General features: G+C 31.8%; 34 protein-coding genes and 4 non-coding genes across 77 annotated transcripts in view; 15 read left to right on the forward strand and 23 right to left on the reverse strand.

Moving 5' to 3' along the window:
* Positions 1-2,608, forward strand: part of LOC113854706 (putative leucine-rich repeat-containing protein DDB_G0290503) — a 5,241-nt gene extending 2,633 nt beyond the window's left edge. Inside the window, exons 6-9 of the mRNA XM_027485872.1 lie at positions 1-1,247; positions 1,437-1,574; positions 1,869-1,936; positions 2,037-2,608. The exon at positions 1-1,247 is cut by the window's left edge and continues 1,015 nt beyond it. Of these exons, the coding sequence (XP_027341673.1) occupies positions 1-1,247; positions 1,437-1,574; positions 1,869-1,936; positions 2,037-2,271 (1,688 nt within the window). The 3' untranslated portion in view covers positions 2,272-2,608. The remainder of the gene's footprint in view (positions 1,248-1,436; positions 1,575-1,868; positions 1,937-2,036) is intronic.
* A 3,358-nt stretch (positions 2,609-5,966) lies between these two features.
* LOC113856710 lies at positions 5,967-6,072 on the reverse strand. Its single transcript, XR_003502943.1, has one exon. It is a non-coding gene; the product is annotated as a small nucleolar RNA R71 (small nucleolar RNA).
* Positions 6,073-20,910: 14,838 nt separating this feature from the next.
* On the reverse strand, positions 20,911-22,029 carry LOC113856256 (protein LURP-one-related 4-like). Its single transcript, XM_027488000.1, has 3 exons — positions 21,767-22,029; positions 21,424-21,645; positions 20,911-21,302 (listed from the first exon to the last, which is right to left on the reverse strand). Exons 1-3 carry the CDS (start codon positions 21,989-21,991, stop codon positions 21,168-21,170), a joined length of 582 nt encoding a protein of 193 aa, XP_027343801.1. The 5' UTR covers positions 21,992-22,029; the 3' UTR covers positions 20,911-21,167.
* A 7,573-nt stretch (positions 22,030-29,602) lies between these two features.
* Positions 29,603-31,049, reverse strand: LOC113855742. The gene is made up of 3 exons (XM_027487372.1): positions 30,947-31,049; positions 30,612-30,820; positions 29,603-29,719 (listed from the first exon to the last, which is right to left on the reverse strand). The coding sequence occupies exons 1-3, from the start codon at positions 31,047-31,049 to the stop codon at positions 29,603-29,605; spliced, it is 429 nt and encodes a 142-aa protein (XP_027343173.1).
* Positions 31,050-40,468: 9,419 nt separating this feature from the next.
* On the forward strand, positions 40,469-44,930 carry LOC113855089 (probable LRR receptor-like serine/threonine-protein kinase At1g63430). 2 transcript variants are annotated; one of them, XM_027486557.1, is made up of 13 exons: positions 40,469-41,057; positions 41,358-41,496; positions 41,599-41,670; positions 41,800-41,943; positions 42,038-42,187; positions 42,278-42,394; positions 42,472-42,536; positions 42,813-43,067; positions 43,159-43,364; positions 43,455-43,590; positions 43,680-43,837; positions 43,983-44,198; positions 44,489-44,930. In XM_027486557.1, exons 1-13 carry the CDS (start codon positions 40,973-40,975, stop codon positions 44,732-44,734), a joined length of 1,989 nt encoding a protein of 662 aa, XP_027342358.1. In that variant the 5' UTR covers positions 40,469-40,972; the 3' UTR covers positions 44,735-44,930. The 2 variants fall into 2 exon arrangements, with proteins under 2 accessions (XP_027342358.1, XP_027342359.1); XM_027486558.1 differs by having other exon boundaries at positions 42,038-42,178; positions 43,455-43,587.
* A 2,150-nt stretch (positions 44,931-47,080) lies between these two features.
* Positions 47,081-50,713, reverse strand: LOC113854772. Its single transcript, XM_027485984.1, has 5 exons — positions 50,263-50,713; positions 49,011-50,145; positions 48,631-48,799; positions 47,638-47,757; positions 47,081-47,495 (listed from the first exon to the last, which is right to left on the reverse strand). Exons 1-5 carry the CDS (start codon positions 50,597-50,599, stop codon positions 47,346-47,348), a joined length of 1,911 nt encoding a protein of 636 aa, XP_027341785.1. The 5' UTR covers positions 50,600-50,713; the 3' UTR covers positions 47,081-47,345.
* Positions 50,714-52,231: 1,518 nt separating this feature from the next.
* On the reverse strand, positions 52,232-53,289 carry LOC113855042 (actin-depolymerizing factor 12-like). Its single transcript, XM_027486489.1, has 2 exons — positions 53,024-53,289; positions 52,232-52,382 (listed from the first exon to the last, which is right to left on the reverse strand). The coding sequence occupies exons 1-2, from the start codon at positions 53,263-53,265 to the stop codon at positions 52,232-52,234; spliced, it is 393 nt and encodes a 130-aa protein (XP_027342290.1). The 5' UTR covers positions 53,266-53,289.
* A 1,408-nt stretch (positions 53,290-54,697) lies between these two features.
* On the reverse strand, positions 54,698-57,691 carry LOC113855383 (serine racemase). Of its 3 annotated transcripts, XM_027487007.1 has the most exons (8): positions 57,620-57,689; positions 57,436-57,523; positions 56,757-56,932; positions 56,510-56,596; positions 56,200-56,430; positions 55,741-55,814; positions 55,453-55,639; positions 54,698-55,104 (listed from the first exon to the last, which is right to left on the reverse strand). In XM_027487007.1, the coding sequence occupies exons 3-8, from the start codon at positions 56,930-56,932 to the stop codon at positions 54,858-54,860; spliced, it is 1,002 nt and encodes a 333-aa protein (XP_027342808.1). In that variant the 5' UTR covers positions 57,436-57,523; positions 57,620-57,689; the 3' UTR covers positions 54,698-54,857. The 3 variants fall into 3 exon arrangements, with proteins under 3 accessions (XP_027342808.1, XP_027342807.1, XP_027342809.1); XM_027487006.1 differs by lacking the exon at positions 57,436-57,523 and having other exon boundaries at positions 54,775-55,104; positions 57,620-57,691; XM_027487008.1 differs by lacking the exons at positions 57,436-57,523; positions 57,620-57,689 and having other exon boundaries at positions 54,858-55,104; positions 56,510-56,648; positions 56,757-56,927.
* Positions 57,692-62,440: 4,749 nt separating this feature from the next.
* Positions 62,441-69,283, forward strand: LOC113856547 (probable copper-transporting ATPase HMA5). The gene is made up of 6 exons (XM_027488402.1): positions 62,441-62,719; positions 64,708-66,102; positions 66,224-66,478; positions 67,159-67,281; positions 67,578-68,054; positions 68,867-69,283. The coding sequence occupies exons 1-6, from the start codon at positions 62,441-62,443 to the stop codon at positions 69,281-69,283; spliced, it is 2,946 nt and encodes a 981-aa protein (XP_027344203.1).
* A 671-nt stretch (positions 69,284-69,954) lies between these two features.
* On the reverse strand, positions 69,955-73,040 carry LOC113855251 (glutathione S-transferase T1-like). 2 transcript variants are annotated; one of them, XM_027486810.1, is made up of 7 exons: positions 72,858-73,040; positions 72,705-72,778; positions 72,410-72,470; positions 71,735-71,788; positions 71,254-71,333; positions 70,547-70,752; positions 69,955-70,384 (listed from the first exon to the last, which is right to left on the reverse strand). In XM_027486810.1, exons 1-7 carry the CDS (start codon positions 72,926-72,928, stop codon positions 70,187-70,189), a joined length of 744 nt encoding a protein of 247 aa, XP_027342611.1. In that variant the 5' UTR covers positions 72,929-73,040; the 3' UTR covers positions 69,955-70,186. The 2 variants fall into 2 exon arrangements, with proteins under 2 accessions (XP_027342611.1, XP_027342610.1); XM_027486809.1 differs by having other exon boundaries at positions 69,955-70,399.
* A 768-nt stretch (positions 73,041-73,808) lies between these two features.
* On the reverse strand, positions 73,809-77,530 carry LOC113853682 (glutathione S-transferase T1-like). The gene is made up of 7 exons (XM_027484200.1): positions 77,322-77,530; positions 77,170-77,243; positions 76,886-76,946; positions 76,728-76,781; positions 76,030-76,109; positions 75,246-75,451; positions 73,809-74,509 (listed from the first exon to the last, which is right to left on the reverse strand). Exons 1-7 carry the CDS (start codon positions 77,384-77,386, stop codon positions 74,297-74,299), a joined length of 753 nt encoding a protein of 250 aa, XP_027340001.1. The 5' UTR covers positions 77,387-77,530; the 3' UTR covers positions 73,809-74,296.
* Positions 77,531-78,568: 1,038 nt separating this feature from the next.
* On the forward strand, positions 78,569-81,613 carry LOC113853683 (probable phospholipid hydroperoxide glutathione peroxidase). Its single transcript, XM_027484201.1, has 6 exons — positions 78,569-78,835; positions 78,935-79,011; positions 79,710-79,771; positions 80,127-80,245; positions 81,118-81,285; positions 81,376-81,613. The coding sequence occupies exons 1-6, from the start codon at positions 78,596-78,598 to the stop codon at positions 81,403-81,405; spliced, it is 696 nt and encodes a 231-aa protein (XP_027340002.1). The 5' UTR covers positions 78,569-78,595; the 3' UTR covers positions 81,406-81,613.
* A 924-nt stretch (positions 81,614-82,537) lies between these two features.
* LOC113854252 (probable glutathione peroxidase 8) lies at positions 82,538-85,561 on the forward strand. Its single transcript, XM_027485155.1, has 6 exons — positions 82,538-82,659; positions 83,178-83,254; positions 83,334-83,395; positions 83,594-83,712; positions 84,334-84,501; positions 84,592-85,561. Exons 1-6 carry the CDS (start codon positions 82,606-82,608, stop codon positions 84,622-84,624), a joined length of 513 nt encoding a protein of 170 aa, XP_027340956.1. The 5' UTR covers positions 82,538-82,605; the 3' UTR covers positions 84,625-85,561.
* On the reverse strand, positions 85,290-89,425 carry LOC113856619 (AT-hook motif nuclear-localized protein 5-like). Its single transcript, XM_027488523.1, has 5 exons — positions 88,179-89,425; positions 87,328-87,395; positions 86,565-86,696; positions 86,322-86,480; positions 85,290-85,981 (listed from the first exon to the last, which is right to left on the reverse strand). Exons 1-5 carry the CDS (start codon positions 88,645-88,647, stop codon positions 85,751-85,753), a joined length of 1,059 nt encoding a protein of 352 aa, XP_027344324.1. The 5' UTR covers positions 88,648-89,425; the 3' UTR covers positions 85,290-85,750.
* Positions 89,426-96,326: 6,901 nt separating this feature from the next.
* On the forward strand, positions 96,327-106,331 carry LOC113853648 (serine/threonine-protein kinase BSK7-like). 2 transcript variants are annotated; one of them, XM_027484139.1, is made up of 12 exons: positions 96,327-96,411; positions 96,614-96,679; positions 97,100-97,187; positions 97,271-97,491; positions 99,169-99,304; positions 99,616-99,749; positions 100,336-100,441; positions 101,511-101,596; positions 102,002-102,190; positions 103,230-103,382; positions 105,102-105,215; positions 105,581-106,331. In XM_027484139.1, the coding sequence occupies exons 3-12, from the start codon at positions 97,106-97,108 to the stop codon at positions 105,821-105,823; spliced, it is 1,464 nt and encodes a 487-aa protein (XP_027339940.1). In that variant the 5' UTR covers positions 96,327-96,411; positions 96,614-96,679; positions 97,100-97,105; the 3' UTR covers positions 105,824-106,331. The 2 variants fall into 2 exon arrangements, with proteins under 2 accessions (XP_027339940.1, XP_027339941.1); XM_027484140.1 differs by having other exon boundaries at positions 96,345-96,411; positions 97,092-97,187; positions 105,581-106,330.
* A 574-nt stretch (positions 106,332-106,905) lies between these two features.
* Positions 106,906-106,977, forward strand: TRNAE-UUC. Its single transcript has one exon. It is a non-coding gene; the product is annotated as a tRNA-Glu (tRNA).
* A 76-nt stretch (positions 106,978-107,053) lies between these two features.
* Positions 107,054-107,125, reverse strand: TRNAC-GCA. Its single transcript has one exon. It is a non-coding gene; the product is annotated as a tRNA-Cys (tRNA).
* A 351-nt stretch (positions 107,126-107,476) lies between these two features.
* LOC113853649 (tubulin beta-1 chain) lies at positions 107,477-110,388 on the reverse strand. The gene is made up of 3 exons (XM_027484141.1): positions 109,957-110,388; positions 108,992-109,261; positions 107,477-108,379 (listed from the first exon to the last, which is right to left on the reverse strand). The coding sequence occupies exons 1-3, from the start codon at positions 110,348-110,350 to the stop codon at positions 107,700-107,702; spliced, it is 1,344 nt and encodes a 447-aa protein (XP_027339942.1). The 5' UTR covers positions 110,351-110,388; the 3' UTR covers positions 107,477-107,699.
* A 1,996-nt stretch (positions 110,389-112,384) lies between these two features.
* On the reverse strand, positions 112,385-120,056 carry LOC113854610 (glutamate--cysteine ligase, chloroplastic). The gene is made up of 16 exons (XM_027485721.1): positions 119,860-120,056; positions 119,480-119,780; positions 118,414-118,564; positions 118,150-118,257; positions 117,800-117,892; positions 117,005-117,088; positions 116,798-116,866; positions 116,640-116,710; positions 116,486-116,554; positions 115,477-115,570; positions 115,241-115,330; positions 115,058-115,138; positions 114,572-114,664; positions 113,867-113,947; positions 113,725-113,794; positions 112,385-112,765 (listed from the first exon to the last, which is right to left on the reverse strand). The coding sequence occupies exons 2-16, from the start codon at positions 119,770-119,772 to the stop codon at positions 112,677-112,679; spliced, it is 1,536 nt and encodes a 511-aa protein (XP_027341522.1). The 5' UTR covers positions 119,773-119,780; positions 119,860-120,056; the 3' UTR covers positions 112,385-112,676.
* A 7,582-nt stretch (positions 120,057-127,638) lies between these two features.
* LOC113854820 (5-amino-6-(5-phospho-D-ribitylamino)uracil phosphatase, chloroplastic) lies at positions 127,639-129,573 on the reverse strand. Its single transcript, XM_027486067.1, has 2 exons — positions 129,398-129,573; positions 127,639-129,252 (listed from the first exon to the last, which is right to left on the reverse strand). Exon 2 carries the CDS (start codon positions 129,003-129,005, stop codon positions 127,878-127,880), a length of 1,128 nt encoding a protein of 375 aa, XP_027341868.1. The 5' UTR covers positions 129,006-129,252; positions 129,398-129,573; the 3' UTR covers positions 127,639-127,877.
* Positions 129,574-134,604: 5,031 nt separating this feature from the next.
* LOC113853819 (DNA topoisomerase 1) lies at positions 134,605-140,158 on the forward strand. 2 transcript variants are annotated; one of them, XM_027484468.1, is made up of 8 exons: positions 134,605-135,154; positions 135,522-135,584; positions 136,018-136,761; positions 136,894-137,028; positions 137,949-138,032; positions 139,211-139,270; positions 139,366-139,452; positions 139,532-140,158. In XM_027484468.1, exons 1-8 carry the CDS (start codon positions 134,822-134,824, stop codon positions 139,817-139,819), a joined length of 1,794 nt encoding a protein of 597 aa, XP_027340269.1. In that variant the 5' UTR covers positions 134,605-134,821; the 3' UTR covers positions 139,820-140,158. The 2 variants fall into 2 exon arrangements, with proteins under 2 accessions (XP_027340269.1, XP_027340270.1); XM_027484469.1 differs by having other exon boundaries at positions 134,710-135,154; positions 136,018-136,752; positions 136,903-137,028; positions 139,532-139,976.
* LOC113853818 lies at positions 139,998-146,172 on the forward strand. Its single transcript, XM_027484467.1, has 3 exons — positions 139,998-141,622; positions 142,378-144,304; positions 145,310-146,172. Exons 2-3 carry the CDS (start codon positions 142,394-142,396, stop codon positions 145,634-145,636), a joined length of 2,238 nt encoding a protein of 745 aa, XP_027340268.1. The 5' UTR covers positions 139,998-141,622; positions 142,378-142,393; the 3' UTR covers positions 145,637-146,172.
* Positions 146,173-148,019: 1,847 nt separating this feature from the next.
* LOC113855191 lies at positions 148,020-152,400 on the reverse strand. Of its 3 annotated transcripts, XM_027486725.1 has the most exons (11): positions 152,268-152,400; positions 152,088-152,188; positions 151,321-151,798; positions 150,543-151,236; positions 150,308-150,426; positions 149,941-150,065; positions 149,517-149,616; positions 149,107-149,172; positions 148,932-149,015; positions 148,535-148,620; positions 148,020-148,374 (listed from the first exon to the last, which is right to left on the reverse strand). In XM_027486725.1, exons 3-11 carry the CDS (start codon positions 151,729-151,731, stop codon positions 148,197-148,199), a joined length of 1,863 nt encoding a protein of 620 aa, XP_027342526.1. In that variant the 5' UTR covers positions 151,732-151,798; positions 152,088-152,188; positions 152,268-152,400; the 3' UTR covers positions 148,020-148,196. The 3 variants fall into 3 exon arrangements, 2 of the variants coding, with proteins under 2 accessions (XP_027342526.1, XP_027342525.1); XM_027486724.1 differs by having other exon boundaries at positions 150,543-151,798; XR_003502838.1 differs by lacking the exon at positions 148,020-148,374 and having other exon boundaries at positions 148,537-148,620; positions 148,932-149,011; positions 150,543-151,798.
* Positions 152,401-152,568: 168 nt separating this feature from the next.
* Positions 152,569-152,642, reverse strand: TRNAV-CAC. The gene has a single exon. It is a non-coding gene; the product is annotated as a tRNA-Val (tRNA).
* A 1,195-nt stretch (positions 152,643-153,837) lies between these two features.
* LOC113853765 (kinesin-like protein KIN-14J) lies at positions 153,838-160,488 on the reverse strand. The gene is made up of 20 exons (XM_027484366.1): positions 160,459-160,488; positions 160,185-160,283; positions 159,588-159,783; positions 159,264-159,388; positions 159,042-159,125; positions 158,840-158,917; positions 158,650-158,742; positions 158,513-158,542; positions 157,695-158,048; positions 157,535-157,616; positions 157,342-157,437; positions 157,055-157,234; positions 156,836-156,942; positions 156,588-156,753; positions 156,194-156,395; positions 155,858-156,111; positions 155,562-155,725; positions 154,461-155,017; positions 154,212-154,318; positions 153,838-154,085 (listed from the first exon to the last, which is right to left on the reverse strand). The coding sequence occupies exons 3-20, from the start codon at positions 159,775-159,777 to the stop codon at positions 154,024-154,026; spliced, it is 2,931 nt and encodes a 976-aa protein (XP_027340167.1). The 5' UTR covers positions 159,778-159,783; positions 160,185-160,283; positions 160,459-160,488; the 3' UTR covers positions 153,838-154,023.
* A 5,605-nt stretch (positions 160,489-166,093) lies between these two features.
* LOC113854905 lies at positions 166,094-168,448 on the forward strand. Of its 4 annotated transcripts, XM_027486230.1 has the most exons (6): positions 166,114-166,486; positions 166,559-166,607; positions 166,720-166,764; positions 167,267-167,363; positions 167,499-167,517; positions 167,644-168,136. In XM_027486230.1, exons 1-4 carry the CDS (start codon positions 166,270-166,272, stop codon positions 167,331-167,333), a joined length of 378 nt encoding a protein of 125 aa, XP_027342031.1. In that variant the 5' UTR covers positions 166,114-166,269; the 3' UTR covers positions 167,334-167,363; positions 167,499-167,517; positions 167,644-168,136. The 4 variants fall into 4 exon arrangements, with proteins under 4 accessions (XP_027342029.1, XP_027342031.1, XP_027342030.1 ...); XM_027486228.1 differs by having other exon boundaries at positions 166,094-166,486; positions 167,267-167,359; positions 167,491-168,392; XM_027486229.1 differs by having other exon boundaries at positions 167,267-167,359; positions 167,434-168,448.
* A 5,062-nt stretch (positions 168,449-173,510) lies between these two features.
* Positions 173,511-174,539, forward strand: LOC113855743. Its single transcript, XM_027487373.1, has one exon. It carries the CDS (start codon positions 173,511-173,513, stop codon positions 174,537-174,539), a length of 1,029 nt encoding a protein of 342 aa, XP_027343174.1.
* An 8,335-nt stretch (positions 174,540-182,874) lies between these two features.
* LOC113854698 (transcription factor EGL1-like) lies at positions 182,875-186,873 on the forward strand. Its single transcript, XM_027485858.1, has 8 exons — positions 182,875-183,279; positions 183,647-183,901; positions 184,112-184,208; positions 184,356-184,370; positions 184,823-184,879; positions 184,956-185,810; positions 185,885-186,325; positions 186,500-186,873. The coding sequence occupies exons 1-8, from the start codon at positions 183,182-183,184 to the stop codon at positions 186,569-186,571; spliced, it is 1,890 nt and encodes a 629-aa protein (XP_027341659.1). The 5' UTR covers positions 182,875-183,181; the 3' UTR covers positions 186,572-186,873.
* A 10,420-nt stretch (positions 186,874-197,293) lies between these two features.
* On the reverse strand, positions 197,294-212,312 carry LOC113853707 (GMP synthase [glutamine-hydrolyzing]). Of its 3 annotated transcripts, none has more exons than XM_027484255.1 (6): positions 199,809-200,407; positions 198,877-199,503; positions 198,635-198,766; positions 198,379-198,554; positions 197,550-197,704; positions 197,327-197,452 (listed from the first exon to the last, which is right to left on the reverse strand). In XM_027484255.1, the coding sequence occupies exons 1-5, from the start codon at positions 200,352-200,354 to the stop codon at positions 197,581-197,583; spliced, it is 1,605 nt and encodes a 534-aa protein (XP_027340056.1). In that variant the 5' UTR covers positions 200,355-200,407; the 3' UTR covers positions 197,327-197,452; positions 197,550-197,580. The 3 variants fall into 3 exon arrangements, with proteins under 3 accessions (XP_027340054.1, XP_027340056.1, XP_027340055.1); XM_027484254.1 differs by adding an exon at positions 212,308-212,312 and having other exon boundaries at positions 197,333-197,704; positions 199,809-200,381; XM_027484253.1 differs by having other exon boundaries at positions 197,294-197,704.
* LOC113853706 lies at positions 201,451-216,574 on the reverse strand. 2 transcript variants are annotated; one of them, XM_027484251.1, is made up of 7 exons: positions 206,486-206,551; positions 205,645-205,867; positions 205,262-205,329; positions 203,232-204,492; positions 203,079-203,152; positions 202,460-202,622; positions 201,451-202,175 (listed from the first exon to the last, which is right to left on the reverse strand). In XM_027484251.1, exons 2-7 carry the CDS (start codon positions 205,787-205,789, stop codon positions 201,595-201,597), a joined length of 2,292 nt encoding a protein of 763 aa, XP_027340052.1. In that variant the 5' UTR covers positions 205,790-205,867; positions 206,486-206,551; the 3' UTR covers positions 201,451-201,594. The 2 variants fall into 2 exon arrangements, with proteins under 2 accessions (XP_027340052.1, XP_027340053.1); XM_027484252.1 differs by lacking the exons at positions 205,645-205,867; positions 206,486-206,551 and adding an exon at positions 216,562-216,574.
* LOC113853705 (UDP-N-acetylmuramoyl-L-alanyl-D-glutamate--2,6-diaminopimelate ligase MurE homolog, chloroplastic) lies at positions 207,875-211,976 on the forward strand. Of its 2 annotated transcripts, XM_027484249.1 has the most exons (5): positions 207,875-209,733; positions 209,908-210,024; positions 210,123-210,298; positions 211,122-211,267; positions 211,444-211,976. In XM_027484249.1, exons 1-5 carry the CDS (start codon positions 207,894-207,896, stop codon positions 211,460-211,462), a joined length of 2,298 nt encoding a protein of 765 aa, XP_027340050.1. In that variant the 5' UTR covers positions 207,875-207,893; the 3' UTR covers positions 211,463-211,976. The 2 variants fall into 2 exon arrangements, with proteins under 2 accessions (XP_027340050.1, XP_027340051.1); XM_027484250.1 differs by lacking the exon at positions 209,908-210,024 and having other exon boundaries at positions 211,444-211,794.
* A 3,248-nt stretch (positions 216,575-219,822) lies between the features above and the next one.
* Positions 219,823-221,490, forward strand: LOC113856378 (probable aquaporin PIP1-2). The gene is made up of 4 exons (XM_027488172.1): positions 219,823-220,222; positions 220,498-220,796; positions 220,990-221,130; positions 221,225-221,490. Exons 1-4 carry the CDS (start codon positions 219,898-219,900, stop codon positions 221,318-221,320), a joined length of 861 nt encoding a protein of 286 aa, XP_027343973.1. The 5' UTR covers positions 219,823-219,897; the 3' UTR covers positions 221,321-221,490.
* Positions 221,491-222,557: 1,067 nt separating this feature from the next.
* On the forward strand, positions 222,558-225,351 carry LOC113854090 (short-chain dehydrogenase TIC 32, chloroplastic). Of its 2 annotated transcripts, none has more exons than XM_027484936.1 (8): positions 222,558-222,737; positions 223,216-223,447; positions 223,785-223,864; positions 223,978-224,131; positions 224,285-224,363; positions 224,491-224,575; positions 224,789-224,835; positions 224,977-225,351. In XM_027484936.1, exons 1-8 carry the CDS (start codon positions 222,632-222,634, stop codon positions 225,139-225,141), a joined length of 948 nt encoding a protein of 315 aa, XP_027340737.1. In that variant the 5' UTR covers positions 222,558-222,631; the 3' UTR covers positions 225,142-225,351. The 2 variants fall into 2 exon arrangements, with proteins under 2 accessions (XP_027340737.1, XP_027340738.1); XM_027484937.1 differs by having other exon boundaries at positions 222,713-222,797; positions 223,205-223,447; positions 224,977-225,337.
* Positions 225,352-225,630: 279 nt separating this feature from the next.
* On the reverse strand, positions 225,631-232,990 carry LOC113853947 (mitogen-activated protein kinase kinase kinase YODA). 5 transcript variants are annotated; one of them, XM_027484686.1, is made up of 13 exons: positions 232,831-232,934; positions 232,504-232,573; positions 230,882-231,657; positions 230,055-230,780; positions 229,553-229,640; positions 229,383-229,445; positions 228,908-229,068; positions 228,742-228,817; positions 227,761-227,820; positions 227,564-227,671; positions 227,159-227,392; positions 226,939-227,030; positions 225,780-226,540 (listed from the first exon to the last, which is right to left on the reverse strand). In XM_027484686.1, the coding sequence occupies exons 3-13, from the start codon at positions 231,421-231,423 to the stop codon at positions 226,015-226,017; spliced, it is 2,676 nt and encodes an 891-aa protein (XP_027340487.1). In that variant the 5' UTR covers positions 231,424-231,657; positions 232,504-232,573; positions 232,831-232,934; the 3' UTR covers positions 225,780-226,014. The 5 variants fall into 5 exon arrangements, with proteins under 5 accessions (XP_027340486.1, XP_027340489.1, XP_027340488.1 ...); XM_027484684.1 differs by having other exon boundaries at positions 232,504-232,579; positions 232,831-232,877; XM_027484685.1 differs by lacking the exon at positions 232,504-232,573 and having other exon boundaries at positions 225,631-226,540; positions 232,831-232,975.
* Positions 232,991-236,671: 3,681 nt separating this feature from the next.
* Positions 236,672-238,963, reverse strand: LOC113854210 (cytochrome P450 86A22). Of its 3 annotated transcripts, none has more exons than XM_027485099.1 (2): positions 238,910-238,940; positions 236,672-238,626 (listed from the first exon to the last, which is right to left on the reverse strand). In XM_027485099.1, the coding sequence occupies exon 2, from the start codon at positions 238,465-238,467 to the stop codon at positions 236,908-236,910; it is 1,560 nt and encodes a 519-aa protein (XP_027340900.1). In that variant the 5' UTR covers positions 238,468-238,626; positions 238,910-238,940; the 3' UTR covers positions 236,672-236,907. The 3 variants fall into 3 exon arrangements, with proteins under 3 accessions (XP_027340900.1, XP_027340901.1, XP_027340902.1); XM_027485100.1 differs by having other exon boundaries at positions 236,782-238,569; positions 238,910-238,963; XM_027485101.1 differs by having other exon boundaries at positions 236,782-238,572; positions 238,910-238,963.
* Positions 238,964-258,853: 19,890 nt separating this feature from the next.
* LOC113855237 (BTB/POZ domain-containing protein At5g41330) lies at positions 258,854-260,928 on the reverse strand. The gene has a single exon (XM_027486789.1). It carries the CDS (start codon positions 260,640-260,642, stop codon positions 259,263-259,265), a length of 1,380 nt encoding a protein of 459 aa, XP_027342590.1. The 5' UTR covers positions 260,643-260,928; the 3' UTR covers positions 258,854-259,262.
* Positions 260,929-262,683: 1,755 nt separating this feature from the next.
* LOC113855027 lies at positions 262,684-265,823 on the reverse strand. The gene is made up of 2 exons (XM_027486460.1): positions 265,432-265,823; positions 262,684-264,401 (listed from the first exon to the last, which is right to left on the reverse strand). Exons 1-2 carry the CDS (start codon positions 265,546-265,548, stop codon positions 263,142-263,144), a joined length of 1,377 nt encoding a protein of 458 aa, XP_027342261.1. The 5' UTR covers positions 265,549-265,823; the 3' UTR covers positions 262,684-263,141.
* A 9,324-nt stretch (positions 265,824-275,147) lies between these two features.
* The window catches only part of LOC113853787 (puromycin-sensitive aminopeptidase), a 10,478-nt gene continuing 2,331 nt past the window's right edge, over positions 275,148-283,294 (reverse strand). For 9 of the 18 annotated variants that reach the window (XM_027484408.1, XM_027484401.1, XM_027484399.1 and 6 more), the window contains 26 exons: positions 283,183-283,294; positions 282,977-283,051; positions 282,775-282,882; positions 282,476-282,688; positions 282,293-282,354; positions 282,122-282,149; positions 281,952-282,038; positions 281,814-281,839; positions 281,518-281,581; positions 281,343-281,423; positions 281,113-281,160; positions 280,981-280,999; positions 280,814-280,818; positions 280,699-280,710; positions 280,563-280,619; positions 280,355-280,464; positions 280,199-280,279; positions 279,892-280,075; positions 278,777-278,925; positions 278,552-278,690; positions 278,290-278,436; positions 278,121-278,202; positions 277,872-278,047; positions 277,202-277,429; positions 277,023-277,094; positions 276,510-276,922 (listed from right to left, as the gene is read on the reverse strand). The exon at positions 283,183-283,294 is cut by the window's right edge and continues 2 nt beyond it. In XM_027484408.1, coding sequence (XP_027340209.1) covers positions 276,842-276,922; positions 277,023-277,094; positions 277,202-277,429; positions 277,872-278,047; positions 278,121-278,202; positions 278,290-278,436; positions 278,552-278,690; positions 278,777-278,925; positions 279,892-280,075; positions 280,199-280,279; positions 280,355-280,464; positions 280,563-280,619; positions 280,699-280,710; positions 280,814-280,818; positions 280,981-280,999; positions 281,113-281,160; positions 281,343-281,423; positions 281,518-281,581; positions 281,814-281,839; positions 281,952-282,038; positions 282,122-282,149; positions 282,293-282,354; positions 282,476-282,688; positions 282,775-282,882; positions 282,977-283,051; positions 283,183-283,294 — 2,446 coding nt within the window. In that variant the 3' untranslated portion in view covers positions 276,510-276,841. Of the gene's footprint in view, positions 275,446-276,021; positions 276,923-277,022; positions 277,095-277,201; positions 277,430-277,871; positions 278,048-278,120; positions 278,203-278,289; positions 278,437-278,551; positions 278,691-278,776; positions 278,926-279,891; positions 280,076-280,198; positions 280,280-280,354; positions 280,465-280,562; positions 280,620-280,698; positions 280,711-280,813; positions 280,819-280,980; positions 281,000-281,112; positions 281,161-281,342; positions 281,424-281,517; positions 281,582-281,813; positions 281,840-281,951; positions 282,039-282,121; positions 282,150-282,292; positions 282,355-282,475; positions 282,689-282,774; positions 282,883-282,976; positions 283,052-283,182 lie in introns of those variants that run through there. The other 9 variants (XR_003502700.1, XR_003502701.1, XR_003502699.1 and 6 more) reach the window with 6 other exon arrangements.

Raw genomic sequence — 283,294 nt, forward strand, 5'->3', positions numbered from 1 at the left:
AGATATTGAAACAGGAAAACCATGACATTGCATATAAGCTTGAACAAAGCCAACTGCAAGAACAGTTAAAATTGCAGTATGAGTGCTCTTCTCCTCCTGCGGTTGATGACCTTGAAACTCATATTCGGAGTCTGGAAAATCAACTCAAGGAACAATCGGAAGAATTCTCAAATTCTCTGGCTACCACCAAGGCACTTGAAACTGAAATCAGCAGATTAGAGGAGGAAATGGAGAAACAAGCACAAGGATTTGAAGCTGATCTGGATGCTGTGACACGTGACAAAATTGAGCAGGAGCAAAGAGCCATCCGTGCAGAGGAAGCTTTGAGAAATACCAGAGTTAAAAATGCCAATACTGCAGAGAGGCTTCAAGAAGAATTTAGAAGGCTCTCGATGCAAATGGCCTCAACATTTGATGCAAATGAGAAGGCTACCATGAGGGCATTAACAGAAGCAAGTGAACTTCGGGTGCAGAAAAGACTATGTGAAGAAATGCTGCACAAAGTCAAAGATGAGCTTCGGTCAGTCAAAGCTGATTATGAGGTAAAACTTACTGAAATTTCCAACAAAATAGACATGATGAGTGCTCAGAAACAACAGATATTGTTGGAAATTGAGGACAAGTCCAAACAGCTTGAAAATCAGAAAAAGCATGAGGAACAAGTTAGTAGGGATTTCTCTGAAGAGATTCAGATGCTAAAAGCTGAGAATGAAAAGCTTAAAGTGGATATTTCATGCTTCTCTGAGCAACTTGAACAAAAAGAAATCTTAAGAAATGACTTGAAACTTACGAAGAAATCACTTGAGGAATCGGAGAATTGTTTACATAATAGAATGGTGGAAAGAAATGAGCTGGTGAGTACAATTGCTTTATTGAAGAAGGAAGCAGAAAGGTCACTCAATGAGCTAAATAGGATGAAGCATCTCAAGGATGAAGAAGAGACAGCAGGTAGACTCTTGCATTTGGAGTTAGAAGCACTTAGAGCTCAATATAGTGACTTAAAATGTTCTCTTACTGAGGATGAGACTGAGAAAGAAAGACTAAGAAAGCAAGTTTCCCAGCTAAATGGCGAACTCAGGAAGAAGGATGAAGCATTGATCAACATTGAGAAGAGGTTCAAGGATAGCAATGGACGCACACAACTTTCTGATGGAACTAAAACCAATTTGACGAACAAGAAAGGTGTTTCAATTCCTCAGAATTCAAAAGAAATGTCAAATCTGAGAGAGAAAATAAAAATGCTTGAGGTAAGTTTATAAATCCCAGTGGTTAGAAGAGATAGGTCCTTTGGAAAAAAATGCTTGATCCTGAAATACTAATTCTTCTATTGATATTTTCTTCTACTATGCATCATTTTTTCACTCTGCAGTTTTTTAGACTAATTTACCTCTGGCAATTGAGGGGGGTATATTAACAGAGAGAGTTTTTTGTGGCAGGGCCTGATAAAGTCAAAGGAAACTGCCTTGGAAACATCAACTTCCTCATTTTCAGAGAAGGAAAGGGAACTCCAATCCAAAATTGAGGAACTGGAGAACAAAGTGGAGGAATTCAATCAGAGCATTGCCTTGCAAAAGGTATACCCAATTAATATAGATCAAAGCTCAAGCAATTTGCCAACTTCAATGGAAAAATTTGAGCTTTGTGTCACTTGGCATATCCATTAAAATGCGCTGATGAATGATTGAAATAAGAAAATTTCGACTATTTTTTTTATTTGATTAGCTTTTTGGTCCTATACAATTTAAATTACGAAGCAAATCTTGCTTGCCTTTGGTATCTGGATTAAGCTGTTATCATTGCATTGTTGGTTTATGAGGTTATTGAATGATGCATCAGCAATAAAAATACATTGGCTTGTCTTCAAACAGGTTGAGAATCTCAATGATACTACACACATGTCCCAAGAAAATGGTGCTGCAGTGTCATTGTTCAAGAGGTGACTATCTACTTTTTCCATGCTACCTTTATTACTTGTAAAATTTTTGCACTAAAGCAATTCAATTGTTTCATCATTGATCATTTTCTGGCATTGGTAGTGATGTATATTCGTTGGAGAAAGAAGCCGAAATATCCACTAAGGATGACAACCTTTGTGACATTTTGACTGAACTATCCATGTTGAAGGAAAAAAATAACTCAATGGAAACCGAACTGAAAGAGATACAACAAAGATACTCAGAAATGAGTCTCAAATTTGCAGAGGTAGAAGGTGAAAGACAAAAGCTTGTTATGACTGTGAGAAACCTCAAGAATAACCGGAGGGGCCAATGACTTCTTCATGATATTATCATGGGAACTGCTGTGTGTAGTTGCAACAGTGGAAACAGTATAAATGAATAAATTAATGTGTACAATGGCAAGATATATATGCATTTTCTTCCTCTTTTCTTAGCCTTTTCTCAACTTTTGAACCGTAAATGTGTGCCATAGTAAGGGTACCATTTTACATAGTTTATCCTTTCAGTTTGCACTGTTTAAGTGTTTTTAAGTTGCCAATAGCGCTCATCAGTTCTTTGATTGTATCATTTTTCTTATGCGTTTTATATACATATTCTTTTATTGTATCCTTTAACTGATATATGATATAATACAAATGAGCATTTTTTTTATTTAATATAATGTGTACACAAATTGTTATTTTTATTTTGCATTTATGCAATTATGTTCAGATTCTTTTATTGCATTCCGGTGTTATGATGAAACTGGCATATTCCCTAACAGTGGTCACTCATAATAAATGTGGACTGTGGTTTCAAGTTAATTTTACCTATAATGTCAATAATTCGAATTTGGAAGTTGGTATATTAAAGAAATATTTATTTAATTACTACTACTGATTTGATGGATAGTCTCACAATTATGGGTAAATGTGATACAACCAAATTATAAGAAAATCAACTACAGTTTTTCTCAGAGAGTGACTAGGGATGAGAGAATATTATAGCTAAGATTAAGGGTGTGTTTGAAAATATAGCTTAAATAATTACTTATTCAATAAACTTTCTTACATGAGAATGTATACTATAAATTTGACTTTTTTTTAAAAATAATTTGAAAAAAGTTTATTTTAATAAATTATAGTGAAAAACTTATTAGAATAAATTAAAAAAAAGTTTTTAAACATGATTAACTATTTCTACAAGCTTTTTTTTTTTCAAACTCCTACTAATTAACATTAATAGATATAACTAAGTTAAGCACTTAAAATTTATGTTTGACTAGAAAAAAAATCTCTGAACTTATTATTTACTTAATTTAAAAATTAATTATTCTTTTAAAATATCTCTTCAAAGAACAATATATTTTTTATAGATTAAATATATAAATTTTTTAATAAGTGATACATACATTTGAGATATTCACAAATTTCTAATAATAAAAATTTAGAGATAAATAATCTTTTAGTCTTTGTACAAGACTTATTTTATAATTTAATTTCTATAAGTAAAAAAATAAAATTCATATCAAGCCTTATATAATTTTTTAAAATTTTTTGTCTATGTTGTTACAGTAAATTATAACACATTAACTTTCTCTATTACGTGACATATTTAAATTATTTTTAATCTTTATATTAAGATTTTATTTTTGTAATTTAGTCTTTATAGATAAAAAAATTATATATCAATCTCTATACAAAAATTTCTTTTCAATTTTGTCTCTATTATTACAATGACATTTCATATTAGTGTCAAAGTGACATTTTTCTAATTTTTTAGAGGAGATTTTAAATTCTTTAAAAAAACTTCATATTCTGTTTTATTCATTTTTAATTCAGGATGTTGAATTTTGTTATAAAAGCTAACGCCTCTTTGCTTTAAATATGTGCAAGAATCATCTTGAGATGAGAAGATTTCATGTCTTGATTCATCTTTATATGAGCATCACTTCCAATATTTTCATCTCAAATATCATTATTTGTTTGAATCAAATTCTCACAATAATTCCCATTTCTTCTCCTGTTATCTAATAAATGCTTTCTATACTCTGTCCTACATTGTAATTCATGAATGATAATTGAGACTTTTGAACTATTCATTGAGAGAATTTACTATTATTAAGTTCATTTTTATTCATATTTCAGGAAAAAGATAAAGAAGTGAAAGCTTAAAAGATGTTCAGAATTGAAGGAAGAAAAGAAGTAGAGATATACACGGGCATGTACACGCTCGTGTATATACGCGTGTATATCACTGGATGCATAAATCAAGCATACATTCAAGCCAGAGATATACACGGGCAGGTACACGCTCGTGTATATGAACGTGTATATCACTAGTAGAGTCAATTGGAAGGCATCACCTAAACCAGAGATGTACATGGTCAAAGTACATGACCGTGTACATGGGTGTGTACTTTTTAGAAAAGATTTGAAGGGCAATTGTTGGAAATCAGAGATATACACGTTCGTGTACTTGAGCGTGTACTTTCAACTTACGTAAAAATTCAAATTGTGCGCAAAGATAAACCCTTGGACGACTGATATAAAAGGGAACTTGACACAGAAACCGGAGGAGGCAGTTTTGGGAAAGACGAAGTCGGTGACGGCTGGAGAATGAAATCAAGTCTTTAATTCATCTCTTTTGTAATTTTAGTTTCAAGATGTTTAGGTTCTAATTTTCCTTTGAGTATCTAGGCGTAATGAATCCTATGTGACCAAACCTTCTGGAATTCTTCTTAATTCTATTTCATATTTTCTTCTCTTAAGTTTAATTAAGTAATATCAATTGTCTTCCACCTTGTTTTCTTGTTTGAATTTGAGTAAAATTTCTGCATGAAATTAACATTACTCAATTAAAAGGACTTGAATGTGTTTCTAGAGATAGAAAGACGTAAGTTTTCTATATTAGGATTAACCCTAATTATGGAATTCATAATGAACTTAATGCAACCTAGGGGTATTAATTAAGGAAGAGATTTTGATTGCTCAACCGAGAGTTAGGAATTATTATCCTTGAGAAAAGTGTTGGTTTAATTCAGAATTTCCTGTAGCGATAAGGGCTAGGAACTAAGTAGTTGAAGAAGAATTTTAGTTATTTGGACACTGAGGAGGATTTACAGTCTAAATACTTGCCTATTTCCCTTGAATACCTTTAATCATACTTTTCTATAATTTATTTTTATAAGAAATTTGTTCCTTTTAAATTATTATTCTTCTATTTTCAGTAATTTTATCAACAAAAAAATTATTTCTCATATTCATTAATAATTACGCAATTAAGGAAGTAATTCTTAATAAAAGTCCATGTGGATAGGACACTTGGTACTCTATTTTTCATAATATTACTCTGACAACGGGTACACTTGCCTAGTAATCAATTTTTACACACCAAGTTTTTGGCGTCGTTGTCGGAGACTGATTAATTAGGATCTCCTTGATTACGTATTAACTAATTTTTTTTATTTCTTCAGTCTCGAATTAACTTTTCTATTTTGCTTTCATTTTTTTTAGGAGCTAATTTTTCTGGTGTATGACCAGAACCTGTTCTGCTGCACTGTTTGAAGAACTTTGCAAAAAATTCGGAAAGAGAGGCGACTACTAGTGCAGAGGGAAAACGCACAAACTCACATGGAAGGAATGACAAATAATGAAGAGCAATCAAGGACCATGTCCGATTATGTTTGTCCATCATTAACTAGGACAAAATCTAGCATTGTCCGTCCGGATGTGCAGGAAAATTTTGAAATAAAGTCCAATGTTATTTAGATAGTTTAGCAGTTTGTTCAATTTAATGGGTTGCAAGATGAAGACCCCAACGCTTACATCGCTAATTTTCTGGAGATCTGAGATACATTCAAGATAAATGGAGCTACTGATGATGCAATCCGCTTGAGACTATTTCCATTCTCTCTCAGGAGTAAAGCAAAACAGTGGTTAAACTCTCTCCCGCGAGGATCTATCACTTCATGGGAGGCCATAGCAAAAATGTTCTTAGCAAAATATTTATCTCCTGCAAAAACTGCCAAGATGCAGAATGGTATCTCTTCTTTTTACCAGTTGGAGTCAGAGACTTTATATGATACGTGAGAAAGGTTTAAGGAATTGCTGCGGAAGTGGCCACATCATGGGATTCTGGACTGGCTTCAAGTGCAAACCTTCTACAATGGGTTGAACCCAGCCACAAGACAAATGATAGATGCTGCAGTTGGGGGCACTTTGAATAGCAAGACACCAAAGGCTACACAAGAACTGTTAGAAGAAATGACAATGAACAACTATCAATGAAGCTCCACTCGATCCAAACCTGCGAAATCTGTTGGGATCTATAGTTTTGATGCAGTAACATCCTTGACAATGCAAGTTGAAGCCTTAGGGAAGAAGATTGATGGTCTATCTGTTAACCATCAAGTTGCTCTAGTAATGAGATGTGATATTTGCGGAGGAGGCCACCCTAATCATGAGTGCCAAGCTACTCAAGAAGAACATGTCAATGTAATAGGTAATAGACCACCTTACCAAAATTATAATGGCATGAATAATCTGGGCTAGAGGAATTATGCCAATCCACCATGAAACAACAACCAACAGCCAATGCGGAACAACACACTCCCAGGATTTCAACAAACTTCACATCCACCACCACCTCCAGTTGAAAAGAAATCAAACCTTGAGGAGTTGATGACTAAATTCATTCAAACTTCAGAATCTCGGTTCCAATCCACCGAGATAGTACTAAGAAATCAACAAACCTCTATCCATAATCTAGAGAATCAGTGGAGTCAAATCTTTAGACTTCTCTCAGAAAGACCCCAAGGGAGCTTGCCTAGCAATACTGAGACTAATCCTAAGGAGCAGGTCAAGACAGTAACATTAAGGAGTGGCAAAACATTACAAGAGAAGGGGAAACAAGAAGTAAAGAAAGCTGCAGTTGAAGAGGAGGATAAAGGTCGAGAGGAGACTGGGGAAAAGCCCCCTACTGTGAAAGAGTTCATACCTCCACTCCCCTACGCAGCAAGATTAAAGAAGGACAAGGATGATAAACAATTTGGTAAATTTCTTTCCTTATTTCGTCAACTTCATATCAATTTACCGTTTGTTGATGTTTTGACACAGATGTCCAAATACGCAAAATTTCTGAAGGATCTACTGTCCAACAAGAAGAAGCTGGAGGAGTTGGCCACTGTAACTCTAAATGAAGAATGCTCAGCAATCCTGCAAAACAAGATGCCAGAAAATTTGAAGGATTCAGGGAGTTTTACTCTTCCTTGTCTCATTGGTAGATTGATAGTTGATAGGGCTTTGGTTGATCTAGGTGCTAGCATTAATTTGATGCCATATTCTGTTTTTAAGAAATTAGGTTTGGGAGAATCTAGGCCAACTAGGATGAATATTCAATTAGTTGATAGGTCAGTTAAATATCCTAGGGGTATTATTGAAGACATGCTTGTAAAAGTAGACAAATTTATTTTTCCTGTTGATTTTGTAATTCTTGATATGGATGATGATACTGAAGTCCCCTTGATCTTAGGTCGTCCTTTTTTAGCTACTGCGAAAGTCATAATTGATGTGAGTGACGGAAAGTTAATTTTAAGAATGAAGAATGAAAAAGTCACTTTCAAAATTCCTGAATTAATGAAAAAGTCCTTAAAATAAGATGATTCTTGTTTCTTCCTTAATGTAATTGATGACTTTGTTTCTAACTGTGCACATGAATTCTTGATGTCAGACCCATTAGAAAGGAGCTTAGTTCATGAAGAAGGAAAAGATAACATGAGCATGATAACTCGAGAACAATGGTGTCATTTAGAATCCACTGTGCCCTTATTGAGAAAAAAGAACTTTGAAGTTCTAGAGTGGAATTCAGAGAAGCAACTCAACCCATCCACTGATGAATCACCAGATATAGAATTGAAAATCCTACCCGAACATCTGGAGTACACCTTTTTGGAAGATGGTTGCAAGTTACCGGTTATCATTGCTTCAGATTTAAAACAAGAGCAAAGAGCTCAGCTGCTAAATGTACTTTGGGAACACAAGAAAGTAATAGCGTGAAAGATCTTTGACATAAGAGGGATTAGCCTTTCTTTATGCACTCACAAAATTTTGATGGAGTCTGATTTTAAGGCTGTCGTGCAACCACAAAGAAGGCTAAACCCAAACATGAAGGAAGTGGTGAAAGCGGAAGTGATCAAGTTGCTTGATGTTGGCATGATCTATCCTATCTCAAATAGTCCTTGGGTGAGGCAAGTCGTTCCAAAGAAAGGGGGAATGACTGTGGTGCTCAATGAAAAGAATGAGTTGGTGTCTACTAGGACTGTTACTGGATGGAGAGTTTGTATTGACTACCGAAAACTGAATGATTTAACAAGGAAAGACTACTTCCCTCTCCCATTCATTGACCAAATGCTGGAGCGTCTTTCAGGCCATATGTTTTACTGTTTCTTGAATGGACTCTCAGGATACTTCCAAATTCCAATAGCACCGAAAGATCAAGAGAAAACCACCTTCACATGCCCATATGGAACATTTACTTACCGCCGGATGCCGTTTAGGTTATGCAATGCACCGACAACTTTTCAATGGTGTAGAATGGCCATTTTTGATGAGATGGTAGAAGATATCATGGAGATATTCATGGACGACTTCTCAGTCGTCGGTGACTCATTCTCTCATTGCCTAAAGAATTTGTCAAGAGTTCTCCAAAGATGTGAAGAAACTAATTTGGTGCTTAATTGGGAGAAGTGCTACTTTATGGTGCAAGAGGGCATTGTACTTGGTCATAAAATTTCCTGTAAGGGAATTGAGGTGGATAAGGCAAAGATTGACACAATTGAAAACCTACCGCCTCCCACTTCTGTCAAGGCAGTTCAGAGCTTCTTAGGCCACGCGGGATTCTACAGGAAATTTATCAAGGATTTCTCCAAGATCACCAAACCTCTGACCAAACTTTTAGAAAAGGAAAATTCCTTTGTTTTTGATGAAGAGTGTTTGATTGCTTTTGAGTTACTAAATGGAAAACTGACCCAAGCTCCTATTTTATGTGGTCTGGATTGGAACTATCCATTTGAATTGATGTGCGATGCAAGCGGCTATGCTATGGGAGCTGTACTTGGCCAGAGAGAAGACAAGCATTTCCAGCCTATTTATTATGCTAGCAAGACCCTAACAAGTGCCCAAGAGAATTACACTACAACAGAGAAAGAATTATTGGCTGTGGTATTTGTGTTTGATAAATTTTGCCAATATTTATTTCTTTCTAAAGTGATAGTGTATACTGATCACTCTGCATTACGTTATTTGCTAACCAAAAGTGATGCAAAGCCTAGACTAATGAGATGAGTCTTGTTACTGCAAGAATTCGACCTGGAAATCAAGGATAAAAAGGGTTCAAAAAATTTGGCTGCTGATCACTTGTCAAGGTTGGAGAATCCCAGCATGGAAGAATTGGACGAAAAGAGCATTCATAACAAATTTCCAGAAGAACATATGTACAATGTGGTAACTGCTTCTTATTTTTATTTACCATGGTTTGTAGATTTTGCTAACTATTTGGTTGCTAAGGTTTTACCATAAGAGTTTTCAAATCAACAAAAGAAGAAATTCTTTTCCAATTTGAAATACTACTTTTGGGAGGGCCCATATTTGTTTCAAATTTGTGCAGATTAGGTTATTAGAAAATGTGTGTCACACTTTGAAAGGTGAAAAATTCTAAGACATTGTCATACTGGCCCTGCAAGAGGACATCATTCTAGGAGTAAGACAACTAAAAAGGTGCTAGAATCTAGATTTTATTGGCCTTCTATCTTTAAAGACGCTCACAGATATGTTGAGTTGTGTGATAATTGTTAGAGGTTAGGTAATATCTCTCAAAGAAATGAAATGCCCCAAAATTACATCCTAACTTGTGAAATTTTTTATGTTTGGGGGATAGATTTTATGGGACCCTTTCCTGGTTCAAAAGGGAATAAATACATTTTAGTGGCTATTGATTATTTGTCCAAATGGGTAGAGGCATAAGCTTTACCTACTAATGATGCAAGGGTGGCACACCAAGAGCTTTAATTAGTGATAGAGGTACACATTTTTGCAATACACAACTTAAAAAAGTTTTGAATAAGTATGGAGTCACCCATAGAATTGCTACCCCATATCACCCTCAAACGAGTGGCCAAGTTGAAGTAGCTAATAGGGAGTTGAAAAAAGTATTAGAAAAGACAGTGGAAAAGAATAGGAAAGATTGGGCTGATAAATTAGATGATGCCTTGTGGGCTATCAGGGCAGCTTTTAAAACTCCCTTAGGCACTACACCATATAAACTTATGTTTGGTAAAGCCTATCATCTCCCAGTTGAATTAGAACATAAGGCATTTTGGGCAATTAAATCCCTGAATATGGATCTTGATCATACAGGTAACAAGCGGTTGATGCAATTGAATGAATTGGAAGAATGACGCATGGAAGCCTATGAAAATTTCAGGATATACAAAGAGAGGATGAAAGTCTACCATGATAAGAAAATCAAGGGAGATAAACTATTTCAAAAAGGTGATTTAGTACTGTTATATAACTCTTGCCTTAAATTATTCCTAGGTAAACTCAAATCTCGTTGGTCTGGATCGTTTACTGTGCACGAAGTGTTTCCTTATGATACAATTGAATTAACTCATCCAGAAAAAGGAAACTTTAAGGTAAATGGACATAGGCTAAAACTATACCAGGGGGTCAAATTCAAACTTTTAAGAATGAGGAGCTCAAGCTCCTCTATGTTGAATGATAAATTACTGTGCATAGTCTAGGTTAGGTAGGTTTAGTTTGTTTTAATTTGGTTAATTATTTGCTTAGGTTAGATAGTTTTAGTTTATTACAATTGAGTTATTCATTGGCTCATTTATTTTCATTTATTCATAATCATAATTATAATAAAAATAAAAAAAATAGAGAGAGAAGACAGTGATATACATGGCCATTTACATGGCCGTGTACTTTTGTTTCATGGTATTTCTGCTAGGCAGGGATGTACACGGCCAAATACAAGGCCGTGTACCTTCATTGTGCTTAGACGAGGTTTGGGCAGGGATGTACACGTCTAGTTACACACCCATGTAGTTTTATTTTCTGTTGTCCAGAGATGTACACGGTCAGATTCACAGCCGTGTATCCAACCGTGCACATGCCCTGTTCTTGTTTTGTTTTAAAACTCTATGGGCTGTAATTTACATGCCCAGATACACAGCTATGTATCTAGCGCAACGAATTTAAAATGCCCCCTCCCCTATTTCTAATCCCGCGCTGTACCTTCTATTTCTATAAACCCCTCCCCTTTCTCTGATTCTTCTTCACCCTCTCCACTCTCCCAAAACCTCAAATTTCTATCACCTCCCCACGCTTCCCCTTTCTCTTTTCTTTCTACGCAGAAAAACTCTGCAACACCTTTCAATCCCTCCCCACACCTAGTTTTCATCTCTACAACCACTATGGCTGATGGGTTGTCTTCCAGAGCACCCAGAAGGGGCAAGGAACCAGTGAGGAAGCGCCCTCGCTCTTAGCATGAACGCCTACCACAACCCCCCTCATCCCAGCTGCTCCACTTCAACGCCCTTGCTCATCTCAGAAGGTATGACAAACTGAAACACAGGGTTTGGGGTGAGAGCAAATTTATTGAATGGGACATTTAACAACATTATAATTTGGTTGATGAAGTAAAGGAATTGATAGGAGTAAGGCATTAGGAAATTCTGTTTTCTATTATTGAGCCTACCTATAGAGAACTCACATTAGAATTCCTCACCACCCTAGTTGTTGAAAAGAAATTTTTTGGTTTGGATTCTGAAGACTCCATTCAATTTCGGATGATGAACAATATGTACAAGATCAGTTACTCTGAATTTTCTTTCTGGATGGGGTTTTACACCTCTGATTTTGTACTCACTGAAGAATACCGAAACCTAGCCCATATCTCCCTTTTAGGTTGCTCTAATAAGGATTTTTGAAAAAGGATTAGCGCTGTCGATAAGGATTGGAATCCTACTCGATCCAAGACATCCACATTGAAGAAATCGGCTTAGAGATATGTACATGCTCTGTTAGCCCACACTCTTACTGGGAGAGGTCACAACTTTGGGGTTGTGGGTATAAAGGACTTAGAATACTTGTGTAGCATGATTGATAAGATCCCCATCCACCTCGGTATTTGTCTGGCCAAATTTTTGTTCTTTGAAGCCAAGGATGATCGGGTTGGGAGTATTTGTGCGGGTCCATATGTCATTCACTTGGCTAAGGGATTAGGAATTCTGAACGATGTTTCTAGTTTAACACTGGTTAATTACATGGCCCCCATCCTGCACGACACAATGAAGGCCATGCACTTTGAACCAGTAGCCAATACCCCCACTGATGCCCTTTTGATGAGCTACCCTCTCACCCATCCAGGGTCGACAGTCCCCCTGCACCTACTGAAGATCCCAGTCTCATTCACCATCAGCTGCAGCAGATCGTTGTATCCCAACGGTCTTTGAGAAGCAGCCACTGAGAGTGCATTCACTGTTTGGCTAGACTGGAATCCACAGTCGAAGCCAACTTTGCTGCTCTGTTCACATATTTTGGTATCTCAGCACCGACAGTCCTCCATCCAACCCCATCTCCTTCTGACCACTTCCTGAGTACAGATGATGAAGACTCAAGTGATGCTAGTATAGCAGTTTAGTTGAAATTAGGCTAGTTTTAGTTGTTAGACATCTCTTACTTATGTTATCATCAGATTTTACATTGCTTCTGTTTTTTATTGGTTTTGTTTCTTTATTATGTTATTTTGATAGTTCTATTCCTCTTGTCACTTTGAACTAAGTTAAATTTCCTTATACATCAATTTTGATCAGGTTTCTTCTTGAATTGAATCTCAGATTAGCTTTGCCTCTCACGACTCTTTGCTTTTCAGGGAAGTTCAGTTGCACTTTAATTCTTATATTTGATTGAGGACAATGCAAATCTTATAATGTAGGGTGAATAATTATAGATGTTTTAACTGAATTGTTGTTTTATCCTTGAGCAATATTTAGTCAATTTTACTGTTGCTTTAGAGATGATGTTCCTGAATAATCTATTGAATATATATATATATATATATATATATATATATATATATATAAAATAAATAAAGATCATATGCAGTATTCTGATTATTTGAATTGTGTTTTTGATTGTTTATCGATTGAAGTATCAGTAAACTTTTCTGAAATGAGGACCTTGAATCTATGCCAAATTGTTTAAAAATATTTACAATTAATAGAATCAAGAAAATCTAAAAAAAATTGGGGCTCTGCTCAAATATAAAAAGAGCATGCCATAGAAGCATATCTAGTTGAATGTGGATTGCAGGCAATGTTCGGATACCACATCCTAGAACCCCGAAATTGTTTGAGGTACCGATGTGGAAAGCAATGGATAGAATTTCCATTAATACCTTGTGCTAACTGGGATGGAGCATAAATTGCACCTTGTTGGTCGATCATGACTCAAAGTGAAGAAAATTAAATAGCACCCTATGAAATAATTCAAAGTTTTGAGTTGATTTTTTAAGAGCTAATGATAGAGAGGTCCTTATTCAATTCTGTCTGAAGTTACAAAGGTTGAGAGCAAAAGAAGCACAATTTGATGTTTAAGAATTACTGTCCCTCTAAAATTTTGAAAAATAAAATAACAAATGACAATAATAAAAATTCAGGAATTTGATTCTTTGTTGTCAAGGGTAAAATTGATCCATTTCTTTGCTTAGGGACAAACAATCATTCAAGTTTGGGAGAATTTGATAAATGCTTTCTATACTTGGTCCTACATTGTAATTCATGAATGATAATTGAGACTTTTAAACTCTTCATTGAAAAAATTTACTATTATTAGGTTCATTTTTATTCATATTTCAGGAAAAGGATCAAGAAGTGAAAGCTTAAAAGATGTTACGAATTGAAGGAAGAAAGGAAGCAGAGATATACACGGGCATGTACACGACCGTGTATATACGCGTGTATATCACTGGATGTATAAATCAAGCATACATTCAAGTCAGAGATATACACGGGTAGGTACACGCCCGTGTATATGAGCGTGTATATCACTGGTAGCGTCAATTGGAAGGCATCACCTAAACCAGAGATGTACACGGTCAAAGTACATGACTGTGTACATGGGCGTGTATTTTTTAGAAAAGCTTTGAAGGGCAATTGTTGGAAATCAAAGATGTACACGTCCAAAGTACACGGCTGTGTACTTAAGCGTATACTTTTAACTTGCATAAAAATTTAAATTGTGAGCGAAGATAAACCCTTGGACGACTGATATAAAAGGGAACTTGACATAGAAACCAGAGGAGGCAGTTCTGGGAAAGACGGAAGTCGGTGACGGCTGGAGTATGGAATCAAGTCTTTAGTTTATCTCTTTTGTAATTTTAGTTTCAAGATGTTTAAGTTCTAATTTTCCTTTGAGTATCTAGGCGTAATGAATCCTATGTGACCAAACCTTCTGGAATTCTTCTTAATGCTATTTCATGTTTTCTTCTCTTAGGTTTAATTGAGTAGTATCAATTGTCTTCCACCTTGTTTTCTTGTTTGAATTTGAGTAAAATTCCTGCATGAAATTAACATTATTCAATTAAAAGGACATAAATGTGTTTCTAGAGATAGAAAGACGTAAGTTTTTTGTATTATGATTAACCCTAATTATGAAATTCATAATAAATTTAATGCAACGTAGGGATATTAATTAAGGAAGAGATTTCGATTGATCAACCGAGGGTTAGGAATCATTATCCTTGAGAAAGGTATTGGTTTAATTCAAAATTTCCTGTAGCGATAAGGGCTAGGAACTAAGTAGTTGAAGAAGAATTTTAGTTATTTGGACACTGAGGAGGATTTATAGTCTAAATACTCGCCTATTTCCCTTGAATACCTGTAGTCATACTTTTCTATAATTTATTTTTATAAGAAATTTGTTCCTTTTAATTTATTATTCTTCTATTTTCAGTAATTTTATCAACAAAAAATTTATTTCTCATATTCATTAATAATTGCGCAATTAAGGAAGTAATTCTTAATAAAAGTCCCTATGAATACGACACTTGGTACTCTATTTTTCATAATATTACTCTGACAACGAGTACACTTGCCCAATAATCAATTTTTACACACCATTATCCTTATTCTAATGATATTATTTTAAAATAATTAATTTGCGGTTGTAGAAATAAATAAAGAATGATTCTGATTTTCTTACAAATGTAACAAGAAAGAATGTTCTTGACTTTAAACTCGATTTAAGAGAACAGGACCCAGATTCAAGATATTATGATAAAGATGATAGAAGAAAGAATAAAAATTATGATGATATATGATAAAATACATAAGTAGTGATATTGAAAATGAAAATGTTTGAAATAATACTTATGTAAAGACAAATTAAGATATAAAGTTAGATATGAAAAATATAGAATAGAATGTAAGACTTATTTTAGAATTTTAAATTCTGTTTTAAAGATAATGTGAAAACATCACATCACACTTATATAAAATTATTACAATAATAATAAAGATAAATTGAAAATAAATTTTTATATAGAAACTAATATATAAAATTTTTTACAAGAGTCTTGTATGAAGACTAAAAGACAATTTAAATATATTTATTTGTCGTATAAGATAAAGAATTAATATCATTATAATATATTATAACGATAAAGATAAAATTAAAAATAAACTTTCAGGGATTAATATATAAATTTTTTACTTATAAAAATTAAATTATAAAAAAAATCTTATATAGAGACTAAAAAATAATTTTTTATAAAAATTTAAAAAGTTTAAGTTCAATTCACTTATGTAATTTAGTTTAAATTTAAGCTTGAATTTATTTAGTTAGTTAAATAAGTGAATTTACTTAATTACTTAATATATTAAATTTAAATAATTTGTGAGTAATTTTATTTATTTAAACTCCTATATTCATGTACAAATAATAAGCGAAGCTAATACTTTAGCCTATGAATTATTAAACAACTCATAATATGTTTAAAAATAGAGAAATTTTACATTTGTAACTCTTTTCTATGGTTGTTTTTACATCTAGAAGAGAGATTGGAAAAAGAGAAAAGCATGGAATTATATAATTAACATTCTAACAAAAGATAAATTATAAAGAGATATAATAAAAAATGTGTATAAAAATAATATAACTCTTAAAAATATGCAAAACGTTTCAATTTTGAAAAAACAAACGTGCATTTGAATGTGTACAATGTATATCTATCTGTAGAAGCATGGTTGAATGCAGAGTCATATTGGACAGAAGCTATGAATATTTGACTTGTTAATTTCTCGTTTCTCATTTGTAGAGAATGTATAGTGTGAATTCGTATATCCATGAAGCCAATGTGTATATTGTGCAGAGCATGAAAGATACGTATCTCTAACTGAAAATGGATGAAAGGAAAGTTTTATGGCATTCTTTTTCACTCAATATATGAAATTGAATTAGTGAATCTTTTTTATGAGATGTCCCTATACTTTTTGGAGGGTCAAGGGTGGTACCACAGGCTCATCCCTTTCTGCCAAAACTTCTCTTTGTTCTCACCTTAACCATATCTTAAATAACTTGTCACATTTAATGACATATTTGACTTAGCTCCATTTCAAGTCATCGAATACTAAGATTCCTCCTCTTATTTGCAGAGGCCCTAATCTTTTTGAGGTTTAAACTATTTTAATCTAATTTTTCTTTTGAGGTTTTAAATTTTATTTTCACTAGACACGAGTCATATAGGTATATTTTTTTAACCGTGTGACTTTTTATATAATTTTTAATTGTTTTACAGTAAAAAATTAAGGCCTAGTTTAAAATTTCAAGAAAAAAATATTAATATAATTTTTTTTTATAAATTAAAAATAACTTATGCTTCGTTACATTTTTTAAAAAATGTTTAACTTTTTAAAATTTTAAAAAGATAAAATAATTTTTAACTTAAAAAAATATTTATTTTTATATAAATTTTTTTATGAAGACTTTTTTTTATAAATTTATTCAAATTGGACCTAAATGCAAAATCTATACACTATTTTTTACCACAAAAAAAACTAATAAACAGTTTCTTAGCTTAAGTAAATTTTTTTAGCTTAAACGAATCTTGCGTATTTTCTTTCAATTTTTTATTCTCCTTTTTTTTATGCCTAATACTCTTTTTTTAACTTCTATATTCAATCTTCTTTAACTTTCATATTTAACATTTTTTCTTTTCTTATACCTAACTCTTCTGTTTTTCTCTCAATTCTCTCTTCTCTCCACTTCATGTCCAACTTCTCTCTTCTTCTTCTCACTCTCACCTTACCTCATACCTATATCTCCCTTTTTATTCTGTACCCAACTCTTCACTCTCCTCTCCTTCTACCATCACCCCTATACTACCGCTCTCCTTATCTCTATTTATTCTCAGTTTTCTCTTCTTCTCACATCTAGCTTTTATATTTTCAAATGCTCAAAATTTGTTTAAACTAACATAATTTGCTTAAACAAATCTGCAAAATTCGCTTAAACTAATTTTATATAAATTATTTTTGTCATTTTTTACATTTTCATTTAAGCGAGTCTACTTTTGCTTAAGCGAAAATGAAACTGGCCATCACGTTCTCACGTTAAATATATAATGTGTGAATATTTTCTTGCTAATTATCAATTTCATACATTGAACAAAAATATTACTAAGTTTGATACAAATTTATTTATTTGATGTGTGGATTCTCGATCTGCCCCTTCATTTTAGTTCTTTCCTAAGCTTGAAATTTTGCCATACAAGAAGTCTATGAATTGTTTAAATCATGCATATGTTTATCCTTCTTGAAATACCCTTTATTGTGAGTGAACTATCGATTATTAAATAATTGTTATAGGAATCTGCTGACAAAATTCAACGATGATGGATGGGTTTCCACCGAAAATGGAAGAAACATTATCTGGACATACACACGTTTATGCTTATGTATGCATTAACAATACGGTCAATTAGAAAGGGGAAATTATTACAACTGCTGTGTTGATATAATTCTTTGAAGCATTATGTGTCACATGCTGTCCGTTACCGTGTTCTGCGGAAAACAAATGACAAAATATCGTTAAAAAAAAAAAATCTAATTAATGAGGTGATCTTATACGACATTAACTAAGGTTTTATTGTAATGTACATGTTTAATGTTAAGATTTAGGCTTGTTTTTTTGTTGTTGGGAATTTTTTATATAACGAAAAGAATCATTTTCTTTACAATGAGTTGAAGAAGGATATATACATATATAACTTCTTTTAATTTTTTGCATAAAAACTCTCACGTTTAGTGTATGATCAGATAATTTAATACCCAAATGACCCAAACGAAACATTCTAAACCAAAAAAATGGGATGAAGGAGACTCGATCACTGGATCAACAACAATATTTTTGTGCACAGCATACTAACAATGACTGTGGAATATAGAAATTGATGAATGATGATCATTGAAGCATGTGGGTCCACGTGTATGTCTTGCTACCATGCTCCTGCATATTCAGCTTAATATCAAGAAGGGAAATGCAGCTGTTGTGGACTGAAAACGATTGCACACCTGTCCAGTGGTTAGGGTTCATCAAGATGTTAAATTCAACTTTCGTGTTTATATCGTACCAGTAAATTGGTACACTTACAACATGAAACATTTGTATGTTGCTGAAAATTTTGGGCACCGAATGAGCAAGGTTAACTCAATATCGTTACAAATAAAATTATTCAATTAAAGTATGTTGAATTTGAGTCATTGAGCTAAAATTTGTATTTAAATAACAATAATAATAATCCTCTCCCTTTATTATATTCGCCGTTTCAATTTAATCAAATTAAAATATCAAAGATAGGAATAAAATACAAAATTTCGTTAATATTATTAAGTTTTATGAAATAATAATAATTTAAAACAAACTAATTAAACATCTGAAATGATAACTATTTTAAAATGGGAAGAGTATACCGTAACATGAAGCTTACGTTGTTGACCAAGGACTTGCTCTTCGTCTTATGTTGATAGATTTAATTTATATATGACTAATTTAATGTTTGAAATTAGTATAAAATTTGAGGACTTTTACATATTAGTTTACCTTGAAACGTGGACAAAATAAATATTGAAATAAATCTATTTCCTTCTAACATAATTGACCTAAACTAATATAAAGCTAAGAGTTACGAAGATTTTGAATTCGTGGCATTGCTAGAACCCCATAAAAATTTTGGCGATGCCACATATCACGGCAAATAATCATTCATCCAGAAAGCTTAAATTTTTTTACCATATTAACGGTGAATTTTATTTAAATTTGGCATGATATATAAGAGGTGGCTATTTAATGATATGATAAATTTAATCAAACAATAATTATAAAATTTAACAATAAAACAGTCAAACGTAATCCCATTTCTTTTACCAAAATTTAAATGCAATTCGTTGTATAATGAAAATTAATTTAAATACAATTATTACAAAAAGAATTTGTACGTTAATTTAAAAAATGTTAGTTATTAAGATTGTCTGTATCGGTTTTTGTATCATAAAATTAAATTTTTTTAACTTAATTAAATATTTAGTATTTACAGAAATTACTTAATTTATTAATTTTAATAAAATATTTTATTAGAATATAGTTCTTACTTTTTATGAATTGTTATTTTTAATTCTTCTAATTAACGTAATCTAATCAAGTTGACATTTAATTTAATAGTATCTCGATGTGGATTATGTCATGGATATACATTAACATAATAATGTATATATTATGCTAATAATTCATTATAAATGTGCATCGCTGATGCTTTAAATTTAGGGATGACAATCAAAATCAAATTTATGAATACCTACTTATCCAACCCTACTTGACTTTTACATGAAAACCATGCTTTGACTTGAATTTGGGTTTATTTGATTTGCAAAAGTGAGAGTAATTTCAGGCTGTGATGTAAACATCTTGCCCTCGCTTCAAATCCAAACTTTTCCCAGTAGTTATAAAATTACACACACTTTTTTTTAAAAGTAGATGCATTTATTCTCACATTTTCATTTTTCATAAATATTAATTAATAAAAAAATCATATTAATTATTATAATCATCAAATAATTTAAATTGTAATAATAGTTAAATAATAAAATTGAACTCATATTTTAGTAAAAATATGATTATTTAGTTTTTAAGTTTCTCCATTTAGTAATTTTGTTGGTTTATTTTTATATATTACTTTAATTTAGAATGTAAATGATACATGTGTATGTAAAGTGAATAAAATTAAGAGATAAAAAAAGCAAGTGCAAGTTTCTTGTGGATTTTTTTGATCCTGATTGAAATGGATTCAATGTCATTTTTTCACCCCTACTTCCTTTCAAACCCACCCCAAACTTTTACATCCATCCTCTGTGGGGGCGTGAAGAACAAAAGAACACTCCCACCCCATCTTGCCTTGCCTTGTTGCCATGTCTAATCATGTTGGTATGGAGGCCTTGGTGATGACCTTGGCTGTTCAAGCGTGGGGTTCATGGGAGAGGTAGAAATTGATGGTTGGCATATTTGTGAAGATTGGGTTTGTGGGTCTCTAGTTTCGGTTCTTTGTTTTGTTGATATACTCTTTGTATAATGGAGATTAAATTATTAATAAAGATATTATAGACCTGCATTAGCAACGTATGATACATCACATTAGCAGTACGATGTACGGACATGATTTGTCAAATTTATACATTATACATCATATAAATTAGTATAGACGCATATTGTCTTTTCTAAAGTTCAAATTTCATTAGATAAAGATTACTAAGTTTAACTATTAACATATTTTTCTGTTAGTAGATGATAGTCTTTTTAAAAATAATTAAGCTTATCATTTGCATCACACTTTTGGTAAATTATCGAAGATCGAATGTGGGTATAATGTATCATGTTTCTTCTATAAACAATATGTGTACATAGATATATCCCTAACTCTATGATCCTGCTGGAGCTCATGATCTTTACACAAACTAGGCAAAATTCTGATTACAAAACTTGTCACTAAGAAAATTTACAAAAGTGAAAGAGGGAAACAACATAATAATCAGTCACAGGCGAACCAAGGCATCCTGAATCAGAGCCTCCGAATAAATTTGTGTATGTCGTAAGGAATGGACCAACTGGGTATTATTTACATCATACCGCATATCAATCCGTACACAGTGACTAAAGCCATTATAAGAGAATGATCTGTGCCCGCAGCCAAATCCAAAGTTAGAACATCATTACTCAGAACAACCCCTGAGGGTGAGTGCTTTTGCTTTGCCTGCAAAATTTAGCAAAATTAACCTTAGCATCAGTACCAAACTAAAAATTTAATTAATTACCCATGTGATCATAATGATTATAAAATCACATATTATTATTAACTAAAGATGAATTATTACCTCAGCAACTATTTGTCCATCTATGTTTACTATCCGAAATGCTGCTTCTTTGCCACTAATTCTTACTATGCAATACTTTTGGCACCCTACTGTAATCTGACATGCTACTTTCCCTTTGATCATTTGGTTGCATCTTTTAACTTGAAACCATGGTTGTTCCTGGCTTATCCAATTAGAACTGCTACATCTGTGGCCTTCCCAACATCCAAAAGCTAGTAATCTCTACAAAACATGGTAAAAAAGGACAAGTTAAAATCATTTGATCTAGTCATATATACAACAATTTAAAAGGCCAAAATACAAAAATGGCTTGGTGAGAGTCATGTAGCTAGTAAATTAGTACCTTTTTTATGGTGCAAAGAACTTTGCCTCTTAGATCCATCAGGTTAACTTCTCTTCTACCCTTTCTGTCATAGTTATCAACTCGATAAACTATGTCTCCATTTGAATCATAGACAGTGCAACCATTAGAGTGGAAGACAAGTGATTTCATCCATAGAGTGTATGTTTCTCTTTGAGATGTTGGGCACGGAGAAGATGTGAGTTCCTGAGGGTGAACCTTGGCCATTGTGGTGTTTGAGAGAATAAAGAGGTTCTGTTGTGTGCTGCTGTGAAATGAATGGTCTTGAGTAGCTTATTTATATGCCTATCTGGCCCTACTATGTTGGCTGTTTCTTTGAAACCCCTTTTCGGAATAATTCAAATTTTAATATAATGGCACTCGTGGAAGGGCTACTTATAATTAATTAATGGCTGAAAAAAATGATGTGGATTAAACCCCCGGATTTATTACTACTATATTATTTATATCTTAATTTGCTTGTTACAATCATGCTATATGTGGATCTTGCACTAATCTTGTCTTTCTAGGATTAAATTTAATCAAACCTAAAGGAAAAACGAAACAGTAATCGTAAAACACATATGAACGCATGATATTACTTTGTCATGACACTGTGTTAAAGTTGAAAAACTTTTCATTCCACTCATAACATTGTTAATGAGAAGTCACCTGTCCTCTTAAACTTTTAATTTAATATGATTTTCCTAATGAACGGGTCAAAAATACGTTTTCTGGTTTTAATTATTTTAAACAATAACCATTCAAATATTAATATATTTTAAATGCCATATATATTTGTTTAACAAATATTATACAATTTTATTTCTTTAATATCAATGTCATGACAACCGTCGTTAACATTAACCAACTTGATATAACGTGCGCTGCCCCATTTTTCTGAGGTGAATCAAAGTGACTGGTGTCCAAATTCGGTAAAGTGGAGTTAGCTTAAGGACGAGCGTGTATGGAAAATTAAACTTTTCCACGTGTATTTATATATATAAACAAATTTTAACTATTTGATTTTATGACAATTAGAATTAGAATATATAATTTATGTAATATTTAAAAAAAACGATACTGTTTTTAAAATTGATCATGTAATTATAATAAATTTTAAAAAATATTTATTTATAATTGTACAATTTTTAAATTCATTCTTTTTTTATTTAATATAAAAATATAATTATTAATAAATATACAATATAAATTTTTAATTTATATAATATTATATTTAATAATAATTTTTAATGAGAAATTAGATACTAATATGTAGGTTGTAATATAAACATGAGGAGGGAGAGAGTACTTGGGAGGCGCGCACATCAAGAAATGGAGAGTCGTCATATCCCAATAAAGCACGTTTTAGGCATTGGATTGGGCGTGGATAACACAAATGAGTTTATAAGTTAATTAATCACGGAGCAGCCAACACGGCTTAATTATTCATATGATTTTTAGTTTATCTTCTGACTTTCATTGAAAATTTTATAGTTAAACAAGCACTTATCATAAAGACTTCCCCTTTCGTGGCATTAGCTGAAAACTTTGAAGGAAAAAGTTAAGGATAGGATTAAAAACTAAAAACAACTTTTAACGTAGTTCATTTCCAATTATAATGAGTGGCCTTTGATGTCATTGTAGTGCAGACAAGTGCTTTGCATTGCTTGTGCATTTATCTGCTAAATTAATGGTCGGCTGTGGCAGTTGATGTCATCAACATAAGTGATATACCCTTGTTTATTGTATACTTATCTACTACTGCATAATTAATCATTATCTTGTCTCTCTTTGCTTTGGAACTAAGTGGGTGTTATTAGGTAAACGTAATGCATTATGATAATTAGCACTGAACCAAAAGGCACTGCTTGCATAATCAATGTACCTTGAATTGGCTTAATTTAGGTCTTGGTCAACCTAGCTTGATAGCGGTACTAAAGGGAATCGGAAGAAGGAAGGGGATTTGACTTCTTTTTTTTCTGAAGGTAGAGTGCATCATCATATACTATATGTATAAAATTACAATTATATTGATTAAATAATTAATGATTGAAATTTTAATAATTTTATACTTATATATGCTTATGTATTTTATTCCAATCTTAAATTATTAGTCACTATTTCACTTTTGAAAATAAAATTAAGGAAGAAAGAAGTAAAACCAAAATTTGTTAAGGAGTATAGGTGTGGGATAAAAACTAGTTATTAGCTTGATTTCTAAATAATTATTATGGGTGTATTTGGTAAATAGATATTTAATAAAAAATATTAAATAAAAGCTTGTGTTATTATAAATGTTTAAGATAATAAGTAAAATTGTTGTAATTGAAAAAAGATACTAAAATAAATTTATTCTAAATTATCCAAATAAGCTTCAACATATAGCTTATTAAGATAATCTTTATCGTAAATTTATTAGAACAACTAAAAAACATTTAACATGTATGATGATCATGAATCAGTTTCATAAATTCAATCAAGCATGTGTCATTTTGAGCTTGCGTTCTAAAATAATAAGTCTAGCTAAGTTATGTACAATCTAAATGTTTTTCACATTAATGATGATTTCCTTTTGCTCTGACTCATTTCGATCATTACAACAACAAAAAAAAGGCTAATGTCATTGAGTTTACTCACATAATAGTTTTTCATTAGGGTTTAATATCATTTTTTTGGAGGGGGTACGATATAGATTATTATTATACATTTCACATGTTTCTTTTTAAATATATGTCCTTTTTTTCTGGTTTATTAATGCGAGTCATTTGTATGCGAACTGCATAACTTAGTCAATGCATAAAACATGCACATGTGATATGTCCCAACATGTAATTTGAGTATGGTACGTAGACAAACATATTCGACCAAATCAATCAAAATATGTCTACATATGTATTGCTTTGCTAACGAATCAATTAATTGAAAGGAAGCTCAAATATCGCGATTCGATACCAAGATTATTAGGTGGCAATGACATGCATTCAGACAAGCAACACACCTGCAAAAAATATTCAATAGGGGATATATACATACCTTAGATATACTTGATTTTTTTGCCAAAACTGTGTCTTGAAATAGTAACAGCGAGCTATGAACTTGAGGAATAATAAGGATATCGATTTGGGTAGATATACAATGGATGTGTATAAATATATAAAAATACGGTCAATAGAAGCAAACAAGAAATTAAAGTCTTTCACAATAAATAATTAAATTAATTAAGCGATATGCATAATAAACTTAAATTAATTGATGATAATTCCATTATTCCCATGTTTAATTGGGGAAGGGCCCCTAGTAATAGACATTATTTCTATCGGGTACCCTAAAGACAATGATATGCCAAATCATTCGATAAGGATTACGTGGAAAACCAATTGAAACAGAGAATCATATGTGACGAACTGGTGAAAGTGGACAGACACAGAAACGTGTTATGTAATTGTGTTCTTATAATAATAATTAATAACCTGGCCTGCTGATACGCCGTCGACAGTTCAAAAACGTTTTTATGGAAAATTCAACTCACCTTTCACTTATCTGCATGTTATGTTTTATGACTTTATACATAAAGTGGGGTGGATTATCGTACCAGAGGACTAGAAAATGTTGTGCACTACATTACAATAAATTGAATCAATTAACTGCAGCTTCGTTGTACAATTTCGTTAATAAAATCTAATGCAAATTTCTATACTCACGTATGGTCAAATGTCCATTAATCTATAATTCATAAATCATGCTTTTTTTAAGCAAACTTATATTTTTGAGTATTTAATACAATTGCCTATACTCAAATTTAAAATTACAGATTAAATTAAAATAACCTTTTGTTCGTTGACTCACATTTGTTTATAAATTAAATTATTTATTTATAAAATTAATTTAAATATCTCAATTGTTAATTTAATCATAAATTATATCAGAAAATAATTAATTTTTATTTCTATAATAATTTAATATATAAATTATACTTATGATATATTTTAATTTTTTAATATTATAAAAAATTGTACATTGATAATGTATCAAAATGATTTTTTTTATTCATTGTTGTTATTACATTTTAGATTAATTACTATTTTCTTTTTATTGATAGATGACATTTTTGTTTGTATTTCGGGAATCTCTGATCGAATGCGCAGCCATTCAAATCTCCAAGTTCAGAAATATTTTGGTGCAGAGACGGTATCAAAAACTTCCCGAAACAGATTTCTTACTCGATTTTGTGTTATTATTTGTAATAATATTTGTTTACACACTTATAATTTTGTAAACATACAAGTAATCAAATATATTTATTTTATCACATCATGCAATTTTTATTAAGAGATAAAAAATATTTTCTTGTAAGATATAAATTTTTTTTATAATTGTTATTCTGTGCTTTTATAATTTTTTTTATTGACTCAATATGAAATATATTTCATACTTTTTTTAATAATACAAAATTATTTTTTCCTTTTATTTTTTATTATGATTTAAATCATTTTTATTATAAATTAATTATTTAATAAAACAAAATGAAACTATTAAAAGCTGATAAATATTTGGCTTGCATTTTGTGTTACTATATTATAAAAATAAATTATCATTTATTAATAAATAAAATTTGTCAATAGTAACATTCATCCATACAACTTTTGTCAAAATCCTTAGATGTAAATTAAATAAAAAATTTAAGTATAACGTTAAAATTATTAGTTTCAATATAATAAATATTAATTTATTTTATAATAGATAAATAATCAATAAAAGCGATACATCATAAAATAAATAAATAAAATAACATTAAAGACAAAATAAGAATACAGTAATTTTAATAACATCTGATAATAAATAATTAAACATATAATTTAAAAATATAATAATATTAGAAAAAATAAAATCATAAATATTTTTTATATGAATATAAGTTAGATAATAATTTAATAATATAATTTAAATTTATTGACACTTCATTATATTTAACCGGCAACGATTAATTAACATATACTTTAGATTAAGGGTGTGTTTGTCAAAATCAGCGGATAGGTTACCAAAAGTTACAAGCTTAAAGTTAAAAATTTAATTGATTGAATTGAAAGTATTGAATAAAATTAGCTATTAAATGATCTGATAAATAAAAAATATAATTACTTTTTAATTCAAAATTTGAAATTTAGTAATTATATATTTTTAAGTAATTATAAAATTCTCACTTTACTCGCATTTAAAAATATTTTTATCAAATAAAATAAAATAATATGAATTAATATATTTTTTAAATGTTAATATTAAATAATTTAGTTATATATCAACAAGATTTAGTAACAAAAGTGATATAAAAAAGTTAAAAATAAAAACAGCTAAAGTGATAAGATTTTAAAAATTTTAAATATTAAAAAAATATAATAATTAATTCTTTAAAAATATTTTATAAAATATCAGTAACTATTTATTTTAAAAGATTTTATTAACTTAAGTTCTTAAGATTGAAAATAAGTAACTAATAATAATAAAATTTTATTAAAAAAATTATTTATTATATTTTTATAATTTTAATATAATAAATATATGTTTTTTTATAAAAAAAATTATTTATAAATGTTTAAACTCAATTCTAAAATTAAAGTTAATAAAATTATTATTTTAATCTGTTTTATCAAATAATTTTTTTTTTAAAATATCTTTTACTGGCATAGTGAGCCTGAAACGTGTACTCGGCCTTAGTCATGTTGGACTAGCTTGGGTATCTTACTACTACCACCACCCACTGGATTGGGCCTGAATCTATTTTACCCATAACACATATAAAAATATTCACAATCAAACATTTTAATAAAATGGTACGTATGAAAGTACCCAAAAAAAAAAAAAAAATTACAGATAGAGAGTGTTTTTAGTTTGAATAAGCCTTTAAATATAAATAAATTTTATTATAAAATAAAAAATTTCTCTTGTAAATAAAAATATATATAATTCTTGAATTTAAAAAAAATTAAACAAGAGAAAAACATAAGTTGATTTAAATTTATAAAAAATAGTTTAATTTACTATTTTTTTATTGCTATAATTATTTATTGAAAACTGAAATATAATTTATAAGTTATATAAGATATGTCAACAGTAGACAAAACAATGCTGAGCATTAATATTTTTTATTTTCATGTTTTTTCTTGACTGTTTATAGTAAAAGCATTAATTATGTGATAGACATGTGGACTAGCTGCATGCTGACTATTAACATCAGAAAACAAAAGCAGTCTCTGAAAATGTTTTCTTCATTGAAACATGAACATGTTAAATTAGGTCGACACCTGAACCATTACAAGGATATTCAAATAGACAAATATTATATATTTTTCTCATAAAATAAAAATAATTTATAATAAGCCAACAATAACTTGGGAGGATGATAATGCTTCATCAGAAAATGAAAATGGTACAGAGGCCTTGCTAACTCCGGCCTGCTTCTTAATTATAAAGCTTGGTATGATTTATTAATATATTTTATTAGCTTCAGTTTTTAAAATTAAGGTTAATATTATTTTTTTATTTCTTTACTGTATTGAAGAGGTCGAATACAAACTCAAATATCAACATCAGTCGACCGGTAACCCTATCAACACAAACATAGTATTATATATATTAATAAATGGATCAATTATGGAGTGTAATAAGTTTTTATAAAAATTTGAAGCATAATCTATTTAATTATCTATATTTTTTTAAATAAATCTGACTTTTGCATTAAGCAGGACAAACTAGACTTAGTCTAAAGTAGATGAAGCCATAAGATTTCCATCAGTTTACTAACCTACTTGGCTGCTTTTATCTCTTGGTTACAATGGATGTATATATATATATATATATTATTTTTCTTTTCATATATACAATTATAGTATATAAGTAAATTTTTTTTTATAGGCAAAATATATATTATTAGAGAGAGTTTAAGGAAAATTCAAAATCTATATACATAGAGAAAAAAATAAAAAGATAGAAACATACTTATACAAAGATAAAACAGATGCAATTTTGTGGGTTCAGATACTAATAAACTAACAGAATAACTTATTCTTTACTAACAAGTGATAACAATTTTCAGGGTCTCAGAATAATAGAATTTAAGACTTCTCTCTTATTCAAAATACCATTAGAAAATATTATTCTATTTCTATGTAACTACAAAGACCACACTATACTTATCGAAACAATTAATAAACATATATTTTTTCTTTTACTACAACCAACACCAACTCAACCAAGCAAGTGGATCGATAAATCTGAAGGCAAGGCTAGCGAGGATCCAAGCCAACGCGTAGTAAAGTACCAAATTTGAAATGAAATTGAGTACGTTAAAAACAAATGACTTGAAATTTTCTCCAAACCATGACAAAAGCAACAAGTTATATCATCAATTTGAACCCCACGATTAATTAGCAGACCTTTACAAGGAAGTACATTCAACAACAATTGCCAAGAAAATAATAGACACTTAAGAGGGACTTTCCCTCTTCATAGCCTTTGCAAGGCGTCCGTCATATACTGATCTATACTATTAGGACCACTAAAAAATTCAAATAGTAATGAATACGTAGATTACATTGAATAACAACTTGAAGAATCCACAAGCTCGAATAAAAGATTAAAAATTGAAATCTCATGTTGAAAGAGTCTTATTTGCCAACTAACATCCTAAATCCACCTTGTGCCATCATAAAAATCATTCTCCAATACATAAGATTCAACATTCTTTGCCACCGCAAACAATCACACCCCGCTTACTCACTTATCTCTCCAAAAAAAGGTGTGCAATCTTGCACCCACACTCCTATCTAACTTCTCATCCAGTCATGAATTTCCTTGATGAATAACCTCTAACAAATCACGCCATGACAAAGAACATCTGTTGTGAACTGATAAACGTTGAATAGAAGAAGCTAATCTGTTATATCTAGCTTCCAACACCTGCACCCACAATGAATTAGAACAATTAACATCTCACCACAACTATATACCAAGAAGCGCCCAGTTAAACCACTGTACACTCTTAATGCTTAAGCCACCATTCTTTCGCGGTCTACAAACTGTTTTTCATTTCACGCAGAGGATTTTAGATTCATCCTAAACACCTTTTCATAAAAAATTCAGCTGGATAGTGATAATCTCCTTTATCACCGACTTCAACGCCTTAAAAAAGGATAACGAGTGCAATGACATAAAATTAAGAACAACATTAATCAAAGTCACCTTATCTCCAATCGATAAATATCTATGTTTCTATGACGTCAACCTCTTTTTAAGAGTCTTTAACACACCCTTACATGCACTAGGCTTCCTCAGGTTAACACCTAACTGTAACCAAAGATACTTTAATGTGAAGTTACCAATCTTACAATGTAGGAACTCTACAACTAAGTTTTTAAAGTCATCGCCAGTATTAATCCCCAATACACAGCTTCTATAAAAATTAATTTTCATACCTAACATTAACTCAAAGCTAAAGCAATACTACTTTTAAAGTCCACAAGTTCTGAAGTGAAGCCTCTCCCACAATCAATGTGTCATCAGCAAATTGCAGTAAAGAAATATCCAGTCCTATAACCCTAATCTTCACACCAGAGAACAACCCACAGGTCACTGCCTTTCGTATAAAAACTCCTAACTCTTCCACTGCCACAAAAAAAAAGGGCAAGAGGATCCCTCTATTTTAGGCCCATCCAATATGAACCTCCAATATAGGACAACCATTAACCAAAGTTGACAAACTACCCCCATACACACAAGCTTCCATGCAACTGACTCATTTTTCTAAGAATCCAAAGTTATGTAACATAAACAAAAGATATCATCACTCTACCGAATCATAAGTCTTCTCATAATCAAGCTTTAATACAAAACACTTATGGTTATGCCTCCGCACATAATCAACTGCCTCATTAACCATAAGCACAATATCTAACATGTTCCTTTCTGGGATAAAAGCTGATTGTTGTTCCGAGATTATTGAATCCAGAACCCCTTTCAACCTATTTGTCAAAAGTTTGGAAACAATCTTATAAAGGTAACCTAGCAATAAGATAGGCCGAAAATCAGAGATCTGTTATGGGCAATACACTTTTGGCACAAGTGCTACAAAGTAGGATAACAAAGACTTAGGTAGTTTTTCATTTTTAAATAATTCCGCAAGCATACCCATCACTTCTCCCTTGATCACTTCCCAAAACCTCTTAAGGAACACAAAATTAAAACCATCAGGCCCCGAGCTTTTATTCCCTTCACACTCCAAAATCATCATCCTCACTTCTTCTTTCAAAAAAGCATTAACAAGCCCTTCATTTTGTAGAACCGAGACTCTCAGTAAATCATTAACAATAATAGTAGGTCGAAACCAACCTTTACTACTAGAATAATCCATAAAATAAGATACCGTACCCGCTTTGATCTCATCAACCTTTTTGACACTTTTCTCTCTAATTTGAAGTGCATATATATTATTTCGTTGTCTCTTCCTGTTAACACACAGATGAAAAAACTTTGTATCTAAATCACCCTTCTTCCCCCATATCACACGAGTTTTTTGAGCTATGAGACTCTCTCTATTCTTCCTAATCTTTCAAATATCACCCACCAATATCTGTTGACGTTCCTTCTTCACATCGAAAAGTTCCATCACATAATTTTTATCATCAATTAAGCTCAACTTAGTTGTCAAATCAGAAAGCACTTTATCAACATTTTCAAACAACTCAATGTTCTATTTTTTCAATACAATCTTAACATTTCTCAACCTCTAGTTAGCTCTCTGGGCAGCACATAGAATAGTAATATCTCTTTTTCACGCTTCCTCCACCACCTCCACAACTTGCTTATGAGTCAGCCAACAATTGTTAAATCGAAATAGTTTCAGACTCCAGTTAATCACTTTGTGCTTTAGAATAATGAGACCATGATCAGACACATCTTCCTTAGAACCTGAATAAAATCATCTCTCCAGTAATCAAGCCAGGAACCAGAAAAAAGAACTATATCCAACCTGCCCATCATAGAAGCATCCCCTTTATTCATGTAAATTTTCTACCCACAAGTAGAAGATCCACAAGCTTCATTTCCTGAATGAAAGAATTGAAGTCATTCATTTCAAAGATACTATGGTCTGCAGTATATTTTGCACCACATGTGAATTAGTAAAATTTATCTTATTTATAATAATTAATAAGGAAATTATTATTAAAAAACAATGTTATTGGTAATTAATTTTTAAAAATTAAATTAATAAATTATAAATTTAATTAAAATATATTAATACTATAAATATTTTTATGTTCTCATTTAATAAGGCATTATTGTATCACTAAAAATTATTAATCTTTATTTATTTCAAATTTTATAGCTTAATTGATTAATAGTATAAAAATTATATTAATAATATAAAAGTACTCACAAATTATTTGATATTTAATTTTTTAAAATAGTCATAAAAGTATATTAATTATTAATAAGAAATATACTTAAAGTGTTTAAAAGATATATTTTTTGTTTCCTAAAAAATTTAATAAAACTAATTTATCATTTAAAAATATTATTTTAAAATTAAAATAAAAAATATCAAGAGATGGATACTTTTGTTCATAAATAGTTTAATTATAATTGTGATAAAAAGTCTTAATTATTTTTATAATTTTAAATTAAATATATATATATATATCATGTTACAAAAATATATTTATTTAATATTATTAATATTTATATTATATTTTTTATTCTCTATAATATATTAATTATATTAAAGTAATATATAATAAAAAATTTATTAATAATTTTTATATTATAATAATAACTTTATTATATTTTGAATAAATATTTAATTATGTATCATAGCTAAATAATATATTATAAACATTCTCAGTGTTTCCAAGTGGAAGATATCTTAGAAAAGGAAACACAATTGTGGCATAGACAATTTAACCATCTCAACTTCAAAGGACTTAATACACTCGCACAGAAGCAAATGATGATCGGGCTACCCTCACTGAAAATTTCCACAACTGTATGTACTACATGTCTTATTGGTAAACAACACCATGATACCATACCAAAGTTAAGTTCTTGGCGCGCATCAACTAAATTACAGTTAGTTCATGCTGATGTATGTGGTCCCATCTCACCTGCTTCAAACAGCCGCAAAAGGTACATATTGAGTTTTGTTGATGATTATTCCCGTAAAACGTGGATTTATTTTTTGCATGAAAAATTTGAAACCTTCAATACATTCAAGAGCTTCAAAGCATGTGTTGAAAAGGAAGCTGGAACTCATATTACTTGTCTGAGAACTGATAAGGGAAGGGAATTCGCATCCAAGGAGTTTTCAAATTTCTGCACTCATTAAGGTATTTCCAGGCAACTGACAGCTGCTTACACCCCTCAACAGAATCGAGATGTAGAGCGCAAAAATCGCACCATCATGAATGTAGTACGAGTTGTGCTTCATGAAAAGCAAGTCCCAAAGTCCTTCTGGCCTGAGGTAGGGAGATGGTGTGTTCATGTTCAAAATTGAAGTCCTATTACTGCAGTAGATCATGGAACTCCAGAAGAGGTATAGAGTGGAATAAAACCTCGTGTTGATTACTTCTGGACATTTGGATGTGTTGCACACGTTCATATTCCAGATCAAAGAAGAAGCAAATTAGATGACAAGAGTCACATATGTGTTCTCTTGGGGGTGAGTGATGAAGCGAAAGCTTACAAACTCTTTGATCCCATTTCAAAGAAGGTAATTGTAAGTAAGGATGTGGTATTTGAAGAAGACAAAGACTGGAGTTGGCACAAGGGTATAGCCGAGAGTACACCTCCTTCTCTCGATATGGAGGGTCAAGACGAAGAAGGGAGTGACAATGTTGATTCTACACCTCAACTTGTTGCAGCTAGAGGTAGCAATTTAGATTCAGAACCGCTTGAATTAGCTTCTGATTCTGAATCTACTGATCCTCCAGTTGAAAGGAGGGCAACAAGGATTCGGAGACAACCCGTGTGGATGACAGATTATGAAACCAATCTGTTTGTAGACGAGAAGAGCTTGCTAGCAATGCTGACGACCGATTCTGAGGATTCTCAAACCTTTGAGAAAGCTAGTAAGAGTTAGAAATGGAAGGAGGCCATGGACACTGAGATGAAAGCAATTGAAAGAAATAATACATAGGATCTAGTTGACCCACCTGAAGACGTGGTACCCATAGGTGTGAAATGGGTTTTCAAAACAAAGCTCAATGAAAGAGGACAGGTAGAAAAATATAAAGCCCGATTAGTGGCAAAAGGGTATGCTCAGAAATATGGAATCAACTACACAAAAGTCTTTGCTCCCGTTGCTAGAATTGATACAGTGAGAGCGTTGTTAGCTGTGGCTGCTCAGAATGCATGGGAAATGTTTCAGCTTGACGTGAAGAGTGCTTTCTTGCATGGTGAAATTCAAGAAGAAATCTATGTTCACCAACTTGCTGGTTTTATCAAGAAAGGCAGAAAAGGACAAGTATACAAGCTAAGGAAGACGCTATACAGGCTCAAGCAGGCTCTACGAGCCTGGTATAGTAAAATTGAAGCATACTTTGCTAAAGAAATGTTTGCACGTTGCTCCAGTAAACACACTTTGTTCACAAAACATATTAAAGGCAATATTTTAATAGTTAGCTTGTATGTGGATGATCTAATCTTTACTGAAAATAGCAAAGCTATATGCGAAGAGTTTAAACACCAAATGCAGTTGGAGTTTGACATGACAGATCTGGGCAAAATGAGACATTTTATGGGAATAGAAGTAATATAGAAGAAGCAGGCATTTTCATCTGCCAAAGGCGATATGCGCGTGAGATCCTAACACGTTTTAATATGTTGAATAGTAACTCAGTACGAAATCCCATGGTACCAGGAACCATTTTATCCACGGATGATGCAGAAATTCCAGTAGATGCTACACAGTTTAAACAAGCTGTTGGTAGTCTCATGTACTTGACAGTCACACGACCATATTTGATGTTTGGAGTCAGTTTAATCAGTAGATACATGGCCAATCCCAAGAAGTCCCATTGGGCAGCAACAAAACGGCTTTTCAGGTATCTACAAGGCACTATTGAACACGGTCTCTTCTATCAAAAGGGAAGGAAGATGAGTTTCACAGCTTATAGTGACAGTAACTATGCAGGGGATTCAGATGATAGGAGAAGCACTACTAGATCAGTGTTCATGATTGGAACTGCAGCTATATCCTGGGCTTAAAAAAAAACAGCCTATGGTAAGCCTATCTACCACTGAGGCTGAATATATTGCTGCAGCATATTGTGCATGTCAATATATTTGGCTCAAACGAATTCTAGAGCATCTTGGAGTAGAAGGAAAAGAAGCTACTAAGATTTTCTATGACAATAGTTCTACCATACAACTGTCCAAGAATTCTGTTTTTCATGGCAGGAGTAAGCATATTGCAGTAAGGTTCCACTTTCTTAGAGATTTAGTTAATGATCAAATTATCACACCGAAGTACTACAATAAAAATGAGCAAGTGACTAACATTATGAAAAAAGCTTTGAAGCTTGATCAATTTGAAAAACTTAGACTTATGCTTAGAGTACTTGCAGTTAATGAAATAAGCTAAAGCTTAAGGGAGGGATTGTTAGTTATTTTAGCGTGCCAATAAACAGTCCTATTTTATAGGACTGACTGGGTCTAGTTAGTTGCTTAGTTTACGCCTAGATTGCTGCCATGCAGTTTTATGGTTTTTGTTTTTATTGTTTTTCTTTTTTGAGAGTCAAGTCTGTAAGGCTTATAAAGCCATTTTCAGATGATTGAATAAGGTGTGCAATTTCTTCATATATTCGGTCTGTTATTCGTGTATATTCATTAAGTTTTAACATATAGAACCCTCAGTGTCTCCTTATGTTAAGTATTTGGAACTATTCAAAATTTGGGACCTTCAGCAAAATCATCTTCGTGACCTAAAAGGCCCACCACAACACTGGCTGCCATGATGTTATTTTTAGAGAATTTATCTTATAATATAAAATTTGAAGATTTCAAAAACTTCTTAAGGTACAAATGTACAATAGATTCTTTTAGACAAGTTTAGGCGAACTTGAGATGTAATTTTCTTAAAAATATTTTTAAAAATTTGCATTTTAGGAGTTATCTTGTATTTTTTATATTTCACGAGTACTAAAAAAAATCTTGATGTAAAAAAGAAGAAGAAAAAAATGCACATTAACAATTCTAAAATGATAGTTATAGCTAAATATTATTAGCTAAAAGATAATTGAACGTTAAACAAATACAATTAAACAAGTTCAAATGTTAAATAAATAGTATTTTTTAAAAGAAAATTATGTCAAAATTTATTATCATTTTTATATGATCAAGATAAATTAAAAATTTTAAAAAATTTAGTAAGAATAAAATGTTACAAAGTCTATTATCTTGAATACAAGAGCATTGTTAACTTTACTTTCTTAAAAACTTAAAAGACTCCTAAAATATATCAATTCACACAACAATAGCTAAAAGGCATACTTAAGCGTGAAGTTTATTATCATTATCAACTATAATTCTCTTTGGCTGTTTGTAAAATTTTGACAATTTATACACAAGTCGAAGCAAATGTGATTATTGAAAGTAAAAGAGACGATAATTTGACTTTAAGACCTGAAAATCATTGTTGTAAGCTACTTTAATGGTGGTGTTCTTTCTTTCCTAAATCTAGCCAATAATATACCAAACATACGTGACAAACCAAACTCCAAATTTCTTGCTCTTCAATCAATTTTGATTACAAAGTAGACAGATAAACTAACTCGCAATGTGAAAAGCCTTAAATTGTTCATCAGACCAAAACAATAGAACAAAGCAAAAATATTGGTCTCACAATTGCACCACTCCCAACACATTATGTTGTCTCACATACCATAATGTTTGGAAAACATTATAATGTGGCATAAAAAGATATTGAATTTGTAGATTGAAAACAAAATTTACAAGGTGCAAGAATTATATGAGTACGGCCAACATTTAAATCAATTTCCTCTCTATATACTCTTTAATTACTGCCATGAGGGCAACTTGAAAAATTCTTGGATTGCAAAAAAGTAAAGCAAAGACGATAAAGAGGGCATTGATGAGACTACAGTAAGTGGTAACCGATTAAATGAAGAAACCTAACATAGAACAGAGAAAGTACGTAGAGAGGAATTTCTCTTTCTTATGCAAGAGAGTATATTTGAATAAAGAAATGCATGTGGGGGCACTTATCAAAGCATGCACATGGGTGATTCTTCATGCAAGGTGAAAGGAAGCCTCATGCCATGGAACTTTGATACAAAAGCTAAAACAAAAACCATATCAGATTATAAAAGTTATTGCCATAGAGGACCCAACCTGTCTTCATGCTACTTCTCAAATACTTGATAGCTAATTAATTAGCTGACTTCAAATGCAAATATGCAATTAAAAAAATAAATGTACAGCATTAAATTCATGTTTTTTCTATAGTTTTTTTTAACATATTGTGCTTGAAAATTGTTTTTCTATTATTTGGTCATCTTCCTAAGCTTAACTGGGTTTTGAAGGCGTCTTGTTGTGCAATCTGGTTCAAGATCATTAGGTTCCTTCTTCCTTTAAATATACTCCAACCTTTTAAGAGGGTCTTGCTTGGAACCAGTAGCAATGTCAATAAGGGCCCTTCCACATAAACAATATATATTTCCATTTGTCTTGTGTTAACCCTATCATATAAAGAAAGACTTTTGATATCCCGGTAATAAAAATACGGTAAAAAGTAAATACAAACTAAGTTACTAATTAAAAAATTAATTAATATAATTTTAATATTTTTTATCATTTTTTTAACATGTACAAAATTGAACAACACAGGAAGTTATATATAATAATTTTTAAAAATTTATAATTAAATGCATTGACACTATTAAATGTAATAATTTTCAATAAAAAATTGTTATATATACTTTCTTATGCAGTGTAATATTACATAGGTTAATTTTGTTATTAGTAAAAAGACCTTAAAAATAACACTTTTTTAAAAAACATTGATTAAAATATTAATAAACAAATAATTTATTAAAAAAATATTAAAATTATGATAAAAATGACAATATTTTCTTACACTAGTATAAATCTAAAAACTCTTATACTTAATTTAAGTTATTTATTTAATTTATATCTTACGTGCTATAATTTATTACTTCAATGATTATTAGATGTAAGTTAAATAAAAAGTTTAAAGTGAGTGTAAAAATTTTTAAACTTATATTAGTGTAAAAAGTCTTTCCCATAATAAAAATATATGAAAAATATTTTTAATATAAATATTAGCTTTTTTAACTAAAAGACATTAATCAATACTCGTCTAAAAATAATGAAATGGTCTTTATATATATTTGATAGATTTAGCCTTTAATGTAATGAATGAAAGACTAAAACAAGCTAAGTATAGACATAAACATGGAGACAATGGGAGAGAGTATTAATAAGATAAATTCACCCACAAATGCTTGACAACAACAGGTATTAATAATAGTTTATTAAAATTCAAAAACAGAATTTAGAAAGAAACGTAGGGTAGGGGCAGAGATTGTTATAAATCAACACCAAAAAGATATTGGACGCGTGATATTAGCTTTAATAATGGTTTTGGATGGAAAACAACTGTGAAACGTGGAATTTTGGAAGGATTTCCTTCCTTTTTTCAAAAAGCACTTTTGCTTAGCTAATATATCACCTAACTAACCATCAACCATACAATTATAATTATTAATTTTTAGTTAATAGTACTATTTTTTATAAACAAATATATATTCACAGTATTGTTCTACAAGCAGCACAACTGTTGTTAATTAATACTTTGACTTTGACTAACTAAGAAATAGTTATTTTAAAGGATTAAAAAAATTTATAACATTTTTAACAAGGCATGATTTTCTTTTATATATGATAAATTTATATAACAAAATTGTTCTTACATTTCATAAAAAAAATGTTTCCTCAAAATAATAGTTTTGGTCAAAATATAAATGATTTAAATGTTATCATTCTACTTCTTTCTATTAAAGAAAAACATATTTATTGAAAAATATTTTTTTAATGATACATATTTCTTTTGTCATTATATTTATTATTTTGATAAATGTGATTGAGATTTAACAACGGAGCTCTGATTTGCGGAGTAAATTAACACTATGCCAAAAGTCAAGTTAAGGCATTTTATTTTTCGCGATATCTATCACGATAACTCGAGAGTTTGGCAACAAATCGTCAAACTTGTCGTCCACTTTTATTGTTTACAACATCTAACCAGTAAGTTGCATCAATAGTTTATTATAATTTTTGTTTATTTTACGTATCATTTTTATTATTTTAAATTTTAAGCATATAAAAGTGTCATTTTTGAATTACAAAACTAAAATATATATTTAATTTATCAAAAAATTATGGTATCCTAAATTATAAAATAAAATTTCAAATATAATAAAATTTATCATGTGTAAGGACATGTGTACCTATTTTTAACTGATTATAGATTTAGTTTTCATGGAATTAAACATAAAAGTTATGCAGTCTTTTAAATTGGAGTTGTTTGTCTAGAATTCAAATTTGAATTGGCACTGTCATGTTAGATATTTGAATTCTGCTGTTGCCTGAGTAGCATTAATTTGTATGTTACATGCAGTATTTTTTGCAGAATATGTCATCTCCATTTTTGAGAATTGCTGAATGTTACCATAGAATCAAGGATGTTATGCCATATAATTCGTGAACACATTCCTAAATTTCACAGTATATTTAAATAATTTAAATGTGAATTTAATATTACAAGTTATAACTTTTATATTAAAATATATTTTAATGTAATTAGATTATTATGTAAAATAACATAATATACTAATAAATTTTTTATTATTAATTTTAATTTTTAAATGTTTTTTAATAAATACACATCAAACTTTTATAGCATAATATATAATTAATTTGTAATTTTGTTAATTTTAGTCCTTAAAGTGAAGTATAAGTATTTACAAATAAATTCTTTACATAATTATTGTATTAAAATTATAAAAATATAATAAATATTTCTCTTTTTAATAAAATTTTATTATTATTAGCTGTTTATTCTCAGTCTTTAAAATTGAAATTAACAAAAAAAAATTATTGATACACATGCTTGATAATATAATAAAATCAAATGTTAAGATGAAATAATTTGTAATTATTAATACACATGCTTGATAATAAATATTTATTTTATTTAATTATATAACATTATATTTTAATAATGTTAAAACAATAACTTTACTATTGTATTAACATTTTAAAATAATATTAATATTATATTATAATACTTTTTAAAGGTTATTCTTGTTTATTTTTTTAATGATTTAAAAAATGGTTAAATTTAATTTTATTAAACTGTACAATTAATACTAAATTAAATGTTGAGGGTAATATGAGTTGGATCAAGCTTTGACTGAAGAGGAAAAAAGGGGAGTACCAAATTATCGTGTAAGATAATTAAGGAGATACAATAATATATCGTATTGGCGTAGCAATGAGCAGCATCGCCATCACCGATTGCTCCCTGCAACTGCAATCATTAGTACAAAACTTCAAACGCCAACTAATCACTTCAATTCCAATGCAATGCAATTACTTTCATGTTTGAAGCAAAGAAGAAAATTAATAATTTTTTATTATCCACATACCACCATTTTTAACACAATTCAAAATTAAAAGACCCTTCTTTTTCAGCTTAACTAAGTGCTATCAAAATCCGATCTTGGATAAACTCTCTTTGAATCCAAGCTTCTTCCTCTTCTGGGTTGCCTTCAAACTTGAGTCTAGTGCAGTGTCAGTGTCACCATTTGCTTCTTCTCTCTTCCTCATTCCAGTGCCACTTTTCAATTCTCGGATTTATAGCTCCTTTCTTTCACCACTTCTATACATACACACTATATCAGTATTCAGTAGTGTGCATATATTAGAACCTTTGAACTTGGCTTAGTTTGTTATTTTTTGTAAGTCCCAGCAAGTTCTGTGAAATTTAGTTTATGCTATCTTTTTATTCTATTGTTGTTGGGAAGTGCTTCTTGGACTTTATTGGTTAGATATCATAGAAGGTGGTGGTTAACAAGGAAGAAGAAACAAAAGAGTGTAGAAAGTTTTGGGAGAAAAATGAAGTTATGTACTTCATTGTTGTTACTAGGTTTGTTTTCCACGCTCTCTTTTGTGGCTTCTGATATGGTGCCCTCAAATGAAGGTAGAGTTATGGCTGAGTATTTACTTTCTCTCTCAGATCTGATATCCTTTTTGTTCTTCTTAGTCAGTGATTTCTTCTGAGTTATAATGTGATTTGTATATTAGTGTCATCATATAGCAAAGTTTGCCTTTTCTGTTTCTTGTGTGAACTTGGAAGTTTTTAGATCGTTTAATTGCTTTTCATTCTCATTGTACTTTTGTCTTGGCTAACTACGGTACTCTCTCAGCATTCACAGTAATGAAGCATTTGCATTGCCTCTTTTTTAACTGTAGATTTCTTTTTTTTTTCTTTTTTGCACAGTTTGGGCTCTCACGACTTTCAAGGAAGCTGTGTTTGAAGATCCACACATGGTTTTGTCCAATTGGAATACTCTGGATTCAGATCCTTGTGGTTGGGGTGGTATTTCTTGCACTGCTACTCGAGATCATGTCATCAAGCTGTAAGATATCATGGATCCATTTAGTACATTTCCTCTTGCTACTTGATATGCCTTTCATGGCTGAGATGGTCAATTAATGACATGCATTTTCCTTCTTTGCAGCAACATATCAGGGTCATCGTTAAGGGGGTTTCTTGCTCCAGAATTTTGGAAAATCACCTACTTAGAAGAACTGTGTGTTCCTTATCTCTCCTATCCACACATCATTCTGAAAACGTTACTTATTTAATTAGTGATGCAGTGACATTACCTTAGTACTGGAATATCTTGGTTGTTACTAATTTTTGGCTCTTATTGTTGTAGGATCTTGCATGGAAACAATCTCATTGGAATAATACCTAAAGAATTGGGCATGTTAAAATCTCTTAAGGTGTTGGATTTGGGAATGAATCAGTTATCAGGACCAATTCCTCCAGAGATTGCAAATTTGACCCAAGTTGTAAAAATGTAAAAGGAATTCCATATGCTCTGCCAAAATTATTGACTCTTAAATTTCATTTCACGGACTCGTGTGTGTTCAACTTTATTTGCATTTTTGTAGAAATCTGCAGTCCAACGGGTTGGCTGGTAGACTACCTCCAGAGCTAGGAAATTTGAAATACCTGCAAGAACTTAGGCTGGATAGGAATAAGCTTCAAGGACCTGTTCCTGCAGGTGGCACTTCAAATTTTTCTTCAAATATGCATGGCATGTGAGTAAAATTTTTGAAATTTGATAAAGTGGAGTTTGTTTAGGGATTCGTTATTCTCATCTGGTTGATAAAACTCTTCTTTCTCTTCAGGTATGCCTCAAAAGCTAATTTGACTGGCTTCTGTCGTTCGTCTCAGTTAAAAGTTGCGGATTTTTCATATAACTTTTTTGTTGGTAGCATACCCAAATGCTTGGAGTATCTTCCAAGGTATTATTTTGATCTTCTTGTCATGTTGGAATTCTAGTCAGCCTCCTTTCTTAGGTAACATAAACTCTGTCGTGCAGATCAAGCTTTCAAGGGAATTGCCTCCACACCAAAGGCGTAAAACAGCGGACTTCTCTGCAATGTGGTATGTAGGACATGATGTTTTTATCGTTTAAAATATAAGGCATGAACTTGGGTGTATCTTGCTCAACTTGCCATAAATTTGGTTCATACAGAGGAGATGGAATGAGCTTAATCTAGGCTTCATTGTAAAGTAGCTTTCACTTGATTCCCTTAACAAATTTAATACAAACTTTTGTGAACCCAGTAAATATTTGATCCATTTACTATGACATACTCTTTCTTTATGATTGATTTTCATTGCTTGTTTGACATCTAATAATGAACTGTTACATAATAGCTGGTGCTTCACCTGCCCAAGGCCGTTCAGTAATGAATCCAAAAAATCAACCTGTGACTAAACATTTGTCCAAGGATCATGGAGCATCAAAACCTACTTGGCTTTTAGCTCTAGAAATAGTGACAGGAACCATGGTGGGTTCTCTCTTTCTGATAGCCATTCTAACTGCATTCCAGAGGTGTAACAACAAATCATCTATCATTATTCCATGGAAAAAATCTGCAAGCGAAAAAGATCATACTGCAATATATATAGGTTCGGTTTCTCTGCTTTTTAATGTGTATATATTTACTTATTAATATTTTGTGTAGCTGTTTTCTTCATATTCAGCATTATCACTGTGCAGACTCTGAGATGTTGAAGGATGTGATGCGGTATAGTAGACAAGAGCTTGAAGTGGCCTGTGAAGATTTCAGCAACATAATTGGGTCCTCACCAGATAGTGTGGTCTACAAGGGTACAATGAAAGGTGGGCCTGAGATTGCTGTAATTTCCCTCTGCATCAAGGAAGAGAATTGGACAGGATACCTTGATCTCTATTTTCAGAGAGAGGTAAATGAAACATTCCAATGCCTACAGTGTGCAAGATTTGACAAATAATTAAACAATTCTGTAAATTTTTCTGCTATTGATGCAATTCAGGTGGCAGACTTGGCAAGGTTAAATCACGATAATACGGGAAAGCTTCTAGGATATTGTAGAGAGAGCACTCCATTTACAAGAATGCTGGTTTTTGAGTATGCGTCAAATGGGACACTTTATGAACACCTACATTGTTGTAAGTCACATTTCTTAGCTCAGGTATCTTGGCATATGTATCTTATTGTGTTTCAGTTTCTTGAAACATGAATAAAATCACGGGTGCAGATGGAGAAGGGTGCCAGTTGTCTTGGACACGGCGTATGAAAATTATCATTGGCATTGCACGTGGACTCAAGTATTTGCACACTGAAATTGAGCCGCCATTCACTATCTCAGAGTTGAATTCCAATGCTGTATACCTTACAGAAGATTTTTCCCCTAAGGTGTGCATGCTACCTAGTTTAAGTTTTCTCTAACATGCCTATTATGATTGTGTTGAGTATCATATTGCAGCGAAGAATGAGGATAAGAGTCATTTAACATGCAACTGTATGTTATTTTCTCATTGTAATGAACCTTAAATTGCAGCTGGTTGATTTTGAAAGTTGGAAGACAATTCTTGAAAGATCAGAAAAAAATTCTGGTTCTGTTAGCAGCCAAGGTGCTGTTTGTCTTCTACCAAACTCCCTTGAAGCACGCCATCTTGATACCAAAGGAAACATTTATGCCTTTGCAATACTACTACTGGAGATTATCAGTGGCAGACCTCCATACTGCAAGGAAAAAGGGTACTTGGTGGATTGGGTAAGAAATTTCCTGAAATTTTGGATAGTTTTTTTTTTTTCCCCATTTTTATTAACATCAATCCTTAAAGCGTAATTTAACCAACTATAAATGGATAGTTTTCTTAGGAAATGCACCGCCACTTATTATGTCAGAGATACAAAAGCATAAAAATGATTTCTTTCTCAAGAAAAATCTTTCATTTTTAAATGCTTAAAATTAACTTTGAAGGTTGATGTAAAAAAGTCATATTTTTTTAAGGCATCATTGAAGCATCAAGTCTTTTAATGTTAAACTCCCATGTGCTGCAGGCCAGGGAGTATCTTGAAATGCCAGAAGTAATGTCATATGTGGTGGATCCTGAGTTGAAACATTTTAGATATGAAGACCTCAAAGTAATATGTGAGGTGATAACTCTTTGTATCAGTCCCGATCCCTCTGCGTGTCCATCAATGCGAGAATTATGCAGCATGCTTGAGAGCAGAATAGTCACATCCATTAGCGTGGAGCTCAAGGCATCATCTTTGGCTTGGGCTGAACTAGCACTTTCATCATAATTGAATCAATATTATACTAACTAACACACACAACACACACTACTGAAGCAGACCTATAGCCAAGAATATTTTACTGACTACTTTACTTTTACCCTTTGATTTGCTTTTCATCTTTTTCTATTTAATTTTATTTTTCACCTGTATATGATTGTTCGAAAAAAGGGTTTGATGCATTATTAAGGTATCCTTGTATAGCGGTGGCTGACAAGTCCAAGTCCAGAAATTGATAAATGAATGGAAGAAGATTGAGGTGGACAACCGTCTTTCCTTTTATTTTTTCTTTTTGTATATATTTAGCTTTTTCTGTCTTTCCTTTTATTTTTTTCTTTTTGTAAATATTTAGCTTTTGGTGATTCCTCCTCTTGGGCCCTTCACACATTCAGAGCTTTACTTTTTGGCTAAGCACAAACTTGCTCTAATTCTCTACTATTCTCCATATTCATGTCCACATATGAAAAGGACAGTTATATGGACAATGGGCAATGCATGATTAAGCTAGTTAGATGGGCATTGCCATGATCAGACACGTTGCCTCCAAACACTTCAATAATGGTTTTTGGACGCTTCGAAAACGTCCCTTTGCGGCTGTTCCAATCTTTTATTTTAGTTGTATGTTTTCTAGTAAAAGCAGCATGACTCTAGCCAATGCGTATGATCTATGTTAATGGAAAAAATATTCTTTTTAATATTGCCCAAATAGTTTTTTTTCCAACAAATTAATTGTTTTTATGTGAAGAATCAATTTAACAAAAACGTAAACCGGGCTAGGTCTCAATCGAGGTAAAGATATAAGAATTAGTATGTACAGAGAAAAGCTTAAAGAATGTCTCATGCAACTAACTGCGTGACATATAATGGAATTTGGTGATGGAGACCTTGCCGTTGACGCAAGGATTCTGTAGAAACAAAGAAATCGTCGGTGGCACTTGAATTTGAACGTCTAGATCCATCCTACGCTTGCTTCCGTGAAGAGGACCACAGTAGCCTAGATTAATGCAAATAATTCACATCATAATCGTAGTATTAATTTGCGAATGTTGACTCAGCGGTTGGGACATTTCAACTTTGCATGTACACCAGATTTTAGACCACTACTGTTTGATTCACGGATTTGAAAACAGTAGCAGACAAAAGATAAATTATTTATGTACAGTATGGTTCTACAATTTTTCTTTTAAAAAAAGAAAATAAAAGGTGAAATAAACGATTGAAAGAAATAGAAAAAAATCATAAAAATATCTCTATTACAAATTTTTTATCACTTCCCAACTTAAACTATCTATCATTTTTACAAATTTTAATTCATTATAAAATAAAGTTAATTTTAATATATTATCAATGTATATATCGACGCTATCAACTAGAAAGATAAACACTCTAAATATATATAATAATTAATAAATTTAATAACTTCACAATTAATGATTAAATGATCATAATTTTTTTTTACATTAATATACTTTAATTAAATTTATAAATATTTTTTATTTTAAAAAAATTAATTATTTTTGTTAACACTTTTATTCTTTAATATTTCACTTAAGCTTTATTTGAGAGTTTGGAAGAGAAAGGAAAGAGATTAAACTCCTCGATTGTTTAGATATTTAATAATGAGAGAGAAGGATGAGAGAAGGTTTAATTATATAAATGATATTATTATATTTTACATCTTTTATTTATATTTTTTATTTAAAAAATAAAAAAGTATATTTTTTTTCTAAAAATTAATATTTTATTTTTATAATTTTTTTATAAAAATTATACTTGAAAAACTATCATTTTAAAAAAATAAAATTCTAATCGTGAAAGAGTAAGAAAAAACAAAAAAAAAAAAGCTTCCATAAAACTCTCACTCGGAGAATTCAAAAAATTATTTCAAATTCCTTTTCTTTTAATTTAGTAACTCTCAAGAAAGATTATTTTATCATAAGAGTTGATAGAATTAATAATCATCTAAAAACATGTGTATAAAAATAATTTAAAATGAAAGACACATTTTAATAGAAAAGAGCGAAACGCTATTAAATGAATGTGTGCCCATTACTCTTTTTCATAAATAGTAACTAACCATAGCCGTAAGTCTAAAGTCCTAACTTGTTTTCTTTTTATCTATTTTGAAAAACAACACAATAAAATTTATAATTATTTTCTCCCATTTATAATATGTATATAAAATATTTAAAAATTAAACGCAAATAAAGACAAGATTAAGAAAGAATTATAATGTTGGCTTAAACTAATAAGTAGTTAAATAAAAAACAAAATTTCATTTATAAGCAAACAAATAAAAAGAAAGAACGAGTAATTCCTGCTTTTATGGAATGGCACAACAATCAGCAAAAGTTCAAAATTAATGCTGCCTTCATATAGCACTACTTGGCAAATGATATCCAAAAGTTACTTTTGAGCGTTCCATTCTCATGAAATTAAATCATCCACTCTTCCATATATCACATAAACTAATCGGGATAGTCAGATATCTAGAGACAATAAGACACGCTTTTAATCAAGTTTTTTACAACTTAAGCAAAATTTCCTGGTAACTTTCAAAGTCAAGCAATAAAAACAAAATTGTGGGGAAATAAAAGCCAATCAAACTTTTGGAGATCCACTACTTATGCTTTGAGCGTGAGAAGTGATTGTCATTTGGATTTCTCTTCCCACTGAACACCGCCAATGCTTTCCTTATAGGAGGCTGGAAAGGAGCTTTCTTATCTGTGTGGTGGCAAAATACATGATCTGGTGTAAAGAAGTCATCATCCTACAAAGTGTAATTAAGTAAGCTCAAGTTAGTGCGAAACTAATTGAATTGATTGAGAGACCAAAAAGAACGAACATAATGTTCCCATGGAAAATGAATCAACTAGCTATATATAAGTAGTTTAAGCACACAGACGTACAACCTGCTTGTTGGATTTCTTCTTTGTTTTAGGGTAAAGTACCCTTTGAGGAAGTTGATCTTCACGGAGAATGAGGTTCTTTGTGACTGCATCCCTTCCACTTTGGGGTAAAGGCAATGAAAACTGCACATAGAGTCATATTAAAATGCAAGAACTAAGTGATAAAAAAAAAATAAATGTGTATATCAGGGTTCAGGGATATTATATACATCATCCCATCTTGTGAATGGCAATATGCCACTAGACTTTTTTTACTTATAAAATGATTATTGAGTTACATTATTAATACAAAATAAAATCAACATCTGTCAATTAGAATTTGTTGAATAAAATTTCCATTAAGTCTTATAAATCTCCAGGAAATGTATCATATGCAATGTGCTCACAGGTCGGGTATACCCAAGCAACGAAACCCAAGACAAAATGAACAGGTTGATTTAGGTTTTTGGGTAAAATCAGCTAGCAAAAATGTTAACCGATCAATTCAGGCTGGCATCAGATTGTCATCCTTCACTCCAATCCAATGGACCCAGTGACAACGATGACAATTATTATTATTATTTTGATTCACAAAAAATCACATACAAATACAGTTACATGTGTGCATGACACACAATAAACAATTTCATGTGTAGGATTCTTTTATTGTTGGTTTTCTAAGACCCAACTACTCAACTCAGTCCAATCCATTCTTCTCAGGGTTAGTTCAATTCGGGTTGCAAACCAAATTAACTAAACCCAACCCATTCTATTTCAATTGGTTTGGGTTTTTTCCCCCCTAAACTCAATCCAAACTGACCAATTAAAAGTCCTAAAATGCATCATATTTTGATTCCAATTTCCAAACCTATAATTTATTACTTAAGTGTTCATTATTCAACAATTCTTAAAAGAAAATGACTCAAAACTTGTACATCACAATGACTGCAATAACAACACACACCTAGCACACTAAAAGGTATGAGAAAAACGAATTGATCTCATATATATACTCACCTTTGTGCCACGTAATGTAACTCGTGGTCGACGGGCTGCTAATACTATACCATTTTCATTAACAGTGACGGCGACCTTCCTTAAGGTGCCACCATTTCCACATTTAGGGCAGAAAATCCTCCCAATTTCAGCAGTAACAGTATAACAGGCATGACACTTGAGTATCCATCTGGAATGCAAATAATTAAAAGATAAGCACATATAATACAATTGTTATATCATGCCACACAGAACGGAAATATGGAATCATATAGATTAGAAGCAACAGGTAGATGTCAATAAACGATAATGATTGCATGCATTCAAAAATTATCTTCACATAACAAAGATGTGTAATATGTAATAACATAGTGAATATCAAAGAAACTTCTGACAGTTACCTGTGCAGTTGGTGTATTTGCGTTCCTCCAGGTGCCAGCAAGCGCAAACCCATTTGGAGGAGAACATTTTGCATTGCAAAGTCACCCGTTACACAGGCTACACTTGATTCAGACAAAGATCTAAGCATCCAACTTTGCTCACTGCCATCCTCGTCTGCGTACGAAAAATCAGTAGGTTCACTAGCCTGGCTTGCAATCTCCGAGTGATTCAATTGGTTATTGACTGTATCTTCATCACATGGCTTAGTGGCCATAGTTGCATTGCAATCAGATGCAGTTTCCAGCAAACTAGCATTGTTTGCCTGGAGTTCTTCAGGAGACAAACTTAGTCTCTGTTCTTCGTCTAGAACCTCAGGTGAACCTTCTTCCAGCCTCATTTGCTTCAAAACTGCAGAGAGACATTCATTATCTTTGTTCCCTTCTGTCATCTGATCATCCTCTAAAACAATATTTTCAACATCCTTTCCTTCATCCCTTTGATGAACAAGCTCATCTGAAGCTCTAGCATCTTCACCAACACTATCATCAATGTTTTCTCCCAAATCCTGCTGATCTTGATTACTAGATAATGACTCATAGTACTCACGTCTAGCTTTCCTTCTTAGATACCTCCTATGAGTACTTCGACTAACAGCAGGCATCCAATCACCAGCAGCGTCATCAACCTGTCCTTGAGATGCATCAATTCCATCAGCCACCATCGTCTTCCCTTCAATGTTTATCTCCTTTTTCTTAGGCAGATATCTCCTAGGCTTCGTCGAACCACGCTCACCACCCTCTTGAATTCCCAAAGGAGTTTCACTCTCCCGCTCCACAGAACCATCAACGGAATTGTCATCTTGAGAAACAATGTTCAAGTTCAAGTCCTGCAGAGGAAGAATCCTGGAATTGGAATTCCCCTCAATTTCGTGTTCTAACGCTTCCCACTCCTGCAAATTAGGCACATTGTTACCCCATCCTGGCATGTCCTTCTCAGGCAACCTCTTCACATTTAGCATTTGCACAGGAGGTGGGGTGTCCCTGAGATGTTTCGTTCCATGAATCTGAGCCTCCAATGTATAAGTCAAAGCAATGAGCTTGATATCAACATCAGAAAGAGTTTGTAGGTCACCAGTAGCCCTAGCAAATTTGATAACTACAATGTCCCATTGATTAATTAAAAAAATAATTTCAAGTTAGAATTAATTCTAATAAAAAATTTCAAGAGATGTTAGATACCACAATAATTAAGAGTTTGGAAAATTGGGGATACCTTTGTTGATGGATTCAGGAGAGGGTTCCATGGTTTGTATAGAGAATGGAAGGAAGGAGAGTTTGTGGCGCGAAACAGGGTCGCGGATTTCTTCCATGACTTCATGGACGGAGACGAACTTGTCAGCGAGGCCGTGAAGCTTTTCGCCGGATTCAATGACGGCGTTGGCATCGACGACGGCGAGTGAGATAGAATTGGTGGATTTGCAGGTCTCCTCCAAGACTCGGTCGGCGTGAAGGGGCTCTTGAGGAGGTGGTTGCTTCTTCACGACGTTGCTCCAGCATGATGATGATGGTGATGCTGTTTCTGAAACTGAAATTGGAGGTTCCTCCATCATTCACATGCGATGTGTGTGTGTGAGTGAGAGAGAGAGAGAGGCGCTAGCACAACAGTATGTGTGTATTGATCGTTAAACCCTAGACAAGGAAGGGGTGCACTGCAAATTACCGCTATTTTTAAAACCTTTTTTTTTCTATGTAAAAGTATATATAATAAATAATAAGCATTAAAAATTACAATATTTAATAGTATTAATTTATTGATTTAATTTAGATTTAATTATATAATTTTTATAAAAAAAATATTATATATAAATTCTTATTATTTATAATAGTATATAGATTGAAAAAATAATATAAAAACTAAAACTAAAAATAATGAGAAGAAAATAATAATGAGTCTTCTACCTTAGTTAAAATATTAATATATGTTTTTTTATTAAAACTTAAGTTAAAACTTATATTTAAAATTAAGAAATATATTAACAAAATTTTAAATTTTAAACTTTTAATCATTGCTGTTAAAGTATTAATTAATATTTGTCTATAATAATTATAATTTCGTTAAATGCAATTTAGTGTTTGAGATTATTTTATTTTTTCAAATTTTTAAAATAAAAAAAATTCCACCAAATTTGTTTAGATAATCATTAAAAAAAGTAAAAAAAAAATTATACTTAAAAAATTAATTTATACGTAAGAAAGTTTACCATACCAAAAAATATATATCTGTGAGTAATTTATAATTTCTTTGCCCACCCCAAAAATATAAGTGGGAGTTCAAATCTCATTTAATAAATCATACAAATTTTGTTAATAAATAAATGTGTTTGACAATTCTTTTAACTCATTTAACAAAAGAAAAATTGAAATCATTGAAATTTCTTTTAAAATCTATGCTTAAATTGTATTTAAAAAAAAATCTTTTTACAATTATGTCAACTATTTATATAACCGTCTATGTTATGGGAGTGCACATTCTTATATCAAAAGTGTTTTTATATATCAATTTTATAAAAACAAATACTTTTAAGACATATACATAGAAAATAAATAAATGTAATCATATATAATATCTTATGCAATATTATATATTTAATATTTAAATAATAAAATTATTTACAGTTAGTTTTGTATTAGTTATGTTGATTTTAGCACTCTTAAAATCCAATTTTGTCATCCGACAGATGGAGTGAGATATTGATATATTAGTATGGTGTTCTTATAAAATGATTACAGTTAAAATATTCCCATCAAACACTATATTCTGATGTTAATAAAATCATTTAAGCACCATTTACTTTAAAAAAAGTAATATAAAAAAACAGAGACATTAATCACGTAGAAGAATGTAGGGACATTAGGCATATATCAGTGTGATCATTCTTTGAGTAGCTAGGGAGCTGCATGAAAACCACCCTTAAATGAAAATCAAGTGATCAAATTGGGAACTTGGTAGAGAACCAACCTTTATATAATAGATGTTACTAAATTTGAACCCATCATTACAGATGGCCCTTCAAACAAGCCATGAATCCAAGATTACTAGAAAATTGAACTAGGATTGAATACAAGGTAGAGTATATGGCATTTTGGATTCTGGTTTTTGAATCAAAGCTACAATAGGCAAAACAATACTTAGGAATTAATCCATAACAGAGAAAGAGAGCTAATATAACAATAAAAGGGGCTTAGAGAGCTCGCTCTTTCACAATGTCCAGGCTCATCTCACTTGGGTCTGTTGCTTGCAGTTCAACTTGGATTCCATCCAATTCTCTCTTGAATCTATCCTTGGAACTTGCATACACCATCTTCATCCTCACCTTTGATGCATCTGGTGCCCTGCACTCCACATATCATTTACACAACAATCAAATCCTTCATTTAAAGATAACTGCTAGTCAATATATTATCTCTGATTAATCTATTTTTTAAAATAATTCTGCTAATTTTAATCTTATTTTTCAATATATACAAGATAAAAAAATTATATATAATAATTAATTATTAAAATTTACAAAAGATAATATAATTCAATGCATTGATATGACTAAATGTTACAATTTTTAATAAAAAAAATATTATATCACATACGATATTATTTAGGTTAACAAATTATTTTAATATTAAAGAATGAGTTTAAACATAAAAAATAATATTTCTAAATAAAAATAAAGTAGTAATTATAAAACATTTACCACTTTTAAATGCTTAAATTCTTTAAAGTTAAGGATAACAAAATTATTTTTAAAATATTAAGTATGTGACTAATAAATTGATTTGTTTCTGAAAAATATTTTGATTTTTAAAAATATGACCAACCACAGAAAGAGTTGCTAACGTTGTTCTTGATTTAAATTGTCTTGTATCATTGTAAAAACATATAAATTTGAATTAAAATAAATAATTTGTAAGGTTACATATTGTGGTGAGTACGTAGTTCAACCAAAACAATGTTTAGTGTATGCATGTAAATTAAGTACCATGCGATGAAGAAGATCTTGCTTTTATTGCAATTCTCATCAGTTGTGAAATCAAAATCATAGACGGCATAGCGACACTCATTAGGTGGAAAACTGGCCATAAAGTTGTCATAATTTTCCATGGGATCCCCTAATTTCTCAACCACCACTTGTTGTTCTTCAATTTTGAATATAATGAACCTGTAGCTCCTCTTTGCTTTAAGTTCTTGAAACCTCAGCTTGCATTCATCATGCACAGCCATTCCGGATGCTGCATTTGCCTGCCCCAAAATTTAATGTCATGAACTTAAGATTTCAATCACTAAGCTAATAAATTGTTGTGCAATGACATACACTTTCCAATTATAATGATAGCTGAAAAAGTGATTTAAACGCAAATGCTAGAATAACATGTTGAGTTTGAAGAGCCATGCAACCTCTAAAATAGCGAAATTTCATAGAATAGATTTTTAAGATCTCTGAAGCCTGAATTTATTCTCCATCTAAAACCATTCTAATTTATGAAATGTGAATTTTCAGTAGTTACACAAGAATGTTCTTTTAAAGATGTTGCATCAAAAGTTATATACTACTATAGTCTATTTTTATTTAATTTTTCCCTAGAAGTTGGAAAAGTAAGAAGAGGGCTTCTCTTCAAGATTATTCATAAAACCAAGAACAAGTATACAAGAAGGGAAAGAGAGAAAGCATACCATTTTGGCAACAACGAGAGAAAAACACCTTGGGAAAATGTAATTGAAGGAAAGCGAGGAGAGCAATAAAGATTGAAAAATGAGAGTAACAGACTTAATGAAAACTATATGAGAGAAAATAACGAATGAAGATCCTTGTTTTTTGGAGCACGAGAGGTGGAACTTGGAGAAGACTAAGATAGTAGATGAAGATTAGAACTTGGAGGAGAAATTAATGGATGGGTCTGTTGCAATTTGTTTTGATTCCTTTCCATGTATCCACAAGTTTATTTTGTGCTTTCAATTTAATTTTCTTTCTTTCTTTTTTTTATCTATTTATTTATAAACATCAATGTATTTGTTTCAAATTCATACTTTCTTTGTATATGTTTTAATTTTAAAATTTACTGACAAACAATTCCATTACATGATAAAAATATATATATCAATTTGAATAATAATAATAATAATAATAATAATAATAACAACTTCTCATGGTGATTGTTTAATTAATTGTTTTATTAAGAAAGAGCAATCACCCTGGGAATGAGCACTTCCAAGGACCAGGGGAATAGAAACTACACAGATGAGATTTCTTCACATCCTATTCCATGTTAATTTTCGCTGACTTGTTCCAAAATAGAAATTTTTCTGGTGGAGGGATATAAGTATGTGAATGGAGAACTTTATATAAAAAGGAAAAAAATTTGCTGAAGGGCCAGCCCTGAACTTGTAAATTTAATTTACTTTTTTGTAAATTATATAATGTCACTTCTAAAAGATAATAAAAACTTCTTATCACAAGTGAAATATATTAACTAATTGAATGGTGTAAAATTTATAACTTTTTTATGGAAACAAAATATAAAATTGTAAAAAAAAATTCTAAATAGGAATATTAAGCTGCCATGAATTGAAGCACACTACTCATTCCCTTGTTTGCTTCCACTATACACTGATTAAGTTAATATCAGCTTTATTAGTAACTTAAAATATGAAAAAAAAAAAAGGTTTAAATAATTCTTGACAATTAAGGATTTCAACCCAACAAGTTAACTAGAGCAGTGGAATAATCTTATCCACATGAATTAGATCCTTTAATCAAATAACATTCATATTAAAAGCAATGAAGGTTCGCATAAGCAAAATAAAAGAAGACAGTTTCATTTGTTCAAAGAATCCCAAAGCATGGCGAGATCAACATTGCCTCCTGAAACAACTATTCCTATATGGTTGCAATCCTTCCAAGCAGGATTTTTCTGGAAAGTATCGGATAGAATAGCAGCAAGGCCAATTGCTCCACTTGGTTCTACAACAACCTTAAGAATTTCAAAACACAGTTTCATGGCTTTTATTATTTCACTGTCTTCCACAGTTATAATGTCCTCAACAAGATCTCTTACTACAGGCCTGCTCCATTATAACATGGTGAATAAGTAAAATTGACAAATCAATAGAAGGATAAACTCATAAAAGTAAATGTGACAAGAGGAATGTTAAAAAAGTTTATTATCAACCACTTAGAAATCATGTTAGATATGATTTAATTTATCACAAAAAATTTGGCGATTTTAATTATATAACAATCTATAATTGAATGATAGTATAAAAAACTTTTATTGCCACTGTATTTCAATTAAATTTATGTTAAAAACCGACCCCTTAAGAAAATAATGATAAATAGAAGAAAAGAACAAAAAAATAGCAAAAACTTCATTTTTAGTTCATCATACTGTTGCATACTAGAGATTTTGTTACCATGTGAAATCTCCAAGAAATGCTCGAAGTCCATCAGCTATGGTATTGGTCTCAGGCAATGTGATTATCCTCCCAGCTGCTTTAGATTGTGCTGCATCATCCGCTCCTTTAGGTTCAGCAGCAAAAATCCGAATAGCTGGGTTGATGGACTTGGCAGCCAGTGCTACTCCTGATATCAAACCACCACCTGCAATTTTCATTTGTTGGAAAATCAGGAAGCAGATACTGAGACTATTGAAAACTTTTAAACATTTTGGCTGACAACTTTATAACAAAAAGTGAACAAACCACTTATGGGTACCACTAGTGTATCTATTTTTGGGGCTTGTTCCAAAAGCTCCAAGGATATGGTACCCTGGCCACTGCAAGAACAATCAAACATGTTTAAAGTGCAATTGTGTGCAAGTCACCAATTTGCATAGCATTAGCCTATGTAACATGTCAAGTTTTTCAAGTTGAACGTAACAAACAATGACATGATATCATGGATCTTACAGCTCAGCAATCAATTCAGAATTGAGAAACAAAGATTGAAGAGTAGTAGTCTAATAGAAGATATAGATGTTAGATGCATGAGTGTTAATGAATTATAGCAAGGTGCATAAAAATAAATAAACAGAGCGATGCTAATTGAAGGAGCTTCTACTTTTAAGAAGAAAAGCCAAAACAGCCAAATGCTACCTTCTACACTACATGATCTAATTGGTAAATTGCCATGAAAAAAAAATGAATCTATCAACATTTCACCTCAATATGCGCCCATCATTATACGGATGTACAAAGATAGCACCAGTTTCTTGCCACACTTTGTTTGCAATTTCTTCCCTCGATTGAATAGAGGTCTCAGACCAAATAACTTGACCCCCATACCGCTTTACATTCTCAATTTTGCAGGCTGGTGCATTTTTTGGAATAACAATATATGCAGGGATCCCTCTAAGTTTTGCTGCCAAGGCCAATGCTGCAGCATGGTTTCCACTGAATTTGTATAACACAATCAGAAGAGCTTTACAGAATCTGATTAAAAAAAGTTCTATAATTACAGCGCATAGCAAACCTGCTGTGTGTTACAACCCCTTTGGAAGCATCTTCATCATTAAGAGAGAAGACAGCATTGCAGGCACCTCTAAATTTAAAAGCTCCACTGATGGCCATAGAATACAGAATGAAGTGTATTATCATCTTTTCTTTATTTTCTACACAAGTGTGATACAATGTAAAGTACAACAATAGCTCAAAAAAAGAAAAAAGATGAAACATACCATCCTAAATTTTGTGCAAGTCATAAAATATGAATTTCTCACCCCTTTTGGAAACATTCACATTTAAAGTAGAGCTGCCTTCCTGATATAGCATTCAGAGAGCTGGAGGACAGAACTGGAGTTTTAAGAACCATAGATTTTATTCGGGCATGCGCTTCTTTTATGGAGGAAATATTCGCAGCATATTTTCCTTTTGTTGTTTGGCTCTCTTCTTCCATCTAAATAATTGGTCATGGAAGTGAATGAAGACAGATAAAATAATTTTAGTAATGTGTCCCATGATTACCAAACAACATACTTTCCATATATTAAATATGTACATGTTGTAGCTAACTAAAAATAATAAACTCCATACTGAGGATGCTTCGTGGTATAAAAGTGATTCTTATTTAAGAAGTATTTATATGATAAGAAAATAAAGAGGTAAAACAAATTAAACTTCAATCATAAACTAAAATTAACTTATACATCTTAAGTTTAATGTATTTCTTATGTTACTTATCGAGAAGGTAATACAAACTATATCTAAGTTTGCTAAACTACAACCAACTTGGCAATCATTGAATTGCATGCTGGGTATCTCAAAAAGATCAAACTGTAAAGTACAAGCAGCATCTTCCAAGTCAAATTTAAGGAAACCCAATCAGGAAATCCATAAGCTGAGCTATCTCTATTGTCTGAATTTGTATTACAATAAAACAGAGTTTTTATCTATACTAACACTCAATTCTTTTAAAATGGCATAAGGAGCATGTTGTTTATAAAGTCAACTTCTAGAAGTTTGACAGATTGGGAGTAAACAAATATTCCTGAAATTGAAATCAAAAGAAAGTATCCGAATCAATTAAGTAATCATTACAACTTTAATAACTGCAAAGAAAATATACGAAAGATCCGAAACATACCACTTAAGTTGAAAAAGGGTGCAGATTGCTAGCAGCTTTGGTTAGTGGTTGGTGGCTATCCTCCTCACTCTCACTCTCATTTCCACTTTCTATCCTTTTATATATCCACTTAAGTGGACCCTCCCTCGTGTTGGAATTGCAAACTACAATAAACATGAAGGCCTTATTTGTTGTTATATGGGTTAGAAGATTAATTTTATATTTTTAATAAAAATATTTGTTTTAATATAAATAATTGATTTAGAAAAATTTGTGTATACCCTTTAATCATATTTGATAACTTGAAATAAATTTATAGTGAGATTATTTTATTTATTTTTAAATTAAATGAACGCAAAATTATTTATAAACACAGAAGTTGGAGATAATTTATAGTATATATAAAGGATTCATTTTTATATATCCACACAAAGTAACATACATTTATTTTTTGTATTGTTCATTAATTTTTCTCACTTTGAACTCTAGTAGAGGAGACTTGACGATGGATGGTGCTGCTTGTAGTGTACATAAATAGTGGTTGTGATAAGTGACCTATTTGGATCATTTATTAAAATATAAACATATTTATGACTATAAATGATCTTGTGTTTGATATTTCATTTTTTCAGTTGCCCTCAAAGAAGTGAACTAGCAAGACGAGCTCATATAAGATCCATAAAGCCCAAATATATGTACAATGGGGCTTTATTGGGCAAGGGTAGTTGCCCATGTTGATAGGCTTTTATAGCAATCTACTACCTCTCGAATTCATTTTTTATGCTCTCACTTCAAAATTGACTTTTTTAATTAAAAAAAAAACATTTCAATAAAATATATAATTCAGTGCAATTTTACATGTTTTAATTGTATTTAATAATTTTTAAATGATTTTATCATATTCAATGAACGTAGTCATTTTACGTTTGAATCATGAATGTGGAATTAATTAATGATAAACTACGTCACATTTTATAATTTAAATTTTTTACAATTGTGTGTATGTTCGTGATGACGTTACATAGCAATCAGCGATTATAAAACATTAAAAAATCTCTTTAGTCAGAGACTGATTTACATCACACTACTTTTTATTTTTCACAGCTAACTTTGTTATTTCTCCATTTTGTCTGTTCTTTTCGACCTTTTCGTGAAATTAATCTATCATCAAGTCAAAGAAATTTCATGGCCCACATCTACGTTTTATTTCAAAGACATAAAATAATATTATTGTTTTAATGATTAAAAATTCCGACAAGTTACTATTAATCTCAATTAATAATTTTTATAACCAATAATTATAAGTTTATTATAGTATTTAAAGTGTATTTCCTTCTTTAAAGAAGTCAAATTTATGGATATAATATAAATTATATGCAAAAGTGTTTTAATTCTTTCACATCAATGAAGTATTTTTTATTTATTTCGTTTAAACTGTTATTATATGTTCATTTAAAAATTATAATATATTTAACACTAATACTATTATTTTATATTGTTATTTGTTTTAGAATAAATACTACATTATTTTATACTTTTTTTATGATAATGTATTGTTTATATTATTTTATAACAATATAAATAAGTTATTATTATTATATCGACTTAAATTTTCATTAATTATTTTTTTATTAATTAAAATTTATTAATATATCTATTTATCAAACTAATAAAAATTTTATATCAGTATGTATAATTTTGTATAATTTTGACTTAAGTATATATAAATTTTTAAGTCCTTTAAAATTTTACAATTTTTTATTTCACATATAATTTTTAATAAATTTATCAATTTTTTTATTTTTAGAATTTAGACTTTACATAAATAAATATATTATATTTAATAATTTTAAAGCATGAATTTGACTTAATATCTATCATAATTTTGTATTAAATTTAGTTTAACATTTTTAAAAATTTGATTTAGAGTATTTTTAATTATCTTTTATATTGAGACATTTAACAGTTATTATAATTTTTTATAAATAAATTATTAAACTATTTAAATAGACATAATTCTGTAGAGATTAAATGTTTATATTTAAATAAGTCATAAAAAAAAGTTTCATACTTTTAATATTTATAATAAAATAAATTTTTATTTATCACTTTCAAACTATATATTTAATTTAAATAAGTAAATTATTAATCATACAACCAACACAATTGAATGAATATTAATCTATAAATTATTAAGTTAATTTAATAGCATAAGTTTCACAGTTTAAATTAATAAACATGCACAATATAATTAAATAAGTTTTAAACTTAAAATTAATAAATATAACAAAAAAATCTAAAATATATAAATAACCATATCATTCTAAAATAAAATATAAGATTATTAATAAAAAAAATACATCAAATAACAGTAAAATAAAATATTACAATGAGCAATTTCTTTCTTAGAGGCACGTATAGGAACATTCTAACTTTAACAAAAAAATATTAGTATTTCTATTAATTTATTTAATATAACGTTATATTATAATTTTTGCATAAAAATATTTAATATATTTTATAAATTTTAAATAGATCAATCTATTAGTTTTAATAACCTTTTCAATAAGTTCAACTATAATTTATTTAATAATTTAAATTAAATTTATTACTTAAACAAGGTAAAGTTCTATAGACTATGTAAATAGAGTCACCTATTTTTGTCTCCATAGGCAGCATTCTTCTATGAATTAATTCATATATTTTTTTAAAAAACTTACGTTTTAGTAGTGTTTTGTTATGTTTTGATTTATATTCTTAACAATGTTGGAACAATAAAAAAAGTATTTTGATTTTTTTAAAACATAAAAACTAACTTATAAATAAGTATTAATTATAATAACAAAATTGTATATATATATATATATATATATATATATATATATATATATGAAATACAAGTAATGTTAATGGTGAAAAGAAATGTTTAAGCTTCTTTTGTTTTTTTTACAAGTAAACAAATTTTAAAAAGGCTAAAGTCTTAATTTTATAATAATAGATAAATCACTAAAAAAAAAACTAATCCCATAATATAAAAATCATTAAGAAAAGTGAATTAAGGTTTCCAATCAATATTCATCTTGATTGTCTACAAATATATAAATGAGACAAGCTTCATAATCATAATTATAAGTCAACAAATTATAAAATATTTTGATAGATAATTAAAGTATATAGGTGAGTACTTACTAATATTTAATTTATCTAAAATCTTATACGCATAATTATTATAACAACTATATTTGTTAATTTTGTACTATTATAAATGATTAACTAGTTAAGTATCCCCAACTTACTCGTGCAATCAACAAATTATCCCTCTTAAATGAAATTTAAATATGGTACACAATAATATAAAATTTAACTGTGAAAATATTTATTGTTATATATTAGGTTAAAATATTATTAAGGGAAATATGATATCTTAATTTAATTTTAAATAATGACTTATTTGATCTTTAATTTTGTAGAAAAATCATTTTGAATTGATTGTGTGTATATTTTATAATTCTATTTATATTATGTTATTTATAAACTTATTTTTTCTTGTTATTTTATTTAACTTATTTTCTAAAAAAATGTTTATAATTGTTTAAAAAGTGTCTTAAAAAAAAACTCATTCCAGTCATATTTCATCTACATCGAATTATGCTAAATCAATACAATTATTATGCTATAATATCTTTTTGAATCAATATTGAAATTATAATGTTTTAAGTATAAAACAGAAAGAAGGACAGAAGAGATATACTTTTCAGATGTGTTACAATGCATTCGGATATTTTTACAATAACAAAACATAAATCACTATCTCCTACGTATGCTAACAATCCTAACTACTGCAACAAAAAAATAAAAAATAAAAAACTAACTAATTAAGAAAACAAATCACAATAATATAAGAAAATATTATAACTAGTTTCTAAGAGATAATGGGAAAATAAGAAAAATAATTGCAGAAGATAAATTAAGATATGATAAAATTAAATGAAATAATTTTAGATATTTTAATGTATTCTAATATTTCTCCTCAGGTTAACAACTTCTAAATTTGGAGCAAAAAAAAAGGTACAGCAAACACTTTAAAACAAAATAATATAATGATGATAGTAAGATACTATTTGAATACATTAAAAACAACAGTGGCTAAAATGAAAAAAAAATGCAATTGGAATGAAAAATACAACCAAAAAGATTATTGAATTTGTAAGAAAATGATATGAAGATATTGGAGGGTTGACAAAGCACGAAAAATAATAAAAATAAAATAAACTTCATATTTTAAAGAGTGTGAGAGTAACTAAACGATACGGTATGTAAAAAAAAAGGGGGTGTTTTGATATCATATTAAATTTATGAATATTAAAAAGTGACAAGTGACATCAGAACATAAGTCACTATCTCATTTATTATACTAAGAATTATAACAAATCAGTAAACTTTTTGTAAATTATAGAAGTATTATTAAATTAATATAATTTATAAAATTAGAATTACACTATATCGTTTTTTTTTTCAAAAATAAGTAAAAGAATAAAGATTAGATATTAAAAAAATGCCAATACAATGCAAAAAAATTACGTAAAATTATAAAAATAATTCTTAAGCAGGTGAAATTTTTTTTTAAAAAAAGATGCAACAGAAAATGTGATAAAAAATTGTAATCGATAATAAAGATAAAAGCAAACAATAAAAGATAAAAGAATAAAAAAGAAATAAATTTATATATTTCTATGTATTGTAACATAACGGAAATGGTAAAAAGAGGCGTAAAAGGGTGGAAGTCGTTTTCTATAAGAGGCTTAGCGGTGGTATTGTTGTTGAGTGTTAATGGAGTTGAAGATGGGAACCAAGTTTTTAGCGTTTGGTTGCTTGCGAAATGTGGCATCGCCGCGACCTCACTACCCTTCCATGCCGAGGTACCCCAGAGGCGTCACTGTAGAAGAAGCCAACACCGATATGGTTATGGCAAAAGCACTCTTCTCCGTCACCGGAATGACCTGCTCCGCCTGCGCTGCCTCGGTCGAGAAAGCCGTTAAGCGCCTTCCCGGAATTCACGAAGCCCTCGTTGATGCTCTCAACAACCGAGCCCAAGTCCTCTTCTACCCTTCCTTCGTTAACGTAAGTATGCTATCCATGACACTGTTACATACCATACCATCATTCTCCATCATGCATCTTATGTATCTTCTTTTTTTGGAAAATTTTTTATTTTGATTCTTATTGGAATTTCAACTTTCAAAAGTGATACTCTTTTATTTTTTTTAAATATTTATTATATTCGTTAATTTCATCTGATAAATATATATATATATATATATATATATATATTTCAATAATAACTCGTTAGTTTTAGGTATTTAAACCTATTTTTAAAGGGTGGGTTCAACAATTTTTTTTATAATTTATTTTATGAAATAAATTAATTTTTTACCTCTGAAATTTTCGAAAGTAAAAATACATTTGAATATACAATTTAATTAAATGTTTATTTAATAAGTATTTTTAAATAAAAATTTATATAATTTTTAACTATAAATTGTATTAAAATAATTTATGTTGTTAAGCTATGTTGATTTTATTAAAGAACGTTAAAAAGAATTTATGAGAATCAAAAAATTATTTTTATAGACAAATTTTAAACTCTTTAAAATGCTCCCTAATTAAATACTAACAATTTATTTTATAAAAGCTAATTTTAAAAACAGCAACATTTATGAAGATAAAAAGAAACTTATTTAAGGGTTGCTTTTTAAGAGCCGTATATACTACTGCTTCCATTGTCACAAGTTTGAGTCTCCTTCATTTCGGGTGGGTTTCTGCGTGAAATGCTTGTTTTGATTTCGTGTATGGCGAGCGGTGGAGTGGTGTTAGTTAGGTATACAATATATGGTGTCACTTTCTGGTTCAATTTTACGTTTCGACTCTTTTCATTTATTAGTTCATTGTATTCAAAGCTTTGCTATTATTTTGTTTCTAAATGCAATATAATTAATTGCGTATTACATAAGTTCTTCGCATTTTTACCCTATCAAAGATTCTTCTCCTTTTTAAAAAATTTGTCATTTTTTTTTATCATTACTTGATTCTCACTTCTCAACGTTTAGTTCTAAATTTTCTGTTGATTGTTAATTTATATTCACTGTGGTAAAATTTTTGTTGGACACGCATAGAAACCGTAGCGTGTAACGTTCCATAACTAAGAAAAGTGAGTTTTTAATTATTATTACTATTATTTGTTTGTTTCAATAAAAAGAACAACTTTGATTTATAAGCATTCAACTAGTATCAATATACATTTAGCACTCTTTATCTTTCCTTATTTCTCTCTTTTTATTATATCACATTATTTATTTTATATATATATATATATATATATATATATATATATATATATATTTTATTTATTTATTTTTATTCATACATATAAAGGGTATAAAGACTTTAAGAGGTCTCTATAAGATATTTTCTTAAAAATAAAGAGCACAAATAAAGATGCTCTGAGAATAAACATTTTTCCTTTTGTGTCTTAAACCTAAACAAATCATATCACTTTACCTTTATTACACAAAACCAGTAAATCAATTTTTCGGATGATATCCATTTGTGTAATCAAACAGATAATATTCATTGTAAGTAAATTGACGCAAGCTTTTTAATCAAACAAGGTTACAAAATAACTTTTTTTAATTTGATCACGCAACGTGCCGGGTTACGTGTAGTTAGATTTAAATTCTTAAACTTTTCTCACTTATATTATCTTGACTTTTTAGTTAAGGCATCATAAATTTCTCGCATGAATACTCTGTTAAACATGTTGTCTCACCTTATATATATGGCTTCTCTTCATTTTTAACTATCAGAAATTGCGCTTTTGCTTACTCATAGTTTCTCCTGCTCTTGTATCGTTAGATTTAGTGCATGTTTAGAAACGGTTAAATTTAGAAAAATAGTGGCATATTTTTTAAAAGCTCTATCAGTAAGGTGACAAAAATAAGTTAACTCATTATGGGTTTCATTTCACTATGTTTGTTGACTTTAGAAGACTAATTTTCACTGATTTACTTGGCTCTCTTGGTTCTTGATGTCTCAATGTTATTCTTAATCAGGAGGAGACCATTCGTGAGGCCATTGAAGATGCGGGATTTGAAGCGACATTAGTCACAAATGACACAAATGAGACATCTGTTCAGGCATGCCGCTTAAGAATCCAAGGAATGACATGCACCTCATGTTCCTCAAGTGTTGAATCTGCTTTGCAATCTATTCAAGGAGTGGTCAAAGCCCAAGTGGCTCTAGCAACTGAGGAAGCTGAAGTTCACTACACTCCAAATGTTGTTAGCTACAATCAAATATTGGAAGCAATACAAGACGCTGGTTTTGAAGCCACACTCATTAGCACAGGTGAAGACATGAGCAAAATACACCTTCAGATTGAAGGTGTAAGAACTGGTCATTCCATGAGAATCATTGAAAATTCTCTCCATGCCCTTCCAGGGGTCCAAGGTGTAGAAACAAGTCCTGAATTGAACAAAGTATCTCTTTCTTATAAACCTGACATGATTGGACCAAGAAATTTCATTAATGTGATTCAAGAAACCGGGTCTAGGCGTTTCAGGGCCAAAATTTTCCCTGAAGAAGGAGGAAGAAGAAATAGTCATAGGAGGGAGGAAATTAAGCAATACTATAGATCCTTCTTATGGAGTTTGGTTTTTACTGTGCCTGTGTTTCTAACCTCTATGGTGCTTATGTATATCCCCGGAATAAAGCATGGACTTGATGCCAAAGTTGTGAACATGCTTACAGTGGGGGAAGTTTTAAGATGGGTGCTTGCTACACCAGTGCAATTTATTATAGGCAAGAGATTTTACTCTGGTTCTTTTAAAGCATTGCGCAATGGTTCTCCTAACATGGATGTTTTGATTGCTCTGGGGACAAATGCAGCATATTTCTATTCAGTATATTCAGTCCTGAGAGCTGCTACAGCACAAGATTTCAAGGGTACTGATTTTTTTGAGACTAGTGCTATGCTTATTTCTTTTATTTTGTTGGGGAAGTACCTTGAAGTTTTGGCCAAGGGGAAGACATCCGATGCAATTGCCAAGCTCATGAACTTGACACCTGATACTGCTATATTGTTGACACTGGACAGTGAAGGAAATGTTGTTGGGGAAGAAGAAATTGATAGCAGGTTGATTCAAAAGAATGATGTGATTAAAGTTGTTCCCGGTGCAAAAGTAGCTTCTGATGGACTTGTTATTTGGGGTCAAAGCCACGTGAATGAGAGCATGATAACTGGTGAAGCACGTCCTGTGGCAAAGAGGAAAGGCGACACTGTTATTGGAGGAACTGTGAATGAGAATGGAGTGTTGCATTTTAAGGCTACATGGGTTGGATCAGAGAGTGCTCTTTCTCAGATTGTTAGACTTGTTGAGTCAGCGCAGATGGCCAAGGCTCCTGTGCAGAAATTTGCTGATCGCATTTCCAAATACTTCGTGCCTCTGGTAGTTAGTTATATATTATATGAAATTTTACAAGTTATTTTTCTGATAACTTTTTTTTTAATTAAATCCTTATGTTTATATAGTACACTACTATTCACATTCAAAGGATTTCTTTTTGTAGGTTATTTTAATCTCTTTATCAACGTGGCTTGCTTGGTATCTAGCTGGAAGATTTCATGCTTACCCCAAGTCTTGGATACCATCGTCCATGGACAGTTTTCAGCTTGCTTTGCAGTTTGGAATTTCTGTCATGGTCATAGCTTGCCCATGTGCCTTAGGTTTAGCAACACCAACTGCTGTTATGGTTGGCACTGGAGTAGGTGCATCTCAGGGTGTACTGATTAAAGGAGGTCAAGCATTAGAAAATGCTCATAAGGTTAGCATTTCCCATTAGACAATAACATAGCTACTCAAATTCAAGATTTGCTTTGTCAATGGAGGTGGAAGTAACATGAAATGACTTCTGGTAGAGCTATTAACATGTTTCTAGGCTCACAGCACATTCTACATAATTCACTGTACGGTTTTAATTTTTTAAAGTCTTGTATACAGTAAATTTATTTTGGCTAATCTTTAATATATAAAAAAAGTAGATTAATATTAAAGGTGAATTAGCTTATTTTTTTAGAGAATCATTAATAAATATTATACTATCTTTTAGTAAAAGACATATTTTTGTTTATCATTTTTATTAAATTATTTTTTAAAATTAATAAAAAAATTATATTTTAAATATAAAAAATATATTTAAAAAATAAAAAAATTTACTAATTAAAATTTAAATTTGTAAATATTTATTTTTAACTAAGTTCACGAGTTACTTTTTTTACCTTCATAAATTTTAATAATATTAAATATAATATTTACTATTTTCATGATGATAGTATTACATTTATTTTTTAATATATTAAATTTATTTAAATAAATAATTTTAAATATTTTCATAATAGATGACTTAATAAATAATTACATTTATGAATTTTATTTTTATTTTTATTCTAAAAATTATATATATATACTTACAACGTATGAATCTGTTTATGGTTTGTCTTGTAGGTGAACTGTGTTGTATTTGACAAGACAGGTACTCTCACTATTGGGAAGCCTGTGGTAGTAAATACAAAATTGTTGATAAATATGTTACTCCAGGAATTCTATGAACTTGTGGCTGCAGCTGAGGTAGGCATTCTATTATTATCAAAATTCTTTTAACTAAATTAATCTTTTAAAATATAAAATTATTATCAAATTCATATTTTTTGTTATTTTAATTTGTCATGTATACGAATTTGATGATAAATTTATAAATTTGAATAACTAAATTAGTGACAAAATTATATCGATGGTTGATTGATTATAAAAGGCTTTGCCTCTTTATAAATCAGGGTTGATTACATAACATGGACTCTAGAGTTTCACATGCTTATTCTTGAATAATTGCAAATAACTTTACATTGTATAATTGGCTTTGTCAGGTTAACAGTGAGCATCCACTGGCGAAGGCCATAGTTGAGTATGCAAAAAAATTGAGAGATGAAGAGAACCCAACTTGGCCAGAAGCAAGCGATTTTGTGTCCATAGCTGGACATGGAGTGAAGGCCACTGTTCGGAACAAGGAAATAATTGTGGGTAACAAGACCTTGTTAGGGGACCACAATATTGCACTTCCTGTTGAGGCTGAAGAGATGCTGACAGAAGCAGAAGGAATGGCTCAAACTGGAATATTAGTATGTATAAATAAGGAAGTAGTTGGAGTTGTAGCAGTATCTGATCCACTGAAACCAAGTGCCCAAGAAGTCATTTCCATTCTAAAGTCTATGAAAATAAGGAGCATTATGGTGACGGGGGACAATTGGGGTACTGCAAATTCTATAGCAAAGGAAGTTGGAATTGAAACTGTTATTGCCGAGGCCAAACCGGAGCAGAAGGCAGAGCAAGTGAAGAACTTGCAGGTATGTTTTCTCAATTTGGAGTCTAGATATAGCTTTAAGCTATAATGACACATAATTGCACTTGTCTACCTACCTAGTGCGTTTATTCAACTTTTAATTAGAAGAATGAAAAACAAGAGTGACTAAGATCAAACTCTAGATTAATTGGTTACTGAGTTGAGAATTGAATACCATATCATGAAACTTTCTCTCGTAGTTCTACTATCCAACAATAGATAGAAAGAGACATGTTCGTCTTTTCTCTGACAGTGCAATTGGTTGAAGAGGATGTAGGCCTTGTCATGAATAAGGCCGACGCAACATCTACCCAAGTCTGAATCAAACTTTAAGATGAAACTTCTTTAAACTAAAAAAAGAAATTTTTATAATTTCATTTATAATCTATCCTTCAGTTTATGTAAAATGAAAAATTATTTATTAAATTATTAAAATAAATTTTGTTTAGCATTATTTTAACCCTAAATTAAAAGGGGCAAAATTTTTATTCAATAAAAAAAAGAGAAAGAAAAGAAAATACAAATGTAGATAGTATGAGAGGAAAAAAAAAGAAATGGAGTTAATTAGTGAAAAAAATTACGAAAAAATAAAAATTTTCTTATGAAAAGAGAAAATCCTAATAGGTAGAACAAGGGTTTTCCTAAAAAAGTATATTTAATAGGCTAATATTCAATAAAATATTTTTTGGAGTCTAAATCGAGGGCTTTTAAGGCTTTTACTATTGGATAAAGATAGATGAATGGTTTTTATGCTGCATAGCACCTCAAAATATCCTACGTGCTGTTAACATATTGAGTGCATTTCTGGTTGTTTAGGGTGGTGGATACACAGTGGCTATGGTGGGAGATGGTATTAATGATTCTCCAGCACTTGTGGCGGCAGATGTAGGAATGGCAATAGGTGCTGGCACAGACATAGCTATTGAGGCTGCTGATATTGTCCTGATGAAGAGCAACTTAGAGGATGTCATAACTGCCATTCACCTTTCTAGAAAAACCTTTTCTCGTATCCGCCTTAACTACATTTGGGCTTTGGGCTATAATCTCCTTGGCATTCCAATTGCTGCTGGTGCTCTTTTCCCTTCTACACGTTTTCGTTTGCCACCATGGATTGCTGGTGCTGCCATGGCTGCCTCTTCTGTCAGTGTTGTTTGCTGTTCTCTACTGTTGAAGTATTATAGGAGACCCAAGGGGCTAGACAACCTTGAGATACGGGGCATAAGCATTCAGTGATGTCAAATATGGCGCACGACTATTCAGGGTCTAGTGACAATGAAGTTGTAAATATTGTTTGGAAGACATTATGTTTTGCACGTACATCCTTCAAAGTTGTAAATAAGTTTTTCTGATGTTGGAATAATGTACAAAAAGAAAATCCTTCAAGTCGTACATATTTTTCCCCTTAAATGATGATATTTTACTTCGAAAAATTTACATTATTTCTTATATAATATTTGTAAAACTAAAAAAAAGGAGTAATCTCAACCTTAAAAATAAGTTTCAACAATTAATTATATTAATATTTTATTAAAAAATATTTATTTTACTTTTATAATTCTAATAACATAAATGTATTTTTTCTGTAAAAAAAAATTATTATTTTTAGATGCTTAAAGTCAACTCTTGGAGTTAAAGTTAACAAAACCTATAATATAATATGAAAAGTACATATTTCAATATAATATAGAAAGTATAAAAATGATGTAAGGTTTTTGGTGTAAATAGAATTTTGTTAATTTTCATAATTGTAGCCTCTTCTATCTGTGTTGTCTACCTCTTGTTCAAAGTTACCTAATTTCAAATACACTTGATCAATGTTCCACAAAATAAAATTAAGTAGTTGAATCTTTTTTTAAAATGTGATTAATAAAATTACAGAATGAATGTACACAATTATTTGGCCATTTGGTTAAGAGTGAAGATAGAAGCAGAATATGCAGTTGCCATGTACAGCCATATTACTTCACTGCCAAAACCTTCTTATGGGTGTGTGAATATTTTTGTCTTAATAGGAAGAACAAGCCATACAGCTATTCAGGTCAACAAAGCACAGCCAGAAACGCAAGGCTCAAGCCTACTGAAAGAAAAGGCTATGATTATGTTGTCAATCTTCCAACAAAGATGAAGGCATGGCTTTCACATCTTTGAATGGCTCCCCATCTTGTTTCTAGGCTCAGTCCCACTTTCAGCTACCTTTGAACGCTGCTGTTCAAATTTCTTCTTAGCTCTATAAAGGATACTATGCACGTCTTCAAAGTAAGGATTTGTTGCAGTTCTTGTATTCTCAATCCACTGAAGAACTTTCTTGTATGGGGATAATATCCGACTGCGATCCTTCTCTTCCAAAACCTAAGTTTATTCATAGTATAGTTTTATAAATTCATGTAAAAAACAATTATACTACTAACCACCATTCTGATTCAATTGGAAATTTCAAGACACTGAGCCAATTTGGATGGATGCAGTATAAATAATTAACAAGTCACATCTAGTTACCTCAAGTTGCATTAGTTCACAAACCAGGCTGAGATCTGCTATAGATGGCTGAGAGCCACCAAGCAAGAAGCGTCCATCTCCATTGAGCCAAACATCCTCTAGTTTTGATAAAGAAGATAATAAAACTCTCTCTGCTTCAGCAGCTGCTTTTGAATTCAGTGGACGGCCTGTTGCTGGTCCCAGAACAGTATCTAATACATAGTTCACTGCAAACGGTGGTGGGCTTCTGCTAGTTAGTTGTATTTTACAAGGACGTGCTCTTTCTATATAAAAGAAAAAAAATAGGAGAAAAAAAGATGTTCTCTAGCTACAAACATGTGATTTAACCCATTGCTTGCAGCATGGTAACGTCTATTCTATGGTTTTAAATCACAGTCAATAGTTGCATAATTTCCAGAACTAACTTAATGACATGAAGCTCTACACAAGTGAGCAATTATTTAATCCAAGTTTGATCCATGTAAATAATTATTAAAGATCTTGCCAACTTGCAGTCAAGTATTCATATTTCAGACAACAAACTTTACTGCTCATAGTGAGAATGCAGAAGATAATAACTGTGTGATAGAATTTTCTTTTAGTAGTTAGTAAGTCTGTAGATGTTACAATCCCTAACAAGTATACAAGTTTAACAAACTCAACTGCTTGCAGCAAATTACATCACTCAAAGTGGTTAGAAGATGTCTGGATTTAGTTGTGTAAAGCACCTGCTCCATGTCGTAAATTAGAGTGGTGCCAATCCAATACTGAGTTAATTTTGGCTCTCGTGAAAAGATCACTTGGATACCTGATAGATCAAGAGGGAAAGCTGTCGTAACTAAACTAATAATTATAAATTTTGGATGCAAAATTTTTACACTTCTATACACAATGCATGGTAACTAGGATGTAATTTACATTGTGGAAAATGTATATGTTGGAAGCACAAAATTGGACTTGGAATGAATACATGCTTTAAAAATATTTATATTCTGTTTCATCCTAATATGTTCTTTCAAATAAACATCCAAAAGTGAGGAACAAGAGCATTAGAAATGGACAAGGAACTCTGATCATGATTAAGCCCTTTCTGGATCATATTCGACTACTGCATAGTGGAAAAGTTCAGCTCTGATATTTTGAAGTATTTCTTTAAAACAACCAAGCAGTTCAGGATTTCAGAAGCAAGAGAAGTAGTTCCCTACTAACCAATGGTCAGCAACTCCCGGAAAAGTAGAAGCAATATACACTAGGATTGCATGGCTGCCAAAAGAAAACGAGGTTAATTAAGAATATATAACAAAATCAAAAGGTAAAATAATTCCTAACAAGGAAATTCAAACTTATAACATTACAGGATTTACAGAGATTACAAAAAAAAAAATTTGATTGCACAATATGGACGTATGGTTCATTCACTTTCCTAAGTCATGATGCACATAGCCCATAAGAAAGCACAAACTTAATTTAAACCAAAAAAATAATATTTTCTCAACAAAGGAGCACTCACATTGATCATTTCTGATACCACTCTGCATTTGACATATATAAACCATCCAATCATTCGAATAAGAGATTGTTTACAAATAAAGTGAAATTAATTTCATAAGCAACTGATAATTCTTAGTAAATCAATATCACAACCCACCCGGCAGTAACCAAGATTTAGATTACATGGCATAAAATAATATTATTAACATATACAACTAGGTCAAAGAGATTGAAGTTACAAGACCTAACAAGTCTTTGATACGCATCCCCACAAAAGTCATCGACATAATAAGAACTCTATATTCCTCTCCAATAACAAGGGCAATAGAGTACAACAATAATCATGAATATCATAGAGGTGGGTTAAAAGACACGGCCATTATCAATAATTACCTCTCTGAGAGATTAAAGTTTCCATGAACAATAGCCGGAACTTTCTGCAGAGGGTTTACTTCTGCAATAAATGACAGGGGGCATTCAAAGATATTAACAAGATAACATTTTTGGAACCAATCATAAATGGATACATGCTATTAAATTTTCAATCTACTACTTAGTGAGTGCCAGGACAAAATACTATAATATTATTAATATCTAATTATCTTACCTTCTTAAGTAAAGAATCGTTAGTGAATACTTACAACGTGCATAAGCTTCTTCTTTTTTTTTTTTTATCTTAGATAGATACCTTTGAATTCAGGAGAGAGATGATGACGTTTGGAAATGTCTACCTTAATCTCCTCAAAGTCAATTCCGTTAAACCTTTCGAACACACGCAAGATGTTAGTGTTTTCAATTAATCATGATACTAACAGATCAATACTGAAGAAATAATTATTACCGGCAGAATATGAGAACTGCTCGAGATGGCTGGGACATACGATCCGCATACACCTTCAGATTTGCCATCATCTTTCCAAACTTAGAACCGATACTAAACTCCAAGCTTGGTAAACACACCAATCAGCAAAGCAACGCGGTTGCTTTGACTTTACTCTCTTATCAACTTGTATCGGTTCATGTGCCTTACCAAGATACAGTATAACAATCAATTTTTATATTCTTAAACTAATAATATTTCAGGATTTATGATAAGAAACATTTTTTTTTCCATTATGTAGAAACGTATAAAAAATAAATAAAAACAAAGACACAGTCTGTTAGAAGGGAATTTCAATTTTTCATGCAGACACTGCAATGAAAAAAAAAATTACACATTCCTATCTCTTTAAATTGTAATAATAATTATAATTGTATAAGATATTATTATGGTTAGCAAGGACCGAAACGCCTAATTATTTCAAAAAATTCAATTTTGGGACGTTATCAATGTTAACATCATCTAACATTAGGTTGTAATATACCAATGTCTCCCTTTGTGGGAAGCGTCTGATGTAAGAAGAAGATATACTTGAAAACGATGAAAGGACTTGATCGTAGAATCAAATTACGTACGGCCATCAAGGGTAGACTACAAATATATCAGGAAGGCTAAAACAAACTATAACGATCGCTGGTGAGAGCTAAGGATTATGGTTTGCAACAAGGCTTGAGCTTTTTTTAGTAACAAAAATTATCTTCATCAGCTATGTCAATATTTTTAATTCGATAGCAGTAATTTTAGGCATTACACAAGTATTTTTAAATTCAAGAAAAAAAAAACATAATAAAATTATTCAATATAAAAATACATAATTAAAAAATTAAAACTACTGAGATACATATTTTTTTAAATTATAAACAATAAATGCATAATCAAAGAAAAAATAAATATAAAATTAAAATGGAGATAAATTAAGAAAGAAAATTTATCAGCGAGGGAAATTAATATAAAATTGAAGTAAGAAATATAACTAATCTACGGAAAGTAAACTCTAATTTAGTATACAGAGATGAATTGTATCAACCATTCTGATACAATGTTAGCATAACTATCATCCAATGATCTGTTCCCACATCATTGGATGCAGCATACGAGTTTGTGTTACCCAATTCTCCATGGACAAATACTACAGTACTACACAGCTCCTCGACAATATTTTCATGGCAAATTTTTAAAGGACAGACAAGACTAACATATATGATGTCCAATCAGCACTTAGGAGGACTACATTGAATCTTCAAATGGCAATCACATTTATTATCTGCCCAGCTTAGTAGTCCGATTAAGGGTCACAATACAGACATAAACTTCATCTTCGATGTTTCAAGCCAGATAATTGCAACCAACAAATATATCAAGAAAGTTGTCACAAGTACGTTCCTGACATGATTGTATGGTCACATCTTTGAAGTTAGTTGCGCTTTAGTCCTAGGTTCCATCCCGCCATGTGCCTGATTAGATTGCTGCATGGAAAGCTTCATTTTGAGCTTATAAAGGACATTATGAACTTCGTCAAAATGAGGCCTCGTTGCATTTCTGGTGCTCTCAATCCACTGCTGAACTTTCTTGTGTGGGCCAAGAATACGATCACGATCCTTCTCATCTAAAAGCTGCATCCAAATCCAAAATAAGTAAATAAATCACTATCGTGATTCCCCTTGAGGAGAGGATCAGCATTCTGTCCTGCATGAAACATTTCTAGGTAAACAGTTTTTTAATTAGACCAATATAAAGGGTAAGTTAGGTTTCCTTCCCTTGGCCAAACCAAACATGCCAGACCATGTGTGTATTTTCAGAACTTTTCAATCACACAAACTGTTAGGGACCAGATATTAGACTGCAGAATTAATTGAAAAAAAAGTCTAGAAATGGTTATATTATTTAATATAAAGGAAAGCAAAACAGGAGGAAATAAACAACCCCACTGCCACAGAGCACCGCTCATACAGAGAGACTACAGCTCCCTGCCCATAACAGAATTTCCCTATCCAAAAAGTGATCTTTCTCTCCCCTCTTCATTCCTTATATTCCCCCAAATCTTCATTCCCCCTTGTTTGGCAATTCTGTTACAACTTCTGCCACATCATCTTTTCTATTCTTAGCCCGATTTCTCCTAACATACACCCTCCATGCCTTGGGCCTTTCCTCATGACCCAAGCCCACATGTCCACTCCTATCACAAACACAACACAAACTGAAGCAGAAAGCTGTCTACAATTTTATTTTTTCAAACTCATAAGATAAAATATTAATTAAAAAATAGAATCATCCCCACTCTCCTGCAAGCCATGACATTAAGATAACTCTTATGTGTGTGTGTACATATATATGAACTTCCCCATTTACCTCTAATTGCATAATTTCGCAAACCAGACTGAGATCTGCTATGGATGGTCGTAAGCCACCGAGCAAGTACCGTCCATCCCCATTAAGCCAAATGTTCTCTATTTTTGACAGAGATGAAATCAAAATTTTCTCAGCTTCAGCAGCAGCTTGTTGGTTTAGTGGTAGACCCAATAGTGGTGCTAGTACAGTGTTTAGAACAAATGTGGCTGAAACAAAATCAAGAAGATTATGACATTAAATGAGAGGAAGCAGGAAAATTTTGCATGCAAAACAAAAACAGCATCTTCACCCGTGCTCAAAGGAAATTACTCAGCAGAAATTAAAGCAAAGCATAGCATTAACATATATATGAACAAGAACAATGCCAGTCAACCTTAAAATGCACAGCAATACCCAAATTAAAAAACTAATGCAAATTAGTTCACAATTGATAGGAAACCTCAAAGAAAGGCTTATTACATGTATACTGTTATCTACAACCAATTAAATTGTCCAGAGTACAGTGTTTGAACATATTTTTTGAAGCTTAACTACATTATCTTCAAGCTATGATATTAACTTGATTCAACTTCATACTTTGCAAGTGGAAAAGCAAACTCCTTAAAAGTCCAAGAATATAAAAATTTCCAATCCAGCTAGCAAGCAAAAGACGACATTAATCCCTGATTTCTTTACATTGAGATTCATGAAAGGAGGCCAACTTAACTAAGAACTCATGAACTACACAAATTTCAGAGTAGTTTCATTTCCACGACAACAAAGAACTTTTTGAGCTATGATGCACCTGCCCCACGACGCAAATTCTGGTGATGCCAATCTAACACAGAGTGAATTCTTGCTCTCCTGGAAAGATCAGCCGGGTACCTAAAGGGATGAATGGAACAGATAATGTTAAAAAAAAGGCAACAGGAGTGTATGCAATGAACTAAATAAGGGATCTATATAGACACAACAGAAAGAATCCTGCAGTATATAATAAGTAACATACTCAAAGGTAAATCTTGCAGTAGGATATCTGCATGTCTATCCTTTAAGTTTAGGAACAGAAGCATCATTTGTTCATATTTCATGATTTTGGTTCCTACTAAATTAAGGTGAATCTCATGCTATGGCAAGATTGCACATAAACTATCAAAATAACATTAGTTGCCAAAGAACTCCACTAACTGAGGTTGCTTTGTTAAGAAACAAAGCAATTAAAGCATTAAGCATTTAACCAACAAAGCATGAACACAACCCAACACCTCTATTGGATTGTTCATTCACATGTCATGATTTTGTAGAGAGTAATGCAATTAAGAGAGAACACACACTAGTACATTTTTATTATTTACTAAAGTTTATTAAAAATTAAAAAAATTATGTCAATTTCACTTCTAATTTAATAAATCTCACTCGTGTTTTTTTCAATTAACTAATAACTCATAGTATGTTTCTATCACTCCCATGCACTTAAATTTGTAAAAAGGGGAAAATACTAACCAATGGTCTGCGACTCCCGGAAAAGCAGAAGCAAGATAGATAAGAATTGCATGACTGCAGAAAAGAAAAGAACACGTACATCAATATCAAAGAAGATAATTCCACATAACCCCACAAACTCATGGGAATCACAAAAGATGAAATGAAATTTGAAGCACCTCTCAAATAGCTTGAACCTTCCATCAACAATAGCAGGGACTTTCCTTAAAGGGTTAACGGCTGAAAGAAAATTCCAAAAAAGTCAAAATTGAGTGAGTATACAATTATAAGAATTTAAATTCACGGTGGATTTAAATTCAAATAATTTCAAAATATAACTAACATTAAATAAAATATAAATAAATACTATTTTTTCAGTTTACCTGGCTATGGAAGAACCAAAGTCGAAGTTTAGATAGTGTTTTCGATGGGAAAAAAATTCACAAGTGGAAATAATAATTACCTCGGAACTCGGGAGATAATTGCTGGCGTTTGGATAGTTCGACTTTGATTTCCTCAAAATCAATTCCATTTACTCTATGCAGAAACCAAATTCAAATTGCGAAGGAAAAAGCAAAAAATAAATAAAAAAAAAAGTTAAAAGGGGGAAAATACTTGCAGAAGATGAGAACCGCACGGGATGGCTGAGACATACGATCCGCATACACTTTCAGCTTCATCTTTCCTCCTTCAGTCTTCACCCACTCCACACCGTTCCCTGGTTTTTTTATTCATCAACTAGTTGGGCCTTCTTGGGCTGTTGGGCTTCAAGCCTTGTATTGACAAAAGCTGTGTTCATTCTCCTCTCTTTCTTTGTTTTCAGACACACCTCTTTTTATTTTATTTGTTTCTAGTTAAATGGAGTCACATGCTTCTCTTTAATACGTATTCTTCCTTTCTTGAAATGGTAATTACCATTTTATTAGTTATATTCCAGAATGAGCTAATTATTTTTTATTCATATAAAACTATTCTTACAAATGTTGTGTCTTAGAAAAATATCTATGCTGATTATTTTTTAAACCATATCATATATTGTTTCTTTGTAAAAAATGAAAATAGCCACTTGAATTTTTGTACAATTAATTCGCGAGAATAAAATTTTTATAACTATAACGTTTAACGAAAAAACCATTTAGAGTTCATCAATTCAAAAAATGGTAAAAAAAGCACTTTATGATCTTAACTTGTTAGTTTTATACATAAAATTAAATACAATATATATTTTATTCTATTATTTGTCATAAGTTATTTATTAAATTTAACTTAATTATTTACTTATTAATTTTTTAATAATATATTTCATATTAAAATCTTTAATAAACTATTAGATTTTTTTCTAAGTAAAACTATCAGAGAATCCTTATTTACTTACTTAATACATGGTTTTCACTTGTTAAAAAATTAATTTGTCATTATGTTATTTAGATCTTCTATCTTTACTGTTAAAAACTAGGGCATGTAAAAAATATTAAAAAAACTAATAATAAAATATTTTGTCTTTTGGAATATACCTTTTAGTAAAATACTATGAAAACAGCATATTCCATCAAAAGATATAAACTATAATGTTTGTAATAAATTAGAGCATATTAAACGTAATTTTATATACAAAATATTAAAAAAAACGTAATTAAACTAATAAATTAAGGAAGAAAAATGTTTTTTATCAAAAAGAAAATATAATAATTTGACAGTCGACATGTTTTTTTTTTACGAGTTATAATCGAATAACAATGATGACGTAAGCCATGATGCGGATGAAACATGACACATGACACGTGAGACGTGTCGACGTATGAACGTGTTCCTTTTCCAGAATCAAATAAGGGTGTCGCTGTATGCTGAGAAACAACGCTATAAATAAAATAAAACAAAAACTATCGCAAATGCTAAGCCTTTGTAATTCAAGTCGCATATTGTTCCGCACGGCAAAAACTCCTATTAGATTAGTTCATCCTCTTTCATCTCTTCCCTTGTTATCCAATCCCAACCCTACCCTCCTCCTTCCCCGTTATTCTCATACTTCATTTATCACTCTGCCATTCAAACCACTTCTTTCCACTCCATCCACTTTCACAACATATTGCACTATGGCCACCCAATCAATCTATGATTTCACCGTTAAAGTATGATTTCTTATTTTCACCCCTTTCTTCGCATATCTATTTAAATTTCAGAACTGGAAGATTAACCCCCTTTTTCTTTTTCGTTTTTTACTTTTGCAGGATGCCAAGGGAAATGATGTTAATCTTGGTGACTACAAAGGGAAGGCCCTTTTGATTGTCAACGTTGCCTCCCAATGGTACTCCCAATTTCTCATCTTTCTCTATCCCCAATTTCTTTACATAACAAAGTACAATTAGGTCTCCAATTGTGATGTTGTAAATTTGTGTTTTAATAATTTCACTCGAAGGTGCAAGCTTTATTTTTTATATGGTTATAGTTAATCATGTGGGTTTAGAAATTGGAGAGCTTTTTCCCTTAGTTTTGTCCAGGGTTGTCAATTATTTGAACCGAATGATAATGAATGGGTAAAATATAACTATTAATATATAATTTTTTCCATTAAAAATGTGTTAAAAGTCCAATTTATATATAATTTATTTAATAAAAATATATCCAACTCATCCATTAACCATTTTTTGTAGATGGATATCTGGCGCATACATTTAAAATATATAATATTTTATTTTTTAAAAACATTTTTATAAAATAAAGTTTACTATTTGTACTAATACAACACTATAAAACGTAAGATCTATACTCAACTAATAGACTTTGAAATAATCTAATGGACTATAAAATGTTGTAGATAGTTCATTATTATTGATTGGTGATCCAATCCAATCATTTATTGTTATTTTTATAATTGGATGAGTTGATTGGATTTATGCATGAATGGATTGGATGGTTAATGGATAAATGAATTAAATTTTCACTCCTAATTTTCTCCCAAACTATATCCTTATGATATTCTTTGATGTTCGTTCTATGTTGCAGTGGCTTGACTAATTCAAACTACACAGAGCTGAGTCAGTTGTATGACAAATACAAACAGAAAGGTCTGTTTTCTCTTCTGTTCTCATGTTGTTGCCATTGCTTTCCTTCTCATCTGGTTCTTTCTTGTTGTCCCTTTCACTGCTTTGTTAATTGTTGTTACCTTATTATTCCTCATGGAAGTGTCAAATGTCAATGCTCATATACTGACTTGAATATTAATATGACACAATACTTGTTGAGAGGCCTTCAAATTGGCCTAAGTTTACCCTTTGTAAATAATTATTGGTTATAGACTAATTGGACTACTTTGCTCTACATGTGACACTTGAATAACCATCATGTCATTTTAAGGTTCAAGCAACAAACTTACTGTGGAGTCCCTTTGTCTTTCTAAGAGACTTGGTTTTCTTTATTCAGGTCTGGAAATTCTGGCATTTCCATGCAATCAGTTTGGGGCGCAGGAGCCTGGAAGTAATGAACAGATACAAGAATTTGTGTGTACTCGTTTCAAAGCTGAGTTTCCTGTTTTTGACAAGGTAAAACCTATGCTTATTCTCATTTCTCACTGCCTGTGATTTCATTCCAAAATCAACTCCGTGCCATGTCCACATTCTTGAAAGAAGAAATGCTGTGATCATGTCATTGACTCCTTGAATACAAATTTTTTTGGGTGTTTCTCAATTCTTGTGTGTGAGTCACATATGGTTCCTGTTATCCACTAATCTTCACTTAGGTTTCCCTGAGCATTATTCTGAATGGGCTTTTGTAATCAACTTTGCATGAAAAACTGGAGATTAATAGAAGAGCAGTTGACTCCTCCTTCCCACACTTTCAGTCTCGGCTGTGTAATGCATTAATGCATGAACCATTAAATCAGAGATTAATAAATTGGCTTCAAGACTTTTTAATCTTGCTTGACGCAGTGTTAATTTTCCTTCATTGCATTAAACCAGTTCCAGGCTTCAGCTTATATTTTAGTGGTTCTTTTTTAATATGTCTTGTCTTTAGATCCCAGTTCCCTGACCAAAGGCTTGGATGAACCCCCAAGGAATGATCAAGGTTCCAACCTTGAGAAGACAACTGTTGGGAGGGCTTCTTAGTCTTTACATTATCTCAGGAATAATCTCACAGTGATGTCTTTGAGGAGTTAGAGTGTGTGTGTGTGTCTGGTGAATACTGGATTTTGAAATATGAGAGGTCAGTTGGAAGTTGGAACATTTTATCGAGGTAACCTACCTCCAAATGACTAAGCAAATAAGATAAATCTCGGATTTGGGAAACCAATTCTCATATAGCTTTGAACGTGGTCCAGTTAGAACAAATATTTCACTTTCCTCTATTTGTCCAAGATTTTACTTAACTGTTAAATGTTGTGAATGGTTGATCATGTTATTTGTATTTAATATAGGTTGATGTGAATGGTGACAATGCTGCTCCGCTTTACAAGTTTCTAAAATCAAGCAAAGGTGGACTCTTCGGAGATAGTATCAAATGGAACTTCTCCAAGTTCCTTGTTGATAAAGAGGGGAATGTTGTCGAACGTTATGCACCCACAACTTCTCCTCTGAGCATTGAGGTAAGACAATTTGTTACATGGCACCAATGATCTTGCCTAAATATGCTAGAAATTTATACACTAAGAATGTTTGTTTTACTGATGCTGCAGAAGGACTTACTGAAGTTGTTGGATGCATGAAGCCATGAATGATTGGAGCTTCCAACAAACGAGTAGTGATTAGAATATTACCATGAATAAGAAATGTATTGCAGATGTTGGTGCAATTTCCTTTCTTTAATGTACCGAAACAGTTGCTTCTGAACCTTCGATGTTAGTTTATAGTCATGAGGTTGTGTACTTATTACTGCTGTGTGAGTGTAAATGTTTGCTTATTTCATTGTTTGCTTCTGTCTTATGATTTCTGAAATGTCCTCCTTTCAACATTCTCCATATGTAAAGAATAGTTTTTTCCAAAAAAAAAAATAGATAAAAATAATGTCAAAATTAACTCTAATCCACTAGCTTATAAAGTGAGAATTGTAAGTATTTGTAAGCTCCTGTTTAGTTATGCTCTTGCTCATAACAATTACACCAAATTAACTTTATGTTTCTGTTGAGAGGTTGTTTGTTCCAGTGAAAAGATGTGAACATGAAAATATTTGGTAGTAAACTATACAAATACACGTACAAAATCAAAGGAGTGTATAATTTTTTATTTTATTTAATAATTTATTAAAATAAGTCATTTTAATTTATTTAATAAACTTATGATCAATTATGGTATAATTTTATGACAAGTTTTAACCAAAGGATATATCAATAAATGCTTTCTAAATATTATCTAAATGCATCTAAAGTTTAGACTAATTTATTTACTTTAAAAATGTATTTAAATAGTTTTTAAAAATATTAATTATCTCTCAATTTAATATTTTAATTTATAATAATTTTGAATACAAAATGAGAATCTAAAACATTGAAGTAAAAAGTAAGAATAAAAAAACGTAATTATAATGATATAAAATTTTAATATGTTAAAAGATTAAAATCAAACATCAATTGCAGTCGAGAAGCTAAAGTAAATAAGTCTAATTTTTATTATAAAATAAATATCCATTTGTCATGCGATCTATTAAAAATTTTTAATTTTTTAATAAAATATATTATTTTAAATTTAAAAGCATGAGAGAGCCAAATTCATTTTCATGAGACTATATTATTGAATATGTAAATTAATCCTGATATTAAAATATAATAATGTAATTATTGTTCAGTACCCCACATCCACAACGACAACAGAAGCACTTGTGTTTGATTCGATTCGATTCGATTCCAACTTCAACTCAGCTTCTAGCTCTGACTCTAACTCTACCTTGTCTTCCCTTGTTGCTCTCCGCCATGACCACCCAATCCTCTACGGATCCAAAGTCCATCTATGATTTTGCTGTCAAGGTCTCTCTCTTTCTCTCCTTTGATTTATTTCGATAAACTAGGCCGTTTGTTACCTTAAATTCCAACTTTTTCTTCTATTGCAATGTTTTTTTCCATCAGGTTTTTTAAGGTGTGTCTAAGTTACTCAACAGGTACCGAATAAAAGTTTAGTGTATTAATGATATTAAATAATAACTTTTTTTATAAAATAAAAATATATTATTCGCTGAAACATGTCAAGAACCTGTCGTTTTTATCATCGATCACGTAGACAAACTAGTGTGAGGCTCTTCCAACTGATTTATCTAGTTGCGTTAAATACTAGGAATAAAAACAAGGTTGTCTAATGCATTGTCACTTATGGATCTTTACTGGAACAAGATTGTCTTGATCGAAGGATAGATGTGGTTTAGAAAATAAAATTTACTAAGCCAGCCATATGAAGTGAGCAGTAGCCTATATAAGCTCATGAAGATGAAGGTGTTTAACTGTTTATTTATGTGAATAATAATGCTTAAATGCTTTCCGTTGACTTGCAGGATGCTAAGGGCCATGATGTGGATCTTACCACTTATAAAGGAAAAGTCCTGCTGATTGTTAATGTTGCTTCCAAATGGTATCCCTATCAATAACTATTCCAGAAATTGTCATCAACATGACAACTTTAAAGTTTTTGTTTTTTTGGATTGAGGCAGTGGCATGACCAACTCAAATTATGTGGAGTTGAATCAGCTATATGAGAATTACAAAGACAAAGGTTTGAAATTATTACATGTTTTATAATTTGTGTTTGTTGTTTCAAGCTTGTGTTACTCATCTTTATTTTATTTTTTTTAACTTAAAAAGGAGGAACCTGCTTTTGTATATTGATATTGCCTCTTACTCTATGAAGCACCGTGTTTCTTTTTATTATTTCCAAATATATTTTTAATATTACACTTGATGGCTTCATTAGGCCTTGAGATTCTGGCATTTCCATGTAATCAATTTGGTGAGGAAGAACCCGGAAGCAATGATCAAATAGTGGAGTTCGTCTGCACTCGCTTTAAATCTGAATTCCCCATCTTTGATAAGGTACTTGAACATATAAGGTTTGAAAGATTACTTCTAATCTCTATTTTTGCGCACTCCCAAGTGCCAAAATTTTAGTTAGATGTTCTATTCCAAGTTCCAATTTTTTATACTCCTATCTGAACCTTGTATACTAGAGATTTAATTCGTGCCTTTGCATTATGTCTAATGATTGTCATTGCCCTGGGTGAGTTGTGTGTTTGCAGTGGCATGAGATCTATTTTGCTTTGTTATTGTCGATCCTAAGCCCTTCCATGTGTATGGAAAAGAATATCCAATCAATGGTTTTCATAAAATAGATTATTTTATCTGTCTTTTGGAAGACAGCACACAAAATAAGAAATGTAATTAATATCTTTATTTATATTAAAATTATTTCGAACTTCTTTATATAACCACCATTGTCATTTCTCTCTCATGTATAACAATTGTGTGAAATATTTAAGAATTAGGTAAAAATATAATAATTAACGTTGTCTTGAATTTTATAAAAGATAGATAAATAATAAAAGAATTTTCTTCTAAACCCGGAAACAGTACATGATTATTGCTGCTGTTGTGTAGTTAACTTATTCTAAATTCTTTGAAGAAATGTGACATGCACTTCTCTTCTGTTATTGTTAGATTGAAGTGAATGGAGACAATTCTGCTCCTTTGTATAAATTCTTAAAATCAGGTAAGTGGGGAATTTTTGGTGATGATATTCAATGGAACTTTGCTAAGTTTCTTGTTGACAAGGATGGGCAAGTGGTAGATCGCTATTATCCCACCACATCTCCTCTTAGCCTTGAGGTAAAGACAGTACTGTGTATGTCACTATTATTCTAGAAATTCATATAACCTATGCTAATTCTTATGCCATTTTTTATAATTGTTCTGTAGCATGACATCCGTAAGCTACTTGCTGTTGTATGAATGCAATGATTTAGCTGGAAAGAGAGAATGGTGTGAATGTCAAAGTATCTTGTCTTTGAGGCTTGACTTTTATTATGTTCCCTTTGTGAAGCCATAATGTTGTACATACAGGTTTTTGACTAACTGAACAAGACATGCTTATACTCATGATGCCTGGTTGATAATGCTCTGTTTTATTGTGATTATGAGAGAATAAATATTTGAACATACTGTCATATGCGAATCATTGACATAAAAAAAATATTTAAAGGTCACGTGGAAAAATATATCCCGTAATTTTAAATTCAATTTTAATCATTTATGTATTTTTAATTATATAGCCTTGATAAAAGAGTAAGTGACCCCCTAAATCAGTAGTGGCAATGGTGGTGAACGTATTTGTGAGGAAAGGTGATTGAAGCTCAAATTGACCGTTATTAGCACTAGGAAAATCTAAAAGGACACAAAGCAAACTACATGTTATATTTTATACATATATTTCAATTTTTTTTAAAAACATTGTCTCAAATCGAATGAAAGTTTATTCGTGTGAGAAGTTTAATGGTGTTTAGTTTGTGAGGTGCACGCCAAATTTAGGGGTTGGATTCTCGCGTTTAACTACAGATTGTTACAATTAAATTTGATGACATTCCGTGACTTGAAAAAGTGATGGGTGGTCTTGGTTTATTCGGCATTTATGCTTATAATGCCACTAAAATTAACATTCCTGTAATAGGTAATTAAAAAGCCAGCTTGCACGCCGGGGCTTGAATAAGCAACTAGGAAATTAGAACGTGTACTAGCACCAAAACAAACGGATTACTGTTGCAGTTAAGCACCATAAGTCTGCATATTTTGTGGAGGAATCAACCAAATCAACTATGACCAAGAATGAAGTAGTTTAATGGCCCCCAGTCTCAGGCAAATAATTGAGCTTATAGTCCTCTAGGTAACTCAACTCCAGTCATTTTTGGATATGCCAAGAATCACCACTTAACCCTGAATAATTCATCTGTTTCAGCATGTGTTAGTGCAAACCTTGCCAACCAACAACGGGAATAACAAGCAGAGTCACAAATGCTCACAAGCTCAGGTTCATTTACAACAGGTATATACAAAACTGCAATGTCTCTTCCAAGATAAATTTTCATCCGCGAGTCAAGTCAATGCCGGTATGTGTGTGCGCACTTTTCAGGTCTCCCGGTCGTGATACAGGCCAAATGTTTGTTGCAGAAGGGATGTAGTTTTGAATAGGAGGGGCACTGGCTGGAGAAGCTAACTTATCACTGTCCTGAGGCTCAGAACTTTCATCATTGTTAGCTGTCACTTGTTTAGTCTTGGTCTTTGAGCCACCATACACAAAACTGCACAATACTACCTGCAGCAAGCAAAGCCTTCAATGTCTAACTACTTTTGGGTTTTTCAGTTATTGATATTGTTTTGCTTTGCATGTGAAGCATCCAATGATGCAGAAAAAACGTGAAGCATTTAGCATATAGAACATCCCTACACATGCTGAAGCGGGAAAACTAAAGAACGATGAACGGGCCTAAGCTACATTGAAACTATATTAGCATTCGTATATGGCTATCTCCAATTTGATTTTAACATATTGTTCCAGCACTAAGTGCATGAATAAACAACTAAGCATGCAAAGTTAAGAATAACCACTACTTTAAGGCTACAGTAGTCAGTAGATTTTATAGCGATCAATATACCTGCACTGGGCTTCCAGCAATAAGTACAGCAACGCCTCCACCAATAACATGACCATCAGGGCTAGAAAGTGAAACACTAATGCCACCAGTTCTATTGGGGGGTCCACCATCTTCAGCAACCAAGTAAGAACCAGACAAGCATAATATTTGGAATCGTCCCTGTAAAAGCAAAAAAATAAAGTTTTTAAATATACCATAAGATCCATCCTTAAGCAGAACTTATTAGTGCCTTAACGGTTTAACCTCATAAGTTACACTCGCATTGGTAGAAGCAGGCTGTCGCAGAGTAACGGAAGAAACTGTCCCAGTGCCTGACAAGATGCACAGAGCCCTTGGTCTCTGCTGTGATAAGGACAACAACTTAGCCACAATGTCCTGAAACAATGAAAATTGATCATTCCAGGAAACACTGAATTAATTTGCATTGATAAGAATAAAATAATTATGCTTTTTATTTGAAAACAGAAATTAAAAATAGATGTTTATATCAAGTAGTCTCTCATCAGCATTTAATTCTTCACCAATTTACACTCCTGTCCTGTTGACAAACCCAGTCAGTGACAACTCCATCCATGTGTGCATTCAACAATTTCCAGTTATATAAACCATTCATGAGGATTGTATGTCATGATTGGTAAATTAAATTGTTGGGTAAAATCCTGAATAAAAATGAAGAAGCATATTTATTTTGGTAAAAAAAGAGTCCCTCATTGTCACTTTTCTGAAAATCTTTCAGATCTGTGTGAAGTATGGACTATTTGACCACAACTCTTCAAGTCACCGTAGGTAAATTGTCTAAACTGAGCAAATCAATTTTTCCTATGCTGACATCAACAGTGATTTAAGTGCCACACAAGAGTAATGGGCCAATAAAATTTGACCATAATAGCAAACACAAACCTATGGACAATTTTATCCTCTTTAGAGTATACAGTTCCCTCAACATCTTCACATTCAAGATTAATAAGAAAACCATACTGCTTATGAACAGACAGAGTTTAACTACCTCTCCAACTCCAATGGTGACAACATGAGGTGAAAAGGCCAATCCTGCTGAACTATTCATCCATTCACCTGGGAAGTGATAAACAAAGATGTTAAAAGTCCAGAGACTTTCAAGAACATAAATGAAGAAATATAACTTGTTCTACCATTAATTACGAACCAAAAATAAAAGTTGCATGAGAAGGGAAAGTGAAAATTCTAGCATCTAATTTTTCATTTATTTTAAATCCAGAAATATGAACCTGGACTGCCAAGCTATTAATGCAGTCAGTACACAAGCTTAACATCAAAGATCATATCAATAATTGCTACCACATGCCTGGGTTCAACCAGTCCTATAATCTCCAGGAAATCTATTTATATCATTTGTATTTCTTTCAGGGATTTTGTAGTAAAATTTATGACTAACAAGTAATCATATGAAAAGAAACCAAATTATAGAATGTCAATCAACTGGCATGGGCTGAACACCAAAATAGAACAAAATAATGGCAAAGAATAAGAAAAACAAGGAATATAAAATCAAAAGAAAAAGGAAACAGAATTTAAGACTGAGAGTACAAGGCGTCCAGAAATAGAAAACAATAGCAACACAAAAAATGCATTTTAAAATACATTTTAGCATCATGAAAACACGGAGTCATCATCCACCTCCTATTCCTAAGTTGATAATAATGACAATAAAATGGAGCTTTCACAGTATAAAGCTTAACAACAGGATATTTATCAGAAACATAGATACCATCTTCTACTGAAGAGCAAATTTCCATATAAAACACACTATATATAGAAATCATTAACACATTGCAAACACAATAACCAATAAATGATATCATCCTAACACAAGCACACCTAAAGCAGCCAGCTGTTGCTTCCTTCCAGATCCTGGTGGGCGCCCTCTACCGCGCCTCTGAGAAGGTGTGGTTGAACCCTGTGCAGAATTAGGAGGGGCAGACATTGGAGACAGTCTCAAAGAAACTGGTCCATCAGGACCATATTTTCGAGGTCTCCCTCTTTTCTTTTTCACAGGCTCACTTGAGGTTGCCCCTGGAGGGGCACCAATGCCAATGCCATGATTAAAATTGGCATGAGCCTGAGGAGGCTCCACTGGAAATGTGGAACTGGAACCTACAGAACCACCCTGAGCCCTAGCATTGGACTGAACTGGAATGCCAGCATTTGACAAAGCTCTGAACCCAGGTGAAGCTTGGAACCCCCCTCCCCCAGCCTGTGTTCCAGAACCAGACCCTACAACGTCTCCTCTATGCATGTAATATGAAGCTGGGCCACCAGAGAACGCCATAGCTTCTCTCCCATCCATGCATTTACTGATTAACTACACAAACTTTCTACTACCTGTGCAACTATGTTAGAAGTTAAACTCCGCCAAAACCAACTTGCTAAGCTAACAAAGAAGTGAGGATGCTAAAACAGGTTTTGCCCTAGTGGGCAAAAAGCAAAAGACACAAAAAATGATGAAAAAATTTAAGATTTTTAACCCAAAAGCAACTAAAAAAGAAAGTTATCTAAAAGCACCATAGCTCTATAGATATTCATGAACAAGCTCGAAGACATTGGTAAGTGTATGCCGAAACAAAGGTTTTGCTTCACTTAAAATAACCCTTGCAAAAGATCAAATACAGCTACCCAGCAGAAAGGAAGTAGTTTTTATGACTCAAAAAGTATCATCATTGATGGCAAGGGTCACTGGGAACTATGATGTTTTACAAAACAAATGCAGGAACATGAGAAGCTCGGATTGCAGACAAAAAACTCAGACTTGCAAGCTGGCAGTTCCTAAAATCATGTCTGAAAACAAAATCCCAGATGTGAAATCTAGGGTTTTGACAGAAGAATGGAAGAGGGGGGAGTGAAAAAAGACAGAGTGAGAGTTGAAGGGGAAAAATGAATAAAAATAAGAGCTTTTTGAATTAAAGAGGGTTAGTGAAGTGTGTGTAACAAATGGAAGTAAAAGAGGGTTTGTTTTAGTAATTGAATTGTGTGGTTAATGGTAATGAGTGATGAGATTGAGCATCTGAAGAAGAATAAAAAAGAGAAACATAACAACAAAAGAAGACTAACAGGGACGGCAGAATTGTGGGCATTGGAGGGAAAGTGTGGCCTACCAAAGTACCCAAACCTATGTCCTTTCTCTGGCTCCTATTCATTCTTAGCCTTAGGGTAGTCTGTGTCACCCTTTCCTTCAGATGCAATGCAATGCAGTGGAGTTGGAGGGACTACATTAAAATCTTTAACTTCCAATTTATATAAAGTCATCTAATTATCTGAGGGTTTGTTATTGAGAAAATAATTTTTGGTTGTTAACTTGTTGTGTTATGCTGATTATCACCTTTTATATAGCACTAATTTTTAAATAACATTATTTAAAAATTATTATTAAATAATGTATATTTTAAGAATATTCTAAAATGAGAGTATTTTTATAAATTATTTCTTTTATTAAGTGATTTTTTATGTTGTTTATTTATTTTTAAATTTAATATTTATTTGAATTTAAAGTTTTAATAATTTATTTTAAATTTTATTTAATATAATAATTTTTATTATTAATAAATATAATATAAAAGTTTAAAATTTTTATCATATAATATACTTTTAATTATTTATTCAAAAAGTTAATTTCATTTAACGAATTGTACATAAGAAAATAGTAATAATGATTTGTTATATGTAATTGAAGATATAAAATAAATGTTCATATATACAATTTATTAAAAACTATAAAATCTAATAGTTGATAATTGTATAGTTTTTTAAAATATTATTATTTAATAATCTTTTATTATGTGTTTATTGAAATATTTTTCATGTATAATATGGTATAATATGGTATAATTTGTAACACGGTACATTATACAAGGTTTCTTAAAAAGATATATAATTCGATCTGAGTTTATATGTTTATTATGAAGTATTGTTGTAAATTCTAAATTAGATTGTTGTGTTATAATTTAACAATTTTGAATAATTTCAGGAAAGGAGGTTTGACCGTGTGAAAGAGAAGAAATAAGGAGGAAGAGAGCTTTTACTTTTGGAATCTACATAAAAAAATTAAACAAAAAAATTGGGACAATAGTGTGGATTTTTCAACTATAAAATATTATTTATATAATATACATTATTTAAAAGTAATATTTAAAAACATTATGATACAGTTAATTATTTCTGATTAATTAAATATTATGGTTATTTCAAATATAATTAAAAAAAAAATTACTTATTTAAATAAACAGAAATTTTTAATACTTTCCACATTCAACCACACCCTTGAATAAAATTTTAAATGCGCCTTTATTAAGGATATATATATATATATAAAGAATAATTATGTGTTGCTAAAATAATTATTTTATTTTCATCTATGATAATTTATTTTATTTTATATTTAAGGACAGGTACCTACATAGATGTCAGTACAGCGTCGTTTCACAGCGCAGACCAGTGTGAACAGTGATCACTGTCATTCTGCAGCCTGTTGCAATTTCTCTCTGAGTTTCATTTAAGGGTAATTATTTATTTTTGGATATGTACATGTAATAAAAGAATTGACCCATAAACATTATTTCAGTAGATATTGTTGTTTAATAAATAAATAAATAAATTTTATAATTTCGTTTAATTTAATTCTCACATAAAGATTTGAGATAAAAAAATATTTCATTTTTTATTGATAAAATATTATTTATATTATTTAATGAAATATATTATATTTAAAATATCTTATGATATTGAATAATGTATTAATGTATATTTTTTATTTAGTACATGTAATAAAAATTTTATACTTCACTAAAATTATTAAATTTTTATATCCTTTTTAAAAAATAATTAAAAATTAACGCATTTAAAAAAAAAGAAATAGAAAACAAACGATCTAGTAATATATAAATAAAAAAATTAAAATCTAATAAAATAAATAAAGTAATAACTTTATAAAATTAAAAATGAAAAAATACTGTGTGAGTTGTAATTTAAGAAATTATAACTAAATAATTTTTTTATAATAATTATAATATTTTTATTAAATAAAATGTTCTCAAAATAACAATTTTCTCGTGTTATTGAATATTGTATTAATATGTGTTTTTATTTTTTTTACTTAACCTTTGTAATAAGAAATTTATACTTTTTTGAAAAATATTACACTTTTTATAGTATTGTTTCTTGAGAATTAAAAAATAAAATATTAAAATAAAAAGTAACGTATAAATAAAAATAATAAGTAAAGTAATTTTAGTAAAAACAAATATAGTGTACCACAGGAACGAAAAAAACTTTCTAGAGCAAGTGTCATCTGACGTTACAACACATTCAACTTTGTAATTATCTTACAAAAATATTTTGAATTACAAGTATTAAGCATCTTTTAAAATTGTTTAAAAGTAATAGAGGTTTTATTTTAATTTAATATTTTTCTGTTACACGCTTTTATTTCTTTTAAAAATTATAATTAAATTTGTGAGGTACCTATTCATTAATATAATATTAACAAATTTAATTATTAAATAATTATATATTATTTTTATAATTATATATATATATATATATATATTAAATTTAACCTCATTTTAAAAAAAAATATTTAAGATAATTTTAACTGCATTGCTTATGTCAATGGTAATATTAATTTAAACAAAAAATATTACTCACCGCGTTACAAATACATAAAAGCTATACAGTGAGCATGGTATATTAATTAGGTATAACAACACGTAAATTACATAACGGGTACACATAAAATTTACATTGCACACAATAAGATATTTACCTACTAATGAGTATAACATAAATTTTAATAAGAATCAGTGAATATATATAGGTAATTAAATATATATATATATATATAAATAAAAAGTTAAAAAAAATAATGGATTATGTGTTTATACTCTTCATTATCATTGAATACTTCAATTTTTTTACTTTAACCTTACTCTTATTTTTAGTATTTGCATCGTTCAAATTAGTTATAACTATAAATTATTGTTACTAGAGCTACCACAAGAGGTTATCCAGTGTGAAAAATTTCACACAAGTGTAGAACAATTTTGTTATTGTTCAGATAAGTGCCATTAGATCTTATGCGAGACTTGATCATTATTAATCAATTTAATTTCGTCGTTACTCATCCCCCATTTTGATAAAGCACGCGTGACAAGAAATTTTTCATTGTATATTAGCTTTTACTAACCCATTATAAGTGTTTTTGTTTTTGTAGACAAACGTAAGTATGAGTATGTTGGTATCTAGATGATACAAGTATGATAATTAAATTTATTACTCACACCGATATAAAATTGGATATAAGTATTTTTTGTAAAACACAAATACAATTATAGATACTACCGTACCCATGGATGAAAATATGTTAAATTTTATATAAATATGCATGACTTGTTTAATAATTTTGAAGCATAAGTTTAACTTATTATTTGTCATAAACCTTTTATTAAGCATAGTTTAACTATTTTAAATGTCTGATTTGGCTTATTAGCCTGTTTAATGAATATTAAGACATTAAATAAGTTATTAAACTTCTTTATAAATAGACTATTAAACCATCTAAATAAGTATATCTTTTAAAAGTCATAAGATTTGTATCTAAATAAATTATTAAAAAAATAATTCAATACATTGAATATATATAATAAAATTACATATTCTTATTTATCACTTTCAAATTACATATCAAATTTAAATAAGTAAATCACTACACATACAAAAAACACAATAAAATAAACATAAATTTATAAATCATTAAATCTAGTAACATAAAGTCTTATACATTAAATCAACAAATACATTATAAATAAATAAGTTTTAAACCTAAAATTAACAAATGCAACAAATAAAAATTTAAAATATACAAATAACAATATTTTTTCATACATAATATGCAAAAGATTCCAAATAACATAGTTTTATCTTCTATAGGGTATATAGGATAGACATTTTTCAATTATAAATAAAATAATTAAGATTTTTAATTTAATATTTTATTATTTTAAATTTTAATTAATTTAATATATTATTATATTATTTTTATATAAAATTATTTAATATACTATTCTAAATTTTATGAATTTGAAATAAGTCATTTTAATATGTCTAATAATTTTTTTTCAAGCTTATGTTTGACCTATTTAATTAATTAAATTTTTTTAAAAATTTAAATTAAGCCTATTAATTAAATATGTTGAGCTGGACTATACTTTAAAAATGTTAGACCTAAGTTATTGTCAGACAGATTAACCTATTTTCATCTCAAAGAGTATCTTACCTGTTGCTGTTTATAATATAAAATGAGTATTACCAAATTAGTACCTAAAATCCTCGTCAATCAATTCTTAAAATTTATTATTATATATGCATATATATACATAATTATTTAACACAAGTAAAAAAAATATTAAAAATTATATAAAAATAATAAAATAACTTTCTTAGTAACGTATTCATAATTTTTCAGTAAGAAATTTCAATAAAGAGAAAATAAAAAATTATATTTTATTATTGAATTTCTTCCATTAAAAAAACCTTATGTCATTTTATTCACAATTTTTAATTTTTTTAATTTTATATAGACTAAATTTTTAAGTACTAAATAAATAGATAAATTTTAATTAAAGTATTTTTTATAAATAAAGTATAAATATTTAATAATATCAAAATAGATATATTAAAGTATTTTTTAATTTTAAAATATCAAAAGAAGTGATTGCTACGGTATTTATAAACTTAAAAAAATATTGTATATCCATCGTAATTAACAATTATAATTTATTTAATATATTAAATATTTTTAATATTTATGATCTATCAAACTTTATTTTCAATTATATATATTTAATATAAAATTAATGATAATAATTATATTATATATTCTTAATTTTAAAACACAATCAAAATTACCATAAAAGATATTATGCATGAAAGTTAACAGTTTAATTAAAATATATAAATATTTTTTAATTTATAAAATATTAAAAAATTAAAATTATTAATTTAAAAATTGATATAAAATATATTTTCAAGTTTAGTTGTAAGAATCATGTTATACAATGTTCTTACTGTTGTATGGCTGTTACTTGTCAACAATGCTTATTGTATAACCGTCTCTCTCGTGTCAGTAACGCTTATTATATTACTGTCACACGTTAATAGTACAGAGAGAGACACTATCTTGTAACATAAATAAAACACATAAATGTTTAAAAATTCACATAAGATTTTGTAGTTGCTCGAATATTTCCCACACTTTAGGTTCCATTGCCTCTTGCTTTTATTTTTCACTGCCATTCCCCATTGACTCGTAAAAGATTATAATACCACCGAATATTGATACTTTTTGTTAGAGAATACACCATTTCTTTCACTCTCGGTTTGTCCAATTCAAATGTATCCCAATGAATCTTCAAATATAGGATTTTATATTTCTTTTATGGCATCAAAAGAACCATTTTGTTGGGTAAAAGATATATATAAACACGAATAATAATTTAAATTTCATAAAAAAGTACTCTTTAATCCAAGAAATATATTGTATTGGATTATTTTCCTTGCATTTATGTTATGGATTGTGAGGGGGTGGGTGGACAAATTGGAATGGGGTTTGAGTTGTGAACGGGTTTTTAAAAAGGACGATGTCGGTGGAAACAGCGTAGATGTGGAGGACAGTGATACATTTAACAAATAAATACAATTATATATATTTTTGTCATATTTATACATTAAATTTATTTCTGATTATTGCATATATTATCCAATCTTATTGTTATAACATCCAAATTCTAATTAGAATTTTCTACGTCCCACATCCAAATTATAACGCACTTTTGCTATTGAAACACTTGTTTTTATTCATTGTGGTTAGATTTGTTTCTTAATGGTAACATAATACAATTAGGATATGCTTTTTGTTAATAACTCGTTTGTCACATCACTACTTAATGGAAATTTTCTAACGAAGAAAAGATATTTCAATAAAATCATAAAATATATTTTTGTACAAAAAAATTTAAATAAAATTAACATTTTTTAAAGATAAAAAAACACATTCAAATTACGATTTACTAGGCATAAAAATACTTAAAAAGTGATGGCTAACGATGAAATAGGTTAAAGTCTCGCATTAAACATATCTCTACTCAAATCTAATTTTTAAATAAATTAAATTAAGTTTTCTTTTCAAAGGTTATTCAATTAAGAGTGATACTTTAGTATAAACAGACCTACTAAAATTAGATATAATAAAATATTATTATATTAATTATTTAATATCTTGTTTTATTATTATATATTTATTGATTTATTTAAAGGTTTAAATTCATTGTTTTATATATAAATTTAGATCTATTAACTTACTTATAAATATTTGTTAGTTATTTTAAAAGTTATAAATATGATTTTAAACTAATAATCTTTAAATAATAAAATGAAGTCTTTGTCAAAGGTTATTTTTTAATTATTTTAATTAAAAATTTCAAATTTTATACCAGCATTATTATGTTTTGTATGATAATAAAAGTTATTAGAATAAATTTTATATTTGTAAACGATATTATAATAATAATTTTTTTTTGAAAATATAAAGATTAGTTTGTAAAAAGGTGTCAATAGAGATTTAATATATATTTTGACTTAAAAAATTAAATTTAATCTTAAAAATGAATAAACTAAAACTAAAAATAAGATTTAGATATAATAATATATTTTTAAAAAATTAAGTTTCAATTAAAATATAATTTCTATGACCGACTATTAAGGAAAATCTTTATTTAAATAAAAAAAATACTAGACTTGTTTTTACTTTGGAAAACATCTTTGGATTTTTACCTTGCACTCCAGGGTAGCGATGACTTTGAAGGAGACTCCACTTACGTTTACGAGGGACTAACATAACATTTATATTATTTAATTGATGTGTGAGCTTATTTATGAGACCGAATAAAAATAATATAAAATGACAGTATATATAAGGTGTGAAAAATCAGAACCAGCAACCAAAGTCCTTTCACTTTCCCTGTCTTTTAGTTTTGACTGTTTCGAAATCCCTGCGCTTCTTGAGGTGCTTCGTCAATGCTTCTTATCGCTTTTCTTCTTCAATTTCCCTTTCAATTCCTCTTCAAACTTTTCTCTGATCCCCGATTTTGCATAAGCTATCTTTTCTTCATTGTTTGTTACCTTTAATTTCGTGTTCTTCTATTGCATTTTTAATTTTTCGGAGCTCATTTTTTTTTCTTTTTGCTGATTTGATTGCTGTGTGCTAGTAATTTGAGGAGGCATCGTTGAAGTGGATTGACCCAGCACTGCACAGATTCGCTGCTGAAAAAAAGGTTTATTTTTTATCTGAATATTCATTATTGTTATGCTTACTTTCGGTAATTGCTTTATAGTGTAGTTGCTATTGTTTTTCTTTTTTCTTTTTTGTTAACTATTATGTGGTTCTCACCACATAGCTTAAACATGCTTCCCTGAGACATTCAATGGTGAATTATTGATGAGCTCCGTGCAGAACCACCTTTTTGTGGGGTTTTTGTTTGCTTGATGTAAAAAGGGTTTTGGGTGTTTAAAAAAATCCAATTTTAGTAAGTGAAGCCTTACAAAACCTGTTTTAATGTAATTCCTTGAGTGGTGGGGTGTGTTCAGTTGAAGGTTGTGCTAATTTGAGAGGCTATTGTGGTTTTTAGCGTAAGGGATTTTGGGGTAAATTTGAAAGCGTTTTGACTAACTAGAATATGCCAAAAGAGTTACAGGTTGGGATGGGTTGTGACTTTTCTAAGTACTCGGCATGCTGCTGGGGTACACAGCAAAATGGTCCAGTTCCTCAGGCTCATGTTGATGGTAAGTGTTTGACATGTACCTACTTTCTGTTTTTGCTTCCGTGAGAGTGATTGTTATTTCTGTTGTTTATGCTTCTTGTTCAGAAAATGCAGACAACATTGAGGGCTTTGACCTGCCGTGGTTTCATGAATTTACAATCGATCAGCTTAGGAGGGCTACATCTGGATTTGCAGTTGAAAATATAGTTTCTGAGCATGGAGAAAAGGCTCCAAATGTGGTCTATAAAGGTAGACTTGATAATCAGATGCGAATTGCTGTCAAACGGTTCAACAAGAATGCTTGGCCAGATGCTCAACCATTTTTGGTAAGCATGCACTGTTTTATGTGCCAACACCATGGAGATTTGTTATTTTATATGGTTGTTATAACTGTTCATTACTGGCTTTCTTGTACGTTTATGCTTTTTCAACGGTGCAATCTCTTGTTGGCTTTAATGAACTTTTGTCGGTTTTAATGGCTGAATCAATTATTATTTGTTTTGTGCACGTGTGTGCGCTATTTATTTTATTGGTTTTTCCTACTGAAGACACGCGGAGATCCTATTGGGATTGAGGGAACAGCTGAATCATTGATTAGTTTGTTTTATACACGTGTGTCTTTTTACTTTGTGCATTTGCATTTCTCTATCTGGGATAAGTAAATATAACAGTCTGACTTAAGTGTGTTTTACATGGTTGGATTGCTGTCAAACAGTTCAACAGACCAGCCAGGCCAGATGTCCAGCGATTTTTGGTAATCATGCATGTGCCAACCCCATGTAGATTTGTTATTTGAAATGTTCATTTTAAGTGTCATATACTGGCTTTCTTGTGCGTTTCTGCTTCTGCCTTTTAATAATGTTGTAATCTGGTTGGATTAACCTAGTTTTCCCTGCTCCAGTTTTTATGGCTTAATTATTTTTTTGTTCATCTCACCACACCTTGTCTCAACAAGGATGCACAGAAATCTTATTGGGATCAGCTGAATCACGTGTTAGTTTGTTTTATACATGTATGTTTGATGTTTTCACATATTGGTGTTCCCTTATCTAGGATAAATAAATATAAGAAAGTCCAAATTATGTGTTTTACATGGTTTAATTACTTTCAAACAGTTCAACAGATCAGCCTGGCCAGATATCCAGCAATTGATGAGCATGTGTGTGCCAACTCTATAGATTTGTTGATTTAAATGCTCATTATAAGTGTCCATTATAGGCTTTCTTGTACGCTTCTAAAATTTAATAACATTGCAATTATTTTTGTTGTTTTAACGGTTGAATTAATTACTATTTTACTTTGTGCACACGTGTATGCTATTTTTTTTTTCTTTTTGTTTTATTTGCAATTGTATTTTTGTTGGCTTTATTTTACCTCACTCTTGTCTGGCTGGCTGCTGAGGACAACATGCTAAGATCCTACATGTTTTGGGAGAAAAGCTGTATCAAATATTATTTTGTTTAATACACGTGTCTGTTGTTTTCACACATTTGCATTTCTTATCTAAGTTGGAACTTAAGTGTGTTTACATGGTTTAATGCCTCCAAAAGTCATTCACAGCTGATGATGTCTATATTTCTAGTTGCCATTGAATATTTTCTATTGGCATGCAAAATTTTCATATTTTATATGAAAAGTGCAAGATCTAACATTATAATTAACTTGTGCTAAAATTTTGGCATGAAATTTATATTTAGTTTCACTTGCCAAAGACAGTTGGCTCAATTAATAGTATTGAACAATGTTGCCAAAAAGGTCTTGGCTTTGATACCTGCTTGTGGTCCTTCATTGGTAAGTTTCTTTTGAAGTTTAAGCTTCAAACATCTTGGTGATGGATTTTTGGCCTTGTGGATTTTCCTTTTTCATGTAGCGCCAGTTGAAAAATTTCCACCATTTTGATATTTTTTTTCAATGCGATTGGCAATGTAGTTTCTTCTTTAACTCAAATGTGCTTTTCATTATTATCTTGTTAAAGAAGCATATTCTCCCCCCCTCTCTTACAGGAGGAGGCCAGGGCTGTTGGTCACCTGAGGAACCAAAGATTGGCAAATCTGATAGGATGTTGCTGTGAAGGTGAAGAGAGGTTACTCGTTGCTGAATATATGCCCAATGATACTTTGGCAAAGCATTTGTTCCATTGTAAGTACATATCAGTTTCCTTGCATTAGCTTTAGCATTTACTTGCTTGTATTCTAAATAAAACTCTTAACCAAGCAGTGACTAAAAACATTCTGGTGTTATTAGGAAAATCCCTTTTTCAGATGACTTTTTTTTTAAAAATTTGCTAGGCAGTTTATTATGAATGAAATTCATTGCCATCACTCTCTTTTATTTATGCAATTTTACATGGTGAACTGTAGCTATGATTTTTTGTTGCCACTACTTGTTTTCATTCTTGTAAATATGGTGTGGTGACTTATCTTTTAACACTTTTTTACACAATTATTTAGGGGAAACTCAGCCCATGAAATGGGCAATGCGAATGAGAGTTGCTTTGCACCTTGCTGAAGCTCTAGAGTACTGTACCATCAAAGGACGTGCACTATATCATGATCTAAATGCTTACAGAGTTCTTTATGATGATGTAAGTTCATTTCCTTTATCTGTGATGATGTGATCATTATTACTCAAGGTTAAGGTATTGTTGGATGGTGCTCAAAAGTCAAAAGATGCAGATATGTGAATTGTCTTTTATGTTTGTGAAGTGGTATCCAGCTCACAATATAATTGGTGTAACCCTGGAAAGCTTGATTACAATTGATAAACAACATTGTATACAATTGAATTGCATAAAGCTTAATTAATATATTTAATATTGATAACTCACTTCCCTTAAGAAGTGAACAAGTTGATAGTTAAAATTATTAATTTGCAAATAATTGGAAAGGAGGCCGACGAACACTGGAGAGTAAATTATATAGATATATTATTTGTGTAGAATTGGAAATGATGTTGGAAGTTTATGAGAATGAAGATATGGGGTTGCCCATTTTTCAGTATTTCATTGCCTTTAGAGCGGGAAAACTAGGGTGGAGAGTAAGGGACTTTACTTGATTAAGACTTAAGAGGTGATGAAAGAGCAATGCTAGTGGATGCAACTGCCATGAATTTCTGTGTTTTTAGCTTGAATAATAAGTATTGACTATTCACTATCCTTGTTTTTTTTTCAGGACTACAATCCTAGACTTTCTTGCTTCGGTCTGATGAAAAATAGTCGAGATGGGAAAAGTTATAGTACGAATTTGGCATTTACTCCACCTGAGTATCTGAGGACAGGTACTCCCTCAAAACAAGATATATCATTCATCACAAAATTATTTTACTCAATCTTCTATGTCTGTTCTTGGTGATCAAACTTTAGTAGTATGCTTATTATGAGTTTTCAGAAATAATAATTGACTTCTCTCATAACAGTTATTCTTTTCCTCTATTTTCATGTAGTTTTTGCCAACTTAAAGGGTATTGAGCTATGAAATTGAGAAAAATAGACTGTAGTATATTGGTAGAAAAGTTTATGGATATTAGGGTATGGCTTTCTTGTTAGCCTGTTTAACCAGCTATTCTTGCTTGCTTATGGCTTAAAGTTTCCTGTGGAAAATTCCTAGAGATGCAAAGTAAGCTTCAGTTTTCATTGCTTTCACCTTTATTTGGCTGCTCTACTTGGCTCAAAACCCTTGTTTATAGATTTGAAGGGTTCTTTTTCAATAGCTTGTGGTTAACTTTTGCAAACGAAAATTGTATAGGTTAGAATGATTAGAATCCTGCATGTGAATAGTAGTTTCTCTTTGGGAGCTTAAGTCATTAATACCTATTGTGATGATGATGATATTATTATTATCTCTAGGAGCTAAGATGTTTTCACATGGTGCCTCCAGCAATTTTACTCCTGGAGTATTGTTGTTTTTGTTAATTTTTTCTTAATCTCTGTTAAGAAGAACTCACTAGTTCGTGAAACTAAATTCATGGACCGGCTCTCGTGCAAAATTTGTTCTCAGATCACTTTTATGTTTTCTTGTTTCTTTGTAAGCTTATAATCCAATGGTTGACTTATTTCTGTGGATATTCTTCTTCATATCAATGTTGATGATATTTGAACATGTTTGAGTGGAACTAATGGTGTCATTCATGGCCATAATTTTCCTTATTATCTTAAACAGGTTGATATAATCTGTTATGCTATTTGAAACTTAATGTGATTGAAGTGGATAATATAATTCCTATCCCCTCCCCCAAATAAAAAAAATTAGTTGATTAAATTATTATATTCGTTTTATATTGTATCTTGTGTCATAATCATAAATATATGATGGCAATGTGTCTGTCCTCCTTTTCCCTGGACATGCAGGCAGAGTTACTCCAGAGAGTGTAACTTATAGCTTTGGTACCCTCTTGCTTGACCTTCTCAGTGGAAAACATATTCCTCCAAGCCATGTAAGTTTCTTTACATGATAAAAAGTTGTGCAAACCAAGCTTTGTGTGTCTGATAATGATATCTATCTTCTGGCTGTAATTGAGTTCTTTCTTTTGATCAATTTCTTCTTCCCCTTCATCTAGCTAAATTAAGTAGGTACCCTGTTGAAACTTTTAATATGTCTCCTTTTTTCTGGACAAACATGAGGCTTTTGTGATTGAATATAGTGATTTTTGTTTGCTTGAGGACTGAGCATTCTGCATTAGTTTTGATTTTATTGTAATCTAACATGTAATGCGCGCTTAATTGAATTTATTTTGAGGAAAGACTTGCTTATTTTTGTCAGTCTTTTTGAGAGAGCTTTTGAGAAAAAAATTATTCCCCCAAATATCACTTCCAAAACATGCACTCCATAATTTCTGCAGGCCCTTGACCTGATTAGAGACAAGAACCTTCAGACGCTATCAGACTCTTGTTTAGAAGGACAATTTTCAAATGATGAGGGAACTGAGTTAGTGCGCCTAGCCTCACGATGTTTGCAATCCGAACCCCGAGAGCGTCCTAATCCGAAGTCACTGGTCACTGCTCTAATACCTCTACAGAAGGATTCTGAGGTTAGCTGGTTTGAAAGTGGTTCAGCATAATTTATTGTATGAGACACAAGGATAGCTGGACTTAATACTTTAAAAAAGAAGATAAACTATTGAAGAATGCTTGAAGACTCGTTTTTCTATGACTCTAGAGCTGTACATAATTTAGTTTTTACCAATGTTTCTTACTTTTTCTGTTCAATGTCATTATTTATAAGTTTATATTTGCAAGGCATGTCCATCATAGTTATGGAATTGCAATGTCATTATAAACATTGGATTGCTGACCTAATTTCTGAATTTTGAATTGCAATAGTTCTGAATCATTAGATTCAGAAACCCAATAGTGGGTATAACTCGACCTTATAATTTCCAATGACATCCTGATAAACTATAAGGGTTAACTTTAATAGTAGCAATTGAGTAATCATCAGCGTTATTCTATGGCCATTTAGACCTATGCTGCTGTAGGAAGCATAAGATAATAACTATTGCTCTTTTTATTCCATAGGTAAGTGAACTATAACTTCCAGGTCATTTTTTATGCCATTCCAAACAGAGTGCATAAAGTGAGTGACAGTGTAAAACTCTTGTTTTAGAAGAATGAAAATATAGTAGTGGAATAATCAAATAGTATGCAATCATGAATGAAGAATGGGCACAAATTGCTGATGTGGCAATCAAATAGAATGAAGTTGATAAAATGTGTCTGAACTTGGAAGTAACATAACTCAAATATGGATGTGGAACGGAATGGAATATGATCATGGATTGCTAACGTGGCTATGAAATAGAGTGGAGTTGCTAACATGTCATCTCGGCATTTCATGCTTCAGAATTTTTATATTATAAATAGATAGAGGGAGAGCAAGAAAACTATAAAAGAAAAAGTAAAAAATCTTAGTCATGTGATGTGTATTGGTGATACTAAATTGTGCTATTTCATCCATGTATTATGATTCGTTACATGATTTGAGTCATTGGCTAGGTGAATTGTATTGAATTGTGCTTTGACCATATTTTTGTAAGCCGAAATTGATTATGGATGTTTTTTAATTGTTAGGTTCCTTCTCATGTGCTGATGGGTATACCAGATGGTACTGCAGCTTTTCCCCTTTCTCCGCTTGGGGAGGCTTGTCTACGAATGGATCTGACTTCCATACATGAAGTGTTGGAAAAAATCGGGTATAAAGATGATGAGGGTGCAGCAACTGAGGTTGTTTCCATTATCTAAATTGTAGATCCTGTAATAAACTATTTAAAGTTATTGGAGCTTATTCATTTTCATTCATTCACCCCCCTGCCTCCCCTCCCACCTATATTTTGATTGTGGAGTAAACAAAAGGTTATGTTTCATATTTGGTGTTAAGAATTTATTAGATCTTTTGTTTGATCCTTTACTTTTAGTGGGTATGGGAAAGTAATATTCTATGCATATACTTAGTATGCCAATCATACAACAAAGTTAGGGCTATATTGTTGTAGTACAAAGGTTTTCACCTTATATAATAAAGATGACACTTGCATTAGGGTTAGGGTGGGGGTGGGAAGTACTTCTCTTTTGCTCCTTGTCCCTATATTGACCTTCTCCCCATTTCCAATTCCCATCTTAGGATTTCTTTAAAATTTATGTTTGAACCTAACTCAACTCTAAAATTTAGCTTGTACGGTGAAGATTGCTTTAACCTTTATAAACTCTACTTAAGTTATATTGTGGTCTATGTAAGATCTAAACACACCTTTTTACCCATAGGATTAAACATTTGAAACACATAGGTCATATAGGACTTGCTGTTTTATATATATATTGGCACTGGAAAAACTGTAAGATTAGGTAGGTTGTACTGAAAAATAGCAAGACCAAGTAGATTACATGGAAAAATTCACGGAGTTAAGTTAATTGCATTTTTTTTTTCAGTTAAAAGTGACCCAATATTAGACATGATTAATTTTAATATTATCTTGATTTTAAGTTTGACTCAACTTAACTTCAAAAGCTAACTCATAAGTAGAGTTGGCAAATTGGGCTTGCCTATTGCGGGTAACAGGTTTTAGTGGATTAGATAAAAAAAGGTTTGGATCCAATTTGTATCGTAAAATGGTGCTTAAACCTAACAAAGTTCAATTTCTTTGGGACTTTTTTTGGGCTTAGTATGTGTTGGGCTTAATTGAATTGGGTTAGAAAAAATTGAATTTAAAATTTTAAGCTTTACATTTTATTGGGCAGATTCTGCTTGGCTTGGTTGGGCAAGTCAATTTTATCAGCTCTGTTCATGAGATCAGGACTACCTCAATCCTAAATAGTAACTCATAAGATGATGAATACTTCAATTTCTCTAGTTTCTGCGAGGGCTTTCCAGTAGATCCTCATGGGGACTCCAGAGATAAAATTACAATTTGGTAGTGTGGTTATAGTTTTGTGGGTTCTTTTCTTTACCATTTGACTTACGATTAAAGTGAAATTATTAATTTTTTAAAAAAATCAGTGGGAGCAAAGGAGTAAAAGTGTACTTAATCAATATTTTAAGTTTATTTAAAAGAAAATTAATATAATGTACACTCATGTTATTAAGGTTGATTTAGTAGGCTTTTTTCTTGGGTATGGGGATCTCTTGGGATGGAGAGTATGATCCATGTTACCATACCCTAATCTGCCTCAGAAATAGCCTAGCCCCATGGGGAAAAAATCCCCAACCTTGGGACCTCAAATAGAGCAGTTCCCCATAGGAATCCTTGAATTCAGGAAGAACTGTCATCCCTATTTTGTTATTTTGCAACTTTAATGTTCTGGTTGCACATCTTGTTACAACGTGAATGTTTGTCTTGTCTTGAATCTTGGATATCTTTTCACATTTCATTATTATTGACATGCTTTTCTATGTAGTTTAACTGATTGGTCTGTCCACTGATTTCTTTATTTTATTTTTTCAAGCAGCTTTCATTCCAAATGTGGACGAACCAGATGCAGGAAACATTGAACTCGAAGAAAAAAGGGGATGCCGCTTTCCGGCACAAGGACTTCAAAACTGCAATCGATAGCTATACAGTGGTCAGTAATTTTCTTGGCTTTTGGTTCTGTTGAAGATTTTGTAACATCACTTGCTGTCTTCTTCTGGCTTGGTGGATGTGATAACAGGACTTAAATTTATCTGAGATGTTAAATTCATTATATAAAATGTAATTTCCTTTTTGAGCATGGAAAGAAAGGGATACAATTCAAATATTAGAAAGTTAACAAAAACTATATAACCTAGCAGACTAGATAGATGTGTAAAATAAAGATATAAAGGGAATACTTTTGAAATACATTTTCATTGTATGAGGGTGCTGTTGATTAATAGGTTATATTCAAAATATATCATAGATATTGGAGCAATTATGATAAGCAGCTGATGGTTTCAATGTGCAATGCAGTTCATTGATGTTGGAACCATGGTTTCTCCAACAGTTTATGCACGTCGTAGTCTATCTTATCTCATGAGCAATATGCCAGATGAAGCACTTAATGATGCAATGCAAGCACAAATAATATCCCCGGTTTGGTACATTGCATTTTATTTACAAGCCGTTGCTCTCTTAGCACTGGGCAAGGAGAATGAGGCCCAAGTGGCTCTGAAAGAGGGTTCTTCACTTGAAACTAAAAAGAACCCAAATTAGTTGAGTTCATTGGCGCCACATCTCACTTTCTGGTTCCGGAAGATAACTTACATAGAACAAGTGCTGGTTTCTCAGTGTTTGGGAAAACTGACATGGGGCTCCAGTTCCTTATCCGGGCAAATTGTATTGCATGGAATAGAGTGGTTTATTATACTTGTGCATGGCTGGTTCATTGGTTGCCTAGAAGCATTCTTTTGCACAGACTAGAGTCACCACAAAATTATACAGTATCTATTTGCATCAGAGTTCTCTTTTTGTTGTTTAGTCAGTGATGTTAGTATAAAGATGATGGGAAGAATTTAAGAAACTTTTGGAAGAGTTGTGTTTGTAAAGGTTCACTTGTCAGTTTATGTCAGTGTTTGTTGGGCAAACAACAAATGCTGTTGTGCTTGTAATTTAATGTACAGAGCAATTGGTTATGGCTACGTGTCGACATGAAATAGGCTGTTTTTGTATGTTATATTGATATTGATTTTGCATCTAATAAATTCTTTTAATCTTTTCTTGCCATAATCTCTCGATTGTCTTGTTTCAAGCGATCACGTGTGACTTGCTGATTTATCCTGTTAATAACATTTGCGAGAAATTCCTTACGAGGCAATGCTTAATAGTATGAATTGATTTTGTATGAAATATTTATCAAGTATAACAATTGTATATTTTTTATATTTTATGTTGTCATTATATTCACGCAGAGCTTAACCTTGCCACCTATAATCTAATTATTTATTTGTCTACTTCCAATAAGATGATCCTTTGACAATATGGATTTAAATTTAATCATATTGGTATTAGTAATAAGCTATATCTAAAATAGGTAATCTCTATCCTTCGGTATGTGAACTGTGCTTGAGGATATCAGAATTCAAAATGTGATTTGGCTACTACTTTTTATGAGATGTGCATCATATTGTGTCCTTTTTGGTTCCCAACATTTGTTGAGCGATGTGGTTTCAAGAACATAATTTGATAAAACACAGCAGCTACCTAACATGGTTTCATCAAAACCTATAATGTAAGAAGGAAAGGACTTTGGGTGAACGTTTCAAATTATTTAATTAGTGGTGAAAAATGTTCAGAAATCCATTGTCGTCCAGCGGTTAGGATGTCTGGCTTTCACCCAGGAGACCCGGGTTCGATTCCCGGCAATGGAAATGTATTTTTTTAAGCGAATGTCATTATCAGAATGAAAGGACTTTGAACAAAAGTAAAAATATTAACCTTTTTTAGAGGGCCCAACCGGATTCGAACCGGTGACCTCTTGATCTGCAGTCAAATGCTCTACCACTGAGCTATGGACCCTTGATGCCACATTTAATTTATATATAATTTTGTGTAACCAAAAACGTTGACCAATGATTGGATTTCTTGTCAATATCGACTTACATGACATTGAAAATTTTAGCTTGCACTTACGCTAGTTTTGTCTAAATAAGAATTATTTTCGGGATTTAAAATGGCTCACTTTTTAATATCATGAAATTAAGAAACCTTGACGATTTATTTTAAAAATACATGTGATTTTCCCTAATATATAATTGACCATATCAATAATTGGCATTGATAAAAGGAAGCTAATTAACATGAGATGAAGATAGTAAAAAGAAGCCATGGGGGAACGTTGTATTAACAATAACAAACAAAACACAAAACAAATCCAACAAGAAAGAGAAAAGCAAAATAAAAATATTAACCCCATAGTCCCATGATGAGATCCCTCAAATCAAATGCACTAGCAAGCAAGCCAACCCATATATATAAATATACATTTAACACACCCTTCCCTTCCCCATGCCACCATAACATAAACAAAGTTTTGATTTGAGCTTTTCATTACATCACCCTTAAGAAAATCCTTCACCCCATTCATCAATTCTCATGCAACTAGACCTTCCTCTTCTTCATCAACCTCTCCTTCTTCCTCTTCCACTGCCACTGCATCTTGATACTGTTGATACTCAGCCACCAAATCATTCATATTACTCTCAGCCTCAGTGAACTCCATCTCATCCATGCCCTCAGCAGTGTACCAGTGCAAGAAAGCCTTTCTCTTGAACATAACAGTGAACTGCTCCGAAACACGCCTAAACATCTCTTGAATGGACGTAGAATTTCCCATGAAAGTTGATGACATGGACAACCCAATTGGTGGAATGTCGCAAACACTTGACTTCACATTGTTTGGTATCCACTCTACAAAATAAGATGAGTTCTTGTTTTGCACGTTTATCATTTGTTGATCCACTTCTTTTGTGCTCATTTTCCCACGAAACATTGCTGAGGCTGTTAGATACCTCCCATGTCTAGGATCTGCAGCACACATCATGTTTCTAGCGTCCCACATTTGTTGTGTGAGTTCGGGAATGGTGAGAGAACGGTACTGTTGAGAACCCCTTGATGTTAAGGGTGCAAAACCAACCATGAAGAAGTGTAAGCGTGGGAAAGGAATGAGGTTCACTGCTAGTTTTCTGAGATCTGAGTTGAGTTGGCCTGGGAACCTTAGGCAACATGTTACTCCACTCATTGTTGTTGAGATCAAGTGATTCAGATCACCAACTGCATATATGCCAACAACAAATTAATTTTAACTATGATTTTTTAACCTGTTTTGATTCATAAACACCTAAATATCATTAATATTCAACATATATGATTTATCTCTTCTTATCATATTATAAAATCTATTATTTATCATTTTTTTTCTTTTATTCTTAATTATATCTCTACATTTTGGCACCTCAAACCAAACATGTTTTTTTCATGTATTAATTTTTACATTCTGATTCTGATGTGTCTCTCTCTTACCATTTTAAAATAGTTTATTGTTTTTCTTCTCTCTCGTATGAATATGACTTGTAATAGGGTGTAATGAAAAAGGAATAATATTATTTTCACCAAAAAAAATATTATTTTTTAAGCCTCAATCACATTATTCATCTTGTCTTACACCTTCCTCTCTTGTTTTTATTAATTTTTGCAACTAATCCACATTAAACTCAATATATTTGCCGATCAAAATAGAGATGACAAACTAGAGTCCACTGGCTCCAACATCAGACATGTTCTGGCATTTTCATTGGTTATAATAAGATGTCAGATTCATGAACAAAATAAATCATCATTAAGAGTTGTGATTTAAGACTTATTGGGTTGGTTGACAACACTTACAACTTGGATTTGTGAGCTTGAGTGTTCGGAAGCAGATATCATAGAGTGCCTCATTATCAAGGACCATGCATTCATCCGCATTCTCAACAAGTTGATGAACAGAGAGGGTGGCATTGTAGGGTTCAACCACTGTGTCAGAGACCTTAGGGGATGGGAACACTGAGAAAGTCAACATCATCCTATCTGGATACTCTTCTCTGATCTTTGAGATAAGCAAAGTACCCATTCCAGACCCAGTTCCACCTCCCAGTGAATGACAAATTTGGAACCCTGTCATCATCATCATCAAACAATTTGCATATACATACATGAATGAAACCCTAAACAAATCCACAGCTTAGCAGTAAACTGAAAAATATACACATGATTTCATAACCGTGACATCCTCCTTGTGCATAACATAACATGTCTCAATGCATGGGCATTAAGACGTGTTTTTAAATCTAAATCATAGGTAACTTCCACGAGACAATCTAATATTGTTTGAATCAGGAATTTCTGCAGCATGTTACGACCAGCTAGCTCTCTTAGCAGAGATTTTTTTCTCTTTTTCATACCTTAAATCTTTTATTTAGTTTAAGAAAATGTTTTGTTTTCAAAAATTTGGATTTTAGAAAAAGTAAAAACCTGAAAATAAAGTAATTATTCTTGAAAACAAGAACAAAAAATGGTCATCTTAAAAGTATAAAAACTCAAAAGAGATACTAAAAAGGCTGTTTAGTCTCAGAAATTATTTTTTATTTTCATTATAATTATAAAACTTTCATTTTATTTTCATTCTATTTTTTTTCTTCAAATATTTATAAGGAAACAGAAAAAATAAATTAAAAAGAAGACATTTTCACTGTTTCTAATACAAACAATAATACACACAAAAATCAAAATGAAAAGAAGGTAATAATTTTGTAATTAAAAGTAAAAACAGGAAATTTTTCAGTTGAATTAACTAAATGAAGTGAACTAACCCTGCAAGCAATCACAGTTTTCAGCTTCTTTACGAACAACATCAAGAACAGAATCAATAAGCTCTGCTCCTTCAGTGTAATGGCCTTTAGCCCAGTTGTTTCCAGCTCCATTTTGGCCAAAGACAAAGTTATCAGGCCTGAAAATTTTGCCAAAAGGACCAGAACGCAAGCTGTCCATGGTCCCTGGTTCAAGGTCCATAAGCACAGCTCTAGGAACATACCTTCCACCACTTGCTTCATTGTAGTAAACATTAACCCTCTCAAGTTGAAGATTGGAGTTCCCTACATAGTTTCCAGTGGCATCAATCCCATGTTCATCACACATCACCTCCCAAAACTTGCCTCCAATTTGGTTCCCACATTGACCAGCTTGAACGTGAAGGATTTCTCTCATTTTGAACAAAGTGAGTTGGATCAAGTACAAGTTGAGAAGGGAAAAGATGGCTTTTTGTAGGCAAAATGCAAGTGGGGTGGTGATAAGAATGATAAAATTGGTACTTCCCTTTCTGTCAAATAAAAAAAGAATGCAAGTACAATTAATAAGTTCATGTGGGTTTGTTGGGAGGGGGCTATGTCATAGTCCAAAGAAGAATAATGAGTTGGACTTGGAAGGTGACAAGAAGTTGCATGATTGTCCTCATGGCCTTATATTACCTATCTATGTGAATTATCACTCCTTCCTACCACTTGATGTTCCATCTGTCAAGACTATTTCCAATTGTCTATTTCCTGGTTTGGTCACCATGCTTTTCCACAGTGATTTGATAACGAATTTTCACCTCCTTCACTGGGACAACCTTCCTCATACTTGTTACCGTTGTAGGTTTGTGACAGACTAGTGGGTAAGTTTTGACAACGTTAAAAAACTATGTTCGATTGTCTTTCTCCTCTAGGCTCAGTTTACTCGTTTTTTTCATGTTTTTGGTTATGTTTTGACAAACATGTTGAGGTATACCCTTGTCAAAATAGAATCAATCACACAGGCAGAGTTGAGCCGTGTTTTAAGGGAAGCAATTACTATTTCTCAGTCATTCATTAATCTATATATAAAGTATATTTTAAGTCTTTATATTTTCACAAAATTTTAATTCTAATCTCTAATTTTTTAAGTTTAATATTTTTGTCCTCAATAACGACGTGACCTAACAAAATTATTGAATTTTTAAAATGAAGAATTAAAGCCAAAAGATTTACAAAAAAATAAATAATAAACTCAAAATCCGGCAAAAATACTAGACCAAAAACATATCTTGACAGAGAATATGAATTCAATTATGAAGGGCATCAGAGTTCCGTGGCAACCTGTATCCTTCTCAAGACAACTGTTTTCATGCATACTAAAGTAATAGTTAGGTAACGGTGCGGGAATCCTTGTTCTTCCTTAAACAAATTTATCAAAAATCACAATTTTTTTGGGTGCTGTTTATATGCAGAAGAGCAGAGCTAGCCATACTTCACCAATGAGAAACTCTAAATGAGAATCAAAGCGATTACGTTACATGTGAAGTCGTACATAAAGAATTAATATTTAGCTTTGTCGTGGTTCTTAATGCACACGTTAAATAATAAATAACAAGAATGATTAAATACAAGTGTAAGTATTTATTATATTTAAAATCTATCAAGTCTTCAATTAATACCTTCTTTTTAAGCAATTGAAATGAGTAACAAGCATCATTTGAATTCATAGTTTAACTAAAAAAATAAAAAACTTAATATTATTCCTGCATAAATTAATTTGTAATTTAATGAAACCAAAAAGAAAAATATGAAAGAAAAAGTTGTGAATATGTCATATCATGTCACATGCGTTACATCCACAAAAGATGGTAGCGAATTAAGCTAATATCTAGTGAATGCAACATATTTACTTCCAAGTGAACAGAGGTTTAAGGAAGTAGAGTTATGCCGTTGAGTAAATGGCTGTCAAGGCATTTGATGAAATAAGGTAGCCCATCAAATCTTATTTAATAAAATCACGCTTCAGATAAATTTCTTTCCACAGTAATCACCCACCTCTACCCTAAGGTAGTACCCTCATCTCCAATCAATTGCATTTTAAGATATTCACGTTCACTCCTCAAGGTACATTCAGAAGCTCGCAAGGGCATTGCGTATTCTGTCGCATGCTAAATGCTTCATGATCCATGTTTTCACGATTTGGAAGTAAGAACTTCTAGTACAAGAGCATGCATTAAAGATGAAATATCAACTCAAATACACATCATGTGCCAGGTGACATTTAATCTCTTGTTACAAAAAAAAAAAAATTTAATATTTTGGTTGGTTAAGATGTATCTTTCTGATAAGCATAGATTAGTGAGGAAACTAACAAAAACGGAAAATAGGAATATTGGCAAAAAAATTAATTAAAAAAAGAAAAGACAAGTGATGCAAATCTGAATTATTAGTCTGAGTCTAGAAATAGAGAAAAAAGAGTTTGTGGAAGCAACATTTGCACCTACCACAAACCATTAATCTATTGACACTTTGTTAAAACGATCAAGATGATGTGATTTTCAAACTCGTGACATGAATTAAACGTCAGCTTCATGTTTCCAAGAAAAGTATATGAGAAGCCTTAAGGCAAAAATTACATATCAATTATTTCCTATATCTAAAAGCAGCTCAAAAGAGAGGCAGCCATAACTATAACCAGAGGTTCACACGAATTAACCTCCCACTTGACGTGAAAGAGAAGCAACTAGTTGAATACAAGCTTAATAAAGCAATTCCTCAAATACATGATCTACAGATTGCTCCCACTTTCCATGAAACAATTCCAAAAGCCTCTCAGCAGGAGTGACACCTGCCACACACAGATCATTAGACAAAAACTAAACGAAACAAAAAGCCTGAGCAAGGCAGGATACTATAAGCATGGCATAGTAAAGAAAAACCATTTCAAGATGTCAAGTATAAATCTCGGGTCTGTACATGAAAAAGCAATTGAAATTTTGGCATAAACTTGCATAAATTTTAACACCCAATTTTGGAGCCTGTATATACAACTAAATTAACATATTGACGTTTGCTTTGGAAGATTAAGATGAGGCTGGATCAAAAACCATGTTCGGAATAAAGTCGTTCTAATTTCCCTCACATAATGGAAGTGGATTTATTTTGATCAATATCTTAAATATGACAATTGTCTTGAGCCTTATTTGGACTATGGTTTCTGTTATTTACAATATTTTAAGTTTTCAGCCTATTTTTTAATAAACAGGAAAATGTATCCAAAATAAAAGAATGTTCATTTTGAAAGTTGTGCCCATCATTGTCATTAAATATCGTGAGATTGATATGGAGTTACTCTAAAGTATTGAACAAAATTGAAAATAAGTCTGATGCATCACAAAAAGCATAATATAGTAACTTTAGTCACTATAAGTGATGCTCATTTTTAATTTGATCTCCACATTATATTATGTCACCAATAGATAAGTCTGGTGTCCCATTGAAGTTATGTCTTAACACGGATAAGGCTCTTCTTTAAAGTGTCTGCTTCATATAATAGGTACGAAGACTTTTGTAACGCATCACTTTAACTGAATTGTAAGTATGTTTGATTGGAGAGCAGAAACATTTGTTCAGTGCATTGACGATAATCCATTGCTAAAATAAGGTCCAAGTAGATATAAATTATGAATGTTCAAATCTAACTGAAATAAATTAGGGGATGAAATGAAAATAAGGCCTGTGGAAGCATGAAGAAGGTTGGGGGAGATGCATCATCACTAATGAGGATATAACATATAAATCCATTACCTGTTCTAACCACCTCAGCCACCTCATTCAAAAATCCCAATTCCTTGAACCCTCTTCTCTCCAAGCCATCCTGTGGATGCATGCCAATGCCCTTAGCAACATTAATGATAACAGCAATAACAAAAATAATGACACCTTTTACCTTTGCCAACTTTAGAACATCTTCAGCAACATGCTTCAGCAGACCGTCTCGGAATGGTGTCTTAAGACCAGTGATCGGAACCTGCCATAGAGACTCAAATGTTCAGTATAGACTGTAGTATGAATAATGAACATCACTGAAATATAAACTCAGTAAAATATCAACTGTGACCACTGGGTCTATGACATGTATCAATCATCATGAAATCAGAAGAACATCTCTAGGATGAAATGGCAGCATATACGTGAATGTACATACATGACAGGGTGTGTGTGCATGTGAGAGGGGGAGAGAGAGGGACTTGAATAAGAGAAGGAATACTTATTCACTCTTCCAGGTTTCAAATAATATTAGCCCTCTAAACTTCAAGAACCTAACAATAGAACACGTAAAAACTAAATTAGCTCAGTTTTATCCTCCTATCACATCCACTCCTAACTTCAACTTTGACAAGGATTCAAAGCCACTTTGATCAAATGATAAACAGAAGAATCCAATCCTCATTTACCCCCTTCTCCGAATTATAGTTCACCACATGGTATAGCAACCTTGTGCTTAGTCCCTGCTTCAAACCCAAAGCAATTTTGCATGACAGGATGTGTTGGAGACTAACTAAAAGAAAAATCATTTCTAGAACATGAATTAACAACTTATGCTTCTGGGCTGAATAATACCAATGAAAAATATTGTTATTGAGGATGCTACCTTATTCCTTAGCATTTGTCTTTCTTCTGGAGTCCAATCTGCTGTCATATCCAAAAGACTTTGTAAAGAAACCTCGTCATACAATAACCCTACCTGACACAATCAGGGAAATTACAGTTAGTTACTTAGCTTATGTTACAAAATTGAAGAAGTTCATAAGTTAAGTGAGGAGCATGCAAGCAAAGATAAATGGTTTGAATATCACAGAGAATACAGGATCAGAAGTTTAAAAACAATATATTATTGGAAAAGGATCATTCCTTTTCCTTTTTAAAAATAATAATCGTTACATTGTTGCACAGATCATGCCTCCTAGAATAAGCCAAGTGCAAACTGACAATCCCAGCTTAAAAATTGTGCCTGTGTTTATGCTTTACATCACCATTTTAATGGTGAGAATGTGGACAATCAAGAAAATGAACAATCCCAATATCAGAGGCTAAGTGACTACAAACATCATGCACAAGTTGAATAAAGGCCACTCACCCAAAATGCTGGTAAAGCACATAACCTTCTCCAAGGCCCTCCATCAGCACCTCTCATTTCCAAATACCTCTTCAGCCTGACCTGAAAAGAGTAATGATTTATAATAACACAACTAAAAAATGCTGCACATCCATTGCAATAGCAACGTATAGCAGTTAAATTGTGAAACCAATAAAAACAAACCTCAGGAAATATAGTTGTCAAATGATTTTCCCAGTCATTGAGAGTTGGTAATTCACCAGGAATACAAGGAAGCCTTCCAGCCAAGAAATCCTGCAATAAAATAATAATCAATTCTCTACATTGAACAAATCAAGGCTACATGGGTACTGGGGTCAAGGGAAGTAAGTTTTGCAACAAAGAATGGCAGGGCCACATGAGATAGCCTTTGATTAAGAATATTAAAGATAGATGGAAACCCTGAATGTCATTCCAGTACAATCGACATATTTCTGTTTCCGATAGACAAAATACATTGGAACATCAAGGGCATAATCAACGTACTGCTCAAACCTGCAATCAGAAAGTTCATTAGCCAAACTATGCCTGAAATAACATCAACAAAACTGTAGGAAAAAAAAAAGGGGGGGGGAGGGGGGAGGAGATGAGAATTTATCAAGATGAACATAGTCAAATTATTATATTTATTTCAACTGAACTATTACAGAAAATAATGCATCATCTCAATTTTAATTTCACATGATAGCCAATTCCTAAAGAGAAATATAAAACAAGTAAAACAATAAATTATATCTATTAATTACTTAGTACTTATTCATATCCTTACTTATGTTGTCTTCACGGATAGTCTTTTTTCTTAAAAAAGAAAAAAAGTGTTTCAAAATTTCCATTTTAAATGCACCATTCAGTTTTTTAAGACCTTGATTTCAAGGTTTAAGTTCAAACCATGAGTTAGAAGGGTCATAGAAGAACACCATAATAAAGAAACAAAGAAATAACAGAAAAACAGGGAAAGTCTAAAAATCAAGGAATAAATTGGATGGTGCGCGAGAAGGTACTTTAGAGGCAAAAAAATGTGCAAAATTCATATGATCTCATACGTAAGTAGAACAGAGGTCCATAATTTCATCACATCAAAACCCTCCCTTTATATCTGGTCAAAAGTAGTATCAGGAAAATTGGCAAATAAATATCCCAACTCTTTAATATCTTGACGGCATTGCAATCTTAAAAGTCAAAATTTCATATGCCCTAGGCATTCAGTGTGCATATTTCCAAATACATGTATTTTGGACAGTAAATATGAAAGATTACAGAATCAGAAAAAGGATGAAAAAATATCAATGACTGTATTTTATTCTTAATGCCTTCTTTTACATTCACTGGATACCCTTGAAGCCTAGAGTCAGAAGATCTAGAAATAAAAGTTTAAGTCTTAATCTTCATAATTCAAAAATAATCTCTTACCCGAACGAGTTATCAAAAACAAAGGGCAGCATGCCTGTGCGGTCCTTATCAGTATCAGTCCAAATATGGCTGTTTGAAGCACATGAAAACTGCATAAGGTACCTTAACAATGTGAAGAGAAAAAAGAAATGACGGCATAAAAACTTCCACATACCTTCTCATACTGACAAAACCATTTGGCTTTCCCTCTGTAAAGGGTGAATTTGCAAAAAGAGCTGTTGCTATCTGTCATAAAGATAACAATAAGTACTTCCATAGCATTAAACAAATTCCCTAATAGAAAGAATGAAATAATATGTTAATGTTTCTTACAGGCTGCAAAGCAAGGCCAGCACGAAATTTTCTAATCATGTCAGCTTCAGAACTGAAGTCCAGATTGACCTATAAAAGTAAAATATAAAATGTTATTATTCAGTATGAAAGCAGAGTATATGGTTGTATCAGAAGGTACTATTTTCATCACATTTAAATTAGGATGACTTAACTAAAAGTCTGCTCGCAAATCATCACACATCTCACCTGTACAGTGCATGTCCTGAACATCATGTCAAGTCCGAGAGAACCAACTTTGGGCATGTAATTCCTCATAATTTCATATCTTCCCTGTGGCAACAATGTCAAAAAAATGTAATTGAACCACTAAAGGCCAATAAAGAATCACAATCATTGTTCAGTAACAAAGTTTTAATGGTTATTGAAAGTTAAGTCTACTACATGTATGTATGTGGAACTGACAATTGTAATTTTCAGATGAAAACAACAATAGTATAATAAGCAGATAAAAAACTGGCACAGTTAATGAATTTATCACACAATGTATTGTGGCATAAAAGAAAAAGTATATACTAGTATAGGTTGCTGAATCCATCCACCCATTCACTCCCCCAACAACAACCTGAATGAAAACTATTTGTTCATTCAATTGCAAATTAAGCTACAAATCCTCAATGGACAATTCTGTGGACTAAATATCAGCCCTTTACACTAAGATTATCAAAATTCCACGTCATTCCTATCTGGACTCAAGTCTGACTGACGAAAGGTAGTTGCATTAATCTCAAGTCATTATAATTAATGAATGAATAGGTAAGTCAGTGAAATTTGACAGCTATTTAATACTGAAATCAAGAAACCCAGCCAAATTCATGACAAGTTAACTAAAAACAGTTAGTCTTATCCATTTAAAAAATCAGCTATGATGGATGCAGTCAGCAAGTGACATCTGAGGACAGTTTTTATATATACATAAAGTTAAAAACATGTACCTGTTCGAAAGTTAAAGAACTTGAAAGATGGGAAGAAAGAAAAGACTACCTTTGGCATTATAGGTATGTCTTTGATTCCCCACTTTGGCTGGAAACCAATCCCCAAAAATCCAATTCCCATTTCCTCAGCAACAGCTTTAACCTATAAATATAAGTATAGGGAAATAATTACAGATCTGAAAGAAGTAAAGTCACTCATCAGATTACAGAAACATCAAACAAAATGAACTAGCACTAAAATTTAGCCATCTATGACCTAGAAAGAAATGTTAAATGACCACAACTGTACTGATGATAAATATTTATTTGTAGAAAAGATGAATGCGTAAAAAATTCCAAATTCCTTTCTTGGATGGCAGATTTATTTGATTTATCTCATAACAAGTAAGCATGACTAACTTGATAGAGGTGCGAATTAACTTCAGCACAAGTCTGATGCAAGGTTTCAAGAGGAGCTCCACTTAGTTCAAACTGACCACCTGGCTCCAATGATATGCTCTGCTTCCCCTGGTTTACATAATGTGCAAAAAGACTTCACTTAAAATCTCCAACAATAACAAAGCATTGCATTGGATGCAAGAATCAGGAAGCATCTTAACAAACAAATTAAATTGTAAATCCCAAACAAGATGTTCAACAATTTTCATGCAAAAATTAGCTTACCTGTTTGAGTCCAATAATTTTATCACCCTCCATTACTTTATCCCAGTCAAATCTCTCAGAAATGCCATTCAGCAATTCCGCTATTTGATCATACTTCATAGGACGCAGGCTTCCAAACTCGAAACCAAACTTCTCATGTTCTGTACCTATTCTGCAAGACTATATGAATAAATTAACCCCCTATAGACACGTAAACTAGTTATCACATAAGAGATCGTTCAAATTCAATACTTTCAAGAAACCTAATCAGGTGCTACATAAACTTACTTAAAAATACATACCTAAACAAGGCAAAAAAAATTTGATTTAAAAATAATATTGAAAGGAAACTTACACACATCTTTAAGAATTTACACACATCCAGCAGACCCTGAGCCAACAGGCACTTGCACTTGAATGTTCCATATCATTCTCCTAATGATGTCATGAGACTATTCAACTGACATTCTTAATTCCTAATTTTATGCCCTTATTCACTTTAGTCCCTAACATGCTCAAATATATTTCACGTTAGTCCCTACATTCAGTTAACATTAGTAACAAATAAAGAAATCTAGCATGTTAAGTTTCAACCTGACACATTAAGTAACATTCCACACCCCAAAAGACGCCGTGTGACTCTTAAGAGAGTAATTATTAAAATTTACATTCAAATTCACCTCCTCCCACAAAACTCTAAGTTGTCGTCTTCTCCCTCATTTGCTCTAAACTTCCATTATCATTCATTGTCTAACCTCTAACACAGATTCAGTTGACAATTAACATGTCGAGTTGGCATCCAATGTCCTACGTGAACCTCCTTGTTAAGTACTAATATACCTTTTAACAACTCGTGGACAAAAATGAAATTTCTATTAAGTCAAAGATGAAACTAAAAAGAACTTACAAATTTAGGAACTAAAATAGTGATGTAATAAAAGTGGACAGATGAAGCACGCACTATTAAACAATCGAGAAAATCCGCAACAATGATCACAAATTTCATTGAAAACAGAAACAACACGTAAAACAGAAAATCCTCAACAATCATCACATCATAAATGGAAAAAGAGAGTGAAGAAGGCACCTCCATTTTTCCTTGGGCTTACAACCAGAGGCAAGATAATCGATAAGATCCTGTTTGGTGAGAGGGTGAGTAGCAACAACAGCGTCTTCAGTGGGAGGGCTGGCAGCAACAATCACTCCTCCACGGCCACGTCTACACCCAACAGCGCCAACAATCCTCTTCACCTGCAAAACCTTCTTAGCAGAACACAACAAAGAGGAAGAGGAACTGTTTCGAACGGAGCTTTTCCTATCGAACTCGTGTCGTAATAAGTCGTGACGCGTGCATGTGGCACATCGGGAAATGACAACCATGGCGGTGACTGAAGAAGAGAAAAACGGAAATTAAGAAAAAACGAAACGCAGAGCATGAGTATGACGCGTGAAGGAGGAGAGTATTACCGAGCGCGTTGTCGTTTAGGGTTGCGGAATTGGCTGTAGTGTGAGAGAGAAGAGAAGAAGGGGAAATGGTCTTTTTCTGGCTCACTCGCAGTCACTCACAGCTCGGTAGCTATCTCATATATTTTCTTTCTTACAACCAAAAAGGAAATACACGAAAACGACGACTCCCCGATGCCAAGAGACGCAACGCAATTCCTTATTTTCTATTAATTACTCGCCCCCGTTTCTTTAACTTCCATATACCATAATCCAAATCATTTTCCTTAGTGTAAAATCTATAATTCAAATTCTTTTTTTATCAAATCTTTTTCTTTAATTTAACTTTTAAAATTGAGATTAAATATAAACAAAGTAAACTCATTAAAAATAAGATGTTTATTATATTAAGATTTCTGTTAAAAAACATTCAATACACTTTATTAGATGTTTTAATAATAAATTATTGCAAAAGTATATTTTTTCGGCACACGTTTAAAAAGTAAATAAATATAAAAATATAATTAATATTTTTCTTCTATAATTAAACTTTACTGTTATTAATCGTTAGAGTTTTAAAAAAGCGTTAATATAATTTATTTTTTTTTTACAAAATTGCAGAAGTTATTTTATATATTTATCAATTTTGTTAAACTTGTCTAACATTTTAATAATTAATATAGTAATATAACTTGACTTTAGTTAAGAATAAATTTAGAATTTTATTCTTTAGAGTTAAGTTTAAATAATTAAAAGTAATCATTTTGATTTAAAAAATAAAAATTTGATATAGACACTTTTTATAAAAATTATTATTTTTATGTGTTTAAATTTAATTTTAAAGATTAAAATTAAATATTAAAAAATTCAAAAAAAGTAATAAATATTTTTTCTAAGAAATTTTCTTAATAAATGTGATTTAAATTTAAAGGTTGTATAAATGAGAATAATTAATATTACCTCTAGTTAAGTAGTATGGCATCAAATTTGAGCTCGTCACGCCGCACGTCACCTCCCTCTTTCAGGTCCTCTTTTTCATCCACTTTCTGCACCATTCCTTTTCTATAAAAGAAACAGTTTTTTAACGTATATATAATGTTATATAATACAAACCTATGCATAATATTTTTTATTGCAAATTATAAGATAGTTTAAAAATAAATGTATTAATAATATTAAATATTATATTTTAAAAAAAATTATTAATTAAAATTTTTAATATGTATTTTTAGACACATGAAGGATGTTTTCTAAACAATATTTTTATTTTTTAATATTATTTTAAAATATTTAAAGGTGATAAAATTTGTTAAAAATATTTATTATGTTTTTAGGTTTGACATATAAATATTTATTTTGAATAAAAATTATTATTTTAAATGTGAATCTATAACTTTTCAAAGTGATATTAATATATTGTTACTAGGCTCAAGAGGGTGGAAATTTCGAAGTGACCCAATGAAGCTAAGAGGATATCTTCAAGTGAGTATATGTTTATTATTATTTGAATTTAAGTATTTTTTTTCTATACTAATGATTTTTAAATTAAAAAATATATATATTTCATTTGTTATATATCTTCTTATTTTAGAGGTAAAATCAAATTTAGAAATTGAGTCTCCTTCTTCCATTGATGTAAGCATGTTTTTAGTTTACTTTATATTGAATAAATAATCGTATATTTTTAAAAATAAATGAAAAATTTACAATATAAGTAATTATTTTCTTTAAGGGCTCACGAATCACGAGCATAAAACCAATCCCTTTGAGTGGGTTATTATAGTTATAAAGCGGATTCTATGATTCCTTCGAATCTTGAGCATAACATAAATAGCGTATTCTTAACGATTACGATACTTATCGAAGAATTTTTAAAAATATATGTTAAAATTTATTTAAAAACACAATAAATATATATATATATATATATATATATATATTAATAATATTCTCAACAAAACTATTTTATAACTAGTATTACCTTTAAGATTTTGATTAATATTGTACAATAAAACAGTGGAGTAGAATAAAATTAACACATCAGTTCAAAACTCACAATTTTTTATATGAATGATTTGATTTGGTGAGTGGAGCGTGACAAAAATAATATATATTACTAACATTGAATCTAACCTAAGCAGTGGCAGTGATGATGGATTATTTATTAGGCATTGTGGAAGGGTTAAGGCTAATTTTATATCTAAGATGACAAAAACAATTGTAGTTTCTATACTATCATGCTCTTAGGTGCTAAAATGTGTCACTCAAATGCATAGTTTATAAACTTTTGTGCACGTGCATATGTAAGCCGCCATTAATTTTTGCTGCTGACCGTGAAATGAAGCATAAGAATAAGATCCATTACAAATTGTTAACGACACAAATTCGTGAATAATTAAAGTGAAACAGCACAGCACTTGGTGGAAAGCACATGATTAAGGATTAACCCACTGGCAATGAGAGTTCACATTATTATTATACGTATACTTAATTAGATTCAAATCATCTACAATTTTTAACATGAAATGTACCTTGCAGCGTAATTTTTTTAAAAGAAATTTAAATTTATTTAAGTAAAATATGTAAAAAGTAATTTTTTTAAGTTTAAAATATTTATAAAAATTAAAAATTTTATTTGAGAGAGAAGAGCAAAGGAGAGAATAAAATCTGAAAAATGAGTAGCATGTTCATGATCATGAGCTTATTGCAAATCATAAGCTTTATCGGGTTCAACATGAAGGAATCCAAATGTAATTTGAAATCATAGACTGATGTACATGTTCGACAAATTGATTTTTTTGATAAATTAACCCTATATTAAGCTTAATTGAATTGAGTTTTAAAAAATAAATTTAATTTGAAATTTATAAATTCTATATCTCATCAAATGGACTAAACTAAACCAAACCATTTTATCAATTATATTGAAAATTTATTTTTTAAAAAAATAAGGGTGTTTATGAATCTAATTTGCTCGACCAATTTAATCTATTAAATAATGAATGAACTAGTTCGAGTAAACAAGTATGTTTAAGTACGATTAGATTAAAAAAAACTATAACTCAATTAAGTATGGATTAGGACTCTAAGTTAATAATAAAAAGACCTAACCCAACTTCATGACCTTGTTTTATTTTTTATCTTCAATCTCTCATATTCGCACAACTTCTTTGACTCATCCTCTTGCGTGCATCTCTTGGGACCTGGTGGCAGCTAAATCGACCATTCAACTCATGAACACCCATGATCAAAAGTGTGATACATTTCAAAGTTCAAAACTTTTTACAAAATTACTCACATATATTCACCAACAAAGGACTCATATCAACAATGAAATTTAAACTAGCAGCATTCTTGTATGTCAGAAATCTAATCATTAACAACTAAACTAGCTTTTATTGACTCTAGTATTTAATAAAACCTTACACCATGCAAATGACATTTTTTTTAATTTGGTGCTCCCAATATACTTACTTGATTTATGTTGAAGATTAAAGAATTAAAAAAAAACTAAAAAGAAAAAAGTTGAAAGATCAAATTAAAATAAAAAAATTAAGACAGTAATTTTTTAATTTAAAATAGTCTAATTGTACATGATACGTAAAAGATTTTAATTTGTCTTAAACTTACGTGTAAAACAACATATTCATTATCACAGGGCTGCCATGAAAGAATGCTGTGATACTTGTATAAAATGTTCAATGAACTAGCAACAGCAATAATCAATTATTCAACGCTATTTTGTTTGACCATCGATCTTCAGTTGGGCTATGTTCAATGTTATTGTCATTGGCCACTAATCATTCATATTGGTGACCCTGAGAAAGTGAGAATGACATGTTGTTTATGGTGACTGCAGTACTGTGAGTTGCTGCATCATAACTTTTGTTGTGCTTCGCAAGTTTAAGAAAGATTGTCATGTCATTAAAGCTATCTATGTAACCACGTATATGTGAATCCGTCGTGGGATTCAGTTCCTCTAAAATATAATGAGTAAGTTAAGATTTTTTTTTTATTTTAGTATTTTATAAATATAATCAAACATTAAGATAAAAGTGAATATAATTTATCACTTTCTCACTCTATATATATTTCTTGCTTTAGAGGAATCAAAACCTTCATTGTGATATGATTGATATACGAGGAGAACTTAAAAGTTTCACAATACAAGTTTAGAAGTTACCATGATTCTTTTTTTTCTAATTAAATCTTAAATTTCTGATCGGATGAATAACAATGGTTTTTTCCTCTCAACAATAACTTCAGTGTTTCTGCTTAATGGAATTTTTACTGTTTCGAGGTAGCCCAAAGTTTGTTCTGAAATTGCTTGTAGTTCAGCTTGGTTAGCCCAATCCATACTTGGGGGTCATATTTCTCATAACCACAAGACATTTTAGAATAGCCTTTTTCTTTTGACACAACCTTTCATAATTTTAATTTCGAAATTAAAAATTTGGGAAAATTTTATGATAGCTTAGAATAATTATTAAAAATAAAAAAAATAAATGGTGTATAAATAAATTTGTTTTTAGAATATTTTAGTCTCCCACCCAACTAACATTCCCTTCAAGTTTATCCGCATTTCTTGGATAGTTGCAAAAACATGGGATTTAGTTTGGTAATAGCCCTCTCACCAACCCTTACACAAACTTCACACAATTTACACATTGTTTCCCCCTTGTGTGACTCTATTGAAACATAACGTAACTTTAAGTATTGAGATATTCCATCAACATTAATCTTTTTCACAATCCCCACCACCAAAAAAATGATATTAATGAAGAAGGAAAAATCTGATTCACTGCGTACGTATATTCTATAATTTTATAAATTTAAACTTGCAAATGTCTTTATTACCCAAAAAAATTGCCATACATAATGGACATATATTTGTATACACAAAAAATGTTATTAGACAAGGTAGATAGAATGGCTACACGACAAGGACAGACCACTAAAATTAGTTCATACTAAATATGTCAAAATGAGAAAAGGCCTAGGCCTGAGACAATACAACAAGGAAGAAAAATATCCCAATATAAATGTGTTTGACAAATTATTAAAGTTACATTAATATATAAGTCAACATGAACTTATTATAACATTAAAATGAATTAAGTGAATTTCAGACTAATTTGATGAAATTAAATCGACCTATAAGTCAACTCTAACCCCAACCCACTTAATTAGTGAGTTGTGTGTGTATAAAGCTTGAAAGTAACTACAACATGGGTAATAAATTATAAAATCAGGGTGCAAAGTAAAAAGAAAAAAGGGTTGTTCCATGAGTCAGGTGCCTAACTTACACCTCTATTAGATGTAAGGGCTTTGGTCAATCCCTTTCTTAATATATTCTCTCTCCTGAAAAAAAAAAACACAGTATTACATGTCTTATTATATACACACATACGACATTTCTTAATATGTTGTCACGATCTTTGTGGTTTATTTTAGATTCTACATGTTAAGTTCAATCTGGATGCATGGTAAGATATTCCACGAATGGTATTTTGGAGCTTCTTACTCTATAAAATAATTAGCAAAAGATAATAATTATATATGAAATCTCAATTCGTTAAATGCATGCTTTTGTTATAAGAATTTTTAATATAACAAAAAATATTTATTTTATTTTATCACATAATACTATATATATATATATATATATATATATATATATATTAATAAATAGTGAAATAAAATATAATAATTGTATTATATAACCTATCTTTTCAGGAGCATATTTGTCTATTTAAGACTCCCTTTTGTGAGGAAAAGAGATGAATTTGATATTTTGTAAGGAAGGAAATTTGAGCCTTTGAGCATTGGAAGGTAATAGACCCTCAAAATATTGTTTTTGTAGCTGTACCAAGGGGAATTCTTCATTATTCCTCCTAATAAAATACTAGTTCTATCAATTTAGGACTCCGGTCTTAGAGTTGTGGCTGTTAAATCTTGAAGATGATTTCAGAATTTATAGAAAAAGAAGCATGTGGTAACGAATTAATGAGGAACGACACTTTCTGAGGCCACTACAATGCTTGAGGAAATAATAAAAATGTTTGAAAGCCTATATAAAATAATGTGCTTTTGCTCGGTGGTTTGTGTGTAAAGAAAACTACCTTGCTTAAAGAGTTCCAGCTTGAGTAAGATCCAAATCTTCTGATTTGATTCCAAGATGATGAATAAGAATAAGGAAGAATATTGGGAGCAAGAACAAAGAGCATGTAGATCAAGAATTAAGGTGTGTTGTAGAACAGGGCTCAGTTACACGTCTATTCAACAAGCTCTTTTTAAATGATAGTTTAAGGTATAATTTTAACAATAAAATTTATTGACATAAGCTAAAAAAAAATTATTTTGTTAAGCTATACGAATAAATTTATTGGAATAATTTGAAAATAACGCATGAGTCATAAATTATTTTTATAATTATTTAAAAAAAATCCTAATAAATGAAACAAACATTTGAATAGATGCGCTATATAAAAAATTTGATCGACGAAGGAGAAAGAATAAAACAAAACAGAGTGGTGAAAAACAATCTTTTGGGAGAAGTGAAGAAGAAAGCAGAGGACAGAAATGTTTCCATGAGTGGCACCAGAAGAAACAAATTGGAAGAAGAAAATAGAGAATTTGGGCAAATCAAAGAAAAGGAAATGGGAGACCAATCATGACAAAGCAATAGATATCAGACGATCAGACTGATAATGGATAAGACAATGGGGCCCCTGAAGTAAAGAAAGGAGTATTGAATATGGATAAAAAAAGAAGCATGGGACCTTGGTGGGCTCGTTTTCATCATATGCATTCCATTCACCTTAAGACAAGGTAAATGTTTAAGAGGAAATATTGTTAGATAATTCATTAGTTAGTTATAAATAATAGTTGCTTAATTATCATTAGTAAAAGGTATTTCATATATAAATAGAATAAAAGAAGAAAAGGATAATAGCTTGTCATTTTGATAGAAAATTAGGGCCTTTCAGCGATCAGAGGTGCAACTGCTTGAAGTTCTGTAGGTTTGTAACTGTATCAAGGAAAATCCTTCCCTATTCCTTATAAAAGATCAGTTTCTATCACTTTTTCGCATATTTTTATTTTATATCAAACAGCTTAAAAATTTACTAATTTTCTCACTACTTTCCGTTTGTCCAACCAAATTAATTCTTTCTTCTTTTATTATCCTAACCAATGCGTAGAGCAAAGCGAGTTCACATTTTGCTAAAAGCCTCAAAACATACGAAACAAGCTCTACTATTTTAGTATCAATAAACTACTGACAAAAAAAGTGCTGGCCTGCAAGCATCCGGTTCTTTAGATTAAACGAATACACCAATTCCTACTTAACAAATGGGAAGAGGACAAGTTAAAAGGAAATAATATTATCACATTAACCTTAACATATGATATGACCAGTTGAAAAGTGGGGAATGCATGCATATGATGAACAGAAAATACCCGCGGTCCTATGCAAATCCCACCAAATAAAACATTGCAGTAGGCACTTAGGCCCATTTATCCCCTGATTATGATTAATATTTTGGGCTTTGATACTTTAATACCCCACAAACACAGCACTCATCTTTATGTGTTTTAAAGACTAAGAAACAGAGGAAAAGTAGTTTTAAACTAAGTCACTTGTGAGGTACAAACTACCTATTTTGGGGTATAAAATCTTATTTGCATTCATCCTCCCGAAAAGAGAAAACAAAATAGTATTTGAAGGTTTAGTTATCATCCAAAATTTAGGTTTAGGGGATAATGTCACAAGACAAACTTATGGACCAAACGTAGAAGTTACCTAAACTTCATGAGATAATTTGTATTCTATATTATGGATTGAAAAACCAGTAAATCAAATCTAAAAGTACCGTGAATGTATATAGACAGAAATACAGTAGCAGTAACATCAATGTTCAATGCACATCGCTTATCATTTTCCCCCCATTTATTCTGTTTGCCATATACACAAGTAACTAACCTGTAACTAATATCATCAAGAATCAGATGAAGTTTAATCAACTGTACATTTTTAGAATTTACCAGAAAGAGTCATCAACTGAAGATGTGTCATAATCTTTTTCCATCTCCAGCTCCACCTCAGGTTCCCCAGACCCAAATTCAGACAATTCAATGTCTGCAAGATTCTTCAAATCAACCACTGAAAGCTCATCTAGGCGCCTGACAACTAAGTCTGCAGCCCCAAGCTCGTAGACAGGATGCTTGCTAGCAACAGCTACGCACTTCATCCGCGCATCATGAGCAGCCTCCACTGTTTGGTTTGAGTTTCCAAACACAATGCACCTCTCAGGTATGAAGTTTAAAAGCTGGGTGGCATACACAAACATTTCTGGATCAGGCTTTCCCCTGTGAACATCCTCTGCTGCTACAATGACACTGAAATTGTCCTCAATACCAATTTCCCCAATAGCAGACTCAAGAGTTTTTCTAGGACGCGTGGAAACCAATGCCATTGGTATCTTATAATGCATCAAAACACTCACAAACTCCTTAGACCCGGGCATGAGACTATGTATCCCACCTTGCAAAGATTGGTAGATTTCTTCCTTTCTGTTAGCCATTCTTCTTAATTCTGCTGGATCCCTAGACCAACACAGCACTTCGGAAATTGCCTGCTCATTCTTCATCCCTTCTATTCTCTTAAGGATGAAAGTAGGAGGAGAGGGTTTGCCTTCTTCTTGAGATAGGGTTAGCCAAGCTCGTTTCTCCAAGTCAGGGTTGTCTTCAATGATAACACCCTCCCACTCAAATATAGCACCCAACCAGCCACATCCCATCCTCTCTTGCCGAAGCAATGGATTCCGAAGTGAAGGCTTATCTGCTCTATTTGCTGGAGGCCACAAACCAGGTCTAGGATCAAAGCCACTATCTATCATGCTATCTCTTTTGGGAAATTTCTCTTCCCTATAAGAATATGCTTCTCTTGTGAGCTCCACAGCCAAGGCCATAATTGAAGATGACAAAAAGCTACCAGATTTAGATTTAGACAAATGCAGAGAAACATCAATCCTTCCACCAAGAAACTCAGTTGTTGGGAACCTACAAGTATTCAAAGATTTGCGTTTACCAGAAACATCTCTGGTCAAACTTCCACCACAAATAGGACGGTGACCAAGGAGCGAAGTTGCAGCAATTGATTCAACCATTTTTTAACCAAGAAAGGCACCTCTACTGCCTCTGACCAAGTTGAATTGAGTTCCACAACGAGGGGTTGCCAATTTCACTTCAAATAAACCTATCTAACCAACGATTCAGTGCAAAACTAGAACCGTTATTCCCAGAGCAAAACTATATTCTTGAAAACGACAACATCTTGGGAGCAAAACGACAAAGAGAAACAGAGTTTCACAGCAAAATCGCAACTTTATCGTCAAGAACCATCAGAAAAATCCCCTTCACGAAAAACCAAGCTTACCCATTACTCAAAATAAAACGCATATAACAGTAAAAAAATAAAAATAAAAATTACAAAAAGAATGCAAAGAAACTAGTCGAACAAAGTGTTGGAAAGAGATAGAATGAACTAAGAAGAACCAACCTGAAAGAGAAAGAAAGTAAAAAGAGAATCAGAAACTTCACGGCCTCGAAGAGAAGGAAAACAAACTTGAATCTCTCTTCTTTATTTGCCAATTTTCCCCGTAAGCTACGTTTTCCTTTTTCTTTTTTTATTTAATTTTTTATTTGATTCCGATTTTTATGACAAAAGTGTGGTTTATATTATAAATCGTGAAAAAATGGCTAAAGAAGAGACGGTATCGAACATTGAAGATGAAGCAGTCCACGTTGGCAAAATCCTCTGCTATCAGCACACGTGTTCGTCAAATAACGCAATCGTTTTTCAATCTTGGGTAACCGCCCAGTGTTCCTATCATAGCCTTCTTTTCCTGTGTGTTTTTTATTAAAATTAAAAAAAAAAGCTAAAACACTGAAACAGGGTTTCCCCCTTACGGCACTCAACCGCGGTCTAACAATAAATTCAATTAAATTTTATTCTAAAAATACTCTAGCTTTGTTTTATTATTATTATTTTAAATAAAAAGTTTTTCTCTTTACTCTATGTTGGGGTTCAAAGTTTTTCATGACTTAAAAGTATATTGTATTAATTAATAAGATTTATTAATCTCATATATCACGAATATCGTTAATTTTTTTATTATTATATCATAAATATAAAAATATTTAATTAACGTTTTTAAACTCAAACTTTACGAATAGGATATAAAATCCAAATAAAACCTACTGCGACAGTGTTACATGAAAAAGGTTGTAAAATCTTATAAGAACATATCGTTTCGATTCCTCTATATGGGGAGAAAAATATATTGTAATTAATTTGTCATAAATTACTTAGGGGTAACATGGGAGCATAAGAGGTAGAAAATAAGCCACTCAAATTTAATCTATTCATTCAAATAAAAAAGAGCATTTTTTTATATTTTTTTTCAAAATTAAACATATATATATATATATATTAAAATTGTTATTGGTGATTTTTAATCACTCTTTACTAAAAACTATTAATGATAATTTTTGACTGCTTTTGTTTGTACTTTTTGAATATTTTATTATTATTTTAAATTTTCTTATTTGTGACTTTTTGTTTTTTTAATTTTTTTAAATTGACAAATTTTGAGATTTTGTAATTTTTTTAATTTTTAATTTTGAACATTTGTACGTACACGGAAATTTGTAATTTTTATATTTATATTTATGCAATTTTTCAAAAAATACTCTATTTTAATATATATATATATATATATATGATTTTAAATATCATATATAAAAAATTAATCCACGAAAATGCATACAATCTAAATGTGAAAGGTTTTCATAATGCATATAATTTCTATTTCTGTAATTATTATTGTATTTTAATAATTTTTTTTATCTTTAGTCTTTATTAAAATATTGCTATTATTGAGAGGCTTCCAAATACATAAAACATAGTATAGAAAGAAAAAGAAAAAGAGCAATAATAATAATGTGAAAAAATAAATAGTATAGAACTATATAAAAGATAACATAATTATAATTTATTACAATTAATAAATTTTTTATAAGAAAAATACAAATACTACTGTCTTTTCACTAATTATTACCATATTAATACTAATTTTGTTATATGTGTTTAAAGTATCTCACAATCGTGATATTCACATTATTTTTTAATAATCGGTTCTTGAATTTAGACTATAAAAAAATCTATTTATTTTTATTAAAAGTTATTATTTTCTTACAAAAAGCATAAAAAATATAAAAGTAAATAGTTATTTATGATTAATATAAATTGAATCTACATATGAATATATCAATGATAAAAAAATTGGTTTAGATATTTTAATTAAAATATATTATAAGTAGTATAAAAATAATTAAATATTTATATATTTTTTTATTTATAAACTTTAAAATATAAACTTATATGATATGTCAATTCCATGACATAATTTTAAATAATCTAAATTTATACTATTGTAAGTTAAATTAATTTAAAATATAATGATAAATTTAATACAAATTAATCAGTTAAAAATAAAATTTAATACATAATATCATTTAAAAATAATACAATTTTATGCTTACTAAAAAAATAAAATAAAATATACGAACACAATAATTTAAAAAATACATTTTCATGTAGATAAGTAACTCTTGAAAGTGACAATTACAAAAATCTAATATAAATAAAAATGAAGATAATAAAAAAATATTTTTAAAAGTTATGTAAACATAACTTAGATAAAATTCTGTTTAGTGATATATAAAAAATCAGAAAATAAAAATAAAAATTAATATAATAAAATATGTCTTTTTATTTGTATTGTAATTTATTTATCTTTTTATTAAAAATTTAATTTAATAATATATAATATAAAATAATTTTATAAATGTAATTATTTTACTTTAAGCAATATTTTAGTGTTTAAAATACATATTTACATATAGAATATAGTAAAGTAATTAATAACATTTAAATGTTGAATAAAAATTCATAATATTTTTTTAAAAAAATTTGTACAATTTATTCAATTTTTTTTCTATTTTAACTTATAAATATTTTGTACAACTTATTAAATGCCATTCATAGCAATTTTGTTAATGTCATTTTTTAATATTATATAACTATCAATTCTAATAAATTTTTTATAAATACAATTAAAAAATAATAGATATAAATCAGTTATAATTTTAATTCTTAAGTTATATAAAAGATTATAATTAATTTCAGTAAATGTTAATTTAATGCAATTTTAACTTTATACATAATATCTTCTTATGTATTATAATTTAAATATTAAAATATAAAATATATTAAACTAATTAATAAATTTATATAAATTAATACCATTTAAATATAAATAAAACTTAAAGTAAAAGTATACTTTTTTTTTCGATTAAAAGGTAACTCAAAAATTTTATTATTATTTTTTATTTTCAACATTTGACAATTATTTTTTTATAATTTTTTTATCACATAAGTGTAATTTTATTATTAATTCAAAGTACATTTTAGGGTTAAAAATATATATTTAAATATTTATTATATTAAACTAGTTAATAAAATAATTTAAATCAACGCTACTCAAATTTGAATTGAAATTAAAGTAAAGATACAATTTTATTTTTAAATTAAAAGTAATTTAAAAACTTTATTAGATTTTTAAAAAAATATCTTCATTCATTGGATATAATTTTTTTTGACAAAAAAAAAATATTTTTAATTAAAAAGTAACTTCAAAACTTTAATAAATTATTGCAAAGATATATTCATTCATTAAATACGGTTTTGTTTGACAATAAATTTTTAAATTTTTTATATAAATTTTTTAATAATTTTTTATTAAATCTTATTTACAACAGTTTTATTATTATCTTTTTTAACCTAATATAATCATTATTTTTTATAAAAAAAATTTAAATACAATTAAAAGATAATATATATGAATCAAATGCAATTTTAATTTGTAAATTATGAAGAATAATATATTTAATTCTAATAAATTTTAATTTTAGACAATTTGTAGTAAATTTGTTAATATAAAATATATGAAATTAATTAATAAAAGATTTAAATCAATACTACTCAAATTTAAATATAATTTAAAATAAAAATATATTTTTGCAATTGAAAGGTAACTCAAGAACTTTACTAGAATTTTATAAAAATATTTTTATTCAATTAAATTAATTTATTTTTAACAATTGACATTTATATTTTAATATTTATTTAGGAATTGTCATTCGCAGCAATCATAAATTATAATAATTTTTTTTACCTACAATTTAAAGATAATAAATATAAATAAAATATAATTTTAATTCATGAGTTATAAAAAATATTATAATTAATTTATATGAAGCTAATTTAATAAAAGATTTAAATACATATCACTTAAATTTAAATATAACTTAAGATAAAATAATTTTTTAATTAAAAAGTAACTCAATAACTTTATTAGATTTTTACAAAAAAATATTTTTATTTAATTACAAGAATTTTATCATTCAATTTAATTAATATTTTTTTATTTTTAACAATTGATAATAATTTTTTAAAAATATTTTAGGAATTATCATTCGCAACAAGTATAAATTGTAATAAATTTTTTTTAAATATAATTCAAAGATAATAAGTATAGATTAAATATAATTTGAATTCATAAGTTATAGAAAACATCATAAATAATTTATATGAAACTAATTAATAAAAGATTTTTTTTGCTGTTAATTAATAAAAAATTTAAATTAATATCACTCAAATTTGAATATAACTTAAAATAAAATATAATTTTTTTATAATTGGAAGATAACTCGAAAACTTTATTAGATTTTTATATAAATATTTTTGTTCAATTGAATCAATATTTTTTTAAATTTTTAACAATTGATAATGATTTTTCTATTTTTTAAAGAATCATCATTTTTAGCAATTATAAATTGTAATAAAATTTTCTTAAATAAAATTTAAAAAATAATAAATATGAATTGAATATAATTTCAATTTATAAGTTATAAAAATATTATGATTAATTTTAATAAATTTGTTTAAAAATTTTATTATAAATATATAAAATAATATATATTTATTATTTTTATATAGAAATAACTCTAAATATTTTGAATTATAATAAACTTAAATTCTATTATATATACATAGAAATAATGAACATATATAACTTATAAAGTAATAAATATGTACAAAATATAAAAGTGAGTTTATATTTTTAAATTTTAACAACCATATATTTCATAAATTTTGTCATAAATGTATATAATAATAAGTAGGTATAGACAATTTTATATATATCTTTATATATATATATATATATATATATAATATAAATGTTTCAAAACATTTTTCTTTTAAAATTTATATTTTTAAAATATTTATATGTATTTTTTTTGAATATTTATATTTTTAAAAATGTAAATACAATTTAATGGATAATTTTAACACTTGAATACAATTTATAACATATCTTATTATATTTTTAATCACAAAGAATAAATAATATTATCTAATGAATTACCAAGCACTAAATATAAAATAAAATAAGCGTACATATCTTATCTACTTGTGTTTATCTTGCTTACTTGGGTTGAATACTAAAAGTCAGAGAGGGATGTTCTTTAAACACTTATCTAATCATCTAACATCATACAATTTTCAATAACTAATAAAAATTGAAAAAAAGAAAAAACACAATCGCGTAATAAATTATAGCTGCAATATTAGGAAGTTGGAGCTTTGGATTTTTTGAAAAGTAAAAAAAAAGCTTTTGATAGAATAAAAACTAAAAAAATGATAATAGGCCATCTTTAAATATAAAGCGTACGAGAACAGCGTGGAAGAAGATCCTTTGATTTCATTCCAGAAACGGGAAGAACCCTCCAAAAATCTGAATTTCATTACAATATTATACTCAGACGGCACTGTCAGTGGCAGTGGGTTCACTGAGGAATGGGGAATCGACGCTTCACTCAGGTGGCAACCAGCGACGACGAAGACGAAGCACGGCCTCGTCCAGCAACTGCCACCGAAGAGAACCGTTCTAAGCAGCGGAAGAGGAAGAGGATGAAGCTGCAAGAGGAAGATGAAGAAGAAGAAGAGGAAGAGAAGAATGAGGAAGACAAAAAAAAGAAGAGGAAACCCAAAGATAAGGAAGACGAAGAAGAGGAACCGCCACAGGAGGACGCTAAGCCCATTGGCGATCCAGTTAGGGTTTCCGGAAAAGGAAGAGGCCGCAGAAAGCATTTTGAATCCTTTGAGTTCGATGGAAACCAATACACGTTGGTATTATCTCGTCTCATTCCCTTCTTAACTTTGAGAAACCTTTGGCTATTGAATTCGAATGGACGTTTGAGTTTCAAGTTTTCTTCATACTTTTTTTGAGCTAATAGGGTTTGCGTTATGTGCGTAATGGTGTTATTTTCCAATTTTTGGTAGTGTATGTCAACCGAGAGTATTTAGGTTTGCTACTCTTTTTAATTTCTGGCTACTGAAAGTGAAGTGTAATTTGAGGTTTCAGGCATGATGTTGGCTTGTGCATTGTTTGTGAAGTTAATAGTTATTCTGTGAAATTGGGCTATGAGACCTTCTATCCTTAGAAATGCGTTGCATTTTTCGTGTTTAGATAATGCATCTAACCTTGTTTCTGCAGGAGGACCCTGTACTTCTCGTGCCTGAGGACAAAGAGCAAAAGCCGTACGTGGCAATTATTAAGGTAAATTCCTTGTCAATTATTTAATTCTGCCACAAGTTGTCTATTTTTGAAGATATGTTTGGTTGGAACGTTAAAAGTATTACGACACTTTGGATTTTTGTGATCATCAGGGCATGAGATTATGCATTGGTGAAGAAGTAATAAATCCTAACAGAAGTAAACGGGACAAACAAAAAAATCCCCCTTATTAATAATCTACTCATGCTTTATGAGTCACAATTTTATGCATTTTATATATTTAAATCAGGATTCCCATTTTTGTTCTCTCCTTGGAAATCGCATGAGTGTGCTGGAGTTAGTGCGTTAAGTTGCCCTTTTTCGAGTATGGGTATCTAGGTTGCCAAATTGTTGTACTCCTCTTTCACACAATGTAGAGTTAAAGACCTTCTGCTCTTTCCACCACCGTGATTTCTGCGGTTGTTTTTGTTGTCAGGACATTACACAATCACAAAATGGCAGCATGATGGTCACAGGGCAGTGGTTTTATCGTCCTGAAGAAGCAGAAAGAAAAGGTGGTGGCAGCTGGCAATCACGTGATACAAGGGAGCTGTTTTATAGTTTCCACCGAGACGAGGTTCCTGCAGAATCAGTTATGCATAAGTGTGTTGTGCATTTCGTTCCGATACACAAACAGCTTCCAAATCGTAAGCAGCATCCTGGGTTTATTGTGCAAAAGGTGTATGACACGGTAGAAAGGAAACTCTGGAGGCTAACTGATAAGGACTATGAGGACAATAAACAGCAAGAAATTGATGAGCTTGTTCAGAAAACTCTTCAACGTTTGGGCACACTACCTGACATTGAGCCTGAGGAAGCTATTACTGATCAGGAAGATCTGATGAAAAATAAAAGAATCTTAAGGAAAAAGAGCATTTCACCTCTTGATGTTTCAAGGGAGGAGGAAACAACTTATAAGGCTGACCAACCTCTGAAGCCTGAAACACCTGGGAGTTGTGTAAATAATGTCTCACAGCATTATCGCATATTAGAGGATTTCAATGTACTAACAGGAGATACCCATCGCGACAGAGGTTTAGAGAAGCTGCTTCAAAGTGTTCAATGCTTGTTTACTTCTGATGACAGCATAAAAAAGGAAGACAAAGGAAATGAAAGTTCTGATGCAATCAACAATGGAAGCAATAAATTAGCAAATGAATGTAAAGACAAGGTTCTGAAGGTACTTGGTTTATTACTAAATTGTTGTTGCGACCTCATGTATGGGATTCTTTATTTTCTCGTGATGTTCTATTTATTTCCGATTTCCTTGAGGGTTATAATGAATTCAGTATTTACTTTTGTCTCTCTACAGAGTTCCAAGTCTTTTGTCTGGCCAGATGTTGCTGTTCCAGCTGTAGTTGCTCTAGAAAAAGCTTCGCATGAGACTTTTTCATCAGATTATCAGAAGTATAACCAAAAGCTACGACAATTAGTATTTAACCTCAAGGTTAGAAGCTACTCTTCTAATATGGATTGTTAATTTAAAATGTTTGTAAGTGATGCACTTGAATGATTAAAAAATAATATATTGCTGCCTCATTTTATTTTGGATAAGGTGGCCCCTTTTATTATTGTATGGATTTTTAGTATATTATTTATTAAAAATTAATGTCTAAGATATTAAATGTTTGATAGAATGTTGGCAATCTTTATTAGTAAATATATGGGTCATGTTACTACTGGCGAATATTTAAATTGGTAACTTGTTTGGACTGATTATTTTTCCTTTTTTTGTAATCAACATATTTTTCCTATTTGTGATTATGTGCATTTGTGCCATAGTTTTTGAAGACATTTATGATTATTTCTGTTTAGAATGTTGAGCTTCAAAAAGGGGTAAGTTTAGTAGGACTATGTTTAGATTGATGGAATGGGATACAATTATACTCCATTGTTTACATTGCAAAAAAAAAAAAAAAAAAAAAAAAAACATGAAATGGAAATCAATAGAACTCATTCCATCCAGTTCCACTACTTACCTTCACCCCTTCCCTAAACAAAAAAAAAAAATTGTGTTGCAAGGGTGGGGGTGACATGATGGAACATATTTTTTGATTAATTATAGAGTTCCATGTGCTGCAACCGTTTCTCCTCCACTTTTGCAGCTCATTGGCACCCTGCATGTTTGGATATTCCTTTTCCCAATTCCCATGTTTCATTTTAATCTAAATGGTTTGGTACTGCATAGTTCATAGCCATACAGAGGTATAATTGAAATTGGGCCTATCAGGCAACCTTTGCCCATTTCTGCACAAGTCCCAACAAAAATTGGCTGGACAGATTAATGTGAATACCATTGTAATTTTTTTTCCTGCTGTGATGATGGTGGTTTGCTAATATTTTCCTGCTTTCTTTGTTTTTTGGAAGCACAATGCATTGCTAGCACGCCGTTTATTAAATGGAGAGTTGGAGCCTTCTAAAATATTGAATATGACACCCAATGAATTAAAGGTATGATATCCTTTTTTTTTTCAATTGTAACTTTGATGTTGTGTGCTCATATGATGAATTTATTTTGTAGGTTTTGTACTTCTAATTTCTGATTAAACCAGCAGCTAATCATGATTCTTTTGGTCAATCAATACTATTGGTTCAACAATTAATAGTCCTCAGCATATTCTATCTAGTTAAACACATTGTTGTCATGTAGCAGAAGCAGGAGGTGGAACCTATGTTTGTCGAAGGGTCTTCTATAGTTTATACTTTAGAGTGAAAATTGGCCTTAAGTTGAGACATTTGGAACTTGAGAAAAGGGAGGAAGGAAGGAGTGGAGGAGTTGTGAGAGATAAAATGGTGGGCATGTTTAAACATCAATCAGATTCTAAGGGAATGGAAGATCTAAAAACTCTTCCCTTATGTTCTTTAACAACGTTGACCACCTTGCTTTGGACCTGTTGATTTGTTTTCTTTGTATTTTCATGGAGGCATCCTTGTGTTAAATCACTCTAACATTGTTTGTGTGAGAGTTCAGTGGATGATAAATATAGTGGTAGGTGCCTTTTACAGTTTTACAGCAACAGACGCTCATCCAGCTTTGGGCAGGGAATAATTTGCAACTTAGTCTCTCTTACTTTAATATGCAATTTAGTCCTTGGTAATATAACAATTTCTTGATAGTCTATGCAGAATATTCTTTTAAATAACTAATTTATCTATGGCTTTTATTTAATTCTGCACTGATGGGGGAAAGATGCTTTAGTCCACCTTAAGTGTACCTTATAGTTCTATAGTTGACTGAATATACTTGTGACGTTTATGAAACCATTGACTCCTAAATTTTGGTCCTAGTTGTGTTTAATTTGTTTGTGATTATAAGAGCACAGGGTTAGTAAGCAAATAGTTGGTAAATTCTAAAATAATTCAAGTGTTTGATAAATTTTGGAGAATTGACTTTTAAAATATTGTTTGTGTTTTAGAATAATGCTAGAATATGTTTTTGAGAGCCTCGTGTTTTTTTTTTTTTTTTTTTGCAACTGAGAGTCTTAAACAGATGATAGAGCTTGCTTAAGCAACTATGAATTTCTTACTAGTAACTTCAATCATCAATTTTTAAAGCTGCTTCGAAACAGATTTATCTGGTTGATGATTGTATATTTATTTTGGTTATTTACTAAATAATTGAACTCCAGGAGGGTTTGACTGCTGAGGAAACATCCAAGAAGGAGCCCGTTGAGTCACAGCCCATGCAGGTAATTTTTTATTTTTCCGCCACAATATTATGTTCTCTGTTAAATTATGTTAAGATATCTCTGCTTACTGTTAGCATTTTCTACCTGGGAAACAGATGACTGATGCCCGCTGTTCTATATGCATGGAGTGTAAAGTGGGCTTGAAAGATATTATCCATGCAGGACGCAGTGACCGATATACGGTTTGCACCTTACTTTTAACTGATATATCATCGCTTGTTTCTTTCATAACTCGGTTTGATTGTTGCTCTGGTTGTTCAGCTGGAATGTATGGCCTGTGGTTATTCCTGGTTTGCCTCCCGTGATGAGGTGTCTGTGCTGACTATAGAGGCATCAGATTCAAAAAGAAGTGTAGGCACGGCGCCATGGGCCACCGCAAAATTTGAAGATGTTGAAAAGAAGCTGGTGAGTCCCCGTGAATCTGAAAAGTCGGCGAATGACATCTTTAAGAAAACAAGTGAAGCATATATGCCAGTTTTGGATGCCCAGAAATCATTTGGCAAGTCCAGGAAAGATGAAAACGTCGAAGCTTCAAGACATGCTGATTAGGAATATCCCATTCTCTGTGGTGGTCAGTTTTAGGATTTTTTCTTTTTAGGGGTACTGATAGTAACAAAATATTGTGTATAGTTCTCTCCCAGTAGATTTAGTGCGTACACTAAACCGTTGGCTTTCTGTATAGCTTTAACTAAACAAATGTGTAAATGCTTACGTAGAATGGGTAATATGATGCCAGCTATCAGCATTTAGCCATTTACGTTGAGTTTATATCCTTCAACATTTTGATTGTTCGGTATCATGTTTTGATGTTATCAGGTCATTACTTTCGATCTTTTTTCCCCTTAAAGTTTCACAATTGGCTAAAACCTCGACTATAAATTTTTTTATTTAATACGTTTGTTATTGTTTTGCATCTTTTCATATCTTTTGATACACGACATTCCAAGTAATTAACAAATAAAAAAATAATTTTTGTTCATAATAATGTTATTTTTACAAGGAGATTGGAAGAAAGAGAAGTGGGAAAATGAGCAAACGGGAGAAAAAGTGTTAATAGAAATTATGAATAGCAATAACTAATTTTGAAGTCTTTTGGGGTAAGGGTTGCACAATCATTTATTTGTGAAATGGGACAAACGGCAGGTCATGAGTCCAAGATTCCGTGGGTTTGACATGAGAGAGCCACAGAATCATTGAATTTGGGTTCCTGCCCACCAATCCATTCACATGCAAAAACACTTATCTTCGTTTTTCTACCCCTTTCATCTTAGTCAAATTTACGCCTCTACCCCTGCTGGCATGGATACACCTCTAACACTTTAATTTGTTTGACTTGGTCAAAACATCTTTAGACACCTTCAACTCCCATTACTACCATTCCTTACCTTGTCCGATAGGGAAGTTACAGAGGGGCATCATTGTCAATAAAAACTCACCAAAACAACACTCAACACTGCAGATCTGATTCTAATTAGACAAAACTGATTATATTATGGTGTTTAATGTCTAATTATTATTATGCATACACTCATTTAATTATTAATTAACTGTGGGATTCCGTTCTTAATAACTTATGTGTTATATCTGCCCTTCCCGAAGCTATAAAATAATGATTTGTTTTACTAAAACATAAATAAGGGAACTCACAGTGGCACTGTTACTGTAGGAACACAACCTTAAATTCCACTATTACCCTTTTCTTTTGCTCCAAGTACAAAGCCAAAGCTTGTCCCTTTACGATGTTATTTGTCTTTTCACAAAGGGGGCACTCTCGATTCTTTCTCGGGTTGCACGCTTGCTTTGCCTAGATTACTGGTCTCATGCTGACCGCGGGTGGGACACAAATAATAAATAATATCAATAAAAAATATAAATAAATAAATAAAGGCCAAAAAATGAAACCAACATGATATGATGGTGCTTGAAGAACATGGCCTTGTCTTAGTAGAGGGTCATCATGTGCCTACGTAGTAGTAACTTCTCTCTCTTGTTCTGTTACTCTTGTGAGAGAGACTAATAATTCTATCTCTTCCGCTGTGTAGCTTCCGTTACTGTTTCTAAAAATGCTTTTTGGCACCATTTGCCATGCTTTATTTGGTCCTAGCTTGCGGGGATTGAAATAAACTTGCTTTTTGTTTAAGCCTTCAACTACTATTGCTTTTTGTGGATTGGAATTTTGAGGTACTAAACAACACAAATGGGCCAGTGCTTGACTCTTTAATCAAATGGGTTGATTTCATAAGTTATTCTTCTGAAGACTTTTTGCTCAAGTTTGAAGATTTATGATTGTGCATTGAAGCTGCTTCTTGGGTTCTCCTTTTCTCAAGTTACTTCTCCAAGATCTACTCTTAAGTATGCCCTTTTCCTTTTTCCCCTGTTTTTCTTTGCATTTTCCCCTGATATGGTTTGGTATCTTAATCATTGTTTACTTTGGTATAATGTTTTAATTAAACATTTTTGCAGCACTTATTGGTATAACTTTACTCGCTTATATTTAGCCGTTATAGAAATCATACAGTGTTCTTTCCAGCCTTTTTCTTTTCCTTTTGCAATTTTCTTTGTATCCGACAGATCACACGGCATTTCTTTTTCGGTGCTCGGGATAAAAATAATGTCATTTTTTTCAAGTTATCTAACTTTAATGCTTAATTTTTGAGGGCACTGTTGGAACATGGCCTTTTCGATAGTGGTTGTTTGCAAGGGCGCAATTGTCATTGCAATTACATGTTTTCAGAGAGTGTAGATAACTGTTCTGCATTGTTTAGTACCATTTCTTTCTTGCAATCAAAGTTTGTTTTATGAGATATCAATTGTTGTTTTGATCCCTTCATATGGAATTTTTGGAGCTCAGGCCCTTGTTGATTATTATGCGGAAGTTTTGATCCTAAATGTGATGTTATCACCTTTTGTTTTTAGTCCAACAAAACTTCCTCAATGGAAGGCTTCCCTTGTCATCTGGGTACTTTTTGGATTTAGTTTACTTACAGCCATTATATTTCAATTTTATTAGATGCAGCATTATGTCAAGTCTCAAGTAGAGTTGGATCTGTCTGTTTCCTTGCCACAAACTAATATATGTTTTTTCCCCTCACTTAATGGTATTGCAGGGCTCTGGATTCATCAATGGGACAAGAGTTGGAGTTGAATCTTGATGAGAAGTCTTCAGTGGGTCTTAGTCCCAATACTGTTCTTCCATCTCATCAGTATTGTAATGTGAAGAAGAGATCTAAAAAAGGAAAATCTACAGGGAAAGATGTTTTTTTTACTCTCAAGGGGGACTTTGCTGAGATCAAATTTGCTCGCTTCCGCAGTTCTTCGTGTAAGAGCCTTCTCTCTAGACCTCATGGATTGGAAGGTAATATAGAAACCAGCCGTGGTTCCATGTATCAGAGTTCAGAGGAAGTGAAAAGTATAAAGAAGATGGGTACACTCACTACTGTGGTAGAGGGAAGGAAAAAAATAGAAATTTCAAGGAGGAGCGACACCTCTTTCACAGGTAGCATTGTTGATTCTTTATGTGGTTCAGATGATGAAGGTTATGGGTGGAGATCTTCAGAGATATCTCAGCAGTCAAACTTGGGTCCCCCATATGTTCCTAGGTCCTCGGCTTACAAGGAGCTGGACTCTCCAAATGGCTTTATTGAATTTTGCATAAATTCAGATGTTAAGAATAGGAACTCTACCACAGTGAAAGGGAGAGATTCTATAAATTTGAAGTCCAAAAGTGGTAAAGTTGCTGATTCTGTGATTAGTGGCAATGCTTCTCATGAAAAGGCCACAGTCCACTCATTGCAAAAATCACCCTCTGCTAAGGCAGAAGTCTCTCACCTACCAGCTCCGTTGGGGAGTGATTTCTCGTCAAGAGTAAGTCCAGAAGTCCAAGTTACCCCTATCAGGAAAAGGCTGAATCATTTCACAAAGTCAAAATCTTTAAGAAGTCCAATGAGTCATATACTGGAAAATAATGAGATCAAATCAAATGAGACAGCAAACATTACAAGACACAGGACTTACCGGAAATCATTGTTAAATGACTTATCCAACACAGGAAAGCATTCTGACATTATTTCTGAGTTTATCAGCAGAGAAATCCAGTATTCGGGTATAGCATCTTCACCAGTTCACCTGCATGGTAATCTCAAGTTGGAAAATAAATATGGAGTGCCATTTTTTGAGTTCAGGGTGAAGTGCCCTGAAGATGTGTTTGTGGCCAAGGCATGGAGGGCAGGTAATGCTTTCAACTGGGTATATACCTTTCACTCCATTGATAATAGAAAGAAAAGCAATGCCAGTGGGTTGGGATCCCTTGATTTTGATAACGATTCCTCAATAGTAGCTCAGATGCTAGTTTCCTGTAATTTATGTTCTGAACTAGATGGCAGAGTATTTGACAACTCTATGGTGACAGAATTTGTGTTGTATGATTTTACACACTCAAGACAAAGTGTTTCACGTGAACAAAAGTCTTTCTGCGAACTAGATGCTTCTAAAAATATGAAAACTTCCCATGTTGGATTGAAGGAAGAAATTTCAGGGTTGGATGAGGAGAATCTTGCTGTCAAAAACAAACTTCAAGAGAAGCCTCTATCAATCAATGTTGAATATGATTTAAATTCTTATTCTTTCTTGTCCACTGAATCTTGTTCAAACCTTGAAGTTGCTGCTATTGTCTTGCAAATTCCATTTTCTAAGAGAGAAAGCTTGAAGTACAAGAGAGGGGAAAGAATAATTGCTAAAGAATATTCCAACATAAGCGATCTCTCTACAGTAAAGGATCAGAGTAGAAGGAATTTTCATGACAGCAAAATGCAGGAACAGGTGAAGGTGGTAATACCAACTGGCAACCATGGTTTGCCAAATGCTGAAAACCGTGGTCCCTCTTCATTACTTGATCGACTGAGACATGGTGGAGGTTGTGACTGTGGTGGCTGGGACATGGCCTGTCCCCTTATTCTTTTAGGCAATCCTAATATTCAATTAGCTGAAGACCGCCCACTTATGGAGGAACATCAGCCACTGGAACTTTTTGTTCAGGTATAACTTGAATTTCACAGCAATTGTTTCTTTGTGGGACTTCAAAAATGAAATACTGAAGGGAGACTTGGTGCACAAGTCTTCCAATGAGTTGAGTTTGGAGAGGATAGATGTACACAGCCTTTATCCCTGTGAGGAGAGAGGCTGTTTCTAGGATTTAAAAACTTGTGATCTCAAAGTCATAAGACAACAATCTTACCATTGCGCCAAGATTCACCCTCTAAATAGATTACAGACACTACAGGATTTTAATTTTGAAGAACTTAGGGACTAAAACCCCAAATTTGTTATCAAGATTGTATGGGTTGAACATTTTAGTAGTTGAGATTTTAAAAACCTTGTGTTAGTCCTAAATTTTACAAAGTGACATGTACTTTAGTCTTTTATGGTGCAAAACAACAATGGAAAATAAAAAAGAAAAGGACTAAAATGAACAACTTTTTTGTAAAGTCAAAGATTATAACAGGATTTTAAAAATCTTAGGGACGTGCCAAATTGGGTTCCACTTTCTTATGGAGCTATTTGTTGTGCCACTCAGATGGTTGCGCTCAAATATCCAGCAAACCATATTGCCATAATGCATTAACTTCTCCGGTTGAATGTTAGAGGTTCAGGAAAATTGCAAAAATTATTTTATTGATAATAAACGGCCATGGAAAGAGTTTATTGATAACTTTCCATCAGAATATATAAACAAGTTTATTGATAACTTTCCATCAAAATATATAAAGATAGAATATATAAATGCACAGGTATATAAAAAAGCAAAAAGATATTGACCATAGGGTTGAGCAATGAATTTGTTGATTTTACTCCATGAGACATGCATTTATATAGGTTTTTTGAATTCCTTTCTTATTATACCCGTGTTTCATTGTTTGCACGGTTATTCCTTGATTTCTTATTATAGCTTTCTTCATTTTCTCCAGTATTTCAGTTTTAACTTGCTTCATTATGCGACTGTTACTGTTTTTTCTACTCCATATCTGACCTTTTGGTGCACAGGGAGCAAAAGAAAGAAGTCCTACCTTCAGCATGACAACAGTCGAAGAGGGGCATTATGCTGTTGATTTTCACGCTCAATTATCCACTTTACAAGCATTCTCCATCTGTGTTGCCATTTTGCATGGAACTTCTGCCTTCAGCAATGCTGGACAAGAAAAAAACCAACAGTTATCTCAATGCAGTTCATTGAAAATGCTTATTGAGGAGGATGTAGATTTGTTTTTCAAATCAGTCACAACCGAAAAAAAGACAGTGTGGAAGAATCAGAAAGGAATTCCTCGATCCTATTTGCTGAACCCGCCCTTCTCTCCTATTGCGCGCGTATAAAGTGTGTAGAGTTGATCAGCCCTGCTAGGGGATGGAGCTGTATGGATTATATGAACAATATATCTAGTCTCTAATCTTTCTACCAACTTTAAGTCATTGCTGGTTGGAGAAACATGGTATGGTCTTGGGAGATGACCTGAACATCAGTAACAAATGTGTTGAGGATCTTAGGGAGGCTGGAGTTCGCATCAATACAAAGTTTTGTTACTAAACACAATTCCCTGCTTGCTGAAGAATCGGCTGCATATAGGGATAGCACTTTAGAGGTGTCAGAATCATTCTTTGTAATATGTTCTTTTATTCCAATTACTGAATGTAGGATAGAAATCCAAAATTGTCCATATTGTATGGGATAGTTAGAAGGGAGGGGGATACTTTACACCCAGTAGGAGATAGCATAGCAATCCTTTCTTTCATCATGTTTGTATCTATGAAGATAAGATTCTGAAATGATATAAATGATGGGAATTGGATTACAATAATTCCAAGAATTGTTGGCCTCTCTTCTTTGAGTGTGGTGCCAAATTTTTATAGGTTCAAAGGAAATCCTGACTTGTGTGATACTTGCTAGGCTCAACCTTACAAACTCACTTCCAATATAAGTCATTACATAACATCTTGATCCCATGGTAACACTGAATTTTGGTCCAGGATAATGTTAACGTTTTCTCTAGATAGAATCTTTTTTTCGGGTCTTAAGACACAAATCATAGGATGTTTTCAGGATCAAAGAACTTAAGACTAATCTCTCCTCATAGTTCGTAGCTATTGCTGATCCGAAAAAAATTGACTCAACTTTTGATGCACTAACACTAGTAATAAGAAGGTTTAATTATGTTTTTGCTTTTATAAAAATAACATCCTTCGAAAAAAATCTAAAAAAACAGTATTAAAATTTAGTTTTAGAAGAATTTAGCTATTATCGTCAGTCAAACGTTATCACGTTATTATTAGGGTTAATATTTTATTATAAAAAAAAATTAATATTTGAAAAAAAATAAAAATCCTTTAACCTGCTTCCTCTCTTCTTCTCCATTTATGCACAATAAAGTTTATAATTTAAAGTGAAACCACTTAGTAGGCACTGGGCGGTGCTTAAAATCGGTACTATTTTTAAGCGCTTGAAATATCGAATCTCAAATTTACAAACCCAAATTCAAGAGAAACGAAATAGCATGAATAACTGTTGGGTTTGGCCATCAATTATTTCATGCAAACATTACACTCGATAGCTGCTTCTCCAAATGTGTCTAATCGAAAAGTTCAGGCTGAGGGATTATATAGATATATAAACAATGGTGTAATCAATTTTTTAGGGACTGAATCAATGTGTAGTTTCACTGGTACATTAATTATAGTTTTAATCAATTTGACCTGCTATGTGCTCTGAGTACTTCGATTTGCTGCCTGTGTGCTTTATGATATTTTTTTAAATAGTTGTAGAGGGGTAGAGACGCGAGGGTGGCGAGAAGTGAGTTTCAGAGGGAGAGACGGGAGAAAGAGACAGTGGTTTACGGTGCTTGCTCACAAACTTCCTAGGGGATCCATTAACAACATCTTCACTGTCAGTGGGTTCTATGATTTGTTTTATGAAAATTGTGGACAAAAAGGTTGGTGGAACGGGAAGGGAAAGAAAATTGATCTCTGATTTAACCACCCAAAAGGAGTAAGTGAAGAGAGAGTGGCGGAAACATGAATCCTTACTGAGAGCTGATGCTGAGTTGAGCTGAAAGAATACAATGGTGGTGCGTGAACGGAGAAGATATGGTAAAAGAAGGTGAAGATAGACTTGATTACAAATATTAATATTTTTAAAATTAAATTTTAAATTAAAAAAGCAAAAAATATTAACACTTATGAACTGAACTTTGTTTTTGTTAAATTTTAACAAATTTCATTTGAAAGACTTATTTCAAAAGATGATATAAAAAACTAAAAATATAATGAATTTTTAAAATAATATATTATTATTTTTATATTAACGTAAAATAACATATATACAGAGTTGGTTTTATAAATTGATAAAACTCAAATCAGCACCTGAAACCAATTAAATGATTCGAATTTGAAAGATCTTCCACAAGACTCTGGTTTACAACTTAAATTGTGCCCATTCGATTAAAAATTTAGAATAATTAATTTTGAATCCCTGAATATAAATGAGATTCATGTCTAAATTAATTCAACCATACATTTAGATTAAACCATTTATTTTTTATTGGAAAGTATAAGAATGATTTTATAATGTTAAAGAAAACATGGGTGAAAAGAACCTAGTCAACAACATAGGGAGCATGATTTTCCCAAGAACTAATTGTTTATCTTTTACATGTGTCATGATGCTCTTAATTTTTTATATCATAACTTTTTATAATTACTCGTGCTCCCTCTAACCTATGGGACCAATAATTCATGCTTTTTAAATAATACATTTTTCATTGAAAAAAAGCTTATGAACCTGCTTGCTCCTTGTGGCACCATTAAACCTTTTTTTCCACACTATTGAGTTATCAAGAATGCAAACTATCAAAACTTGGGGAAGCTGCTGCTGGAACATTCTCTACGATGGACCTGTTAATTCTAAGTTCTTTCTGTCTTCAACATTCATGCATTCGTTCTGAATGCATAAATCAGTGGGATGCGATGCTTCCAGAGAAAAGACCCTCTTGAAAAATTCATATGAAGCAAAGAACAGTGATCCTTGAGACATGTACATAATCAACCGTGGAGTCAACCCCCTGATGACAGAGATACAAAGCACGTCCATAAAACAATGTCATCATGCAATTTACATTTGAATAGAGCTCCCAATACAGAATGTATAGTGGTGGCTCCTATTTCTGTAATCAGATTTTTCTTCTGATCTAAATGATAATGGCAAGACTCAGAAAATAATACCTGTAAAGGCCCTTCAAGCCTTCACTCTTACTAATTTTGTAAAGGGCATGGAGAACACTATCATATTGATTTGCAGATCCAGGAATCTGCAGTGCACTCACTTTCATCAGAAGCATGAATTAAGAGTAAAATAATATACATCAACTAAATAGAAAAGAATAAAATAAAACATGTATTATATATTTTTTTTTAAGAAATGAAAATAACATACTGAAACTAGAACACAGTAAAGGATAACAAGATATGTGATATCAAACATCGTGCTTTTACAAAGAGCAGTTTCAGAAACTTAGTTGAGAAGGGTTGTTTTCAACATCTAATTAAATGGCTGGCCCAGCTTCTGCTTCAGCAGTAGCAATAAGAACTTTTACAATTGAAGGACCTGTTTAATACAAACCTGTGTCTGTAATCTAGTCTTGATTACATCAAAAGGAGTTGTGAATAAAGCAGCAGTAGATCCAGCTAATCCTCCACACACTAACTAAAGAAATTTGTAAAATCATCTTAGTCACATATCAGTTTTACTGAGACAAAAAATGATGGATAAGAGCAAGGAACAAACATTAACTCACAGTCTGAAACGTGTTGGGTTGAATACTACATGGCATCACTTGCTTCAAGCTTTCATATGCATAAAACTACAATTGATCACAGAAAATAACAATAAATAAAACCTTCAGTTTCTGAAGAACTTAGAAAAGCAATTGCAAAAGACTATGGAAACATTAACAGAGCGGGTTTGGGAAGAAAACATCAACCACCACAAGAGGCTTGCTCTACACTCATATTAACACATGAAAATCTCCAGGGTCAAAGTTGGCATTCAACAATGAAAGTAATGAATCTTTATCATGAAGAAATTTTGGACATACACTACAAATCCTCATGCAAATGAGTCCCCCTCCCTCCAATGTTGACAAAAAACCTGTTTGTGTCAATTACTTCAATAAACACACATTGAATGTTGAAAACACCTACTGACCTTGATAATTGAATGTGGAACATTCCGACACAGTACAGCTCCCCAACCTGTGTATAGGGAGCAAAAACCACCGTTTCTGATAATTCCAACCAATAAATCCCTGCACATATATATTCATAAGTTGCATAGCAGAATAAAATAAGTACAGTTATATAGGTCTTGCATGGAAAAAATTCCACAGAAAGTTGGAAGCCATGAGCTTACAGAGACATAACAAGGATCAATCAACAGGATCTAAACATTTGAGACTATCAAATTACAAATAGAAAGGAGATACAGAAATTTTACAAGAGCTTCAGAAACAGTGAATGCAAATTACAATGACTAAATGTAATTCACAACAAATGCATAAATCCAAGGCATACTCAAAGCAAGCAGTTTTATGTCATGAAAGGTGCAGATAATCCAAGAAACTGAGGCATACCAGCAGTTGCGATACTGAGACCCAACTTGCATTTGCTGCTTTATTCGCTCACTGGGAGTAAAAATGAAAGAGGTGGCAACGCTTGCGCAACCACCTCCCACGCAATGGGCAAAAGAATGATACTCCTGTGCAAAAAGATGGTTGAAACCTCGTTTATGCCAAAAAAACATTAAAATAATCGCAAGAGCCATTGATGTCTAACACTAAAATGTTTACACGTGTTTAAAATTGCATAGTTTCTCCCACCTAGATGGCACCACAAGCAGAGATAAAGAAATCGTGGACAAGCCAAGCACAAGACAGCAAAGGATAAACAACTTCAAACAACTCCACTTAAATGTGTAGAATATAAAGAAAGACAAGCTACCTTTGGAAGATAGGGAAGCAAAGCTGCTTTAACGGATTCATAGGTGAAAGTATAAACTGCAGAAATTGGAGCTGAACACGCAATGTTTGTGGTAATACCACGATATAGTCCAAGCAAACCTGAAATTAGTCCATCAACTCAATGAAGAAGCCACCTAGTGAAAGTTCAACAAAATGAAACAAGACATAAGCTACATAGATATCTAACAAGAACATGATTTCTCTTAAAAACCAACCTCTATCAGAAACAATTGATTTGCCAGTGTAAAAGATGGACCTGTGTTCTGCACGGCAAGATTGAATAACTGTCTTAATTGTGTCAACGGGATGCAAACAAAGGCTGACACATACACCAGCCAATGCCCCAGAAAAAGCGTGTTCTTGCTTTGCTTGGGAATAATGAGGCTTCTGATCATCATTAGTTATATCTGAGAAATGTCTGCTTTGAATTTCCAGTGATTTGTTATCATCAATCTCATGTTGGCCTTGTACAGAAACAGTACTACAGGTAGCTAAAGAGTTAATATGATAATCTGTACAGATACTAGAAGAAAGGGTCTGACAAGCACTGACATCTGCCTTAGTATCAGGCACAGCTTGAAGAAAATAGTCTGAACACAGAGGGCTAGCTTTTCTTGTGTTCAGGATTGCATCATTAGACAATGATTGAGTTTCATGCGTGATTAAATCAGGACTGCACACATCACTCTCATTAGCCAATGCAGGGGTGCTTGTATCTATTGAAATGCCACCCTTAGCAATGGGATAATTAATTTCAAGGTTCTCAGGCAGGGTAACATTCACATGATTGTTTAGTGTCTTTGGACCATTCCTACTAACCCACCAATATACATTTCCTAATCTATATGACATTTCCTCCCTCCCAAGTTCCACTTCTTTCCAATCTTTATTTGAATTTCTATCCCTAGCCTGCGAAAATCTCTGGAATAAAGAACGAGTATAATCTTGACTGTCATTAGTAGAAGATTCAAGTACTAACATTTTTTGTGTTACCTTGGGGAAATCCAACTTTTCCTGTACAATCTGCGAACCACTCCCAGAAACAGAATAGTAATTAGTGTTATTTGAAGTATAGACCAGGCCATTCTTTTTCTCATCAATGCCATCCAGAATCTTATCTTCAAGGAACCCTTTATCGTTCTGATTCACATTTTTCTTTGAGAGTAAAAATGAAAGAGGGCGACTTGCAGAATCCCATATCTGGTCTATTGCAGAGATGAGCTGAGCTGTGCTCAGTATCGGAGGAGACTTCTGTCTGTAGCATTGCTTATTCTCATTGTTGGATAGGGGAGGCGAATAATCAACACAAGAAAGATCAGTCTCAAAGGATGCCCCTCCACGTTGAATCCGCCTACGTTTGATTGACTGTTGATCATTTTTAGGTAATTTATTGCATCCAGACATATTCTCAAATATTTTCTATGTCAGCTTCAAGAAGCAGATATCCCAGAAATGTCTGGATATAAAAGGCCTGAAAATGAAACAAATTGCTTCATGAATTGCAAACTACATTAACTGTCAAGTGCCAATTACATAAACACTTGATATCTGTGTTGCATTCTCTCAAAAGAGAAACAGCCAATAAGTGTAGTAATTTCAGAACCTACAACTTAAGATTAACTAACCAAGTTGCAATTTTGAACTGTTCCCACTCCTCTTTTTTTGGAAATTTTATAACATGATTACATAAACATTGTGGTCAACCTTATGATATAAATGGAACAAGAGTGAAAATTAAAAGAAAAAAAAATGGTACGTACCAGTTAAATCCTACTTCCATTTCTGGGATAACGTAGAAATGCAGAGAATGGCACCCGAATCAAAATTGGCCACATCGAGGGAGCAAGGCGAATGAGGTACTCTGCATAAATAATAAGACACTGAATTTATCGAAAAAAAAGAGGTAAATTTGAAGGTGGGTGTTGGTTAACAAGTGAAACCTTGATGAGAGCGATGGTTGAGGACAAGCTCTGAAATTCATGGTTTGGGAGACAGAGGTGGTGATAGGGTTAAGAGGTTTAAGAAGGTGGAGCCGAAGAAATTATTTGTATCTCTCATATGCTTCTAAGTACTTACATTTGGGTAGCAAGTATTCGATATATGATTTCCTAGAGAGATTTTGATTTATATAAAAATTTCTTTACTGTTAACCTATTCTTAGTGAAATTGTTTTGAATGAGTTATTTATGCAAAATATGAGATGGCATGTGCATTACAAAAACTAAGAACGGTAAATGAAAATGTCTGAGCCCGGGTTCGAACCGGGGACCTCTAGTGTGTGAGACTAGCGTGATAACCAACTACACCACCCAGACTGGGACGCTTTCGTTGAAAATTGTTTTAAAACATTTTTAGTAATGTGTTTTTATTTTTAGGTCACTATGAACGTAAGCTAAAAATCGTACCCGAACAATACTCGATTCTTCCACAATTTTCCAAATTATTTTACGATAATGACAATGAAATTTGATTCATGACTTCGTGTAAATTATTCAAGCCTCTCTCATCACTCTCAGAATTCTATTTTATTCCACAGGTAAAAAAATCCATTTAATTTCACTACTTTGTGTCTTCATTTCCTATATCGTATAATAAATTAGCACGAGTTAATTATAAAGCATGATCAATTAGCAAAGTAGTCTCTTTTTTATGGATTAATAATTAATGTATAAGATGGAATGTTGTAACAGTGGTATGCTAGTTTTAAAAGTAGCATTCAAGTCATGCCATGGTTAAACTCCATTCGCTGTACTATTAAAAAATTAATTCTCACGATTTTCAACAAAAGAAAAAATACACATTCTAATGCAATTCTATTCTCATTTTTTAAAAAGATAAAACTTAAATATGTTGATGCTATTTACTGATAAAAATTAGAATTTCATCTTAATATTATAGGATAATATTAAATATTTTGTTATTAAAATAAAAAATTAATTAATTAATAGTACTAATAACATGTAAAAATCATATTTTAGTTTTGTTCTTTCCAAAAGTCAATTCTATCTAATTACACTCCAATGTTAAACCAAAAAAGATATTTATCCTTTTAACCTTGATATGAATTACGAAAGCGGGGAAGTTATAAATAATACTTTAAATTCTTACTAATAATTCAACTAGGAAAAAAAAAACTTGTGGTTGATTTTTTTTTTTTTGACATAAAATGATTATATGTTTTAGAAAATAAAAAACCAATAATAAGATACTAAATAATAATTTATAAGTTAAATCTTATGCACAAATATTTATAACCTCTTCAAATTGGTAGTACGTCACCAATTTTGAACTAACTCAACCGGTTCTCAATATTTTAAAATCAGTTTCCTTTTTTTAATTAAACGAATCTAACCTAAATTGTGATTAATCTTATCCATTCGAACTTAAGGTTTCAAATGTAATGTTTTAATGTTGGATGAATCGTGGCAGTTCTTTTCAGCAACATATACAATATCTCAAAAAACATTACTGATTGGAAAGTTGTAAATACAAGAGTCAGTAATATGGCAGAAAAGGCCACGATGCTTACATACAAACTAGTTACAAGCTAGAGTTTGCAAATCGCTTCATTCAATGACAGATTGAAGCTGAAACTTAAGCCTTGAGTACAGTATAATTAGACTGCGCACCTACATAAATAAAAACTTCCTATCGGCTATCACTAAAAGCACTCTACAGCATCTGAGGGCATCCTATCTATTGCCATCGTTTAAGGGGCTTCGCCGAAGAAGAGCTACTGGCCGTGGGTTTTTTAATACCTATATGTAAGGCAGGAAATAAGTAGCAGAACAACCAAGGGAGATAGAACAATGAGAGTAAAATAGATATTTCAATTTTGGGAGACATAACGGAATAAAATGGGTAAGTTAATTGAATGTACATACTTGACAAAACCTTCGAGGAGCTTTTGTTCAATGATAGCCTAGAAGGCCTTGTCTGCACTCTTGGCAGGACTTGACAAGCTTTAGGAATTTTGGATGGCATAATGGGCCTGCATTCAAACAAATCAATCAAACAAATTTTGGATGGCTTGGTAACGTAGATAACAAGGATTTGAACAAAAAGAGCAAACATTGCTGTAATATCTATACTAGAGTAGAATATGCCTTACTTAACACACACACACAACTCACTTTTCCGTGCTCTCAGCTGGAAAGTTGTCGATTGTGCCATCCTTAGCTGGTGTGATTTCAGCTGCCTTCTCAAGTTCAGGGAAAAGAGTGTACTCCACAATACTGCTGATTGAACCATCAGTTTCAGTTCCCATTGAAAGCCCACCATCAGATATGTCACTTAATCTCTCCTCCGAATTTGCGTCTCCAAATCTTAAGAGGTCAATGTCCTCATTTAAATTTTGATTGATATCTTCTCTAGGTAACTTCAACCTCAGGGAGCTGGACTTGTTCCTAAAATCATCCATTGATTGATGAGAACCAGCTTCTGAATGCTTATCACTGTACTCCGAGCAGTTATCCATGTCAGAAGCTTCTTTTTCATTGACTCCAAAGCTCCTTGTTCCTGAAAGTCTCATGCGATGTCGGGGAGTCCCTATGGAATGTCTCCTTGGAGATGACGATCCATGTCTTAGTGAGATCATACCAAGCTTTGGACTATTATGATTAGCCTTGAGCAACTGTAACTGCTCAATCTCTTCATCCTTCCTTGCAATTGCATCCTTGAGAGATGCCATCTGCAAGACCAATTCGAGTCAGTGAGTGTGCATCTGTAAATGATATTGCAACATCAGCTTAAGCATTAAGCTCACAGATTTCATTACGTAAGTATTAGTGACTTAGTGGGACAAACAAATTTCTTCAACTGGCTACAAGATAAACCTGGAAGAAAGCATACACCATTTGCAGTGGTTAAGACAATATCACAAGGGTCTGCTTCCTAAGCAGTAAAAGTGTAAAACAACAGGTTATATAGAAAGATTTTAAATTTTTCTAGTTTTATTTCCCCTATATAACTTCCTAATCCAAAAGAGCACAGTTGTATCTAGTGTTTCATAAACCATTCGATGCATAGATACATACTTACCAATCAAAACTAAGTTTCAATTTAGTGCTTCATGAGCCCTATTTACAGATGTACTAGCTACTGCATAAGAGTAAAAATGAACTAAAAAACAAAAATCCTAATGTCTAATATCTAGTGTTTTACTGATAACATGACATTCGTACCACTTCATAAACTAAAATATCTATGTAAATGCAATCAAAATTAGAAATAACCTGCTCCATAAGTTCTCTAACATCCCTTCCCTCTTTGTTGCTACGAGCAGCACCTAACTCGACACCAGAAACCCTTTCAGCAAACTTCAAGGTGCTTATAGTTTCAGAATATGAAGCAACATCAGGATTAAGCTGTACAAACATAAGGGTTTTTGCTTGACCACCTATAACATATGAGGAACAAAGCTATTGCAATTTAGTAAGCCATAATTACAATTTACAATATGTTTAAAGCAAAACAGAAACATGAAATCAAATAAAACAAAACTGTAAGTTGATATCAATACAACAATTACCTAACGAACTCTGCAGAAGTTGAGTCAATTTACTATTTCTATATGGCACATGTGAACTCTTTTGTGCTAGAGCAAATATCACATCTCCAAGTGCAGATAGTGATTTGTTTATATGTTGAGCCTCCTTAAGCCTATCTCCAGTTGCTTCAGAACGGTCCACTCTTTCACTTCCTGCAAGATCTACAAGATGCAAACATCCACGCAACAACGTGTTGGTCTTCAAATCCGTTCCTCGAACATGAACAGAGAGAACACTATCACATAGTTATGATAATAAAATGAGATTTACATTTTCACTATCAGAAAAATGACAAAAAGAAAATATTTGAATACAACCTGTGTGATCTACTACTTCTTTCATTCAAGGCTGTGGCACTGGTTGCCCTATTTGTCAACCCAACAGTCATCAACTCAAGAACATCAGTCATTGAATTCACAGAATGCATACTGGCATCAGGAACAGCCAACCCATTTGGTTGGGCAGTATTCCAAATCCCAAGTGTGTGCAAATCAAGGAAACAATACCTGGTATATTTTTCTGTGACAACTAGCACAAGTAAATGAATGGTAAATAGAACATAAAAAAGCATGAATAAGAATGCAAGCTTAGTTGTGAACATAGAGTGTCACATAACTTAAAATAAAAAGGGCAGCCCAGTACACAGGAATCCCACTATTTTGGTCTGGAAATATATATTAAAAAAGGGAAAAGGATATCTCTTTTGAGGACCATTGCTTGATAGTAAATCACGAACTTGTTCATTATAAATTTCAACCATTTGAACTCCAACTTCATAAACAATAGAGCTTCTCCTACTCTGGGAGATATGGAAAAGATCATGAAGAGCCCGATAGTTGACTCCCCAATCTGATTTTGATGATAGGCCAGGTCCACTCTAGTAGAAAAGCAGTTGCTAAGTAAGAATTCTGAAATAGATATGCAATGTAAATAAAGTATTAAACATATATAATGCATACCATTGTATAGGTCTTTCCTGAGCCCGTTTGACCATAAGCAAATATACAAACATTGTACCCATCAAGAACAGAACGAATTAATGGTTGAGTGTCCTTAAATACTTCCTCTACAAAGAAAAATATTGATGTATAAGTTAAACATTATTATTTATTTCATCAAGTCCAAACATGTAATAATAATAATAATCATGAAATACAAAAGAAAAAAGAATGCAGTACCTTGACTTACTGCTTGACCAAAAACCTTATTAAATTTAAAAAGCTTGCGACTCTCTTTTCCTTGTTTAAGAGGATTGCTAACAATTAGTTCTCCATCTTCACCAACAAACTCAATTGTTGTATGATTTTGACTTTGCCCCGGAAGAAATGGTCTAATTCGACAATATACCCTTATATTACCTATTCATACATGATTTAGAGATAAAGGAAAAATAAATCAGTTCAGCAACCAACCACAGGCTCACAAGTAGCATGACTTTAATATAAGCACTGTATATAGTATATACCTTTCAAATCTTGAACTTCATTGTACAATTTCCTATTTTCTGCTAAAACTAAATGATAATTTTCAGCAGCCTCAGCTAGACCTTTGAGCTTGATTCCTATATATGCACATCTTGTAAGTGTTGTAAATACACTAATCCACCATATAATAAATATAAATGAAAGTCATGAAAGGCTTTAAAAAATGTATCCTACCAAAGTACTTGAACTCCTCTAAGTAGCTTCTTTTTGTTTTTATCACGTCATTTTTTATAGACTTCATGGAAGCTCTCAGTTCCTATAAAGCATCAAATTATATGATATAGCACAAGAAAGAAATTAACAATATAGGAAACAGCAATCCAAAGAAAAAGACCTGGAAAGCTCCAAACTGGTAATTAACGTAAGTTTGATAGGTATGCTCTTTATTCTTCCAATTCAAATATCTGGATTCTGAAAATGCCTCCAGTTCTTTCACTTGCTTCCTTGCATCTGCAAGATGACGCTTAAGTTCCTCTATCCTTTTCTCATATTCAGCTTTAGATTCAGTAGCTTGCAATTCTAATTGTGAAACATGTTCTTCATATGTTCTTTTGGCTATTTCCAAATCTTGCTTCAATTCAGAAATTTCAATTTCACTACGAACTTTTTCTTTCTTTAATCGAGAAAAATCCTGTTCTTCAAGTTTCTTCTTCTCCTCAAATTTTGCTTGTTCATGCTGCAAAGCAAACTGAAGATACAAATGAATGAAGCAAGTTAGTAGCCAATGGAGATCACATTTATAATTGAAAAACCTACTTGTTATGTATTGTTAGCTAGTCATTATAGATAATAATTGTACATTTAAACATTTTAATTGCATAAAATATCAGTAGACAAGTTTATAAAAAACTAGTTATGTGTCTGATCAATAGACTTTTGCTGCATCAAAGATATGCAGTATAAGTGGCATCCCTATCATTTTAAACTACTTAGGCACAAAAATTATTGATTATTCACCAAATCAAGAACTTTACTCTAAGATGCAACATAAAGGAGCCACACCAACCATGTAATATTCTTGAATTAAGGGAAAAATTATAAGCAATGATAATAATGATGGAAATAAAGGGTAAATTTAACAAAAACAAGGATCTATATTGATAGTTTGTTCCATTATCTTGAACTTGGATAGGGTTTGAGATAGGTTTGCACCTTCAACTGCTGAACCCAACTTGTAACAATCTGTAGAAAGTGGAGACAACTTTAAAATTAAATTAGCAGATAATAATAAAAGTAAAAAAAGAAGAAAGTAAGACACACCCCAGATCCATCAACAAAAGACAAAATACCTCATTCTCTTCAGTTGTCCCTATCGCCAGGGTTTCAAGTGCATTTATTCTTGTTTGGTACTTTCCCTCACGAGCCTTGAAAAGATTGTTTTGCTTCAGGTATGCAAAAAAGTTAAATGGTCATTGTTAAAGAGCAACTGAAAAACTGACATTGTTTAGGGAAAATATGCATAAAGAAATATAACGTTACATTTTTTATGCTTTCTGCTTGATTTGAAAAACGCATCTCAATTACTTGCAGAATTTTTCTCAACAGGAATGCTGCACGCTGAGCCTAGAAACATACAAAGGAAAAATTGAACTATTTCTCAGTGACAATCAAATTTAATTGTTCTAAAACATTAAAAATAGTATTATGCATTGCTAATTGTAGAAGTACTTAGTCCACTTACCTGAGGTACGTCTCCATTCTTCCTTTCAAAGATATCACTGAGGATCCTATTTCCTATATTAAAAAGCAATTGAGTCGAGACACTCTGCAAAAAAAGATTTCACTAATATATTAGGATCACATGAGTCAACAGCAAGAAAAAAGTGCATATTACTTAATGGTATAAGCCTGAAGAAAGGGAAATTTTTATCGAGACAAACAAATTAAGTATCTCATTACTTACATCCAAACTGTTTGATTTTAACACATCATTAAGTTTGGCATCTGAAAGATCCACATGCAATCCTTGCTTCAACTGGAATAGTTCGTTAGACTTTATTCCAATATGATATATGGAACCGATTCCATCTGGATAAAGAAAACAAAAGTATAATATAACAAATAAAAATGTTTTTATAGGGATAGCAACAACATAATCAAACAATCAGGCTATATCCCATTAAGAGGAGTTAGATACACAAATCACATTGCATCATTAGACCCTAGCAAAATTTAAATTTTCAATAAATCTGTTGAGAGCAATGAATTTTTTAACGGATCATGATACCTGATACAACAGAACCATCCACAGCTTGTTGCAATTTGGAAGCATCCTTGAAGCAACTATCTGTGTCATCTAAGGATGTTTGTTCAGACCGGTCCCACCTCTTTCTAGAACAACTTTGGATATTTTCTCGGGCAGCATTATAAGCAAAATGAGTTTTCAGGGTCTCAAGGCACTGCAACACAGGCATCATGGATCCCTGCATACGTTCTCAGGCCACAGGAGTAAATAATTAAGACAGAACTTACAAAGCATAATAAACAAAAATGATATTTCAGCATCACATTTAGACAATGCCATCCAATCTCTTTTATTACTCACAGTCCAGTCCAAGCAAGTAAGAAGAAGAAGAATAGTTTCAACATCTTAAGAAATCTAACTGAAGTATACATAAACCTCACAACCATAAAATAGTAAATATCACAATCAAATTATTCAGAGGTTCTCCTTCTTTGTGTGACAAAAGGTGAAATAAATTTCCCATGTACAGATGAATTAGGTATTTATCAAGCCAACCCTTTAATCTAGGACAACCAATTAAATACAAAGTTATGACTCAGAATGTTTTCAAATTACATTGCACAAAGGAATTTCTTATACCTGCTCCAGGTCTGACAATTCAAATCCAGACAATCCCAATTCATCTAAAGCCACCAGAAACCTTTCAACACCCACTGGCTCATTCAAAGGACCTCTTCCCTGAAGTTAAAAATGCATTCCTTAGAAGAAAGAGGACAAAAGTAAATAATCTCTAACTTAATGTCTGCACATTAGAAAACAAATAATATTAACATCTGCACACTGCCATATTCACAAGACACAAGGGAAAAAAAAGTACATAAGTATAGACCATAATGACAGATAGTCCTACTACCTCCACTGAACCAGGAACCAAATTCTCCAAAATGCTGCACAATACAGATCCATCCCTCAGCCATTCCCTCAATTCCTCCTCTGGAGTTTCTAAAGGGAGATTAAAGTTAGGAAGCACAGCATTTATCCATTTCACCAGAGATGCAAGCTGGCTACCTGAAATCACATTAAAATTTAGTGTTGCAAAAATGGTTAGCAAGGAATGTAAACAACCATCTCAAGAGACAGAAGCCGGCAGTCCATTTACCTTCAAGTACACCTCCTGAAGCTTCTCTTTTGTTAACAGCCCCCCAAGGAAACCCATTTGTCTTCTCAGTTCCCCCTTTCCCCCGTCCCTCCTGCTCCCACTGCATGCTCGTCTTGAATACTCCTTGCCCCTTGGATTAATTATACCAACAGACCCACAAGACAGAATTTCAGTAAGCACAAACTCAATCCAAACAAGTTAGCAGCATTAATATTTATAAAAATAAATAAAAGATTAACGCATTAAGTTTATACTAATCAATCATTAAACTTTTTTATTTTAAAAAGTATGAAATTAAAGAATGTTTGTTAGAGATTAAAAAAGAATCTCCCTTCCCCTCTCTTCCCCTCCAAAATCTGTCACCCAAACACACCCTAAGTAGAGTAGAAATTAAAAAAAAATGCTTAAAAATCAATCAAGAGAGAGATAGACCAAGAACATCAAAGGAAGAGAATGATAATAATTATATGCTACATCTAAGTCAAAAAAACAAAAGGAATTGAGGAAATTCTTCGCTAAAATAAGCTACATTAAATAATTCAGTGTCAGTTCAGCATAATATCGTTGGCCTTCAAAAAAGTGTTATGGCTCAAACGATTCCTAATGAGCTGCAACTAGGAGAAACCATGGAGAAAACCGATTCGAGGAAAACAAAGTATTAACGAACTAAAAACTTCAAATCAGAGCTACATTATCAGCTAACACGCATTATCATTTAACATTTACAAACCAATTACGCAACGAAAGAACCTAAAACAAGAGAAAAGGGAGCAGATCGGCGCGAACCTATCTCGGGGAAGCAATGTAGAACAAAAGTGAGGGAAAGGAAAGCCACGCTTTAGAAGACAGAGATCAAATCCAATGAAACAAGAACAATTTCTCGCAGCACAAAATGTGGATGCAATTGCAATGCCAGTGGATCGATCAAAAATTGCAGAGAAACTTAACAGATTTGAAAATTTTCTGTTTATGAAAGTAAAAAAAAAAAGAAAAAAAGAAAAAGGATTTAGGTGGGAGATTTTGAGAGTGTGTGGAAGAAAAGAAGGTTAAGTTGAAGCAATGGGCATGGCTTTTTCTTTCTTCCTTTTTTTTTTTTTTTTCTTCTGTGTTTGTTGAGTTGTTTTCAAATGAAAGCGTCAGGACCTGGAAATTTGGAAAAATTAGGAAAGTGTGAAATGAATTGGATTACAAGCCAACTAAAGAAATTTGAATCTTTAAGTTTTTAACTGCTTCTGTTCAACAATAATCGTATTAAAATTATTATTATTATTATTAATATTAGCATTTTTCTTTTATTCAGTTTTTATGATATTGACGCAACCTATTTCTCGAATGCCATTCCCGCCGGCCTCTTTTCCTTTCTTAATTTAAATTAAAATAAAATAACATCAATCTGTCTCTCTCAATTAGCCCATCATCTTTGCGATTAGCCAAATATACTTACGTTTATTATTTTAATGAGATCGAAAAAAAATTTAAAAACACAGACATTAACCATTAAGATGACAACAAATATTTGAAAACGATTGTATTCGATATGTGATAAGGACAAATTTTAGGTGCACAACATTATATTTTTTTATTAATAAAATTTACTTTTTTATTACTTTTAATTTTTAACGTCAATTTTTATTATATATAATCTATCAACATAAAATTTAATTTTAAATTGAAACGTTATATTAAAGATATAGAAATTGCGTATTAATTGTAAATATGATATGTTAGTGGCACACACAAATGACTCCTCCGTTAAAAGTAGGAAAAAAATTAATAAAGTGATATAATACTATTATTATTTTTATAATTTTTTAAATTCTATGAAAAACTATTTAAAGGTTCAATTGTAATTTTCATCCTTATAATTTTAATTATCTCTGTCGACATACTTTGAGTACTCTCTTAGTGTAACAATAACTTCATTTGAGTACTCTAAAAAAAGTCAGGTTTGGTATGCATAATGATTTAATGTTATAAACATTTAGTACATGATATATGGAAAATTATATCTAATAAAACATTGTTTTATACTTAGGCACGTATTACATATTACATTATCAGATAATAATAATAAAAAAAACCAATATTCTTACGAATGTATGTTACATTAACGTGTTATTTTATCTAAATTATAAATATATTACATGGAAATTAATTTATTTAAATTATGAACATTTATAGTTCAGTGAAACTAACTCTCCTAATATTTATCTAAAATATTTGAGTTGTATTTTTTTAAAATATGACATAATAAAGGAAAGATTTGGTTAATTTTAGTCTTTAGTGTTAAGTTTAATCATTAATAAATAGAATTTTTTTATAAAAAATATAAAATTATTGTATTGAAGTTATAAAAATATAATAAATATTTTTTTAATAAAATATTACTATTATTAGCTGTTTATCCTTATCTTTAAAGATTGAGGTTAACAAAATTCATAAAAAATAATATATGGTATATATTTAGTAAATAAAAAAAAATAAGTTTGCAACTCAAATGTTAACAATGTTATAATATAAATTTATATCTAATTCATGAAGTCTCATAGGAACTTTGAAGTTCAAACTATGGATATATGTGCTTCAACTTTAATATCATAAATATACCCACAAAAATGTTCGGTATAAACAGATTTTTCAAAAAGATTTGGTATAAACAACATTAACAAACATGGAATGTAAGAATTTAAAAAGATGTCATGACATTTGATAAACTGAGAACAACTTTAACTAATAATTTACACCCTCTTATTATGGGAAGAATACGTATCGTATCATCGTTGTCTACTACGAACCGATGACGCTGTGTTTGTTGTAAAGCTATTCGAGGAATTAGTGGTGCAGTGTGCTTATTACACATGGCTTGACATGCCAGGAGCTATCAATATTTATGGCCTCCTACTGTTGGTTTTTTATTTTACGAAAAAAAAAGAGGATATGTATTGCACTGCATGCAACTTTAATTTTATTTTTTTTACATTTATATAAGAATTTGGTTATTCCTCCTTACCAAACAAAGGAGTAATAATCTTAGAGGATTTAGATTTCTAAAATTATTATAACTCTAAGTAGTGTTTTATATAACCATCATTTTTGGTTCGAAGGTTTATCTCACGGAGTCACGGTTATATATGTTTATGGAAATGTTAGTTAAAAAAAAAAAACATTAGATTATTTGCATATGCCCTATGCAATTCCGAGTCTTTGCAAAAGTGGAAAAAAAGTTACGGAATTATTTTAAATGAATTACATATAATCATTATAAAGTGGTCCTCTCCTCACTCTTTTGGACCACTAGCGATCTATTTTTAACTTGATATAACAGGTAATATTATTATTTTATAATTTAAAAACTTTACAGAATAAGTATTAATTTTTTTAAATTACATTTCAACCAAAATCTTTATTTTCTGTCATCTTATTTCTCCAAAACACGTAACACTTAAAGTTGTCGTGTCCCTGAACACCCCCACAATCAGAGTCTTTTCCCGCTTTGTTATTTTTACAGTCGTGTTTATTTAATCAAAATCTTTTAATATCTATTTTGTTATAACAAAAATAAACATGTGAGAAGAAAGCTAACAAAGAAAAAATGGGCGTGCCTCACCATGAGTAAATGAAGGTGCTACAAATTGGAGTTTACAGCTACCTCAACTAAATTCCGACAAACTAAGATTACGATTTAACGATTTGACTTGTTCTAATCTCCCAAACCCCATGTACTTTAAGGTTAAAAAATATGAAGCATCGTGAACATTTGTTTTGGAATGATCAAGAGAGAAAAAACACGTTACGAAGTAAAGAAAGAATACAATTATGTGGAATATTATTTCTACTTTTTACTTAAAGCTTTTATAGGAAACACTAAGCTATCTAGTCACGTGTAATAGTAAAATATGTAAACTTTATTTTTAACAATAGTTATAAATATTAACAAAAAAATATTGTAAAGATCATGCAAGTAATGCATTTTTTAATATTTTAAAATATATTTTTAATTATTGACTACAATTTTTTAAAAATTATATAAGTTTCATTCTTAAATTAATATTTTTTTATATTTTTGTAATTTTAATAAATTTTAGTTAATATTTAAGAATGTGTTAAAAATATATTATTAACATTCCTCAAATATTATTTTTTTAATTAATAATTTTTCACCAATAATAAATAAAGGATACAATGATTTTTTTGAAATAAATAATTTATATTTAAGTATAACGTGTTTGGTTTTGTATCAAAATGTAAATCCATTCCGGTTTTAGGGTTTATGTTAAAACGTAATTGAATGTGATTTTATTAAATTTTCAAACATATATTTAATGTGTAACAAAGTAAAAAATGATTTTATCTAATAAATTAATGAGTTTTGTTAACATTAATTTTTATAACTGAGTTTTAAGTATTTACAAATAGAAAAATTTTATAAAAAAATATATAGTTATTGTATTTAAATTATAAAAATATAATAAATATTATTTTTTTTAATAAAATTTTACTATTATTATTTTTTTATTCTTAGCTTCTAAGGGTTGACATTAATAAAACTCTAAATTAATTATTTATAAAATAATTAATTATTTTTTTATTTTTTATTCGGTCTAATTTAGATCTGACTCAGATTATGCATTTAGACGTAGTAGATAAATCTATCATTAAAATTTTTTTACATAAATAAAGACTCAAATATAAAATTTTACTTAAATAATATTAAACTGTTTCTTACTCAGACTAACTTCCTTTGATTAAATTAATTAATTTTAGTTAACAAATTCTATAATATGTAAATACAATTTAATTTATGAAATTTCATGGTATATAACAATATATGTATTATTTTGAAATTTTTTTTTTATAAAACTTAGATACCTTATAAGCATTTTAGAAAAAATAACTAGATCTATGTATTTTATTTTTTCAGTATCACTTAAATAAAAAATTAAGTATCTGTTAGGAATTTATATTTCAACTTGAAAAACTTAAGCAATTTTTAAAACATTTTTAAAACAACTAAAGATAAATACATCAATTAAATTATTTCATTAATTCCTTTTATTAAATTATAAAAAGATACAAATAATTAAATTAAATTAATAGTTACAATTTTAAATAATAATTTTCAATAAAAAATCTTAATTTCAAATTTTCACCCATAAAAGTGAATTTAATTGAGTATGGTTTTAATATAGCTTTTAAAATTATATGACTTCAATATTTTAATTAAAATTAATTATTTTTTAATTTTACAAAGTAATATTCATTTTATTTATTTTTTAATAGAAGCGGATAAAATTAACCTTATTATATAAAGCGAGTTCTTAAAATCTTTGGACTTTTACAAATTTATAATTATTATCATATAAATAACGCAAATTACTCAAAAAACCGTCATTATTACTAAGCTTATGGAGTGAGTGATTAGGAGGATCTGGATTGAAGAGAAGAACAGCAGTGGGTGGAAGGTAATCTAAATATTGAACGATAATCTTAAGCAACACAATCCGTTTCGTGATTCGTTTATTGGAAGAAATTGAAATCGAAATTGAAATTAAAATTGAAATTGAAATGGGAGACAGAGAAACAGAAACCCCAATCGCAGATGGCAACAACCAGAGCGAAATTTTCAGAGCCATAGAGGTTGTGGAGAGAGATTCACTGGCCATCGCTCAGAGTTTCACTTCGCTCTTCGCTTCTCTTCGCTTGGCCCTCTCCGAATCTACCACAACCTCACTCCATCACATGCAATGCTTTACCGATGCCACCGGTCGCCTTCAGGAATCTGGTACTTTTATTTCTCAACTGTTTCTTCATCTCACTATTTCAAATCATTAACATTTATCTTTGCGCTTTGCAGTGCTTGATGCAGCAACCAAGGGGAATCGGTATATAAACTCATGTCTCAGGTATTTTTCTCTTCAACCACAAATTAGTTTATCATTGTTATAAGAATTTATTTGAGGATTAGGTTTGAAGTTGCGTAGTTCATCCGTTATTATCATTATTATTTGGGTGCAGATTGAATGAAGAAATGAAGCGCATTGATGATCTCGCATCTCAATTGTATCCAATTGCTTTGCTATTTGCTATTAATTTGTTTTACCCTTTTTTTCGTGCATCTTGACTGGCTAAAATTCATCCAGCAATCTTTTTCTAATGTAGTGGTCTTTGTGTTATTCTGGAATGTTTATATTTACCATAAGCTTTGTCTAAGATACCTCATGGGTTAAATAAGAACTAATGAGATTTTGTTTGTAATAAAATAAATAAAAGTTGATATAATTTTCAATAAAACGTCCTAACTTCATTAGTCTAGTTAGCATAATGTTATTTATATCATGGGATAACTTAGACAAACCATTTACTATATTAAATTCAAGATAGAAACCGTCTAAAGTGTGCAAGTGCTGCTGCATCCACTGTTAATTAAAGTACCCTGTGAACTTAACCCACTTTGATTTAACGGTGAATACACCCTTTTGTACTTAAAGACTGGCTCTCTCTCTTTTTCTGCCTTATTTGATCTTAGTTTTCAATTGAATCCTTATTCCTTAATGGTTTGAAGAAAAATCCTACGAAAGCATGTAGATGCTCTGGACTCCGCTGTTAACAAGCTTCTTAATGTCTCCTGACACTTGGGGATTCAGTCCTGCATAAGGTTTGCTTCTCTGTACCATCACAAATTCTTTAAAAAGTTGAAAAATTTATGTATCTGTATATTGTCATTTCAAGGGTTGTGCTGGGATGGTGATGAAGTGCAAGTAAAACAACATCTTTTTTTTTTGGCAGTTAATATGGAAGTTTCCTCTCCCTAAAGTAAACAAACAAGGGATAGAGTTTACAGACTGATCCCTGTGTTACAATGTGCATGACACAATTTTTCTAGTGGACAGCATGGTTGAAGTTTTAGATGTTGATGGTTTATGCCTATGCCTTTTTTAGGAACACTCGTGTTGTTAATACTTGCTTGGATATAGAACTCTAGGAATAGAAGTACTCAGAGAGTAGAGTGGCATATTTTGATGCGTTATTTTGTTCTGAAACGGGTGGTATAAAACATAATATGCTTCTTGTTGAGCAGCCTATATGCCATTGCCCATCTTGCAGATAGATGAGGTAAGATAAGCTGCCTTTACTTTGTCACTCGCGGAAAGGAAAAAGTGTGAAATTAAAGAAACAAGAAAGATGGAATGTCTGGCATGTGTAAGAATAAGACCTTTTGACTGACTAGTCTTGAATTCTATGTGTTGAACTAGCGAACATATGAAAATAAATATTTCGGGCCCAGGCTCATGAATTTCGTCTACAAGTTTACTTGAGCAAGTGTGTGGATTCCACCTGCTGGCTGCAAGGCAACTTGAGCAATTTTTCATATAACGTGCTAATGCTTGGAAGTTGGAAGCCCCAACGCCATTTGAATCATTCTTAATTAGGACAGACAACCCATTGTTAGCAAAGCTGCGATTAATGTGTAACTTACATCTTTGATGCTATGTGGGCAAGTATGAAGCTTGGTTATTGGAAAACAGTGTATATAATAAATTTGGGTGTAAATAATAAAATGCGAAGGTTCTGAAAGGAGAAATACACCGTGTAAGATGTAATAGAATTTGGATCGTTTTGCTTTTCAGTAGGGGGGAGTTGGGTGAGTCATCTTGTTACAGATCTGATAAGTATTATTCTTCTCTTATGTAAAATCACATAGAAAAGCTTTTTTTCTTTTTTCCTTTTAACAATAAATATTAGTGCACGTGTTTCATGTTCTGTCAAGTTAATCCTGAAGAACTGAAGTTGGGACTTGGGAAACGTTTTCATGCTTGGTACATGGCCTTGGTAGGGTTAACCTTTACGTCATTAAGTGTATAAAGCCTGGAAGCTTAACCGAACCCTCTTAAATACTATATGCCCGAAGCATAGTCAAGAAAAGAGGCCCAAAAAAAGGGTCAAGGAAAGAGGCCGAAATATATTTATGAACAGAACTGAATAAGAAAAAGAACTAAAACAGCCAATAAATAAATAGTGTCAAAATGTCGAAATAGTGAAGGATAGTGTTGTGGTCTTGTGGACGCTACATTTCCTGATACATAAGTTATTGACTTCTAAGCAAGAACCTTATAATCAATTCGCTGCTATCAGTTTATCTTTTGCAACATAAGCACCGGAAATTCAAGATTTTATTTCATCATTTCATGATTAAATATTTCGAGTAATACACAATGTTTCAACAACTGGAGATCACTCACCAAATGAAAAAAAAAAGAAAACATGTTGATGAAAATTTAATATTTAAAAAGCTTATCGCATAATTAGGCTTTGTTCATATGTTTAGTACGCATTTGAATTGACGTATTAATGATTATGAATTAACGTTTACTTCATCTTTACTAATTATAGCTTCTGTTTGGCTTAACGTTTATGTGATTTTAACATGTTTTCAAGCATGCACTTAATATCGATTCTCACAGACAATAAAAAAAATTTGATTCTCACTGCAACAAAAAAGTAGTCGCGGCCGTCCAATGCACCTCATAGTTTGTGAACGTTTAATCTCAACCATTAAAATTGTTATAAGAATCTCAAACATTAAATATATCTTCAAAGTTGAGTCATATTTTACTAATATTGATTTTTTAATGAGTACCTAAGAATTGCATATATCAAAATTTTATTGCAAATATTAAGATGACATGATTTAATATATTAATAACATTTAATGATATGGTTTTTAGTAAAATCTTATTATTTGTGAGTAGTTTTTATCACAATTTTTTAACCTATATAACATTGTATATAATAACAATTTATATAAAATGATTTTTTTATTAAAAATTATATAATTCAATACAATTTAATGTATTGATGCTATTAAATATTATAATTTTTAACAAAAATATTATTTATGAAATTTTTTCATGTGTGATGTTATACAAATTTAAAAAATAAATATTTTTATGTACATTTAGACACATTAAAAAAATGTACAAATATACAAGCATGCTATTCTTACACTGTTGAGTGATTTGCAAGTAAAAAAGGGAAAAAAAAGTAAGAAGGATGAGAAAAATATACTCGTGTTTCACGTGAAATTGAGAGTGAGAAATAAAATTAATTGAACATGACAGATGACTATATAAAATTGTCTCTTTTTTTTTTTACTAATAAATAGATCAGAGAGAAGAGAATGGTAATTAAAAAAAAAAGTCACTCACTTTATGAATCTTTCTCACAAAAGCAAGGAGAAATGGGAAAGGAGCAGAGAAAAGTGGGTTATACTGTTGTAATTTTTTTTATATTAATTGATATTTATATGATATAAAAGTAAAAAAGAAAAAAATTATTAATAAAAGTATCATGATAAAATATTTGACCTTTTAATTAAATTAATTTATTGTTATTATTATAAAAAGTTTTTACATACTTTCATTTTTAAATTTTCTATCTAAATAATAGATCTTTTTATTAATAATTTTTTCTTTTTTACTTAAATAATATATCTTTTTATTTTGTTTCTCTCTTTTTTTCTTTTCTATATATTATATCCCTACTCTAAACAGGATCAATATATCAATCCCATTCTTCTTTTCTTTCAAATTATATATATATTTTTATAATTATTGGTAAAAATGAATCATCACCTGATTGCAACTGCATATCACGCAGCTTATTTTTGAAGTGTAGGAGATCCATTCCCCTCTAAACTGGGTTAAGCATGAACCTTGAATTACTGTACCCAAAAAAAGAAACATGGACCTTGAAAAATAAATGCCATTAAAGCATTAATTCATGAAAAATAAAAAGGCCAACTCTATCCTTTATGCGGTACCTAGTTTCTACTGTAAGTACATTCTAACTCTTTTTTTAGTAATATTTAAAAAAAATAAATCTATATTTATTTTATAAAATAAAAATATCAATGAGATAAAAAAAATAACAAAACTCTTTATTTTGTTAACAGAATAGAAAACTAGAAAAAACAAAAAGAAAGATTGAATGGCACGAAAATTATAAAAATGAAAAATATATTTCTGCAGGTTTTGTTACATGCTACAAGCCACTTTTATATCTTCTTGAAGTGAAACCAATTTTTCTATCTTGAAAAGGGGAATAACATAAATATGATTTCCTTCTCTCAAAGTCACTTGTTCTGTTCCACTCGTGTACCTATTTCTCTACCCATTTATTTAAAACTATTCATAACACGTTTCACAAAAAGAATCTCTGGTATCAAAATTGTTTCGTATCATTCGGCTTTTTTTTAATTAAGAAACGTGTTATGAACTTAGATGACAACATATTACCGTTCATATTTTCTGAAGCCAATGGGAATTCATCACGTATATGACATGCTATGCACTTTGTATCTCATATTGTTGTTTGTTTCCAGAATTTTGTCATCAAGTTGAAACAACTTATTAAGAGCAATGATACAATTGTCAATTCTGCTACAATTAACTTACTGCTCCAAGTCCAAAGTTGCTGACACAAGCAATGCTTAAAAATTTCAAAATCTTTGATAAACCAAATTTTGGTTGTTGGTAGTTCGGAGGTAAATGAAATTCAGTTTATCATTTTTTGAATAAAAGGAAATCAATTTTTGTGGCTGGTGTTGAATAATCTTCTTTTCTTTTAACATTGGTAAGTGCAATCTAAATTACCTAAATTATGAATTAAATGTTTATTAGTTTTCAATGTCAATTTTTTCAGTCATTTTCACTCTATGCTGACATGCGTACCATTAAGAAAATGGTTAATGGGAATAGTTATTTATTGTCCTGTTGTTAATTCTTTTAATAATATACTAACTTTTTAATAACATAAAATCTTTTGCACATCAAAATTAAATTCTAAAACTTAGACAAGCCAGCAAATATGGGGATTTCTTGAGAAATATATTGTTGTGTGTATATTATTACACACACAAATATGAGATGCGTACAATGTATTAAACCTTATAATGTCATGATTTTTAAGCGCACGTTAGAAAATTTGATTTTCATTTCCATGGATTAAACATGTACAGACGAAATCTAAGTTTTGGTTTTTGGTTTGTTTTCTTTGATGAAAAATTGTTTTGGTCAAGTTGAATGGATTAATTGTTTTTGGTCAACAGTTTAATGGATTAATTATATATACACAGATGAACAATGAGAACTTGGGCTGGATGGAATAATATACACTCACCATAAAAATATCATGTCATGCTTTATACTAGTATATTCATTTGAAGAAAACAAAGATTGTAACTGAACATGGTGTTGTATTACTTTCTAAGAGGACAACTAATGAACTTGGTGTTTCTCTCCCCATTAAGTATGATCAAAGCAAGCAGCTAGCACGTTGTATATATGATAGTCAGATACCAACGAGCCATACGAGGTATAAAGAAATCTTACGTAAACAATGTTTCTAATAATCAAGCTCATTAATTGTTTGAATTATATGAAAAACATTTATTTTGAAGGATTCTAGTTTGGAAATATGTTTGCATAAGACATAATTTCTTGAGCTGACGGCTCACGCAATAGCCACCTTCTATTAACTTTGGTTTGGATTTGGAACTTAGTGCATTATTTAATTTGATTGAGGGGTTGAACCAAACAACAGGAATGGAATCTCATCGTTTTCGTTCTCCTAGTTTATCTGTGACCACAGAGCAGTGCTAGGGAAGAAAATTTATAATAACAACAACCAAAAACTCAAATTAAGTAATCATTTATAACGGAAAAATAGAGATTGATAGTTAGTCTTGTAATAATTGTATGACTGAGACAAAGGTGGCTGTCTATTTGTTTTTGTCGTAGGTGGCTGCTATCTATGTATGTATGGTAAGGCAAATAACCATAGCTTATATAGCTTTCTGAGAGATATTTAGGATGTGTTTGGAACTACTTTTTAAATTCTTTTACTCATTTTTCAGGTGAGTGAAATGTGAGTCTATGTATGTTTGGATGATTGAGTTTAAGTGATTTGTTCTCATAAACTTGCTTTTGAAAACAAGTTATTATGAGTTTGTTATCTGTAAATGTTCCAGATAAGACACTACTCAGTCTTACTGATAGAAAAAAGAAACTGAGTACCCCTTCAGCCTAAGAAAAACGAGTACCCTTCAGGACAGATCAATTATGAATTAAAGAATAATTAAGTTTATTTAGATAAATAATAAAAAATATTATCAGCTTAATTAGAAAGCTGAAAATAGGACTGACTCACAAAGCCCATTAGTCTATAATAATGCCTATAAAAGGAAGGTAGGGGACACAGGTAAATGGTTGACTTCTAAATATTAAATAACATTTATTGCCTAAACTGGTACTTGACTTCATCATCAGAGTGCATTTTGCAGGTACACCCTCCTACGTCAGATAGAGTCAGCAGTAGAAGGAAGAACGTCATCTCAAACCAGATGAGATAAGAAGACCAGTGATTCCCTAGCAAGAATATTTTGGCGCCCACCGTGGGGCTAGATTGCCTCATTTTTTAGAGTCATCATGGTACTAACAAGAAGGCAACAAGATGGACATATTCAGCAAGGAGGAACCTCTCGGCAGCAGGAGGATACCACACCTAACCAGCTAATCCTGAAAGTTCTAGTAGAGAGGGGGTGGAGATGAAAGCCTTTTTGCAGTAGTGAGACAGCTTAAGGTTGAAATGATGGAAATGCAAAGGGGAAGAGAAAGGGATGCCCTCGAGCTGTCGGCTTTGAGAAGGAAAAACACCAACTTGAGGGAGGAAATCAGAACACATATACCCTCTCAAACTACACCTTTCGCCTAGGAGCAGGGAGAGTCCTCGACATTGCAAGAAAAACCATGGGTGGTCTAGCAACTTGGAACCCAAACGGATTGGGACGATACTGCAAGTCGAAGCCCTTTGTTCAGCTTATCTTAGAGGCTAAATCACCTGACAATTGGAGAGGATTAACATTAGAAAAGTATGATGGAACAGTCGATCCCAAAGAACACTTGGACATTTTTACAACACAAATCAATTTATACACAGAAAATGACGCTTTATTATGCAGAATATTTTCCATTTTGCTTCGAGGACCAACACTCAACTGGTTTACCAAGTTACCCCCCTCGTCCATTGATTCGTTTGCAACCCTAACCAAACGATTCAGCCTACAATTTGCCGTAAGCCACCCCTATCCTCTGACGTCTTTAATACTTGTTAACATCTGTCAGGAAAAAAAAGAGACACTTAGAGCGTTCATTGAGCGCTTTGGCAAAGTGACCCTCTCAATCCACAACTTGGAGCCAGCAATGGTCATGCATCATCTCACAACAGCTCTTAGACCAGGACATTTTGTCAATAACATATGTAAAAAGCCACCCACGGACCTAGATGAATTGAGAAGCTGGGCTGCTAAGTATATGCAAATGGAGGAGTTGGCTGAGTACCGTAGTCAAGTACAGATGGAGCAGGGGTCCAACTCAAAAGATGTTGAAAAAAGAGAATCTTTTAAGTTTAGGAAAGAAAACAAAGATCGAAGAAGTGATGCTAAGAGGCTGCCTAGAGGACCCAAATATCCTTCCTACACAACCCTCAACACCAATCGCTCAAGGGTGCTTGACCAAGCTCTTGCAAGAGAGATACTAACTATGCCTAGGTGTGCCAATACTCCTCCTCGGGTAGACAAGTCCAAATCTTGCCAATACCACCATAATAAAGGACATACCATAGAGGAGTGCATGACCTTAAAAGATCGTATGGAGAATTTGATTAAAGAAGGACATCTGCAAGGGTTTATACAAACAAACCCCCTCAGTCATGCTGAAAGGGGTAGAGACTGTTACCCTGAATCATTAAGAAGATACCATGACAAAAAGTCTGAATGACAGCGTAGTTGGTCAAGAGAGCCCCCTGTCAAACGTTATGATGAGCGTGAAAAATATCCTAAGCGAGTTATGAACACCATAGTCAGTGGGTTTGCAAGTGGAGGACCTACTAACTCAGCCAGAAGGAGGCACTTGAGACAAGTCCGCTCCGTCAACAATATATCATTGGGTAGTAGAATCAGAATCCCCTCATTACATTCACTGACGAAGACTTTCAAGGAGTGAATCCGATTCAGGATGATCCTATGGTCATAAGTGTAGATATCCTTAATTGCACAGTCTGAAAAACTTTAATTGACCAAGGGAGCTCGGCTGACATCCTGTACTGGAATACCTTCAAGCAACTTGGAATACCAAAGGAAGAATTAAAAGAGTACCATGAGCCACTTGTTGGTTTTTTCAGAGAATGAGTGGAGACGCGTGGCTATATCGACCTATATACATCCTTTGGTCGTGAACACAAAGGAAAACTTATAAAGGTCACTTATCTGGTAGTCCATGCAAATACTTCGTACAATATACTACTTGCCTAGCCATCCCTCAATAAGTTGAAAGCCATAGTGTCTACTCCTCACTTGGTCATGAAATTTCCATCTAAGAAAGGCCGAATCGTTACTGTTCATACCGATCATAAGACAACTAGAGAATGCTACTTCGCAAGTCTGCGTCTAAAGCTATTCCAAAGATACAGACGAGATGTTAACATTGTATCCCCCCAGTCATGAGCGGACTTGGATATCGAAATGGATCCAAGAGTTGATGAGGGATTTCGGGTTGAACCCAGTGAAAATAAGCATTTTTTTCAACTAGGAAAACAACTCGAATAGGTCATTTACCTGGGAACCAGTTTGTCCAGGGAGGAGCAACAGGACCTTCAAAATGTGTTAAAACAAAATGCCGATCAGTTTGCCTGGTCTGTCTCTGACATGCCGGCATTAATCTTGAATTTCTCTGTCATCATTTGTCGATTTTCAAGGGGCTAAGCCGATGACACAGAAGAAGAGGAATATAGGGAGAGATAGAGCACAAGCAGTAAAATAGGAGATAAGTAAGCTTTTGAAAGCCGATTTCATCCGAGAAGTTTGATACTTTACCTAGTTGGCTAATGTGGTCACGGTAAGAAAGGTCAATGGAAAGTGGAGAATGTACACTAACTTTACAGATTTAAACAAAGCGTATGAGATCTTGGTCTTTCGTTAATCTACTCAGAAAATTACAAAAATTCAAGTGGATAGATAGATAAATGTGAGACCATTTTTCTCCAATATAAAAATATGTTGGCGGCTCCTCCTATTTTGGCAAAGCCAAAACCAGGACATGATATGATTGTCTACTTGGCTATATCAGAAACTGCTATCAGCTAGGTACTACTACATGAAACACCTGAATCGACACCGGTATATTTCATCAACCAAACGCTTCAAAGTACTGAAACCCAATACCAGTTAATGGAGAAGTCGATATTGGCACTAGTTTACACAACTCGCCGGTTAAGACATTATTTCCAAAGTCATCAGTTCATCGTACGTACTGACTGCCTAATTGCCAAAATTTTGAGAAAACTAGAGTTAGCAAGTCGGTTAATGACTTGGGTGATCGAACTATTCCAGTTTGATATCCATTTTGAAAACTGGGGACCTCTTAAAGCTCAAGTGCTCGCAGACTTTGTCAATGAATTCACTACACAGAAAAAGACTACTACTGATATGTGGAATTTACATGTGGATGAATTATCAAACCAACAAGGTTGCGGGGCATAGATTATATTGGAAGGACCGAACTCGATAATGATTGAACAATCTATTCGGTTTGGGTTTAAAACATATAACAATCAGGCTGAATATGAGGCGCTACTGGCCAGCCTTAGACTGGCAAAAAAAATTGGAGTTAGACGTATCACTTGTTGGAGTGACTCAAAGGTGGTAGCTGAGCAAGTTAGCGAGGCACACATCATCAATAAACATACCTCTTCTACAACTATTCAGTTATTTTGGATTATCGCTTTTACCCTCCCGAGTACCCCCATTCGGTCAAGGATGAATCAATTATTAAATTCCCTCCTGAGTACTCCCACTCGGCCAAGGATAAATCAATTAAATACCCTCCAAGTACCCTTATTTGGCCAAGGATGAATGAATTATATCATACCCTCTCGCATACCCATACTCGGTCAAGGATGAATCAATTATTAAATACCCTCCCGAGTACCCCCACTCGGCTAAGGATGAATTAATTATTAAATCCCCTTTCGAGTACCTTCACTCGGCTAAGAATGAATCAATTAAATACCCTTCCAAGTACCCTTACTTGGCAAATGATGAACGAATTATATCATATCCTCCCGAGTACCCTTATTCGGTCAAGGATGAATCAATTATTAAATACTTTCTCGAGTACCCCCACTTGGCTGAGGATGAATCAATTATTAAACAACCTCTCGAGTACCTCTACTCGTCAAGAATGGATCAAATTATATCATATCCTCCCGAGTACCCTCACTCAGCTAAGGATGAATCAATTATTAAACACCCTCCCAAGTACCCCTACTCGGTCAATGATGAATCAAATTATATCATACCCTCCGAGTACCCCTACTCGGTCAAGGATGAATTAATTATACCCTCTCGAGTACCCTTGCTTGGTAAAAAATGAAATAGTTACACTCTTCGATTACACTTATTCGATTGAAAGTAATGATTAACATCGCTTCAATTATATTATAGATAGCGGCATAAAAATATAAGCAAATATACAAAAACACGCGAATTGAAGAAACCAAATTTATATTAATACCGAAGGGTATACAAAATTTAGGCACTATTGGCCTATGAGTTACAAAAAGTAAAAAGAAAAAATTAATCTCCCCCTTTGGGACCTTGCTAGGAAGAGGCATCCTCTTCAATGGCACCTTGAGCTTGGCTCGGTGCCTTAGAATCGGGCCCCACTTCATCATCCACCTCTTCATATGGTAGAAATTTCTCACCAAGGAAGTCCTTGGACGGGTCAAAGTTGAAGTAGGAAGGGACTTGGCAGAATTCAAAAGCTTGGCGGATAGCATGCCTGAAATCGGCCTCATGCTCCAATACGAGTTTTACATTGCACTCCTTGGTTAAAGCTTTCAGCTCAGTTTCAGACTTTTGCTTCAACTTTTGGCTTCCAGCTCCAAGTTTTTTGCCTTTAAAGCCTCCTCGGTTGCGTGCATCCGATTCTCCATTATATGGAAGTGCTCCTTCATTTGAGCAACTTCTTCCTCCAACAACTTGTTGGTCTTGGACAAGCTTGACCAAACCTCTTCACTCTCTGCTGAGGCCTGTTCGGAGGAGGAGAGTCGACCTTGAACCCTTTCCAGTTCTTGCAAAGGTTCCAAAGCAAAGTTGCATGCCATCACCATGGCCCGAGCCTGAAACTTGCAGTACCATTGCCAGTGAGTCTTGTGATTCGTTATTTACAAGTGCCTGCCCCAACTCTGATAACGAATCAGGACAAACCACTTGGTTGACCAAAAATCTATCAGCAAAGAAGGATTCAGATACAGCGGCATGAGGTACCACAATATGAACCGAGGATCCCCCTAGACCACTTGACCTAACATATCGAGCACGTCTTTGCTTCTTTTCCTTCTCGGACTCTTTCTCCTTGCCCTTGTCCTTCATTTTCTTGAGCCGGCCTTCGGCAAGGATGAGATCCCGGAGCGGGCTTTGGTTATACGAGGAACTTGATCTATTACAGGGTATCAGTGATCATCAGCAGAAGTGCCCCTAGAAGCTCTCAACTTAAGACCTTTTCGGTAGCCCAAACCAGATCCTCTCTGTGCTATTATGCCTACAATGAAAACAAGAAATCAAATCAATATAAACCAATGTTCAAAATACAAATAAAAATATGAAATATACCATCCATATCTAACCGAGGTTGGGGAGACTTCAACAACAGAATAAAAGATCGAACATGTAGCTCCCTAGGAAGAGTCTTTATATACTCTAGAGCCGACAACTCTTCAGCCAATAACATATCCTCAGGAAAAATGTCGTATCGACGAGGTACTCGGGTCTAGTGGAAAGGAAAAAAAGATTTGTCTTCATTATCAAAAGAATATTTTCTACCTACAGGGTTCACGGTTACCTTAAAGTAACCAGTCTTGAAACCCTTAAAAGATGAAGCATAAGGTTTGAACAAAAGCAATTCGGCTTAACTTATTAAAGATACCCATCTCGCCTTGTCAGATGGACCAGTACAGAAAAAATAGAGAAATAAACCTACACTAGGTTCTATATAATGAAATTTACACAAAATCCTAAAGGCTTGCATCGCCGCCCATCCATTTGAATGAAGTTGGGTTGGTGCGATGTTTAAAGTCCTCAACACCCCCATTTGGAAGTCGTTAAAGGAAAGTTTTATTCCTAATTCTCTAAACATATATTCATATACAAAGAAAGTATTGACCATTTCCACATTGTCCCCTAAAAATACTAGTTCGAGATTGCCGGAACCATTTCCTTGGCAAACATTAATAGATATTGGATAAGGATCCGAAGCCTCCCACAGTGATATATCACAATGGTCTACAAAGGATTGAAGTCGTTTATTCTCTTGAAAACGGAAGAAGTAGGCAGCCACTTCACCGTTTACCCATTCATATCCAGGGATCGTGCAAGTGGGGAAGGTGAGCCTTTCTCTTGGGGGGCTAGCGTTCGGCAACGAACTAGTTGATTCAGACCCATCCATTCCTACGTCAGGTGACTCGGCTGCTTCTTCACATTCCCTCACTGATTTCTCAAGACCCTCCCTAATACTAGTCGATCTTGAGACTTCCTCAGACCCTTCGGTCTCACCAAGGACCCCAACTTCGACAATAGTAGTCGGTCTTGTATGGTCTGATAGCAAATTCTCCCATTCGATAGAGTCGGCTATTGAAAAAAGATGATGTAAAAAGAAAGGATGAAGATTAAACAGAGCGTGCCTTGAAAGTAGTCGAAAGAAAGAAAGAAAGAGCTTCTAAAACAGAAAGCACCAACATATACCCCTCGGTCTAGAGCGAAAAGGAACGAGAAGAGGCCTAGTCCACCACGTATTTATAGAACTCAAGATGTAGAGCATCTGAAGCGTCACGCCCCTCCTTAACCGTCAGATCTTTCTCCAAATCTACGGATTAGATCAAACAACCTTTCGTTTCAAAGGCACAAACCACAAGGAAACCCTAAAAATTTGAAACCCTAAATTGTCGACACCATCACTTTTAGTATACTCTTCTGAGCCGCATACCTATTCGATCTGAAGATATCGATAGAGTAATCCAACTACCCATTGTGACATTCATATAATTTCAAAACTAAGTACCCGTTCGGTTAAAATGATATTAAGCCCTTTCGTTCTACTTCCTCGAGCTTAGGGAACTAGTGTACCAGATAAGACACTACTCGGTCTTATTGACAGAAAAAGGAAATCGAGTACCCCTTCGCCTGAGAAGAACGAGTACCCTTCAAAACAAATCAATTATGAATTAAATAATAATTGAGCTTATTTAGATAAATAATAAAAAATATTATCAGCTTAATTAGAAGGCTGAAAACAAGGCTAACTCACAAAGCCCATTAGCTCATAATAATGCTTATGAAATGAAGGTAGGAGACATAGGTAAATAGTTGACTTCTAAATATTAAATAATATTTATTGCCTAAACCGGTACCTGATTTCATCATCGAAATGCCTTTTGCAAGTACACCCCCTACGTCAGATAGAGTCAGCAGTAGAAGGAAAGACATCATCTCAAACTAGAAGAGATAAGAAGACCCGTAATTCCCTAGCAAAAACATGTTCAAACCTTTCAAAATTGATTTTCACTACAAGAGAAAATAATAATCCTTCAATGTGCATCGTAATTTGCACAAGCTCATTTTTTGTCTTCTTTTCTTCTTTAAATCATGACACGGTTAACGTTTACCCGAGCAAGTTCTATAATTAACTTATGAATACATACAAAATTAATTAATTATTTAATACTTTATCCTTGTTATATTAAAACTATAAAAATGTAATAAATATTTTAATACAATAAATATCTTTTTCCCAATAAAAAATTATCTCTTTCAAATTCTTAAATTCATTTATAAAAATTAAACTTAATAATGAAAAAAAATTTGACCACAGGTGTGGTCAAATTAATTTTATTACAAATTCTTATCTATCTTCGACCTTGGTTCATTGAATGCATGTTTTTATCCTCAAAATTATGCAAAACCACGTGTCTCAAACTGGCTCAACCATTCAAGTCTCTGGATGATTTGTCAAACACTTTTATTGTAAGCGTTGAAAATAGAATGACGTTAAAATAGCAAGTGAAAGTGACATTATCCTTTTTAACTCTAAAAAAAGGTGAAAAAACCACTTTACCTACAACATTCGAGGATATGGAGACTTTGCCCTCTACGTGGGCTTGCTTTATGAGTTAAATAAAATGCATCATTACAACTTCTTTCACCATTAATTACGAAGCATCTATATATCATTGTGGAATTTGTGGTTGTTGCTTGATCTGATTAGATATTCATTCTTTCAACTTAAAAAACCAGCAAAATATGAATATAAAAGTATTGTATAAAAGACTAGAAGAAAAATGATATGCTACGACTCATGTGGCTTAACCATAAAACGATTTAGACAGATAAAAAGTGAGTCCTTAGTCATAATTCAGTGTATGAAGTGTTGGGTGTGCAAACATTAATAATTAAGTAAGTCTAAGATTTGCTATCTTGTGTTGAGCTATTTGCAATAAAAAAATGTTGTCTTTGAATTTTCAACCCAAACGGACTCAAGACATCTACATTTAATTGTAAGCAATTGAAAATAAATTTTTTATTAACAAATTTTAATTACATTTTTTAATTTTTAATATATTATATATTTTTCAAGATATTAGTTAAAAAAAATGCATGCATAAAATTGTAGAATACAAGAAAAATATATTAATAATATTTTTTAATTCTTTAAACAATATCTTTGAAATATTAGTTAGCATTTGTCTTTACATAAAATTAGAGTACTCTTTTTATTCCCGACTTCTTAAAATAAAAATGGGGATAATTCTCCTTTATTTTTACTAATTTAGTGCAACTTTCATAAAAAAAAATATTAAGTTAGATTTCATGTCATGTTTTATTTATTTATTTATTTTTGTGTAAATAGTTTGCAGTTGATTTGAGAGTACTGGCGCTTTTTAATCGCTTACCCACAGCATAAAATTGCCACAAATTTGTTCTCAGTAAAAAGGAACGAAAGTAGGACAGACCACTTCTTATTAATTTTTAAAAAATAAAAAAATCTTCATATTTTAAAAATTTGTATGTCTTAATTTTTTAAATTTTTTAAATTATTTTTAATTGAGTTCAAGTTTTGTTGAGTAGATAAATAATATTAAAATTTTCAAAATAATTTAGGGATTTTAGTCATTACTTGAATTATTGTGTAAGTTTTCGAGCTATTTGAAAATCTATAACTAGGTTAATCACATAGTTATAAATTTTTAAGTATACGAATTTATTTAAAAATTTCTAAAAGATTTAGGATCTACAAATTAATTTAATCTAAAAATTATAATTTTTTAAATGAAACTCAAGTACAATTATTTCAGTATGTTTACTCTTACTTTTTTAAACAAAATAATTTTTTTGTCTTGCTAAAAGGTCAACATTTTTAGTAGTGACATATTATTAAAATAAAATTTTAATTTTAATAAATAATAGTACTAAAAGTATACAAAAAATTGTACCTAAAATTTGTCTTTTTTAAAAATCTGAAATACATTTTTATAATATTTTAATTTAAATTTCTCTATTTTTAAAAAGAAATTATAGTATCTAATTTTTTAAAATTTAGTATTTTTAATCTCTAACAATGAGATGATTAATTAAAAGATTGATATTTGTTAACTTATTGTGAAGTCGTATTATCAATAAGAATCAATAGTAATAAATTTAGATAAATCATGGATTAACAAAACTAAAATAATAATAATAATAATAATAATAATAATAATAATAAGGTAAAATTGTAGAAATTACAAACCTATTTTAAGCTTTATTTTCTTTGTGTGATCTCGAAGTACGTGTTAATGTGTTAACTTATTTTTGTAAAAAAATAGATAGGAATGAGAATAAAATAATCACAAACGGGGTTGGTTTTCTAAATCAGTGACAACTATGGGTTCCTTGTTTGTTTCTCTGCATAATAGTATCCATTGGAACAAGACAAGCATCATTGCCATCGTCCCTCTCGAGTCAACATCTACTGCTACACTGCGCTTTTTATGCTAATAGTAGTTTTGGTTTGGATTCCGAATCTAGTATTTGAACAATACCTGCTTTTGGCCTACAACAGTTTTGGAGCACACCCCAGTTCTTTTTTTTAATTTGTAGTTAATTATTATCACAACTCTCTTTCTATGATCAAGGAAACAAGGCCTTGGCAAAAAGGCGAATAAATCAAAATATACAGACAGATATAGAGAAAGAGAGAAGTCCAACAAGCCTTATTTTTTTTTACCATCTGATCATAGAACACAGCACAGTGTAGGGTGGTTGTGTTTATATTGAAAATTTGATCTTTGTGATGAGTTGTGGCTACCCTTATTAGCAAAACCAGAAAAAATGGTGCCAGACAACATGAAGAAGCAACTTGCTTTGGCTGTGAGAAGCATTCAGTGGAGCTATGCAATCTTCTGGACTGATTCAACTACCCAACCCGGGTACCTACCAACTGTTCCATTCATATTAGCTACTTCTGAATTGTTTGACTTTGCATTTTCCCCTTCTTGAATATGTTGTGTTTTTTTTTCAATCAATACCCGAGAAGACTTCATATTAGATGAGACGATTTAACTTGTCATATGTATGTGCCAAGTTTGATTCACCAATGTCTTTTCAGGATGCATCTTTGGTCTACCAGAGAATAATAAATCAACAATTCTAAGTTCTTACCTACCCATGCTTTTCTCATCTATGGAAAATAATTAATTGAAATTCTGAATCTACTGTTTGATTTTCTGGTATTGTTGCTTATGATTTTGGTGATAAGAAGCCATTATGTTCATTCATATTAATATTTTTTTTAAGGGTGTTGAGTTGGGGGGAAGGATATTACAATGGAGACATTAAGACTAGGAAAACAAGTCAAGGTGTGGAACTTAATTCTGACCAAATGGGGTTGCAGAGAAGTGAACAGTTGCGAGAGCTTTTCAAGTCTCTCAAAACTGCAGAAACCAACCCACAAACGAAGAGGCCTTCAGCAGCACTGTCTCCTGAAGATCTCACTGATGCAGAGTGGTATTACTTGGTTTGCATGTCCTTTGTATTCAACATTGGCCAAGGGTAAATAAATTTTATTTATTTTTTTCATTTTTTGATTTTTGGAGGATCATCAAATTATCTTCCCAAATGGGGGGTTGTGTGATCTAAAGTGTAAATTTAGAAAAATAATCACTTAGTTTTCAAAAGCTCTCTCGGAAAGCAATTATTTCTTCAAAATAAACTGAACCAAACAGGCACTTAGTCTATTCTCAAATCTATGTATACTCATAGGTTACCAGGAAGAACTCTAGCAAAGGGCCAACCAATTTGGCTGAACAATGCCGATTCATCTGATTGTAGAGTTTTTAGTCGTTCTCTGCTGGCAAAGGTAGGATTCTGTTCTGTTTCTTGACTTTCCTTGTTCTTTCTTCTTCTTTTGCTTAAAACGACAAAAAGTCTGAAATAAGTCTTCTTTGTTTGGTCTTTGTTCCATAAACACACTTGTGTTGTAACAATTGTCTTCTCTCATGCTCAGAGTGCATCTATCCAGGTACCATCCTGATTTTTCTTTACTTAATCGTCTTTGATTTATAAACCTTTCCAATAATTATAATTAACAGTTAGCTTAGTGCTATCAAAATATGATCCAAAGATATTTAGATGTGTTAGAGCAGGTCTTCCTTTTGGAATAACTCTATAGTGTTTAGTCAAGGATCTGCTGCAACAATTTTCATCTTAATTCCTAATTAGAAATTAGGATTCTTTCACTATGGTCATGAGTTAAGATCTTGGGTTTTTGAAATGGTAGCTTATTACCCTAATTAAGGCAAGGCTCTTCAAAATCTAGTGGATCTATTCCACGCATGTAATTTTTCTTCCACACAAAGAAGGGAGATTCCAAATAGAAGACTAGGGTGATCAGAAAATCAAATTTGTGTCAATTTAATTGGAAAAATCTAATCAATGCGCTGTGTAATTTATTTCCTTGATCTCAATTTTCAGACAGTGGTGTGCTTTCCATTTTTGGAAGGGGTTATTGAGCTAGGTACATCTGATCAGGTAATTTTTCCCCTTGGTTTTAATGCTAATATTACTGTTCTGTTATGGCCCCCCTCATAACTTTCTTTATATGAAGGTCTCAGAAGATCTTAGTCTCATTCAACGGATCAGAACTTCTTTCTTGAATACTCTTTGTGTCAATGTTCCCAATAAGTCTGGAGCTACATTGAAATCAAGAAACGAGGAAGATGTTGCTTGTGTAGCATTTGATCATAATGCTTACAATGTTGAATCAATTCCAGAAGTTGGGTATGGCATAATCAACACAACCTCTCCTAATGGTAGTTCAAATGCATTACAGGCTAATCAACCACCAGATGAAACATTCACGGTTGAAAAGATAACCAGTGGCACCTCTCAAGTCCAAAGCTGGCAAGTTATGGATGATGAATTGAGCAACTGTGTCCACAATTCCATGAATTCCAGTGACTGTATATCACAAACTTTAGCCAGCCCTAAGAAGATTGCTTCTGCCCTCAAGGGTGATAACCCTTCTGCCCCTTGTGCCCGGGATCTTCAGAAGTGCAGCAACACAAAAATGACCGTAGTGGATCCTCTAAGTGATGATTGGCATTATCAGAGAGTTCTTTCTTCCCTTTTGAAAGGCTCTGACCAATTACTCATGGGGACACATTTTCAAAACATTCATCAGGAATCAAGCTTTGTCAGTTGGAGAAAAGAAGGGGCAATGAATTGCCAATGGCCAAGAGCAGGAACCTCACAGAACTTGTTGAAGAAAGTATTGTTTGAAGTTCCTCGGATGCACTTGGATGGGTTACTTGAGTCTCAAGAAGAGAATGACTATAAAGAGGGAATGAGACTAGAGGCTGATGAAATTGGCATGAACCATGTTTTGTCAGAGAGAAGGAGAAGAGCAAAACTAAATGAAAGGTTTTTAACCCTGAGGTCAATGGTTCCTTCAATTAGTAAGGTAATGGATATTTTAGTCTTGACATTTGTGTGCTTGTTTGTAGCTCAAATTAATCAAATGCAACATTCCTGCAGGATGACAAAGTTTCAATACTAGATGATGCAATTGAATACCTTAAAAAGCTCGAGAAAAGGATAGAAGAGTTGGAAGCTCAGAGGGGGGTAAAAGATATAGAGAGTGGAACTAAAAGATCACCTCAAGATATGATGGAGAGGACTTCTGATCATTATTATAACAAAACTAATAATGGCAAGAAAGCAGTGGTAAAAAAAAGGAAGGCTTGTGGCATAGAAGAAACAGTAAGAGAGATTAATTCAGATACTTTAAGAGGTAGTTCTACTAATGATGTTGCTGTCTTTACTAGTAATAATGAAATTGTAATCGAAATGAAGTGCCCTTCAAGAGCAGGAAGGTTGATGGAAATTATGGAAGCTGTCAACAGTCTCAATATAGATTTTAATTCAGTTCAGTCAACAGAAGCTGATGGGAATCTTTATCTAACCATTAAATCTGTGGTGAGATTTGGATATGCCTTTTTGGTTTTATACTAAATTCAGTTAATGCATTAAGCAGAACATGATTAACTGGTGTTTTGCATTTTACCTTCACTAAGGGTGTGCATATTTGGATATCCTAAATACTTTTCGATATTTCCCTTTATCTAAAATTGGGTATCCTTTTATTTGCAGTTCACAGGACCAACTATAGCAACTGCAAAAAGGATCAAACAAACACTCCAAAAAGTAGCTTTTAAGTGTTGAAAGTTTTTGTCCTTAAAAACCATGTTGATATTCAATTTAGTTCTTGCCACTGCCATGTGGCATACAGAGTTCATTAGATGGAGCCACAAAGTGCAATTCTTGGAGATTCTTTTTGGAATATTTCTCATAAAAGGCAAAGGAAAATACACTCATCCACTCTTTAGGCTATACTATAACTCTCGGTGATGTAACATGGACTTTTAAGCTCTTGTAAATGGGTAGGTAGGTTTAGTTGACTAGATTTTATGTAATGCCAATAATGCCATTAGCTCCTACCGCCTAACACACCTTGACCAAGCAAACCGTACATTCTTAATTATGATAGTCTTTATGGCTGCATGTAATATTGAAAATGAACCCACCTAGGTGATTTGCCTGATGCACTGTACTAAAAAGGCTAAAATCTAAAATGCACCGTTATGTTGACATTGAATCTTTAAGGCTCGGTTAGTTTACGGATTTCTCCCTCAGTAAATCCAGTGATTCAAGAAATGTATACAGATATCATATCAAATAACAAATGGAATCTATAGATGATTACCATGTATCCTACTAAACGAAAACAAGCAGGGGAGAAGGCTAGAATTACTGACACATCAATGATATTTTAACCTATAATGGTTTTTTAACTTCATTTTTTACACCTACCTTACCCTTTTATTTTTTTTTCTCTTTCATTTATATCATATCACTTTTATATTTGTCATTTTTATTCATCTTTACCAAAGTTATATACACCTTATTAGGGTGTGAAAACATTATTTTTTACGGTCTCTGTTCCACTTCTAATTGCATACTCAACCAATTTCATAATCTTTCCTCTACTTAAATATTTGTAGAGGATAATGACATAGTGGAAGGATGGATTCAAGGGATATAGACTCCACTCTTTATTAAATACTGCAACCAGTGGAACATAATGGTAACAAATTATATTACCTTGACAATATCTTGACTCAGTTCATATTACCATAAACTATTATATTCATTTTTATATTTTTTTATTCCCTAATAGCACTTAGTCTTGGTCAAATTGAGGTTACAGTATTATAATCTTCTTTCTACATTTTATACTCACAGATCAAATCAGTACTTTGCAGGATTTTGACGGTTCCATACATAGAAGAGATAATAAAATGGAGGGTGGGGGCCACAGCCGGCCATTAATAATAAGATCAAATCCAAACTAGCGTTCAAATTGGTGTCAATTGATGATACATAGTCAAATTAATTGAATAATATAGATAAATGGTGTTTTCGGCTGATATGAGAGAACTGATGCAATAGTTATTCAACAACGAGTGTAAAAGGAGCACATCGTAATAAGTTCATTCAATTTCATACAGTTGTCGTTAATGCATCTAATTTCTTTGTTGCATTATGCTTCTTCACTGTTGACGTTTAAGTGAATGCATGCACGTTTCATTGTGGACACCTTAAATGCTATCAAGACCACCCAAATATAAAGTGAAAGAAAAACAAGTTATTTAAGTAATATATATATATATATAAAACAATAATAATCATAATAATAATAATAATAATAATATAAATTCTTAAAGTTTAATTTAAGCAATTAATAATAACAAATTTTTATTTAAAAAAGTTTTTATCATATTTTTATTATAGTTTTAATTAAATCACTAACTTAGTAATCTATTAATATAAAATTAACGATAGTAACTGTTTTAATATAAAATATTTTTTTTAATTTAAAGAGTATTTTATTATTAAAAATAAAATAAAAAATTTGTGTATCATTTACTTTTATTATAAAAAATATTAAATTAAAAATAATGATTAAAAATGAAAATTGGCAAATTTTTAATCCTCTAAAATCTCACTCTCCAGTATTTGTAAGGCTCTTAGAAGTAGACGAAAATAAGGAGGTTCTTCACTTCTTGGACAGGGAGCGTTGACGGTGTACATCGGTATCTCCTTTCAAAGTTGAAAGGGGAGACATTGATATTGCACAAAGTTGAAAACAAATTGGAGACATACAATTATACCAATCACTGTTATTTATTATCAAAGTTTGCGCCGCCAATACGGAATCGGCTTCAACGTATTTCAGTCATCAAATAGATAATATACAAAAGACCCAATCAACTTGCCCGTTTGACTGTTAATTTATATTATAGACTTTTTTTATGTACAGTAATTAGTCTTACTCAAATTTAAAACATCTGGTATATAAGTAGGTTTTACTCTTTTGATAAAATAATTTTGTACACAAAATATGATTTGTCTTAAAGAAATCGAATACTACTATTTGTTGTTTATGAAAAAAAATTTGCAGAGTTAGTTTTATTACATTATAGATATTTTTTACTTGAATAAAATTATCCTTAATAAAAATTATTTGTTTCTTATTTTTTTTAATAGACAAAATATATATTATTAGAAAGAGTTTAAGGAGAACTCAAAACTCATATACACAAAAAAAAATTACTAACTCAGAGTAATAAAAAGTAAAAATATACTTATACAAAGTTAAGACGAATGCAATTTCGTGAGTTCAAATACCAATTAGCTAAAAAAATAGCTTCTCCCTTACTAACAAGTGATAGTCATTTCCAGGACCTCAGAATAATAGAATCTAGAACTTCTCTTTTATCCAAAACACCATTGAAAAATACAATTTTATTTCTATGTAACCACAAAGACCACGTTGTACTTACCCAAACAATTAATAAGCATATCTCTTCTCGTTTACTACAGCCAACACCAACCTAATAAAGCAAGTGAGTCGATATATCTGAAGATAAAATCAGTGAGAATCCAAGCCAACGCGCAGTAAAGTACCAGATTTGAGATGAAACTGAACACGTTAAAAATAAATGAGTTAGAAGTTCTTCCAAATTATGACAGAAGCAACAAGTTATATCATCAATTTGAACACCTCGATCAATTAGCAAACCCTTACAAGAAAGTGCATTCAACAACAATTGCCAAGAAAATACCAAACACTTAAGAGGGACCTTTCCTCTCCATAGCATTTGCAAGACATCTATCGTACATTGATCTACACTATTAGGACCACCAAAAAGTTTAAATAGTCATGAATACACAGATTGTACTGAATAATAACCTGAAGAATCTTCCCTCCATACCCATTTATCTTCTTGTAGTAACTTAATAGAAACTCCATCCATAAACTCCAACAAAAGATTAAAGTTTGAGATCTCATATTGAAAGAGTCCACTTCGCCAACTAACATCTCAAACCCACACGAAAACCATTCTTCAATACACATGATTCAGCATTCCTCGCCACCGCAAACAATCACGAAAATGCTTCACACAATCGCACTTCGCCTACCCACTTATCTCTCCAAAAAAGAGTGTAAACCTGCACCCACACTTCTATCAAACTTCTCATCCAGTCAAGAATTTTCTTGATGAATAACCTCTATCAAATCACGCCACCACAAAGAACATCTGTTGTGGACTGATAGATGTTGAATAGAAGAAACTAATCTTCCATACCTAGATTCCAACACCCGCACCCACAATGAACTAGAACAATTAACACCTTGCTAAAACCATTTACCAAGAAGCGTCCAGTTAAACCACTGCACATTCCTAATGCCCAAGCCACCATTCTTCCGCGGTCTACATACCGTTTCCCATTTCACCCAGGGGATTTTAGATCCATCCTTAACACCCTTCCATAAAAAATTTCGTTGAATAGTGACAATCTCCTTTATCACCGACTTCAGCACCTTAAAAAAGGATAACGAGTGCAATGACATAGAATTAAGAACTGCATTAATCAAAGTCACGATGCCTCTAATCGATAAATACCTATGCTTCCATGACGCTAACCTCTTTTCAAAGGCATCTAACACACCCTTTCATGCACTAGGCTTTCTCAGGTTAACACTTAACTGTAACCCGAGATACTTTAATGAGAAACTACCAATCTTATAATGGAGGAACTCCGCAGCCAAGTTTTCAAAGTCATCACCAGTATTAATCCCCAATACACAACTTTTATTAAAGTTAATTTTCATACCTGACATTAATTCTACGCAATACTGCTTTCAAAGTTCACAAGTTCTAAACCGAAGTCTCTCCCATAATCAATGTGTCATCCACAAACTACAGCAAAGAAATATTCAGTCCCTCTATCCCAATCTTCACACCAGAGAACAACCCACAAGCCACTACCTTCCGCATAAGAACTTCTAACCCTTCCACTACCACAAGAAAAGAAAAGGGGCAAGAGGATCCCCCTGTTTTAGGCCACGCTCAATATGAACCTCCAATGTAGGACAACCATTAATCAAAGCTGATAGGCTCCCTCCACACACACAAGCTTCCATCCAACTGACCCATATTTTTGAAAATCCAAAGCTACGTAACATAAACAAAAGATATCCTCACTCCACCGAATCATAAGCCTTCTCATAATCAAGCTTTAACACAAAACATCTCTTGTTATACCTCCGTACATAATCAACTGCTTCATTAGTCACAAGCATACTATCTAACATGTTCCTTCCCTGGATAAAGGATGATTGTTCTTCTAAAATTATTGAATCTAAAACCCCTTTCAACCTATTTGTCAAAAGCTTGGAAACAATCTTATAAAGACAACTTAACAATGAAGTAGGTCAAAAATCAGATATATGTTGAGGGCAAGACACTTTTGGCACAAGTGCTACAAAGTAGGATAACAAAGACCTAGGTAGTTTCCCATTTCTAAAAAATTCAGTAAGCATATACATCACTTCTTCCTTGATCACTCCCCAAAACCTCTTAAGGAACACAAAATTAAAATCATCAGGCCTCAGACTTTTATCTCCCTCACACTCCAAAATTATTCTTCCCACTTTCTCCTCCAAAAAGGCATTAACAAGCCCCTCATTCTGTATAACATAAATTCTCGATAAATTATTAACATCAATAGTAGGTCGAAGCCAACCTCTACTACTAAAATGAGCCGCAAAATAAGACACCACACATGCTTTAATCTCATCAACTTCTTCGACACATCTCTCCCCAATTTGAAGCGCATGTATATTATTTCTTCGCCTCCTCCCATTAACACACAAATGAAAGAACTTTGTATTTAAATCACCCTCCTTCTCCCATCTCACCCGAGCTTTTTGGGCTATGAGACTCTCCCTATTCTTCCTAGCCTTCCAAATATCCCCTTACTAATATTTGTTGACGCTCCTTCTCTATATTGAAAAGTTCTATCACAGAATTTTTATCATCAATCAAACTCAACTCAATTGTCAAATCAGATATCACTTTATCAACATTTTCAAATACCTCAATATTCCATTTTTTCAATGCAATCTTAACACTCCTCAACCTCTGGCTAGCTCTCTGGGTAGCCCATGGAAGGGTAATCTCTCTTTTCCATGCTTCCTCCACCACTTTCACAACTCCTTTATGAGTCAGCCAACAATTGTTAAATCGAAACGGCTTCGGACCCCAGTTAACCACTTTGTGCTTAAGAATAATGGGACAATGATCAGATACATCTTTGCTCAGAACCTGAATGAAACCATCTTCCCAGTAATCAAGCCAGGAACAAGAAACAAGGACTCGATCGAGTCTGCTCATCATAGAAGCATCCGCTTTTATCCACGTAAATCTTTTACCCACAAGTGGAAGATCCACAAGTTCCATTTCCTGAATGAAAGAATTTAAGTCATCCATTTCAGAGATACCATGGTTTGTCTGACAACCCCTCCTCTTTTTCACCTGTCTCACAGCATTGAAGTCACCTAATATACACCACATAAATTTGCCAAAACCCCTTCTTGTCATGAGCAAATCATCCCATAACTTTCTCTTCTCACTAAGTCTACACAATGCATAGACATTCACCACAACACATAGATTTTCAGTAACCAATACCTGTAAGCAAATACCCAGGAATCCAGTACCAGAAAAGGAGAAAAGTATTTTACCTTTGGAAGTATCCCAAAGTGAAAGCATACCCCCACTTCTTCCAATGGAGGGCAAGGCACACCAATCAAAATCTACAGAACCCCACAGACGCGCATATAAGTTACTATTACATGTCTCAAGTTTTGTTTCCTGAATCGCCAAGAACTCTAGACCTTCAGAGCGAACAATCTCACACACCTTCTTTTGCTTTACCTCGCTCCTTAGCCCTCAACAATTAAATGAGTCAATCTTCATTTAGAATCCAAGCGAACCTCATGTTCTTTCACAATCGTTCTATCACGTACCTCCATCTCAATCAATTTCTCTCGAACCTGCCCATCGTTCCCATGTACAACCAAACCAACCTTCTTGCCAATGTCTAGTAACCTCGATGCCATTGCCTCATCATCACAATCTGTAGCAGTCATTCGCTCCCCCACCTCTACTGAAGGATTGGAAGGATGAGAGTTGTAGGAGCTCTTGGAAGCATTAGCTGAGACATAATCAGCTAGCGATACCTATCTACTAAGTTGCGATGGCATTGACGCTTCTTTACTGTGATTCCTAAGGTTGTTTTGAGGGAGTTCTATGAAAATTATGCTCTGATGCCTCTTCCCTCCTTCATTACCTCGACTACCTTTCATAGAGCGTGCCCTCCGAAGGGATTCACACACATTGACCCTCTCTTTCTCAATTCTGGATTGAAAGGGGTCGATTTGCGCTGTCCCAATTGTCTTCATATCTCGTGATTCTGAACTTTTCCAAATCAATGCATCTAATTCAAACGGGTCGGATAAATTCAACCCATCTCTTGCTATTGGGACTCCCTTCTCCACATTTTCAAAAGACTCATTCACAGCATCACAGATAGTCACCGTCAAACCTATAACATCCACACCACCAGCCCCCAAACCCTCATCCACCAAGCACCCTTTTGGTGACACTTCACCCCTAATCACAGAATTAACCAGACGACCCTTACTTCCGATATCACCTTGCAGCACACCCTCCTCACTAGAATAGTTATCCAACGCTTCCAACTCCATTGAACCAACCTCAGATGAGTCATTGCCGTCCTCAGAAGAGTTAGCCACGCCTTCCTCTATTGCGGCTACTACATCACAGGCATACTCTTCAAACATGGCTATTGAGTAAAAACGATTATTGACTTTCACTATAATGTTTTGCTTGATAAGCTCAGCAATGGTAGTACCTAATTGTATCCTCCCATAATCCAATCGTCACCTTTCTGCTTTGACTTGGTCTATTTGGATAAAATCACCAAGCGAAGAAACCAACTTACGAAAGAATAATTCACTCCAAGCATGCAAAGGGACCCCATAACAACGTACCCAAGTCACCCTCCGCGCAATTACCATACTTGGGTGTCATTCTCGTAGATCATAGAACCATTTCTCTCACCACAATTTGTTGAGTGATACTGTATCTTCTAAATCTACCCCCGCATCAGATTCTACCAATACCATATCATCACTCATGGTCGTGAGACTAATATCCAACATATTTTCTCGCAGGAGAGCCCCTCGCATATTTTTCAAATCCTGTTTTCTATGAAGGCGACCGACCATAGCACCTCTACACTCCTCAATTCGTCCCTCATCCACCTCAAACTCAAGGTGAGCCCAAGGTTTCTTCTTTTCCACCCACTTCTGCCCTATTGGTGTCTCAACTAGACGAGGTGCTTTAAGCTTATCCGCATACGTATTCCCTGACGTCTTTGTAGCTCCTTTGACAAAGGAGTGTCTCGTTTCACTGCCCTCCGCAGACACCTTTGTACCCACAGTTTTCTCTCTTGCATGTCTCGTCAAGTTGATAGACAAGTACATTCTGCCAATAACAATAGATCTAAGCTTAGCCTCCAAACTCTTGGCATCCGCCACATCCACAAAACGCATAAAACCAAAGCAACGTCCTAATTTATCACTCTTTTGAGATATGAAAACATCAACCACCTCCCCCACCGTTGAAATACCTGCCACAAGGCTGAGATATCGGTAACAAGTGAAAAATTCGTAAAAAAGTAAGACGTGGAATTGCTGAAAACTTTTCCAAGATGCCCACCAAATTTACCCCTTTCCCTAGACCTCTGTTCCACCATTGAATTCTCCAACTTCTCTTTTGCGTTTCAAATTAAGAAAAGACAAGAAAATTGGGTCCGTCGATGAAAGACTCAAACCGATGAATAAAAAGCGACAGCGTATTCAGATTTAAATATTCTACGATCAGCAATGACAAAAACAATAATCTTTCGTCGCCAATTTGAACACCGATTCTGCAATTTCAATTATCACCATTGCCACTATCTCACGCGCAATAATAATAATAATATGTTTAGAATGCAGCGTTAATAGTTGTCGCTGTTACAAAAAGAATTTCGAGCATAGGATTTGGTCTCGCTCAAAATTATATTTCGTGCGTTCAAGTCCTGGCTGCGAGATTTTGTCTGCAACTCGCAACTAAATGTCAAAAAAAAATATACGAAAGGGTGTATTTGATCCAAAATATTAGTAAAGTTGTCAATTTTAACGATTTGGCCCGACACATATTTAGCAATGGACTAACGCGAGTTGGGTTAAAAAAATTTGGAACAATTCAAATCGTTAAATAATAATCTTAACCTGACCTTTGTTACTTATTTGTAGTCCTGTTTCACAATTTTATTTTTTAAAAATGTATATTTTTATATATTCAAGATAAAATATTATGTTAACAATGTTTTTTAAAACATCAAATATCTATTTAATGGGTTTAAAACAAAATTTATTAAATTAATTTATTCAATAAAATTAAAATAAGTACTCTAACTAATTTTAAATATTTAAAAGTTTGATTTTAATACAGTGTTTACACTGTTAAACAATTATAATACATCATTGATGTGATTTAAATATTATTTATTATAAAAATTAATGATTTTTACTATTATCACAATCTTTAATTGAATGTAGTAATTTTTTTTATACTACTGGTGCATCTAAACCAAATTCATACTCAAAATAAAACAACTTAATTAGTACCTCAATTATTTAAACTTTTTTAAAATTGTATCTTTAATTATAACGACCTTTCTTTCATCATTCTCATTCTCATTCTCCTAGTTTAGAATAAAAAAAAATTATTATGTTAATAATTTTTAATATAAAATAATTAATAACTGTTATTTTATAAGTAATGATTTATATTTAAAATAAATATTACATAAAAAAGCATATTCACTTTTAAAAAATAGAAGAAATAATCTCATATAGCATGCGATGCGATTCTCATGATTATAAATTTTTCATTAAAATTATGATATTAATAACATTGATTGTCTACTTTATAATAGATTTTAAAAACATTTTTTTTATCAATGCCGTCAAAATAGCTTATCGCAAAATGTTTTAAATTTTCATGAAATATAAATACATTTACTAAATTATTTTTTAATTCTATGAATATCCTCATTAAAGTTAATAAATATCTGAAAAGGATAAACTTTTAAAAATATATATTACTAATATTTTAAAATCTAATAATTACTCATAAAGCATAGTTTTGCCTAATAAATTCAATAAAAAATTCTACAAGTGATTGCAAATGTCACGATGGGCACATAAATACTTCGGATTAGATGTCAAAAATAGATTATTTTAATAATTAATTATTTCTATAGTCTTTTTATCGAAATAAATTTTGTTTAAATATCCTACATAAAAATTAGTTTACAAATAATATTTTTTTAATTGTTTAAAAAATATTTTAGTAAAATTACAAAAGGGTAAGTAGTTCATTTTTGTATTTAATGTAATTAAATATTTGTCGATAAAATAAAAAAATAAACTAAAAATAAACCATTTAAATAAATAATGACATTAATAGCTTTTATTTGTATCAACAAGATAATAATATTGAGAAAGAATTCAATCCAAACTTGCTGCAATGAGATGGAAAACAATAACAAACATTTATTTTCCTTTCCTAAAAGAAATGCCTATAAAAATAAAGTATAAAACTATAAAAGTAATGTATAATAATTTTTTTGAGTTTGTATTCATTTTTCTAACTTATGATTATACTAATTATTAACTAATTTCACTTAGAGAGATTGAAAGGGGGAAAAAAATAGGAAGAAAGAGTGAAAAATTTAACAATATAATGTGACAAGAAAAAACTGTGATAGAGAAATAAAATAAATATACCGTGCAAGAGTAGGAATATCATTGCTGTTTGATCATTCCGGATTGTCCGTGCCTTTACAGATAAAATAATTTTTTAGTGACTAAAAAGAGACCCCTGACGAGACTCTCAACCAAGACTGCACCAAGAGGAGGTAAATTAGGTGTAATGGAACGATCCATGAAAGTGGTAATTTAGCAACCAATATGAACTACCTCCAGCCATAATTTTTCCTCTTAACCACAAAAGACAGCAATGTGTGTGTGAATTTAGTAAGAAATATATTTCAAGGAATAAACGGAACAACCATGTTTAGATAATCAAAATTAATATTATTTTTAAATCACATGACCGTTTAAAACAATTACATGACTTCAGTAGTTAAATCTAATGGGTCTCGTACGCACACATATAGAAGACACAAGACATGGGCAGGTAAAAGTTTTGCAATACCATGGCCCCATTGCTAAGTGCTTGCCATTGCGACCGTACAAAAATACTCAATTTTCGCTGACTAGCTAAGATAAACGATGCAAAATAACATATTTTAATTTTACACAATGCACCAAAGCACACGCTACATCCAACAAGAATTTAATAATCATGAGATGCCAAGTGATCTTTCAATCTTTTAGGAACAAAATTCGTTGATATAATTGATTCATGAGGTGGGAAAAATCATTACAAAGTAATAATAACGTGGACATGGTTCTCTCAACTCTAGCTATTCCAAATCTCAAGAATCATATCAATCCCATTAGAAATTTCCGCTCCAACCAATAATTTCCCTTCCCTTCAAGACATAGGCAGGTAGGGAAGAAGATAAGAAAATCAAACAAGTAAATAGCCAGTACCTTAGCACTTTTTACAACATTATAGTACCTCACTACCTTCGTAAAGTAAAACCCATTGAATGTGATATTATTCCCATTCAATAGTCGATGGTGGCTTTGACGTAATGTCTTGCACAACGCGGTTTACCCCACGGACACCATTACAGATCTTTCGCGCAACATCGTCAAGGAACTTGTGCTCAAAGTAATACCTGGCGTATATTACGAGAAGTAGTAACTAAAAGAGCTGTAAAAGATGATAGTGATGGGCAACAGTACTGAATGTTTTAATGGATTAACAGGAAAGACCATTTAAAGCCACCAGAATAGTTTAAAAGAACTAGCATCACAAGTAAAACATCATGTCCTGAAAGTAATGTTTTTTTTTACAAGGATAAGGCCCCTGGACTCAATTAAGATCATGATATAACTTCACGAGAAGAGAAGGTGACACCATTTTCTCTGAAATATTTCAAAATTTTATCATGTAATTTAGGTCTTGTTTAAAATTTCATGTGGATGTGAAAGTTCTTATACTCTTGTACAAGCACCAATATTGATTCCTTCCCCTGTATCGAATATATATGCAAAAACAGAAGCAATATTAAAAAGTAGAATATCCTGCTACATAATGGGAATCACATCACATGCATACCAAACTTTATTTGTTCCATTCAATAGTATGCTAGAAGCATGTTAGACCTGCTATTGGTAATTGGGTGCCATTAAAAATAAAAGAAAACTAAATGCTATGCAGCAGCAGCAAAGCATAACCAAATATGCTATTCACAATGAATATTCTGCCAACGGAGCACATTCAGCAGTAATCGAAAAAAAAAAAGTTATCCAGCAGCATACCCAAACATATATACAGTTGAAATCTTACCAGTCTGCAGTCATTCCATCTTGGCTAGTAACAGCTCTGAGAGCTACAACATGGGAGTGTGTTCTTTGATCACCTTGAACTCCAACAGATCGAATTGGCAAGAAAACTGCAAAGGCTTGCCATATTGAATCATAAAGCCCAGCATCCTTGATTGATTGGATGAAGATCTCATCAACCTGGAAAAATAATTTTTGGACTTGAACACTAAAGGGAAATCAATATTGCAAACACACGTAAGCACAAAATATCAATCTACCTGTCGAAGAATATCTAAGGCATTTCCTTCTGTCACATCACCCAAAACTCTCACTGCAAGACCAGGCCCAGGAAATGGGTGACGTTTTAGAAAAGCCTCAGGAACATTCAAGATCCTCCCCAATTGACGAACCTATATACATATGAAAATAACAAAAGAAAAAATTGTCAACAGATAACGCAACAAAACAGATGGATATAATCTGATAATCCAAGCGCAAGCAAACAGATCAAAAGCAAAACCTCATCTTTGAATAGAAGTTTAAGGGGCTCAATAAGTTTCAATTTCATATCCTTTGGAAGACCTCCAACGTTATGATGGCTCTTGATGGTATGGGAATGAGTTCTCCCACTTCCAGGGGGTGGACAGGATTCAATCACATCCGGATACAATGTTCCTTGAACTAAAAAAGAAGGTTTCTTCCCTAATTTCTGCTCTAACTCCTGAGCAAAAGCATCGAAAATACATATAAACTCTTTTCCAATAATTTTTCTCTTCATTTCAGGATCTGTCACACCCTTTAGCTTCGTAAGAAATTGATTCGAAGCATCCACGCACACTACTGGCAAATGAAGATCCTTATCAAATGTTTCCATCACACGCTCCCTCTCTTTATATCTAAGCAACCCATTGTCCACAAAGATACAATGAAGCCTGTCTCCAATAGCCTTATGCACAAGAGTGGCAGCAACCGTGGAATCCACACCACCAGACAAGGCACAGATAACATGCTCATCACGCCCGACTGTATCTTTGATCACTTTTATTTCTTCCTCCATCACATCCTCCATCTTCCACCCTGCTTCCACTCCACAAACGTCAAAAAGGAAATGCCGTAGCAATTCCATTCCTTCTGGCGTATGCGTCACCTATGCACAAAACCAGAACCAACATTAATCCCTCACTCAGAGCACACACTAAAGCCTTCGACTCTCAAGAGACAAACATAACAAAAATCAGAACAAACCTTCACTTCTGTTTTCAACATTGTATTGCGAACTCGTTTTAATACTTAACTTTACCAACACTGAGAATGCCATTCATATTAATCCTTTTTCAAAAACAGTAAGAACTATACAGCAAATGGCGTCGAAAACTAAAATAAAATTTAAGAAATCCAGAAACTAAAATGAACAATAAGCAATTAAAAAAATTGAATCAATTACAACGGTACCTCGGGGTGATACTGAAGGCCGTAGAACTTGGCGGAGGTGTTTTCAATGACAGCAACAGCACCTTGGTCGCTACGAGCAACGACATCGAAGCCCGAAGGAAGCCTAACGGCCTCGTCGCCGTGGCTCATCCAAACAACTTGTCGTTTACCAACTTTGTCGGAGGAGAAGAGTGCGGAAGGTTTCTCAACGAGGATTTCCATACGTCCATACTCTTGTTTGTGGCCGACGCAAACTTCGCCGCCGAGACGCTGGACGAGGAGTTGAAGGCCATAGCAAATGCCGAGTACGACGACGCCGTTTGACTGGGCCCAGGAGAGGAAGCCATCGGGGAAGGAGGGGGAGTCAGGGGTGTGAACGGAGTGGGGACCACCGGAGAGAATGACGACGGAGGGATTGAGGCTGGTGATGGAGGCGAGTGAGGAGGTGCCGGAGATGCAGAGGGAGAAGACGGAGAGGCTTCGGATCCGGCGAGTGATGAGATGAGTGTATTGGGAACCGTAATCGAGGATGAGAACGAGCTCTGATTTCACGTTCTTTGGATCCATTTGGGTGGTGATGTAAAGTGTGAAATGCTAGCTAGGGTTTATGGTAGTGTTGCTGATAGGCCAGGGTTTATGCAATGCTAATTGTAAAGCAAGCACTTGTTCTTTTTTAGTGAAGACCAGAATAGTACTTGCATTTGAATAAGAGATCCTCTCTTAGTAATTTATTAATTACTATTTACTATAATTCATTGTAATTAGGAATTAGGTTTGGCGGGAACCTTTCCGTTTTTTTACGTGCTTTTTGCACCGTCCAATCTGATTCTGCCAGCTTCATAATGCTAATAACTAGGTGTTTATATTTTTAATCTTTTAGGCTCACACCAATATAACTTTTTAAGGTTTGTTTATTTTTAATTTAAAATTATTTCTAGAAAAAATTAAATTTTGTTTAATAATTTAGTTTTGTAAAACTGCTTTTAATTAAAATTTTACATAATACTTCTGTTTTTTCAGTTTTAAAATTTGGAAATAAAAAATTATTTTTAAAAATAGTTTTTAAAACTTGCATTAATAAACAAGTTTTTCTGTTTTTTATTTTTAAAAATAAAAAGCTATATTTAAAAGGAGAAAACAAATAAGCCAATTGTTTTATAGTTTAAAATGTCATTATATTAACTATTTAAAAACTATTATTAAATTAGTTTTTTAAAAAATAAATTTACTATTAAATTAGTCCATCATTTAATAATAATATCACCAAATTATTTCTTTTGGTATGTAAATTAATTGACAGGAGTAATTTTATCATTAAAATAATTTACATGCATTGATTACTAATAATATGTTTGATTGTATGTCAAATTCACTCAAAGGTCGATATATTTTAATACTAAAAATTATAGCTTTCATGTCTACAAGTTATACCTTTCACGTTAAAATTAGGTTTTTAAAATGCACTAATTGATAATGACGAAGCCACAGAGATTTGAACAAAATATTCCCATAGAAATAATACTATAAAAGGATATGAAAAGTGAAGGCATCAGGTATAGATTCTTTGAATTGCATATTAAAATGCAAAAAAAATAAATAGTAAAAATTGTTATGACATCAAAGTATTCCCAATAAATAGAATATTTTAAAAATGAGTGTTCATATTGTATATAAAAAATTATGTTATACTGATACAGTTGTCACTTCTAATATACCTGAGGAAGCATAATATTACCTGCTGCTCACCAATGCCACCAAAGTGCTTTATTATCCACCGAGTAAGTAGACATAGGTTCATTGAAATGTATCATGTCTCTATATCCATCTCAGATGCGATTTCCAATACCAGTTTTTCAAGAACATCTTCCTCCACCTCCATTGCAATATCTTCTGTATCAACTTGGATATTTAGCCATGATCCACGTCTAGCTAAGTCCTTTTCTATAAGCTTTTCTAATGTCAGTGGTGATGGATGAGGGTGAAAGTGCAAGTTAACAAGTTCTGTAATCTCTTTGACCAGAAGTTTCTTTACAACATATGCTTGGACATTTGGATTTTTTGATGAAATATGATGTGGGAAACCATTGTTCTGGTATACCTCTATGAAAGCTTCAATGACACAGTCAAGCAACATTTTATCACTAGAAAGTTGACTAATTAGTTCCTTCAGTTCATCAAAGGTGGATGGATCTAGCAATTGGTTTGATGATCTCTTCATACTAAGTTCATCCCATTTTAAGCTGAAAGCTTGCTGAATTTCCCTTACATAGTCTAAGATGTCCTTGGAGGAGGCTAAATTGTTCATTGGATCTAAAGAGGATCTTATAAGGTCTGCAAAATGGTTCTCTTCAAACTTGTTATCAAGCATTGCTTGTATTGGAGATTCATCTGCAGAAGTTCTAAACTGTCAAGTTGGCTTGACAATAGAGTGAATAGAAAAAACAAACTTGAATATCTCCAAATTTAAAACTATGGAAAATGCTAACGAGTGCTTCAAGGGTGTTACTGGTTAAGGAATTAAAAGTATAAATTTGTTACTGGAAAACGTAAATAGGCACTTGGTCCTATAATGTTCAATGCATTCCAACGTACTTTTCCAAGAAAAATGTACTATTTATTGATTTTTTAAATAGATCATAAGGTTACGTATTAGGAACACCCTAAAACTATACCTGTTTGAAAGATGGTGATTGGTGGGGTGGTAGCATCATGCCCAATAAATTTCTCAACTCTATTTCCCGTATTTACAGTATCTTCTGTTCTCCGATAGGATGAAAGCCTTGATGGAGCAACCTCTGGTGAAAAAGTCGAAGTCTGGATCTCTGGATGCATATCCTAATCAACTCCAAATTTCATTATTTGCATCAGAGATAAAAAATAGAAAGATAGAAATCATTTTGATGGATTTGATTACTCACGAGGGGGGCACTTAAGAGGGTGAAGTGTCAAAACTGAAAAGTTATATTAATTGAGCAATCCATGGTTGAGAATGAACTAAAATACATGTACATATTTAACATACTACAGAGTTGTAAGAAACTGCTACATTGATTTACAATCTCTTATAACCCCTCATTTAAAGGTTTAGGGTTTAGGGTTTAGGGTTTAATGGTTGAGAATGAACTAAAATACATGTACATATTTAACAAACTACAGAGTTGTAAAAATCTGCTACATTGATTTACAATTAACTCTTATAACCCCTCATTTAAAGGTAGCCAAATCCATAATTGATAAATGTGAAAGAGAGATTTCTGTGTCACTTCAGAGTAACTGTCAAAAACTACTTACCAGAAAAGATTCACTTCCTTCTGTTGTATTATTCATGTCAATGTTCTGACTAGGACTTTCCTCGTATCTGCCATCTGGTTCAGAAATTCTCTCGTATATTGTAACAAGATTTTATGATATAGATGAGACACACATTAAGTATATAGAGCATACCTCTGGGAATATCATAACGTGCCCGTAGATTGTCACCAGGAACACTATTTCTGATACTAATATCGTCAGCAAAACATTGCAACTTATCAGTAAGTATACTAACAATGGCGACTGGTGGATCCTTGATTTTTGGTCTCAAAGAATTATAGGAACCATTTTCCCCATCTTTTTGAAGCCCCAACCTGGTTCTAAGAACCATTTGATAATCATTGTAATATCTCATCCCTTCAGGGATGGAGCTGTGCTCGCAGTACCTATGAAACCTTGGCAAGTACAAAAAGTCAGGAAGAGGAATTGATCTCCCTACAGAGTTTGTGCACTGTTTACATTCCTCAATTCCACAGTTTAGCATCTGAGATGGACCTTTCCTACCTTCAACTTCAACATTTATGTTCAATATATTTTGCTCAGAAGGACCAACTGAAGCATTATTTGTGTTCTTACTGCAACTTCCACCGAATGTAGCAGCTTCCAGCCTCATACATAACTCAGAATTCTTCAATTTGATGATACCATCCCTCTTCTTCAAATCAAGACATGAATTCAACCTTTTTCCAGTATTAGTATGGATATTAATTGCTGAATTTCTTTTATCAATTTCCAATTCTTTAACTTTTTTACCATCTTCCAGGCCCTGGGAACTGCTGGGAAATTCACATGACTTTCCATCATCTGTCCTACATTGCTTTTCTTGTCTCCTTACTGTCATGACATGCCGCAATTTTCTCTTTATACGACCAAAGGTATAATGTGAAGGTCTAATATCTTGTGCATTAGAACTGAAGCTTGTTTCAGCATTCTTTTTCACATTAACAGTGCCAGGCTTCAAAACCACTATTCTGTTTGGAGACTGAGGTTTAAAACTTGGCCTTAAATCATACCTATCAAAGGACTCAAAAGGTTTTACACATTGTGTATTATTACTTTTTTGAGGTTTATTCAATCTAGTCGTCTTTTTTAGCCTTGCCCGATATGGTTCTTTCACTTGAGAGCTTTCTAAGTCATGAATCTGTTTAACTAACAGAGAGTTTGGATCTTGCAGAAGTTTTATGAAAAGTTCCTTGTTTGAATATAAAATCTGTAAAGCATCCAAGAATTGATTAGGCTTATCGGCTTCCCCATCTTTTCCTAGATAACTTGTATTAACAAATCTCTGATCAACAATCATCTTTGTTATTTCATTTCTCCAATCTGCTTCCTGATCATTCTCCACGCAACTGATACTTTTACAACCATAATCTCTTTTTCTTCTAGATTTTACCTGTAGGCAGAATTGTTCCATCAGTGCTACTAAACTATCAATGGTAATAGGGTGAGAGAAGTGGATGACACCATTTTTGCTCCATCTTGCCAACGATCCGTTGCAATTTTAAAGCTTAATTAAACTTCTAGATTTATTATGCATGAATTATTTTTCATGAAACTAGTCACTAGATCCTCAAAACAAGGGACAGTAATTTTTGATATCAAGCCTTAAGGTGATGGTGATTTTTAAAATATATAGTTAGGATGGAGTAGAAATATATATCAGTACAAAATATAATTTTTGAGGTCTTTGAGATTTAAAGTGAAATGTTATTAAAGAAAAAAGAAGATTTTTTCACCTCCTAAAATCGTACACCCTACCCCTACACCAATGTATTTGTGTAGGGGAAGAATTGAGAGAAGAAAAAAGGGTTGGAAAGGAAAAGAATGTTCTATGTCAAGACAAAGATGGCTATGTAAAGGAAGATGCTTTCCTCTCCGTATATCAGAGAGATGGTTAACAAACTTCCTTGACGTTAAGTTGAATAACACGAACACTTCATTAAGTAATGAGAATGAGATATAGAACATACTACAGTTAACCAATGACTATCACTAGCAACTTAGACATTACGGCAATTACTTTGATGAGGGACGAGTTAGGATATGTAGCCGTGTAAAAAGGGTCAAAACCATGATAAATTTCATGAAGTAGAATCTTAAAAGCAAGGGCTCCTGTTATAACATCAACTTTAGAAATGGAAGTATGTGTGACCAGAACTTACCCCAATTTGAAGGTACTTCTCATCAACTGTACCAAGCACATCTGAGCTACTTCTGGAGTTTCCATTTCCTGCAGCTTGGAAAAAAAAAATAAAAATTAAGGGCCAAATTGAATACATGTAATTTACTGACCTTCAGAGAATCAAAAATTGATTTAATTTATAACAGGTTTGGGTAAAAACACATCAAATTGTGGCACAAATTTCTGGCCCAAAATCATTCATTTTAAATTTGTGGCCTATATATTTAGACTTGTACTACATGCACAATTCATCCAACATTTCAACACTATGAAAATAATAACCTTTCTGGATGAAAATTCTACTACCCATTTTAATAAGCTAATATATATATATATATATATATATATATATTGAACTCTTACCATTAACATGTGCGCTGAAATGCCTCCTATTGGAAACCAACCTTTTGTCAGCATGATCTTCACGGAAATTAAAGATTCTAAACATTCGCCACGTGCAGCCTGTCTCGTACGTTTGGTTAACCAGGGGAGGAGATCTTCTCGCCATGATAAAGAGGAAACTCGAAAACTATTTTATATTATCTAATGATCTTTTAGCCAATTTTAATGGGAAAATCACAAAAGCCTGTGCAAGCACAGAAATAAGAAAAAGGTCAATCCTTATAAATGAGAAATAATCAAAGATGTTCAGCTTAAGAATGCCATCCAAACAATTTAGAATTTAATGTTGTAATTGATAATCATTTTCAAACCCCCACAAAAAGGTTTTACTATTAACCATTGAAAAGGGAACCAAAAAAAAAAACAAATTTATATATGAAAAAGATTAAAACTTGGAAGAGTTCAATTTTACAATTGAATTATCATACTTTCTAAAACCAAGCAACCATACATATATATTGGTGATTGATCTACAACCACTTGAGAAATTGACATATCCACCCAACCACCGAACAAAAGGGAAATAAAGGAATGAAAAAAAATCCACCATGTCTGTAAAAAAACACGAACACGTGAAGACCCAATTCCTAAAGTCCGTTTTATAGACAAGTAATCACATTTACCAACACATCAAAGGAAGTGTTATTATGGAAACCTTTTTTTGTGTATGCATCATGCCGTGTAAAGCTGAATCCTTTAATTACATCATCTTAAGTGATAACTTCCCAATCCTTAAAATTATATTTCTAACAATTGTAAGTATATAACACGTGTGTGTGTGTGGAAATAGAGTGAGATATACCTGGATTACAAAGCCCAAATTAAAGTCCTGCTGCAGCTTAAAGGCTCAAACAAGTGCATGATGATGTAGATCTAGAATAAGAGAAAGTTGAACGTGGAATGAGAAACAAATAGTAAATGGGATTATATTCTCAATGGACATAAAAAAATAATAATATACGACAATGACTTGTAAGTTGTAAAATAAACAGCGGTTGAGGGAGCCTTTCAGCTGAAGGCAACTTGGGTTCCTTCGCTTTGCTTTGTTTTCTCATATTTTTCTCCATCACTTCCGTGCATTGCAGTTGCAGTTGCAATAACAAATCCAAATCCGCCCTTTATCTTTGTGTCCAGTGTCTAATATTCTGACCCACTATTGTTGAATCCAGCTCCGTGATGTCTCGAAATGTACCAAACGGTGTCGTTTCTTCCATCTTTGGAGCTTGTCGTTGAGTACTCGACAAGACATCTTGCTTTCATTCATGTTGGGCGGGGAACACACCCTGGCCCTTACTCCATTTGCCTATCAATTTGAACTGTTCATAAACATGGCTCCCTCGTAACATCATAAAATGGTCCCTAATTCATTTATTATGTATTTGTACATTTACGTTAACTCACTCTATCTTTTGTGCTTACGTATGTGCAAATAACATTGTTACTGTCCATTTAATTAAGGTGCAACTACCTCTCTGTTCTGTTATCGTTGCCTGTCATGGGATTCTACATATATTTTGCCTATCGCCACTACACAACCAACAACTCCATTTTTTGTAACGTCTAATCAATCAATCCCACAAATTCTATTTCCAAATTAACAGCATCAACAGTGATCATATATATCATTTATTGTTGGCCTGTCGGTCAAGTGTGGACCTCGTTTTAATTTAGTATACATTTATATTATACATAGAACAATGTTTCCAATTGCATTGCATGTTGTTGTTTAGGATATTTTATGCTTTGGTTTAGAATGATTTTGAAATAGAAAGGTCGTTTCATGTTTTATTAAAAAAAATAGTTTAATTTGGATCAGTTTAAGAATAATATTAAATTTGAACTAGTCTAATTTTATGATTTAAATTGTACTAATTACTTCCTTGTATGTATCTACAAACAAATAATATTTTATTAGCCGAAAATTGTAGGAAATATCACATAATAACAAAACATTTTAGACTAATTTATTGATACCAACATTGTAAAATACTATTTTAAAATGCCTATAGACTGTAACAGAGGACTGCATTTTTTTTTTTTTGTCAACATAGAAAACTGCATAGAATTATAGGCCGAGCCCATAGAAAAGAAGAGAGTGTATCCACGAGATCGAGTGCGATGATTGGGCTCTGGATTAGGCATAGACCCAATAAGTTATGCTAAAACCCAAATAAACCCCTGAGCTCTGCTAAGCTAACAGAGTGTCTTTGATGGCGTTATCATATGTTTCTCTTCCACACTTGCTTTGTGCGACAACGCCATCGAACCCAAACTCCATCACTGTAAAATTCAAACACTGTCGCAAAGCTTTGACTTCTACTTCCTCACCACTCTTCTTCCGTTCCATTCCGAATCCATTTTTCAACGTTCGAGTTCCGCGGGCCATTGGGCCTGATGGCAAGTTTTACCCAAGCCCGGCCGACGACGACCCACCGGAGGCAGCTGAAGATTCCTCTCACGGCTTCTCCACGTTCCAGCAAATTCAGCGCCAAGCCGACCGCGCGCGCCAACTTCAAGAAGAAGATTTCAAGAAGAACCAATCCACTTACCTTGCGGCCATCGCCGACGTCGAAGATGCTCCCGACGGGGAAGCTCCCGACGACTCACCCGCGGAGGATTTGTTCGGCGAAATCGACAAAGCCATCGCGCTCAAGCGCAAAGAGTTCGTTCGCCAGGGGCTTCTCGAACCTAATCCCAGGAAAGAGCAACAACTCTCCGTCGCCGTCGGCGAAGACCTTCAACCTGAGGAGGTCGTTGATTTGGAGGAGATTGAACGCCTCCAGGGACTCACAGTTCTTTCCGACGATATTCCCGGCGAATTCGACGACGGAGGAAACGGAAATGGAGGTATGAAACCTGCGTCTCCATTCGAAATTGATTTTGAAAGTTACGGAAAAAGTAGGGCTAGGATTGTGGAAGCTAGGTTTAGGATGAGTTTGGCTGAGCTTTTAGATGAGAGTAAGGTGGTGCCCGTCTCTGTGTATGGTGATTTGGAAGTTGAAATCACTGGGATTCAGCACGATTCTAGGATTGTTACTGCTGGTGATTTGTTTGTTTGTTGTGTTGGGCAAAAAACCGATGGGCATTTGTTTTTGTCTGAGGCTGATAAGAGAGGTGCAGTTGCTGTTGTAGCTAGTAAAGAGATCGACATTGAGGATACTTTGGGTTGCAAGGCTTTGGTTATTGTGGAAGATACTAATGCTGTTCTTCCTGCCTTGGCTGCGTCGTTTTACAAGTATCCTTCCAAGAACATGGCTGTTATTGGGATAACTGGGACTTATGGCAAAACGACTACCACCTATTTGATCAAAAGCATGTATGAAGCGATGGGGCTGCGCACTGGGATGTTTAACTCGGTTGCTTCTTATGTTCATGGGGATAATAAATTGGACTTGCCTAACATGGCCCCTGATGCTGTTTTGGTTCAGAATTTGATGGCAAAAATGCTTCATAATGGAACTGAGGCAGTGGTCATGGAGGCAGCTTCTCATGGGTTGGGTCAGGGAAAGTACGAGGAGGTTGATTTTGATATTGCGATTTTCACTAATTTGAGTCAGGAGGGTGATGGAGAAGCACAGGCTAAACTGTTCTCGAGAATGGTGGATCCTGAGCGGCACAGGAAGGTTGTTAACATTGATGATCCCAGTGCACAGCTGTTCATGTCACAGGGGAATCCAGGAGTTCCGGTTGTGACATTCGCCTTGGAAAATAAGAACGCAGATGTTCATCCCTTGAAGTTTGAACTCTCCCTGTTTGAGACACAGGTGTTGGTTAATACACCCACGGGGATACTTGAAATTTCATCGGGTTTGCTTGGAAAGCATAATATTTACAACATTCTTGCTGCTGTGGCAGTTGGCATTGCTGTTGGTGCACCCTTAGAGGACATTGTTAGAGGGATTGAAGAGGTTGATGCAGTTCCTGGCAGGTGTGAGTTGATTGATGAGGAACAAGCTTTTGGGGTGATAGTGGACTATGCTAGTAGTCCTGATGCATTATCTAGGTTGCTTGATTCTGTAAGGGAGCTTGGACCTCGCAGGATTATAACTGGTATATTTGTTTTTCTCTTAATTGCTGTGGGATTTCCTTTGTAATTTTATCCTGGATATGAAAAAACTAAAGTAAAGCATTTTGTGTTAAAATGTTTATTCAAAGACTTGTATTATTTGATCTAAATATGCTTTCATTATTTTGCATGTGACAATTTCTTTTTTCATTTTGAAGTCATTGGTTGCTGTGGTGAGGATGACAGGGGGAAGAGACCTGTCATGACCAAGATAGCAACAGAAAAAAGTGAAGTGACTATGCTGACATCTGACAATCCCAAGAATGAAGATCCTTGTATGTATTTTGACTGTAGAATTTTGTGCATGCTTTAACTAGCTGGTGAACAGCTTCAGAATCCAAATTCTGATGTGCCATCTTTACTCTTTATCCAGTGGATATATTGGATGATATGTTAGCTGGGGTAGGATGGACAATGCAGGACTACCTGAAATATGGAGAGAATGACTACTATCCACCTCTTCCAAATGGTAATAGGCTTTTTCTCCACGACATTAGGAGGGTAGCTGTGCGAGCTGCAGTTGCAATGGGAGAGGAGGGGGATGTGGTTGTAAGTTATCAAAACTCCATTCTATATTGCATTTCCACCTTCTAATATAGAATTGGGCTAAGTTGTGATGGCCCAGAAGTCACTTAATTGAAAGCATTTTAGTGCTTGGCGCTGCATAAGGGACTTTTAGTTTTGGTTTTCTGGCAATTTTGAAGAATATTAAGATGTTATCCAAGTGATATTTCAATGAAGTAGGAGAGTTTTCTAAAGAGGTTGCAAATGAAACAAACCACAAGGAACAACTATATTCAAATTTGTTATTAAGAGAAAAATTGCTAGAAGCTTAAATTTAAACACAACGAAGAAACATAGAATAACTGTTTGCCACAACCCACTAATAAATCTTACTGCATGTGGATGACTTATCTGCTAATATTCAGTTTCATGTATGGCATTTTTGTGATCCAATGGAATCACTTTCATGTAGCCTATTGAAGCCTTAGCTATTCCTTCCCCCATTTTTCTTATCTTACTTGTGATTGTTGCACCACCATCCTTGTAGAGAATGCCTAAACTAATTTTGCTTTATGATTTGTGTTTATCAAAGTTGAGAATACTTCATGTTGACTGTTATTCTACTGTTGATATTGTCTTCTATCCAAGCTTTAGATTGATTGTTCAAAAATTAAAATACTGAAAGCATTACAAGTGGTGTTTAATAACTTGTATCCTCTTTTGGACATCTTTTTAAATTAATTATTTAAGAACATCTTATCATATACAAGTTAAAATAACGCACATAAAAATTAGTATACATGATGGTATTGTTGATTTGTTGGTTGTGATTTGTGAAACAAGGTTATACTTTTACATGCATGTGCAGGTTGTCGCTGGCAAAGGCCATGAAACATATCAAATAGAAGGTGATAAGAACGATTTCTTTGATGATCGAGAAGAGTGCCGAGAGGCATTGCAGTATGTCGATGAGCTTCACCAAGCTGGAATAGATACAAGTGAATTTCCATGGCGGTAATGTCAAATGATCTCCTCTTTAAGTTCTTTTTATAAATTTGCAAGGCTTGTTACTGGCATTATTCGTCTTAAGACCACACCTGTAACAAAATAAATAATAATTTTTAAAAAAAAATGAAAAAGTCACATGTTTTTGTCTATAATTTCATCTCTGTCTCTTGCTGTTGTTGTAGGTTACCAGAGAGTCATTGATTCTAAAGGATGTGGTGATAAGTATTGATTACTGCGTTACTTGCTCGCTGTGTACAAATCGAGCAAAAGGGCCTTTCCATGATCGAAGGGCTCTCTTTCTTTGGGAGAACATTGGAAACAACCAGGAAAAAATGGCCTTCTCAGTTTGAGTGGCAATAGCTTTCAGATTCCAGCCGAAAATTGCAAGGTCGGCATAGTACAGTTTATCCAACCGTATATTTTGTTTATACAAATGTAGTCATATTCTTTTTCCAGGCCTCTATTGTCCTTTCCACTGTAATTCTACGTCCTCTAACTAAATTATTGAAAAGTGATGCAATAGTCAGCTTCCTCTTACCAAATTCAAGTCTTTATTCTTAGATTAAGATAGTTTCTATACGCACTTTCTTCCTACACAGCTACGTGTCCGCGTTATTTATGATATGTCTTGTGAGTTTGTGTATCAAGTTCATGTATTTTCTCTTCGATTAATTATTTTTATCTTTTTTAAAATCAATACATAAATTTAGACATGACAGAAGTGGTTGTACCTATCATTATAATCATTTTTATTAATCAAGTTAATTTTTAATAATTTTAATGTTTAATTTTTAAAATATGTATTTATATTTTAATTGATAAAATAATTTCTTATTGATCAAGTCATTCTGATATGAACTTGACCGGATCAAGCGCAATATCCAACAATAGTTATAAGAAGTTTCAAAGACACCAGAGTACTGACTGAGCAGCAAAACAATTGTGTAAACAATCTACATATAGAGATGGATCAAGATTTCTTTATGGTGACTTCTTTCAAGAGTCCATAAGAAATGACACCGTTGTTGCAAAATTGGCTGTCGAACATCAGAAGAGCCCGTTTCTTTTGTCAATTTTGGATCCAAATAGCTCTAGGTGGATTGAATCCAAAGAGCCCGTTTATATTGGGCATTGGAACTTAAAATGTCATCTGCCGATCGTAGGAGAAATGTGAATCAAAGCATAATCAGTTAAAATGTTTTTTTTTTGTGCTTGACAAACCAATTGATCGGTCAAGTAATACAAAATTTTAGGTGTCACTTGGGAATGTTTGGTGAAGTCATTAGTTTTATCCTTCAGTTGTGTAGCATCTTCAACTTTGCATTTAATATTGTAGTCACATCCAAGACCTGTATTGAAAACTCCAAATTCAGTATTTCAAGGATTTTGTTTTTAATTTGCATGACCGAAGAAATCACACTACGAAAATTTAAATCATCCAAGTAAAATCTCTTCAATTAGTCAAAGTGAATGAATCTTCATGGAGCCAAAGGAATTCCCGATGCATAGTTTATTAGAAAAATTTGACAAAATAATTGATTTGATGTAAAATATTTGACTCTAGTTAAATTACACAAATCATCATCATTTTACAAAGACTCATTATGGAGCTGAAGTTCTCTCAAACTCACTATTAACTGCGACTATACATTCAACCTTATCATTATATCAGCCGCTAAACCCTTACTTGTCACAGACAAACATTTATCCTAATTAATTTCAAATTCAGTCGTAACTGACCGAAGTGGTCTAATCATCGGCTTATTTATTTTTTTAATGTTTTTTAAAAAATAAATTCTTAAAATAATATTTTTTTAAAATATATTTTCTATCTGAAATTTTTTTTGCTACTTCAATAACTGTTTCATCCACTGTCTCAATGAAATTTATTTTTTTTTAAATGTCATTTCATCTTCAGTAGAGACAAAACTATCAAATTGTGTCATTATCTAGTGAGTTTTGTTTGTTACATAAACAAAACTTACAAAATTGTACAATGTGTCATGTTCGGATCAATTTACGAAATTGGTTAAAAAAATTTATATTCTAATATTTAATTAAAATTATTAAAATAAAAAATTATATAATTTTTAATTAACTTAATTAACAACTACAAATATATTAAAATTTTATATTAAGATTATACTGTATGACACTAAAGAGAATACATGCTAACAAAATTATAAATTTAAAAGTAATTATTGTTTTAAAGTGTGAGACACATTTTTTTTTTTCAAACTAGTTTTGTAAGTTAGGTGGGATATGAAAAAATCTTAATAATTTATATAATAAATATGTATTTTTTATAATTTTTATAGATATTTTTTTAAAATTAAATATGTTTATAATTATATCAATGGGGCTGATTTATTATTTTCACATTTTTTAAAAATAAATTCTTAAAATAATATTTTTTTAAAATATATTTTTTATCTGGAGTCTTTTTTACTGCGTCATTCATTCATTATCTCGACGAAACATATTTAATTAAAAAATAAAAAAATCTAATATTTAATTAAAAATTTACATAATTTTTAATTAAATTAATTAATAATTATAAATATATTAAAAATATATATTAAAAAAATATAGTGTTAAGATTTTGTTAAATTTAGTTTAAATATTTATAAAAAAATATTATAAAAAATACATATTTATTATATTAATTATTAAAATTTTGTCATATTACAACTAACTTACAAAACTAGTTTGAAAAAAAAAAGTGACTCACACTTTAAAATGACAATTGCTTTTAAATTTATAATTTTGTTAGCAGATATTCTTTTTAGTGTCATACAGTATACACAGTATAATCTCAATATATATTTTTAATATATTTGTAGTTGTTAATTAAGTTAATTAAAAGTTATATAATTTTTTATTCTTAAATATTATTTTTCTATTTTTAATAAATTTTAATTAAATATTAGAATATAATTTTTTCTTTTTTTAACAAGTTTCGTAAATTGATCCAGACATGACATAGTGCAGTTATATGAGTTTTGTCTCTGCAGCAGACGAAACTCACCACATAAAATGAATTAAGAGAAAAAATAGACTCCTCAAAATATATATAATTTGTTTGCCTTTCATTATTTTCATCATATGTAAGTATTTCCTTTTTCTTTTAAGAATGCATTTGGTTCCATCTTTCTTTCGCTAGTTATTTCCCCTTTTAGTAATTGTAGTAATTCTGGTTTAATAGTTTTTAGAATGTCTCTTTCATATTGAAGAATTTTGTCTAATGTCATTCGATCACAAAATCCATTGACAGCTGTATAAATTATTAGAATTTGTTTTTCAATTGGAAGTGGTGCATATTGTGGTTGTTTTAGTACTTCTGTAAGCCTTGCACCTCTATTGAGTAATGCCTGAGTCGCAGCATCAAGGTCTGAGCCAAATTGAGCAAAGGCGGCGATTTCGCGATATTGTGCCAATTCAAGTTTTAAACTACCGCAGACTTGAACACATGACACAATTTGATAATTTCGTCTCTGCTAAAGACCAAACGGCATTTAAAAAAAATTATTGAGACAGTGGACGAAACAGTTACTGACGTGGTAAAAAAGATTCCAGATAAGAAATATATTTTATAAAAATATTATTTTAAAAATTTATTTTTTAAAAAACATTAAAAAAATAAATAAGCCCTAATCATCATTCACTAATATGCTCATTGTTTGACGCTTCTCACAACACGTTTTGTATTTAATAGTTACAACGTTAGTATAGTAAAGAACAAAACCACTCATGTTATCATTGACACCTGTATAAAAAAAGAAATTTCTTACCTTACCTATGCAACCTTTATATACCATACCCTTATTCTACTCAAAAAATTTTTGACTTGGGCATTAAAGTGTTTTTGCAAAAACATCTTCTATAAAGTTGAGTAGGACATCATAAAAGACCACCAACAATTTTCATCAACCACTTGCAAATGAGTATTTAGTCAGCCCTCATATCAATATTTAACAAGTGCTAGACAGAATAAGAAGTTCATGCATGTGCTTATTATTAGGCAGTGTCGATTTAATCATCATTCTCTTTCTTTGGTTGTTGTAAGTGGAACTGCATTGATAATCACTGGTCTCCAGATTGTACACATACCTAATCTCAAAATTGTGATTTTATTTGAGCTCCCACTGTTATCACGGGGCAATGGTTCTATGGAAAACATGTGAAATGTTTTCTTGAATTATATTACTCTCCAGATGAAACGATTTTTATGAATATTTACTTAATGTTATAACAATTTTTTCGTACACCTCTTCAAAGACAGAACCGAACTAGCAATGGGTTTTCAATTGAAGACGTGTTTCTCGTGTTAACCTTTTTAAAAGCATTCTTGGGCAATTGGTTATTTCATTCTACATTGACAATCTCTTACCCTGTACAATCTTAGTAATAGTTAATGTTGATTACAGTGACCAAATATTATGAATTGAAACTCAATGCATTTTCTTTGAAACCAAAAAATCTGGAGAAAAACAGTTGAGTTAGGACAAGGAATTTTGGCTTCTTAAAACAGCATTTTACTAGTTCCACTGTTGCTAATTTTAATTTGAATTCATCTTTTTAAATTTTTATTAAGAAAAGGAGAATGATATCTACAATAACATTTGTAACATTGGGGGAAAAGCAAAGAGAACCAGAAAGACCATCCATGTCCACATCACATATCAGATTACAACAACAACGAAAATGAAGAATGAAAGTCTGAAGGATAATGTAACTCCGACCTGTACAGTATACTAATGACATAATTCTTTACATGTAATAATATAATATAATCTTTTGGAATATAAACCAAATCCTATCTGTCAAAAGGCTTAGCAATTAGCACCACACAACTGTTGTATGAAACAAATTCTGCCAGCTTGCCCCACCCACATGTATATTTTCTTTTTGCATGATATCTACACACACTTTGTTATGTTCAATCTGTTCAAAAGGTTGCTTCATTTTTTTGGCTTATGCCATTTTTTTAATCATAAGAGAATGGAAGATTATTACATTCTTTAGTGAGGCAAAACTTTCTCTCATTTTAAAAAAATCTAAAATGGTGATCAGAAGAATATGTAAATTTTCACCTGAGTTAGGATTGGGTCTACAATGTCCAATTCTTTGGATCACCATAGACCTTATCATATAATTGGATGAAAAAAATAAATCTTTATGAATAATCAAAATAGAAAATAAAAAATAGTTCTTTTGATTTTATAATAGGCAGGTGATCACTGCATTCACAATCCTCTGTGGTAGGGGAGGCATTATATAATTTAGCAAAAACTGACGACAATTTACATGTGATCAATGTTGTAATATTTTTTTTATTATATATCTCATTCAATAAATTGTTATTTTTTAATATATTTATAATTTTAATCGATGCATGGAATACGTTCACACGTTAATTGACAATAATGTGATATTAAGGAACTAATTTAATGGACATCACAACATTAATTTAACATGATGATACTGTGATACTTAAATTTATATAAAACCATCTTTAGAGAAACACAATACATGTTTACCAAAATTGAAAAGTAAGTTGAAGAATTGTAGCCACCAGCCCCTTCCGCAAGGAAGCATGCCACAAGCAATAAGATGGCAAAATTTTGGCTGTTCGAATGTGTAACCTTTCATTAATTGAAGAGCCAAGTGTTATGGGAAGAACTTCAAAGTTTTCATTTTATTTATTGGAAACTTTCTGTTTAAGTAAAGATCTAATGTAGATATATAGCATTTTTATTTATTAAGAAGATGAGATGAAGCTATAATATTTTTCATGTGTTAAAATGAATTATTTTATGGGTTTAATTTTGTTGTATTATTACTATAAAAATATTTACACTGTAAATCAATTAAAATAAATCATGCATATAAATTTTTATATTAATTAATACAAAAAATAGCAATTTTTACTGGTATGACAATATAATTGAGTGATAATATACCTTTTTTTTTGTATTATTAGTATATTTAAAATAAATTCTTAAATACAATTTAATTCATAATTTTTATATTACTATATTTTTATGTACAAAAAATGTGTCATTATTAGTTTGATATATCGTGATTTTTGTAATATAAATTTAAAACATTACAATATAAAAATTAAATATTTTACACCTAAATATACTGTATTTATTTTCAATGTATACTTTATTATACAAATGAGGGTTCATTTAAACATATTATAAGATGCTGCTTTCAGTAATTTAACCCTTACACATAACTAAGTCCAAATTTTACTATTATTATTATTATTAAGAATTTTTAACTTGTTTCATTATAGAAAAGCCTAAGGTTGGCATTTGCAATGGAGTGAGAGGGAGGTGAAAAATTAAAGTTGTATATCTTCACAACGTTTTCAATATGATATTTTATACATGAAACATAAATAACTAAAGATAAAATTTCATATTACTCAATTGTATAACAGTATGATATTATAAAATATATATGAAATTAATAAAAAAAAGCATAAATAATTGAATATTATTGACATTGTACATTTGATCCACATGTGACACGCAGCTCCAAACAGGACATCCCTAATCCCCTTGAGTACATATGAGCTGTACTGCACGTCAGAAAAAGCAAAGTCATGACCACCCTACTCTACTCTGCACATATTATGATAATAAAGACACCCATAATTAGGCCCACTATAATCAATTTGGTGGAAAATTTCAGAGCAGCTAAAACTATACCACTGAACAACCCCACACTATTTATTATTTCATTGTTCTTCATGTTCATCAAAATAATACAAATGTAAGATCCAAGACAAGGATCCCTTCATACCTAGAAAAAAGGATAAGGATCCCAAAAATCATTCAAAATCTCGTATAAAAATTGCAATTGTGAATTATGAATTGACATTATCTTGTATTTAGAGATATACTAAACTAAATATAAATTATTTCTTTTTATTAAATTATATGATATGATTATATTAGAGAAAGATAAAGTTTTGTTCAAATTTAATTAGTGGGTGTTGTAATCTATCATAATGATTCTTAATTGGCGAAAATTATTTTTTTTCCTAACATAATCATATATTGTTAATTAAAATTTATATATAATTTTTTTGAATATAAAATTCAATATTATTATCAAATACTATAATGTTTTTAATAAAAACCCACACATTAAAATAATCAATGAACTAATTATAAAGCCAATTGAGCTCCCCTCTAGTAAGGTGTGATTTGTTTTGAAGTTTACTCTTCTTACATTATTGAATTACAGCTTGTAAATTGTTAGATCCTATTAAAAATAGTTTTGTATTTTAAGTTCGACTCAAACCATAATCTGAGACTAAAAATTATGCTAAAACGTAATTCAATCATGATTTGTAAACATCTTATTTGTGAATAAAATAATATTTGTATTATCCAATTACTCCTCAATCATGATCACAGATGCACAGAGCTAAAAGTAATATTTGATTAAACGAAGAATTGTAATGAAGGGCAAATAAGTGTAACAGTAACACTAAACACTAAGGTAAAGTGTTGCAAGTTGGAACAGAGAGAATAACTACAACTATGGTTTGATTACAACCACAGAACTTAAAACAAAAAATGTTGGCTATGTCCATGTGCTTGGTGAAGCCTGTCACTTTCCCAACGGTCATTTCTTATAGCCCATCCGATTTGTTCTTAATCCTGTGGCTGTGATTTTCCTACCGTTAATATGCGTCAACCTTTTACTTGTTTTTTTCAAAGTCAGAGAAAATTGAATTTGAAGGAACTACAACACAACTCACACGTAGATTATTGAAATTTGAGGTGTGCAGAAATTAACGAGGATTCTACTTTTTTCAACACAGCTCAGCTAATGATATCTCATTTTTCACTACGTAACATTATTACGGTTCTTATTAATATTTTATTAGTTTTGATAAATTTTTAACATTAAATTATTTCTTGAATGCTGCAACTGCTATACTATCACGACAATCCCCATGTCATCAAATAATATGTAATTAAATGTCTGATTATCAATTTCATATATTTATGTTGATAATCAAATAATATTCACGTATATGTAAATGCTCTGTAGATGAGAATGAATATTTAAAGAGCAGAAGAAGATTATAACAATAATAATAACAATTCTATGTAAAAATCATTAATTACAAAAACGAGATTAGAGAAGAGAGGATGACATGATCCTTAAGTCCGTGGCGGATATAACAAAAAGACAAAGGAGCCAGCATGTACTTGCTCACATTGTTCCACACTTTTCAGAAAAACGTTTTCTCTTTTTAATTATAAAAATACACACAATCGTTTAACCCCCCTTAACCCACATCATATTAATTTTTTAATAGTAAAAGTGCCATAATCAAAATAAAAACATAATAGCACTTTGCTAAAAACAAAAAAAAAACAGTGACACTGGACCTTTTTACCTTTTAGTTTACAACATATAATATAATATAATATAGTTACTAGGCAGGACAGCAAATAATGGACTTGCTTTTGTAGTTTTCAGTTTTCTCTTTCTACTATATAATGAGACTATTCTCATCAAAAGTTCATAACATTTGTAAGAGATCATAAGCTAAGAAAAGAGGGTAAAGAGGTTGTGTTTGATTGTACTTGTAAGAGTAAAGAATGGAGAAAGAGGAAGATGTTAAGGTCGGAGCAAACAAATTCTCAGAAAGGCAACCATTGGGAACAGCAGCTCAGAGTGACAAGGACTACAAGGAGCCACCTCCAGCTCCTTTGTTTGAGCCTGGTGAACTCAAATCATGGTCCTTTTACAGAGCTGGAATTGCTGAGTTTGTTGCCACTTTCTTGTTCCTCTACATCACCATCTTAACTGTCATGGGTGTCAATAGGTCACCCTCTAAGTGTTCCTCTGTTGGCATTCAAGGAATTGCTTGGGCCTTTGGTGGCATGATCTTTGCCCTTGTCTACTGCACTGCTGGAATATCTGGTACCTACCCTTAAATTTCCACATACTTTTTTTTATGTAATTTCATTGAATAATATAATATAATCATCTTAGACTAAGAAAGATACATTTTTTATTACAATGAACCATAGTTTAAAATTAAAATGTGTATTATCATGTTTAGATTCAAGTTAAAATAAGCATAAATTTGTCACACTGTATATTATATTACATTATTTGACAAAAATGATTATTATTGGGTTTTGGTGGGTTGGCATTTGATGAACTAACTGAGACATTTGTGTTGGTTGGCACAGGAGGACACATAAACCCAGCAGTGACCTTTGGGCTGTTTTTGGCTAGGAAGCTGTCTCTGACAAGGGCATTGTTTTACATTGTGATGCAGTGTCTTGGAGCTATATGTGGGGCGGGTGTGATGAAAGGCTTTGAGGGTAATGGTAGGTATGAAATGTTCAAAGGTGGGGCTAACTTTGTGAGCCCTGGATACACCAAAGGTGATGGCCTTGGAGCTGAGATTGTTGGCACCTTCATTCTTGTCTACACCGTTTTCTCTGCCACTGATGCCAAGAGAAACGCCAGAGACTCTCACGTTCCTGTATGTTCTCTTAATTTCCATCTTCTTAGGTTCTGGTCTCTTGTTTTATGAAACAATTTAATTTTTATGAAAAGAATGAGAATTAAAATAATAAAGATAACATTTAAAGGGTGAATTTTAGGATCAAATAGTATAATTATTAAAAAAATAAGAATTAGTTTGGTAAATTAATGTGGTGAAACTATAATTGTAGATTTTGGCTCCTCTGCCAATCGGGTTTGCTGTGTTCTTGGTGCACTTGGCAACCATTCCCATAACAGGAACAGGCATTAACCCAGCTAGGAGTCTGGGAGCTGCCATAATCTTCAACAGGGACCTTGCATGGGATGACCATGTATGTATGCTTTTAATTTGGAATTTTGTTTGTTCTATATATTTCCATTTGACTAGAAAATAAATAATAATAATAATAATAATTTAAATTGCAGTGGATTTTCTGGGTTGGACCTTTTGTTGGAGCTGCTCTTGCTGCTATATATCACCAGATAGTCATCCGAGCCATTCCTTTCAAAACAAGAGCTTAGAGCTCCGTCGTTATTATTATTATGTATCCGCTGAGTTGTATTTTACATTTCCGACATTCCTCTGAATTTTTTAGTGTCAATCCATCTTGTGGATGTAAATCAAGAGATTGTATTTGTGACATTTTGAATTGTTTATTTTATTATGCTATAATTATATTTTTTGTTGTCTTTAATCTCTCTCTATATAGGGACGAACATAGGTTAAGATGATGTTCGAGTTTCATGACCCTAGTTTATATCGGATTTAGGGTTGGACTATTCTTATTTATTAAACATGTCAAATTAATATATATTCTTAAAAGTCTTTTTAGTTAGAAAAAAGTTAGATTTCCATACCAGCTAATAATAATGATAATAATGTTGCATTTTATTTACATATTTAAATTTACTTATTTGTATTTGTAAGTTTAAGTTTGTTAATTTATTTAAAGGTGTGGTTTTAATTAATTTTAAAAAAAATGTAAAACTAACTTTTAAACAGCTAACAATGAATGAAAAATAATAATATCATTAATTTTTTTTTTAAATTATTACAGATTAGAGTATCTTATACTTTAAATTTATTCTTAACAAAATGTTGATGTTTAAAATATAATAATAATAATAAAATACATTAAAAAAAAACAAGTATAAGATTTGTTCTATTGTAATAATACTCTCGAACAATAGTTGCATTTTTCAATTGGAACAAATGTGCACGGATGAGGAGTTTTTAATTTATTTTTTTTTGTAAAATTATGAAAGACTAATTAAAATTTGGTAACTTTTTGTTATTCTAAATTATAATCTCATATTTTTGTAATTTTTTTTAAATATAATTTTAGTATGTATAATTTTTTCAAGTTTATATATAAAAAATTAATCTTGATGAAGAGTGGATAAATTTTATAACAATAATAATACCAGAATATTATATATCTATTTATAAATGTAAATATATTTTGATTAAAAAGTTTGCTAAAAATTAATCATGAAATAAATTAACAAGTACAAAATAATACAAAAGAATAATTTAACTACTTGAAACTTGATAATTTTATATAGGGGTAAATATATTTTAATTAAAAAGTTTGTTAAAAATTAATCATGAAATTAATTAACAAGTACAAAACAATATAAAAGAATATATTTAATTACTTGAAACTTGATAATTTTATATATCTTAAAAATCAAGACAATACGTTAGAAAATGAGTATGAAATGTAAGTTTCTAAATTAAATATATTATCTTAAATAGTTAACTCCGAAATTTTAACTTTTACACAAGCTCGCGTTGATGAGTTTTGACTTGTGAGTGTGTGCAAAGGAAAAATGTGGTTTCTTGGTTGGAAAGGAGCGTCAGGGTTCTCAGCCTCTTCCACAGCCGAACAAGTCACTCAAGGGATCGATGGAACCTCTCTCACCGCCATCGTCACAGGTTTTTCTTTTTCCAAAAAAAGAAATCCATCATGTGTTTTTGGGTACTAAGAAAAGTTGGGTATGTTCCCACATGAAGCAAGTTAATATTTTTAAAGGTTATCTATCTTAGAACGCGATCATCAAACCTGGGAACACTTTGTGGGATGAAATGAAAGCTTGTCAATGTTTCCTTTTTCTTAGGTTGTTTTATAGTTTAATGATGCATTAAGGCTTATTCGAATGGTCACATGGCATTGTTTTGACCAGAGCTTTTGTACTGACTGAGAATAGCCCTTATAGAAGGCTAAGGACTTAGGATAATATTGCATACTGTAACACTAGGGAGATTGTTTTTCCTCCTTTGATTCCTTGGTGATCAGTTTTGCTGAATTATTACTCTTAAGATCCATGTAACCTGTTATTTAATATAGATGGAGGTGTTAAATTTGCTATGGTTTCAACTATCATAATTCAGTGCTTATTTAGTACATTTTCAGGAGCATCAAGTGGTCTTGGTCTGGAGACCACCCGGGTTCTTGCATTGCGTGGTGTTCATGTTGTTATGGCGGTAAGGAATGTGGACGCTGGTATGAATGTCAAAGAAACAATACTTCAGGAAATTCCCTCGGCTAGAATTGATGTTATGGAGTTAGATCTTAGCTCTATGGCGTCTGTAAGGAAATTTGCATCAGATTTTAATTCATCTGGTCTTCCACTCAATATCCTGATGTAAGTACTTTTGAATGTAGTTGTTTTAGATATGTTAGGTACTGTTTTGTTTTGTTTATGTATCTTCAAGTGGTTGAATGTGACTGATTGATGTCTTCTGATTATATACTCTTAATCTTTCTGGAAAAGTTGGTTGTCATTTTTACTGCTTCATTGTTTGATGTGGTGATTGATAAACTCTTCCGGCTATAGTAGGAATATCCTGCTTATACTGTTCCATTGCAAGTTCTGTACTCTAGTTGGGATATTGCATGGAAAGACCTCTTCTTATCTGTTTTTATGTGTAGATTGCTCGTGTGAAAGTTGAAGCAAATAATACTCTTTCTTTCCTTTGAAGTAACAATGCAGGTTTGATGGCAGCTCCATTCACGCTTTCCCAAGACAACATTGAACTGCAGTTTGCAACCAATCATTTGGGTATTATATTGTTACATGTTTCTGCAAATGATATATTACTGAAAATTGTTATTCTCTAATGACATACTTAAATAGTTTGAATATTAAGATTAATTTTTAATACTATTTTGCAGGCCACTTTCTCTTGACAAACCTTTTATTAGAAACTATGAAAAATACTGTTCGAGAATGCAACCGGGAAGGAAGGATAGTTATTCTATCATCAGAGGCACACAGATTTGCATATAGTGAAGGGATTCGTTTTGATAAGATCAATGATGAATCAGGGTAATGGTCTGGTTGGAAATTGAAAGATAAATCTTTTTCTCTATTTACTACTAATCTCTTGCTATTAAAATTTATAATAAAAATTTAATTTTCCTGTCCAATGTTTTTAGTTCCCAAATTTTATAATTCCCTCCTCTATCTGATTCTTTACAGATACAACAGTTATTATGCTTATGGACAATCAAAACTTGCTAATATTTTGCATGCAAATGAGCTTGCAAGGCGCTTGAAGGTATTATCTCACGAAAAGTCATATCTAATTAATGGAATTTCATACGATTCCACTTTATTTAATGCAATATTTGTGAACTTAGTGGTTGATTTTGATGTACCCCCATACATGTTCCTTTGTTTGACAGGAAGAAGGAGTAGAAATAACTGTTAACTCTCTTCATCCTGGATCAATTATTACAAATATTCTGCGATACCATGGTTTTGTTAATGGTTAGTATCTTTACTATTCAATTAGTGGACAAGTGTGTTTGTTGAAGTATCCTTACATTATGTTTAAGATCGACTGATTGCTATGCGTAAGTTGTAAAAAGGACATAAAGAGTAGCAAAACGGAATTGTACTAGCTGATGATTCTTATATACAATTCCTTGCATAATCATTTGGATTTATTATATTCATGTATCTAATATTTGGTTTATGCAGCCTTTGCTAATATGGTGGGCAAATACTTCCTGAAAAATGTGCAACAGGTATTTTGTCACATACATAATATACCTACAGCAATATGTGTGTGTTGCATGGCATGCAATCCTTGTGCTGCTGATATGCTGTTAATAATCTAAACGATGGACTAGATTTTTAGTTATTGAGTTGTTGTGGCATTTTCACAGGGAGCTGCAACTCAATGTTACGTGGCATTGCATCCACAAGTCAAGGGAATATCTGGTGAATACTTTATGGACAGCAATAAGGCAAACCCAACTGCTTTGGCTAACGATTCAGATCTGGCAAAAAGACTATGGGAATTCAGCTTAAGCTTGACTAATCCAAAGTAATTTAGAGGGTTTGTTTGACTGGTCTGTACTAGCAAATTCCATGCATTTAAAAAGAATTGTATTGGAAAAAAGTTAGGGAGACGTGAAAATTGTGGTGTGTAAGCTATATGTCTCTTGAAGCTTTTTAGTAGTTACAATCCAGACTACACATTACTGTTTTGAGAACACAATTGTTGAAAATCAAGCAATATATTATTAGTTTTGGAAATTGTATACACATGCGGCCATGTCTTTTTATGTATGAATTATTATGGACTTGGCAAATAGACGCTTTAATCTGAGTTGATTGGATTGATTTGTTTGGGAAATAAAATGGAGGGCGGAATTAATTTTAAAATTCTAGTTTGTCTGAAACTGTGCATCTTCCAAGTGTAGTCGCTGCAATGCTGCAACATTTTCAGCAGTTCTACCCGCTACCGGCAGACACTTTATACATTCTCTGACACTATCGAATACATAAATTTACTCGGACAAACCCGACAGTAAGTGGAGGAAAACATTGGTCAAATAAACTATAACTTTGTTGATATCTCATATATATACAGAGACATTTGTCTCTAATCCGCTTTGGTTCCAGCACCTTTTTCAGCCAGGATGATAAAACAACAAAACAGTGACAGCAGTGAAGTTGGTAATGTACGACTCCTTAAAAGTGCTAAAAAAATGTTTTACGCATGACCGAGACTGGATGTTGCATCTCTAAGGGCAAGCGGACACCAGAACTTAGTTCTGAGACCGTCCCAGCAACAAAAACTGACATTTTGCCTAATATCCAAATATAGCCATATTCCATGATTATGCGCTTTTACACTACTCGAATATGCCAACCTTCAAAATTTTAAAGGTAATTTATATGCATCACTGACATGCATATCATAAGCGATTTATACGACGGAGCACTGGGGCACTGGGCTTAAGATCCAGGAATGCATTTAGCCGCATATAATCCCTCAACAGCTGTTGTGAAACACGATCTGACAAGTATGGCTTTTCATCACGAAATTCTCTTGGGTCTCCCTGGAAAGTCTTCCCAGTATGGCTTGGAAGAGTATCATTATCAGATGAAACTATATCCCGGGAAGCATGTGTATTTTGCGAGTTTCTCCAAAACTGCTCATGCTTAGACCCCCGATAAGCAGTGCTTCCATTTGAAAAAAAACCATTCTGCGACTTTTGGATCATACCCACAGCTTCAAATGAGAATATTGGTTGCTTTGTCTGATGAATTGGTATTGCACCACCACTACTGGCCAGTGGTGTAGCCGAGCCAGATGCAGGATGAGGGGTAGATATTGGAGAGGGAGACATCCTTCCACTTGTATGCAATGATTTAGAAGGCAAAAGTAGGCTCCCCGAGGGAGAAACGGGGCAAGAGATGTTCCTTAGTGTACGTCCATCACTGAAAACAAAGGGCCCAAGAAAATTTAGTACCTTCTGTTTGATATCAAAGTACATTGAATAAAAAAATTATAACCATCACAGGACAAGAATAGCTACTTACCTAAAGTAGTAAGTGCTAAAATTATGCAGATTTCTAGCTTTTAAACTATTCACGTGTACAAATGAGCACTAGAAACATTCATTGCACAAGTACATTGTATAAAAATAGCTTAACTATAAAGCTACTTACCTAAAATAAGTGTTAAAATTATGCAGGTTCCTAGCTTTTAAATATTCACATGTACAAATGAGCACTAGAAATATTCATTGCACAAGTATACCGATGTATTTCTTATTGTGACAATCTCTCGTGCTGAAGTGTGTGCATTTGAGTTTGGAATAGATAGATAGAAAGACCTTGATCTAGAGTCAGTTCTCAGGCTTCTAGGCAGATATATACCAGCCACTTCTGAGTCTAAACATAAATTACGTTTGGCAGGTCCAAAGGCCTAAAAGAAATTCAAAGCAATGGATTAGTAGTAAACTCATACAATCTTATTTAAACAACATAGATTATGCACAGCCTAAGAAAAATAACGCAGCTGTGCAAAGGATGATAGCATGAATGATGACATACCAAAGATCTCACTGCATTTGTAACATGTGTTGCTTCTGAAGAATCAGCAGTGAAAATGGATCTTTCCAGTATAGCATTTTTAACAAATGGATGCTCTAGAAGTTGAGCAGCTGAGGGACGATTGAGAGGATTCCTTTGCAAACAAAGCCTGACAAAATTTTTTCCATCTTCTGACAGTTGATCTGGCATTGTAGGAAGTTCCTTGCTGTTCCCAATCTTAAACATAGCAGCAACCTTGAAGCAAGTAGTGTAAAACAGAAGATCAAGTTAAGCACACAATGTTTCTATACAAGCATGCGCTCCAAATCTCCAACTAAGATTCATATATTTGTGTCAGAAAATATATTTCAAATGCAAATACAACAATATTCAAAATGTTTTTAGTCTGCCAATAAATTCACTTACCCCTTCATAGTGGCTCCAGGGAGGTTTAGTTGTTGCCATCTCCAAAACAGTGCATCCAAGACTCCATATATCAACAGCAAGATTACAACCATTTGAATTTTTTATAACCTATATAATTGAGGGAGTGACACAAATAAGAATACTACTCCTGAGGCATCAGTGACAAAAGGTGTTAAATGGACACAAATCATCCTGACCTCAGGTGCCATCCAGTAAGGACTTCCTTTGAAAGAAAATGGACAAGACTGCCCACTTATCTGCAAATTATATTCCACATAGGTAACATTAAAAGTCACAGCAAGATGGCAAAGCAAGTGAGTCCACCCAGTCAAAAACAGGGCAGGACAGTTAGGCCCTTGTTTTGGAATGGGTTAGGAAATCAAGTTTAGATTGAGGTTTTGGTGACCTAGAATTAAAACATGAAGAAATAAATTTTCAAGAAAAGGAAAACATTCAGACAGGTGAATCCAGCCTGTCACAAGCCGTGAGTTATGTGGGGCAGGCCATGTGATTGACAGGTTAATAATCTACGTAACCAAACTCACCAAATGTGATGGGTTGAGAGTTACTCCAACACGAACACTGGACACGACATGGCTATCGTCTAAAATATAGGACAATGGAACACCATATATGTATATATATATTCAAAAAACTATAAAGGGACATTATTTTACAATATAAGTATATAGCCTCTTTATAAAATCATCTCAAAAATTATATCATATTCACCTTCTTAAATAAATATACTATGTTCTATATATTTTTTTTCTATGATAATGAGCTTTCCAAAAAATTAAAAAAACACCATTTTTTAATATTTTAAATTGAAATTTAAGTTAAGTTCTTTAAAAGTTAAAAAAATAAATTTTTAATAATACTTGTGTGTGTACATATTCAAGTATTGATTTAGGTGTCCAAACCGAAAATAAATTATTTTTTAATTGGACACCTAGTAAGAGTGTCTGACATGTGTCAAATAAGCGTCCAAGATGTGTCAGTGTCAAAAATGCGTCCGAAGGAAACACGTCCAACACTTCAAACAAGAGATGTGTCTATGCTTCTCAACGGTTGACCCGACCATTCAAACCCATTATGCAGATATTCAACTCAAGTAAGATTATCCAATATTGTAGAAGTTGCACAGCATACACATTAACAAATAGAAATACTCTTACATGCTTTGCCATTCCAAAATCTGCCAATTTTATCTGCCCATTAGGGTCCACCAATATATTTGCTCCTTTAATGTCCCTGATCGAATCAAGTGATCAAATCAGGAGAAATTGTTTCACAGACCACAACGTAATTAGAATCAAGGCACTTATCACGTTTCAAACTCACCTGTGAACAGTGTTCTTTGCATGCAAATATGCAAGTCCTGACAGAATTTGCCGAGTATAATTACGAATAGCAATTTCACCTAACTGGCCATATTCTTGAACCAGTTTATAGATTGACCCACCAGAGACATACTCCAAGTATATATAAAGTTTGTCATTTACCTGTTAGGTATAAAAAAAATTCATAACATAAAGCCGTTAATACAATATGAAGTTGAAAATTGAGAGTCGCCACTCATGATAGTATTTGAAGTACTAAATTTCACCTCCTAAATAAGATCATGAGACAAATTAAAGAATCTGTACATTTGCTGCAGTTGCTGTTACAAAGAATTCTAATTATGCGTTTCACAATATGTTCAAGAAATTACAATAACGGATTTGTGTAAAAAAAAAGTTACATTTTTAAAGTCTTAAGTAACCAGATTCAAAAAGTGAAAAATATTTACGAATGAAGACAGTAATTCAATAAATACCGTCTCAGATCCATAATACTGAACAATATTTGGATGCCGCAACTGACTCAGCAGTGCAATTTCCTGCAAATGCCAACACATATATGTGAATATTCAACATTTATATAGTAAGAACAATTACGGAAAGCAAAAGAGGTCTAAATGAGACATAATTACACAAGCAAGCTTACTTGGCAAAGTTGCTGGGCACTTTCCCTTGATTTAGCATCATCTGAGAAAAGGGTTACCTCCTTCATTGCACACATCTCACCACTTTCTCTATGGATCAGAAGTTGAACTAAGTCAAGATCAAAAGGGTTGAAAGAACTTAATGCAGAAAAAAACATCTAGATAATCCACACCATAAAGCAAGAACAACAATAAATATCAACTTTGAATCAGGGCCGGTGTTGAAATAAAAAGATAAAGGTGAAGTAATACAGTGGTCATAGGTCCATAACAGAGAAGATATGTGTCTGGCACCCATTTGAGCAAATTTTACTCTAGTAGTACCTATGCTCTTGATAGTTATCACCTTTAATTTTACAGTTTTCTATCTATTAAAAAAGTTATTTATTTATTTTTTTTGGGGGGTGGGGGGTTGGGGTGACCATACATGCCAGGTGTCATAGTTTAAAGAGGAGTAAAGACTACAGGAAAACTAAAATAGTTTTCCACCAACTTGATACTGACCTGTTAAAACCAAGATATACATGTCCAAATGTTCCCCTCCCAAGCAACTGCCCCTTTTTCCAGCCTGAAACTGGGCTTGTTGGATTTTCTGCTCTGGAAGGACTACGAGGGGCTGAGGGTGTTGTGGATGCAGAATAGGTTGGAGGAAGCATACAAGATTTTGCGACTGTTATTGGAGGAAGTGGTAACTGATAAGTTTGTTGTTTTGCATTGTCAGGATGTCTTGCAGGCAATTCTGTTGTAGCACCTCCAGCTCGTGGATGCAGAGGGGTTACAGCACCACTCTGTATCCTGGAACAGGGACCAGGGCTTGTCATTCTGGGACTAGGTATTGGAGAACACTCAGGGCTGCACCTGTTCTGTGGCCAAAACATCTGTCCCAATGGATTCCCACCAACTGGACTATGAGCAGAAATATGGCGAGAACCTGGACTAGAGCAGTGCCCAGAAGCTCTATCTGGATAAGGCTTTACTGTCTGTAATCCAGAGTTCAACATTTGCTCAGGACCAAATGCTCTCATTGGACTTCTAGAAGGACTTGACATTGAACTATCTGGAGCACTGCACAGACCACTAGGGCAAGCTATTTGCAGATTCTGCGGACGTAAAGGAACCCCTTTTGGTGTTGTAGGTAAAGGCTTATTATTGCACAATTGAGGAGCGGGTTTTGAGGGTGCTCTTGAGTTCCTTTGAAAAGAAATAAGTGATTGATTCTCCTGTACCACACTTTAGGAGCATAGAAATAAATTTAGTTATAGAAGGGACCAAAAAAAAGGGTAAATGTGAAAACCATTTAAATAAATGTATCTAGAAGGAAACAAGCCCACCTGAAAGAACTACTAATGGTGACTCTGTTTCCATTTTCACAGTCAGATGCCAGAGGACTAACAAGATGCGAATCAAATGAATCACCACTATCAATTGAGCTGTCACTAGAGACAGATGCAGTAGCTATATCTCCCTCCGCATCTGTAGGATATTCCTTGTTAGACAAATAACCAGGTTTTGGAAGGGAAAAATATAGAGATGGCTTAGATTCTGTGCCTCTTTCCAGTTTTGATGTTAAAATAATTCCAGAATTTGCATCACCAGAAGAAGCAAGGTGTGAGCCTGGTAATGGGTGTGGCTTTGCAAAACTTTGACAACGGGAGACATGTGTCAAGGGTAGTGGTGATTGCAAAGGTGCAATGGATCTAGATTCCTTCACGCAGATAGTGTCAATATCATGTCTTCTTGATCTTCCCAACTTACAGTTGCATTTTTCTTCAGAAGCATTTTTTAACTTCCGCTGTATTGTATCAATAATATTTTCCCTGTTTCCTTTCCTCTTCACCTCTTTGGACGAAGACTTTCCCCACCATAGTGGCATGTCTTGGGAAAAGCTTGCCAAACCCACACACGTGTGGGCGTGCAGAGAGAGAGGGCAGGAACTATTTGCAAACTACAGGTGTAAATCACATTTAGCATTTGGGTTACAGCAAAGTCTATGACATAAATGTTTGTAAAATAACGAATTCAGTCCACAGTGTCATCTAATTTCAACCGAAAAGCACTGCTCTGTTCTTATAACTAATAGATGAGGCATGTGTCAGACTATAATAACCTGTACACAGAAAGTTCCAATGTTAGTTTGTTCTGTCCAAAAAGAACATGTAATAAACAAATCTCGCACGCAAAAAGATTGTGTAAAAGTAACTGAGATCAGATAATTAATAATCTATCTTGAAAATTTAGATTTTAATTTATGTCGTGGTCTTTGGCAGTTAGCAATGATAATCCTATAATGCCATAATCTACGTTACAGATGCTTTCAATTCCTGAACAGAAATCCAAGAAACCAGGAACATTCTCTGGTCAAAATTAGAAGGCAAGGTTATGATGGTTCTATAAAGTTAAAGACAACTTCAGTGTGCCATCAACTAAGGTTCACTTAGTTATAAGTTTGTCACAAACACTGAAATACCAACTTCCCCCTTATAAGCCAAGCCATGGCTCTCCCTTGTTCTATAAAAACTGTTACTCATTGTATATTCCAAACATCAAAAGAATGACACGCTGATAAACAAGTGATGAAGATAATTTAGGAACTGAGTTTTATAATTAGGCGAAGTGACCTTAGACATGATCCACATTCCAACACAAAAGAAGCACATCTAAGTTGGACAACTCCAAAAGGAACTTGGCATTTGCACAAATCAAAATTTAATAAACATTTGCCAAATTTCTTCCTCCCTCTTTCTTAATGTACATTAACTCAAAAAGGATAACTAATCAAAAATCATCTCTTTCTTGAGCACAAACTTGCCAGCACTCCCAAAAAAAATCATCTAGTCCTTTCTTCCATCTTCTCTTTTTCAGTTTGGTTTTTATGCTAATACCAGATAGCACAATTTAGCTCTGAACATGCACAATTAGCAGATAACATCACATAAGAACATAAAATCAGCACTTTAAGCACAAAGAACCAAAGGCAGAGCCCTAGAGGCGCTCAACTCAGATCCAGTTTATTCATCAACTCTCTGGAACTAAAATGATAACATAAATAAAGAAATTTAGTCGAAATCACACCCGCCAAGAACGCTTAACAGTAACAGCAAATGAAAATGCGCATACACAAGCTCCGATTCTTATACACAATCAGTAACTGGAACTTAACAAGTTCACATTCCGTAAAGAAGCATGCAAATGATCCTTGACAACGATAGGTTTTACAAATACACCGAGTGTTCAATCCAGCATAAGAAATAAAACATACCGTAACCCTACATTTACTCACTCTGTGTTTCTTGGGCACCGAAACATCGAAGTCTTGCTGAAGATACGAACCTCAGACTATAACCTAAAAAGATAGAGTGAAGGAATGGAACTTACAAGAAGAAGAAGAAGAGGCCAAAGCAAAGCAGAGGATTTACAAAACACACTTCAGTCTCGTGAAATGAGAAATTAATTAAATAATTAATATTTTTAATTAAAAATATTAAAAAGGATTCGGTGCTTCGCATAAACTGTTGGAACGACGACGCAATAGGGATCTGACCGTCAAATGACTAAGAAGGCATGGAGATGCAGATATTAGCTATTTTATGGCCTCAGTGGGCGGATGATTGGGTGCGAGAGCATGGTATTGTAGTGGAACGTTCAACAGGGAATGCTGATCTTATCTTTTGTATTTAACGGCAACTTAATTACTAAATAATAATCAATATATTCCATTGCTGTCACGATGATTTACCTAGTTAGGAGATTCTTTCTTTTTCCACTTTCCTTTTCCGACAATTACTTTATTTTTCTTTTTTTATTAAATTATAAAATATCCAAGAACATTTAAAAATTCTGTGCAGTTTTTTTGAAATATTTTATTTCAATTATAAAAATATATTTAGTATGTTATTTGTGAGATAATATCTAGATTCAATATTTATACTTAATGTATTCAACAATTTTAAATTCATCTAAATTTTTTCACACACAATATATGTAGTTGAAATTTTTAATCTAACAATTGATTTTATAATTAAATTATTTAATAAAAAATTATTAAATTATATAAAAATAAATATAATTTATATTAAAATGTTATATATATATATATATATATAATATTGATAGCAGACAACATGACTCTGAACTTTATTTTAAAATCTTTGATTTTACGTTTCTTTAAGAATATATTTAAAGCTATTGATGCTATTGCTGGAAAATAAACATTTTCTAATTTCATGTTTACTAAATATATTTCTATCATTGAATAAGTTAATAATTTTTAAAGAAATATTTTTTATTTATAATTAAATATTATAAAAATTCTTATCAAACTTTTTACTTGTGTAACATTATACATAATAAAAAATTAATAAATAATATTTTTTATTAAAATTTATAATGTTAACAATATTAATACATTAAATCATATTAAATCTTTTAATTTTTAATAAAATACGGTATTCATAAATTTTTATTGTGTGTAACGTTACACAAGTTAAAAATAATTTTATCATATATAAGGATAAAATTTGTTAACCTATGGTCTCAGTATATTTATAGTTTCAAAACTTTTTTCAAAAAGTGAAATTAATTAATTTTATTATTAAATTTTGTAATATTACTTTGATAGTTTTGTATTCAATTTTAAATAATTTAAAAAAAATTGACGCATAATTTAACAATAAATATTCATTTACATTTTTAAATAACATATTATACAGACATTAGCATAAAATAGTACGATAATTTTTTAAAAAATGATGTGAAATTTTATTTTTATTAACTTTATGAATTTTTTATCTCAGTTATTAGATTATCAAATTTACCTTCACCAGTAAGTCATACATATAAATATTAGCTTTCCTTGATTTTGTATGGATTATTATTAAATCGACAAAGAAGTTAGAACATTTAAAATTAACTTAAATTCACCACCAAGCTAAATTTGAAAGGAAAAAAAAAGCGGAATTAAGAAGTTTTCAAATGGTAATCATATTTTTCAAAAAGATCCAGACATATTATGCCTTTAATTATTTATATTTAAAAATAACAATTTTCCTAATCTCATCTTTTAAAAGTGGTTTTAAATGCTTAAAAATAGTAAATTTTGTTGAAAATAGAAATTTCCAACTACAAGTTTATCTTTGCAATATTTGATGTTTATAATGACGCGGCAGTGAAAAATAGTTTAAAAATAATATTATTTTAATAAATATTTTTTAATGATAAATAAACCTGTTTAGTTTAATTTAAAATAATAGATTTTATATATAAAATAATTTCCTATTAAAAAAAGTTTTAGTTAAAGATTCTCGCTTCTTTTGAAATTAATTATACTCACTACAAAAATGATTTGAAAAACTAAAATCTTAGTCAAGCATTAATATGTATGACGGAGCTTATCAAATATTTTTTTCAACAAATAAAAATTTCGGTTCTCACAAATTAAGCAGTCACTTAAACCTGTTCTAACAAAAATTATTTTTATAATTTAAATTATAAGTTTAAAGATAACATTTATCGTTATTGTACATCTTCATATCAAAATTCTTGATAGAATAAAATTGTCAAAGGTTAAACCGTTTATATTACATATTATTTTTCTTAAATATGCAATTTCTAGCTCAACAATAAAGACAATTATTACATGATTTAGATTGTCATTCAACCAACACGAAGACTTAGTTTATATAAATTTATAAAAAAATAAAAAAATAAAAACAATGAATAATAAGTTTCTTATAAATGAGAAATAATTAACGTTTTATTATTTTTTGAACTCATTCATTTAAATTTTAAAATTTAATAAGATAAGTTATTTTTAATTTTACAAATTTTTTATATTAAATTTTTAAACTTTTCTGAAAATTCTGAACCAAATTCAAATTTGGCGAGAAGGTAACGGGTGTCTATCTTCTCCTTGTTAGCTTAATTTTGTGGATTGAGAGAAGATGAACTCAAACTGAGAGTGTTCTTTGCATGGAAATGACTCAACATAGTGTGTATATATAAGTGATATCAAATTTCCAGAAAACAAAACTCCAAATTCCAAAATCACATCGAAGTCATCATCATCCTTCTAAAATATATTTCAACTATGATGTCATCCCAAGTATCTCAGTGATCCTATCCCCTAATTAACCAATTAACTTGCTAATATTCTGTAGCTTTTAGCTCACTTTCTTGAGGCGCGAGGCTATATATATATATATATATATTCTCCCAAGTGCAATGTGTTGGGTCAAATTTTATTTCATCATGATATCTTGTTCAACCAATGCAATGATATCAACTATGCTCCAGGAGAATTTTGATCCCTTCACTAATTAACTCCATAGTAGATTTGATTTACTACTGCACGTTCTTTCGGCTCAATAAAGACTGATTTGGCAACGTACGCTTTACTGTGAAGTTTCAATTCCATAAAGATAAAGGTTCTGTAAAGTATGTAATTAGAGAATCCACTATAAAAAAAGAGAGTAATTCAGCATAGAAGCATAATAATATACAGACGGATCTCTATATGTCTATCTAGAGATGAAGGCGACAAGAGGTGGAGGTTGACTTAATATATATATATATATATTTGGTATGAGACAAGAAGATGATTATAAAATTTCAGATAAAAGCATGGTTCCTGTAGATGATGTATATAAATTGGCACTCAATCATGGAGGATCTGATTAAAGAATTGAAAATAATAGAGGAAATGTATGTATATTATATATTTTGACAAATTTTTAAAAATGGAAAATAGAGAATTAAGGGGTCCATAAACTAGTAGGAGAAACAAAATGAAAAATTGGAAAATGTTAGCTAAATGCAATTAATGTGCACCGCATTTTTTTCTTTCTTCTAAATAAAAGTATACAACTCATGTGCAACCATATCGCTTTGTGATATTTCATAGTTTAAAAATAGAATGTAGTTGCAAGTATTTAAATCCAAATATTCAATTCTGGAACTTTGGCAGTTGGGAGAGTACGATAGAAATCCAAATACATAACAAAACTACGCAGCAGCAAAGCCTCTGTTGGCAGCGCCATATCATGCAATAACGATAAATTACAGCACAAATCACCCGTTCCATACAGTTTTCAGCAATGAAACATTACTTTCAATTTAATTTTTACAAAACATATTATATAGTATGCATCGCATCACATCACATCAGATGAGAAATTTGAGTAAATGTAAATTTTATCTATACAAATAATGTAAATTAAACTAAGATATATAAATGACACATCATCGTTCTATATTAATTAATTATATAAATTTTTATTATTGTTTTATTTAAGTGGATGATGTGTCTGTTTAATATACTAAACTTTTGCAGAATTTCATGGCGTCCATATCCATATCAAAATCACTTTTGAGTTATCTTTTCCAGCACGGGCCTCAGATCCCTGGGGTGCACATTAACCTTCAGTCCGTACTTCATGAACAGCGTGAGCGACATCTTCTGCTCCACGCGGTGACCCGGCGCGACGGCGAGGCGGTGGCGCAGCAGCACTGCAGCGGCGATCGACTTCATTTGCAGGTACGCCAAGTCCTTTCCCAAGCAAATTCTCGGTCCCGCATTGAAGGAAACGAACTTGTAAGAATCTTGCACCTCAATCTTGTCGCCATTGGCAGAGAGCCACCGTTCCGGCTTGAATTCGAGGCAGTCCTCTCCCCAGATGAACTTCATTCTCCCAACGGAGTAAATCGAATACGTCACCGCCGAACCCGCGGGAACGAAAGTTCCGTTGGGCAAAACGTCGTCGTTCACGACGTGCTTGGAGTCCTCCGGCACCGAGGGGTAAAGTCTCAGCGTCTCCGATAACGCCGCCTTCAGGTAGACCAAGCGATCAACCTCCTCGAACACTAGAGGCTCTTCGAGCCACTTGTTCACGTCTTCGCCACGTGTCTCCATCAGAACGGTGCAGAGCTCGATCAGGATATTTTCCTCCACGTGCGGGTTTTTGGTGCAGAGCCAGAAGAACCAGCTCAGCGCGACCGATGACGTGTCACGTCCAGCGAGGATGAAGTTAAGAGCCACGTGTTGGAGAAACTCGTCCGAGTAGGATTCCTTTTTCTTCATGAAGCGTGATAACAGGTCATCGTGGAGGGTCCCACTTCCGTTCTTCAATTCGAGTTTGCGCTTCTCGATGATATTCGAGAGGTACTGGTCGATGTGCTTTAGGCTTCGGCTCAGGCGCACTTCCATTCCAAGCCGGAGCCATTTTTTCAACTTCCAAAAGATCTCAGGCAAAATGAAACGTTGCAAGGTGGCTTCCGTGGCGCGGTCGAAGGATAGAGCGAAGGCGTTCTCAGGAAGGCCCACGGCTAGTGTCTGCGGGTCTTGGCCGAAAGCCAAGCCGCATATGTTGTCAAAAGTGAGCCGAAGCAAGAGGTCTTGTAGATCTACCGGCTTGTTTTCCTCCTGTGCCGTGGCTAAGATTGGGCAGAACCTGTGCTTTATGGCTCGGCTGACCCAGCGCGCCATGGCTTGGCGCAGAGTGCGGGTGGTGAATTCCAGCGCGGCCGTCTTGCGCTGAAAGAGCCACGTGTCGCCGTCTGAGTTGAAGATGCCTTCACCGAGCAAGTCGTGGAACACGGACTGCCACGTGGGGCCTTTTGGGTAGTTGTCGAAGCGGAGTTTGAGGATGTGTTCGAGGTTTTTGGGGTCGCACGTGACGGTCACGAGACACTGTTTTCTGGCGAGGAAGGGTAGGGCGCAGATGCAGGTTTGGTACGTGCCGCCACACGCGCGGAGATTGTCTGCGATCCAGTCGTGCATGCGGTTTGCGTGCTGGATGAGCCCAGGGAGGCTACCCAATAGGGGCCAGACACGTGGACCTTTGAGCGATCGAGTGATGAAGGAGAACCATATTAAGTAGGCCGCTATCGCGGATAGGATCATTAAAGCCGTTGATGCATCCATGTGACTGAGGGGCCCAACTCCAAAAGTACACACACCTTTATTAGTTGCACCTTCCAACACCGGAAAACTAAGTCCTCTTCTCACCCTCTTTCACCGGAGAGGCTGCTATTACCATTAGCAAGTAATATATACATTTGACGTATGAGTGGAATGCAGCAGCTTTAATTAATAGTATGAAAAAGGGTTAGCATAAATGGTAGTAAAATAAAGCCTAAAGCAAATAACGAAGTGGGTCTAAAAAAGAGTTGATATTAATAACGTCCTATTTAAAGAAAAAAATATGAAGGATGAATGAGTGTGAGATTTGTTGCATGCAAAGAATGTGAATGTGGAAAGTGTGTGTTGAAATTAACTTTGAAGGCTGAAGAGAAGGGAATAAGCAATGGGAAGAGCCTCGGAGAGAAGAAGGAGAGAGTATAGTATTAGGAGAGGAGGCACGTACTATGAGAGAGGAGTGCTCGCTGAGACTTGTGCGAGGGAAAGGGAAGCAAGAAAAAATGTCTTATAGTTGCGAAGCTGAAAGAGGGTCAATAAATAGGGAGGCAGAGATGCTAGACTTTGTTGAAGATTTCAACGCTTAAGCTGCATTTTCTTCCTCAGTTAGTATTCTTCACTAACGTACTCATCAATCCACCCTCAATAATGCCCACAGAGGTCGTTGGGTATATATTATGCCACATGACACATTTTAAATCTACTTTTCTTTTAAGTATCTGTTAATTAAAATTGTTGTTTTCTTTTAATAATCTATAATACAGTACTATTAAATGTGATTTTTTTATTTAAGTTATTTTTTAATACCTAAAACATTTAAAAACTACACCTAATTCTTTTTATAAAACATGTTAACTATCAAACTCATATTGATTAACGTAAAATTGTTTCGGCATAAGTTGTAGTATCATATTTAATTTTTAAAAACTGTAATTATGTTCAAATAATTAACAAAACTTTATACTTCTTATAAATGATATTTGTGTTCTAAATAATATATATAACGTCAACATTATAAATAACAACATGCTTTCAAATTTTTTTTACAAAATACAAATTTATATATGTATACTTTTTATTATAAATTGTAAAATCTTATAAAATTTAATATGTTAATAATGTTGAATGTTATAATTTTTAATGAAAAATATTAATTATATATTATTACATGTCATTATTACGCACGAATGAAAAGGAGTGTTGATGTCCCTAATGTCATGACTCATGTGAAGTATCTCCGTCTAAACATAAGTTTATTAAATTCAGCATTTTGGAAGTATTATTTTTAACGTTTTTTTTACTAAATAAATTTTATTAAATAAGAACTAAAACTCACATAATTAAACGAGTATTACGTAAAATATATTAAATATAAAATTATATTAATTTGTTAAAAAAATATATTTAATTTATTATGGTTATTTTTTTCAGTCTGTATAATTATCCTTTTTTATTTATTATTTTTAAATTATTAGATTATAATAAGATCCTCATTGATAGAGTATTATTATTTTAATGAATTTTATTTTTTTATTATATTTTAGACATTTCTGCAACTAATATATATTTAGATTACATTTTAGTTATAAGCATATGTTTTAGGATTGATTTAAAATAAATAAATAAATTTTATTAAGTGTAGTTGCATTATAAACTGATTACAATAAGTTATCATATTTGTTTAACGATAATATTACGTACAAAATTTTGTCAGATTTATTATGTATTACATAGACTTGTCAAATTAAGTGTGTTTTTAAATAACTAACTATGTAAACAGGCTGATATTTTTAATAATATTATACGTGAATTTTAATTTATACCTAAATATATATTTAAAATTAAATATATATAATAAGACTTTATATATAAATGGTTTTAATTAAAAATAAATAATATATATATATATAATAAATAAGAAATGATAGGAACACATTACTTATAATTTTTTCATATTTAAAAAGTTAAATAAATTTTTGTTTATTTAATGGGACTAAACAAAACTTAAAAAACAACAACAAACTTATCTAACTAAATTGGAAAAACAAATTCCCATCATATACGTTAATCATCTTTAAAATATATATTTAATATTGCATAAAATAAATTGATCACGGAGAGTGTGTTTAAAAAATATTATTAGTAATTTTTATTATTTATTAATTGTTTGTTGAATTTATTTAAACAACAATAATAATAAAATTAAATTAAAAAATTATAAGATATCTATTATGAATTTTAATTTATTGTAATAAAATATTGTTCATTTTTTTGCTTTAAAAATTGTTATTTTTTAATTCTTAATCAAACTATCTTAAAAAATGGTTAATTAAACTTTATAGAAACATTAAAAATAGAATAAAAACTTAATAAAATTAAGAAAAAATCTCATAAAGTAATTATTTTTAAGTTTTCTCTGTTGATACACTGTGTTTTGTCTTTCTTGATTGCGTACAAAGATGCGAACGAATTGAGTTGAATGAGTAATTGAAATACATAGTTAACTCGTGGAAGAAAAAAATATTTAAATTTAATTTATTTATGAATTATTTATTTTTTAATAAAAAGTAAAAAAAGTAAATGTATACATACACACCTTAAGTTTGAATTCAATTTATTTAAATTATCGAATTTAATTTTAAAAATAATTTTAAAGGAACATTTAATAAATTGAGTTGGAGTGATTCAGAAGTTGGTGTGCTCAAATGGGATGAAGACATTTTGGCTCGGTGGTTTCATGTGATTGGGTTGAAATTAGCGACCGACAGCAATTTTTATTTGCCACAAAAGAGGCGATATTGTGGCTTGACAAATACAAAACACAAGTCACTCTGGGTCTGCCCTTACTAGATTTAAACTTTATTTTATATTATTTTTATCACATTAATTATTTATTTTATTATTCATATCTTTCTTTATTTTTTACTTTTTTACTTCCATTCAAGAAATATATATTACAAATTCAGCAAATGAAGTAAAAATATTATATATATATATATATATATATATATATATCTTTTTATATTTTTAATATAATATATATTTTTTGAACATTTAAATTCAGCCTTAAAACCTAAAAATCAAGATTAGCAAAGTCGTAATTTTTTTAATTTAGTATTCATACACTAAGATTGTAAATATGGATAAAGGAAACATCAAAATCAACCTAATAAGATTTAGAAATAAATTGCTATTAAAGATGATAAGATTGTATTCACAAAGTATTCAAATAGTTAGGTTAGTGTTTATACTAGTAATAAATTAAATTAAAGTAAACGTTAACATCTCGCATAATAACATTTGCTGGTTGTATAAAATCATATGATGTCTAACTGTAATCCTATGTAATTAGCATGCATGCATGATAAATGATTTACGTTCCATTATAGAGTGTCAAGTGTTTCGTTTGCTCTTAAGTCAACCTAAACACAACGTGCATTTTGTTAATTTGCACCTCTTTCTAAATTGAAATTTCAGATTCGATTTGATAAGTTGTCTGTTTTTTCGATTTCTGTATCTAAAAGGGTATATGTGATTCTTCCTTTTTTCTGTGATGCGTCCAAACGATCTAAGCATGAAGGTTACAAGGATAACGTTAGAATGTAAGTATCTACTATTTAATATAAGAAACAAATAATGGGACATGATTGCAAGAATATTATTAAGATATTTTTTACTTATTGCATATTATTAATTTCCATCAAATGATAAAATAAAGAATGCTAAGAAAATGCTAGCATTAACTTTAATGCATTTGTCAAGAATCTAAAATTAGTCAGCATTAATTTAAACATTTAAAAATTAGAAGAACCAAAATTATGTATATATTAAAATATAAAGATAAAAAATTTATTATATATATCATTGAGCACGTGTTAAAAAAATATTTTAAAATTCTTAATAAGTATTTTTCTAATATTAAATATGCATATTTTATAAATATAAAAAAGTTATTCTAATTGACAAATAACACTTAAAATAAAATTATTTTTAATCATATTTTAAAAATATCTATGTTATTAAATAAACGGGTCCACTTATATAAATAATACATATTGAAGATGACTATTTAATTTTTCTATATATATTCTTAAAAAAATATTAATGACTATTCCTCAGTATGAAGATAGTAGCATATAAATTTAGTTTATAAAAATCCAGTATGTTAACATTAACAGCATTGAGTTTTGTCAAAAGTCACAAAAGCAATTAAGGATACAACAGCGGCTGCCGATAAAATGGTTATCACTGGGTAGACATTGAATGCCTCATGTTACCAAATATTTGGGAGTGAAAATCACCGAATTTAGTAGTGAATTATTTGTGCTCACTAGCGATGCAGCATTGATTGGAAAGCGATAATTGTTCTATCTATTAGGTTCAAATGGAGGCACTGCCACCCACTTTATGCTATGTTTGTGGCGGTGGAGGCGTTTAGCGCAGCCGCATAATCAGTTCAGCATTATTTAATTTCTTTGACCCTAATACAAAAAAACATCATTTTCTCCCACACCAAATTCTTGTACTTGACATTTCCATGGCTCGAGATTAGCCTCTAACCAAAGTTGTTCCAATTTCATAACTTTCTCGGTTATTTACTTACTTATTGTTTGCAGGCTATAAAGTCCACGACATTTGAGTAGGATGGAATAAAGAACATTCATGTTTCATTATTTCACTTTCTCAACAGCTTTTTATTTTTGGGAAAAGAACCACGTTAGGTGATACCTTGATGCAGAAATCACAAGAGGACCATACGGTTATAGTAATTTTTTGCGGACCCAAACACCGCTAAAAATTTTAATCAAGACTTAGAGATGAAAATAACCCAAATCAGAGTTTATTTTAAACAAATTTAGCTTGTAACATAATTATTAGGTTTAAGCTTAACCTAAAGTCTTTTAACAATTACTAAAAATATATTTTAATATTAATAAAAATATAAATATTTTATTATTAAATTAGTTTACATATTTTTTATTTTTTATCTGTTATTGATAATTATTAAATAATTATAATAAATTTTATATAATTTTATAAATAATTTTTAAAAAATTATTTAAGTACTAATTATAAATGTTTCATATTAAATAAATTTATTTTTATTTTTCTTAATTTATTTTAAAAATTATTAAAGTATTAAAGATTTTAGTTTTTTTTGGATCATTTTTTATTTGTTTAAAGACATCTTATATTTAATAAATAAAGTCATAATAAACACATAAAATTGATCACAAAAAATAACATTCACACAAATTGTTGAATCAGCTAAAAGAAAATTATTATATTTTAAAAATGAAATAAATTTAATATAATATATATATATATATAATGATAATAATAATAACTATTAAATTAAAAGAAAAATAAAATAATTACAAAATATTTAATTTTATTAATTTGTTATTTTAAATTAAGAAATACACGTAAAATTAACAACACTATAACATTAATGTAATATAGAAAAATATTATTGATACAATAAATTAAAATATATACTTATATATAAAATATAAATTGATAAATTATCTAATAATTTAATTTTTTATTTATATAAATATTTATAAATTATTGAATTTTAAATGTATATTAATAATTATAATTAAAGTATTAAAGATTTTAATTATTTTTTATGATAATTATATTTTGTTTGTGTAAAGACATTTTATATTTAATAAATAAAATTACAATAAATACATAAAATTGATAACAAAAAATAATACCATCAAAATTTATTGAATCAGTTAAAAAAGTTATTATATTTAAAAAATTAAATAAATATTTATTGTAAAAATTATAAATAAAAAATATTTATATTATAAAGTTCAAAAAGATGCAGAAAAATAACATGAGCATAATAAAAATTAATAAAATTTATATTTAAATTAAAATAACTTATATTTCTAAACATTTATCTTAATCAAAAAATATATAATAAAATTATATATATATATATATATATATATAATGATAATAATAATAGTTATTAAATTAAAAAAATAATTACAAAATATTTTATTTTATTAATTTTTATTTTAGATTAACAAATATACGTTAAATTAACTACATTATAATATTAATATAATATAGAAAATATTACTGATACAATGCATTAAAACATGTATATATATATATATATATATATATATATATATATTATAAATTGATAAGTTAATTAATAATTAAAAATTTTATTTATACTTTTTTTTAAATATTTATTAATTATTGAATTTTGAATGTATATTAACAATTATATTTTTTTAAGAAAAAATCTATTTACATTTATGTCAAATTCGTGAAAAATAATTATTTAAAATTTGACATATTTATATTTAGGTGTATTATTGTATACCTAGTATGTAAATTTTTTTTATAGGTATTTTACTAAAAAAACTTATACTAATAAAAATAAAATACATATTAAGTTACAAAAAGTATATATTATTATATATAATTTATTTAAAATTATATTATTTATATTATTTACTATATAATCCTATTGTGTATATATATATATATATATATATATATATATATATATATATATTTGTAGTGTTTAATGGAAACAGAATCTGAATCCACTAAGATAAACTCATAAAACTGCCTGGTTTTATTAGCCTGATATGGTCTGAAATGAAATCCTGATGGGAAAACTTTAGTAATTGCCTTGTATGGGTTTTTGTCCCAAAATTCAGCTTCCATTTGTATGACTGAGGAGAATTTTCCTTTGGCTACATAATGACTTGGATTTGAAGTTTTTTGTTTTCCCTTTTGAAGGTCAAGGGTCCCTTCTGTCTTATTGGTTATTGTTTTTTGGGTTTGGTTGAAGGACTGGAGTATAGTGTTTAGGCTAGCTAAATCTAATTCCATATCTTCTTCAGAGGCAATGTTTGCCCAAGATTTATTTGGTAGGCTACTCAAGCTTCCTTGTTGGACAGCTAAAAGCGTACTAATTGGGAGAGCATAGTCTGCTTTGGTTTTTTTGGTAGTTTTGACAACAGAATCAGTCTTTTTGGAGGATTCTTTTAGAGTTCCAGATTGCTGAGTTGATGACTCAACAATTTGGATTGCCTTTTGAGTCGATGACTCAATAGGGGTGGATGACCCAGAAGAAGAGGTTTTTGAATCTGCTGAAGCAGATTGTGGTCTTGGTTTGTTTAGAGTCAGAACTAATCTGACTTTGCCGCCTCTGGTAGTTCCTCCCCTAGAAGGGGTAACTGCCTTTTTAGGCATCTTACTTATCCTGTAAATATTCACGGGTAAGATAATCAGGAAGGGAGTTTGAAGTGCCTTTGAGATATTCTATGTCAAAATCAAAAACACTTAAAATTGCTTGCCATCTCGCAAAAATTTGTTTTGAGGCAAGATTTTTAACATCCTTTTGTAAAATTTCTTTGGCAGACTTGCAGTCTACCCTAATTAAAAATTTTTGGTTTAATAAATCAGATTGGAATTTTGAAACGCATAAAACAATTGCCAAAACTTCCTTTTTAATAGTAGAATAATTCTGTTGTGCAGAATTCCAATGTTTTGAAGTGTATGCAATGATATGCTCATGAGACTCGATTTTTTGTTTAAGAATACCTCCATAACCTATGTCTGAGGCATCAGTTTCAACGATTTTGAAGGCTTGGGGGATGGGAAGATATAGACAATTTATCTTCCTGACTTTGTTTTTGATTTCTTTAACAACATTAGTGTGGACATCAGTCCAAGGGGGAGGACTCTTCCTAAGCCTATCATGTAAAGGCTTGATGATGTTATTTAGGTGAGGGATGAAATCTCCTACATAATTGAAACATCCCAAAAATCTCTATAATTGGGTTTTATCAAGAATCCTGTCAGGAAATTTATCAGCAAATTCAATGGACCTACTGATAGGGATAATGGTACCTTGGTGGATATTATGTCCAAGGAATCTGATATTGGTTTGAAAGAGACTAATTTTTGATTTTGAAACGGCAAGACCGTTTTGTTTAATAACATTGATAAAAACATTTATATGTTTAAAATGTTGATCAATGGATTGGGAAAAAATTAAAACATCGTCAATGTAGACAATGACAAATTTTGAATAAGGATTGAAAATGTCATTCATGATTTTTTGAAATTCAGAAGGAGCATTTTTTAGACCAAAGGGCATAACATTCCATTCGTAATGCCCAAAGGGAACAGTAAAGGCAGTTTTGTACCTATCATTTTCGCAAATTTGGATTTGCCAAAATCCAGATTTCATATCGAATTTTGAAAAGATCTTAGCAGAATTAAGTCTGTTAAGAAGATCTTTTTTATTGGGGATAGGATGCCTAATCCATTGAAGGGCTTGATTGAGGGGTTTGTAATTGATGACAAGTCTGGGAGTACCTCTCTCAATCTCAGCAGGTTTATTAACATAAAAAGCAGAGCAAGACCAAGGACTCTTGCTTTTCCTAATAAGATTTTTGTCTAAGAGATCTGTAATCTCTTTCTGACAATAACGAAGGAGTTCTTCATTCATCTGAATTGGTCTGACTTTAGTGGGAATCTGGGTATCTTTGAATCCTGATTCATAAGGGAGACTGACAATATGTTTTTTCCTATTCCAGAAAGCGTTGGGTAGGTCAGAACATATAGAAGTTTGGATTTTGTTTAAAAGAAACTTGATTTTCTTCTGAAGTGAAGAATTACCTAATTGTTTTTCAATATTAGCAAAAGAAACTTCTTCTTTTAAAAAGTTAATCTGATTAACTTTGTTTTGAATAAAATTAATATTTTTTGTAAAGGGCTTATTAGAAAATTTGAAGGTTATTTGTTTCCCTAAATGTCGAGTGGATATATCATCTTTCGATATTTGCAAAGGGAAAAGAGCCTTTATGAAAGGTGTTCCCAAAATAACTTCATTTTTTAAATTTTTAACAAGAAGAAAGTTTGTTTCAATCTTAAGTTCTTGATTTTTAATTACAGCTTTAGAAAGCTTATAATTAATTTTCAGTTTTGAACCACTAGCAGTGCTGAGTTTTTCAGAGGTTTTTTCAAAATATTTTGTAGGAATTAATCCTTCTAAAATACAATTTGAATCAGCACCTGTATCAAAAAGGGCCAAAGTGTCAAGAACAAAATCATCGATAACGATTCTGATATTAATGTAAAATTTTTGTATTTTGACCTTGTTGATCAAACACATAAAAGTTTCTTCTGGATTATCAGAATCAACCTTTACAGAATCATTATCCTCAGGAAGTTCTACTTTCTCAATGTCAGAATCACCATCTAACTGAGAAAGAATAACTTGATGAATTTGTTGTTGATCTTTGATTTCTCTGATCTCTTTCTTGAGATTATTTATCTCAATCTGGAGATCATGAATAGTGGTTAGTTTAATATTAGAATTCTTTTTTAATCTTTTGAAAATATCTGTAATATCAAATTTGTTTGAAGTAAAATATTCTTTAGGTTTAGGTTTATCTTCTAAAACCTCTTTGAATTTGTTTAAAAATTCTTTTCTTTCTTGAAAATCCGAAATAGAGCTTATAGCTTCAAAAAGAAGATCTTGTTCTTTTGTCAAAACATTGATTTCTGGAGTTTCATCACTGTCAGAAGAAGAAGCTTGGTCATCATTTTGAATTTGGTTGACCTCTTCTTCAGATTCTTTATTAGAATCTTCAGATTCCTTTGTAAAATGGTGGAACCAATTCAATGCGGAACATGCCGGACCAGATGGAGTTGCTGAATATTTTGGGAAAAATCCCAAACTATTAAATCTAGCAGACCCAGCAACATTTCAATTCCTTAATCAGAAATTCAAAATTGCAGCATTCTTATCAGGGTGCGATACCAAAGAAAAAATGAAGAAAAATCTTCAAGATGTTCTCCTGCTATTGCAAAGCCAAGAAGAAGGAGAATCTTCTAACCAAGATGCCAATATTGAAGAAAATCAAAATGAAGATGATTGTTTCGGCATTGACATCCATGATCTTTAGAAACCGGTACTATAGTGAATACTTCCAGTCATGAACCGAAACTGTAGTAATAGTACTTTAAATTTTCTTTATAAGGAGGCCTCAACCATATTGTGAGGTACCCTTTCATTTAGCAACATAAGAGAGATTTAAGAGAGAGAAGCTCTAAGAGAAAAACTTCTTGTAAGTCTTCTTCTTCTTTGAGATCTTTCAATAAAATTTGCTGTTTCAAAATTATTTTCCTCTCTTCTCCCTCTTAGCCGGTCCTGTTCGGACTACCGTCGCTCCGGCTTTCTTCTCTTCTCCCTTCTTATACCACCGTTCTAGTTTCTTTATGAGTTAACTGTTTTACATATTGCACTTTTAATTTCTGCATATCATTTAGTAGTCCTGCTACTGCCTACTTTCCTTTCAGTCTTTTAATCTACATATTTTTGTTTCCTTGATCCACTTCGGGTAATCTGGTATCAGAGGTATTAGCCAGGAGATTGTTGATTTGGTCCTCTAAAGAAGGCTCTAGATTGAGGCTACTAATCTTTTTCTTTAGCCTGCAATACTTACTAATATGGCCAGGTTTACCATAATTGTAACATGTTACGCCTGTTCTGGGTTTTTTGGGAATATTGGTGGGGATGACATTATCCCCTTGTTTCTTAGGACTGGGTTTTCTATTGTACCTGCGCTTATAGGGCTTTTTGTAAGGTTCTACAGCCTCTTTCTTAGGGGCATGTTTCTTCCTTTTGGGAGAGCAGGATGGAAGACCAAACTGTTCGCAGAATGAACCTAATTCTTTCTTGCTCAAAGCTTTTTCTTTAGCAAGTTGTTTTTGGAGTTTATCTTTCTGGCAGGCTTTAATACCGCTATGGATAATGATAGCAGTAAGCTGACCATAATCATAATTATCATAATTGATTTCTCCAGTGGGAGAACGACTTCGGAGTTTACTTCTAATAAGATCTCCGAATGCTTTAGGAAGACCATCAAGATATTTTTCTTTCCAATAGGCTTGGTTGCAATCTTCCCTAGTAAGGACCCTAGACATAAAGGTATCTTTATACCACTTGAAATGTTCTAAGGAATCACATTTGAGTTTTGAAAGTAACTCACCAGATCTCTCTCTCCAAAGAGAAGGATCACCTAGGAAATGTTGGGATATTGTGTATAATAACGTATACACAGCATCAGGGAGATGCTCATTGTCACTGACAATGGTTTTCCCTTTATCATTAATTTTAACTGCAGAGAGAATGTTATCTCTGTCAGCTTCAGTGAGATAATTATCCCACCAACCTTTGAGTTGGCCAGTAAAACCGGCAACGAGAATATAGACAATGGTGTCTTCAGGCATATTTTGGTTAGTAAAATAGCCCATAGCGACAACCGACATATTTTGAAGTTTGGCAATGATATTATATTCAGATAATCCATCGATATTCCAAATATAAATATCATTAGAATTAAAACTTTGAATAAAATCTTGTTTTTCTTCTAAAATAAGATCAGGAGCAGTAGCTCTGTTATAATAAAGCTTGGAAGAATTTTTCCAATTATTGATTGGATTAATGGCTAAGACAGAGTCTGTTTCAGAACAATGTTCTGAATCAGTCTTAGAGATGGCATTGATAGTTTTGGCAAGAGACCTAGTCCTGGGTTTAGCACTAGATTCTTCAGAGGGCTGAGGAGTGTCAGGAATGGTAGTGAGGAGGCTAGTAATTTTACTAAGCAACTCGTTTTGGTTTTCCTCATTTATTTTGGTTTTCTCTTTTTGCCTGAGTTCTAAGATTTTCTGCTTAGCTTTGGCGCTGATCTTAAAAGGTTTAAATAGAGGTTTTTCTAATTGTGGTTGGGAGGATGAAGAAGTAGTTTCTTCAATTTTCGGTTTGACAAGATTAACAGAGATTTTCTCACCTAAAACCTGAAGGTATTTATTGGTATAATTGGCCTGTTCCATGAGGCCTTGGATGTCATGAGGAGTGATAGACTCATCAGGATTTTTAGACTTAAAAGGAGTAGCAGTAACAGGGTTACCGCCTTTGTCTTTCAAATTAGGCAATTGGTATTGAGATGTGGGCGGTAAATCACTTTGGACTATTTGTCCGTCTTTGATTTGCCAGGTTATAACATTAGCAGAGGAGGTACTAATAACATCTTCTTGCCAGGGATAATTAATATTATTTCGAATGGTATAAGCATGATACCAATCAAAGAATGGAATATTTTGTTTGACTTTTTCGAGAAATTGATAGAATTTCTCTTGGATAACAGACCTATCTTTTTCCCTATATTTTGAAAGAACCACTCTCTTTGAGGTTTCCATTCCTCAGAGTAGAAATCTTTCCTAAGGGTTTCCTTATCTATAATGAATTTATGAGATAACATCATAAGACTCATTAAGGGAAGAGTAAGTTGGAGATTGGATACTCTGATTTTCGTCTTCTTTTTCAGAAGTCTGATAAACATTTCTAGGAATCCTAGAAGAAGTGTCTAAACCTTGAAGATTTAGAGATGGGTCATGATTAACAGACCTAGGAATATCAGGTCTAACATAAGATCTAGAAGAAAAAGATCTTCTAGCAGAGACAAAGTCAGATCGATTACTATAAGCATCGATCCTTGAGGAGAAAGAGTTTCTCCTATCAAAGGTTATTTCAACCTTTCCAGAATTGTCCTGTGAGATGTCCTGTATTTGAGGAGCAGGACGAGGAACACTGGGTGAGGCTTTATCCATCACCCATTTTTCTGGGAGAGTAACCTCATCCCATTTGATAACTCTAGGTAGAGAAACATTAGCCTTTGTCATATCAGTGATAAACAAAGTAGTTTCTCCCTTTTGAGGCTTGAGAAGGAATCTAGAAGCACAGGAATTCATGACCTTATACTGAATCCTATAGATTAATGCGGCGGGAATAGATCCCTCTTTCATGTCTAACCCATGAAAGCAAATATTGAGAAACAAGGAGTCTAGGATGTGTTCATCCATAAGACTCACAGTTTTGTTGGGAAAACAGTTAAAATAAATCGGACCTTGACCGAGACTGGTTTCAACTGTTCCTATGAGAGAATCATCAAATTTATTATGACGAATATCTCTTAGACAAATTAAGACAGCAGCATCTATGCCTATGTCTATCAATGGTTTAATTGCTACCTGAACACATCCTATGTGAAGGTACTTGTACTTTCTTTTATGGTCATTGAGGGAGGATTTGGACAGGAGATGAAATTCTTCCCCTATACCTTTCCCTAAAGGGATATTATTTTCAACAGTCTTGATAATATAATCAGAACTGTTTTTCTTGGGTTGGTCTTCAGGAACATATAATGTATCCTGAGGAATGACTGGGATGGTCCAGTCATCCATACTTTGATTGATCTCTTCAAAACGAACTTCTTCGTCGAAGAGGTTGTGTTTGGGTGTGATTTCAGGAGAATGATTCTCCTGGTCATTAAAGAGATTGGTTTTAGTTGGAGAGGAGGAGGAGGAACTGGAGCCAGAACGAAAGGAAATGCGAGAGAAAGAGCGTAAGAGTCTAGACATTATATAAAAACATCTGGCTCATCACCCTCATTTGGTTCCGTAACAATACATCTGTTAATTATTTATAACTTATTCAACTGGATCTGGTTATTTGTGGACTTTTTTTTTTTTTTTTTAATTTATACTTACAAAATTCTGAAAATTCTTTTACTATAGCCACCAGCTTCTTATGTTCTTTGTTTCTTTTGAATACAGCATCGTCAAATTAGCCTTACTGCCCTTTCAACCATACGGGACTTACTGCTACAGCCCTATTCAAAAGAACGAAGAACTGCTGTACTTCCAGTAAAGGATTTTCTAAAAATAAAGAACTGTACAAAAGCAGTATTTCAGCACCATTAGTTCGTGGCGTTGTTACAGACAGGGACAATCATTACTGATCTCACCCGAAGGGCCTGTCAGCTGTCCAGCCGATAAACCATGGTTACAGAAATATCAAAAAGGAATTTAAATTCTTATAAAAAGTTTTCCCAACCATTTGATCCAGTAGGATATAATTATTGGGATTACATTGACGCATGGACAAGAACTTTCTGGTTCCAAAATAAACTTAACCGACATTCTTGGTTAATATATTTTAAAAAGAATCAGAATTATGACTTTCCAAATTGGTTCCTCCAATGGTGGGATTATTTTGGGCCAATTGAAGAAATCCTTCCCACACCTGTCAAAGAAGGATACAAAATTTACAAAGGCAGGTATCTGCGAGAATCAAGAATTCCAGCAGATCTTAAATACTTCTCTGACTTTGCCCTAGCATGGGTATTCTCATGGCAATACAGATATGGCAAGACAGAAAATGAAGACACTCTCCCCCTGTTGCACAGGTATTCCTTTGTAAAATGGTGGAACCAATTCAATGCAGAACATGCCGGACCAGATGGAGTTGCTGAATATTTTGGGAAAAATCCCAAACTATTAAATCTAGCAGACCCAGCAACATTTCAATTCCTTATCAGAATCAACCTTTACAGAATCATTATCCTCAGGAAGTTCTACTTTCTCAATGTCAGAATCACCATCTAACTGAGAAAGAATAACTTGATGAATTTGTTGTTGATCTTTGATTTCTCTGATCTCTTTCTTGAGATTATTTATCTCAATCTGGAGATCATGAATAGTGGTTGGTTTAATATTAGAATTCTTTTCTAATCTTTTAAAAATATCTGTAATATCAAATTTGTTTAAAGTAAAATATTCTTTAGGTTTAGGTTTATCTTCTAAAACCTCTTTGAATTTGTTTAAAAATTCTTTTCTTTCTTGAAAATCCGAAATAGAGCTTATAGCTTCAAAAAGAAGATCTTGTTCTTTTGTCAAAACATTGATTTCTGGAGTTTCATCACTGTCAGAAGAAGAAGCTTGGTCATCATTTTGAATTTGGTTGACCTCTTCTTCAGATTCTTTATTAAAATCTTCATCAGAGGTATTAGCTAGGAGATTGTTGATTTGGTCCTCTAAAGAAGGCTCTAGATTGAGGCTACTAATCTTTTTCTTTAGCCTGCAATACTTACTAATATGGCCAGGTTTACCACAATTGTAACATGTTACGCCTGTTCTGGGTTTTTTGGGAATATTGGTGGGGATGACATTATCCCCTTGTTTCTTAGGACTGGGTTTTCTATTGTACCTGCGCTTATAGGGCTTTTTGTAAGGTTCTACAGCCTCTTTCTTAGGGGCATGTTTCTTCCTTTTGGGAGAGCAGGATGGAAGACCAAACTGTTCGCAGAATGAACCTAATTCTTTCTTGCAGGCTAAAGATTAGTAAGTATTGTATATGAAATTTTTTATTTTTTATATTATTTTTTAATAAAATTTTAGTTTCAAATAAAATATAATTCATATTTAAAGAATTTATATTTATTATAAAGAAAAATAATTAAACATAATATATTAATATAATAATTAAATAGTAATAATAATAAAATTAAGAATATAAAAAAATATTAATATAATATTTTTTTTTTTTAATTTTATTTCGTTCAGTTTTAATTGCGTCTTGTTCATGTTCGAAGATTTAACCACTCTTTAACTTATTTAAATGTAACAAATATGATAATTTATTTTTAAATAAATTTATTATTTAAAAAGTGTAATCATGTATAAATATTTTTAATTTTTAATAAAATAAATTTTTTATTTATTATAATTATAAATAAAAAAAATTATAACATAATATATTAATTTAATATAACAAAATTAAAAATATATTATTAAATAACTTTACTATTTAAACATGTTTTGACAGATCTATTTTTAAATTTTATATATATATATATATATATATATATATATATATATAAATCGGTCTATCAGGCTTAACATGTCTTAAAAAAAGGCTAAATCTTATTTGTTTATTAAAAAAGTCAGAGTAGATCACAGGCCTCGTATAGATAGTCTAACCTATTTTCATCCATAAACAGTATACATGCTTTAATGTATAGCTACGTATTATCACAGGGAGAACCTTTATTTTACATATATATATATATATATATATATATATATATATATCATATATTTGTGTGGTAGAGAAACTATGCATGAATTTGAATTTAGGTGAACCACTTTTTGATATGTTAGTTTGATATATAAAATGAATGGACATAGTATATATATATATATCAAACTAACATTTTATACTATGTCCATTCATTTTATATATCAAACTAACATATCAAAAAGTGGTTCACCTAAATTCAAATTCATGCATAGTTTCTCTACCACACAAATATATGATGATATCTATTCTGAGTATGGTACAAACCTTTTTCTCCTGTTTAAACAGTTTCCTTAAAGGTTGTTTGGGAAACAAAAGGAGCTAGAAATAAATTTTTTTCAAAATTTAAATTAACATATTTTAATTTTATTTTTCAGAATAAAAGATATCAATAATAAGTTGTTATAAATTATATATAAATTTATTAATTCAAATAAACAACAAATTTATCCATCTTTTCCTTTATTTTAAAGTTTCCTCTCAAATAACCCCAGAAATATCAAAAACAAAAAACTCATATAACATTATTATTTTTTTCTCGATGGATTACTTAGAACTTGTATTGAAAAGTTGGTCCAATGTGTAGGGATAAGTTTTAAAAGATATCATTATGAATCAACCTAATTCTAACGTGGATAATTACCTTCAACCAGACCAATAAAACAACCTAGTCAAAATGTGTATAAATTGGCCTGGACACTATGTTAGTAGAATTGAAAAAAAAATGTGTTTAATTATGTAAATGATATTTTTCAAGTCCTCTCTCCCTTAGGATGAATTTATATGTTTTTGAGTTTTGATCACTTGACCTTCAATATTATCATATTTTATTTTGTTTTCTTTGGGTAATATTTTTGCTTTATTTTTATTTAATTTATCCTTTATTGTGATGAGCTTATTATTATTATTATTTTGGGGGTTGAGGCTGAAAATGTCATAAATAGTTCTTTGATCCATGCTTCTTAATGGAAAGAGAGTGGGCTTAGACTGGCCATTAAGGGCAACATAGTCTTCACTCATCCTTTGGCGTTGGATTGGTGGCACCAACCTTGCACGTTAATGACTATTTGTTTCACTAAAAATTGCTATGGATTCAACTTTTGTAAGCATCTGTTTGAAACAAATAATATGGCATGCTTGTTCACTATTTATGGGAGAGTGATCCAAACTATTTTATTCTCAAGTGAAAATTCTTTCTTTTCCTCCCCCACCCCGGCCACCATTGCTTGTTTAAATCAATGTTTTAAAAAACCTTGATCAACATTCAACAAGAAAATTTGATAATTCATCCAGCTTATATATTAATAAATTAACATAAAATAAAAAAATTAAATTAAAGATTCATTTGAATAGAATAAGAAATTAATTTTAGTGGAAGTTAAAAAATATCCATTGTTTATGGCATTTAAAATTATCAATAAATAATAATTTTTATTAAAAATCATACATTTAAAGTTATTAATATATTTAATTTTATATCTTTAATAAAAACTAATTATATAAAAGTTCTCATTATATGCTTTTGAGTACATACTTAAAAAAATCATTTCTTATTATTATATACCATTCATATGGATTTCATAAAAAAAAGAAAGGAATTTCACTCTCTGCGATTCAATCCATTCATTATCTAATAAAAACAAAAAATTTATCTCATAATAAATAATACATCGTTAAAAATGTACTAAAGAGCATGACTAACATTCTTCCAACTAAAAAATGTACTAACTGATAACCCAAAACAATTATCAATACAATGCATTGAATATCAACCCATGATTGACCTTGATCACTGGAGTGAAAAAAAATCCAATGCCTTCGTTATATGTTTCACAAGTTTTTTTCTTTTTTGTTGCAAGGGAAAAGAAAAGCTAAATCCTAAGAAAATATACTCTTGATGAATCAGCATAGTTGTAAAACGTGGTTGTCTTCCATCTGAGTATTTGGATATAACACTCTGAATATTCTTCACAATGAAGGCACATGTGTGCAAGTGTAGGAATAATAATATTCTTTGTGAGCCAAAGAATCCTGATCTAGCAGTGTAGTTTACCAAATCATAGTGTCAGGAACATCATACACTCAAACCATCTAGTGTCTTTTTAATGTACGAGGATAAGAGTGCTCAACTTATTAAACTCCCATTCCAGACATCACTAGTGCTTAAGGCAAAATCATTAACGTGAACAAAAGGAACCATATTACACAATGAACCAGTCACTGACCAAGATGAGACCTAAATAAACTAGTACCTTCACCAATAATTCTGAAGACAAAACCATTTTTTAGTTTCTGTTCAGCCAATTGAATGGATTCCCTCACCTAACCATTTTTATTTGTTTCAAATTATTTGTTATTTTAGAATATTAAAAAGTTGTTTATTATTTTTCAACAATACCCTTATTTATTGAGAACAATTTCTGTCAACTAACTAATTACAATAACTCCTATGTCATTTTTAATAAGGATATTTTAGTAAAACCAATATATTATATCATAATTGTCAGAAAATTCAATCATGCATGAGTACTGGTATGATTTTAAAAAATCATTATGCACTTTGTATTTAATGTTTTTTTTTTCATTATTTATTGATCAGTATAGGCACCCACAATTTGTCTCCATACTAGTTTGCCCATAATGGTAGTATGGCACACTCTTTTCACATCCCTCATTTTTTCTATTGGCACTTTTCGTAGATTTTTTTATTTTTGAAAGTTATTTATGAATTGTTTTTGGAATTTAATTTATAAAAAAAAGTTTGGCATGTTCCAAAAAATTAATTTTGAAAAGGAAATTTATGAATAACTTATAAAATTAAGTTATTGAAAAATTTTCCAGAATTAAAATTCGAATGAAACAAAGGGATCTGTATAAAAAATAAATTCCCCAGCAGTGTGAATATCTTAATATTCCTGGCTTGGCATAGGCCCAGCCCACTTTCTTTTTAGAACGAGTCATAGTAGCCCAATTCACAAGATGAATGCCTTTATTTATTGAAGCAGATGAATTCCCGAGTAATAGAATCAACTATGGAACATAGCTATATTCAATTCTGTTTAAAAGGTTCTTCTTCCAACCTGCAAGTCTTTTCTGTAATTTGTGCATAATAAAATTGAAATATTCTCTTTGGCTTTGCCATGGAAAACAAGGAACCTCATGTGCTAGTGTAATTTTATATCACATAACTTGATCTATTTTAGGAGTGTAAATGTATATTCATTCAAAGGTGTTTTTCTCTAAAACTAAATAAGTGGAGAGATCATTTCACTTTTCATATTCTTTAATTTCTTTCATGTTTCTCTTCTAGTAAAGAACCCAAGAATCTATTTATTTATTTTTATTATTTTCATTTTGTCTAATTTCTTTCTTAAAGCAAACAGTGCGCAAAGAGAAAATTTGTAAAATAAGAAATATTTTTAATTTCTAAAACAATGTTACCATAGTCCAAACATACATTGTCAATGGAACTGTTGTAATGTGTTCTGCGAGATCATGATCACTGCGAGACTGGGCACATCAATGAAATGCAAACAAGGTTGCACTTTTGGAAAACAAATGTTTGGGTTGAAGAAACCCCACCTAGATTCCTTATTCTTCTGCATAATGATGCATCCCTTGAGATTGTTTCTCTTTCTCGTTATTGGTTTCAATTTTTTATTTTATCCTAAATAATGAGACTTGTTCTGTCTATTATTATTTCATTTTCAATTCAGCAAAGCGAAAGAAGGCATACGAATTTATGCTGCATTGGCACGGCCTCTCACAGCATCAAATCAGTATCCCTGCATTACGGGAAAATCAACACATTTCAACCAACCACAACTTGTCTTCTGATGGTTTAAAGTTACAAAATATGTTTAAACCATTAAACATGGATAAAATATCTTTAAATTAGGATTATTAATTTTTTACATATAGTATTTAGAAATAATATATACTGAAGATGGTGTTTTTTTTTTAAATTATAAGAATATGAGATTTAAAAATTATCATTAACAATTTATAGTGTAAATAAAAAATTTTAGAGATAAAAAATAAAGTGGTAAATTATAAAAAATTGTTAATACCAATTTTTAAAAAAATATTAAAAAATAAAAAATTCGTTAATGAAAATTTTTAAAATAATAATAAAATATTTGAAATTTTCTAAAAGTCATTCATGGAAAATTTTATACAAATTCATAGCATTTTTAATTTAGCTAAAAATACCATATTTTGGTGATTTCTTCTTCTTTTTCTCTAGTAAAAAATCTTTAAATTACACATTTTCATTAAAACCTAAAATTTTATTGAAAAATATAAAATTAATTTCTTATATTAAAGGTCTTTTTGCTTTTCCGTCAGCAATCTCGGCTGGCAAAAGGTGAAACATTTTCTGCCGTTTTTCATTAATATTTTTCTTTTTCTTTGCTGAAATTTATGTTTTCTTTTTCATTAATAATTTATAATGTAAATTAAAAAATAAAATTAACTTTGATAAAAAAAACCCAAACATAAAATTCTCTGTATAAAATCAGAATGCTATAAGACAGCAGTTATGAATACAAGTTGGGAGGAGAATTGAAGTATAAGAATAAGAGGAAATGGACGTTTGAATTGATTAATGGACCGATCTACAATGCACCGGAATGAAGTTGGAACATGGATTCGACTATGGTCGTAAACAGTGTGAGCATGAATGAGAAGTTGGAGTGTAAGGTGCATGGCAAGCATCAAATTGATTTGTCTCACGAAGATTAAAACAGTTGACAACATGGTGCCCAATCCATACAATGTTAATGTACATGATATAACTAACCATCTACTTAAAACCTCGTAAATATAATCAAAGTTCCCTAGACGAACTCTGCCACACCTCAACACATTCTTGATCCTTCCTAGTCAAGAACATCCTACTACCACCAAAGGAGAAGTTGGTGATTTTAGCACCACCCACATCCCTTACCCTCCCCATCAAGTTCTTCTTGAAGATCCTCTCTTCCAAACCTTTGTTAACATTTCCCATTACAACTTCTGACCATAACTCCACATCTCCACCCTTTGTACAAAACACTTGATTTCCTTGCGTTTCAATCTTGCAACCAAACCCTTCCTTCTTTCCATTCATCACTTTCCTCTTATCTCCAAGACACACCCACGTGTTCTCATTGCTTAGGTTCCGCAAATCCACGTAGAACGCTTCTCCCGAATTGACTCCAACCTTGAAAATAACCGATAACGCATCAGAAACCGCCACGTCAGCAAAACAATCCACCTTCTCCGACATCTCCCAAACCACGTTACCGGACCGAACATCCCATAACCTAATGTTACCGGAAACACCAGAAGGACCACTGTGGGACCCAGAAGCCATCAACAAGTTGTAACCTTCGACCCACTGCAGCTTCGTCGCCGGAATCGCCGAATCGATGTTGGCGCCGAAGATTTCGTTGTGCCCGATTTCTGTCACGGGGCTAAGCGTGTGCAAATCGTAGACCAATATGGAATTCGAGTTTCTCCGGCAAGACTCGAAGCTCACGAACATTTGATCCGGCGAGGATCCGATGGCTTGGACGGTGGAGCCCGATTTGGTCACGTTTTCCCAATTTAGGGTTTCCCTGACGCGCCCCTTTTCCAAATCCAGAATCTGGAGGCCGGAGAAATCGTTTGCGCCGGCGGCGGCGATCTCCGGCGAGATGGCTAAGAGGGAATCGACGGCGGTAAAGTGGGTGAGGATAGTCGATTTACGGCGGAGGGACCAGTCGAAGGAGGTGATTTTGCTGCCGTGTGCGACGTGAAGGGAGCCGTAGGGGGTGGTGGCGAGGGTGGAGGGCGAGTCTCTTCCGTTTAAGGGCAAAAGGAGAGATTTTTGGAGGTTGAAGGGTTCCAATTGAGAAGGGTTGGAGAAGGAATTGATGAGAAGGTTCTCTATGCCGTAGAATTGGGACTCTAAGATTAGATCTTGGAGATCGACGGTTTTGGCTTTTGATGGAAGGTTGCCGGTTCTGAGGAGCGAGAGCAAGAGAGAGAACATTTCAGGGTCTCTGTCTATGAAGGGTGTGCATAGCAGCGATGCTTCCACGATCTTTGAGAAGAATGTTTTAGGACCTGCGGAGGTTAATGTTTGTTTCGTTGTTTGGAACACTTGGCCACCCACGTCGATGGAGACTACATTGGAATCTGGCTTTGGTTGTAGTTGGGGGAAAGAGCCTGCGAATGGTGGCATCGTTATTTGATTTCCTCTTTCTACTTTTATTTTCTTCCTCTCTCTTCGCAGACGTGAAAGTAGTGAGATGTTAAATGGAAGGAAACGAGGTTGGGGATGGTAGTTGGGAATTGGGTGTGGTTGAAATGGTAGAGAAAAGTGGGGCTTTTATATACTGTGAACCGTGATGGGAGAGAGAGAGAGAATGGTTGAGAGGTTAGTAGTAGGTTTTGGCGTGGCTGTAGGATCTGGAACTCTAGAAGGTCATATGCAAAAAGTCGCTATTTTGGTCAATGCAAAGTTGGTCCTGCCTTCTAGTACATTGCCAATGTTTCTTTCTCTTTCTATATAAAACTATATATTTTATTGGCCTGCCCAAATAGACCATTTCATTTTTCGTCCAGTTTCAAGTTTAACCGCACGTACGTGGATGTCACTGTTTATTGTTGCATGTGTTTTTATTCTTTTGAAAACTATCAAGGTTCTTAGTCAAATATGGTGCCCAAGTCTTCGTATTATTGAGGATATTTTTCTTTTTTTATGAAAAGGGAATCAAATGAAATAGTCACAGCTTGTTAGTCAGAGAAGAAAAACATAACGGATATTTTTGACTAATCAACTTATAAAATGAATTCATTATTGAGTGTTTTTATAATATTAAATGTAGTTATTTTATATTCAATATTTACTTTATAAGATATTAAAATAATTTATAGAAAAATTTACGGGAGAATATGCTATTGCTCTAACTTTGTAGAATACTAGAATACACGTTTAAAAGGTTCTGTAAATACCTATGCTTAGTAGACCGAGTGTTACAAAGTCGTGACTCGGAGATTCGTAAAAAATACGAAAGGAAAAGTTCAATTATGTTTTTAATGGTCAGTTATTAGTAAGTCAATCTAATTAATAATATTACTCACTATTGGATGACCATTAGATTTTTTTTACATTTTTACTTGAATGATAATAACTAAAGGTTACTGAAAAATTTTGACACATAATAAATAGTTGAATTTGTTAGAAATATTAATAGGGATTTAATTTTTAATTCTGTAGTAAGACAGTGTTTTTTACTTTGATAATTTTTATACTTTCGATTGAGAAATATTATTGTTTTACACTGAAAAAACCAAATGTTTGTTACTACTTACATTTAAATGATTAGAAGATATTCAAATATATTATTCAATATTGATATTTAATATTGACTATTGAAAGAACATTTAACGATTAAAATGTAAATTGTGATGGTCTTTTATTTGAGTCAACAAAATGCAATGGTCAAACATCCACATATATAGTAAAATAAAAAAATGGAAACATCTACGAATCTTATGGAAAAAGATAAGTAGGATTTGTCTGGACTCTTGATGGTGGTGCTGGACTGGACCTAAAGTTAAGGTTCTGAAGTTAGGGTAACGGCGTTGCATAAGTGTTATAACTATTGGGCCTTTACCCGTCCCTCGCAAAGGCACCATCAGCAATTACTCGTTTGACAACAAAAAATATAAGAATAACCGTCCTTCTAGAAATTAAATTTTCGAAGTTTCATATTTTCAATTCCGACAGTGTAAAAATAAAAAAAACAACTCTATGAAGAACCTAAAACTAAAAGCGAGCCACTGTAGCATATTACCGAAAAATTATCTTAATACGTGTTTAGATTTGGAGTTAACCACAACCAGCGTGAGTTCACAATATAGAAACTACTTTCTGTTGTATTGAAGTTGATGTGTTTCAAACTAATATCAACATAAATCAAAACAAGCGTCTCATTTATTATTATTATTATTATTATTATTATGTTTTATTTTAAATGTACCCAAAACGTATAATTGTTTATTTGAGGATACATGTCTTTTACTTTAGATCACAAAAGTCCAAATGTGGGAATCTGTCTCCCAATTATTGGATCTATCAATGCCGTATTGAACCTTGGCATGTTTAAAAACTCGGAAAATTACTAATTACTAATTACTAAAGCGAAATCTAAGAACGCTGCAAATGTTGCCAACATTTGGAGAATGCATTGCAAGTACTTAAATAGTTAAATATTTAAGAACCCTTAAAAATACATAAAGGGTCATTTAGGTGTAAGGATTCTTGAGATGATTAGATTCCCATTCACAAATTTGCTGTACCCATATAATCAAACCAATCACGATTGTCAGCTATTTATTATAATCGCCATCATTGGTTAGCCTGTAATCGAAGTCAACTATATTATTATATATAAACTGGATAGAGAGTACAGATGCTAAAAATGTACACAGCTATTTCTAAACCAAACATGGTAACAACTACAACATATATATTATGCAAATTCACTATTTTAGGGGCCATTGAGTTCAAAAAAGAACCCCATCAGTGTGTTAGACTTCCCAATCTTAATTTACTATGATTCAATTTAGCAAGTGTGCCTTTGGATTCTGCCAAACAGCATGACACAAAACTAAAAACCAATGCCAAATTCTAGCAAGTCCTTCAACAAGAAGCCACTGTGTGAGTCCTTATTGGTTAGCTAAGACCAGGTTGAATCATTGGGAAAAAGGACCAATCCTTAGAGGCCCCTCCCTCCTTCCCTGCAACTTTCTCATTAGCCCACCAATCAGCAACTATATTTGGTGCAAGAGAATCTCCTCCATCTGCATTATCAAAATTGAATTCTTTAGCAGAAGAAAGAGTTACAGAATGATCCTTCTCATGAACTGTTGCCTCATCTCCACCCAAAGTGGTTTGCTTCTGTGTGTCATTGTGAGTTTCAGCAACTACTTGTTTGTCATCACGCACGGTTTCTCTTGAATTTTCTTCTTTGTGGGCTGTTGCAGCATCGTTTTTCAATTTTGACATGACTCTAGTCCATGCTGATGCTGCTGGCTTGTTTTCCACAGATTTCAATACTTTCTGTGCAGATAATTCAAATGAAACCCTATGATTTATACTAATCTCACTCAGGCGATTATTGCTTGGATGTGGGGACATTTTGATCTCAGAAACCCAATGATTTGAAACAAAACCAGCATGAGTTGTGGACTTTGCAGCATCTGGGGTCAGAGACCCAGAACCTTGATTTGACTTTTGCTTTTCATAGGCAGAAAGTTTATCTAAGTTAAGAAGCTTGGGAGGGTCTGCTCTTTGGAAATCAAGGATATGAGAACCACCAACAGTGAACTCCGAGTCGGGCAGCGGCGATGAGGCGCCAGAAGCCGAGATGGCAGATCTTGGGGATATGAGTTGACCAACTGGGCTTCCAGGATGAAACTGATAAGATTGGAAGTCATAGTGAGATATTTGGAACCTCTGATAGGTCTCACTGTTCCGGTTGTTGGGGTCAAGTAGTTGAGCAAATGGCACCTCCGGCGAAGAAGGTGTAGTCAAGTGGACAGACTCAGGAGGTGGAGTGAAAGGAGCAGTAGATGATGCCGAAAAAACAGGCGGTGACACTAATTGGGTTTCGTGAGCATAAGGGCCAATGGCAAAGATTGAGGCAGGGCCTCCAGGAGAGTACATGCTGGCAGACACACAAGTGTGAGATACAATTCCAACCGGGGACTGTGCAGTTGAGGGAGGTTCTGATTGAAAGAACGATGCAGGAGACGAGGGAGGTGCCACAAAGGGAAGTGTTATACTAGGTGCTTGAGTTGAACTAACAGCTGCAGCAGGATCTGCTCCATTGGGGGTTGTTTCTGGAGCAAGGGGAGCATGCCCAATGCGCTTCCGGTTCTTGTGATATCCAAAGCACCCCGATATGCTCAACCAGCTTCCCCATTTTTTCTTCTGCAAGCAAAAGCAGCAGACTTAAGTCCCAGTCATAGAAGACACTAAGTGTTTCATTGATGCATCTGAAAGTACCAATTACTGATAGGTTAATACAAAATGAAACATGTTACACGACTTAATTATAGTATCGATAGACCTAGATTGAATAAGAAACATACACAGTTATTCTTGCAAGGCTTTCTCATTGTTTGCAGATTGAAAAATGTTAGGAATCAAATAATTGTCATACATTGCAGGAATCAGGACAAACACTATCACTTCTTGGAAATTGATTCAGTAAGTTAAAGATCCAGACAAGTATGAGGAATCGGATCCAATCTTCCACTTGATAATTACCTACCTCAAGTTTAGTTTAGGTATTCATAAATCTTATTGTCAAAAAGTGAGAATTCGGTAACCCAAAAAATGAGAAAGCCAATTGAATTGAATTTTCCTCTGTTAATTTCACTAAACAGTGCGTATAACCAATTGCTTTCCAACTTGCAAATACTCTGCCTCCACAGAGAAGGTATCACATAATTCTAAATATAAATAAATATATATATATATATATATATATATATATATATATATATTATTATCATTTTATTGCCAGTAACTTATCAAGAAAACGACTGATATCAACCAAAAGAAGAAACAGTGGGAGAACTGATGAGTTTCAACTTTACACGCTATGTTATTACCGAAGCCAAAGACTAAGCACAGGAAAATCCTAACATTGTTTAATTATTTTTTCACGAACTTACTATCTTTTAAAGTTTGCTACTTTATTGTTCGTGTACAAAGGGAAAGAAGAAAAAAAGAAAACGAAAAGATTATTTTTTTTTCAGTGAAGAGATCAATTGTATAATAAATTCAACCAAACAGTGTCACGCTCCACACAACAAAACCTGACCAAGAAAAAAGAAACCTAAATAACCAAAACAATAAAGGTCTAAAGCATCAAAATGATCAAAACCCAAAAAAAACAAACTTTTTTTTTCCCAAAACTGACTTGAAAATGATGGAGTTAACTTGATTATAATACCTGGGCAGAAGGTTGAGAAACGCGATTCTGGGCTGAGGATATGGCAAAAGCAGCAGCGTTTATAGTGTCCAAAGTGTTGTTAACGGCTATGCCATCATACCCATTAGCCCCTCTCATCTCTGTGTTGTTTTTTTCTTTCACCGATCAAAGTTTTGAGCGTTGAGGGGTGAGAGAGGAAGGAGATTAGCATAAAGAGGTAGAAAATCTTGTAAGGGTAGATTACAGAACAAGGAATTGAGTTGAGTTTATGAAAGTGGGAAAATAAAAACTGGGTTTTTGTGTGTGTGTGTGTTGTGCCGTGAGATGCGTTGCCGTGTATTTGTGTCGTGTGTGAGTACAACGCTGTTTTGAGTTGAGGTCAAACACGGCAATGACTTGCTCCTCATGTGATTAACGAAGACTTGGTCTGGCTTTGCTTTATATATATTGCTTAATGTACATTTGTTAATTGTCATGTGATGCTACAAATGTCTTGGATTTACCTAACTACCCTTCAAGTCTCACCCTCTTTTCTCCTCCACTCCAAAATGTTTTAAAATATCAAACCCCATATTGTAATTTCCGTCCATTAATGTTTATTATTAAACTGTATTTGCACACAATAACTCTTCTGGTATTTACATGCAAAATTAGAATACTAGTGCAATTTTTATCAACATATAGTCAAAATGAGACACATGCATCACATTACTGTCTTTAATGAGAAAGTTCAGGGAAAAAGTTTCCCTGCAAAAGTATAATTTTTACTGCACATATCATTTACTAAATGAAAAATATTAAAAGTATTTATTTTTCTTTTATTGTTTTCTTAACATGTGTTCATTTAATTTAAAATAATGAAGATGTATATGAAAATTGATTTAAGTGAGACATTTATATTAAAATACATAATTTTTTTTTGTTAAGAAATGAAAATCAAATAAGTTGAAAACAGGGAGGGGAATGAAAATGAATGTGTAGTTGGGAAGAGACAGAGAGGGCATGAAAAGAGAGGAGTGATGGTTTACGTTAGCAGTGCACGTGTGCACAGCCATTTCTGGACGGCTTTCGTGCGCAGCACCATCCCACTCACAACGCGTGGGCCCCACATCCCTTTTACACCCCCCACGTTCAAATAACTTGCACGAATGGTCAATCCCTCACTTATCCTTCTCTTTCTTAATCCATTTTTTTAATATTTTCTATGAGATAATATTAACTACTCTTTCTCTCTGAAATTCATGCCCAAAAGATCATTATGAACCCAAACTCTCTTTCTTTTATTCTCTTCTTTATCATCATCAACCTTTTCAAAATCGTTATTAAATCCCTGTTTTTTTTTTTCATGTGTGAATTTAGAGATATGATGCTAATTTTCTTAGTTTTTTTAGTTGATATGGGTTCTTAAGACCCATGTAAAAGAATATAAAAGTATTAATAAATATGTAGTGTTTTTAAGTGATTAAGACAATTAAATAAAAAAAATATTGTTTTAAATTCTTAAGGTGAGATGCATTAACAAAAGTACAAAACTATTTTCTTATTGGTATTTAGTTATCCACGAGGTTGAATTTTTGTTGTGTTGTTGAACTAACATGCTAGGAAAAAACCAAGCATCAAACAACTCCCCATTCTGGAAACGAGCAAATAAAATCTAAATCCAACCAAAAAGATCATTTTCTAGAATTATAGTCCTTTCAGACCAGTTTAGTCATGTCATGAGTACCCTGACTTGTATTCCTTTACCAATTTATGCATAGGAAATAGATTTTCTACATTTGTGGAATAATTTCTTTTTGAAAATTATTAAATTAGTGAATTTGAAAAAAAAAATTTAATTTTTCTTTGTTAATAATTTATGACATTTATAATGTAATTTTTAACCATGACACTTATTTTTAGCGGATCAAAGTTGTCACAAATTAATTTATTTTCATAAAATAAAAAAAAAATGAGGATATAACCTACTCTATTTTTAAAGAGTTATGCTAATTTAGTATTTTTCAAAGATAATTATCCCACAGGTGTAAAAAAGGCCCAACAGAAACATTTTAGTGTTTGCTAAATTTTTTGTTTTTGATAGGCAAAACATATATTATTAGAGAGAGTTCAAGGGGAACTCAAAACCTATTTACATAAAAAAAATTACTTACTCAGAGAAATAAAAAGAAAAAAAAATATTTATACAAGGCTAAGAAAGATATAATTTCGTGGGTTCAAATACCAATCAGCTAATAAAATAATTTCTCCCTTACTAACAAGTGATAGTCATTTTCAGGACCTCAGAACCATAGAATCTAGGACTTCCCTCTCATCTAAAACACCATTAGAAAGCACAATTCTATAACTACAAAGACCACAATGTACTTACCCAAACAATTAATAAGTATATTTCTTCTCTTTTACTACAGCTAACACTAATCCAAAAAAGTAAGTGAGTCGATCAATCTGAAGGCAAAACCAGTAAGAATTCAAGCCAACGCGCAATAAAGTACCAGATTTGAGATGAAACTAAGCACGTTAAAAATAAATGAGTTGAAAGTTCCTCTAAATCATGACAGAAGCAACAAGTTATATCATCAATTTGAACACCACGATCAGACAGCAAACCTTTACAAAAAAATGTATTCAACAACAATTGCCATGAAAATACTATACACTAAAGAGGGACCTTCCCTCTCCATAGCCTTTGTAAGGCATCTGTCATACACTGATCTATACTATCAGGACTACCAAAAAGTTTAAACAACCATAAATACGCAGATTACACTGAATAAGAACTTGAATAATCTACCTTTCATACCCACAGTGTTTGCTAAATTGCTTTATATATTTTGAAATTTTCATCATATGCGTCAACAAGAATTTGATATATAAAGGAAAATAAACAGGAAACAAAAACTAAAGAAGCAAAAAAATGATTCATGAATAATCAATGCTCAACTAAACTCTGTACAAGATAATCGTAGCTTTAATCAGTTAAAATATGAAGTAACTTAGATTTGTAAATACATATAAACTGTATTAATATCTACTTAATATATATAATTATTTTAATTATATTATATTATTTTTTATTTTTCTTCTGTTATTGTAATATCTCTATTTTTATTTATTTATAAAAATCCACACAGATTAATTATTTTGTTATAATTAATTGTCAAGTTTATTAATGAATCTCTTTTTAACTTCTAAACTATTTAAATAGTATTAATATTTATAGTATATACAAAAGTGTAAAAATAAGAAAAATAATAAACAGTAATTTTTTAAAAATATATAGTATTGAATAATATCAATACATAAAACTGAATTAAATTTTAATAAAAAATTATTATATACTCCTTTGAGTAAATTAGAAAAATTATGAATATTCCATGTAAATAAAAAAGAACAGTTAATATCATTTAAAATTTCTATATAAATAAGTCAGTAAAAAAATTAAAATAAAAAATAATATCCCTCTAAGTGTAATAGAACAGTTTTTGAATACTGAACCCCCCACCTACTAAGCTATGTAAACCTAGACTTGATAAAACTACAGGAATCATTGGAATTGTTTGAGAAACGGTGGGTTGATTATGTTTGTGACCAAATGGCAAAGCTGTAACCTTGTGATTTACTGTTGATTTGGCCTCCCAAAAGCATAATCACTTTTCTAATTATTACTCCATCTGTGTAATGCAGTTCCAATACATTTTCACTACTTAATAAGCTTCACAAGCTCCAGGGTTTTCGCAAACTATTATAATATCTGAAGATGATAAAATAAAGAATAAAAAAATTATAACTTTTAAAAAATCACAGCAAACGTTATAAATTAAGCAAACGATAATTAAAACGGATAATAATAATAATTTAATAGGAAGAAGACTCCTTGAAAGTTACTTGGATCAACACTCTGAATGATTTGAGAAGAGCTTTTAAAAAAACAAAAACAAAAAGGAATTATGAAGGGAATCAAGTTATTTTACTTCACTTCCTTTTCACCTCTCTTATATGAAGCAATTATATCTTCCAATAATTTTTTATGGGAAGAAAATTGGGAAGCTATAATGTAGCCTAGTGATGAGGTGATGCTATGAAACATGGTGATTGGCATTATGTAAGTATGTTACATTGTCTAATGGAAATAAAAACTCAATGTTGATTGTAAAAGAAATGAATTTGCGAAAGATGCCATTTGCTAGTTGTAGTTGTAGGTATAATATGAGGAAGAAAGGTTCAAAAGGGTGGGGTAGGAATAATAATAAAAGTCACAGATTCTTTTCCCTTTTGCTTGTGTCCTAGGGCAACTGAAATAACAATTAAACTCAAGACTTTTGAGGCGATAATTAATCTTGGTTTAGATAGCAATCTTGTTAGATAAATGGGGACACCTTTTTCATCATTGGACAGGTAGTAGTAAGCGTCACTAGTGAAATATCAAATTTATCATCGTATTCTGATTCTGCTGCTTAATTTTCTTTACTACCCCACCCTTTTTGTTTGACTTATGCGAATGCAAACAAAGCGTTAGAAATATGATTTTCAGGCCTTCATACAAGCATAAATTAATCTAGGTGTACCATATATATATAAACCAAATAAAAATACAAATTTTTTATTAGCAGATGATACCCTTTTGGTAATCTAACCAAAATTTTCGTTGCTAATTTAAGACAGCAACAGCCTTGAACCGGAAGAAATTATTAATACAATCAATTAGAAGCCGAAAAAATGGTGTGAAAATTTAATTTACGCTTAAGTATGATTAAAAACCGAAAAAAAGGAGTTTGGAAATTTAAGCTATGCCGGTATAAAGGAACAATGGAGAGTAATCAGTGATTAATGGGTGTAAGTAGTACAGAAATTCTTGATAAGAATTTTTTTGAGTAAGGGTTGCAATTAATACCCGAACTTGTGCTTTAGAATAAGCAATCAAGCAATAGTCTTATCTTCAGTACTATTGTTTGATTTATTTTAATATAAGATTACATCCTTCATTTGGGAGTTAGTTTTTAATATAAGATTAGTTTTTTGGAGTTAATTTTAAAATAAAATTATTTAATAGTATAGTTATTAAGGTACTTATATTGATATAATTTGATTTTTTATATTCATACATTAGTAATATAATTTAGCATATTAATTACGAAGGAACATACATTTATTTTGGTGATATCTATTTTAAAATATCTTTAGTATATATCAAACAATATAACATTGATATTTGTGTGTAGTTTAGATAAAAGAAAAAGAGTTGCATATAGCATATCTGAATTATGGGGGGATGAACATTGATTTAAGGTCGCAGGTTGGTCGGTTTAGCTGTGAAAGACACCACTCCTTCAGTCCCTTATTCAATATCAATATTCCATTATGTCATGGCACTGTCACACAATACATAGAAATAAATGTCAAATTTTAAATAATATATCTCCAAATGTTTAAATTGTGTAAAAATTGTTATGTATTATTATAAAAATAATATAAAATTCAATAATTTAATTGATTAATCTTATAATTTATAAAAAGGTAAACAATATAAAGATCTAAATTCTCATGATATCAACAAATCATAACTTTACACTGCACAAACAGATACGGGAAATTGTTTCACAAAACAAATGGCTTGGCTCAGTAGAAAGGGGCGTCCTGCGATGTATTGAAAAACAAAATATTAATTTAAGTTATTTTTTGCTTTTCTGAATTTTAATAAAAGAGTATTAACCGTCAGTTAATTTAAAATAGTGAGAGGATTTTTTAAGATATTGCAAAACAAATCCCAAATTTAACAGAGTTTGAAAATATGGACTATTCTCTAACCCTTGACTTTTCTTCAATGAACTCCTCTTTGCAGAGCCAACAACCCTTTTCTTTGTTTGTCTTTTCCCTTGTTGTTGATGTTCCAACCCCTTATATACTACAATTCCAGTTCCACATAGGTGGGAGTTTGATATAATGCGTAGAATAATTATTTATGTATGATTTAGATATGTCACACATTCTTATTTTTTTTATTTTAAGTTAACATTTTACATCTCTAATGAAATGATGAGATAGTTAATATATATATGGTACAAAATAATTGTATAAAACAATCTTTTTAATTAGACACATTATTATTGAGAAAATTAAAAAATAAGAGATTGAAATAGAAAGAAGAATTAAAAAATATATCATAAAAATATAAAAAAAATTTCAAACATAAATATGTATTGTCCACAACAAGTTTCATATACATGCACTTCAGCACACTAAGGGGAAAAAGAAGAGAGAATATTTTTTAATTTTAAATAAAAATAATTATATTTCACTTATAATAATAAATACATTAAATTTATATATTTTATTTAAAATAAATAATGATTTTAAATATATTTTATTTAAAATATAAAATTTATCTATCCAAAACCTCCATCCCTAACAACACTTTTACTATAAAGAAGTCAAATCGGTGTGAGGATTATGGAAAGGTCCCGAAAAGTTAGCCAAAATAATGCCTAAGAATGGGAAGAACGAGTCCTCTATTTTGATGGCGGAATCGTTGAAGAAAGAATAAATATTAAAATATAGAATAACGATCATTTAGAAGTTTAAGACGTGTATCACACAAGTGTGTTTAACAGCACTCCTTTTGAGACCAACAAGGCTCACTTAAGGCTCCACTTTTTTTATTATAAAAAATCATTTATGATTATTTTAAATTATTAATCGATAAATTTCAATATGATATAGTATACTGTTGTTATTTTCATCAATGAGATTATGCAATCAAAAGACGTGCATATAAATTTTATTGCAAATAATTTCAGAGATTATTATTTATTTAAAAAGCTACAGAGAAATTATTTTGTATGAGTTCTTCTAAAATACAAGACTGTCTAATTATTGTAATGGGTATAAAGCATAATTACCATTAAAAAAACATATGATTCATAAAAAACAAAGGGGCATTTTGAAGAAAATAGTAATCAAATCATACATTCAAGATAATAACTCTCTTAAATAAATAAAAAAGGAATTACTAAGTTATATTAAATTAAATTACAAATAAAAAATTTGTCCAGGTGTTTGTTTAGTGCATAGAATTAGAATTAACATTTAGAATTATAATTATAATTTCAATTTTATAAAATTAGAATTGGTTTAGAATTATAATCTTAAATTTTATTTATTCAAAGAATTAGAACGTAGAATTAAAATTTTAAGTTTAAATTAAATTCTACATTGTGACGTAAGCTCTAAATTTTTAAAAAATTTTAATTTTATATTAAAATTTTATTTGATAATTTTTTCAAAAATAATGTGTTAATTAAAAATACAAAATAATTATTAAAGATGATAATTTAATATTTATTTTTTAAAAAATCATGACATAGTTAATTTATTTTTTTTATGTTTAATTTATCATTAAAATTTAATATTATGTTATGAACTATCTTTCTTGTAAATTAGATGAAAGTATAAATGCTCATAAATATAATTTAATTCTTAAAATTGAATAAGTGCTTTCGAGAACTCTTATTTTAAGATCATGAGCTAAAATAAGTAGAAACATTACTAATAGATTATTTTTACGCTTACATAATAAGTACCATGTAGTGCTCCTAAAATGTTGCAAAGCTAAAAAAAACTTGTTTAGTAAGACGTAATTAATTATAACAATTTCTATCAGTTTCATGATATAATTACCTCAACAGTATCTAGCACTAGTTTTTTCTTTTTTTTATTTCTCTTGTTCCCAATAGTTCTTGAATTAATTTCTAATATTTTCTCTGACATCTAATAATTTAAGAAAATTATTAAACAATTTATTATATAATTAGCATAAATAATTTGCAACAATTGCAGAATAGCAACATGACACATTCATGTAAACATATTAAACATGTAACCAATGTAAAAAAAGAGAAAGAAAGCAGAAGACGTAAAAGAAAAATAAGAAACAAATGTAAAAAAAGAGAAAGAATAAGAGCGTAAAAGAAAAATAAGAGGAAGAGAAAAAAAAAGAAAAATCACTTTTATTAATAATCAATATAAAACCAGGAAGAAGAGAATAAAGAAAAAACAAGAGAACATAGAAAAAAAGTTATATTAATAAGCAACATAAAGTTAAAAAGAGAAAAGAATACATAAAATTAAGAGAACATAAGAAGAGAAAGAAAAATATATAGGAGAAAGAGATAACAAAGGAGAGAGACAAAGAAAGCATTAGGAAAGAAAATATTTAAGAAAGAACAAGAACTATAAATATGAGAAACTATTGAAACGAGGAAGAGACGAGAAGGAGTCAAAATAAGTGTATTTATAAATAAAGATATTAAAAATTTAAATTCCTAAGGTGTATGTTATGAATTGAAGTGGGCTAAAGTTAATTATAATAGAATTTTATGAAATTAATTCATGAAATTATAATCTCAATTCCAAATGAAGATCTAAACATGATAATTAGAATTTTGAAACTCAATTTGAATTTTAACTTCCAATTTCATACTTAATTTCATTCGCCAAACAAACACTAAGTTCAAAATTTAGACACATGGCTGATAATTATACAAATTTATTGGTACATGTGTTAATTTAAACATACGCAAGCTTAACATAAATAATTTGAGTTAAAATCAATTTGGAAGCTGAAATATGTACACCGGATTTGAACATAAGTTTTAAAAATATCTCAACACCTTAAATTCCTAAATAAAAATAAAATTAGAATTCTTAGCATGTGTTTTTAATTGAAAAGCTTATTTTTCGTTTGATACGTTGAAAGAGCATCAAGATGACAACTTAAAATAAAAGATACAATTCTTTGTATATCTAACATATTTATAAATTTCTTGTTTTATTTTGGTTATGTGATGACTTTTTTCTTTCTTCTTGATTAAATAGAATATCAATTTGACAATATGAAATACAAGATGTACATATATTTACATGTTATTGAAAAATAACATTCATCAATTTCTTAATTTTGTGTAATTTTTTACAAGATAAATTTCTATTCAAGTTAGTAACCAAATAAAAATGGTGTCTTCTTTTTTTTTTTCTGAAAATCAGAGGTAGAATCAGAAATAGAACATGTTATACAAAATTGTTAAAACTAGCATAGAATTATATTCCATCTTTACTTAATGATAGAATTGGAGAGGTAAATTTAAAAATATATTTGTTAACATGAAAAAACAAAAGTAATAATTCATCTCCACTTGAAAATGAATTAAAATGTATAAAGATGGAATTATTTTTCTTCTTATCGACAATAATAAATATAGATTGATATTTTCCATTTTCATCTCTGATTACACATTAAAATTCTGTCTCTGAATATATAGAAAGGCCATTTTTATTAATAGAAGTGTTGATCTCTAATTGGCTCTCTAAATAAGTTATGGAAAGAAATACAATATATATATATATATATGCCTAAATAAAAATAAGATTAACTTATTATCAAAACGTAAAATAAAATTGTCAAAATATGCTCTTAGATGAAAAGATTTCATAAGACTAATACTTGTTGGCGTGACAAGGAACATAATTCTACTTAAAATAAAATTTTGAATTTAAATTTAAATATAAATACAAAAATTAAACACTTTTGCTCCCTTAAAAAAGTCAATTCCATTAAAATTTGATTAATCTAGATGCAATGTAACTTTTGAATATCAATAGTTTAATGAAAAATTTAAGCATTTAATAATTAATATTGTATATGTATATATAAAATTAATTTTAAACAATTTAAAGGTATAACAACTTTTTCAATTCTTAATATATGTATATGTTAACACAATAAAAATTGTCAATCTAAAACTTTTCTTTAATACAACATTTTGTTAAAGAATTATGATTTGGAAAGGTTTATTACTCCGATCTATACAGTGTCATTTTGGTGTTAGGCAGAAGACTAAAGAAATACAAAACTAAGCCTCAATCATGAATCATATTTACTTAGCGGCCCTCACCAAACTTCCATCGATTAGTTGCTTTACTCTGTCAAGTATCACATCAAATTGATCATTGAGCAGTTGACGCTTGAGAGATTATAGTCTACAAAAGTAGATTGAGAAAAACAATAGTTAACTGTAAAGTGAGAACTTCACTTACAATTAAATTCCACAGTATTCACAATTAAATTCAACATTAATAATCATTCAATAAATCTAAATAATTCGCTGACAAATATTGATGGTAAGGATTTTATTTTTTATGAACATGTTTGTTTCTTGTTTTCGGAAAGTGTTTTCTACTTTTGAAAATTAAAAACATATTTGATAAAAGATAGTTAAAACAATCTATTTTCAATTTTTAAAATAATAAAAAACTAAAACATGTTTAGGTTGTATTGATTCTACTACTTTCAATGTTTTATTACCCATGTTTTTCGTAATGGTATCTTCCCTCACCCCTACTCTCTGCCGCCCACCTCACACCATCATTTTCTTTGCTAGTGAGAGTCTCCATGCAATGTGCCGCTGGTTCTACCACCAGACGGAGATTGCAAACTCTTCTTCAACTCTTATTATAAGAACTGAAATTTCGAATACACGTAGGATTAGATTTTATGATGGTTGAAGTTAATGAAAAATAGTTTGGTTTCGAGTACAATTCAAGTGCAAGAGGATAAAAAAAATAGCATTATTACTGTCTTAAATATACTTCCTAAGACATTCAGCATACATACACCTGTCTTAAACCCATATTTGCAACCATCCTAAAAGTCAATGGAATTATGAAGGACCACTTGGTATAGGGCTTATATCCATCTTCACGAGTTGGAGTTGCTCCTTAACGGGTCCTTGCAATACTCTCGTGGCAAAGCGTATCTCGCTTTATCACTTCCCTCAACTACTTTTGGATTAAAGGCTTTTCCATAAACTCTAGTGTCATCCAAATAAAACCCTAATATAAGTGCGCTCTTGCCAACAACACCCACAGCTTATCATCGTAACTGGCAGAGGTATCTCATACTTTGTGCTGCCGATTTTGCAGCAAGAGTGGAGGCTGACTTTGGATTTTGTCCCTTCTACTGCTCCAAACAGTAAAAGAACACAAGGGCAATTACACTTTTTTTTCCTTTTGGTTTTAAAAATAATTCTCAAGACTATTTTTAAAAAACAATATTGAAAAAAAAACCACAGCAACAATCAAATCCCCATATTTCAGCTTCAAACTATCAATATAACAAAAAATGAAAAGTATAACGAACCATTATCCACCCGATAATTTAAAGTTATCAAGATAAGCTTGTTTACTTTTATTGCATAATGTCATGCACATCCTTGGAAAATCGATATGGGCATCGCCCCGAGTTAAGACATGCACGCAAAACGTTGTGACGACAAGCTTGTACAAGATATTGTGATCATTGTAGCCATTGCTTAAGCCAAAACACCAGAACCGTTTAACAGACAGCTTGGCAGTTTTTCATACGCCGTCCACACTTTTAAGCAGCCAAGCTCTTCGAAGCTATCTCAAACACATTCTCCGATAGTCCATTAGAAGACATGATCTTCTCCAGCTGGGCCTGCAATACACCATAGTTTTTTCAGTAAAGCTGATACCCACAAGCAACATTTTGTAAGAAAATGAGAGCCAACGTAGCAAAATAATAACAAGTCTATTACCTTGGCCAGTTTTTGTCTGTATTCATCGTAACGCCTCCATCTTGAGAAGGCTGACACCATTCTCGAGGCAACCTACATCCATCAAAATAAAAAAGATGTCATACAACCTAAGAATATGTAACTGACAATACACACAAAAGAATGAATATATAATCTAAACACGGCTAATGCGAAATGACCTGAGGATTTAGCTTGTCAAGTTGAAGCACAATTTCTCCAAGGAACTCGTAGCCTGATCCATCCTTTGCATGAAAGTTCACCGGAGACCCACAGAAACCTCCAATGAGAGAATACACTTTGTTGGGATTGCGCAGGTCAAATGCTGGGTGGTTTAACAGTTTCCGCACATTCTCAACATTACCGGGAGCATCAGACATTGCTTGAAGAGCAAACCATTTGTTCACCACCTGGAAAGGGAGGCCAAATATAAAATAGCAATCCAAAGGCTTGACACTGTAGGATAGAGTTATGTTGTAGGTGGGAAGAAGCACTTCTAAAATAAAACTGAACGGAAGCAGACATTTAGGTGAGACAAACATGAGAGATTGAATTGCAGTCAGCCAGGCCAAAACAGAAAGATTATGAAAAGCTGTAGAAGGTTTCCAAGGAAGGGTGATGGTCCGGGATAAGGTGTCAGTGACGACACATGCTCTAGTCTTCATAGATAATATTTGGGAAATTTTTATCAAAGTGCATCTTAAGTTTAATCTAGCCTCACCATCAACATAGGACATTACAGTTTATAACACAGAATATATTGTTGAAAAATGGAACAAAACATGCTCAACAGCTCAAAAAAAGAAAAAAAATATTTAATTCCAAAGCAGTGTCATAGAGATGGAAATTTACCAAGAAATCATGCTGCCATTTGCCATAAAAGTCAGCAAGAACATCATCACGGGTTTTTCCAGGGTTCTGGGATATGGCAGCCAAAGCAGCAAATTGCTCAGTCATATTTGTAGCAGTTTTATACTCATGCAGCGCAAGTTCAGTGAATTCTTGCTCCTCAAGGCATGCAAGATAAGCTATCAAACAAAAAAGAGAGAGATAAGCTCGCTACCACCATGCATATTATCATATGTAACAAAAGATATATACCAAGGGCAACATTCTTCAGAGCACGCCTGGCCATGTTTGGGTGATTGAAAACATATTCTTCTGAGCTCCTATTATTTTCTACCTGCAGAAAGGCAAACAATTTCATTCATTCAAGGAAGAAGAAAATATGTGTAAATTAACAATTCCAGCTTCAGACAAAAGGGCATACTGTTCTGAGGAACTCTGATCTCAGTTCACTTGCAAGCTGCTTCCTGATGAAAATTCGAACAGCATGAACAGCATCAGGATCTGCAACTTTCATCATGTCCATTATTTCTCCTTCACCAGGCAGGGTTATCGCCTTTGCCACAAATTCCTATATGATAAAAGAACAAAAAGGTAATCATATGATAAAACCACTGTCTAGAAAAGATTTGAAAAAAAAAATAAACAAAATGAATAATCTTGAGGAAAATTTGTCCTAAGCATACTTTGTCCAGACTTGAGTCGCATAGTATACGTTTGAACCCATCAACAAAATTGGGATTCAGAACCAATGGTTTGTTATGTTGCAAATCATCCACTAAGTTGAGCATCAACTTCCGTGCCAAAACTTGTCCAGCTTCCCAACTAAATCAGTTAAATAAACCAGAAAATATATTCCCATAAAGGTATCAAATAAAAAAGAGTAACTTGCAACTTTGAAGAAGACAAACCGGTTGAATTCATCAGAATCATTAGCTAGCAGGAAAAACAGTTCACTATTAGTGAGATCAGATTCCAGACGGATAGGAGCACTGTATCCCCTTAACAAAGATGGAACGGGCCTCTCAGATATATCAGTAAATATAAACTCTTCCTCTTTCTGTAGCAGATACAAATAAACTTATCAGTTACTCATATGAATATGGAAAAGCCCAACCAGTTTTTATAAGTTACATTATTGATAACAGAATAAAGGGATATTAGAAAATGGTTCCAAAATTTCAGACACCTTTTTTCTTAACCTTATTGTATTAGACAGAAATGCTCATACTTTGTAAAATGAAACAATTGATGATTTTATATGGTAGCATATCTTTGTTATCATAATCACAATTTTACTGCAAACAGTGATGGACCCAGAAAACATAAGTAGTGGGCCAGAGGGCAGGACACAAACATTTTGTCCATTGAAAGAGTGTATGATGTGAATTCTACAATTTGGCATGTGGAGATGCCCGGTCAGATGAGTTTGTTCATTTGAGGAGGAAGAATGTGTGTGTTCAGAGTGATTGACTTATTTGACTCGGGAAAATTGTCAGCTTGAGAACCATTTAATAGTATAATAAGCCTTGTGATAAAGACCAATTTTGAAAATCTTTGGGGACAAGAAGGAAAAACCAATAATATATCATAGAAAATTTTGAGATGTAATAGGTTCATCAATGAGTACATGGCACAAAAATGTTTCTGTTGATGGGAACCATGATTGAGCAGACATCTCAAGGAGCATCTTGGTCGGTCCTATCCAATTGTTTCTAGATCACTCTTCATCACATAGAAAGGTGTGGGGTAAAGAATAATACATATGATTTTTACTTTCCCAACCCCAAAGAAGTTCAAGATTTAGATCTAAAGCTACCGGAACCCCTGAAGACAATTGACCAATGAATTCAGAGTCAAACAGTACTTCATTCCCTTGAGGAAGAAAAAGAAGGGGCCAAAATAGCAACGATAGATTATCCACCTGCTACCTTATATATCTCAAAATCCTGCCTGAAGGGTATAACAAACTCGAGATCACATAAAAACATGAAATAGAAATGCATATCAAAGAAAACTAAACAACCTTGGTCACTCTAAGGACTGTAGTGAAGACTAATTGATCATTGCTTGAAATAGATTGCAAAATCCCATTATGATAAACACTTCTAAGAGGAATGTCCTTGCCATTGGAACCGAGCAAACCCACTGCAACAGGAATGAACACGGGTTCTTTAACTGGTTGCCCTGGAGTTGGTGGTGTCTCTTGACTGCAAAAATGTCCTTATCAAACATGTTACTAAAGATAAACAGCCAAAAATAAAAATTAAAACTTATTTTTCCACTAAATCACCCAATTGAAAGGGAGAAATGAAAAGTTTAAGTTTGTCTACCTAATCTTTAATGAAAAAGTATGTGCTTCTGGATTATATGAGGTATTTACTTTGACAACAGGAGTCCCAGCTTGAGAATACCTGCACATCAATTGATAAATTTGTATGAGACTAGCAAAAATTTCAGGGAAAGAAAATTCAAACCAAAATACAAACCATTGTAAGAAATTTGCAAAATCTGCATCATTTGCATCTCGCATGGCAGCAAAAAAATCTTCACATGTTACAGCTTGACCATCGTGTCTCTTAAAATAAAGATCCATGCCCTACAATACAGCGAGTTTGTACAAGTTGAATTCTAAATTAAGCAGTAAAATATTGCAGGTAACAGGGTCATTGTAGGAATCGGAATGAGCATTCTTACTTTTCGGAACCCTTGACTTCCCAGTAAGGTTTTGTACATTCTGACAACTTCAGCCCCCTGATACATAGATCATAAGAACAAACTACCGGAGACAAATGGACATGGAGGGCTGGAAAATTAATGGTAAATGACAAACCTTTTCATAGACCTGCAGAAAAGAAATATATCATTATAATCAATTCAACATCTTAATGAGAAAAAAATGGATCTAACTGTTGGTTAAACATTGCAACTAAAAATGTGAAACATACCGTAACTGTACTTTGATAATGATGATAGGGACCACATCAGAAGTTAATCCACAGAAGGTAGAAAATAGTAGATAATCAGTGATAAGGGAACTATAAATTATTACATAACATGGTAAAATTTCAAACATGATATTGACTAAATAAAGAATTCTTAAAATAAAGCTTGCCTGTGTAGAAGTTGTCCATCTGTCAAGGAGGAAAAAAATATAAATACAAACTTAGAAGCACATAGATTAAGAAGGGGGTAAAAACTGGTTTTGGAGACAAATGATGAGACAGAATGATTTCCAAATTCTAACCTTGATGTAAGAATGCGGTCGCACTGGATGGGCCATGGGACCTGCATCCTGAAAAATCGGTACAGAAGTATCAGAATACTGCCTGACATCATAACAATTCTACATTACAAGAATAATAAAAGAAGATAAATTATAGTATAATAATAGGAACAGTTACAATAACATCATAACACAGAAGCAAAAAAACTTGCACACAACAATCAAAAACAGAAAAAGGAAAAGAAAGTAACCTGTGGAAACTGGTAATTTCTAAGTTTTGAAACATCAGCAATTCGCTTTACAGTACGACTTCCCAAGTCAGATGAAAATTCCTGCCAATAATTAATACAACTCCTTAAATTAAAAAACTGAACAGACAAAAGTATTATCTCAATTGAAACATAGAGACAGCGGTAGAGGCTGTGCCTGATCACGGAAAACAGTGAGACCTTCCTTAAGGCTAAGCTGGAACCAGTCACGACATGTCACTCTGATATTATTATTAAATGAAATGCTTAATTCAAGTTTTACCATACCCATTGCAGTGGAAAAATATAAGCATATAACAAATGCTCCGCAAAAACTCAGGTTTATGATAATAGAAATCCAGAAGTGAAACAGAACCTATCATGAAAAAGTTTTAGAACATGATATGAATAGCAATAGGAGCCTATAAATTCTTAGTTTGAAAGGATAACAAGAACTATGGTATGTAACACCACCTGTTGCCAGTCCAGTTGTGGAAATACTGCATACAAGGCAAGAAAAAAGCTCTAGTCACAATCCAGAAAACCCAAAGAAATTTAGTTTTAGAGAACTTAATGACTCTCCAACATTGCTAATATACGAAAGTTACAAACCTCATGACCAATAACTCCCAATATAGCAGCATAATCTCCATCAGATGCAGTTTCTGGAGAAGCCAATACCAACTTAGAATTGAAAATCTGCAAAGAGGAAAGAAAATTTTAAATGTCGAAAAGAGAACACAGACAACCAACATAGACAAGCTGACAAAAAGGGGGCTTACATTCAAGCTTTTGTTTTCCATGGCTCCCCTGTCCAATACAAAACAAGTAAACCATATTACTTTTCTACACCCTAATTCTTTCATGCTATCTCATCTCATAATATACTAAGGCACAATATATGTAGGGTCTCATGATTGAAATCTCCAAAGAAAAAGGTAGATGGAAATTACATGTTAAAATCTGGGACAGCAACAATGTTGAAGAGATCCAGGTCATATTCAAGTCCAAAAACCTGTTTGGAAAGCATAAGACAAGACAGAAAAACTCTTCAGAATCTGAAACAATATATATAATATATTACAATCAAATTAGCCCATCTTATCAAATGATTTCAAAACTAAATAAGGACTGACATCTTCATCCCACTTCATAGCTGCTTTCAGAGCATTCATAGCATGTGCAGTCTTAGGTACATCATCTGCAGGTGTCCAGATCCTAAGGGACACCTTCTGCCCAGAACGGGTAATAAATGTGTCATCCCTGCTCTGCAATTGCCCAGCAACCAAGGCAAACAGATAACAAGGTTTCTTGAAGGGGTCCTCCCAAACTGCATAGTGCCTGCCATCCTGCAGTATAGCATAAATAATGTCCATGAACAGAATAGTAACCATCAAGATAGTCTTCATTACTATGCATTTCAAGAAAATATTACCTCCAAGACACCTTGTTCAGCTAGATTTCCATTAGACAATAACACTGGATACAGTGATCTATCTGCTTCAATGCGAACTGTATATTTGGCCATTATATCGGGTCGATCCTGTTAGATGATAGGATCCATTAATTTAATGTCAAAATTTATTATTATAAATATACAGGTCAGCTTAACATATTAATTGCTCTAAGATGTCAACCTGATAAAATGTAATTTTACGGAAGCCTTCAGCCTCACATTGAGTACAGAAATTCCCAGATGATTTGTAAAGTCCCTACATGAAATCAAATTCATATTTCACAGTAAACACAGCCTCCCCCTTCAAACACCAAATCAGGTGACAGAAACAGAATAGAGCAATATATAGGAGAAACAAACTCGACAACAAGGGAAAATCTCATTTACCTCTAATGATGTGTTTTTCTGTGGGTAAATCTCCGTAACAATTTCAAGATCATATTTACCACTAGGAGGTGATAGGATTGTGAGGTGGCGTGCATCCAAATGATAATCTTCC

This window comes from Abrus precatorius, unplaced genomic scaffold, assembly GCF_003935025.1.
Source record: "Abrus precatorius isolate BTA unplaced genomic scaffold, Abrus_2018 Scaffold11, whole genome shotgun sequence".
In the NCBI taxonomy this organism is placed as follows: domain Eukaryota; kingdom Viridiplantae; phylum Streptophyta; class Magnoliopsida; order Fabales; family Fabaceae; genus Abrus; species Abrus precatorius.

Coding starts and splice junctions, on each gene's coding strand:
- LOC113853682 (XM_027484200.1), bottom strand. CDS start 77,386: ATGAAGCTGAAAGTGTATGCGGATCGTATGTCTCAGCCATCCCGTGCG. Junction 76,947..77,169: donor ATTATCTCCCGAGTTCCGAG/GTAATTATTATT, acceptor ATTTTCTTTCAG/CCGTTAACCCTTTAAGGAAA. Junction 76,110..76,727: donor CCGGGAGTCGCAGACCATTG/GTTAGTATTTTC, acceptor TCATCCCTTTAG/GTACCCGGCTGATCTTTCCA.
- LOC113854252 (XM_027485155.1), top strand. CDS start 82,606: ATGACCACCCAATCCTCTACGGATCCAAAGTCCATCTATGATTTTGCT. Junction 83,255..83,333: donor GTTAATGTTGCTTCCAAATG/GTATCCCTATCA, acceptor GGATTGAGGCAG/TGGCATGACCAACTCAAATT. Junction 83,396..83,593: donor TGAGAATTACAAAGACAAAG/GTTTGAAATTAT, acceptor TGGCTTCATTAG/GCCTTGAGATTCTGGCATTT.
- LOC113855251 (XM_027486809.1), bottom strand. CDS start 72,928: ATGATGGCAAATCTGAAGGTGTATGCGGATCGTATGTCCCAGCCATCT. Junction 72,779..72,857: donor GCAGTTCTCATATTCTGCCG/GTAATAATTATT, acceptor TGTGTTCGAAAG/GTTTAACGGAATTGACTTTG. Junction 71,789..72,409: donor AACTTTAATCTCTCAGAGAG/GTAATTATTGAT, acceptor TTCTTTTGGCAG/CCATGCAATCCTAGTGTATA.
- LOC113854772 (XM_027485984.1), bottom strand. CDS start 50,599: ATGATGGAGGAACCTCCAATTTCAGTTTCAGAAACAGCATCACCATCA. Junction 50,146..50,262: donor TCCTGAATCCATCAACAAAG/GTATCCCCAATT, acceptor GGGACATTGTAG/TTATCAAATTTGCTAGGGCT. Junction 48,800..49,010: donor CAAATACACCAACTGCACAG/GTAACTGTCAGA, acceptor TTTGCATTCCAG/ATGGATACTCAAGTGTCATG.
- LOC113855027 (XM_027486460.1), bottom strand. CDS start 265,548: ATGAGAGGGGCTAATGGGTATGATGGCATAGCCGTTAACAACACTTTG. Junction 264,402..265,431: donor TTTCTCAACCTTCTGCCCAG/GTATTATAATCA, acceptor TTTTGCTTGCAG/AAGAAAAAATGGGGAAGCTG.
- LOC113853649 (XM_027484141.1), bottom strand. CDS start 110,350: ATGAGAGAAATCCTTCACGTTCAAGCTGGTCAATGTGGGAACCAAATT. Junction 109,262..109,956: donor AAACTGTGATTGCTTGCAGG/GTTAGTTCACTT, acceptor TGATGATGACAG/GGTTCCAAATTTGTCATTCA. Junction 108,380..108,991: donor CAAGCTCACAAATCCAAGTT/GTAAGTGTTGTC, acceptor GCATATATGCAG/TTGGTGATCTGAATCACTTG.
- LOC113853683 (XM_027484201.1), top strand. CDS start 78,596: ATGCTAAGCCTTTGTAATTCAAGTCGCATATTGTTCCGCACGGCAAAA. Junction 79,012..79,709: donor GTCAACGTTGCCTCCCAATG/GTACTCCCAATT, acceptor TCTATGTTGCAG/TGGCTTGACTAATTCAAACT. Junction 80,246..81,117: donor AGTTTCCTGTTTTTGACAAG/GTAAAACCTATG, acceptor TATTTAATATAG/GTTGATGTGAATGGTGACAA.
- LOC113853707 (XM_027484253.1), bottom strand. CDS start 200,354: ATGGATCCAAAGAACGTGAAATCAGAGCTCGTTCTCATCCTCGATTAC. Junction 198,767..198,876: donor AACTTCTATTCAAAGATGAG/GTTTTGCTTTTG, acceptor ATATGTATATAG/GTTCGTCAATTGGGGAGGAT. Junction 197,705..198,378: donor GATGGAATGACTGCAGACTG/GTAAGATTTCAA, acceptor AATATACGCCAG/GTATTACTTTGAGCACAAGT.
- LOC113855089 (XM_027486557.1), top strand. CDS start 40,973: ATGAAGTTATGTACTTCATTGTTGTTACTAGGTTTGTTTTCCACGCTC. Junction 41,497..41,598: donor CGAGATCATGTCATCAAGCT/GTAAGATATCAT, acceptor CCTTCTTTGCAG/CAACATATCAGGGTCATCGT. Junction 41,671..41,799: donor ATCACCTACTTAGAAGAACT/GTGTGTTCCTTA, acceptor TTATTGTTGTAG/GATCTTGCATGGAAACAATC.
- LOC113853819 (XM_027484468.1), top strand. CDS start 134,822: ATGGGGAATCGACGCTTCACTCAGGTGGCAACCAGCGACGACGAAGAC. Junction 135,155..135,521: donor ATGGAAACCAATACACGTTG/GTATTATCTCGT, acceptor TTGTTTCTGCAG/GAGGACCCTGTACTTCTCGT. Junction 139,453..139,531: donor GACGCAGTGACCGATATACG/GTTTGCACCTTA, acceptor CTGGTTGTTCAG/CTGGAATGTATGGCCTGTGG.
- LOC113855383 (XM_027487007.1), bottom strand. CDS start 56,932: ATGGAAGAAGAGAGCCAAACAACAAAAGGAAAATATGCTGCGAATATT. Junction 56,597..56,756: donor TGTGAATGTTTCCAAAAGGG/GTGAGAAATTCA, acceptor TATGGCCATCAG/TGGAGCTTTTAAATTTAGAG. Junction 55,640..55,740: donor ACTAGTGGTACCCATAAGTG/GTTTGTTCACTT, acceptor TGAAAATTGCAG/GTGGTGGTTTGATATCAGGA.
- LOC113854820 (XM_027486067.1), bottom strand. CDS start 129,005: ATGGTTGAATCAATTGCTGCAACTTCGCTCCTTGGTCACCGTCCTATT.
- LOC113854698 (XM_027485858.1), top strand. CDS start 183,182: ATGGTGCCAGACAACATGAAGAAGCAACTTGCTTTGGCTGTGAGAAGC. Junction 183,902..184,111: donor GTATTCAACATTGGCCAAGG/GTAAATAAATTT, acceptor GTATACTCATAG/GTTACCAGGAAGAACTCTAG. Junction 184,880..184,955: donor AGCTAGGTACATCTGATCAG/GTAATTTTTCCC, acceptor CTTTATATGAAG/GTCTCAGAAGATCTTAGTCT.
- LOC113853705 (XM_027484249.1), top strand. CDS start 207,894: ATGGCGTTATCATATGTTTCTCTTCCACACTTGCTTTGTGCGACAACG. Junction 210,025..210,122: donor TCCCAAGAATGAAGATCCTT/GTATGTATTTTG, acceptor CTCTTTATCCAG/TGGATATATTGGATGATATG. Junction 210,299..211,121: donor GAGAGGAGGGGGATGTGGTT/GTAAGTTATCAA, acceptor ATGCATGTGCAG/GTTGTCGCTGGCAAAGGCCA.
- LOC113855191 (XM_027486724.1), bottom strand. CDS start 151,731: ATGTCTGGATGCAATAAATTACCTAAAAATGATCAACAGTCAATCAAA. Junction 149,617..149,940: donor TCTCAGTATCGCAACTGCTG/GTATGCCTCAGT, acceptor ATATATGTGCAG/GGATTTATTGGTTGGAATTA. Junction 149,016..149,106: donor AACCCAACACGTTTCAGACT/GTGAGTTAATGT, acceptor AAATTTCTTTAG/TTAGTGTGTGGAGGATTAGC.
- LOC113854090 (XM_027484936.1), top strand. CDS start 222,632: ATGTGGTTTCTTGGTTGGAAAGGAGCGTCAGGGTTCTCAGCCTCTTCC. Junction 224,576..224,788: donor ATACCATGGTTTTGTTAATG/GTTAGTATCTTT, acceptor TGGTTTATGCAG/CCTTTGCTAATATGGTGGGC. Junction 224,836..224,976: donor TCCTGAAAAATGTGCAACAG/GTATTTTGTCAC, acceptor GCATTTTCACAG/GGAGCTGCAACTCAATGTTA.
- LOC113853648 (XM_027484139.1), top strand. CDS start 97,106: ATGGGTTGTGACTTTTCTAAGTACTCGGCATGCTGCTGGGGTACACAG. Junction 97,188..97,270: donor TCCTCAGGCTCATGTTGATG/GTAAGTGTTTGA, acceptor CTTCTTGTTCAG/AAAATGCAGACAACATTGAG. Junction 101,597..102,001: donor AACATATTCCTCCAAGCCAT/GTAAGTTTCTTT, acceptor TAATTTCTGCAG/GCCCTTGACCTGATTAGAGA.
- LOC113855743 (XM_027487373.1), top strand. CDS start 173,511: ATGGGTGGTCTAGCAACTTGGAACCCAAACGGATTGGGACGATACTGC.
- LOC113855742 (XM_027487372.1), bottom strand. CDS start 31,049: ATGATGATTTTGGAGTGTGAAGGGAATAAAAGCTCGGGGCCTGATGGT. Junction 30,821..30,946: donor GATCAAGGGAGAAGTGATGG/GTATGCTTGCGG, acceptor TCTTATTGCTAG/GTTACCTTTATAAGATTGTT. Junction 29,720..30,611: donor ATGAGAAGACTTATGATTCG/GTAGAGTGATGA, acceptor TTGTGGGTGCAG/GTGTTGGAAGCTAGATATAA.
- LOC113856547 (XM_027488402.1), top strand. CDS start 62,441: ATGGGAACCAAGTTTTTAGCGTTTGGTTGCTTGCGAAATGTGGCATCG. Junction 66,103..66,223: donor CCAAATACTTCGTGCCTCTG/GTAGTTAGTTAT, acceptor TTCTTTTTGTAG/GTTATTTTAATCTCTTTATC. Junction 67,282..67,577: donor AACTTGTGGCTGCAGCTGAG/GTAGGCATTCTA, acceptor TGGCTTTGTCAG/GTTAACAGTGAGCATCCACT.
- LOC113854610 (XM_027485721.1), bottom strand. CDS start 119,772: ATGGTTGTCATTTCCCGATGTGCCACATGCACGCGTCACGACTTATTA. Junction 116,867..117,004: donor TCAGGACATGCACTGTACAG/GTGAGATGTGTG, acceptor TTACTTTTATAG/GTCAATCTGGACTTCAGTTC. Junction 116,711..116,797: donor CTGGCCTTGCTTTGCAGCCT/GTAAGAAACATT, acceptor TCTTTATGACAG/ATAGCAACAGCTCTTTTTGC.
- LOC113855237 (XM_027486789.1), bottom strand. CDS start 260,642: ATGCCACCATTCGCAGGCTCTTTCCCCCAACTACAACCAAAGCCAGAT.
- LOC113853765 (XM_027484366.1), bottom strand. CDS start 159,777: ATGATGCCTGTGTTGCAGTGCCTTGAGACCCTGAAAACTCATTTTGCT. Junction 158,743..158,839: donor AAGCAGAAAGCATAAAAAAT/GTAACGTTATAT, acceptor GCATACCTGAAG/CAAAACAATCTTTTCAAGGC. Junction 158,543..158,649: donor GGACAACTGAAGAGAATGAG/GTATTTTGTCTT, acceptor CACTTTCTACAG/ATTGTTACAAGTTGGGTTCA.
- LOC113854905 (XM_027486228.1), top strand. CDS start 166,270: ATGGGAGACAGAGAAACAGAAACCCCAATCGCAGATGGCAACAACCAG. Junction 166,487..166,558: donor CGGTCGCCTTCAGGAATCTG/GTACTTTTATTT, acceptor TGCGCTTTGCAG/TGCTTGATGCAGCAACCAAG. Junction 166,608..166,719: donor TATATAAACTCATGTCTCAG/GTATTTTTCTCT, acceptor ATTTGGGTGCAG/ATTGAATGAAGAAATGAAGC.
- LOC113856378 (XM_027488172.1), top strand. CDS start 219,898: ATGGAGAAAGAGGAAGATGTTAAGGTCGGAGCAAACAAATTCTCAGAA. Junction 220,797..220,989: donor CCAGAGACTCTCACGTTCCT/GTATGTTCTCTT, acceptor CTATAATTGTAG/ATTTTGGCTCCTCTGCCAAT. Junction 221,131..221,224: donor ACCTTGCATGGGATGACCAT/GTATGTATGCTT, acceptor TTTAAATTGCAG/TGGATTTTCTGGGTTGGACC.
- LOC113856256 (XM_027488000.1), bottom strand. CDS start 21,991: ATGGCCAAGGTTCACCCTCAGGAACTCACATCTTCTCCGTGCCCAACA. Junction 21,646..21,766: donor TTCTTTGCACCATAAAAAAG/GTACTAATTTAC, acceptor CATGTTTTGTAG/AGATTACTAGCTTTTGGATG. Junction 21,303..21,423: donor ATGGACAAATAGTTGCTGAG/GTAATAATTCAT, acceptor TAAATTTTGCAG/GCAAAGCAAAAGCACTCACC.
- LOC113854210 (XM_027485099.1), bottom strand. CDS start 238,467: ATGGATGCATCAACGGCTTTAATGATCCTATCCGCGATAGCGGCCTAC.
- LOC113856619 (XM_027488523.1), bottom strand. CDS start 88,647: ATGGATGGGAGAGAAGCTATGGCGTTCTCTGGTGGCCCAGCTTCATAT. Junction 86,697..87,327: donor TCACCATTGGAGTTGGAGAG/GTAGTTAAACTC, acceptor TCATTGTTTCAG/GACATTGTGGCTAAGTTGTT. Junction 85,982..86,321: donor TTGCTGGAAGCCCAGTGCAG/GTATATTGATCG, acceptor TGCTTGCTGCAG/GTAGTATTGTGCAGTTTTGT.
- LOC113853818 (XM_027484467.1), top strand. CDS start 142,394: ATGGGACAAGAGTTGGAGTTGAATCTTGATGAGAAGTCTTCAGTGGGT. Junction 144,305..145,309: donor CACTGGAACTTTTTGTTCAG/GTATAACTTGAA, acceptor TTTGGTGCACAG/GGAGCAAAAGAAAGAAGTCC.
- LOC113855042 (XM_027486489.1), bottom strand. CDS start 53,265: ATGGCTGTGCATGATGAATGCAAGCTGAGGTTTCAAGAACTTAAAGCA. Junction 52,383..53,023: donor AAGATCTTCTTCATCGCATG/GTACTTAATTTA, acceptor TGTGGAGTGCAG/GGCACCAGATGCATCAAAGG.
- LOC113853947 (XM_027484685.1), bottom strand. CDS start 231,423: ATGCCACTATGGTGGGGAAAGTCTTCGTCCAAAGAGGTGAAGAGGAAA. Junction 229,446..229,552: donor GTGCCCAGCAACTTTGCCAA/GTAAGCTTGCTT, acceptor TGGCATTTGCAG/GAAATTGCACTGCTGAGTCA. Junction 227,821..228,741: donor ATTTTGGAATGGCAAAGCAT/GTAAGAGTATTT, acceptor TATAATTTGCAG/ATAAGTGGGCAGTCTTGTCC.
- LOC113853706 (XM_027484251.1), bottom strand. CDS start 205,789: ATGGCGAGAAGATCTCCTCCCCTGGTTAACCAAACGTACGAGACAGGC. Junction 203,153..203,231: donor ACGTTATGATATTCCCAGAG/GTATGCTCTATA, acceptor TTTCTGAACCAG/ATGGCAGATACGAGGAAAGT. Junction 202,623..203,078: donor AAGGAAGTGAATCTTTTCTG/GTAAGTAGTTTT, acceptor GGAGTTGATTAG/GATATGCATCCAGAGATCCA.